At 38.7% G+C, this 288,358-nt stretch overlaps 8 protein-coding genes and 1 long non-coding RNA gene across 22 annotated transcripts; 4 read left to right on the top strand and 5 right to left on the bottom strand.

Moving 5' to 3' along the window:
- Positions 1-16,163: 16,163 nt before the first annotated feature.
- LOC106090068 (MAP kinase-activating death domain protein) lies at positions 16,164-227,866 on the bottom strand. Of its 13 annotated transcripts, none has more exons than XM_059366530.1 (24): positions 227,498-227,866; positions 181,663-181,684; positions 112,516-112,813; positions 106,254-106,618; positions 105,566-106,091; positions 103,665-104,026; positions 98,849-98,975; positions 98,192-98,224; positions 91,857-91,954; positions 91,611-91,788; positions 90,678-91,553; positions 90,416-90,616; positions 90,136-90,192; positions 82,160-82,526; positions 81,719-82,104; positions 81,170-81,652; positions 76,412-76,528; positions 75,977-76,234; positions 71,062-71,301; positions 70,697-70,969; positions 70,462-70,629; positions 31,461-31,533; positions 28,370-28,416; positions 16,164-23,912 (listed from the first exon to the last, which is right to left on the bottom strand). In XM_059366530.1, exons 3-24 carry the CDS (start codon positions 112,636-112,638, stop codon positions 22,839-22,841), a joined length of 6,432 nt encoding a protein of 2,143 aa, XP_059222513.1. In that variant the 5' UTR covers positions 112,639-112,813; positions 181,663-181,684; positions 227,498-227,866; the 3' UTR covers positions 16,164-22,838. The 13 variants fall into 13 exon arrangements, with proteins under 13 accessions (XP_059222513.1, XP_059222515.1, XP_059222514.1 ...); XM_059366532.1 differs by having other exon boundaries at positions 105,566-106,058; positions 227,494-227,866; XM_059366531.1 differs by having other exon boundaries at positions 105,566-106,067; positions 227,494-227,866.
- Positions 134,108-139,949, bottom strand: LOC131996982 (uncharacterized). The gene is made up of 3 exons (XM_059367194.1): positions 139,704-139,949; positions 137,067-139,649; positions 134,108-134,278 (listed from the first exon to the last, which is right to left on the bottom strand). The coding sequence occupies exons 1-3, from the start codon at positions 139,947-139,949 to the stop codon at positions 134,108-134,110; spliced, it is 3,000 nt and encodes a 999-aa protein (XP_059223177.1).
- Positions 227,867-235,266: 7,400 nt separating the features above from the next.
- On the bottom strand, positions 235,267-255,071 carry LOC106090070 (lipoamide acyltransferase component of branched-chain alpha-keto acid dehydrogenase complex, mitochondrial). Its single transcript, XM_013256141.2, has 5 exons — positions 254,797-255,071; positions 236,964-237,082; positions 236,330-236,906; positions 235,788-236,258; positions 235,267-235,721 (listed from the first exon to the last, which is right to left on the bottom strand). The coding sequence occupies exons 1-5, from the start codon at positions 254,884-254,886 to the stop codon at positions 235,560-235,562; spliced, it is 1,419 nt and encodes a 472-aa protein (XP_013111595.2). The 5' UTR covers positions 254,887-255,071; the 3' UTR covers positions 235,267-235,559.
- A 120-nt stretch (positions 255,072-255,191) lies between these two features.
- LOC131997152 (uncharacterized) lies at positions 255,192-255,587 on the top strand. Its single transcript, XR_009398093.1, has 2 exons — positions 255,192-255,307; positions 255,366-255,587. It is a non-coding gene; the product is annotated as an uncharacterized LOC131997152 (long non-coding RNA).
- Positions 255,588-258,831: 3,244 nt separating this feature from the next.
- On the top strand, positions 258,832-259,600 carry LOC106094846 (dynein axonemal light chain 1). The gene is made up of 2 exons (XM_013262083.2): positions 258,832-259,147; positions 259,210-259,600. Exons 1-2 carry the CDS (start codon positions 258,884-258,886, stop codon positions 259,498-259,500), a joined length of 555 nt encoding a protein of 184 aa, XP_013117537.2. The 5' UTR covers positions 258,832-258,883; the 3' UTR covers positions 259,501-259,600.
- Positions 259,506-260,583, bottom strand: LOC106090066 (translation machinery-associated protein 16 homolog). The gene is made up of 3 exons (XM_013256122.2): positions 260,485-260,583; positions 260,046-260,418; positions 259,506-259,810 (listed from the first exon to the last, which is right to left on the bottom strand). Exons 1-3 carry the CDS (start codon positions 260,485-260,487, stop codon positions 259,605-259,607), a joined length of 582 nt encoding a protein of 193 aa, XP_013111576.2. The 5' UTR covers positions 260,488-260,583; the 3' UTR covers positions 259,506-259,604.
- Positions 260,584-262,486: 1,903 nt separating this feature from the next.
- Positions 262,487-273,216, top strand: LOC106094849 (cytochrome c oxidase copper chaperone). Its single transcript, XM_013262088.2, has 3 exons — positions 262,487-262,574; positions 262,700-262,869; positions 272,946-273,216. The coding sequence occupies exons 2-3, from the start codon at positions 262,748-262,750 to the stop codon at positions 273,028-273,030; spliced, it is 207 nt and encodes a 68-aa protein (XP_013117542.2). The 5' UTR covers positions 262,487-262,574; positions 262,700-262,747; the 3' UTR covers positions 273,031-273,216.
- LOC106094847 (uncharacterized) lies at positions 265,610-269,447 on the top strand. Its single transcript, XM_013262084.2, has 2 exons — positions 265,610-265,800; positions 265,864-269,447. Exons 1-2 carry the CDS (start codon positions 265,723-265,725, stop codon positions 269,293-269,295), a joined length of 3,510 nt encoding a protein of 1,169 aa, XP_013117538.2. The 5' UTR covers positions 265,610-265,722; the 3' UTR covers positions 269,296-269,447.
- Positions 273,217-273,266: 50 nt separating the features above from the next.
- Positions 273,267-280,452, bottom strand: LOC106094848 (microsomal glutathione S-transferase 1). 2 transcript variants are annotated; one of them, XM_013262085.2, is made up of 4 exons: positions 279,913-280,452; positions 273,798-273,833; positions 273,610-273,689; positions 273,267-273,539 (listed from the first exon to the last, which is right to left on the bottom strand). In XM_013262085.2, the coding sequence occupies exons 1-4, from the start codon at positions 280,114-280,116 to the stop codon at positions 273,287-273,289; spliced, it is 573 nt and encodes a 190-aa protein (XP_013117539.1). In that variant the 5' UTR covers positions 280,117-280,452; the 3' UTR covers positions 273,267-273,286. The 2 variants fall into 2 exon arrangements, with proteins under 2 accessions (XP_013117539.1, XP_013117541.1); XM_013262087.2 differs by lacking the exon at positions 273,798-273,833 and having other exon boundaries at positions 279,913-280,450.
- Positions 280,453-288,358: the final 7,906 nt, after the last annotated feature.

A 288,358-nucleotide genomic window follows, 5' to 3' on the forward strand; every position in this document is an offset into this window, starting at 1 on the left:
ACAAAGAAAAAGTTTACATCACATGCTCACAAATAAGCGGAATGATATGTGTAAAACACACAGCGTGTGGGCTTTTGCTGTGAAGCAAAGATGCCCTAAATTTCTTTGACAATGGGTTACATTAAGCAACACATCGAAATATCCATTTCCGGTCCTTGATTATGATAGTGGTAAAAATCTAAGACCATCTTGCCATTTTCGTCCGTCTGTCCGCCGGCCAGTTTAAATCACGCTACAGTTTTCAAAAATTGAGATCATTAGCTGAAACTTTGCACAGATTCTTTTTTGTCCTTGAAGGTAAAGTTCAAAGATGGGCTACATCGGACTATATCTTGATATAGCCATAATATATACCGGTCTGCCGATTTAAGGTTTTAGGCCAATTAGATCCACATTTATTATCCGATTTCGGTGAAGTTTGACAAAATGTGTTGCGTTAGGCTCCTTGATATTCCTAACGAGTATGGTCACGCCCACTAGGGCACTGGAGACTATTCTAGATATCCGCACCATTGATATACAGATTAAGTGTGAGGCAGCCACTGCGGCTATGAGACTTAAAGCGATGGGAGAATGGATTGAGGATGAGAGCAGCTCTTACCATCGCGGTATAATCGAGGCGACGATAGGAAACCTGGAAGGATGGGAAGAGGTTTCCGATCGGATGTCTGAGATGAACCTTGAAGTCGAGTGCGAGGCACTGCTGCCATCGGCACAGTCTTGGATTGACGGAACCCTAGTATTGCCATCTGGAAGATCATGTTAGACGCATGGATCAAAGCTGGAGGACAGAGTGGGCGTGAGGGTTTACATTGAGAACCTAGGGCCTGAGATCTGTTTTAGACTGCCTGACCATAATACGGTCTTGCAGGCGGAGATTCGGGCGATCACGGAATGCGTGAAGTGCTAACGCACCACACCACTTCACTTTCACATTTCGAGTGTGAAAATGTTTATCGATAGTTAAATTGAATTGCCATAAGAGCAATAACAACCAGGACGGTAAGGTCGAGAACAGTCTTGCAGTGTTAGAAGCAGATTTACGCCTTATCTGAGGATGGGAAAATCCGCATCGCCGGGCCATAACGGAGTAAGGGGAAATGAAAGGGCAGACGATTTGGGGGTGAAGGCAAGAGGACTGCCGTCAATAAACTTGGTTAACCCGGGTTAACCTTTCGGGTCGACGCTGTCCGAGTTATGGGAGTGGGCCACGAATGCGCATGTAACATTGTGGAACAGCGAAACGTTCGGTAGGGCGAAGAAAATCCTATGGGGGGTTCCAGATCATGAAAAGCCGAGGCTAACTGAAAGGAAGTAAGAAGAAGGTCAGTATAGCTATTGCTATCATAACGGGACACATAGGACTACGAGCTCACTTATGTAAAATCGGTACTACAAATGACAGCATGTGAGGGCATGCGCGGAAGATGATGAGACCTTGGAGCATTTCCTTTGTCATTGTCCGGCTTTCGCGTCTAACAGGTACCGGCACTTAGGTGGAGACACAATTCCAGACATGAACCAACTAAGGGGAGTGGTATTGAAAATAATTAAGGATTTTGTAATTAGCACGGAATTCCTATCTTAAAATTTTCTTTTTAGAGGTTACTTTATAGTTTTTAGAGCGCACAACAAGCCGATTACTGGCTTAGGTGTATGTCCATAGTGGCATGGGGCGGAATAATATCTGCTCCCTCTTTTCAACTTAACCTATGGTCAAGAACGGACTTTCTAAATTATGACCCCAAAACCTTAAATCGAGAGATCGGTCTATATGGCAGCTATATCCAAATCTGGGCCGATCTGATCCAAAATTAATAAGAATGTCGAAGGGCCTTACACAATTCACTGTCACAAATTTCGGCGAAATCGAACAAAAAATGCGCCTTTTATGGGCCCAAAACCTTAAGTCGAGAGATCGGTCTATATGGCAGCTATCTTCAAATCCGGACCGATGTGCCCCAATTTGAAGGAGGATTTCGAAAAACCTAACACAACTCACTGTCCCAAATTTCGGCATTATCGGACAATAAATGGGGCTTTTAAGGGTCTAAGACCTTAAATCGAGAGATCGGTCTATATGGCAGCTATATCCAAATCTGGACCGATCTGTGCCATATTGCAGAAGAATGTCGAGGGGTTTAGCTTTACTCACTGTCCCAAATTTCGGCGACATCGAACAATAAATGCTAGTTTTATGGGCCCAAAACCTTCAATCTAGAGATCGGATATATCCAAATCTGGACCGATCTGGGCCAAGTTGAAAAAGGACGTCGAAAGGCCTAACATAACTCACTGTTGCAAATCATGGCAAAATCGGGCAATAAATGCGCCTTTTATGGCCGCAAGAAGAAAGATGGCCTAACACAACTCACTGTGCTAAATTTCAGCAGAATCGGATAATAAATGTTGCTTTTATGGGCCTAAGACCCTAAATCGGAGGATCGGTCTATATGGCAGCTATATCCAAATCTGGATTGATCTGGTCCAAATTGACGAAGGATGTCGACTGGCCTAACACAACTCACTGTCCCAAATTTCAACAAAATGGGATAATAAATGTGGCTTTTATGGGCCTAAGACCCTGAATCGGCGGATCGGTCTATATGGGGGCTATATCAAGATATAATCCGATTTGGCCCATCTTCGAACTTAACCTGCTTATGAACAAAAAAAGAATCTGTGCAAAGTTTCAGCTCAATATCTTCATTTTTTTTTAAGACTGTATCGTGATTTCAACAGACGGACATGGCGAGATCTCTTAGATTTCTACGCTGATCAAGAATATATGTACTTTATAAGGTCGGAAATGCATATTTCGATGTGTTGCAAACGAAATGACAAAATGAATATACTCCCATCCTTCGGTGGTGGGTATAAAAAGTAACCTCGTAACGTCCTCGTAAGTAAAAAGAAAACTTTAAGATAGGAATTCCGTGCTTTTTACAAAATCTTTTATTGTTTTCCATACCACTCCCCTAGGTTAGTTCATGTCTGGTATCGTGTTCCCACCTAAGTACCGGTGTGTGTTAGCCGCGAAAGCCGGGCAATGACATAGAAAATGTCCCACACATGCTATCACTTGCAGCACCGATTTTGTGTAAGTGAGCTCGTAGTCCTATGTGTCCCGTTATGACACCAAAAGCTATACTGATCTCCTTCTTACTTCCTTTCAGTAATAGCCTCGCTCTCCCCCATAGGATTTTTGCCGTCCTAACTGTTTCGCTGTCCCACAGTGTTACATAAGTGTTGTCGCCCACGCCCATATCGGACTGCGTCGCCCCGAAGGACTTCGGGTTAACCACTGCCAAATCGTCTGCCTTTTCATTTCCCCTTACTTCATTATGGCCCGGCATAATGTTAATCTCCATCTTACACTGCAAGACTGTTCGTGATCTGTCCTGGTTGTTATTTTTTACTGTCCGTAAGGATGTTCACACTCGACGTTCTCGCGTTAACACCACACTACCTTAAGAATTCCGCTATCGCCCTGATCTCCGCTGCAGAACCAGGGTTCTGAAATCTGATTAATATTGGGTTGTCCAAAAAGTAATTGAGGATTTTTAAAAAAAAAATTAAATGCATTTTTAATAAAACTTAGAGAACTTTAATCAAATATACTTTTTTACACTTTTTTTCTAAAGCAAGCTAAAAGTAACAGCTGATAACTGACAGAAGTAAGAATGCAATTACAGAGCCACAAGCTATGAAAAAATTTGTCAACGCCGACTATATGAAATATCCGCAATTACTTTTTGGGCAACCCATATATAAGCGACATGCTAACTTATGTGCCACGGTGGCCTCCTCTAACATAACTCAGTGTACCAAATTTCGGATAACAAATGTAGATTTTAGGTGGCAATGCCCTTAAATCGGGATATATATATATACCGAACTCCCGATCTAAAGGCATAAATGTAATGGTCCTTTATAAAAAATTATGCACTTAAGAAAACTGTTTTCATTTATGTCATTGTGAAATGAACACATTGTAATGATAAACCTTGCCAACTTTTATATATTTCGTATTCGCGCCTGTCCTTTTCTGTCCAAAAAATTCTAAAATTTTTTTTTACCATATTTTGATTTGTAACTCGCATAATTTTTGACTTAGTAATCGGACCTTAACAAATATTGCGTCAAATAATTAGTAAATTCTGCCAACTATCCAAATCAGTTGCAAACTCATAAGAAACTCATTTGAAAAACAAAGTAAGGGACCAACCTTTGCTAAGTTTTCAAAAAAAGTTGGCAGTCGTATATCTTGGAGACTATTAAAGATATCCTACACACGAAAAAATATTTTTTGTACGGGTTTTCGAGCACTTTTCAGCAAAAAATTTTGAAAAAGTATGACTTTGAGGACGAGTGGTTCCAACAGAACGGCGCCACAAGCTACACAGCGAATGTCACAATCAATTTATTGGAAATCAAGTTTGGAGAACGTGTTAACTCAAATGGTCCAGTCGATTAGACTGTTTTCTGTGGGTCTACGCAAAGTCTTTGTCAACAAGCCAGCGACGATAATGAACTTAGTACGAATATCAAACGCGAAATTGCATCAGTATCGGCCTTTTTACGCTTGAAATCTGTGGAAAATTGGAGATTGCAGAAGTCCAGACGATCCAAAACAATTTTCCCTAAAAGATGGGTTTTGTTAACGACATCTGGTAGCCAAAAGACGCACTGAATTTTTATTTTAGTACACAAGCCAGTGCAAGTCTATTTGTTAGACATCAGATGGCAGCGCTGTTCGCCATTTGCAAAAGATGTGCATTCTTTTCATTCGCATTGTTCCCTTTTATGCAACTCTCCCGAGTTAGGGCTATTGAGAACTCTACTTATTCCTTTACGAATAATGGCGTAGGTTGTTAGGTTATTATTTTACATTATTCTCTTACAAATATTAACGTATTTTTTATTGGGGTGTTCTTTTACAATCCTCTCTTTGGGAGACTGATTGACACTCGCATATTAATGCAATTCCATTGCATAGACGCCAATTGGCTATTCGGAGTTTTTCCGCTCTCCCGCTATTTCTCTCATGTGCCTGATCGGCAGAGAGTGTTAGGCTTTTCTTTTAGTTCACATTGGTGATTCGAAGCGTTCGGTTGTGTGTAGTGTTAGAGTCCGGTGGTGAGTAGCCGGTTTAAATAGTGTTCTTTAGGTGTTTCAATAGCTGGATATTGGGGTAAGTGGTTGCACACGTATATGTATTTTTTATATTCCTATTTTTTAGGTTTTATATTGTTGATTTTTACTGTTTGTACTCGACCAGACTAGACTTGACGAAGCCCGCTGATGAGTTTTATATTATGTTTTTTGATTTGAATTTTAGATGACTGATTTTTTTATTTTTGATTTTCTGGTATATTTTTGATTTGTTTGTTTTGTATATTTTGGCCTTTTCGTTTTTTGTTTGTTTTTTTATGATTTTGAATTTGGTTTATTGAGTTCTATTTAGAGAGTATAGGAGATGTTAGGAGCTATTTTGGGTTTTTTTTATGATTTGAATTAAGATTCGAATCAGTGACGGTCAGTTAGTAGGGTTTGAGAATCGCCACGCGGTCCTTATGACCAACTGGAGATAGTTTTTTGGAAGGTGACGATAGGATAAACTGTGGATAGGGGGGTTCTAGTTTCCTACTATAAGGTTGCTAGATCCTCTGGCCTTGACAACATAGTATATATGCATATGTGTATTGTGAAAAACATATCATGGCAATCCTGAAGACAGATGTTTTCCTTAAGCCTGCACTGATAATTTAACCAGAACATCGTTGGAGTGGATAGATGTCATTTTCATACCAATTTCGTTCCATTGCACTATATTGTACCTATAGTGCTACACTATTAAAGATATACAATTGCTGTATTTTATTTTAGTACTAGATAGACAAGCCAAAAGGTCAAAAATAACAAGCAAAAAGTTTCGTGCAAGTCTGTTTGTTTGCCATGAGGTGGTAACGCCATTTGGCAATCTATCAAAACAATGCGAGGAAAAAAGTGTAAATAATAAAAAAATTATAAAACATGTGTGGACACAGAAGTCAAATAAAATGTATCAAGATATGTGCGCGCCATTTTATTAATAATTATTTGTTTTTAATTTTATTTTGCCATTCACAATAGAGGATTTCTATGGGTGGCCACACATTTTGTGAAAAACATATCATGGCATAACGACAAATGTTCTCATGGATGGATGATCCACTATCACATATCCTGTAACTAGTACAGCGCATGTGCTGATAAATTTAATCGATAAATATATTTATTTTAGGGCTCACTGATGAAAAATATACTTTAAATATCCTATTTTAGGAAAATCACTTGATGAGTTTGGGTCATCGTTACCGTTGTGACCCTAAAGTGTCATTATGATCCTTTTTTGAAACCATCACCCTTTTTGACCCTCCACCTTAGTTGTCCGGGCGCCTTTTGGCAAGGCCCTAAAGTTGGTCACCTCGGTATTTCGAAAATTTGTTGGGGTTGCCAAACATTCGTTTGAGGTCGAAAATCCCTACAAAAAGTCTGCTTGAGGTATATAATATCTCCTCTGGTTTGGGAGACATTCAACTTTTATAAATTATTTTTTGTAATTTCGACCGAGACCTGCGTCGTATTTTGAAATGTACGATGGCATTTGTGGTTTGATTTTTTTATGCATAATTTGGGTTTTTGACGAAATTCGAAACGACTATGCCGCAAAAAGTGCCCTTATTTGTTAAATCAGTTAAAAGTTATACAGTTTGGAAGTCAAAAAATTTGAAAATTTTTTGGTCAAAACGGGTATTCCCATTGATAAGTTTTTGTTGAAAAAACTTGATTATATGCCTTAATTTTTTCTTATTTGTTGATGTGTTTAAAATGAAATTCGAATAAGATATGTCAACTTAAACTGGTTCTATAAGTACTACAAAAAAAGCAATTTTTTATTAAAAATATCGAGAACTGCTCGGGTTCTCAAATTCCAAATCCCAGATCCCCCATTTGGGTTAATTTTTTTCTACTTATGTCCCCCAAACCTAACAATTTTTGCTGCATCCACAGGGTATTTTGAAAAGGGTATTTTGTGAAATTTTGTAAACAGGATTGGACAGAATTTATTTTTAGTTTTTTAGGGACACTTTTTTTATCGGCAAAATTCAAAAAGAATTGCTAAAATATCTATCTTCAATTGCTAAAATTCATTTCTGTCTTTGTATCAGAAAATTTTCCACATTAGTGCCTCTGACAATTCATTCCAAAAATTGGGGAAAAATTGCATTTTTCTGTAGAGCCTAGTACTGACTTCATTCACAGCGAAAATGCCTATTAAATTATTGCGAAATCCGACGGAGTCTGTCGGAACACAAACAAAATAATTGTGCGAAATTTATCCTGATGCAGCAATATGTCGCTACTATTTTACTTATAGAACTCAGTGCCACCTGTACGGAATGTGTTCGCATTTTGGCGTTTTGGCAGTTATTCGTGTGAATAGGTGAAACTTTAACGAAAATTCAAATTGAAATAATTCTGATAAAACAACGACATCTGGCAACCAAAAGGCACAACCAAAGTACTGTATAACCGCATATTCGTTTGGAATTTGTGTATATCCTCTAAGCGCGCCATCTAGTAATGGCTAGTAAACAACTGGCCATGTGTTGCTGTTCCTTTGATTCATAAACACTCGGTGACATATAGATGTCGCACATAATCATTCTGCTTTTCAAGCGACAGGACAAGATGTGGACAAACGAAGTGGTTGAAGAACAGAATTACGAATATGATTTGTTCTCGCTTACCCGGTTCAATCGGGACCGAATTTATTGATTTCTTTTCACCCATTAACGATTGACCTTCAATTGATTCAATTTCGATTTTGATGATTTTTTTTTTTTAAATCAAAAAAATCAAATTAAAAATTTAAATTAAAAAAAAATAGTCTTAGTTCCTAAGCCACTATGTTTCTACGATAAAATCATTATCAAAATCAACCATTTAGCAAAGAAGTGGAAGTTAAGTGGATTTAAATGGCTTTGACATAATATCGCACCTGCTGTCAAAGTGGCAGGCTTATTGCCATAAACTTATTGTTTTAACTTGATGGAAAGAATCATTCATTTTTGGCATTATTTAATGTAATGGAAAACCGCTTAACTAAAAATACCGCTAAACTGAACAAGTTTTTGCATCTGGAATTCCGTTTAAATGAAACTGAAATTGTATAAGTGAAAACTTTATTTATATGGCAAACTATCTGGAATTTCAAAAATGTTGACGTCGCCAGACGGAACTTGCCATGTTGACAAAGCAATAATATGAGTGTAAAGACCATAGAGTGGAGTTTGTTTGAAGTGATATTGCTCAGTGAAAAGGCTTACAGCGAACAATATGGTTCACTTTCAGCCAAATCGGTCAAAAATTGCGGCTTTTAAGGCTCAATAAGTCAATCGTCGTAACAGATCCCCACATATAAAATTTCAGCCAAATCGAACAAAAAAATGCGGTTTCCAGGGTCTGAAGAAGTCAAATCGGATGATCGGTTTATATTTTTAGTTATATCTAAATCTGAGCCGATATCGTCCATTTGCAATCGCTATCCCATCGACGACCCCACGACCTACATCAATATTAAGTATCTGTACAAAATTTTAAGCGGCTAGCTTTAGGCGTTCGACCGCTATCGTGATTTCGACAGACGGACAGACACGGCTAGATCGACTCAGAACGTCGAGACGATCAAGAATATATATATTTTATGGGGTCTTAGACGAATATTTCGTGGTGTTACAAACGGAGAGACTAGATTAGTATACACCCATCCTATGGTGGTGGGTATAAAAGTTAAAAACAAGTAAAAGCGTGCTGAGTTCGGCCGGGCCGAATCTTATATACCTTCCACCACGGATCGCATATATACAGTTTGGATAAGAATTACTATGTTATTGGAAATATATCAGGCTATGCCCCATCCTTGGTTGGATGTTGGAGACCATTGTAGATGAAAATTTTGCCCATGAACATTCGACTAAGGAACAGGGGCAAACTTCTCACATATCAATGAGTGTAGTCCGATTCAAGTTTAAGCTCAATGATAAGGGGCCTCCCTTTTATAGCCGAGTCCGAACGGCGTGCCGCAGTGTGACACTTCTTTGGAGAGAAGTTTTACAAAGCATAGTACCTCACAAATGTTGCCAGAATTAGGAGGGAAAAACCACCGCTGATTTTTTTTCAGATGGTCTCGCCAGGATTCGAACCCAGGCGTTCAGCGTCATATGCGGTTATGCTAACCTCTGCGCTACGATGGCCTCCCTAGTAGATGCCGTTGAGCAAAAATTCAGCCAAATCGGATAAGTATTATGCCCTCTAGAAGCTCAAGTATAATTATCGACAGATCGGTTTATATTAGAGCTATATCAGATTTTGAACCGATTCGAACCACACTTGACACAGTTATGAACCGTTTTTGACCATACTTAGCACAGTTGTTGAAAGTCATAACAAAATATCTCATGAAAAATTTAAAACAAATGGGATAAGAATTACGCCCTCATTGCGGTCAAGATCCAAGACCGGTTTATATGGCAGCTATATCAAAACATAGAGCGATATGGTCCATTTACAATCCCAACTGACCTGTACTAATAAGAAGTATTTGTGAAAAATTGCAAGCGTCTAGATTTGCTTCTTTGAAAGTTAGCGCGTTTTCGAGAGACAGGCAGACGGACGGACGGACATGGATAAATCGACTGTCAAGACAATCAAGAATATATATACTTTGTTGGGTCTCAGATCATTATTACGATGTGTTGTAAACGGAATGACGAAATCCTATTGTGGAGGGTATAAATAGTAGGAAAATTAAAATTTTAATTAAAAAAATTATAAGTAAAATCAGGTATTGAAAATCTGATAGTAAAACGAAAAATAGTAACACAATTGGGCGGCAACATTCATTACGCTGAAGAAAAGTGCCTAAGAATGTTAGGTTAGGTAAGGTTGAAAAGAGGGTGCGGATATTAATCCGCCCAATGACACTATGGACATACACCGTGCTATGCGCTTTGAATATTAAAAAAGTAACCTCGAAAAAGAAAATCAAAATTAGGAATTCCAAGCTACTCACAAAATCCTTAAATGTTTTTCATGCCTCGCCCCTAAATTGGTTCGTGTCTGGTATTGTGTCCCCACCTAAGCGCAGGTATCTGTAAGACGCGAAAGCCGGGCAACGACATAGGAAATGCTCCAACGTCGCATCATCTTCCCCCCAAAGCCTACACATGCTATAAGTTGTCGCAACGATTTTACATAAGTGAGCTTATTTTCCAATATGTCCCGTTACCGATACCGTAGGCTAAACTGATCTCCTTCTTACTTCCTTTCAGTAAAAGCATCGTCTTCTCACGATCTGGACCTCCTCATAGGATTTTCGCCGTCCTATTGATTGTTTCGCTGTACCACAGGGTTACATGCGCATTCGTCGCCCATGCCCTTAACTCGGACTGCGTCGACCCGAAAGGCTTCGGGTTAACCAAATTTATTTACGGCAGTTATCTTGCCTTCATTGCCAAATCGTTTGCGTTTATTTCCTTCTTACATTCGACTGTTCGTGATCTTAACGTCCTGATTGTTATTGCCCTTATGGCCTGTTTACTGTCCGTAAAGATGTTAACACTCGACGTCCTCGCGTTATCACCATACCACTTTCCTGATCGCCCTGATATCCGCCTGCAGATGTCAAGAATTGTCTCCAGTGCCCTAGTGGCCGTGGCCAAGACAACATTTACTCTACACCTGTTGTATTATCCTTACGTTGCACTTTTTCTTCATTGCAGTCCACCAAACTACTGAGGCGTAAGTAAGTGTTGGTCTTATCACGCTCCTGTAGAGCCAGTGAACTATCCCCAAATTGTCCCACCTTCGTCTTCCTGGTGAACAGGCATATTTCAGTCTTTTCTAGGTTAACATTGAGACCCCTAGGTCTAACCCAGTCCTATGCCATATGCAAGACCATTTCCGCCCTTCTCCATAGCTGGTTCGGATCCTTACCTCTTAGAAGTATTATATCATCATCTGCGTAGTAGACGAGTTCAATTCCCTCCTCTGTCAGCATGAGTAATAGGTCATTTATGATGGTCACCCATAGGGGTGGCGAGCATTGTGCCACTTCTCCCTTATATTTATGTCCTAAGACACAGAATTTATCCATCGGTTCCTTAGTATATGGTTTATCCAGTCTCTAAGAACCGGGTCACCCCGACATTAGTCTAAGGATTGGATCAGTGTGTCGGTCCGCACATTGTTAAAAGCCCCCTCGATGTCAATGCATAGCGCGTGGGTGTACGTTTTGGCATCGAAGGATTCTTCTATTTTATGAACAACCACGTGCAGGGCAGTCTCCACCAGGGATTTGGAGCGGAGCCGATATATTTTTGCCGGAGCGGAAGCGAAATTTTTTAAGCCCGGATCAGGAGCTGATTGGTTTGTAACGTAGTTTTGTTTTCGGCTGAAGTAGACCAACAGTTGTCCAGGGTTTAACCTTAAGGATCCACAAACCTTAAATAATACCACACTTAATTATTCCTTTCGGGATACGCAATCTAGGTTTTATTGATAATATTCTTCAGTTACTACAATTCACGATGGTGTACTAAGCTCTTAGTTGCAGTGCGTTGATTGGTGTCAGTCAGTGCAGCGCTTCGGCCAGTAGGTGTCAATTTCGGGTGTTCAGTCACTGGGTCGAGTCGTCTTGGTATTCGGTAATTTTCTTCGGTATTCGGACGAATGGTTCTTGGGATTTTTTTTGCTGGTATTCGGTATATTTCTGCGGTATGCGGACGGATGGTTCTTGAGATGTTTCGGCTGGTATTTGGTTAACTTCCAGCCGTGGATTGATTCGGGGCTCGAATATGGCTTGGGCGTGAACCTCGGGCAGCTCAACTATTCTGGCTGGGCACTGTAAAGATAAAAGCAGAGTTAGGATGGAAGCGAACGAGTTGCGATGGGAAGCGAACTGATTGCGCAAACTGGTCGCGTAAGGATTGCATAACGATGCGAATGAGTCGCGTTGGGAAGCGAACGGATCGCGTAAGAAACGAACGGATCGCTTTAGAAAGCGAACGAGTCGCGTAAGCATGCGAACGAGTCGCATAAGGAAGCGAACGGATCGCGTTAGGAAGCGAACGAGTCACGTTGGGAAACGAACGCATCGCGTTTCGAAGCGAACAAGTCGCGAGGGCAGACGAACAGATCGCGTAAGAAGCGAAAAAGTCGCGTTTGGAAGCGAAAAAATCGCGTTTGCTGATGAGATCTCAAAGGCTTCGGAGTGAACGACAATGCCACACGTCTGATGGTTTTGTCTTCTCGAGCGACTCGTGACCATCCTTAGGAAGGTGTGACATTAAGTACAGACTGAGTGAGAGTGAGACCAAGTGAGAAATATATTCCACTTGCCTTGTTAAATAAAATACGTCGAATAACGACATTCAGTGTGATCACCTGTGCCACGATATAAATGCCCATTCCCACATTAGTTCGTATACCCTTCTTACCACTGTGTATAAATGTCCACCACCAGCGCGGATAACCACAACCAGCATATGTTCTTATCAATAAACATACATATGTAAGGATGGTTGTGCGGTCAGCCTGTGAATAACGGTGCGTGTAGCGAGGGGCTGGTAAGTCGAGCCTATGTTTGTATGAACAAATACAATACATGTTCGGATGACCGTGGCTGGCATATGAGTATTTACGTAAATAACTGCTGACTGACACTGAGGCACAGTGGATAGAGAGATGACAAGTGCACAGTGGCCACGGTTGTCGTAATGTATAGAATGTGAAGTCAATGAGCATTATATTCGGGGATGGCCAAAGCCCATAAAGATGTATTATGTACGAGTCGAATTAAAACAAAAATTTTAAATTATTGGGTTACCTAAAAAGTAATTGCGGATTTTTTAAAAGAAAGTAAATGTATTTTTAATAAAACTTAGAATGAACTTTAATCAAATATATAATTGCCATTTTGTTCGATAACCTTTTGCCATCTTCCTGGCAAATTTAGTATTCCACGCTCATAGAACTTCTGGCCTTTATCTGCAAAAAACTGAACCAAGTGCGATTTTATAGCCTCATCATTGCCGAAAGTTTTACCATTTAAGGAGTTCTGCAAAGATCGAAATAAATGGTAGTCTGATGGTGCAAGGTCAGGGCTATATGGTGGATGCATCAAAAGTTCCCAGCCAAGCTCACTCAGTTTTTGGCGAGTGACCAAAGATGTGTGCGGTCTAGCGTTGTTCTGGTGGAATATGACACCTTTACGATGGACCAATTCTGGTCGCTTCTCCTTGATGGCTGTGTTCAATTTGTCCAATTGTTGACAGTAAACATCCGAATAAATCGTGTGGTTCCTTGGAAGCAGCTCAAAATATACCACACCCTTCCAATCCCACCAAACAGACAGCATAACCTTCTTTTGGTGGATATCAGCCTTTGAAGTGGTTTTAGCTGGTTACCATGCCTGGACCATGATCGTTTTCGACTAACGTTGTTGTAAACAATCCATTTTTCATCTCCAGTTATGATTCGTTTTAAAAACGGATCGAATTCATTGCGTTTAAGGTGCATATCACAAGCGTTGATTCGGTTTGTTAAATTAATTTCTTTCAATACATGTGGTACCCATATTAAAATTGACGCCAAACAAGCAAATGTAAACAAAATTTCTCGCACTTTTTTTCTAAAGCAAGCTCAAAGTAACAGCTGATAACTGACAGAAGAAAGAATGCAATTACAGAGTAACAAGCCGTTGAAAAAATTTGTCAACGCTGACTATATTACTACTAAATTACCGACAATTACTTTTTGGGCAACCCAATATTACATTAACATGAGATAACTTTAGAGTTAATATTCGCTAAGTCATTGTCGAAAGCATATTTGAGAACAGATTTGTAAAAAGTCAAAATAATTGAAAACGAGCTAAGTTCGGTAGGGCCGTTTTTCATCCACCATTGATCGCGTTTGTCAAGTTTATTTTTTATTCAATTTTATAGGCAGAAACTAAAATGGATGAAGCAACAAACTTCATTGATTTTCATATCCACCACCATATGAAAGGTGGTATACTCATTTAGTCATTCTGTTAGCAACACATGGAAATACCCATTTCCGACTTTACAAAGTTTAAATACTCTGAGTCGTTGTAAAGTTCGAAGATGATTTAACGATGCCTGTGTGTCTGTCCGTCTGTTGTAATCACGCCACAGCAAAAAATTGAGATATTCAACATTTGAGATATTGAGCTAAAGTTTCGCACAGATTCTCATTTTGTGTATTCACAAAAGGAGCAAAATCGGATCATATTAAGATATAACTGCCATATAGACCGTTTTCCAGGTTAAAGGTCTGAAGCCCATAAAAACCGCATTTTGTTATCCGATGTCGAACCGAAAATGGTCCATATCGGGCCATAATTAGATATAGCTGCCATATAGACTGACCTACCGATTTAAGGAAGCGTTTATCACCCGATTTTGTTGAAATTTAGAACAGTGGCATCCTATCGACATCCGCAACCGGTTTGGTTTAGATCGAACTATATTAAGATATAGCTGACTATGGACCGATCGGTCAATTAAGGGTCTAAAAACCGATTTCGCTTAAATTTGGAACTGTGAGTAAAACTAGACCTCTCATTGTCCGATCTGAAAATAGTCCAGAAGGGACCCTATTTAAATATACCTGTATTATGGATCGATCTGCCGAATTAGGGTATTAGGCTGAAAGCCCATAAAAGCCCCATATGTTACCCGTTTTCGCTGAAATTTTAAACAATGAGAGCAATAATCCTCTCATTGTCCGAACTGAACATGGTCTAGATCGGACCAAATTTGGATATAGCTGCCATATAGACCGATAGTGGGCCTTAAGACCATAAATGACACCATTTTCCTATATCGCTGAAATTAAGAGCAGTGAATTGAACTAAATTTCCGAACCAAATTTGGTCCAGATAGGACCATACTTTGATATAAATTTGGAATATGGAGTTGCACTAGGTCACCTGACATCCGAATCACGCATGATCCATATCAGACCATATTTGAATATAGCTGCCATATGGACCGATCTATAATCTGGGATCTTAAGCTATAAAATCCGAATTTATTATTATTTTTAACCTGATTTCCTTGAAGTTTTTAACTGTGACTTACATACACTTCTCGGTACCTGAACCGACTATGATCTAAATCGGCTATAACTTGGTCGTTAATATAGATATACATGGTTTTTAATCAAAGAGGATAATAAATATATTCATGGTAGTGGGTATCTAAAGATCGGCACGGCTGAACATAATGCGTTTTTGAAATTTGAAACGGTGAGTTGTACTATGCCTACTGATGCCCGAACTGAACATGTATTATTCGATATAGCTGCTATATAGACCGATTTGCCGAGACCATTTCCAGTTGTTCACAGCGATTTATCAATATTTTCATAAAAAATTTGCACTTTCACAAAGCCAAGACTGATTGAAGAAACTTTCCAATGCTTTTGCGATGTACTAGAGAGTTCTTAACTATTGTTTTGCTACAATTTTTATCTTAGTATTGGATTGAACATCTCAATGGTTTGGCTGTCATAGGCCAAAATATACACAAAAAAAAAAAAAAATCGTGACAAAAGTCTGAGAAATCATAATCTGGAGGATTGATTTTCACCGTGGTCTAGTGGAGTTTTTTTCTCAGTACAATCCCAAGAATCAAAAACGCGAAAGGCCCATTAAGATTTTTTGCCTTCCATAACAATTGCCCCACCCTAGTATCGAATTCGAAAACTGACAAAAAACATGGAAGTCTCTCTAGCATTTTGGTCAAAACTTCAAAGGTTGCAAAAAGTTGCAGCTTAAGAGCTCTTAAGCTCTTAAGAGTTAATGTAAGCATATATGGTACCAAATATTAGACTTTCATTTTTTGAATTCTTACCAAATTTTTGAGCTGAAATAGTTTTTAAATTTTCTCGCTGGATTTCGAACTAGGGCTTTTAGCGTTATGGGCCGTCTTCTTAGTTTTAATAAAATTATGCCCTCCTATCATTAATCTTACCTATGACTGTTTATAAGTAAATATTGATCCTTCTTAATTAAAAACACAGTTCAATATCTTTTCCTGTATTTATCATAAATAATTTTATTACCTGAATCGATAAATTTTATTTATTCAAAAAATAAAAAACAAATCTTTTAAAACGTAATATAAAATATTGTAAAAATTAGTTAAAGCATATTTTGTACACTGTAGTTTTAAACAAAGATGATGCCTATCAAAGAGGCGCTGGTATATTCAGTATAAGGACTGGTGTGAATGTTATTCAAACTGAAAGTAGTTATAAGTAAAACATAAGAAACTAAATAAAACTGAATTTAGAGCGAAAAATTTCTCTGTTTTAAGACAAATAAAATATTATTGTTTTTATTTGTGTTTGATATTAAGTTATTGTACTAATTTTGTTTACTTGATACTTTATTTTAGATACATTTAAACACCAGATTATTAACTATCCGTATATTGTAGATGATTTTTTATCTCATTGTCGTTTTAGGTAATACTTTAAAAATGTACAACAATGAAATTTGGTATCATTTTCAATGTGAGTTCAGAAAATGCAAGTTGCAGTTATGAGAAGAAATTATTTTAAATAATAAATTTCATTATTCTTTTGAAAATTTTAAACATTTCCATATTTTACTGTTCTACCTTTTGTGCAAATTTTCGATTTTAAATTTTGTGTTCGTTCTTTCATTGAACAACTATGAATAGCCGCTTCATTGGGTTGTTAAAGAAATGTGGACACTATTTATAAGTCCTCAACAATATTTATATATTTTTTTTAAATCAATTCTTATTCTCTTACCAATATGATTTCTTCCAAATCTCATTGTTATTCACAGCATTTTGTATTACCGGAAAAATATTTTCTTTTTTTATTTCTGCCCAAGTTATTCATTATTTGTTCATGTAACTTTATCTATTTGAAATTAACATTTTTTATGCTTAATGTTGAACATAAAATTTGTATTGTAGTTTATGTTGTTTGAACCGCCGAAAAATAGTTTCCCTGATTTATAAAAAAATTCTTTACACTCCCAGAAAAACTACAATATAAATTTCATTTTTTCCATTTTCTTTCTTCGTTTTGCGTTTGCGCATGTAACTAAATAATTTATTTTATTGTTAATATGTGTTGTTTTGTTCTCATTAATTTTATTGTATTGAACAATGTATATGCAAATGTATTTTTTGTTTTTGTCTATGAATTTAGTTTTAGAGTTTTTTGTTTATTAATACAAACATTCCCTACCTAGATTGCCTTCAATTGCCATTTATTTAAAGTTCTGGAGTTTATCTGTTTCGTTAAGTGTACATAGTTGCTGATTACTTTTTGGTATTTCATTATTATGTGTACACAAATCTCTAATTATTTCATTAGTGTTTTTGTTTTTACATTTATATTTGCTTTTTGAAAATTGCAATTATTTATTGCACACATTACATCTTATCCATTCTGTTTCTATATTTTAATAGGAATTTATTACATCAAAAACATTTATACAACATTCATACATCGATTTACATACAATACGAATCAGTTAGTAGTTTATTTTATTTATTGTAGTTTATATATTAACTTAAATTTCTCAAAAGTTATTGAATATTATTATTTTTTGTTTGTGTGGTTAAAGCTTTTCAAGGACAAGTTTTATGTTGTAATATAGTTATAGTCAGTAAAGTACATACATAGTTGGTATTCTTCTTGTTATTAATCAGATAGGGCAAACTTTGTTTTCAATAGTTTAAAATGCAATTAGTCTTTAGAGCAAAACAAAATATTAGTATAGATTCAACGAGAAAGAGAGAGAATGAAATAATGGTTATTGAATGTAATAATAGATTAAGAGTTATAGGGATGTAATATGGTTATCTTCAAAACGCCCATTATGGATTTCTTCCAATAATTTATGAAATGTGTACCAAAAAAAGAGAGTTTTTACTAGTTGTTGGTAAATTGTTGTGAGACTGAGTGAGATATCATTGTTAACTGATGCTCGATGAACTTGTTTTGTATATCAATTTTTTTCTTCAGTTCTTTTAAAACTGTTACAGCATACCCTCTTTCATGATTGTTGTTCTTATGAGAAAACTATCAACATACTAATTTTCGTTCTCTATAAAGAGGGATCCAATTATTAAATGTAAAAGTATTAACCAATCAATTTTTCTTCTCAATTATGAAAGATTTCGTCTTCTGTATGTAAAACTTTTAACAAATAACTTTTTAATCTTAATTAAAAAAAAAACAATTCTGTTGCTATCCTGTTTATAGTGATAATACTTGTCATAATAATAAATATGTAGGTACAATAATTATAACAAAATGTGTTTTAGGTATGTATGTATAAGCATGAATTTGTTTCTTGAGACTTAAAGCATTTTATTTTCATGTAAGATATGAATTAATTTCTTTATGGGTTGTTATTCGCTCCACCAGTAGATCAAGTATTCCAGAAATCATTCAAATGTTTATAAAATTTTGTGCAGCTAATTAACAAGGAAGAAATTTTCCAATGAATGCAAAAAGTCGATTTAGGAAAATCGACTTATAACAAAGGCCTGCACAAAACCTTTCGTTGGTGACTGTTTTTGTTGAACTCATCAACGCTGAACCCGCAAGATGTTGTATTTCAAGACTACTGAAGATAGAGTAAAACGAACAACTTGCTGTTGAGTATATAAATCTGAAAAACAACCTCCATTCAGTGTATGGGAGTATTTTTATCTTGAATTCATCGCCGCTACAGTGTGATATGAGAAATTACTCACTGTACTCGCTGTACAGGAAAGCGTCTTGCTGTTATTTTTAATAGAATAACTGATCACACAAATCGTTTGCAAACTATTTCTCTTCTTACACGCTTTTATTAGATAAGAATTGCTCCCTCTAGAAGCTCAATAAGTCTAAGTGATACCAAAACACCATGTGCAAAATTTCAGCCATATCGGATAAGAATTGCGCCCTCTAGAGGCTTAAGAACTCAGGACCCAAGATCGATTTGGCCCATTTACAATCCTAACCGACCTATACTAATAAGAAGTATTTGTGCAAAATTTTACCCAAATCGCATAAGAATTGCGTTCTCTAGAAGCTCAAGAAGTCTATCGGGAGATCGGTTTATATAGTTGCTATATCAGGTTGTAAAAAGATTTAGACCATATTTAGCACAGTTGTTAGAAGTGATACCAAACCACAATGTGAAAACTTTCATCCAAATCGGATAAGATTTGCGCCCTCTATAGGCTCAAGAAGTTAAAACCGGTTCATATGGCAGCTATATTAAAACATGAACCGATTTGGCCTATTTACAATCCCAACTGACCTATACTAATAAGAAATATTTGTGCAAAATTTTAAGCGCCTAGCTTTACTCGTTCGAAAGTACGAAAGCTTTCGACAGACGGACAGACATGGCTAGATCGACTTAAATGTGATGGCGATCAAGAATATATATGATTTCTGGGGACTTTGACGCATATTTCGATATGTTACAAACGGAATGACGAAATTTGTATACCACCATCTTATGGTGGAGGGTAAAAAAAATAGCCGTGTGTTTGTGTGTGTTTACCCTTGCTTTTGCCAAATCAACCACGTTGCCTTCGTCGAATTTCGTACTACGAAAGCAAACGACAAGAGGAATGGTACTATATCTGAAGCATTGTTCAACATGCACTCACTGAATTCTGGATCAATCTTTCTTTTTGCTGAAGGGCTCTTTTCATATTCACTCATCTCATTGTCTCGTTGTCTTTGTGTCTTGTTATCGGTTTTACTCAGTTCTCTATTGTCTCATGCAATGTTGTAGTTTTGAACGAAGAGTTTAGTTCTTGAAATACTCTATGATTGTCAGTGTGTCTTGAAAGCAGAAATAAATGTTCTTGCGCAGGCCTTTGACTTATAAAGTTAAAAGTGGACTTTCGAAAATTGTAAATGGCCGCATTTAACCTATTTGAGAAAGTTGCAAAGTTTAAAAGTTTGACTTTTCATAATCGAAAAGGTAAACATTTCCTTAAATTCCAAAAACGCAATACACATGGTATTTAAGAATGTCTAGACTTATGTATGGAGGTCACAACAACAGATGCCCCTGTGAACTGTATTATAGCTTGTCGGCCTTTATGCTGTGTTTGAGTCAAGGCAAGAACATCAGCACAGTTTTTCAGTCATCCTCTCACTAAAAGCTAGCAGTATTTATAAACAACTTCTTCACAAAGAGATGAAGCTCCATGCCATTGAAATTCGGGAAAACTAAATCATTCTACTGACAACCTAAACCTATTATTTGAATTCAATAACTAACCAAGAGTAAAGGGTCTTGGAAATGGTATGGGACTGATCTAGATCAAGGGGTCTAAACATAAGCCCAGCGAAGACTGAGACCTGCCTGTATAAGTGAAGGACAAAAGTGCATCAATTAGAGTCGCCACAATTTTTCAGCCTAACAAATCCATTATCGGAGAATGTCAAACACTTAGGAGTGATCTTGGATAAGAAATATCCTATCTTGAAGCGTACTGAGAAGGCTCACGTATGATAAAAAATATGTAAATGGACAGTAGGCTCGTAATGAGGCTTGAATCCACAGACAGTCCACTGGTTCTAAAGGAGTATGTGTAGAATAATACCTACTCACGCCTCAATAGTTTGGTGGGCTGCAATGGGAAAAATTCAACAGAAGTATATAACAAGAGGTTCAGAGAAATTGTTGTCTTGACATATCACCACGCCTTCTGAAGACTATTCTTGATATCCGGCTCATAGCCATCAGATTAAGTATGAGGCCGCTACTGCTGCTGTGATACTTAAGGCAATGGGAGAGTGGTTGAGCGAGTTTATTTAATTAATTTTTCAACATTTCCTATGTCGTTACACATCATTCGTGACTTATAGACTCCGGCACATAGGTGTGAATGCGATACCAAAGCCATATCTGTCCATCTGACGAAAGGAAGCTAACATTCGAATGATGTTGGGATTGTAAATAAGCCAATCCGATACCAGGGTATGACTTCATTCGGCAACTGTTTCTTCAGATTTGGCAGGCAATTGTATGTGGTATTCTATTAGACGATTATTATTGTTTGAGCCTGTGAGTGGAGTACAAAGATGTTGAGGTGGGTACAACAAAGTTAAAATAAATCTGCAATTAAAGGAAAATTTATGGAATTTCACTTTGAAATAGCTGCTGCGCCTAATTTCGGTCCTTTGAAATTTTGTTTGGTCCAAATATGCATTTGCATTCCGATTTCTAAATTGCTTTTAATGTTTGATAATGCTTGTAAACCCCTACAAAAAATGACTTCTTGACCTAGAGTCGTTGTTTGAACCATTGAGAGGCTTATCTCGTAAAGGCACATAAACAACAGCATTTTACTCTAAGCGATTGATGGCCGCGGAAGATCTAAAACCCTAGAGTAGTCTTAGCATGGACTCCACAGAGCAAACAGCTGAGTTGGTGGAATCAGGTCGTAGTATGTTGTCTGATATTGAAACCTCGACTTATGGAGTGAACCTACTAGCCGATAGGCGACTTCTGAAGAAGATACCTGGTTCGCGTCTTGAGGACAATACCGATATAGACTGCGTGCCCGCCATTTGGAATTTGCAAAAACATAGGCGCCTCGAAGAGGCAAAAAAAAGAGGCCCTACTTTCAAGTTTATTGGTAGGCTTGGTGCGACGGAACCTAAGACTCTTTCTAATAAAGATAGAGGCTCCGGAAATTATAGCTGGTCAGGCTTGCTCGGACAGTAAATGTCCAAATTCGGCAACGTTAAAGCAGTCAGCCAAAAGGCTGTGGTAACCTAGTGAACAATTCAAACTAATATGATTGGAGATTAACGCTCAATCGGCATGTGCTGTTGAGTCCCAAAAAAGGTCACACGCATCCTTCAGATGCCAAATCCATTCTTGAGAGACTGTAATCCGAATCTTTCAACCACCAGATAAAAGATTTGTATAGTTTATTGGATGACGCTGATGGGAATCGGAGACAGGCAGCATTCGTACTAGATCCCAACAAGTCGAAATGAGTTGTGTCGGATTCAATAAGGTAAGGCTTAAAGTGAAAAAGCGAGGACTGGGACTGGGGATTCTGAAGACGCTTCAGCAGTTGTTGCTCAAGTCTTATCGCCCTAGATTTCAGGGAAAAAATCCCCTTACGCCATCAAAAGCTAGGAAACGGGACGGGATCCGACAAGCGCTTTATGAGTGGATCATTCCGTTGGATAAGCCTCAAGATGGGTGCTAGCTGTAAATGAAGAAATTCAAAAGAAACTTCGACAGCAGCAGCTGGGGAAGTATCTGACGGTGACTCGACCACACCGCAAGTGTCCAGCGCCCTGTGGAAGAGTGGTAGAAGCGCAAGGTCAATTATGAATGAAAATTTAGTTTTTTTTAGGATTCAAATATCTAATCTTGATCTCTGAGTTGCACAAATTACCCTTTGAACTTTGAAGTGAGTAGTTGGAAAGCTTGTTGACAAAATGGTTGTTGTGTTTGTTTTTTAGTTATTTGAACTGTTTCGCTTCTAAAGCCAAGGTAAACACATGGAGCGACAAGCTTCCCTGGTATGTGGTTCATCACCGGAACGACCTCCACCTCCACCACCAGCAGAACTGTTGCGACGATCATTTTTTTGACTTCCACTCTCTTTCCCACTGTCTTTCCAACTATCCTTCCCGCTCCCTATGCCGACAATTTTGAAAAAGGAACTCCTTCGTCAGTGTTTGCGTGGACCCTGAGGCGATGTCGAGCTGCTGCCGTTATTTGAGCTAGGCGATGTTGAGAGTGAGGAACCCAGACTTACGCTACCATAGGACGGCCGCTTTTGCAGATTTGCTGGCGAGGGCAATGATGATGGTGAGGGTGTGGTCGAAGGTGCTGCTGAGGTGGCTGCAGAAGCGGTGCCCGCTGTTATGCAGGTGGTGAAAAGGGCGGCAGTGTTGATAATCGTTGGATTCGGTGTGGCCATGGAAGAAGCTCTCTGCATGGTGGTATGACGCTTTGGTATGACAAATGCTGGCGGTGGTTGAGGTGTATATTGGGGTGGTGTTGAATTGGTGGAGATTTGGCGTACAAATGGTCTGGGTCCGGGCATTGTGGAATGCTGCTGCACTGAGCCACTGCGAGCTATGGCCCCAGTGCGTGGTGGTATGGCAGGCGGTGGCCCTGGTGGAGGGCCTCGTGAGCTGCGTCCCGTTGAACCTGTCGAGGGGGTGGGTGAAGTGGCTACACTCTCCGTTGAGGTCTGCGAAGCCAGGCGTGGCGGAAGTTGGGGCAGAGGACCCGGCTGTGAAGCACCGCTACTCTTGCGTGCCGCCAAAGGAGGATGTGACTTAGTTTGGCCAGGTGATTTCTCCGATGTAGTTGCTTTGTATTGTGGTGGCTGCTGCTGTTGCAAGGGGGCCTTATTGCTTGAAGCCGATATAGTGGTGGTAGGTGTGGTGTGGGTCTTGGCATTCGTATGCACCAAACGTGACTGAGGCTGTACCACAGATGTTGTTATGCTGGGCTTTTGCATGGGCTGGGTATGACGTATTGTTATGGTTTGTTGTCGATTGCTGTTCTGTTGCTGGGAAGGTAAATGTGAAGTCTTGGGAGTCAAACCTGGGGCTGCTCCCTGGACGACGGCCCCCGTTGCATGTTGTTGGTGCTGCTGTTGTTGTTGTTTCTGCTGGGCATGAATATCTTGAATCTGGGGAGTGATGACTACAGGATTCTTCTTTTGATTTTGATCTTGACCCGCTGCCACATAGGAGAAGACACATAGCACCGAGTAACAGATTTGATCGGCCTAGATGTTTGAAGGAAATTTATTCGAAAGACAATGGTTAAAATTTTTGTAGCAAAATTTTATTAGGAACAGAAAAACAACTACAAGATGAAGATGAATTGAAAAAAAGTTTACGAATTAGAAGAAATACATATAAAATTGAACTAAACTCTATTCTACGAGAATATGCCCAATAAAACTCATGCAAGGTTAGTAATTTTTGTATTTTCGTTTTTATTTTAAAAAGCCAAATGAAACCTTGCTTAGCTACGAGTATATGTAATAAGTGTTAGTTAGCTTAGAAAAAATGTTCTAGCGTTTGTTTTTTTGTTTTTTGTATTTTAAGATTAAAATATTTCTAAAAATGTATTCTTTGAATATCTTTAAAGGCCTCCAGTATCCGTATCACTGTCACTATCACTGGATGATACTGCATATAAAACATCCTCCTGGTCCCTGTGCTTGTGGTCGCTTGCAGTTAGATTATCATTTCTATCCCTGCGATAGTCCTGCATATCAGGATGTTGCATTAGACGCTTGGCAAATTTAATGCTAAACATTCGATGTAGGCAAAAGGCAGCTTCTGAAGCCTGATTACCGATCAATCAACCAAGTATCCAAGAGTAGTAGTTAAATTGTGTATTGCAGTTTTTTTGTTGTGAAGTGATGGGAATTTTGTTGGTTGTGTGTTGAACCAGGTGTTGTTTATTGTTGTGATTAATTATGATGATTGTGTTTGGTGTTAAATTGTTAATTGGATTGGTTGTTGGATTGTGTGGTTTTAATCAAATATTTCATAAGTTGTTATGGTGTCAGATAGTCACACACACACACATTTACATTGAGAGTTTATATTAACACACACACAGACATTTACATAAAAAGAAAAAAATAAAATAATAGAACATAATTTAAGGAAACCTAAGGGAATTTTTCATGATTATTTGTTATTGTTTCTTTGTAGTCGACTGCAGACAACAATTTTATTGTTTATTTATTAAGAAAAAATATATCTAGTTTTATGTAATTTGATTGAAACGAAGATATATCGATCTTTAAATGAAGATATATCGATCTTCATTTAAAAATTTTCTGTCTTTAAGAAAACGATGCAATGTTAAGAATCGATTAAACTTTTATTTGGCATAAAAACTTTAAGCCTTGCGACCCCCAGGGTTGCTAGTGGCAATTTCATTTTTTGTAAAAATAGTTTCTTTCTATTGTAGCGTAGTGCCAGGATTCTTTTATGTGTCTACTCAAAGTGTGTGCAAAAAAAAATTTGTTTTAAGATTCGGCGAGATTATTTTACATACCGAAGAAAATTGGTATTAAAACTTCAGAAGTGCTGGTAATTTCAAAAACGAAATTTTCAGCGATCAAATTTTGAAACGGATGGTCATGCCGTTAATAAATAGGAAATGTATTTTAAAGATAGCAACTTCATTTTAAAGTTTTGGTTCTTTGGGTTGTTTTCATTACTAAAGTCCAACGAATAAGCAGAATTCTTAAAAATTGGCACAACTTCAGTGTTGATAGTTAATTTTTAGAATTGCTAAGTTGCTTGTATACAACTTTGGGTCATGGTGGTGTTAATGTATTTGTACTTATATCAAGCTAGCCAACTGAATAATTAATTTTTTTCAAAAACTTTTGAAATACATGGAAACTGATAAACGAAAAAAAAAACAAGAAAAAAGCCATCAAAATTCGGTGAAAATAGCAGTTTTATCGAAATATGTTCCGATTTGGACTAATATACTAATAAGTACAAGTCATTGTTCAATTGTGTATAGCAAAATATTGGTCTTTTTAGTAGCTATATCTAAAAATAAACCGATCTGAACCATATACGACACGGATATAGAAAAGCCTAGCATAAGTCACTGTGTCAAATTTCAGTGAAATCGGATTATAAATGCGCCTTTTATGGGGCCAAGGCTTTAAATCGAGATATCGGTCTACATGGCAGCTATATCCAAACCTGGACCGATTTGGGCCAAATTGAAAAAAAAAGATGTTAAAGGGCCTAAGACAACTCACTGTCTCAAATTTCAGCGACATCGGACAATGAATGCACCTTTTATGGCCCCAAAACCTAAAACCGAGAGATCGGTCTGTTTGGCAGCTATATTCAAATCTGGACCGATCTGTGCCATATTGCAGAAGTATGTCAAGGGGCTTAACTTAACTCACTGTCCCAAATTTCGGCGACATCGGACAATAAATGCGCCGGACAATAAATGCGCCAAATTGACGAAGGATGCCGAAGGGCCTAACACAACTACTGTCCCAAATTTCAGCAAAATCGGATAATAAATGTGGCTTTTATGGGTCTAAGACCCTTAATCGGCAGATCGGTATATATGGCAGCTTTATCCAAATCTGGACCGATCTAGGCCAAATTGACGAAGGAAGTCGAAGGGCCTAACACAACTCACTGTCTCAAATTGCAGCAAAAGGGGATAACAGATGTGGCTTTTATGGGCCTAAGACCCTAAATCGGCGGATCGGTCTATATGGCAGCTATATGCAAATCTGAACCGATCAGAGCCAAATTGACGAATGATGTCGAAGGGCCTAACACAACTTACTGTCCCAAATTTCAGCAACATCGGATGATTAAAGTGGCTTTTATGGGCTTAAGACCCTAAATCGGAGGATCGGCCTATATGGCAGCTATATCCAAATCTGAACCGATCTGAGCGAAATTGATGAAGAATGTCGAAGGGTCTAACTCAACTCACTGTCCCAAATTTCAGCAAAATCTGATAATAAATGTGGCTTTTATGGGTTTATGACCGTAAATCGGGTAATCGGTCTATATGGGGGCTATATGAAGATATAGTCCGATATAGCCCATCCTCAAACTTAACCTGCTTATGGACAAAAAAGAATCTGTGCAAATTTTCAGCACAATGTCTCTATTTCTAAGGACTGTAGCGTGATTTCAATAGACAGACGGACATGGCTAGATCATCTAGATTTTTACGACGATCAAGAATATATATATACTTTATAGGGACGGAAATGGATATTTCGATGTGTTGCAAACAGAACGACGAAATTAGTATATCCCCATCCTATGGGGGAGGGTATAAAAATAACCGTTATATCCGAGAAGTCTAACATAGGTCACTGTGGCAAATTTCAGCAAAATCGGATAATAAATGAGCATTTATGGGCCCAAGACCTTAAATCAAGTGGGAGATCGATCAATACTGCAATATTCACATACAGCTTGATCTTGACCATACTCGGTACGAATATCAATTAGCCTAAAGCAACACATTGTGTCAAATGTCAGCGAAATCGCAAAATAAATGTATATAATGGGAGCTATATCCAAATAATCCGGTCTGAACCAATTTTTGGGTCGGAGGCTTTAAACAACAAATTTTTTCATAGTTTAGTGAAATCAGATAATAAATATGGGCTTCAGACCCTTAATTGGCAAATTGGTCTATATGGCAGCTATATCAATATATCGCCCGACCTGAATCATATTTGAGTCGGATATCGGGAGGCTTAAAACAACTCAGATTGGTACTAAAGGCAGCAATAGTGTTGTATTAGAAACAATGCTAGCTACTGAATTTCGCATGAACCATTTAGTTAGGCGATAATTTTCTCATAGTAATGAGTACAGTCTGATTAAAGTTTAAGCTCAACAATATGGACCTTCTTTTTATGCCGAACGGCATGCCAGGATACCTCACAAATGTAGCCCGCATTAGTAAGGAGATAACCACCGCTGAGAATTGTTTGATATTACCAGCGGGGTTTTAAGCCCATGGGATCGTCATCATAGGCGACAACCATACAATACGGTACTTACGTTTGGTATGGTTTTGATACCGTACGGGGTTGCCCTACCGTTGCAATACCGTATGGTATCGAAATAAGCACGTTTGATATCAATTTTTCTATCAGTGTAACCTTTTTGAATTCGCAAAAACAACTCCTTCTGACTTGTTGAGGACTTTCAGTCTGGCACTACTTATTCGTGAAATTCTTAGGATCCATGGAACCAAGTATCTCAATAAACATGAGATAAAGGCACAGTTTTGTTCTTCCATCTCTTCAAGCGGCTTATATTTTTTAGACGATAATATTTTGGCAGCTATCTCAAGCGGCTTCTGTGTGAGTGAATTAAAAAGCAAGCAAGTGAATTAAAAACATGTCCTCTCCAATCAACAGTTGAAAGGAGAAGCTTTTCAACTCAAAATAATTAAAAAAAATTTCGTCTTTTATATACCAAAATTTGAATTATAGGATATAATATCAATTTTAATTCAAATACTTAACAAGTTTGTTCAATCGAATTTTGTTTGCAGCCGACTAAAACTTTGAATATTGAACTAAAATGTGTCAAGAATAATGAACATGTCATAACGTGCATTAAATAAAAATTATAGACTTTATAACATTGATAAAAGTCTTCAGAGATAGGTTTGAAGCAATGAACACGTTGTACTTACCATATTAGATTTATATTTTCGTTGTATAAGCTGTCGAGTTTTTGGATCTGAAAAGAAAATGTTCAGTAAGATTTACATTAAGTACACGAAAAATTATTAATCGATCACAGTTTTATATGCCAGTCGGATATTGACAAGAGTTACATAGTAGAATGAGCAAATAAATTGATGTATAAAAGATTCTTCATGTAATCTTAGTCAAGTAGACGAAAATACAAAAAAAAAAAAAAAACATGAAAAGGCCGGGCCGAACTTTGGATACCCACCATCTCGGGTATTTTTGTAAACCAACTTTCATCATAATCCGGTGAAAAATTCATAATTTATGCCCCCATAGAAGCTTTATCGAATTATGGTCCGATTTCAATCAAATTCAACACGAATATTGAGAGGTCTAATAAGTACAAGTCATTATTCAATTACGTAGGACAAAACATTGGTCTTTTTGGTAGCCATATCCAAATATAGACCGATCTGAACCATATACGGCACGGGCCAAGACTTTAAATCGAGAGATCGGTTTATATGGCTGCTATATCCAAATCTGAACTTATTTGGGTCAAATTGAAGAGGGATGTCGAAGGGCCCAACACAACTCACCGTCCGAAATTTGGGGCTCAAGACCTTAAATCGGGGGATCGGTCTATATGGAAGCTATATCTAAATCGGGACCCATCTGGGCCAAATTGCAGAAAGTTGTCGAAGAGCCTAGCGCAACTCACTGTCCCAAATTTCGGCGAAATCGGACAATATATTGATTCCGATATAGCCCATCTTCGAACTTAACCTGCTTATGGACAAAAAAAGAATCTATGCAAAGTTTCAGCTCAATGTCTGTATTTTTATGGACTGTAGCGTGATTTCAACAGACAGACGGAGGGACATGGCTAGATCGTCTTAGATTTTTACGGTGATTTATGTACTTTATGTACTTTATAGGTTCGAAGATGGATATTTCGATGTGTTGCAAACGGAATAACAAAATGAATATACCCTCATCCTTCGGTGGCGGGTATAACAAAATCCGAAGGACCGAAAGGATCTTCCAGATGGCATACGACTGGTCCAAACCTAGTGGTCTCAACGTTAACCCAGAGAAGACTGAAATCTGCCTGTTCATGAGGAACACGAAGGTGGGCCAATTTGACGCACCACGTTTCCTCATTAGATCGATTTAGATATCGGACAAGATCAAATACTTAGAAATGATCATGGACAGAAAGCTGAATTGGAGGTATCACACACCGGATCGTACCGAGAAGGCTCACAGTTATTGGGCATTCAGGATCAGGAGCGTGAATAAACTACTACTTACTTATGCCTCAGTAGTTTGGTGAACTGTAATGGTGGATAATAAAACAGGTTCAGAGAACATGTGGTTTTGGCATAGGCGATGGGGACCACGCTCACTAGGGCATTGGAGACTATTCTAGATATTCGACCCATAGATAAAGATTAAGTGTGAGAGTGCAACTGCTGTTATGTGACTTAAGGTGAGAATGGAGCAGATCATATCATCGCAGTATAATCGACGCGACGATAGGAAACCTCGAAGGATAGGAAGAGGTTTCCGATGTGGAGGGATTTCTGGAAGATCATGTTACACGGATAGATCAAAGCTAGAGGACAGAGTGGGCCTGGGGGTCTACATTGCTATGAGACTTAAGGCCATGAGAGAATGTATAAAGGATAGGAGCAGGTCATACTATTGCGGTATAATCGACGCGACGATAGGAAACCTGGATGGAAGAGTTTCCCGATCGGATAATTGAGACGACATCTAAGGTAGAGTGTGAGGCACCGCTGCCAGCGACATAGTCTTCGATTGATGGAACTATGGTATTGCCACTGCGCCTCAAATGGTCCATGGTCCTTAGTCCAATTTTTGCATACTCTTTCTAACATTTCGGCCGGTATATTACAAATAATCGCTTCAATGTTGTCTTCCAATGCGTCAATTGAAGCGGGCTTGTCTGTATAGACATGTGCTTTAACATAGCCCAACAAAAAATAGTCTAAAGGCTTTAAATCGCACGATATAGGCGACCAATTGACTGGTCCCGAACGTGAAATAAAATGTTCATCGAACACGTCTCTCAATAAGTCCATTATTACGCATGCTGTATGGCATATGGCACCGTCTTGTTGATACCACATGTCATGCAAGTCAAGCTCTTGCATTTTGGGCAAAAAGAGTTCGATATCATCTCACGATAGCGCTCACCATTCACAGTTACGTTACGATTCACATCATATTTGAAGAAGTGCGGTCCAGTGATGCCACCAGCCCATAAACCGCACCAAACTGTGACTTTTTCTTGATGCATTGGTAGCTCTTTCAATGCTTCTGGCTGATCTTCACTCAAAAATCGTCAATTCTGCTTATTTACGTACACATTGAGCCAAAAATGTGTTTCGTCGCTGAATGGAAGAATCGCAACATAGCACGCAGTTTGATAATAAAAATTTATAAATTTCAAGCGTTGTTCGCTTGTAAGACGATTCATGATTAAATTATAGATCAAACTGAAGTTGTTTGACAGTGAAACAAACACGAAACGTACGTCAGCTGATTAAACCAATGTTGGCAAAAAGATAATAGCTAAAAAATCACCCTTTAAAAGAAAGACAATTCGTTAAATTTTATACCCTTCATCTAGGATGGGGGTAAACTAATTTCCCCGATTGTAACTTATTGATGTATTAATTTGAGACCCAACAAAGTATTTATATATATTCTTAATTGTCTTGATATTATAACTCGATTTAGCCATGTGTCTGTCGAAAGCAAGCTCACTTTTGAGGGAATAAAGCTATGTACTTGTAATTTTGCACAAATACTTCCTATTAGTGTAGGTCGGTTAGGATTGTATATGATCCAAATAGCTCCATTACCGGATATAGCTCCGATATAAACCAATTTCCCGATTGGAATCTCGAACCTCTAGATGCCGCAATATTTTTCCCATTTATCGAAAATTTTGCCCATAGAGTTTTGTTTCGACTTCCAAGATCCGTTCGTAACTTAATATACAATAGATTCGACCAGACCAAACTTCATGCGCTTCTACTTAACATTTGCAATACTTACTATATTCCTCCAATACGAATATGCCGCCTTTTTGGGTAAAACACTTTCGTATGTGATCCAAACGAACGAAAAACTGAAATTGTAACATCAAAGAGAAGCTCAAATAAAAATATTTCAAAACATTTTCAATAAGTTTTATTATAACTTAAGATATAAGTCAACATTATATTCTGTTTTTATATGGACTGGGGGATATTTTTTTTGGTTAGTCACGTATTTGAACAAATCATGTATGGAAATTGTAATATAGTGCTCATAATTTTGGGATTTGGGATAAACGACATGCATTAACTTCAAATTTCAACTAAAATTACAAGAACAACAATTAAAGCTTTAGACGACAGATTAAAGCAAAGCCAAGAATGTTTGGAAATTATAGGTAGATGTGTATAAAGGGAGATAAAGTCAGATTTAATATGGAGAAGGCTATACTATTTGGTAGTAAGAATATAATAGTTTAGGAATTTTGCCTTTATTAAAGTGTTGTCGATATATAAATATAAATATTTAAAAGTTTCTTTTAATCGAAATACTGAAGTGGTTCAATAATTTATAAACCTAGCAGAGAAGACACAAACTTAAAATATATTTGTCTGTTTTTAACATAATTCAGACTTAGATAACGACTTTAATATCGTGTTTAGAAATACCGACCTCTTCGATATCAATTAAATACAGTTAGGGAGTCAGAGATCCAATGCTCTTCGGAGTTTGGGCAGTTCTGATCCTGCCTGAGACTGCATATTACAGTGTCCCAAAAAAAGAATTTTTGTTTTTGGAGCGCATACCCCCCTTTTTTTTCTTTTGAACCCAACAAGGAAAATTCGAAATATTGTGGCAATCGGTTAACGATAACCCGCGCCTTAATGGTGTTTAATGTTGCGTCTACTTCATTCCCAGAGATCAAGTAACGGATTTTAGGTTCTAAAATGAAATTCGTCAACAAAGTGCACATTTACAAGTATATGGCATGGTTAAAACATGAACGGTACCCTGCGCCACTACTATGCGGTTTGACTCTGAAATTCTTTCTGATTCGGCTTAGCCCTTTCCGTCGTGAATGTCTTATAACTGTGTATTTTTTTACGAATTTCATGCTACGACCTAAAATCCTCAACTGGATCCATAAGAAAGAACTGCTTCCAACTTTGAACGTAGTGTCGGCACGGTTTAACCTTAATCGATCTCCATAATATTTCGTATTTTGCTTATTGGGATCTTAGGGAAAACAATTGAAAGGTATGCGTTTCCCCACTTGCTAAAAACATGTTCCCTTTATAGCTTGGGAAAGTATACTGCACGTGTCCGTCTTCAGACTAAGGGTGACACGACGGACTATTTATCTTCATAACCATTCTTTAATAACGACTTGGATGTTGGTTTTCCGAACTGAAAGATTGCGTAGACATATGTATATCTCGCCTTGGAATATACGCACTGGTCCAAGATGGATAAGGAGACGAACCGGGCCATAGCGGAGTAAGGTGGAATAAATAGCAGACGATTTGGCAGTGCAGACCTTCGACGAAGGGCGAAACTATCTATAGGACAACGAAAATTCTATGGGGGGTTCCAGATCCTAAGAAGACGAGACTATTGTTCAAACGAAGTGAAAAGGAGGTCAATACGGCTTTCGGTACCATAACGGAACACATAGTTCACCTACGCAAAATCGGTGCGGCGAGTAATAGCATGTGTACTAAGGTAGCGCGATTTGAACATCTTAAGGGGCCCTTCGCGTTTCTGTTTCTTAGGATTGGACTCAGCAACAAGTAAAAACGTGCAATGTTCGGACGGCCCGAATCTTGGGAACCATGTATTCTGCTAAAATATAGGAGCTACATCTGGTTAAATACCGATTCGAACTGTACTTAGTACAGTTGTTGAGAGTCATAAGAGAACACTATGTTCAAAATTTCAGCCAAATCGGATAAAAAATGGCGGCTTCCACTGGCTAAAGATATTAAATTGGGTGATCGGTATATATGGGAGCTATATTAGGTTCTTTATCGATTTGAACGGTATTCATCACAGTTGTCGGAAGTCATAGGGGAACACTGTATGCAAAATTTCAGCCAAATCGGATATATCCAAATCTGAACCGATGTGGCCCTTTTGCTATCCCCAGCGACCTACATCGATATTAAGTATCTGTGCAAAATTTCAAGTGGCTAGATTTACGCGTTTGACCGCTATCGTGATTTCGACGGATGGACGGAAAGACATGGCTAGATCGACTCAGCATATCGAGACGATCAGGAATATATATATAGATGAATATTTTGAGGTGTTACAAACGGAATGACTAGATTAGTATACCCCCATCCTATGGTGGTGGGTATAAAAAGTCCACTAGACCATACGTTTATGGTGAAAATTGACCCTTGAGGTTTTGACTTGTAGTTTTTTCTTAGACTTTTGTCACGTTTTTATGGATATTTTGGCCTATAACTAGTACTCTCTAGAACATCGCAAAAGCATTGAAGCGCTCCTTCAGGCAGCTTTGGCCTTGTGAAAGTGCAAATTTTTCGTGATAATATTGATAAATTGCTATGAACAACTGAAAATGGTAATTTATCAACATTTTCCCGAAAAATTTTCACTTTCACAATTTACCAGAGAGTTCTTAACTATTGATTTTGTCTAAAATTTTAATCTTAGTATTAGATCGAAAATCTCAATGGTTTGGCTGTTGTAGGCTAAAATATCAGAAAAAAACGTGACAAAAGTGTGAAAACGGACCTCCTGTGCCTTGGAATTGCACACGATCTCGCTAACACATCACCTCGAACCACTCAAAATATCAAAGATATCTCCCGTTCTAACACGGAATATTTTCAATAGTTTCTTTTCGATTTTCTCCCACTGTGCGTTGTAGCATTTCCTTTGTCATTGGGGAAACAATACCAAGCATGAACGAACTAAGCGATTTAAGGATTTTGTAAGTAGCATGGAATTCCTAAAAGAGATTTCCTTTTTCGATGTAACAGTTCAGTAATTAGGGCGCACAACAAGCCGATTGCGGGCTTAGGTGTGTGTCCATATTAGAATGGGGCGGAATAGTACCCGCACCCTCTTTTCAATCTTATCTTACTTAAAGGATTCGGAAATAGATATTATGTGTTGCAAACAGAATGAATATATATTCTCCTATCTATTGCTGGTGCGTAAGAAGTAAAAACTAAGCTATTTAGTATAATATTACACTAAAAAGCTTTCATTAGTATGAAAAGGAAGCCGCTAATTTCTTTTACACTAAATAGAACATATAAAAATAAATAAATATTGATAACATGCAATAAGAAATAATAAGAAACGATTAATCGGGATTTGCACTTTATAGTACAAAACTAAACCTAACCTAGAGTAATGTTAAGTTTACAGCGGCCACTAAATCCAGATTTATGGCTTTTTCCAGATTTAAGTAAGTACAGAAATAAATCCCATTTCTGCAGGATTTATTTTTAAATCCCAAATAAATCCGATTTCATTGCTGAATAATCGATAAAAGTACCAAAATATGCAACTGTTTTAAAGAATATGAAATTTCCAAAAACGCAGTGTAAACGTAGAGGATTTATTTTTAGATTTAGTTAAATCCATATCATAAAAATTTGAATGTAGACGCGCTATAAACCCTAGCATATGTAATAAATCGAAACGGTAGTAATTCATTAACCATAACATTTTGTTCTGACTTTGATATCCACTACAATGGGTACCAATGGGGCTGGATAGCTTCAAATGTGATTTTGTTTTTGCTCTTTATAAAGTAAAATGTGAATATTGGAGTTTTTCTGATCAGCACTGTTTGGACACCTGTATAGAGCAGTAGATTTACCTTATGCAGGGGTCTACATGGTTGTACTGTATAATGTTGCTCCTGATAGTTATTCAAAATATTCGATACCAACATTACTATAAGAAAACAGATTCACTGCGTTTGAAAACTATTAGTTGTTATTGTTTTTTTCTATAAAAATCGGTTATCGTTAATATTTTATCAATCAAGAGTATCGGTTATAAATTAATTTATTGATGATTTTGTAGCAACAGGTCCTGATATAATAAGAGTGTTGTCTAAAAGGTATTAAAATTTCCATTTTATTGTCTGACTTTAACTCTAATCTTGAATAATGCTGATACTCGTATTCGTGATAGTATTGTTGTCCAGTGTTTTAGGGTTTCGTATTATTAGACTATTAAAAGTGTTCAAGATGTTAAGGAATAATAATAGTAGACGGTAAAATATAAAAAGATAGAGCTTTCTACTTTAACTACATTTAAAATACAGCTAATACATATGTAAGGTCTATGTATACATCAGGGTGGTTTCAAAACAAAGCATTTAAACTGAAGGAGCGTCTAAAAACCCAAACCAAACTTAAAATCATATCATAATTTAAAATTTTTCTTTTTTAATGCAAAGCAAGCAAATAAATACTCAAGTTTCTTGAGTTTGTTTTTTTTTAAGGTTTCGCAAAAAATAAAATTGGATTCTAATTTGAAAATTGATTTGATTCGATCTGATTTTTGTTACTAAATAAAATAAAAAATTCTAATTAGCACTTGTGAGATGGTCATTAAAACATATTTTGGGGGTTTGGGGAGGAAACATAAAGAACGAACGAACGTCTAGTCTGTTTATATCAGCAGAAATAAACAATTATTAATATTCGTTATATACGTGTTATTTGAATTAAACGAATTGCTTATTATGAAATTGATACGATAAACTGAAATTTCTGGTTAAATTTTTCTTGATTCGAGTTAAGAGGTTATAGGTATGGTGAAGGTGGTAGTATGGAGCTGTTATTTTCAGACTCTTTTGGGATGTTATTATGAAGCCAACAATAACAACTAAATGAAAAAAGGAAACGCAGTCGCTGGGGAAGGAGGGGGGCATGATATTTATATGAATCGAAATAGCAGGGTGGTGGTCGTGTTTTCTTACATGATTGCGGGGAAATTAACGTGTAATCAATCTTATTCTATGCTATGTGTCTGAAGTCCAGCTTTAAAAATTCAAGCGGGGAATTTTGTTGGTGTAGGGTTTTGCCTTTGAAGAGCAGTGGTTGGAAAATGTTTATTTAAAGGTAAGGTTTTGATAAAAAATTTAAAAGTAAACATAATGCTCAGAAAAGCTATCAATATTTATAGTTAATAATTGATCTTAATAATTTTTTTTATAATACCTTGGAAAAATTTTACTACCCATTTGATAATTCCATAGTAATTTAAAATTGTAATTTTTTTTTTCTTAAGGACGATATAATTTCTTTATTTTTTGATAATAATTATTGAATGAAAATCTAAGTTTGAATAGTTGGAGTCTCTGTCGACTTTCTTTTAATAATCATAATCCATAAGTGGATTCGAGATTGGTTTAATAAGGAGGAGACTAAGAAAATATTTGTCTTGGCATTAGCTTTCTCTAACTCATGTTTTTTATTTCAGGCTCTGGTCCTTTTTTTGTTAGTTTTCTATCTTTTAGTTTCTCTAGAAAAATAAGTCCCATAGAAGGAATAACCAAATATTATAATTTGTCCTTTAACGACAGATTGTGAAAGAAATATTTAAGTTTAAATTAAATGAACGAATTGCGCTTCCATCATGGAAGCAACGCGCATTTTTGACTCATACAAGAAAAAATTAAATGAACTAGTTCCCACTAATTAGTTTTTGATGGAAACACCTTCTTATTTCAGCTCACTCTATCAAATATGCGGGTTATCACCTTAGCCTAGAGGTTAAAATGTCTGCCCAAGACGCTGAACGCAGAAAACTGCAACTTTTATGCCCTCAAGAAATTAAATCGGGATATAAGTTTATACACGGGTTATGTCAAAAATTGCACCAACGCATTCCTTTCATCTCTTCCGAGATCACTAGGATACGGTTGCGTTGGCTAGGTCATGTTGTCAAAATGAATGAAGAAGCTTCTGCAAAGAAGTCATTTGAAGCCAATCACTATGGTACACACAAACCTGGACGGCCAAAGGCCGATGGAAAGATCAAGTAGTGGGAGACACCTCGATACTTGGTGTCAGAGTTTATAGAAGGAGTGCAGAAGATAGAGAAGCTTGGGACTCTATTCTACGTTCGGCTAATGGGGCAAATGCTCTGTCATAGCAAATTAAAGTAAAGTAAGGATACGGAAGATCCTAGCTGTTGCAACTATTAGAGAAAGGGTACATTCAGAAACCAAATAATACATGGGCAATGTCTAGTGAGGAAATGGCAGAACAACTATTGAATACACATTTCCCGGAAAAATCTCCAACAAGCAACTTGGCGCGGGAAGAGGTTGTCTTCGGGAAGTGTTAGGTTAGGTTGAAAATATGTTGCGGTTATTAATCATCCTCATCACACTATGTATATACACGGCAGCCAGTAAGGGGCTTGTTGTGCGCTTTAAATACTAAAAAGTTACCTCGTTGCCGTGACGCAGAGGTTAACATGTCCGTCTAGGACGCCGAAGGTGAACATCCCGGCGTGAACATCAGAAAAAAATTTTTCAGCTGTGGTTATCCCCTGCCTTATGCTGGCTACATTTGTGAAGTAACCTGCCATGTTAAAACTTCTCCATCAAGTGGTGCTGCTATGCGGCACGTCATTCGGACTCAACATAAAAAGGAAGCCCTTTATCATTGAGTTTAAACATTAATCGGACTGCACTGATTAATATAAGAGAAGTATCCCCTGTTCCTTAGTGAAAAATTTAGTTTAGTTTAACCTCGAAAAAGAAAATTGAAGTTAGAAATTTCATGCCCAATTGTTTTCCATAACAAGCCCCTAAGATTGTTTATATCTGGTATTGGGTTTCTACCTAAGTACCGGTGTCCGCTAGCCGGGCAATGACATAGGAAATGCTCCAACATCTCATCATCTTCCCACCTGGCGTATACATGCTATCTTTTGCCGGACCAATTTAGCATAAGTGACTCGTAGTCCTAAGTGTCTAGTTATGATACGAAAAGTTATACTGACCTCTTTCTTAGACTCGTCTTCTCAGGTCTCCCCATAGGATTTTCGCCGTCCTACCGACCGTTTCGCTGTTCAACAGTGTTACATGCGTTAGTCGCCCACGCCGTTAACTCGGACTGCGTCGACCCGAAAGGCTTAACCAAGTTTATTGACGGCAGTTCTCTGACCTTCACTGCCAAATGGTCTACTTTCTAATTCCCAGTTACTCCGCTATGGCCCGACACCCAAACGATGAGGATCGTGCCATCCGCAGAGAAGGGTTAATCTCCTTCTAACACTGCAAGACTGTTAGTGATTTTACGGTCCTGGTTGTTATTGCCTTAATGGCCAGTTTATTGTCCCCAAAAATGTTCACACTTGACGTGTTCTAGTGAACACCACACCGCCTTACGCATTCCGTGATCGCCCGTATCTCCACCTGCAGAATCTAATTATGGTGAGGCAGTCTAAAACAGATCTCAGTCACTTGGTTCTCAACGTAGACCCTCGGACTCACTCTGTCCTCTAATTTCAATCCATCTGTATACCATGATATCCCAGATGGCAATACCAGAGTTCCGTCAATCCAAATCTGTGCCTCTGGCAGCAGTGCCTCGCGCTCGACCTCATATATCCGATCGGAAACCTCTTCTAATCCATCCGGGTTTCCTATCGTCGCCTAGGTTATAACGGGATGGTATGTCCTGCTCTTATCCTCAATCCATTCTCCCGCCGCCTTTAGTCTCATAGCCATAGTGGCCGCCTCACACTTAATCAGCATGTCTATGGGTGGGTTATCTAGAATCGTCCCCAGTACACTTGTATAAGTGGTCCTCATCGCTCCGCCTATGCCAATACAACATGTTCTCTGAACATAGGTCCATTATCTTTACGTTCCACTTTTTCTCCATCGCAGTCCACCAAACTACTGAGTCATAAGTAAGCATTGGTCTTATCACGCTCCTGTAGAGCCAGTAGACTATCCAAGGATTCAATCCCCATTTTGAGCCTATGGTCTATCTACATTGTGCCCAACATCTGTAAGCCTTCTCGGTACGCTCCTGAATGTGACACTTCTAATTAAGTTTCCTGTCCAAGTTCACTCCTTAGTATTTGACCTTGTCATATATCGAAATCGTTATATTGTGGAAACGTGGTGCTTCAAATTGGCCCACCTTCGTCTTTCTAGTGAAAATGCAGATTTCGTTCTTCTCTGGGTTAACATTAAGACCCCTGGGTGTAGCCCGGTCGTAGTTCATTAGCAAGACTCTTTCGGCTCTTCTGCACACCTGATTCGGACCTCCTAGAAGTATTTTAACAACGTCAGAGTGGCAGACGGATCCAAATCCCTCCTCAGTCAGCATCCGTAATAGGTCATTTATAGTGGTCACCCATAGGAGTGGCGGTAAGATGCCCCCTTGTGGCGTGCCTTGTGCCAATTTCTCTCTTATATTTAGGTCATGGGAACCACAATTTTTCCTCCTGTTCCTTAGTATATGGTTAATCCAGTCTCTAAGGACCAGGTCCACCAGGTACTGGTCTAAGGATTGGAGCAGTGGTTCGGTCCGGATATTGTTAAAAGCCCCCTCGATGTCAATGCCAATGTATACTACATGGCATCGAAGGATTCTTCGATTTTATGCAGAACCTCGTGTAGGGAAGTCTCCACAGACCTTCCCTTGATATAGGCATGCAGTTCGCTGGTTGTCATACACCTTATCAAGGCATTCATAGCTCGTTCCATGGTTTTGAGTAGAAAGGACATAAGGGTTATAGGTCTGTAGGCCTTTGGTATCGCGTAACTTGCCATGCCGGGCTTGGGTATAAATCCCCTCATTACCTCCTCCGTGTTGCCGCTCCGGTAATCATATTGATTTCCTTGAGCCGTGTTTACCACAAATCTCAGTAAACGTCTGCTTTTTATACGGCATGCTTTGTTGAAAAGTCAGCGGACCTTTTTCCCAATGTTGCGAACCTCCCCAGTCATCCAAAACCCTGGATGGGGCTGATTTCCTTTCTCAAGGAAGACAACTAGCTTCGTCAATTGTCGATAATGTCTTATATGATTCGACAATCTAAGTTATCTTGCCCAAGTCTTCTTCTGATTAGTCATCCGAATTATGTCCAGTTGGTTTTCAACCAATTACGGAAGTTTATCCAGTTCGGCGCTGGCCATGCTATTCTAAACCTGATGTAGTGATGGTCTGAGAATGACGGCTCATTGGAGACCTTCCAATCCTCAACCTCATCGATCAGATTTTCCTAACATATTGTCACATCTAAAACTCCTGTCTGCTATTTCGAAATTTATAAAAAGGAATCACATAGGGAAAGTGAAAAGTGATTTCTAAGCAAAATTGCTCATCAAGCGGTTTTATTTCAAAAATCAAGCTGTAAAATACAGATGGTGTTTTGCACACGCAAAAGACTATAAACACCAATTTCTAATATCCGTCGATAAATGTTTTTTCAAAGTCATTTTGTGTACATGCATATCTCAGGGAACAAATTCTTGAAAATCGTTTTTACGACAACAGCAGTCCTTCATGACTTAATCGGTCACATAGAAGACAGTCTCGCTGCTATTACATTTTTCTTTATATTGAGGGTACCTTCAATAATAAAAAACAGTGATGGTCACACTAACACATGGGTATACTATTTCCAAGCCCATTGGCTTATGTTTATGTGCACGTTCACAGACAAATCGGCCTATAGGAGCTTATTTGCGGTCTATAGTGGCTCAATTGCGGCCTAGAGGGCCTCATGAAGTAAAATCCGCAGATCGATTAATTTCGAATCTATCTTAGGTTATAGACTGATTCAGACCATTTTTGGCACGTATATTAAAGGTCGTGGAAGAAGTCGTTGTGCAAAATTGCAGGCAATTCAGACAATAACTGCGTCCTCTAGAATCTCAAAAAGTATAATCGGGAGATGGGTTTATATGACAGCTATATCAGGGTATGAATCAATTTTAATCCCGAAAACGTCAGAATAAAAAATTTCATCTGAATTGGACAAGAATTGCGCCCCTAGAATCTCAAGAAGCCTAATCGGGAGATCGATTTATATGGCAGCTATATCAGAGTATGAATCGATTTCAATCATACTAAGAACGATTGGTGGAAGTGATATCAAAACACTACGTGCGAAATTTCATCTAAATCGGATAAGAATTGCACCCTCTAAGAGTCAAGATTCAAGATCGGATTATATGGCAGCTATATCAAAACATGGCCCATTTACAATCCCAACCGACCTACACAAATAGGAAGTATTTGTGCAAAATTTCAAACGCCTACCTTTTCTGCTCTGAAAGTTTCGTGCTTTCGGCGGACGGACGGACGGACATGGCTAAAGCGACTTAAAATATCATGACGAACAAGAATATACATACTCTATGGGGTCTTAGACGCAGATTTCGAGGTGTTACAAACGGAATGGAAGATAGTGGTATAAAAATTTTCAGAGGTTATTATCCTTTAATTTTTTATTCCCAATGAGGTTTAAAACAGGGGCAAGTCATTCAGACTCGGCTATAAAGTATCATTGAGTTATACTCAATGATACTTTTATAGCCGATAATTTGAGAAGTTTTTCCCTGTTCCTTAATGGAATTTTAATCGCCATATTTGAATTTGTCTGCAGATGGTGATATTGCGGTTATGGGAAAGTTTCCCGACATCCTGCAGGGAACTTTACGTATGACAACGAAGTGGTCTAGTCGTTTATCTGTCCAAGACTTAAGTTGTTCTTTTCAGCAAAGAAAAGGTGCACCCATGGTGGCAAATGTTTCCTTCAGAGAAAATAATGTTCCACTTATTCAAAGCGCGAACTACCTTTTGTTGGTCGGAAAATTTAACGAAAAATTGATAAAAAAAAATGCTTGCTGTATAACCTGCAAGAGGGCAAAATTTGGTGTAAACTGAGTGGGATAAACTGCATAAATAATGCGGAATCCAGACTTATAAAGCTATATAAAGTTCTATTCAATATTTAGCCGGATCTAATGGATGCCTTGTATGTGCTTCATAGATATTCTAGGGAATTTTAGAGTATACAACTTAAAAACTTAACAATTTACAGGGAAATTTGCGAGACCAGTTAAAACCTAACAATTTACAGGAAAGCTGCAATCTGTGCACAAAAAAAAATTGGCTGGAAAGACTTTTCTTTGCTCGAAAAAATTTAGCAATGATTACGGGCCAGAGAACCAAAACATCAAAATAAAGATGCTATCTTAATATATAAGTTGCTATGAAGTAACGTAAACAACAATCACTTTCGAACTACGATCACTGATTGTTTATCATTTTACTTCATAGATGACTCTTCAATTATTATTTTTTGAAAAAGTAATCCAATTCTTTGAGATTAAAAACAAAGGGATATGGATGGTATAGAATGTCACAAATTGGGGGCGATAAATGCCCCAAGGATATGTGACCCAATCTACACTTGAAGAGGTGTACTGTTGTTTTTTGTCTTTGACTTAAACAGAGATCTCACTCATATTGTCTGTCATGACACCGTCTGATTGAAAAACATGTTGACAAACTAATGGTTGTAAGTAACGATTTTTACAGAAGCTGTGAGACATGAATGGAGATGAAACTATAGAACATCTACTTCGTGCATGTTCTGCACTAGCAAGAAGAAATTCCATTTTGATTATTTTTTCTTTAAGGGCTTGTCTGAATTGGTGGATGTGAACATTTGCAAGTTATTAGACGTTTTTAAGCACCTTCCTTTTCCTGTGGTATAACAAAGAACTTAAATATCTGAGGCTGATTGCAGACTACCAGTAAATCCGAATCTATCCTATCATTGAGCTAAATTTTAATAAAACGTTCTCAGACTACTTTTCTTTCTTATTAACTGGATGTTATCTATATATTTAACTCTGATTTCAGGATGTTCTGACTATAGATTATCGCTGATTAACAATAAAAGTTGTTGAGCACTGAAAGTTGACTAGATATAAAAGCCAAATATGATTTGTAATGATTCTAAGTCAATTTATGAAAATAAACCGTAAAAAAATGTTTGAGTTTTTTATTTTTCTTTTTATCCCAATATAATATGCCGCCTTTTCGGTTCTGTTCTAATAGTTAAAACAATCATGTAGTATACATTATCATTTTTGAGAATTTGTTAAAGAAAAACTAGTTAATTCTCTAACGATTTACTAATAAAATATACTATTATTATTATTGTGAATTATGGAAATGTTTCAAAAAATCATTTACATAATAAGATAAAAGCCATATTTGAGCTTAAGAACACCATCCAATTAAGTAGATTTGAAATAAGCTTTTATAACAATTTTGACAGCATAAAATAACTCAAAGAAGCAAAGCTCCTCCTAAGGTTTTGTTTTACAAAAAAAAAAAAATTTAATTTCCAAAAATATGTGTTTGTCTGCCTCTTAAGCCAATAACTATATCAAAGCAGATAATATATAAAATTATCTAATATGTTATTTACGATTTGTTAAAATAACAATTATTCAATTCATTTCATTTTCCAACCAATGCTTTTGATTATCAGCCAGCGGGATTTGTTTTCCATGCGTTCGATTATTTAGCAGTTAAAGTGCTGCATTATCTAATTGCATTTTATAATCACGGTGTTGGTGTTCAATTTAAAAGCTTAACTTTCAATATAATTTTGAGAGTATTTGTTAACTACATTTCTACAAATTTATTCATAAAAGTATTTTGTCTGTTTTTATATTATTTTATCTTTTCAGAATTTTGTATACTATAGACAATAAAACTCAACTACACAAGCAAACTAAAAGATAAGGTAAGAATTCTTTCTTTGAATTTAGTGTTGTTCTGGTATGTGTTTTTCTTCTAGCAATATGTGTTACATAGTTTTATTTGAAAGTGTTATTTAACAACCGAAATTGAGATCAAAAAAACTTAAGTGAAAATTTATTAAATATGCATATATTGTATGAAGCTTTGGCATTTTTAAACTGATTCCTTTATAAAATAGTTAAAAAATACTTGTTCCTACTAAACTATGTAATTAGGTGTCTCTATTATGAGTAAAACTTCTTAAAAAATCAATATTAATATAATAAAAAGCTAACCAACTCATGCAGCCTGCACATTGTCACTGATACAATGTGCATTGTCACTGATGTGTCCGAGATAGACGTTTACAACGTGTACATACCACCGGTTGATAACCCAGTTAATGGCCTAGCTTACAAGCCCGACATAAGTGGGCTACTGTCTAGCCATAATCGTCTGGTTCTAGGAGACTTTAATGCTCATCACGTTTCATGACATTCTCCTCTAGGTAACGACATGCGGGACATAGCTTTGGCTGAGCATTTTGAAAGCTTCACGTATTGCTCGGTTAATGAGGAATGAGGATGTAGGTCGGTTGGGATTGTGAATGTGCCATATCGGTACATGTTTTGATAGGAATAGTAAAAACGGACACCCCAACGTTGACTACCCACGAAAACGAAAAAAGGACCACGATTTGCGGATCTGCATCTGGAATGTCCGCACTCTCTATAGAGATGGTGCAGTATATTCGCCGGCGGATGTATTAGAGAAGTACATGGCAGATATTACCGCCTTACAGGAAGTACGATGGATTGGGAATGGCGTCACTACAACACCAAACTGCGACGAACTATGTGGATTTGTGGTTAGACGGAGACTGAAACATCTTTTCTCCGGCTTTATTCCGATGGATGACAGGTTAGCCACAATCCGCATAAAAGCCAAATTCTTCAACATCAGCCTTATTTGTACCCATACCCCGACGGAAGACAAGGACGAACAGACCAAGGATATTTTCCAAGAGCGCCTAGAGAGAGAGAATATGACCGCTCCCCCTTCCATAATATTAAAATCGTTCGGCGAAATTGTAATGCAAAAATAGGGAAAGCAGACATCTTTGGTACAACAGTCGGTAAGTTTAGTCTCCGCGAGATAACGTCTGTAAATGAGTTGAGGCTAATAGATTTCGCCACGACAAAAAACATGGTAGTTAGCAGCGCCAGATTTCAACATTAAAGTATTCACAAAACCACATGGCTGTCACCCAATCAAAAGACGAGGACCCAAATAGATCATGTTGTGATAGATGGATGGCGTTCATCCCGCGATGTACGATCGATCCTTGGAGCTCATTACCTGGTTGCAGCAAAGGTTCGCACCCTTTTGAACATGACGAGGAAAGTAAGATGTGACACTGCACGGAAGCTGGACTTTGAAAAGCTACAACCACAACAGATGGCAACGGCATACTCCACTCGACTGACCCAACTGCTTGATGAAAACATTCCTTCTTCCAATGAAATAATGGCGCAACGGCAAACCATTGCCGACTGCATGGTAAATGCCGCGAGTCCGTACTTGCTTCCCGGAAGCTTCCCCCAAGAAACCCATGGTACGACCAAGTATATCGTGATGCTACTGAAACCAAGAATGCGGCATATAGAGCAGTTCTGCAATCAGTAGCTACGCGCCAGATGAGTAGTATCGGGAGAAAAAGAGAGAGGAGAAACGTCTTTTCCGCAGAAAGGAAAAAAAAAAATGGAGTAAACAAGACGGAATGTGCCAACTACAGAGGAACAAGTCAACTCCCCGTCGCACACAACATACTCTCGAGCGAACTGTGCGAAAAATTAATACCTAAAGTCAATGATATAATTGGGCGCTATCAATGCGGATTTAGACCTGGTAAATCCACCCTGGACCAGATATTTGAAAAAGTGTGATCCAAATCCCAAGAAGGACCAATTAACACCTACCATCTCTTTGTTGACTACAAAGCCGCTTTCGATACTCCTATAAGTTTAAGGTATTTCAAGCCATGTCTGAGTTTAGTATCCCTGCAAAATTAATAAGACTCTGCAGGATGACACTTGCTGATACGCGTTCCTCAGTAAGAAGAGGGTAGAATCTCTCCGAATCATTTAATAACAAACGAGGTTTCAGACAAGGAGACAGCCTGTCGTGTGACCTCTTAAATATCCTGTTGGAGAGGATTGTACGAGATGCAAATGTGAATAGATATGGTACACTTATCACAAGATTAGTGTGCCTGCTACTCGCCTATGCCGACGACATCGACATCATAGGTCGGTCACCGGAAGCCTTTGAAAGAATCGAAAGAGAGTCAGAGAAAATGGGTCTGGCAGTAAATGGAGATAAGACGACATGGATGGTTTCAACTCCCAAAACACATTGGACAACTGAGCAAATAAAGAAAATGGAGAAAGTTGGGAACCACAACTTTGAAATAGTCAGCAACTTTATCTACCTCGGCACCGACGTAACCGCAACGAATGACACCAGTTTTGAGATCAAGCGAAGAATAATACTGGCAAAAAGTTGCTACTTTGGATTAAGTAAGCAGTTTAGAAACAAGGCCACCCCTCGACAGAAGAAGATTACACTATACAAGACACTGATTATATGGTTCTGAGGCATGGGTACTTGTGAAAGCAGATGAGGCAGTGGTTGGAGTATTTGAGAGAAAGATTCTTCGCAAAATATATGGACCAATTTGCGTTAATGGAGAATATAGGCGTCGTATGAACCACGAGCTATATGAGCTGTATGACGACTATTGCATAGGTACACGTATCAAAATACAACGGCTGCGTTGCCTAGGTCATGTTCTCAGAATGGGTGAAGAAGTTCCAGCTAAGAAGTATTTTGAAGGCAAACGCAAATCGGCACGATCAAAAGTCCGATGGAAAGATCAAGTGGTGGGAGACATCTCGAAACTTGGTAACAGAGATTTTAGAATAAGCGCAGAAGATCGAGGTGCTTGGAACGCTATTTTACGTTAGGCTAGTGTAATGTAATGTTTTGTTATAGTCAATTAAAGTAAAGTAAAGGTTTATGAAATTTTGTGGTTGATCTTTGAACGAAAGTGGTCACTTTGTCTAAGCCGTGCTTGATTTTTTCCAGATCGGGAGATCGGTCTATGTGGGGGCTACATCAATATATAGTCCGATATAGCCTATCCTTGAATTTGATGTGACTATGGAGAAGAAAAAGCAGAATCTTTGCCAGGTTTGAGCGCAATATCTTAATTTTTAGTGAGTGTAGCGTAAAGGGTCGGAATTGAGTACTTCGATGTGTTACAAAGGAAACGACAAAATGAATATAACCCTCATCCTTCGGTGGTGGGTACAAAAACAAATAGGCGAAATGATATGCTAAACATCAATATTGAAAAAATGTGTTACCCACACATGATAAATTAATGATCAATCAATGATAATCAAATTTCGATTTCTGCAGATATCAGTTAGTCGGTTGGAATTGTATTAATTGCCATTTTTTTAGAACAATTTGCTTAATAAATATTATTTCTACTTATCAATCGGTCAAAAAAAAACTTTTGGAAGTTTACTAGGTTAGGAATCATTATCAAAGCTTACATACATTTACATATATATATTGACGCACACATACAATATACAATAAAAATATAACTGTAGTCAAATCAAATGATAATAAGTAACATTTAAACAATACAAAACTCAAACAAAAGTTTTAAAGTGATGGCGTGATACATTTTTGTGGTGTATATGTGTGGCGGTGGTGAGTGGTGGTGGTGGTGGTTGTGGGTTTGGCGAGTGGTTCAATCAAATTTTTGGTTAAAAATTGGTGAAAATGAATATTTTTGAAATTCTGTTTCTGTTCAAGTTTTTCTTTGTTGTCATGTTTCATTTTGCATTGTTTTTTCTTGTTTACCCTAATCTCACAAATAATCAACACAACAACTTCAATAGAAAGATAAAAATCAAAAGGGATAAATTTTCACAAAATTTTTTTGGAATTTTCAAAAAAAAAAAAAAGAATTAATATAACTTAAAAACAGTTACAATATTTGAGTTTTTTTTTTTTGAATTTTTTGTTTCAAAGGCAAAGAACAATAACTAACAGAACAAATTCAATTTTTCTTATTAGGTCATTTCAAATGCATTGTTTCAATGTAAGAGAACGGAAGGAAGTAACGAAAGAAGAATTAGTGGAAGAAGAACGAAAACGGAAATCGAACTAAACTAAAAACGGAACAGGTTATACAGACTAAAATAAAAGCGCAATAACGTTATTTTTTTTTGTATAACTTTCTTTTATTTTATAAAATCAACTACGAAATTTTTATAACGAAACATAACTCAGGGAATATTTTTTTAAAGGAGGACATTATAGGCTTATTTCGTTTAGGGGTAAATTTTTAGATTTTTTTTTGATATATAATAAGGGATTATTGTAATAAAATACAACTGAAAAACAGATTTGATTCAACGTTTTTAAATATAACAAAACTTAAGGTTGTTGTTTTAGATTGTATGGTTTTTTTATATTTTTTTGAATTGTTGTTAAAATTAATACCTCAAAGTCCTTTTGTGGATTTGTGATGATACGATTCGATTTTTTTTGGTTTGTTTGTGGAAGTTCAGAGAAAAGAAGAAGAAGAAGATATAATATTTTTGATGGTTATCGATTTTGAGCTTTCAAACGTTCAAATGAACATCATATGATGGTAAGATTGGAAGGCGGAGGTTAGAGGAGATAGAGACCAACGAAGTAATTTGTGGACAATATGGTGGTAATTCTTAGTGAATAAATGGGGCGTTTTTATTTCAGTGTAATGATATTTAATTGATCCCCAAAAATATTATGCAACTTTTTGTTTACGATTTATGATAACAGTAACGTTCAAGTTTTGTACGAAAAAATGAAATGATAAATTAAAAAAAAAAATAATACTAAAAACACAAAAAAAATAAACCTAAAGTTCAAAAAAAAATTATGGCTGTCGATCAGAAAAATGGTAAAGTATAGTGCCAAGGTTCACAAAAAAAGACACAGACAAAAAGAAATCTTTAAAGACAAAAATAAGTCTTTATTAAACAATGACAAAACAGTTTAACTGAAATGTAATTACATTTTTGTTAATATCAACTAATTTTAAACTTTAATAAAGTTTTGTATGTAATAATATAAAACTTTACCATGATTATGATCAACACATTAATTATAAAACTTAACTTTCAACAAAAAGTAAACTAAATAAAAATTTTAAATATTATTAAAAATTACTAAAAACAAAACTTAATAACTTTAAAAAATTAAAGTAACGAATTCGTTTTTTTTGTTTGTTCTTTAATAGCGAATGTACAACAAGGACCATCTCAAAAGATACCAATTTAGAAGAAAAGAACTTAAACTTTTTGTTTCTTTCTTTTTTTTTTGGCTATTTTATCATTTAAATTTTGTATTTTTTTTTCATGTGGATTTTTGTTCTCATAAGAAATTTAGAAATGCTGGCTAACAGAGATTTAGTAAAACATTTTGGAGTCACTTATTAATAAAATCATAGGAGAGTTAATTTGTTTCTATGTAGAAATTTATGCTATATAGAGAAGTTAGAAAAAAACACAGGTATTTTTCTATGTTTGTAATTTGTTGTTTTAGTGGGTGTCCGTATTAGAATGTTGGGGAATATAATAGAAACCAAAAGTTTTGTATATATTTTCTGTATATATTTTTTTTGTTTGAACACTTAAAAATTTAAACTATTTATTAACAAAAAGTTCATTTTAGGGGGAAAATATGCAATTTAAGTGATTCGAAATTATGGAATTTCTTAAAAAAGACAAGGAGGGAGTAAATATATTGTAAAAGGAAATTTGAATATATTTACAAAAGATAACAAAGGAAAGTAGTAAGAAAATATTGTTTCAACAAAATGTATGTGTAATATATTTTCTGTTTATATTTTTAACAAAAAAGTTAAAAAGAATATCCGTTATGAAAATAAAATAAGCAAATTGAAAAAAAATGCTGAAAAATAAAAACTGACAAAAAAATTAAATATTGAAATTAGTTGTAAAGTAATTGTAAAAAAATAATAAAGAAAGAAAATTAGTAAAATGAAATAAAAAGAAAAAATCCATTCAGAAATATTCAAATATCTGATTTTTTATTGCAACATTTATCAACAATTTACAACATATTGCTGTATTGTGTACAAAGAAAAGGAATCACGGTCATCTTTTATTTTTGTTAAAACTAAATCTGATTTTAAAGTTTTGTCTAAATTTTGAAAGTACTCCTCTTTTATAAATTAAAATATACTTTTCTTTCCTTGGCGGCAAACTTCGCCCTTAACGAATATTTTTACGATCTGTTTTTGTCTCAAACATCACAAGATTGAATTTTCTAAGAGACATTGGAAAGCTTGTTGGTAGAGCTGAAGTGGACATTGTGAAAGAGTGGATTAATAAGGGCTTTGAAAGTTCAAGCCATTATTTTTCGAAATAAGCTTGCTATTATTTTTGAATAAAAATATATACACCTTTTTTAAACTACCGTGTGTACAGCAGTTTCGGTTTGATCTCCCAAATGTTTACGATAGCAACAAGGTTTTCGACCAAATCTGGACCGATTTTGGCCAAATTGAAGAAGGATGTCGAAAGGCCTAACACATCTTACTCTCGGCGAATGCGCCTTTTATGGCTTCAAAACCTTAAATCGAGAGATCGATCTATATGGCAGCTATATCCAAATATTGATCGATCTAGCCCAAATTGCAAAGAAATATGTCCAAGGGCTTAACTTAACTCACTGTCCAAAATTTCGACGACATCGAACAATAAATATGTCTTTTATGGGCCCAAAACCTTAAATCGAGAGATCGGTCCATATGGCAGCTATATCCAAATCTGGATCGATTTAAGCCAAATTGAAGAAATATGTCGAAGAACCAAACGCAACTGACTGTCCCAAATTTCAGCAAACATCGGATGATAAATGTGGCTTTTATGGGCCTAAGACCCTAAATCGGCGGATTGGTCTATATGGCAGCTATATTCAAATCTGGACCGATCTGGGCCAAATTGACGAAAGATGTCGAAGAGCCTAACTCAACTCACTGTCCCAAAATTTCAGCAATATCGAATGATAAATGTGGCTTTAATGGGCCTTAGCCCCTAAATCGGCGGATCGGTCTATATGGCAGCTATATCCAAATCTGGACCGATCTGGGCCAAATTGACGAAGGATGTCGAAGGGCCTAACACAACTCACTGTCCCTAAATTTCAGCAACATCGGATGATAAATGTGGCTTTTATGGGCATAAGACCCTAAATCGGCGGATCGGTCTATATGGGGGCTATACGAAGATATAGTCCGATATAGCCCATCTTCGAACTTATCCTGCTTATGGACAAAAAATTAATCTTTGCAAAGCTTCAGCTTAATATCTCTATTTTTATAGACTATAGCGTGATTTCAACAGACAGATGGACGGACATGGCTAAATCGTCTTATATTTTTATGCTGATCAAGAATATATATCGAAGTCCACCGTAAAGCTGAGGTTAGCATGTTCACCTATGACTCTGAACGCCTGGTTTCAAATCCTGGCAAGACCATCAGAATCCCTTTCAGCGGTGGTTTTCCCCTCTTAATGCTGGCAACATTTGTGAGGTACTATACCATGTAAAACTTCTCTCTAAAGAGGTGTCGCACTGCGGCTCGTCGTTCGGACTCGGCTATAAAAAAGAGGCCGCTCATCATTGAGCTTAAACTTGAATCGGAGTGCATTCATTAATATGTGAGAAGTTTGACCCAGTTCCTTAGTGGAATGTTCATGTGCAAAATTTGCATTCGCAAGAATATATATACTTTATAGGGTCGGAAATGGATATTTCGATGTGTTGCAAACGAAATGACAACATGAATATACCCCCATCCTTCGGTGGTGGGTATAACAAGGAACTATATCTAAATCTGACACGATTTCAATCAAAATTCGTGCAAATTGTAGAAGTCATTAAGGAAGATACTATGCATAATTTTGAGATGATCGGTTGATTAAAGCGCTGTCAAAGAAATGCAAGCAAGCAAAAATGCAGGAAGCTGGAACAGATTACAACATTTATCAACAATTTACAACATATTGCTGTATTGTGTACAAAGAAAAGGAATCACGGTCATCTTTTATTTTTGTTAAAACTAAATCTGATTTTAAAGTTTTGTCTAAATTTTGAAAGTACTCCTCTTTTATAAATTAAAATATACTTTTCTTTCCTTGGCGGCAAACTTCGCCCTTAACGAATATTTTTACGATCTGTTTTTGTCTCAAACATCACAAGATTGAATTTTCTAAGAGACATTGGAAAGCTTGTTGGTAGAGCTGAAGTGGACATTGTGAAAGAGTGGATTAATAAGGGCTTTGAAAGTTCAAGCCATTATTTTTCGAAATTAGCTTGCTATTATTTTTGAATAAAAATATATACACCTTTTTTAAACTACCATGTGTTCAGCAGTTTCGGTTTGATCTCAAATGTTTACGATAGCAACAAGGTTTATCACCAAGTCTGGACCGATTTTGGCCAAATTGAAGAAGGATGTCGAAAGGCCTAACACATCTAACTCTCGGCGAAATCGGACAATAAATGCGCCTTTTATGGCTTCAAAATCTTAAATCGAGAGATCGATCTATATGACAGCTATATCCAAATATTAATCGATCTAGCCCAAATTGCAAAGAAATATGTCCAAGGGCTTAACTTAACTCACTGCCTAAAATTTCGACGACATCGATCAATAAATATGCCTTTTATGGGCCCAAAACCTTAAATCGAGAGATCGGTCTATATGGCAGCTATATCCAAATCTGGATCGATTTAAACCAAATTGAAGAAATATGTCGAAGAACCAAACGCAACTGACTGTCCCAAATTTCAGCAAACATCGGATGATAAATGTGGCTTTTATGAGCCTAAGACCCTAAATCGGCGGATTGGTCTATATGGCAGCTATATTCAAATCTGGACCGATCTGGGCCAAATTGACGAAAGATGTCGGAGAGCCTAATAAAACTCATTGTCCCAAAATTTCAGCAATATCGAATGATAAATGTGGCTTTTATGGGCCTTAGACCCTAAATCGGCGGATCGGTCTATATGACAGCTATATCCAAAACTGGACCGATCTGGGTCAAATTGAAGAAGGATTTCGAATGGTCTAACACAACTCACTGCCTCAAACTTCAGCAAAATTGGATGATAAATGTGGCTTTTATGGGCCTAAGACCCTAAATCGGCGGATTGGTCTATATGACAGCTATATCCAAATCTGGACCGATCTGGGCCAAATTGACGAAGGATGTCGAAGGGCCTAACACAACTCACTGTCCCTAAATTTCAGCAACATCGGATGATAAATGTGGCTTTTATGGGCATAAGACCCTAAATCGGCGGATCGGTCGATATGGGGGCTATACGAAGATATAGTCCGATATAGCCCATCTTCGAACTTATCCTGCTTATGGACAAAAAATTAATCTTTGCAAAGCTTCAGCTTAATATCTCTATTTTTAAAGACTATAGCGTGATTTCAACAGACAGATGGACGGACATGGCTAAATCGTCTTATATTTTTATGCTGATCAAGAATATATATCGAAGTCCACCGTAAAGCTGAGGTTAGCATGTTCACCTATGACTCTGAACGCCTGGTTTCAAATCCTGGCGAGACCATCAGAAAAACTTTCAGCGGTTGTTTTCCCCTCTTAATGCTGGCAACATTTGTGAGGTACTATACCTTGTAAAACTTCTCTCTAAAGAGGTGTTGCACTGCGGCTCGTCGTTCGGACTCGGCTATAAAAAGGAGGCCGCTCATCATTCAGCTTAAACTTGAATCGGACTGCATTCATTAATATGTGAGAAGTTTGACTCAGTTCCTTAGTGGAATGTTCATGTGCAAAATTTGCATTCGCAAGAATATATATTCTTTATAGGGTCGGAAATGGATATTTCGATGAGTTGCAAACGAAATGACAACATGAATATACCCCCATCCTTCGGTGGTGGGTATAACAAGGAACTATATCTAAATCTGAAACGATTTCAATCAAAATTCGTGAAAATTGTAGATGTCATTAAGGAAGATACTATGCATAATTTTGAGATGATCGGTTGATTTAAGCGCTGACAAAGAAATGCAAGCAAGCGAAAATGCAGGAAGCTGGAAGAGATAGAACTGATATTCCAAGCAATTCCACGGAACGCGGAAAGAGAATCAGATCTCCCGAAGAGCATAACACTACTAAAATGTTGAAGAAGAAATAGAGCTCCCCTCTTTCAACTACTAGGGGAAGACCAAACCAGCCCCCCTCAATGGAGACTCCAGACAGTGTCCTGCGCAGGTAGACAAAGTCTGAACAGGAACGAAGGAAACGCGCACGGCCCCTAAGTCTTCATGGAGGACTGTGACTTCCAAACTGAGGCCACAGCCATCATGGAAGGGGAAGATGATCGCTGAAATGGTAAGGAGCCGCCTTCCAATGCCAAAGTGTCAAAGAAGCACGACAGAGATGAGCTGACGAATCAATATCGGCAGTGCATCCGCTAGAATTCCACCAGATCATCGCTCCCATGTGGAGAATCTCGTTAACGAGCGAATTATCGAACATGCACCAAAAATAAAAAAATTGCCCAAAATTTAAGTATATTATTCGTAGGATTTTATCAATGAAAATGAGCCAAAAAAACGAAACTTTAAAATAAAGATGCTATCTTTAAATTTAATTTCCTATTTACTAACGGATATGACCATCCTTTTAAAATTTTAATGGCTGATTGATTCTTATTTTTCTTCATAGATGACTGTACAATTATTCTTTTTTTAAATCCTGTTCTTATTTGCATGGCTGCTTTGCGTCTTTAACTATGGTTCACTGTGGCCTTGTTCCAAGATAAATTTACTAACTTTCAACGATATTTTGACCATCATCTTAAATTTTTGTCTTTAATAACAGGACGCAAACCATTCCAAATAAAAATTTCTTAACGTGAAGGAAAATATTTTTCACCATACAACAGGTTAAGAGAACATGTTGTCTTGGCATATGTGTAGCGATGAGGACCACGCCCACTAGGGCATTGGAAACTATTCTAGATATCCGACCTATTAACTTATCGATTAATTGTGACGCGGCCACTGCGGCTATGAGACTTAAGGCGATTGGAGAATGGATTAAGGATGGGAGCAGCTCATACCATCGCGGTATAATCGAGGCGACGATAGGAAACCTGGAAGGAAGGAAAGAGATTTCCGATCGGATACCTGAGATGAACCTTGAAGTTGAGTGCGAGGCATTGCTGCCATCGGCACAGTCTTGGATTGACGGAACCCTAGTATTGCCATCTGGACGATTATGTTACACGGATGGATCAAAGCTAGAGGACAGAGTGGGTCTGGGGGTCAACATTGAGAACCCAGGGACTGAGATTATGGTCAGGCAGTCTAAGCCTGACCATAATACGATCCTGCAGGCGGAGATCCGGGCGATCATGGAACGGAGAAAGGGGAAATGAAAGGGCAGACGATTTGGCGGTGAAGACCAGAGGACTGCCGTCAATAAACTTGGTTAACCCGGGTTAACCTTTCGGGTCGACGCAGTGCGAGTTAAGGGAGTGGGCGACGACTGCGCATGCAACATTGTGGAATAGCGAAACGGTAGGTAGAAGCGAAAATCCTATGAGGGGATCCAGATCGTGAGAGACGAGGCTATTACTGAAAGGAAGTAAGAAGGAGGTCAGTATAGCTATTGGTATCAAAACGGGACACATAGAACTACGAGCTCACTTTAGTAAAATTGGTGCGGCAATTGATATCATGTGTAGGGTATGCGGGGAAGATGATGAGACGTTGGAGCATTTCCTTTGTCATTGCCCGGCACTTGCGTCCAACAGATGCCGGCAATAAGGTGGACACACAATACCAGACAAGAACCAACTTAGGGGAGTGGTATTGAAAACAATAAAGGATTTTGTAAGTAGCGAGGAATTCTTAACTTAAAATTTTCTTTTTAGAGGTTACTTTATAGTTTTTGGAGCGCACAACAAGCCGAATACTGGCTTAGGTGTATGCGTATAGTGGCATGGGGCGGATTAATATCTGCACCCTCTTTTCAACCTAACCTAAGCCAAGGGGAATGTTTCCTTAAAAAGTTGGAAAATTAATCATCTTTAAATTAAGTTATCTTTTCTTTTTTCTTTAGAATATATTGATACTATCAAAAAGTTCGAAGGAAGTACCCACACTCCCTGGAAGAGCGCAAGGCTTGACCTGGTGCGAAAGATGGATATCCATCAGCTCACAAAAGCGACGATCTTTTCAAGGGATTTGAACTCATGGGCAAGCAAAACCAAGGTTTGGTCGCGGAAAAAAGGGAGGTCTTGCACAAGGAGGAGAAGGAGGAATGGAACTCTCCTTGGGGTGGGCATAGATCATGTCACCGTGACAAGTTTGGCTAAAACTAGAGGCATGTCATTCTACGGGAGCAAGGTTGTCATTTTCAATATTGCAAACACTAGAATCGGCAAGTATCCTAATATTCAGACCGTTTAGTGGCAGGTAGCTTAATACCGCCCGATTCTTTCAATATTGGGAAGGCTACACAGAAAAAAAGAAATCTAAGAACTCTGGATTTTCAACAAATAATTTAGTCGAGGTAGTTGTTCAAATAGGCGCACTACCATGTAACACACAAAAGTCCTATGCCATTCATGATTTCCAAGCCCAGGTACGAATCCTTCGGCCGGTCAAAAAGTTTTTTTTATTATTTCTTTAAACTTATTTTAGAAAATTCGGTAAAAAAGATATGTATTTCGTATTCAAAAAATATTTTTAAAAGTGGTTTTTACATTTAATTTAATTGAGAAACTTATTACTGTATAGAAATCCTTATTGAGTTATTTCATCATCAAAAAATGATGTCGGTACGCCAAAGGATACGTGCAAGACTACCAAACGTAAGATTATGAGTTCAAACTTTTGACGGCAACAAAATTAAAAACTGTTTTTAAGGGAGTAGTACATGTACTGATAGTGACTGAGAAAAGCCCCGTTGAAAGCATTCAACGAACGAGACAAGCAGCGCAAACCGGCGAACAAAGAAAAACACTACACTACCACACAGGAGCTGTGCAGCAAAGTACATGAGGTGGCTGGATAAATGATTTTTTGTCTTGTTAATGGATATATTGTTGTTATAAGTAGGCTTGCAAAGGATGCCGTTCAACAACAAGTGTGTACTTTCGGTCGCTAAGATTCAAAATAAATTGCTTCAGGGAAATTAACAAATTTCGTCGTCGTTTTTCGGCTATAATTGTTGTTTTTTTAAATTATTCTTATTTGTGTAGGATAACCAAAGATCCTAATATTAAAACATCAGGCAGTGCAGAGACGAGAGACTCAATACAACCTAACGGGCAGGGACCCGATGACAGAACCATCACCGACACTCTCAGGATTCGGAAGACAATGATAACCAAATATCCTTATATCGAAACATCAGGCAATGCTGTGAAAGGAAGCCCAATTTAATCATAAGAATATGGAGCCGACGATGAGACCTAAACCAACTTTTAAGAAGCCCATTTACACAGGATTTGGAAGACTAGGTAAGGCAAAGATCCCTACAATAAATCATTAGGCAATGCAGGGAGGATAAACTCATTGCAGCATAACGAAAAGGGACCTTCACCACTTCCTCATGATTCCGAAGGCTAGGACATGCAAATATCCTCATATTGGCACATCAGGCAGTGCAGTGACAGGAAACTCATGCAGCCTACAAAACAAGGAGCAGACAATGAGACCATCACACACTCCCAAGACGCTCCTTTTACTGGAGGGCCAGCGATATACCTCAACCGGAGCGAGACAGCTATACACGCTCTGATGGAGAAAATCAGCGAGGGATAAATTCATATTGCCGTAATTCAGGAACCATGGACGATCCGGAACAAAGATTCTAGACTGAACCATACCAACTACCAGTTATTCTATGGTACTGGTATGGTATTCAGTGGTTCTTGGCCGAGGACCTGCCGTATTTGTCATACAAATTTTAATGATATATTTTCCCCAGAGTTTTCGACGTCGTATGCAACAGTGCTGAGACAAGGACATGGTGGAGCATACCTGGCATCACTTTATCTGCCTTTTGACTCTCCGATACCCCCAACCATGTCGGAGCTGCAACGTTAGTATTCTTGAATACTAATGACCTTATAACATTTAATATTGGCAATACCGCTTCCTTTGTTAATAGGATTAGGGTTCATATCCTGGCGAGAGCATAAAAAAAAATTTTCAGCGGTGGTTATCCACTGCGATAATTTAGATTGTCTAAGCATAGAAGATTGACGACAGTATCAAAAGGATAACGACTGCACTAATGGGGACTTTCGAAGATAATTGTCCTCTTTAAGAAAAGTAATCAACCTAAGAAAATCCCTGCATGACCTGGAAGATTAGCAATATTGAGAAAGAAGTCCGCAGACTTTTTAACAGAGCACGTCGTAAAAAAGCGGAAGTTTATTAGGATATGTATAACACACGACTCAAGGAATACAATAAGATTATCGGAGCGGTAAAATGTGCGAACAGGTCGCCGCCAAGATGAAAAAGTATCACTCAAAAACCCATGTTCAAGTTGAAATGATAGGGTAAAGGATGAAGTAAAGCTGTATTTAAAAATGCTAACACTTAAACTCTGAATGGCTGGGCTCAAATCCTTTCTAGGTCATAAGAAACAAATGTCAGAACTTATTACTATGACTTCACTTCTTCCATCGACATTTTTGTGATATTTAGGTATTTATATGTTAACCCGAATCGCCCTGGTGTTGCTATATGGGAGTAGGGTTAGAATGGACTCCAAAGACTTAACAGCTGCAGTGGTGGTATCAGGCAGTAGTAGGTTAAGAGAAAGACCTCGGCTGGTGGAGCGGATGCGCCAGGCTCCACTACCCCAAGACAAGGGCTTTTGACAAACATACCTGGTTCGTGTCTTAAGGACAAGGCCGAACCTACTTTATCTTCGCATGCGCGAATTTTGCGTAGGTTATCGCTCTTGTCTGACAAACCTCTTCAAGAGGTTAGAATAATAAAAGGCGCATAGCACTCAAGTTTATTGAGAGGTTTGGTGCGAATGATCTTAAACTCTCACCGATGAGGAGAGGGACTCTCATAATTCGGCTAAGGGATTCGTTACACAGGCTATCAAAGGCTACATTTGGTGACGGCATAGCAGTCAGCCAAAAGGCTAATGTCGCCTGGATGGCATCACATCCCCCAAAAGATAAACAATAGTAATATAGGTCCAAGAATCAAGGTCCAAGGATTTAGTCAAGAAGACAGATATTCCTTCTCGACCAATGGAGCACGCTACCAAGAAAACCATGGATTCCCCCAAATCCTGAATCATTACTTGGGAGACTTGGGGACTGTAATCCCAATCTTTCATCCAAAGACTGGAAAATTGGATGAGGCTGATGGCGATCGGAACCATGCAGTATTCGTACTAAACTCCGGCAAGTCTAGAAGGGTATTCAACAAGTTGAATGTGTATATGCGTCCCTTGCTGTGGTTATCGATGAACCTTTCGAGACCCGTCCTTGCTCCCTCATCCAACTGGATGGCCCTACCTCACTGCGTTTGTGGGGTTCCGCCTCGACGCCTTTCTCTCCTGTTTTGATCACGGCAGGGGGATTTTAAGTCGCCTGAAATCCGTCAGAATTTAGAGATGTGGTCAACAATTCCTCAGACAAGTGAGGTTAGCTTGCCGTCTATGACGCTGAATGCCTGGGTTCAAATCCTGGCGAGAACATAAGAAAAAATTCATCGGTGGTTATATCCTCCCAATGCTGGCGTCATTTGCGAGGTATTGTTCCATATGGTTTGGCAGGATGTAAAGACTTCTGCCCTAAGAGGTGTCGCACTGCGGCACGTGGTTCGAACTTAGTCGGACTGTATTAATTGATGAGAAGTTTGCATTTATATTTAGTAGACTTTGTATTGTTTTCCCCGAAAAGCTGTGACAAAAGTTATGTTCTGGATATGTTATTCCATATTACTGATTGCTAAGATTCTATTGGTAAGGGTTATTCGCTTTGGAATAGAAATTTATTCGTCTTCTCTAGGCGGTCGTTTTCTGGTATTAAACATTTTGCAATCTATTGTTGTTTCTGATTATAATCGTGTGCAGGTAGTTTAGTTTTCCTTCCGACCATTTTTCAATAGTAAACTGGATCCGATGGTAAAAATTATTGAGATTGGTCAGAATGTAATCGACCACATATATTGTCATTGTCTTAGGGCTACTGTCACATTTCGCTATTGATATTTCCAACATCACTATATCGATTATAATTGGGGAGGCAGATGATCCCATGAGACTTCCCATTCTCTTTTGCTGGTGAAGCTGATATAAAAAATAGTTCACTGAATTGAAGGTATTTGGGGTGGTATTTTCTGCTATTCAAATTGAAGAGGTAATTCGATGATATTTACAGTAGGTGTAATCAGGATATGAAGAAAAATTTTGCACTTTTAGTAGCAGCGAAAATATCCTGAAACCAATCTGTAATGACAAATTCTTAATTCCACATAGAAATTTCTGACAAGCTCGCTAATACTCGTTAAATTAAAGACAGTTAACTTCATTTGTTCTTAGAAATGTGTTAGATGTCAAAATTATCGCTCTTCCTAACAAGTAGTTGTCTGGCGGGAATCATACCCGGAAACTAAATGTAACAAATAATGAGATCTATAGCAAACTTGATTCAAACATACTCGGTAGTGGCAACCAGTGGAGGATTTCGAACATGGGTTCTTATTCCTATTGTGGCTGGCGTGCAAATTCCAGCTTCATAAAGTGAATCCATACGTTTAACGACTGATCCGAAAAACATGTTCTTATGTTCTCTTAAAGAAATTGTTTGAATCCTAAATGCTTACTAGCATGTGACGTTAAAATAGTTTCTTCGTTATGGTACAACGTTACTAGTTACTGATTGTTTTTCCTAAGAATCATTAGCATCTTCAGCAATATTTGTGTCGTTTTTTAGATTAACCAATTTTAAGCATCTTTCAGATATTTGATATATTTAAGTGAGATGGAAATTTTTGTTTTCTTTTTTATTTTCAATATTAAAAATAACAAAAAGTAAAACTATAACTGTATAAATTTTCACCAAAACAAAATTGCAAAAATAATTTTGTAAATATATTTTATTTTATATGCCACTCATCACGTACACATTTGAAGATAAAAATTATTTTTCGTAGTTCTGAAGTATTTCATGTGAAAATAAAAGAAAACAAAAATAACTTAAAGACTTGACTTTGATATAAAATATTTTATATACTTTGCATTGTTATACAATTTAAGAGATAAAAAAATTAAAAAATATTTATTTTGTACTTATTGCGGTGAGAAGATAAAAATATTTTTTTTTTTTGATATATTCGACTTTTATTTCTTATATACGTAAATCTCATTTATTTTTTTCTTCATTGCTTTTTTTTGTTAATTACAATTAGTTGAAATTGAAAATAATGTTTGAAAAAAATTAAATAATCATAGGAAGAAAAAAATGCATTTTAGCATTCAGTACATTCACTAGCAGCATATTGTTGTTTTTTTTGGTTATTTTTTTTTTTTACTTTGTCATATATTTTGTGTGATTTATCTTTCGGTGGTGATATTTTTAGCTTAATTAAATAAAATTCTTCTATGGCATGTAATGATTAATAAGTGTATGTTTTCTAAATGTATAAATGTTTTAACGATATGTATGTAGTTTATGGTTAAATGCGTGATTTATGTGATAATAAGGGGGAATGATTTTTCTTTTAAGTGAATTAATTTAAAAGTATAAATATGATATAGAAATAATAATAAAAACAAAGTAAAAACTATTTAACAAAATGGTTACAAAAATGCATGACTACGTTTATGGGATTTTTCCGCCTATTGAGTTTTCAAAAAGATGGCGGGTATGTATGTCCGTTCTGCTGATTTAAGATCTTTAGCCCGTAGTTAAATTTTTTGGAAATTTTATTCTTGAGTGATATTTAGTATATGTGTATTATAATTTAGTGCCCAGATGAAATTGTGTGTGCTTGCATTAGTACAACGAAGACGTGTCCGTAGAAATCCACTCCACCTCGTTTAGAACTACAGTCGAAACCGTATAACTATAATACGCTTTAGTGAAAAATACCGCTCAAGTGAAACTTGATGGAAAGAACCATTGCTTTTTGGTGTTCTTCACTGAAAATACCGCCAAACTAAAAAAAGTTTACATCTCAATATCTGGAATTTTAAAAAATTCGCAACCTCAAAAATCTTGCGAAAAACCTATTTTGATATAGTGGTTATGATTGCCTTTTTAAGGATTTTTAATGAGCATTGCTCTTTTTCAACTCAAGTTACTTTTAACATAATTAGTACTTTGAAGTGAAAATTCGCTTGCATTTAACTGAAAACTAATTACACTTATCCGAACTACTTTCCACACTCGACAATCCTGTCTATTAGCTATACTTTCCCCAATGCATGTATTTTTGTGTAATGACAGACATTCTTTCTGTGACAAATTACACTTCTTCCGTACTACACATGATTTTGTGCATCTGTTGGAAGTTTATTGATAGCTTCTAATGCTAAGACAACGGCAATGGCTCTCGCTGTTGCTCCATGTACCCAGGTTCGAATTCTGGCCAGACTCTGCCGATTTTTTTTTTTCATCTCTCCAGTTTTTTGCGTGTTAGGGCAAAATCATTTAATTTTACAATTTTTGTTTGTTTCTCTTTCGAGACGAGCTCAATGACGAGGAGATGCAAACAACGCTACAGTGAAATTTACGGATAAGTGAAACCAAATCGATGTATTGTAAGCGTTTCAATTATCCGGTTTCGACTATATATGAAGCGGTTTTGGCATTGAAACTTTTGGAAGTTATCGTTAAGGAGATTGATTTTAAATTTCATCAGATATTTTCTTGGACGATTTCAACTATTGTTTGTATTTGTAGAACTCAGGAAAATGTAAGAAACCTCACACAGCCTGTAGAAAATCCGGACAATCTCGGAAACGAGGTGTATTGCCAGTTGGGTTAGCTGCTAGCACATTTTTAGGCTTAACCAGGCTGTTCAGTCAAGGAAAATCAATTTAGTCTATTCGAGATCTGGGTTCCCTTGACTGCTGCATATATTAAAATGCGTTGGTTGTAGTGCCATTTACTATTCCTTTGTCGAAGTGTACAGATATTATGAAGAGGTATTCGCTTCATACAGTTGTTCAAAATACATTTATTTTGAACATGAGAGATAACGCATTAGCATTTCATAGCCCACGCGTTGTTATCTTATAGAGTCTGTGTGCGGTTTAGGGTCTATTTGTACGATCGCCTATCTCATAAAACCAATACGCACAGCCGTATAAACCCTGCATGTGTACTTTTAAAAAGGGAATAGATAATGAGTCTAAGAAATGCATGTGTGTGTTTACTTAGGATCGTAATATATCAGATAAGGAGAAACGGAGATATCACTGCGTTGGTATCTCGTTCTAGTTTAGTTTTAAGATTTTCATTTATTGTAGTGATAGGAAATTTGAAAATAAATGGTCAGTATAAATCTAGCATCAGAGAAGTGCGTTTTAGATTCAGCTCAACATTTGGTCCTTCGAGCCGGATTCAAATGTTGAGCTGAATCTAAAACGCACTTCTCTGATGCTAGATTTATACTGACCATTTATTTTCAAATTTCCTATCACTACAATAAATGAAAATCTTAAAACTAAACTAGAACGAGATACCAACGCAGTGATATCTCCGTTTCTCCTTATCTGATATTTTACGATCCTAAGTAAACACACACATGCATTTCTTAAACTCATTATCTATTCCCTTTTTAAAAGTACACATGCAGGGTTTATACGGCTGTGCGTATTGGTTTTATGAGATAGGCGATCGTACAAATAGACCCTAAACCGCACACAGACTCTATAAGATAACAACGCGTGGGCTATGAAATGCTAATGCGTTATCTCTCATGTTCAAAATAAATGTATTTTGAACATACAGTCGAATATATGTTTTGATTCTTCCTGTGAATATCATTACCCTCAAAGGAGAATGTGTCATATGTGTCAGAATTTAACAAGGTTAACAAACTATGGTTGAACAACACAAAAAAATTTCACTACCTAAAAAAAAGTTCGTTGGTTTCGTTAATTCTCGTCGATCATGAGGTCATGGTCGTTTGGTGCCGTCACTCACTCTTTCGTATTCGATCATTTAAACGTTAACGTAAGTCGAAAATTCTAATGAATTTATTTGATTATTCTGACTCATAAAAGTTGGTTCGTAAGACTTTTATTTGGACATGTCCACGTTTCATATGTTCACGGCGGGAGTCAATTGATGCTACGTACTTATACGTTCAAAGGTATTTCATGCTATGTATGAGTTTTGTATCCCTGCAAAATTATTAAGACTCTGCAGGATGACACTTGCTGATACACGCTTCTCGATAAGAATAGGAAATAATCCTTCCGAACTATTCAACACCAAACGAGGTTTCAAACAAGGTGATTTCTTTAATATCCTGCTGGAGAATATAATATGAAAGTCAGAAGTGAACAAGACTGCAACTTTATCTACCTCGGCACCGCCGTAACCGAAACGAATGACAACGGTTTTAAAATAAAGCGTAGAATAGTACTGGCAAACAGGTGCTACTTTGGATTGAGTAAGTAGCTTAGAATAAAGGCCATCTCTCGACAGACGAAGATTGCATTATACAAGACACTGATGCTACCCGTGTTTTTATATAGTTCCGAGGCATGGGTACTTCTAATGCTTGGAGTGTTTGAGAGAAAGATATGCCTTAACGTTTTTTTAAAAGGTTTTTATTTTGCTTTCTATTCTAAAAAGAAGCTAAATCAAACCCTATTGGTTTCAGCCAGAAAAACAAATCCAACAAAAATGCGCAAAAAAAGAAGATAAATGAACGGGGAGCACGTCGAAAAATATGTGTATATACACACATTGAAATGTTACTCTTTGGCAAACGATGATTACCAAGTAACAGGTTTTGGGTGTTGTGTGTGTTGCAGATGTTGAATGTTCTTTTTGAGTTAAAGATATTGGCGGTTGGGGTTTACCTTTTTTACTGCGCTCAAAGAATGGTGCCCTTATAGAATCCAATGTTCATCTCAAAAAGGCAGGCTTCTAATATTGCACAGGTCACTAATTAGTGAGTAGTTGGAAGCATGTAATTTTTGGGGCTGATTGAACTGATGAGATACCTTGGCCAGCATTGAAACCGCAATCTCCGTAACCTGCCCAATACATTACAACACACCAAATATGCCTTAACTTTTTCAAAAGAGTTTTATTTTGCTTTCGATTCTAAAATCATGGAAAGTATCGACGTCATATGAACCAAGAACTGTTTGAAGTTTATGAAGACGTTAGCATAGTTAGACGTATAAAAATACAACGGCTGCATTGGCTATGTCACGTTGTCAGAATGAATGAAGAAGCTCTAGCGAAGAAGTTTTTTGAAGGCGATCACGGTGGTACACGCAAGCGGTATGACCAAGAGCCCGATGGAAAGATCAAGTGGCGCGAGAGACACCTCGAAACTTGGTGTCAGGGTTTATAAAAGGAGCGCAGAAGATCAAGTCGCTTGGAACACTAGTCTACGTTCGGCTAGTGGGACAAATGTTCTGTCATAGCCAATTAAATTAAAGTAAAAGTACTAGGAGTACAGAGTTTGATGGTCCTTTTCAGGTGAAATCGTTTGCTAGATACATTTGTGTGTTGTTTTGCTATATCCACCACCTTAGGATGGTGGGTATACGGGTCTAGCCATTCCGAAAGTCACACCTCAAAGCCTTCGTCTGATACCCTGTAAAGTATATATATATTCTTGATCATCTTGACATTCTGGACATGTCGATCTAGCAATGTTCGCCCGTTCGTCTGTCAGTCCATCTGTGGAAATTAAGATAGCGGTCGAAAATATAAAGTTATCCGCCTGAAACTTTGCACAGGGACTTCTTATGGATGTAGGTCGTTGTGGATAGCAAATGGGTCATATCGGTTTGGATTTCGATAAAGCCACCATAAAAACCGATCCCCGATTGTGACCTCTTGAGCCCTATAGGCCTATATTTTCATCCGGTTTGGCTGAAATTATGCAAAAGGACTTCCAACATCCACGCCCTATAGGCATATATTTTCATCCGATTTGGCTGAAATTATGCAAAAGGACTTCCAACATCCACGCCAAGTATGATATAAATATAAACATTTATAGAGTAGAGTTGGCAAGCTATCGATAATCACAATATTCGATATTTTCGATATTTCTAATAACAAAAATCGATAGTATCAATATTATCGTTAAAATCCCATCACCTATATTTGAAACGAAAATGAGAAGTAAAAATCAAGAAATCGGGAAGACTTGAGAGAAATCATTGCAAAAAATGTTTCCCCAATCGAATGATAATTGCGGCCTCTATGGGTGCAATGTATCTTTTAAGGTACATTCAGTGTCGGATCGCTTATTTTTGTTCAACTTTGCAAAAAATTCAACTTTGCTGGTAGTGTCTATAGGAAAAATATCAATCGATATTCAAACAAAGTATAAAATATTGATGGTATCAATAGTGCCATCGATATTTTGCCAGCACTAAAATAGCCTCCATACAAACCAATCCCCCGATTTGACTAGGGGCTCAACCCTAGAAGCCTCCATTTCATCCGACTTGGGTGAAATTTAACACAAACAATTCTTTTATGACTTCCAACATCCGTGTTGTGTATGATCTGAATCGGTCTTTAAGCTTATATAGCCCCCATATAAATTTGACACATTTATCTCTGTTCCGCCCTCCGTCATCCGTGCTAAGTATTATTTAAATCGTGGTATAAGCTGATGGGGTTCCCATATTAATCTATCCCCGTATTTGATTCCTTGAGCCCCTAGAAGCCAAAATTTTCATCCGATTTAGCTGAAAATTGTTACGTGAACTACACTTATGCCTTTCAATACTCACACCAAATCTCCAAAGCCATTTAAAAGGTGTTACCCCTGATTGATGCAAAATAATGCATATACAAATTGAGTTAACAAGGGTATCTTTTTAGCAGTATCCATGGTGGCGGGTACCCAATTCGGACCGGCCGAACTTAGCACATTTTTACTTATTTTTCGACTACTGTTATTCATTTGGCGCCAGTATTTCATGGTTTTATTGCCCTTTGTGGTTTTTCCCGCCACAAATTTTGTAGAGCTTCTCGTGAGATTGAATGAGACTTTGTTTATTGCATTCGTACAAAATTTCAGCCCCATCGGATGAAAATTGAGGCTTCCAGGGGCTTGAGATGTCGAATCAGGGGATCGGTTTATATAGGAACTATATTAGGCTGCACATCGATTTAAACCATACATGTCACGATTGTGGGAAGTCATAACAGAATCGTACGAGCAAAAAGCCAACTCAATCGGATAACAACTGCGATTTTCAGGGACTCATGATTGCAAATGGGGAGATGGGTTTATATGAGAGCTATATCAGGTTATTGACCGATTCAGATCATAATTGGCACGATCGTTGGAAGTCGAAACGGAACACTATGTGCAAAATTCCCGGCGAATCGGTTTATAATTGCAGCTTCTAGGAGTTCAAGAATTCAAGTCGAGAACCACTTTATATGGGAGCTATATTTAAATCTGAATCTCCAACGATCTACATCAATAAAAAGAATCCGTGTAAAATTTCGTGTAGCTAGCTCTACGCGATTGATCGCTATCGTGATTTCGACGGACGGACATGGCTAAATCAACTTAGTATGTCAAGACGATCAAGAATGTATATATATATAAGGGGTGATTTTTTAAGAGCTATAGAAAAGTTTTTCCAAAAAGAAAAGAAAAGTTTTTCCAAAAAGAAAACCACATAAAATTCAAAAAGTGCATGAAATCTTTATTTCAGTCGTACGGTCGAATGATGCCACCAGCCCATAAACCGCACCAAACTGTGACTTTTTCTCCTGCAATGCTTTTAGCTGATCTTCACTCCAAAATCGACAAATCTGTTTATTCACGTACACATTGAGCCAAAAATTATCTTCGTCGTAAAATTGAAGAAGAGCGCGATGAACTTTCTTAAAAGAGCACGCATTTTGATAATAAAATTAAATAATTTGCAAGCGTTGTTCGTTTGTAAGACGATTCATGGTTAAACTATAGACCAAACTGAAGCTGTTTGACAGTGACACAAAACGTGAGTAAGCCGTTTAAGGGATTGTTGCCAATAAGATAGTGGCTAAACAATCACCCTTTATTTAAGGGGTTAGCATGTCCGCTTATGATGCTGAACGCGTGGGTACGAATCCTATAGAGATTATCAGAAAAAAATGTCGGTGGTGGTTTCCCCTCCTAATACTGGCAACATTTATGAGATACTGTGCCATGTTAAAACTTATCTCCAAATAGGTGTCGCACTGCGACATGCCGTTCGGACACGGCTATAAAAAAAGAAGCCCCTTATCATTGAGCATGAATTTGAATCCGACTGCACTCATCGATATGTGAGATGTTTGCCACTGTTCCTTTGTGGAATGTTCATGAGCAAAATTGCAATGGGGTCGCTGATCAATATTTCGGGAGTTGCAAACTGAGTGACTAGATTCGTATAACCCCATTCTATGGTGGTGGGTATAAAAATATATTAAAATATCTCTATTCGTTTTTTTTTCTCACAAATTGTTCAATTTGAATTTTCGTTTTCAGAAAATTAAAATTTTAGAATTCGGATCACTAATGTATATTTGACAGCCCGAAGACATTTTCGAAATTGCCGAGGTGGTCAAATTCTGGGGCCTTTAGAGGGGCGACTGGACCACCTAGGGCCTTAAAATTTTGCACATGGTCCAGTACACACCGCAAAATTAACCATGCTCAGTTATCTGTACTCGTTCTCAAATGGCATTTTTCCATTTTTAACGATCTCATTAAATCGTCGTGTTGAGCCCATCGCAAAACATCGGAACTGCGGGCGTTGCTTAAGCAAATGGTAACACCTCAAAGATTACCATGGTGGCAAGGTCTGCCATTAATGTGAAGGTGATCAACACCATTGCAGAGTGATCAAAAGGATACTGGTTGCATGCAAAAAGCCTCATCCCGCTCTTGTCAAAGTTTAAAATCCCGCCCGTACACAGTTTCCGTGTCTCGTATGAGCTTTAGGACCGAATCTTATTCTTCCTTTAAATCGAGATCTATTTGCCATTCGGCTGGTAATTCTATTGCTCTCTGTTCCCTTCAATCGGTGGCGATATCGTCACCAAGTACAGTGATACAGTTTCATTGTGCAGACTCAATATTTCATGGACGTGCTGTATTGAACCCCATTCAAGGCAAACCACATTCAGTTTGGACGAGGTCAGATGAGATGTATGATCCGATGTAGACGATAATAGCTTCGACTAGAGTAAGCAATCGGAAAAACTTCATAGACAGCGATACTCAATAGACATTCAGCCTCATAAGTAGTCGAAATAAAATGATTTTGCTATGATGCGAATGAATGAAAATGGAAACAATGAAAGTGATTTACAAAACTGAAAATACTGTAAGAAGTTGAAGGAAAAAAGTTGAGAAGGTCCTTGCTTTGTCATTAACAATTGAAACACATTTTCCAACGGTGGAAATGTGATAATTTATTTATGGAACGAAATATTTATTACTTTAGTTGAAAGAAAAAAAAAAAAAAAAAAACAAATCAAAAACACATAACAATAATTCAATAAAAAATTAAACAGAAAATCATAAAACACGAAATTGGAAACTGAAAAACACAATTTATCATGTAATTTTCTCATTTGTACAAGGTTAGAAGAAGTAGAAGTAATTAAATTATAAACTCATAAAACCCGGGAACTAAAACTTCACCTTCCCAATGATTTAGGACGAGAACATTCATTGAATGTTCAATGGGTTTAAAAGAAACTTATAAATTTTGAATTTATTTTTATAAGTAAAAAAAAAAAAACAATAATAAATTCCTTAATACAATGTAAAGCAAATATCAAAGAATTTCGAAGAAAAAGTAGACAAAGGCATAGCAGTGGAACACACTTACCTTGCTGTTGGCAAATAACAAACCAACACCTTCAAGGCACACTTGTAACAGGCCACCCTCGCCTGTGTTCATATCCTGGACGGGGAATTCACCGCCCAATTCGGGGACATTGGTGGGAGTGCCACCACGTTCCATTGCTTCTTTAATGCAATTGTAAAGTTCCTTGCACTAAAATTTCACAATTAAATATTAAAATTAAGCTAACAGCATTGTTGTCAGTTATATAAACACTTACCTTTCTTGTATAGTATTTGTGCAATTGAGTTTGACCACCATTACGTCTCCATAGACATAGAAGTTTAGTCTTTGGCGAATAGGTCATATTAACTAGACGTTCATACCACCATCGTTCTACTATGGTGCCATCAACAGAACGCAATACCAGGCCATCATCACGTACCTCCATGAAACGCAAAGGACCCGAGGCATCCACACCCTGATGGACGGTAAAACTTTGCCTATGCAAAAGTCTAGAACCCAAGGGTTTCAGATCAATGTCATTGCCATTCTAGAAAAAATTATTTATGAAAATTGAAAATTATTGAAACATAAAGGCAACATAAACTATCATTAACTATAAAATGATTCTCTATAACTTACCAAATTATTTATCTGATCTACAACATTGTGAACTTCCTGAGCATAGACCAATCCAATGTGAGACTTGCCCAAAAGTCTTCGTATCTTTCTGCGTATTTCCTCCTTGTTCACATTCAACATCACCAATATGGCTGTTAAATTATACAGCATTGTTGACAATAGACGATCTTCGTCATGCTCCAAGCGTTTGCGTTCCGAATCGCTGAGTGCTTTGTAGCGTTCCATCATTTCAATGGGACCCTAAAGAGATTTGTTTTTGATTTAATTAAACTACATTATGATTTTCGTGATTTCTAGAAAATATAACAAATGCTGTTCACGTAAGTTTTGAAGAAAGTGACAACAGTTTTCAATATTGTGCACAACCTACAATAGTAGAAAAATGAAATACTCAAATGTTGTCAATTTCATAAACAGGTGTTGTTGAAAATATTGACAAAATGCGCATTAAATCATACGAATGTGCGTAGTCAATTTCATGCCCCGATCGTTATGCCCATTATCCCTACAAAATGTGTATGTTTACAGAACTTATGTTCAAATGACTCTTACAACCACTCTGTCCGATTTTTTTTTACAGAAATCTCCAAAGTACCCCTTTCAAGCAAAGATGGATCTAAAATCGGCATTTTTTTAGTAAGTTTGCTGTGGAGGCTACAAATATCGTGCGGTGCAAAAATTTTGTTGCATAGGTTTAGGGGGCATATGAAGTAAAAACAACATATGCCCAATCGGGGGATCTGAGCTGTGGAAATTTTGAACTCGAGGGGTTTTTCCAATTTTATAATAAAATATTGGCTATTTTGAAGTACATGTAGCACCCATATAAGTTGACATGTCTTGTTCAATTTTCTCTTAAAACGCATCATCAATATGTTCTCTTCATCAACAAAAGCGAAAAAATTAGGGTATTGAAGCAAGTTTTTTCAATAAAGACCAATCCATTATCTTTTTTTTACCAAAACCATGTAAATGAGGAAGCAAACTTCTCACATATCAATGAGTGCAGTCCGATTCAAGTTTAAGCTCAATGATAAGGGGCCTACACATGTCCTATTGAAGGATTGGACATGACTCACATACTTGGATCCTTATATTAATATCAGATTCTACTGCCATGGACCTTATTTTAAATCCCTTATTGTCCCGATCGACCTAATGTCCTATTTAGGGAATTTAGTGTGTGGTAAGGTCCCCAAAAAAGTTTATCTCAAATTGTTATAGGCCTAAGACCCAAAATCGGTAGATCGGTTTGTATGGCAGCTATATCCAGATATGTTCCGATCTGGACCATGCTAAGTTCAGATATCGGCGGGCATAATAAATCTCACTACGGCAAATTTCGGCGAAATGGGGTAGTAAATGTGTCTGTTATAGGCTTTAGACCCGAAATCGCCAGATCGGTCTATATGGCATCTATATCTAAATATAGTGCGATGTGGCCCATTCAAGAACTTAACCTGCGCATAAAATAAATTCGAGTCTGTGCAAGATTTAAATTTTAAAGGCTGTAGCGTGATTACAACAGACGGATACAGGAATGGACAGAGACACGGACATCATTAAATCGTCTTAAAATTTCACGACAATCCGAAATATATATACTTTGTAGGGTCAGAAATGGATATTTTGATGAGTTCATCACTAAAATATACAAACGCATCATTGAGCTTAAACTTTAATCGCACTGCGCTCATTGATATGAGAGAAGTATATCCGTTCCTAAATGAAATTTTTATAGGAAATTTATGAATTTTGGTAAGAATCGGTTCAGATTTAGAAAGAGCTCCCACGTATAAAGATCGCCCGATTTGCACTTATAACGGCGTACTTACTACAATCTTCAGCCGATTTGCTCTAAATTTCGGACGGAATGTTTTATTACTCATCTAAAAGTCTTTGTTAAATTTTATCAAAATCCATTCAAAATGTTCTCCTTTATAGCATGTGAGGTTCTAATCTACATAGGCTACAGAGATCGCGATTTCAAAGCCAACCAAGCTCCATCATCAGTCTGCTTTGCCTCAAAAATATTACATACTTCCACCACTCACTTAAAAGTGAGCTGTGCAATGGTAGACTTTTTGAAAAAGGTACAACTTTTTAAAAAAGGTTTTTTTGCTTCTATTTTAATAGAAACAAAACCAAACCCTATATTGGTTTCAGCAGGACAAACAAATCAAACAACAAAAACTGTACACTACGCGTTGACATAATGTGGCCGCCTGGAGACAGTTTTGAACGATTCGTTTATAAGTTTTTATACCCACCACCTAAGGATAAGGGGATATTAATTTTGTCATTCCGTTTGCAACACATCAAAATAACCATTTCCGACCCTATAAAGCATATATATTCTTGATCGTCGTAAAAATTCCAAACGATTCAGCCATATCCGCCCGTCTCTCTTTTGAAATCACGCTACAGTCTTTAAAAAAAAGATATTGAGCTGAAACTTTGCAAAGGCACATGTCCGCCTGTTTGTCCGTCTGTCTTTTGAAATCATGTTACAGTCTTTAAAAATTCAGATATTGAGCTGCAACTTTGCACAGCTAATTTTTTTGTCCATTGGCAGGTTAAGTTCGAATATGGGCTTTATCAAACTATATCTTGGAAAAGCCCCCATATAGACCGATCTCGTAATTTAAGGTCTTTCGCCCTTTAAAAGAGCATTTATTGCCCGATTCCGCTGAAATTTGGGACAGTGAGTTGTGTTGGACTCTCAACATTCTTGTTCAATACGTCCTGAATTTAGGTTGCCATTTAGGCTGCCATATAGACCGTTCTCGCGATTTCTTGTTCGATTTCGCTGAAATTTAGGACAGAGGGTTCTTTAGGATTTTTGATGTACTTGTTCAATTTGGCTTAGATGACTCGATTTTAGGTCTTTAGCCCATCAAAGGCGCATTTATGGTCTGATTTCGCTGAAATTTGGGATAGCAAGTTGTGTTGGGCCCTTCAACATTCCTGTTTAATACGGCCCAGATCGGTTCAGATTTGCATATAGCTGTCATATAGACAAATCTCCCGATTTAAGGTGGCCCAACCAAGGTGAATTTATTAACCGAGTTTTAAGCACAATGAGTTATGTTAGGCCCTTTGACATTCGTACCGAGTGTGGTCAATATCGATCTTTATTTGGATATACGAGGGTTGCCTTTTATATTTCGGGATTGGAAAACCCTTGTGTTGTAATCTGCCAACTGACAGCTCTATTGTAAAGCTTGACATTTTTGAGGTTATACGTACTCAGAACGTTTTGACATACGGTCGCCAATTGTGTTGTTTACTGTAACTTAAAATATTCCGATGTGGTTTAACTGAACAACAGTGCATCGATGAACTTAATTGAATTTTTGGTGATGAAGCTCCACCAAGGACCAGTGTTTATCAATGGTATGGTAAATTCAATCGGGGTCGTAGTTCACTCCAAGACGAATTTCGTGAAGGTCGTGCAAAATCAGTTGTTGTTCCAAAAACCATTAATGCTGTGCGCCAACTGATATTGCAAGATCGTCATGTGACCTATCGCGAGATTGAGACATTAATCGCATTGGATCCCACACAATTTGTCAATCGCTCAAAATAGGCACGTGTCGAAAGAAATGCTCCAAAAAAACAATAGCGGTGCTTCGAAACACGATTATGACATCGTGACAGGTAATGTATAGTGGATTTACGCGTATGAGCCCGAAAGTAAACAAAAATCGACTGTATGGGTGTTTCAAGATGAGCCAAATCCAACAAAAGTTGCTCGCTCTCGCAACACTTCCAACCAAATGATTGCCTTTTTTCGGAAAATCTGGACATATAGCAATCGTTCCACTAGAACAACGCAGAACGGTGGTACACCACTAATTGTTTGCCCGTTGTCTTCCAGGAAATCAGGAAAACCAACCGTCGAAGACGGATTACTCTTCACCACGAAAATGCGAGCTCTCACACATCGGCTCAAACAACTGCATTTTTGTGCACTCAAAACTTCGAATTGATGAGTCATCCGCCGTATAATCCTGACTTGGCACCGAATGAGTTCTTTTTATTACCGTACGTAAAAAATAAAATGAGAGGTCCACCTTTTTCGACACATGAAGAAGCGGATGATGCGTTCAGAATGCATGTTTTTTGGAGATACCTCAATCAGAGTGGTAAAGTGCTTCGACAATTGATTCAAAACCTTATTTTGAAAAACAATGAAAACATTTTCGATGATTAATATTTGTTTTTGTTCTCTAATCTCGAAATATAAAAAGCAACCCTCGTAATTGCCATATAGGCCTATCTCTCAATTTAAAGTTTTAGGCATCAAAAGAAGCATTTATTTTCCGATTTAGATGAAATTTGCAACGTTAAGTTGTGTCAGCTCCCTTCATATTCCACTTTAATATGACTAAGATCGGACTAGATTTGGATGTAGCTGTATTATAAATATAACGGTGAATTGTTTAACCAATTTCTCGGAAATTTCGCACAATGAGTTGTGTTGTGGACCCTCGACAATCGTACCAAGTATGGTCAAAATAGGGCAATTTTTAGATATAGCTGTCATATATACTCATCTCCCAATTTAAGTTCTTGGTTCTATAAAAGTTCGTTTATTACTCGATTTCGCTATTTCAAATTTTCAGCGGTGGTTTTCCCCTCCTAATGCTGGCAACATTTATGAGGTACAATGCCATGTAAAATCTTCTCCCTGTTCATGGGCAACATTTGCAATTTTTTGCTATAGGTTCACCAATGATGAATTTTTCACTGTACTATGACAAAATGTGGTTAATATATATATTCGAGATGGTGGGTATCCAATATGAATATTTGTGGTTTTGGTCTGGGATATGCACAATATCGACAACAACGATCACTTTTTTCCGTTTGTTTTTAGTATACTCAACAGTTAATGAATCCAATTACTTACCTGATCCATGCCAATCATATCCCTTTCCTGACTGACCGCATCAAGGAATGCATCTTCCCAAAATTGCATTTGATTCCAGAGATTTGAGCGATCCTTACCCAAAAGCCCCTCAAACAGATACACTCTTGGACTGTCGGGAGAAGGCGACGACGAGGTATTTATCAAATGGCCACCCGTATAGCGAAAACCAGCGCTGAGAGTGGATTTACCAGTCCAAATATTGCCTGAACTACGTTTCGAATCCTTCGAAGTGGTTGTCTAGAAAAATGTTGCAAATACAAGCAAAACATTCATCATATCATACGTATATGGAGTTCCAATAACTACACCAATCCTAATAGTATTACAAAAGCGTTCTCAAAAGGCGCTTTAATGGCGCTACAAGGACATTTGGACCGTTTGCTAGGATGTATGTTTTCGTAGTTTACTACTTACATTTTCATATTCAGTATCTGAAACAGTCGACCGACAACTGGATGGCATACGTACATTCAAACTACCCACGGGCAATAGGTCACTGACAACTGAAAGGGCACCCGTAGATCCAGCCGCCTATGAATTTTGAGGAAGGTTGTAGTCGCATAATATTTCATAAAGAGCTCACAATATCTAAATTATGTTCTACGAGTATATTATGTTTATGGTGGGGATTATGTTTTTGATTTTGGTATTTCTTTTTTGGCTAAATATTAACGTTTAACACGTTAGTTAATCAACTTTGATTGAGAAGCGTTAATCGGACTCAAGGCATTCTGAGATACTGTTGCTGAATTTTTTTACAATGCTATGTTATATGAGACATATACGAACAACAAAACCAAAAGAAAGCTCTTCACATTAACATTTGCTTTAGACAAAAACAAAATTAAAAAAATGATCTTGGTGTTATAATGGAAGATATACAAATGAATTGACTCAAACCGAATGTCTACTTTTAAGCTACGATACTCAATTGTAAATGACTGATGTCGTTTTCCATAATATAATTGTCAATGATACAAATCTAGCATCTTAATGAAGAGGCAACTGCATTAACATCAATAAGGCGTACCAACGATTTTGTGGAAAGATGAAGTTACGAGGATTCTTAATAATACAGATAACATCTTAGTAAAAATTGGAATAATTTTCGAAGTTTAACTACATAACAATTTCATTGTACCAACGCATAGGACGAAAAGGTTATACAAGACTTTTAGATCTAATTGAAGAAGTTGGATGAAAAACAGCCCACCACACGAATAAGTCAACTGTTATCCTAAAGAAATATTCCATGCATTCTAATTCTCTATGGATTCTAGTCCTCTGTGGATTCCAGTCATTTAGGATGTCCTGTATATCATGAGGACGATTTTTAAATATAACCGCAATTGTTTAGTAAACACTTCTTTACAACTGTAAGCATAGTTCATAATGCTAAATTTAAGGAGAAGCTAATCCACAAAACAATTTTCATTTTACAAGGAAATCAATTGTTTTGATACCGTTCAAATCCATTTTCATTGTTAAGCAAGTTCCATAATTAAGTCGTGAAATTCTTCATATTTTATTAGGCTGCGTTAAAAAAACTACAAGGGTGAAAAAGGCTCACAATAAATGCAGGTTTGTCTACTGAAGCCTTAAGTCTGCAGAAAATTCTAGCCTTCACACCCACCACTATACCTTACATTCAGAAGTTAGGACAGGTTATGCAAACGCTTCCAGCAAAGAAGTTTTGGAACTAATCCAGAGTACCCATTTTAGGGGAATATCTCAGGCAAATGGCAGATATGGATAAATAATGAGTGATCTATTTTATCTTCAAGATCCGAACCAGTTGTATTCTTTAGAAACCTTTAAAAAATTAGTCGAATGTGGGCTAATGTGGTCAAGCGCAGAAGCTTCACCAGTCGAGGTTTCAAAAAAAAAAACAAAATGTCAATGTCTGATTCACTATGTTGGATGTCCAGTCTATTTTCAACCTATTCTCGTGCTTTAGATATATGACGTAACTGGTCTGTGTATGTAAGACCTCCAACCGCTTGGAGGATAATATAACTCTGAGTGGTTGTTAAACTAAAGTATCCCGCCTTTTACAGGGTGCAATTAGATAAATCAATCTCGACTGCATCTGAAACTAGTGACCTATACATGGAGTAACAGTCAGGTCCATTATTGCCGAGTTAGCTTTATACAACGAGTACAAACCGCCGCTTGATAGTTGTGTTCCAGTTAATGGCCAAGCTTACAGGCCCGACATAAGTGGCCTACTGTCTGATCATAATCGCCTGGTTCTAGGAGACTTTAATGCTCATAACATTATTCCCTATGTAACGACCAGCGGGGCACAGCTTTGACAGAACATATTGAAGGCATCACGATCTGCACGAGAGGGTGCAGCAGCTCGCCACCTCCCCATAATACTCACCATCAACCGAAACCCAGACGTTTATCCATCATAAGAAGGCCGATTGGGTCGGTTTCAGAGAGAACACCAATCTCCGCTCCAGTGAGCTGAATTCCCCTTCAAATTCCTTAATTGCTGACAGGATATTTCGAGACATCATTAACGCAACAGCCTCTAGCTTTATACCAGCTGGTTGAATACCCCAAGTGCGACCCAATTTCCCGGCGCATGCTGTGTTACTCGTAGACAAGCGTGATGGGATTCCTTGCACCGACCCCACTAGCCCCAGAATCAGCGAGCTGAATTTAGTCAACGAACATAAGCGGAATACGTGACTGGAACACTTGAAGCAATGTAACTTAAGTATCGGCTTAAGATAGCTGTGGTCTACTGTTAAGTCATTTTCGAACCCTGGAAGAAGTGATGACAAGACCTCAGTCACTTTTGGCAATGTAACTTTGACTGACGCAAATATATTCGCCAGGTTGTTCAACCGTCAATTTATAAAGTATCCCGAGTGTGACGGGGCTAGGACGAGAGCCATTCGTCGTATCCATGATCTCTGAGCCCATGGATAGCCATCAAATTTACCGTTGACAAAGTTACGAATGACATCCGCGGCGCCAAGTCACCCAAGGCGTTGGGCTCCGACGGAATCTACACTGATGGTAGAGATTCTGAACTGCTCTCGACATGTCATTAAATACTCTTATAGTACCCAATGTCTAGGAGATAGGAGTCGTACAGACCGATCTCCCAACTCTCACCATTAGCCAAGGCGCTTGAGAGACTACTCCTCCCGAGCCTCGTTCTAGAATTTTCATTCGCCGAGCATCAGCATGGATTTCGAAGACTGTTTACCACAACAGCTGCTTAGCATGCCATCACCGCAATCATTTGCTGTGGCTTGAATCAGCCCAGGCCATATGGTAGGACGGTTCTCGTAGCACTGGACCTATCGAAAGCATTCGACATTCGTCATTGAGATCGTATCATACACATACGATTGTACGATCATGGTATCAGCCCCTACTCATTGCTAACACTTGCGTCTACCCCAAAGAACTTGCGGCTTATTTCGCTGCAAGAGATTTGAAGGTATCTGCCACATTGTTCACTACAAATACACAAATAGTCAATGGAGTAACGATTCCGACTATCAAGTGTCCCAAAATACTTAATGTCAAATTTGACAGCTCTTACACATTCTCCTCACATGACACTGCAATTTGCGATAAGGTCAGAAGTAGAAAGAAGGTTCTCAAGTCATGCAGCACTAGTGTAGTCTCGTCAGCGAAGTGGCTCGAAGAGGAATGATACTCAGATCTGGCAAAATACCGCTCTTCGAACAGTGTCGGGCTATTTTCTCAGTTCTCGCGTGGACCACCTCCATCAGGAGACAAAGATCCTACATGCTGTTCAAGCAAAACCTTATGGGCTGTTATCCCAGGGACTATCCAAGTCATCATATTGTTTATATGTATCCAGTGCCCCGATGCGTTAATGGAGATCTATATGATCTACAGTTCAGCGCTACAAGAGTGAACCTCTGGTCAAGCGGCATATCAAAAGGGACTGGACAACATTAATGCAGACACGGTACCAGTTGCTGTGAATTGCTACCGGGTGACTGCCGTCCTTTGGGAACGACAGCCACATGCAACCGTCTCAACTCCTACAGAGCAATGATTGATGGCGACGTGTAGGATGTGAGTCCTGGTTTTGAGCTGGGACCATACGACTCATGTCACCTGACCCATTCGACTAAGACCCCGATCCCTCTGGACGCACGTCACCTTATTCGCAGACCTCCTGGATCAGGGTATTCAACAGAACCAAGCAGACGAAAGATAGAACACAACATACTGCTACAATACCAACACCCGGCACGGGATATCTGTGAGAACCATACAGGCCGGAACATTGAGGTCCGATCTGTGTGGTGTTCATTGCAGTCATGAGAAGCTTAGCTGCGAGCTACCGGGCGCATCCGCAGATAGAGGAATGCTCCATACGGAGTAGCTACAACAAAGAGTTGAGGACAATCAACCGTTTTGAGCGGAGAGTCTCAGTGAGAGGTGGGGCGGTAGGGTGAGTAAGGCGAGTTAATGGCGCTTTTAAAAAACCAATGGCCAACCTGTTCCCACGTCGATCGATCCTTTGGGCCAGTGCAAGCTTGCTCTAGTTAATCTAGTATGAAATCGTGGATCTAGTGTGAAAATGACCTTCAACATTCTTGCCAACTATGGTCTGAATTGGTTTATAAGCTGATATAACTCCCCTATAAACCGATCTCCCGATGTTACTTCTTTAGCCCCTATAGGGCGCAATTCTTATCCAAATTGGCTGAACTGTTTCACAATGACTTCTACTATGGTCTCCGACATCTAATTCAATAATGGTCCGAATCGGACCATAACTTGGTACAGCTCCAATAACAATTCTTATTCATAACCCTTTGCTTTCCTATAAAGAAATATCAGGCAAAGAACATGACAAATGCGGTTCATGGTGGAGGGTATATAAGATTCGGCCCGACAGGTTTTTACTTGTTTTTATTTATTTTTTTTTTTGTTTTTTTTTATAAGAAAGGGACTTTTTGACTTTAAACAACCCATCGTCGATACATTAAAAATTAAAAAAAATATTAATCAATCAAATTAATTGATTAATCATTATCAAAATAATAAATTTTCTTAATCTTAAAAATGTCCAATCTACTTCGTAACATTCATCTTTTTTCAATCGTTGGCACGCATTTAATTTTCATGATCTCGATATCACAAGCATTCACTTCTTGTACTTACATCTGAATCAAAAGAGGTCAATTTGCTTAGTAAAGCCGATCGTTTTTGGGCCAGCATATCCTTAAACATTTCTGTAGTTGATTGACCATCTTGACTGTCAGCTGTAGATAATCTTCTTGAATGACCCACATTTCCGCTCATGTGTATGGGCCCCGAACGATCGGTATGCGTAGAGCTTTTGCGAGATTCTTGAGGTGAAGCCCATTCGCTGCCCAAACCAGAATGTGAACCATTTGGACTTGAAGGTGATCGCAAATTTTCTCGACTGCCCATGGGACTGGCGGCGTGACTAGATAGGAGACTAGAGGACATATCGCTGGCATCATTGAGTTCCTTAGTCCAGTAATGTGTGTGGGCAATTTCCATCATTTGAAAAACGGAAGCCATACCACCTAAGCCAAAGTTGGAAAATGTGACCTCCAGGCCAGAGGTAACCGCCTGCAGACACTTCAGCATGCCCTTCCAAACAGGTTTTGAAACACACTGAAAGAAATGTCATATATTTAATGATAAAACTAATTGTATATGATGAAAACAAAAAGAACCCACCATATCATCTATATGATCATCGGGAGCAATCTTCTTATCCAATGTCTTATTGAGTTTGCTTAGAACCAATGTTCGATACGATTCATCCTCCATTAGTTTTCTAAAACGATTCATCTTGAGCCAGCCTATGCCCTCACCAGCCAAAACCTGACTGGTCATATCCTTAAGGAATGCTTGATTTTCCGCATTACTATGTGAGCGTTCTTGATTCTGTTGCCGAGTTATATCTTCTTGGGTTTTGTGAGGACCGGAATGTTTTATTAAAGGGGTACGCTCCACCAAGCCCTTACGACCAGGGAAGGGATCAAAGCCAAGGCCACTCTTCGACTTGGGACCCATTGTTTGGCCTTGATGTTGTTGAGGTTGAGGTGTTTTTTGTTGATTTTCTACAATGAAGCTTTAAAAATAAACTCTTCTTAAATAAACACAAGTTTGACTTACTTTTACCACCAAACATTCCCGAAAACATGGTCGATGTTGATGAAGCCAATCCATTAAAATCGGTGCCTATATTCGAAAAGAAATTACTACCCCCGCCTGGGGCATTAGGGGGATTATTCATTTGTCTTGGTGTTGCCACCTGATTGCCAGCGGGTCCAGCCACTGCCATTCCTGTCTTTTCGTCGATCTTTATGAGGCCCTTCTTGCTGGCCGCCTCTTTAGCAGTTTTGGTAAGATCTCCCAAAGTTGATTTGCCAACATAGCTCAAGTCCTCAAAAGTATTTTTGCTTACCCCTGCCGCCTGCTTGGACACCTCCAAGGCCTGCTTAGAGGCCTCACCGGCCGCCTTTTTGGCATGTAAAGTTAGCTAAAGAAGTAATGTATAGTCATGTTAGTTAATTATTTCTCAAATGGCTACCAACATTCTTTGTATAATCGTATTTTTTGGTTACATTGATGCTATTCTACCGTCTACAAAGTGATTTGTCTTAACATCCTGTGTATATAATCGAAATAAAAAAAAATTAGGATATGTGATGTAAAGTGAGGTAGTATTTTTGTGAATGCAGATGACTTTTTTTTGTTATTTCTTTCAATTTGTGTTTTGTGACATTTAAATATGACATTACAGTGTTTAAGCAGCATGATTATAAAAAGCATATGAAAGAAATTAGGATAGGCAAATCAATTTTAGCAAATTTTCAGTGATGGATATGGAGGTTCCTAGGCTATTTATTAGAAATTCTTCGAGGGAAATCTGATCTTGGTCTCACATTGTGGGATGAAGAAAATATTAACACTCGCATATTGGCAAATATTCTACATTAAGTTTATACATTATTGATCACCATGACATTCTAAAGGTGGTATTAGATATTATGTATAATCGTATGTATTTCCAACTATAGCAACCTTGAAAGTTTTACCTGTTGAGTGATGCGTATGAGACATTTGGTCCGATTAAAACCATGGTTGAATTAAATGTTGGAGACTATAGTAGAAGTTGTTGTGTAAAATGTCAACCAATTTGGATAAGAAGAGGCAGATCGGTTCACATTGGTGCCATAAAAGGCTATACATCGATTCAGACCAAGTTTGACACCTATGTTGAGGGTCATGGGAGAAGCCGGTATACAAAATTTCAGTCAAATCGGGTAAGAATTATAATCGGGAAATCGATTTATATGGGAACTTTATGAGGCTATAGAACGATTCAGACCAAATTTGACACGTATGTTTAAGGTCATAGCAGAAGCCGTAGCACAAAATTTCAGCCAAATCGGATTAGAATTGCGCCCACTAAAGGCTTAAGAAGTATAATAGGGAAATCGGTTTAAATGAGAGCTATATCAGGTTATAAACCTATTTCTACCATACGTGCAAATTTTCGGTCAAAACGGGTAATAATTGCACCCTCTAGAAGCTCAAGAAGTCGGGATCCCAGATCGGGTTATAAAATTACTCAAATGGTATACGCATTAGGGTTCTGAGATTTGAACGTCTTAAGAGGCCCTTAGTATTTCTGATTCTTGGGATTGTACTGAGCAGACCATACGTCTACCGTAAAAATCAAGCCTCCAGAACTTGACTTTGTTTTGACAGTTTTTTTCAGACTTTTATCAGTTTTTTTTTTGGATATCTTGGCCTATAACAGCCAATCCATAGAGATTTTCGATCCATTAGTAGTATTATCCATTGTAGTATTATTAATTGAAGTCAAGAAAATAGTTAGGAACTTCCTAGTACATCGCAAAAGCATTGTAACGCTGTTTCAGGCATATATGGCAGATACATCCAAATCTGGACCGATCTGAGCTATCTTCAAGAAGCATATCGAGTGATCTAACACAACTCACTCTCCTAAATTTCAGCGAAATCGGACAAAAAATGCATCTTTTAGGGGCCCAAGACCTTAAAGATCGGACTAAATGGCAGCCATATCAAAATCTGGACTGATCTGGGCCGATTTGAAACAAGAAACAACATGTTAAGTCCGGCCGTTCCGAACTTTGGATAACCACCACAAAGGACATAATAATTATCCTATTTTATTATAACTCCTGCAACATTATGGAACAGCGAAACGGTCGGTAGGACGGCGAAAATCCCATGGGGAGGATCCAGATCGTGAGAATACGAGGTTATTACTGAAAGGAAGCAAAAAGGAGGCCAGAATAGCTATTGGTATGATAACGGGACACATAGGACTACGAGCTCACTTATGTAAAATCGGTGCAACAAGTGATAGCATGTGTAGGGCATGCGGGGAAGTTGGAGCATTTCCTTTGCCATTGCCTGGCTTTCGCGTTCAACAGATACCGGTACTTAGGTGGAGACACAATAACAGACATGAACCAACTTAGGGGAGTGGCATTGTAATCAATTAAGGATTTTGTAAGTAGCACGGAATTCCTAACTTAAATTTTTTTTTTAGAGGTTACTTTATAGTTTCTAGCACAACAAGCTTAGGTGTATGTCCATAGTGGCTGTTTCGATCATAAAGGGCGGTTTCGATCATATTTTATTCAGGCCCCAGAACTCATATACGAGTGATAGTTTCAGAGAAATCAGGCAATAAATCCGCTTTTTGTGGGATTCAGACCCTTAATTGGCAGATCGGTCTATATGAGAGATATATCTATAATATAGTCCGATCTGAACCATATTTGGGTCAGATGTCGGGAGGCCTAAAATAACTCACTGTGTTACATTTCAGTGAAATCGGGTAATAAATGTAGCTTTTATGGGCCTTAGACCCTTAATCGGCATATCGGTCTATATGGCAGCTATATTAAAATCGAATCCGATCTGAACCATATTTAGGTCGTATATTGGGAGGCTTATAAAAACTCACTATATCAAATTTCAGCGAAATCGGATAGTAGATAAAGCCTTTATGGACTTAAGACCCCCTTATCGGCAGATCAGTCTATATAGCAGCTATATCTAAATATGGTCCGATTTGGTGCTTTCAAGAACTTAACCTTCGTGCAGGAAAAATTGGTATCTGTGCCAAATTTCAGCTCAATATCTCAATTTTTAAATGCTGTAGAGTGATTACAACAGACGGACACACGGAAATCGTTAAATCGTCTTAGAATTATACGACAATCCGAAATCTATATACTTTTTAGGGTCAGAAATTGATATTTCGATGTGTAGCAAACGGAATTACTAAATGAATATACCCCCTATCCTATGGTGGTGGATATAAAAAGGAGTCGAAAGGCCTAACACAACTCACTGTCCCAAATTTCATCGGAATCGGACAATAAATGAGCCTTTAATAGGCACAAGACCTTAAATCGAGAGATCGGTCTATATGGCAGCTATATCCAAATCGGGACCGATCTGCAGATCGGTGAAGAAGGATGTCGAGTGATCTAACACAACTAACTGTCTCAAATTTCAGAAAAATCGGATAATAAATGCAGCTTTAATGGGGATAAGACCTTAAATGGGCAGATCTGTCTATATGGGGGATTTATCAAGATATAGTCCGATATAGACCATCTTCAAAAATAACCTGCGTATAGAGAAAAAAAGTACCTTTGCAAAGTTTCAGCTCAATATCTCTATTTTTAATGACTGTAGAAATGAATATACCCCCATTCTTCGGTGGTGGGTATAAAAAAGTGAAAAAAAAGTCTGAAAAAAAACAGTCAAAATTTGGAAGCTCGATTTTCACCGTAGACGTATGGCATAGTGGAGTTTTTTGCTCAGTACAATCTTGAGAATCAGAAACGCGAAGGCCCCATAAAGATTAATTGCCTTTCAATCTAATCTAACATAAATTTTACATAACTTGTTTTCCAAATCAAAGAACTATGAAAAGCTACCGATATACACCAATTTGTCAATTTTTGAATGCTTTTTTTAAGTCCAATTTTGTAACCATTTTATATGAGAACCACCAACCATACCTTAACAAACGACCACTTGTAAGAAAGACCCATTTCTTACCTTTCAGAAATATACAACTTTTGGCAATAACGTGAAGCAGCTGCAAATTAACAGTTAGAATGTCATGTTCTGTCGTTTTTATGTGCAAGTGATTTTTGCTAAATATTTTGATACCCAGCATTGATGACCAAGGTGGCGTATGAGAAATAATTATGGAAAGTAAACATACATAACAAACATAGTTATCCCGCATTTCTGGACACATAGTATGAGAAAGCCTTGGCTTTCCCTGATGATGTAATTATATTTTAAAGTACTCGTACCGCCAATATGTCAAAGCCCGTAATAGGTTTTTTATATTTAACAAATATATACTCACCATAAAAGTACCTAAAAAATCCATTTGGACTAAACACCAAATATCGTCATTCCGAATTCATATCGAAAAATAACTACACAATATTGCTTGGGTAAGGTTAGATTAGGTTGTACACATACCTAAATCAGTAATCGGCTTGTTGTGCGCTCTAAACACAAAAAAATAGCCTCGAAAAATGACATCTATATCAGAAATTCTGTGCTACTTACAAAATCGATAATTTTTCCATACCAAGGCCGTAAGTTGCATCATGTCTGGTATTGTGTCCTCACCTAAGTGCCAGTGTCTTATAGCCGTGAAAGCCGGGCAATGACATAGGCACATACACATACTATCACTTGTCGCACCGATTTTGAATAGTGAGCTTGTAGTCGTATGTGTACCGTTATGATACCGAAAGCTATACTGACCTCCCCTTTAACTTTTTCTGCCAAAACGTCTGTCGTTCATTTTCCCTTTCTACGCTATGGCCCGCCACCCAAACGATACGAATCGTGCCATCGCCACAGAATGATGATGGCCAGCTTACTGCCTGTAAAAATGTTCACACTCGACGTACTCTATTTAACACCACACCACCTCAGACCATCTCAGACAATATTATGTTCAGGCAGTCTAAAACAGATCTCAGTCGCTGGGTTCTCAATGTAGACCCCTCCGATGTAGACTCCGATCTCTAGCTTTAATCCATCTGTGTAGCATGATCTTCCAAATGGCAATACCAGAGTTCCGTCAATCCAAGACTGTACCGCTGGCAGAAGTTCCTCGCAATCTACCCCAAGCGTTGTATCAGGCTTCCGATCGGAAACCTCTTCCATTGCTTCTAGGTCTTCTATCGTTGCATCGATTATACAGCAGTGATATGGTCTCGATTACACCGCAGTGGTATGACCTTTTTCATTCCCTGTTACTCTGCTATGGCCCGGTACTCAAACAATGCGAATTGTGCCATCCTCAGAAAAGGCGTTAATCTCCTTACACAGTAATACTGTTCGCGATCGCATTTTGCAAATTACAAATTTTGCCCATGAACATTCCACTAAGGAACAGGGGCAAACTTCTCACATATCAATGAGTGCAGTCCGATTCAAGTTTTAAGCTCAACGATAAGGGGCCTTCTTTTTACAGCCGAGTCCGAACGGCGTGCCACAGTGCGACACCTCTTTGAAGAGAAGTATCACATGGCAAAGTACCTCACAAATGTTGCCAGCATTAGGAGGGGAAAACCACCGTTGAAGATTTCTCTGATGGTCTCGCCAGGATTCAAACCCAGGCAAATGCTAACCTCTGCGCTACGGTGGCCTCCAATAGCCATTTTACTGTCCATAAAAATGTTCACACTCGACGTCCTCGCGTAAGCACAACACCATCTCACGTGTTCCGTAATCGCCCGGATCTCTGCCTGCAAGATCGTATTATGGTACGACAGTCGAAAACAGATCTCAGTCCCTGGGTTCGCAATGTAGATCCCCAGGCGCACTCTGTTCTCTAGCGTTGATGCAATTGTGTAGCATTATCTTCCAGATGGCACTACAAGAGTTCCGTCAATCCAAGACTGTTCCGCTGGCAGCAGTCCGATGGGAATTCTCTTCCATTCCTAATTGGTTTCCTATCGTTGCCTCGATTATACCGCAATGGTATCTCCTCCTCCTATACTCCATCCATTCTCCCATCACCTCAAGTCTCATAGCCACACTCAATTTGTATGTCAATGGGTCGCATATCTAGAATCGTCTACGTTGCACTTTTTCTCCATCGTGGTTCTCCAAACTACTGAGGCGTATGTAAGTATTGGTCGAATCACGCTCCTGTAGAGCCAGTGCACTATCCTAAGATTCAAGCCCCATTTCGAGCCTTCGGCCCCTTTACATAATGCCCAACATGAGCCCTCTCGGTACGCTCCCGGATGTCGAAAAGCCTAACATAAGTCACTGCGTCAAATTACATTGAAATCGGATAATAGATGGGTCTTTTATAGGGCCAAGACTTCAAATCGAGAGATTGTTCTACATGGCACCTATAACCAAATCTGGATCGATCTTGACCAAATTAAACTCCACTGCTATATCCGTAGTTAAATCTTAATAGTGGCTGGGCTCTATCATATTTTATTCAGGTCCTGAGAACTTATATACAAGTAACATATTCAGACAATAAATCTACTTTTAAAACCCTAAATTGGAAGATCGGTCTATATGAGATCTATATCTATATAGTCTGATCTGACTCATATATATATACATATGTATAGTCAGATCTGACAGTCGGATGTCGGGAGGCTTAAACCAACTCACTATTTCAAATTTCGACGAAATCGGGTATACAAATAAAGCTTTTATGGGTCTCAGACCCTTTATCGGCAGATCTCTCTATATGACAGCTATATCTAAATATAGTGCGATCAAAACCATAATTGGGTCAGATGTCACTGTTTCAAATTTCAGCGAAATCGGTAAAAAATATAGTCCTATATCTAAATATAGTCCGATCAGAATCATATTTAGGTCAGATATTGGGAGGCCTAAAACTACTCACTGTTTCAAATTTCAGCAAAATCGGTTAAAAAATTAAGCTCTTATGGGCTTCACACCCAGTATCGACAGATCGGTCTATATAGCAGCTATATCCAAATATGGTCCGATTTGCCCCGTTCGAGAACTTAACCATCATGCATCAAAAAGATGTATCTGTACCAAATTTCAGTTCAATGTCTCTATTTTTGAAGGCTGTAGAGTCATTGCAACAGATGGGCGGACGGACGGACAGACACACGGACATCGTTAAATCGTCTTAGAATTTTACGACGATCCGATATATATATATATATACTTTATAGGGTCGGAAATTGATATTTCGATGTATTGCAAACGGAATTACAAAAAAAAAATACCCCCGATCCTACGGTGATGGGTAAAAAAAATTATTTTAATACCCTGAACTGTATCCCACTACACAAGATACCAGCTACCGGGTACTTTCGTAAGTGGACAAGGTAGAACTTAGAGTGTTCAAGAGAAAGATTCTTCGTATAATTTATGGATATCTGTTATGAGTTCGGCTAACAGCTTGCGACAACCAGTTTAGGAAGTAGACTATATAAGGAATGAAAATGCACCGAATACTGATTGTGATTGAACTAAGTTTTAGTTGTTTTTTTTATAAAAATATATGGAGATTTTAAAATAAATACATCAGGTTTTATTCTTTCCACACAAGTACTTTTACGAAAAAAACTTTCTACTGATATGTGTATATTTTTTTTATCGTAGTTTTCATTTCATACCATTTTCTTAAACAATGAAAATTATTTTTTATATATTTTCTGCTGAGTATAGCCAATCAACATTAAAACAATCGGTGTAACTAATTTTTACATAATTTATACCAACATTGTGACCATTTTTATGTAAAATGATTTCTACTTCATATATGTTGTCTAATTGCAATACAACGATGACGATTTTGGAAGGAATGTTTGTATTCCAAATGAAATTAAGGAGTTCAAAATAATATGAAGCTTAGCATAAATATTTAAATCAAATCAACTAATGGCTTGAGTCGCTAATGGGGATTAATGTGGTTGCGAATAAAACCAATCAGATCAGAAAGAAAACCGGTGTATGCTGACTGTGTTTTATTTTATTTTGGAATGAAGAGGGCATTTTGCTTTGCTGAAAAATATTCATTTACAAACCTTTTCGAATGTGTGACGCATTTTATCATCGATTTCAATGTCGTCATCCATAGAACGCTATAATTGTCACAATAATTGTTTTAGTGTTTGAATTTTTTTTTTTTTTTTGTGAGGGTGTTTCAAGAGTTTTGTGTGTTTGTTTATTTTTTTTTTTAACACAAACCAAAGAAAAAGTCCAAATAAAATTAAACATAAAAAACATCAACACAACATTTAGTACACATGTCCAGACCATTCATTCTATAACATCGAGGGTGTTATGTGGGTTCGAAGTACTTACCTTGTCCATGTGGGCCAAAATGCCCTCTTGACTGCTTTGGCGGGTAGTTTCTCGCACCAAATCTTTGGCATGAGAGGCTATATTCTCAAATAAGGAACCCTGGGAACTTTGGCGTCCTGGGCTACTAGAGCTGGAACCAGAGCTACCGGTGCGAGATAAGATATTTGTAACACTGGGCTGTTTGACCGGCGTTATAGGGGGCTAGGGGAAGTACAGAGTTTTTAGTACCAAATACAATGTTTTATTGGTATTTTTGTATTACCGGTATCCTCCTTTCACTTGTTGCTCTGGGAACTTGACTAGCCACAGGTGTCTTTATGCGTATATCAGAGCTTGCTTCGGCTTCCTGCTCCATACTGGCCGCCTTTATGGTAGCTTCCAAACGCTGCGCCACTGGAGCTGCCAACTCAAAAGGTTTTGAGGGAAAATCAAATTCCGAATCACGATTGAAACTGGGCGAACTCAAATCCGAACGACTTGACGACGAAGACATGGGACTTTCAGGTCTATCGTCTTCATCTTCTTTGGAAGACATCTGTTCAACCATGCCCTCAGGATATTGCAACTTGCTGGGGGGATGATACACCAGAGCAGGATCTAAATTTGTGGACAAGGTTTTGGGAACATTATGTTGACGATTGTGCGAGCCAAAGACATCATGTAAACTCGGCGAGAGATCCGATGAAACCATTTCCGAGACAAAATCGCTAAGCGATGAGTAGGAGGAACTAGAACTATCGGCACCCTCAGAATCAGAACCACTTTCATCGGTGGCGGCCGATTCCAATTGCTTTAGAGCTTTCATGGCACCATTCAAGGAACTGTTATCATCCCATACGGCAAAGCGTATGGGCGTCAAGCCATTGCTAAACCACTTGGGCTTGTCGCCCACCTGCTGTGGATCCATGACTCCCGTTTGGACTCTCAAAAATGCCACATTTGTGGGCGTCAAAGACCATTCGGCCAAAAATTCCACCGCCTGGGTTTTGGCAAACATATTCAGGAACTGTGAGGCCCTAGGTCGTGATCGCAAGAAACTGTTGATTTGGAAAGCTACCACGGGTCTAGGATAAAGACGTAGTGTACGCGTGTGCTCGGCAAAATTGGCCAAGGTATTTTGGGAGTTGAAGAAACGTACCTAGAAATCATGAAAAATATTTAACTTTTAATACATTTGCCATTGTATAATGCCTACCATGGCCACCCTGGTGGCTACATCCACCGAATCAACATCTGTGCCATAGACAAATGGATTCAAAGCTGGTGAGTTCATGGGACTAGGTTGACGTGATAAAGCACCTTGAGTTGAGACCGAATTCCTTTGGCTAGTATAGGCCGACTGCGAGGGAGATTGTAAACGACTTTGGGATATGCTGCAAAAAGAAATTTTCATTAAATAACTTTTTAGGTAGAGACAAATAAAAAAACGTTAACAACCTACCCCAGCATTGTGGGCTCCGTTAAACTATCCCTTGTTGTTGGCATCATTTGAGGAGTTGGTATGACTGGATTCGCACCACTGGTCATTGAATTTAAAGCCTATTCAGTTTAGTACAAAATCAATGTTAGTGTTGAATTGCCATAATTTCTTAACTGAAGCTAGGCTCAAAATAATAATAAAGTGTTTTATTTGGGATTTAACTAGGCCTTCACATGAGTTTGATATGTTCTGACTTTTGGTTATGTTTAGGGATATATTGACTTAAGTTAATACTGTTAGGGATCGAATGTTCATTCATCGCTGATTAAGAAATTGTTTTTTCAGTTATTGGTGCAGTTCCTACAAGCTGTTCAAACTTAAAAAAAGTTACATGCATAATAATTATAATGAAAAAATCGTTAAAGAACTAACAAAAAATTGCAACAAAATGTCAAACCATACACCCTCTGAGACACCAATTAAAGAGACAAAACTGTGAAGATATTAATCTAAAATGTGCCACAGGTCTGTCTCAGGTTCACAATGGGGGGATTTTTAAGAGATTTTGTTTTTTTGATAAAACATCAGATCTGCACTCTACTTCAAATAACCTATCATTTGGGTTACATTTTGTCCCAATTGGTTTTGGCCCTTAATTTATGTTCATCTACGTATGTATTTGTTAGGGGGTAGGGCGACTTGTTCCCAAATAACTTTACCACATTCGTTCTCTGATACGAAAGACCTTTCATTTAAGTATCATATTATCACGTCCGTTTGAAATTGTGGCGTTTCTGGACACTTTAGGCTTTATTTTTATATCACATTCGTGCTTTACACTCAAAAACTTATCATTTAAGTTCCAAACTGTCATGATCGCCCTACCGGATACCGGATTGGTGCCTTTCATTTGATACCCATAGCGTTCCGATCGGTCTACATGCCCTTAGGAGAATTTGTTTGGGGGTGGAGCGCCCTCCAGACACCTTTGGTCTCATTTTTCTATCAGATTCGCACTCTGCTCTTACTTTCATTTCATTTGACTCCCATATTGTCCTTATCGTGATACATTTTTATTTGAGTTTATGTTTTCCTATGCTTACGTTAAAAAATTTCTCTAATGGCAATCGACGATTGTTAAGAGTAGCAGTTGGTCAAGATTGTTTTGTTGTAATAGTTGGATGTCTTCATTTGGTAGATATATATGAAGTGGAGTTATTTTCTTCCATGCTGCGCTACAAAAGGAAATACTCTAAAAAGCATAGTTTCAGCCTTGAAGACATAACTTTTTGATAGATCCTACCGATGACTTTGGTGTGGTTCTAAACGAAATCGCGATCTAGGAAACCAGTGAAATGCTATTACAAAGCAAAACACATTTTCTGTCTAACTTTAAAAAATTGGGATTTTGTAATAGAAACAGAGAATCCTACTGTCCGTAAACGGACAATATATTGAAATTTTAAAAATGTTTTTTTTATATGAGAGCGATTCTTTTAAACCCATTTTTCGTTTGCGTGACATTTTCAACAAAAAAAAAAAAGGATTAAGGAAGGTAAAATTTAGGAGGAACCGACTATATAAGACCCAACTCCACCGATTCTTCGTACTACTTTTAATATATACAACCTAGCATATAACTTTAAGATTTTCTTAAAATAGGACCTAAATTATGGCCACTACAATCCTACAAGGTCATATCGCATGAAATATAGTATATATGGGAGCGATATATATAAATTTGGACCGACAAAAATTAAATTTTGTACACACACTGGGACGACACAATAATCACCTACGGGCCGAATCTTATATATCCTCCACCATGGATCGCATTTGTCTAGTTCTTTGTGCGGTACCTCTTTGTACCCAAACAAAGAATAATGAATAAGAACTGTTCTGCTATTGGAGCTATATCAAGTTATAGTCCGATTCGGACCATAAATGAATTGAATGCTGAACATTGTAGAAGTCATTGTGTAATATTTCAGTTCATTCGAATAAGAATTCCGCCTTGTAGGGGCTCAAGAAGCAAAATCGGGAGATTGGTACACATGGGAACTGTATCAAACTCTAGATCCATTCAGACCATATTGGACACATATGTTGAAGGACATGGAAGAAGCCGTTGTACAAAATTACTGCCAAATGGGAAAAGAATTGCGCCCTTTAGAGGCTCAAGAAGTCAAGACCCAAGATCAGTTTATATGGCAGCTATAGCAGGTTATGAACCGATTTGCGCCATACTTAGCACAGTTATTGGAAGTCATACCAAAACCCCACGTGCAAAATTTTAGTCAAATCAGACTACAATTTCGCCATCTAAAGGCTCAAGAAATCAAGACCCAAGATCGGCTTATATGGCAGCTATATCAAAACATGGAGCGATATGGCCCATTTACAATCCCAACTGACCTACACTAACAAAAAGTATTTGTGCTAGCTTTACTCCTTCGAAAGTTAGCGTGCTTTCGACAGACAGACGGACGGACGAACGGACAGACGGACGGACAGACGGACGGACATGGCTATGACGATCAAGAATATATATACTTTATGGGGTTTTAGACGTATATTTCGAGGTGTTACAAACAGAATGACTAAAACAGTATATATGTTGGAGGGTATAAAAATGTGGTAGTAGTCTAAACCTATTCTTATACCCACCACCGAAGGATGGGGGTATATTAATTTTGTCATTCCGTTTGACACACATCGAAATATCCATTTCCGACCCTATAAAGTATGTATATTCTTGACCAGCGTAAAAATTTAAGGCGATCGTGACCGTCCGTATGTCCGCCTGTTTGTTGAAATCACGCTACAGTCTTTAAAAATAGAGATATTGAGCATACACCGATCCGCAGATTTAGGGTCTTAGGCCCATAAAAGCCACATTTACTATCCAATTTTGATGTAATTTGGGACAGTGAGTTGCGTTAAACTCTTCGACATCCTTCATCAATTTGGCCTAGATCGGTCCAGATTTGGATATAGCTGCCATATAGACCGATCCTCCGATTTACAGTCTTAGGCCCATAAAAGCCTCATTTATTATCCGATTTTGCCAAAATTTGGGACAGTGAGTTGTGTGAGGGCCTTCGATATCCTTCTTAGATTTGGCCCATATAGACCGATCACTCGATATTAGGTTTTGGGGCCATAAAAGGCGCATTTATTGTCCGATGTCGCTGAAATTTGAGACAGTGAGGTGCCATATAAACCGACCTGCCGATAAAGGTCTGAAACCTATATTTATTACTCGATTTCGCTGAAATTGGAAACAGTTTGAAGCCTTTCAACATCTGACTTAAATGTGGATCAGATCGGACTATATTTGGATACAGCTTCCATATGGACCGATCTCCCGATAAAGGGTCTAAAGCCCATAAAAGCTTTATTTTTTATCGGATTTCGCTGAAATTTAGAACAGTGAGCAGTTTCAGGCCTCCCAACATCAGACCCAGGTTCAGATTGGACTATATTTTGATATAGCTGCCATATGGACCGATCTGCAGTTAAAGGGTCTGAAGCCCATAAATGCTATATTTTTTCCGATTTCGCTGAAATTTGAAATAGTGAGTAGCTTTAGGCCTCCCGCTATCCGACCTAAATACAGATCAGATCGGACTATATTTGGATATTGCTGCCATATAGACTGATCTCTCGAAAGGGTCTGAAGCCCATAAAAGCTTTATTTTCTATCCGATTCCACTGAAATTTAAAACAGTAAGTTGTTTCGATTTCGCTGAAATTTGAAACTGTGAGTTATTTTAAGTCTCCCGACATCCGACCCAAATATGGTTTAGATTGGACCATATTTATTGTAGATATAACTGCTACATAGACCTATCTGCCGATAAAGGGTCTAAAGCCAATAAAAGTTTTATTTATTACCCGAGTTCGCTGAAATTTGAAACAGTGAGTTGGTTTAAGCCTCCCGACATCCGATCTAAATATAGTTCCGATCGGACTATATTTCGAAATAGCTGTCATATAGACCGATACGCCGATTAAGGGTCTGAAGCCCCAAACATTTTTTTATTACCCGATTTCGTTGAAATTTGAAATAGTGAGTTATTTTAACACCCTCGACATCGGACCCAAAAATTAATCAGAACAGACTATACAGATAATGCTGTCATATATTCCGATCTTCCAGTTTTGGGTCTTCATCCCATTCAAAGTGGATTTTGTGCCTGATTTCGATGAAACTGTTACTTGTATATGCGACGAATACGAATGTAACACTGTGGAACAGCGATACAGTCGGTAGGACGGCGAAAATCCTATGGGAAATGAATGAAAGTAAAAAGTAGCACCGAATTCCTAACTTAGATTTTCTTTTTCGAGGTTATTTAGAGCGCCCAACAAGCCCATTACTGGCTTAGGTGTATGTCCATAGTGTCATGAGACGGATTAATATCCACACCCTCTTTTAAACCTAACCTACTTGTATATGAGATCTCGGGACTTGAATAAAATATGATCGAGACCGGCCCTTGTTTAGATATAACTGTGTACATAGTTTGTTATAATAAAATAGGATTTATATGACATACTTGGTGGTGTGTATCCAAAGTTCGGCCCAGCCGAATTTCATGCCTTTTTACTTGTTATTTTAATGTGAAAGATCGGCCTATGTTGGAGGATATAAAAATACTACTTTGTCAGTAGGGAGGAATATGAATAGGTCGGATTTTTAAAAGTAATATACGATATATAATGGCAACGGGTTCACAAAAACACAAGCTGCCACAAGGTCCAAATTTGGATGAAGAACTTTCTTGGAGTGCCAGTTGAAATTTTAGACCCTAGGATAAAAGTTGTTAAAAACATGTATGATTCTTGTTTGTTTCTCCTTCGAGACGAGGTCAATGATCAGAGATGCAAATGGAAAAGGAAACACAAAAATACATGCATTGGGAAAAAGTACAGCTAATAGACAGGGTTGTCGAGCGTGGTTAATGTGGTAATTGTATTTTAGATGCGTTTTCGCAGTTAATACGATTTAAATACAACATACCAACGCACGGTCCTTGAAGCCATAACACCTAATATGATTGAAAAGTCCTCTAACCAAAGACGAAACGCGTCCCATAGTGGTTGGTGTTTGTTCCTATCTTTGGCTTTCCTTTTCCATTTGCATATTCGATCATTGAGCTCGTCTCGAAAGAGAAACAAACAAGAATAGTAAAATTTAATGATCTCGCCCTAACAAGCAAAAAACTTGAATAATGAGCCATGATTCGAACCTGGGCACACGGAGCAGCGGCGAGAACCATTGCCGTTGTCTTAGCGTTCGAAGCCATCAATACAACTTCCAACAGATGCACAAAATCATGTGTAGTACGGAAGAAGTGTAATTTGTCACAGAATGAATGTCTGTCATTACACAAAAATACATGCATTGGGAAAAGTGCAGCTAATAGACAGGGTTGTTGAGCGTTGTTAATGTGGTAATTGTATCACAGATTAGTTTTCGCTATTAATACGATTCAAATACAACATACCAACGCACGGCCCTTGAAGCCATCGCACCTAATATGATTGAAAAGTCCTCTAACCAAAGACGAAACGCGTCCCATAGAGGTTGGTGGTTGTTGCTATCTTTAGCTTTCCTTTTCCATTTGTATCTTCGATCATTGAGCTCGTCTCGAAAGAGAAACAAACAAGAATTGTAAAATGTAATGATCTTCGCCCTAACAGGCAAAAACCTTGAAAAATGAAAAATTCGGCAGAGCCCCGCCGGGATTCGAACCTGGGCACACGGAGCAGCGGCGAGAACCATTGCCGTTGTCTTAGCGTTCGAAGCCATCTATACAACTTCCAACAGCTGAACAAAATCATGTGTAGTACGGAAGAAGTGTAATAAGAAGTGTAAGTGTAAAAACTTGAAAAATGGAAACATGTATGGTTAAACATCCAAATGTATCCAGCGTACGGTTCAATTCAGAAATTCGGTCCTGATTCAATTTAGTCATGTACGTCTCTTCACGCATCTTTTTTCTACCGTTTGTCAGTCTGTCGTTGATCGGTAATCAAGGTTGAGATCGCACTTGCAATTCAATCACCATGTATGCGTTTCCCTAATTGCAAAGAAAATGTTGCTCCGTTATAGCTTGGGACAGTCTAGTATACATGTATTCTGTATATGTAGGGTCGCAAATCAATATATTATCAATAGCCCCATCCTATGTTGGAGGGTAAAAAACAATGATTATAAAACAAATTACAGAACAAACTTAGGACCATGCTTATTAGTATAATGTATATACAAAAATGAACAGAATATTACATGAGAAGGATAGTTGGAAAAGCGAAATAAAAATTTCAGAATAAGTTAAGATATTTACACAAATTCCAGCCTCATCCATTAGTTGCATAGCCTGTGTTTTATTGATTAAAGACACGAGTAATGATTGATGTTGGTTGAATTGTTTTATACGAGTAGAAGATCACATTTATCGATATATGATTGATTGTTAGATGGTAGATGTTGTAAATATGTTTTCATTTTTAGTCATTATTGTTATAGTAGAGAGAAAGAAGAAGAAGATAAGTACGAGTATAATAATTTTGTTTAAAGAAACTAATAGAAAATGTAGATGTTTGATTAATAAAAAAAAGAAAACAATTAATTTCCATAACAGGTGCTGGAGGAAAAAACATTAGCCAATTCATTTATTTTGAAATTTTGAAAAATATTGAAAAATTTTAATTTGGTTTAACAATATAAAATGTTCGTGAAATATCAATGAGAAATTTATTTTTTTGAGTTTGTACTAAAACTAAACATAATCTCAACAAAATTAAAGACAAGGATGGCATCACATTGACAAAGCTGATAAGATTGTTCTCAATTTAATTTTACGAAACATTTATGTATGATTTATACATATTTGTGTTATGGATCTCCTTTTTTAAAATTGAATTTGTTGTTTTTTTTTTTGCATGGAATTTATTATGGAATGCCCTTATTCCAATTTTTCGATTTTGATGTCGGCACTCACCTGTTTCAAATGATTTTTTAAAATTGTGCCCTCTGGTTCAGGCAGTGGAGGTATTTCGTCATAGCCTCCAGTGGGAGGTGATAATTTTGTTGAATCCAAATCAACAACCCATATATCATCGGGCAGGCTAAAAGGGATATGTTCAATTAGGGGCTATTGTATATACTTGCAATAAAATATAATTTGTTGGTACAGATTTCGATATACTTCTGGAACCATCGAATATGACATCCCTAAATTATTCAAATGCAAATTGCAAATTTTGCCCATGAACATTCCACTAAGGAACAGGGGCAAACTTCTCACATATCAATGAGTGCAGTCCGATTCAAGTTTTAAGCTCAATGATAAGAGGCCTCCTTCTTATAGCCGAGTCCGAAAGGCGTGCCGCAGTGTGACACCTCTTTGGAGAGAAGTTTTACATGGCATTGTAACTTCTTACTCAATCCAAAGTAGCATCTCTTTGCCAGTATTCCCAACTTTCTCCATCTGCTCGGTTATAATGGGTGATTTTTTTGAGGTTAGGATTTTCATGCATTAGTATTTGACAGATCACGTGGGATTTCAGACATGGTGTCAAAGAGAAAGATGCTCAGTATGCTTTGACATTTCATCATGAATAGACTTACTAACGAGCAACGCTTGCAAATCATTGAATTTTATTACAAAAACCAGTGTTCGGTTCGAAATGTGTTCATTCACCGTAACGTTGCGTCCAACAGCATCTTTGAAAAAATACGGTCCAATGATTCCACCAGCGTACAAACCACACCAAACAGTGCATTTTTCGGGATGCATAGGCAGTTCTCAATTTTGCTTATTTACGTAGCCATTCAACCAGAAATGAGCCTCATCGCTGAACGGTGAATGAACACATTTCGAACCGAACACTGATTTTGGTAATAAAATTCAATGATTTGCAAGCGTTGCTCGTTAGTAAGTCTATTCATGATGAAATGTCAAAGCATACTGAGCATCTTTCTCTTTGACACCATGTCTGAAATCCCACGTGATCTGTCAAATACTAATGCATGAAAATCCTAACCTCAAAAAAATCACCCTTTACAAGGTGTCTTGGGAGTTGATACCATCCATTTCGACTTATCTCCATTTACTGCCAGACCCATCTGACTGATTCTCTTTCGATTCTTTCAAAGACTGCAGTTCTTACTTCGGGTGTCGCCATAGGCGAGTTGCATGTGTTCTCTTGTGAGTAGCGTGCCATATCTATTCACATCTGCATCTCGTATCATCTTCTCCAACAGGATATTAAAGAGATCACACGATAGGCTGTCTCCTTGTCTGAAACCTCGTTTGGTATTAAATGGTTCGGAGAGATTCTTTCCTAATCTTATTGAGGAACGCGTATCAACAAGTGTTATCCTGCAGAGTCTTATTAATTTTGCAGGGTTTGCAGGGGTTTTAATATGCTGAGGTTCCAATCATTGCGTATGCATTCTTCTAGCTAGATCGTGCAGATAAGCTGATTCATAAATAGTTATTTAGTTCAGAGGACAACCCATCGGCTCCTGCTGCCTTGTTGTTCTTCAGTCGGGTCATTGCTACTTTGATCTCATTCACTAGGAGGTAAACATTCTATATCCTCCTTGCCGTCATCGTCGGACAGTATCAGTTGGGTAAAATTTTCTTTCAAAACCCTCAGCCACTATATGTATCAGTTCCCAGATTTTCTTCTTTGTCTCTACAAGAGGTTATGCCTACATCAAAGCCATCGGTTTGATATTTGATTCTTTAGTAGAACTTTAGGACTTCATTCTGACTCCTGTACATCACAATGCACTCGCACTCACATCTTTCAATTTTCTTCTCATTTCTGCAGAATAAACGTTTCTCTTCTCCCCTTTTCCCCTGAGACCGCTCCTTCACCTGACGAGTTGCTACTGATTGCAGGGTTGCTTTTGTATGTCGCATTCTTGGGTTCGGTTTCAGTATCATCTCGACACTCTTGGTCGTATCGTAGGTTTTTTGGAGGAGGCCTGCGGTACCCAAGTACGGATTTTGTGACATTTTCCATAAAGTGGGCAATGGATTGCCACTGAGCCGTAATATCATCGGGATAAGGAGTGCATTTATGAAGTATTGGGTTGCCCAAAAAGTAATTGTCGGTAATATAGTAGTAATATAGTCGGCGTTGACAAATTTTTTCAACGGCTTGTGACTCTGTAATTGCATTCTTTCTTCTGTCAGTTATCAGCTGTTACTTTTAGCTTGCTTTAGAAAAAAAGTGCGCGAAATTTTGTTTACATTTGTTTGTTTGGCGTCAATTTTAATATGGGTACCACATGTATTGAAAGAAATACATTTAACAAACCGAATCAACGCTTGTGATATGCACCTTAAACGCAATGAATTCGATCCGTTTTTAAAACGAATCATAACTGGAGATGAAAAATGGATTGTTTACAACAACGTTAGTCGAAAACGATCATGGTCCAAGCATGGTGAACCAGCTCAAACCACTTCAAAGGCTGATATCCACCAAAAGAAGGTTATGCTGTCTGTTTGGTGGGATTGGAAGGGTGTGGTAAATTTTGAGCTGCTTCCAAGGAACCAAACGATTAATTCGGATGTTTACTGTCAACAATTGGACAAATTGAATACAGCCATCAAGTAGAAGCGACCAGAATTGGTCAATCGTAAAGGTGTCATATTCCACCAGGACAACGCTAGACCGCACACATCTTTGATCACTCGCCAAAAACTGAGTGAGCTTGGCTGGGAACTTTTGATGCATCCACCATATAGCCCTGACCTTGCACCATCAGACTACCATTTATTTCGATCTTTGCAGAACTCCTTAAATGGTAAAACTTTCGGCAATGATGAGGCTATAAAATCGCACTTGGTTCAGTTTTTTGCAGATAAAGGCCAGAAGTTCTATGAGCGTGGAACACTAAATTTGCCAGGAAGATGGCAAAAGGTTATCGAACAAAATGGCAATTATATATTTGATTAAAGTTCATTCTAAGTTTTATCAAAAATGCATTTGCTTTCTTTTAAAAAATCCGCAATTACTTTTTAGGCAACCCAATAGTTGGTTCAGACGACTGAAGTATGCCGCTGCCATCTGGTGTAATTGCAGCTTTTCAGTGTTCAGCTTCCGTGCAGTGTCAGATCGTACTTTTCTCGGCATACTCAAAGGGCTGCGAACCTTTGCTGCAACAAGCTTATGATCCGAATCTGTATTTGCTCCACGGATCGATCGTACATCTGTATGAATGCCATCCATCTATCAACATGTTATAAATTTGGTTCCTCGTGTTTTGATCGAGTGACAGCCATGTGGATTTGTGAATTTTTTTATGTTGAAATTTGGTGCTGCTAACTACCATGTCTTTGGCAACAGCGAAATCTATTAGCCTTAACCCATTATCGGATGTTATTTCGTGGAGTCTAAATTTTCCGACTGTTGGACCAAAGTTGTTTTTCTTCCCTATCTTCGCAATAAAGTGTCCCAAAACGGTTTGAATCTCATGGGCGAGGCAGTGGTCGTATTCTCTCTCCAGGAGGTCGTATTCTCTCTCTAGGCGGTCGTATACTCTCTAAACGCTCGTAGAAAATATCCTTAGTCTGCTCGTCCTTGTTTTCCGTCGTGGCATAGGAACGAGTAAGGCCGCTGTTGAAAAATTTGACTTTATGCGGATTGTGGCTAGCCTATCATCCACGGAGTAAAGCTGGAGACAACTTGTTTCAGTCTCCGGCTAATTACAAATTCCCAGCCAAATGCACACAGAACGTCCCCGTTTGGTGTTGTTATGATGCCATTCCCGGTCCATCGCACTTCCTGTATGGCGGTAATATCAGCCTTGTACTTCTCCAATACATCCAAAAATTGCATTTTTTTTTGTAAATTTTGCCCATGAACATTCCACTAAGGAACTGTACAAAACTTCTCACATATCAATGAGTGCAGTCCGATTCAAGTTTAAGCTCAATGATAAGGGGTCTCCCTTTTATAGCCGAGTACGCACGGCGTGCCGCAGTGTGACACCTCTTTGGACAAAAATTTTACATGGCATAGTACCTCACAAATGTTGCCAGCATTAGGAGGGGAAAACCACAGCTGAATTTTTTTTAGTGGTCTCGCGAGGATTCGAACCCTGGCGTTCAGCGTCATAGGCGGACATGCAAACCTCTGCGCTGCGGTGGCCTCCAATACATCCGCCAATGCGTATACTGCACCTTCTCTATAAAGAGTGCGGATTTTGCAGATGCAGATCCACAGATCATGGTCCTCGCTTTCAGCCGCTTCTAACCTGGGAATTGATGTTAATGTTGGCCATTGGGTATTTGAAGGCGCCTATAACTCGCCTTGCATCTCGAGTATCATTGGCATTCAGTATTTAAGTAAGAATTATTGCCACCTCACCCCTCACTCAGATTCTACTCTCGAAATCGCTCATTGCCCGCGGCCGCCTTTGCAGCTACACCGCATAAATACGAAGCTTATCACTATCCTCAAACGGTGGATGCGGACGGTAGCTTTCAGCCAAGCTTCCCATGATAACAGTGAACTCCACACGAGTCGAAGCTAAAAGTATCAGCCTGTGTTGTGCTCACAGCTATCCCGTATCGGCCGAGGATCTCCTTTCCGCAGAATTTATCTAAACTTCTTCCCGTTCGAAGTATTTCAACAACGTCTCCAAATTTGCTTTACCAAAAAACTTATATCTTTTAAATTCAAACTTCCTTAATATACACATTTTCTCCCAAAAATTTGTAACAAAAGGTCGAAATAGATCCCCAAACTATCAAAATTCTGCACCAAACTAAATATCATCAACATAGGACTCACCGAAAATTCTTTTTGTAGACCAAAAATGTTGCTGGCACACCAATAACAAATGGTGTTGGTGCCAGCAACAACTGTTCGGCACAGCTCAAACATGTCGGTAACAGTGGTATGACAGGAAACATATACTCCAAAGGATACAGCATCGTTACAAAGGCCATTACCGACATGGAGAGTGCATTATAGTCTCGAGATTGAAATAACACCTTATTCTCTAGCATAATCAATGTCCAGACCTTAAGACACGTTTCTACGCCTAATAATTCTAGCGGTAGATGTAGCGGGAAATCGACCAACGAGAAACGTGTATGATCGGGTAGGGCGAAAAGCAGAGGATCATGGACTGTGGGTGAGAGGATACCAACCTGAAATATGAAAAAATTGATAGAATTCAAAATTTATAAAATTTCACAAAGTTCTTCAAAAACCATAAAATTTCTTTTTTCAAAATAATTTTGAATTTAAAATGTTTTCTTTTTTTAATTTGGCTATTTGAAAAAAATTAACAAAATTTTCATAAAATATTAAAATATTAATATTATTAATTTAACAAAAAAAATCGATTTAATGGGATTTTTTTTTCAATTTAAAATATAACAAATAAATGTTGATACCTAAAACCATAGGATGGGAGTATATTAATCTAGTCATTCCGTTTGTAACTCCTCCAAATATTCATCTAGGGCCCCATAAAGTATATATATTCTCGATCGTCTCGACATCCTGAGTCGATCTAGCCATGTCCTTCAGTCGTCGACATTTTTAGCAAATTGGCCGAGATCGGTCCAGATTTGGGTATAGCTGCCATATAGACCGATCTCTCGATTTAAGGTTTTGGGCCAATAAAAGGCGGATTTATTGTCCGATTTCGCCGAAATTTGGGACAGTGAGTTGTGTTAGGCCTTTCGACGTCCTTCTTTTATTTGGCTCAGATCGGTCAAGATTTGAATAAAGCTCCATTTAGATCGATCTCTCGATTGAAGTTCGGGGGCCCATTATAAGCGCATTTATTGTCCGATTTATTCGAAATTTGGGACAGTGAGTTGTGTTAGACCCTTAGAAATTTCTCTTCAATTTGACCCAGATTGGTTCAGATTTGGATATAGCTACCATATAAACCGATCTCTCGATTTAAAGTTTTGGCCCCATAAAAGGCGCATTTATAATTCGATTTCGCTGAAATTTGACACAGTGACTTATGATAGGCTTTTCGACATCCGTGTCGTATATGGTTCAGATCGTACTATATTTGGATATAGCTACCAAATGACCAAGTTTTAGTTCTACGAAATTGAACAATGACTTGTACTTAATAGACCACTCAATAACCGTTTCAAATTTGATAAGGATATATTTAGATAAAAGTGCTATAGGGGCATAAATTATACATTTTTCACCGGATTATGACGAAAGGTGGCGCAATTCTTATACGATTTGGATGAAATCAAGATATAGTCCGATATATAGTCATATCAAAACTTTACGTGCAAAATTTCAGCCAAATCTCAAAAGAGTTGCGTCCTCTAAAGGCTCAAGGAGTCAAGATCCGAGATTGGTCTATATGGCAGCTTTATCAAAACATGGACAGATATGACCCATTTACAACCCTTACTGACCCACACTAAAACGAAATACTTTTCAAAATTTCAAGTGCCTAGATTTCCTCCTTCGAAAGTTAGCGCACTTCCGACAGACACACAGACGGGCAGACAGACATGGCTTAATCAATTTACAATGTCAAGACGATTGAGTCTCAGATCAATATTTCAATGGGTTATAAACCTCATGACGAAATTAGTATATTCCCATCATATGGTGGAGGGTATAACAAGTTGCCGAAAACTGAAAATCTCCTTTTGAAAATTTGAGACAAACTTCTTTTAGTTTATTTATTTGTTACTTACCTCAACTCTCGTTGAACCCGGCACAGGTACTGGTGTCGACAACAACCGCAAAATCCACGTTTCAATCTCTTTGACATCATGCAACATTATCGAAGAGGTCGACTCGCTGGCCAAACCTGTCAACACCGTCCACACATTATCTCTGTTCTGTTTTTGTGAAGCGCCCAAACGTTTGGGCGATGACGATTCATTGCATGCATCGATTATTTTCTTCAATATGAACAGACATTCACGGAAGGTGGTAAAGAACGGATGATGGGAAATGATGCAGAGTGACGTCAACGATTGATTGCGCAATTTGGTGCGTTTGCGTGAGGCACGTGGTGAGGGTGAATGGCTGCCGCCAGACTCAGAATCACCTGAGGGTGCCATCAAACCCAATTTGGGAACTTGTTGCTGCATATATTGGCCACCATGGTATTGTCCATGCTGGGTATCGGAATCTCTGCGGGAAGTCATTTCACGATCTGAATCACTGGGTGCGACGTTACTTCTGTAGTCGCTAGAAGAAGTTAGAAGGCCGTAACTATTAAGAGAATTATATATGGGAAATTGCAAATGTTAAGCGCTAGAAATGGCAAAGCGAGCAAATAAACTAGAAAAAAATGGATAGCAATTTTGCATGGGGATAGAAAAGCGCCAATTTGATTGCCGTGCGGCTTTTGGGCTTAGCCACTTTTATACTTGCCTACTAAACGCAGAGTCAGAACTTCGTTCCATGCTTTTGCGCCAGGACTCACGACGAAAAGCTGAGCTACGTCGTCCTCGACCACTTTGTGCTGTTGGCGTTGTACTGTGTCCTTGAGTTTTTTCATTATTTGGCTGTGGTTTTTCCACCGGACGATAGAAATTCACACAAATCCCATAACGTGTTTTACCCGAATCTTTATCGGTTAGAGCAAATACAAATGAGGTCATGTCACGTATGGCGGAACCGGTACGTCGTGGACCCACTGTGGTACAACCCTCCGGTTGGCAAAAGTACACCATGTCCAGGGGTAGAGGAAAGTCTGTATGATCTGAAGGTGGATAGCGCCGTAAAAGTTCGGGAATCTAGAAAAGAACAAAAAACAAAGTTTCAAATTAAAACCAGTAAGGAATGGCAAAAGTCGGGCGGTGCCGACTGTAGAATACCCTGCACCTACTTTATAAATACAAAAAGGTAGCTATATCTAATTCTGAACCAATTTTGATGGACTTCGGCGGATGTTTTCGGATGGGGACCGATTTCTATGAAATTTACCAGTAATATAGAGAATCAAAAGAAAATCCTTCCTGCCAAGTTATCTAATGACCACATTATTGCAATATTAGTCCAATTAGGACTAACATATATATGGAAGGAAACTAACCAAATCTGAAATCATTTTTCCAATTTCAATAGGCTTCGTCTCTAGGCCAAAAAACATGTCTGTACCAATTTAAAGACAATCGGAAGAAAATTGCGACCTATACTTTATATGGACGGACGGACAAACAGACAAAGGGAAGGTCGGTGGAGCCTACCCTGCACGAGGTTGTGCATATAATAGAAGAATCCTTCGATACCAAGACGTACACACTGGTAGTATGCATTGACATCGAGGGGCTTTTAACAATATGCGGACCGACACACAGATCCAATACTTAGACCAGTATCGGGTGGGCCCTGCCCTTAGAGACTGGATGAAGCATATGCTATGGAACAGGTGGATAAATTGTGTGTCCCATGTCATAAATATAAGGGAGAAAGTGGCACAAGGCACGCCAAAAGGGGCCAGTTTATCGCCACTACTATGGGTGGCCACAATAAATGACCTATTACGGATGCTGACTAAGGACAAATTTGAACCCGTCTGCTATGCAGACAATGTTTTATCATAATGCATCTAAGGGGGTTAGGATCCATACCAGTTATGCAGAAGACCCAAAGGGTCTTGCATATAGCATATGACTGGGCTAGACCCAAAGGTCTCAAAAGGACTGAACTCTGCCTGTTCACGAGGAAGACGAAGGTGTGTCAATTTAACGCACCACGTTTCCTCAATAAAACGATTTCGATATCTGTCAAGGTCAAATACTTAGGTGTGGTCTTGGACAGGAAACTGAATTGGAAATGTCACATTCAGGAGCGTACTGAAAAGGCTCACAGATGTTGGGCACTATGTAGACGGGCCTTAGGCTTGAAATGGGGCCTGAATCCGAGGATAGTCCAATGGATCTACAGGAGCGTGATAAGAACAATACTTACTTTCGCCTCAGTAGTTTGGTGGACTGCGATGGAGAAAACGTTCAACGTTAGGATAATACAATAGGTTCAGAGAACATGTTGTTTTGGCATAGGCGGAGCGATGAGGACCACGCCTACAAGGGCAATTGAGATTCTAGATATATGACCCATAGACATACATATTAAGTGCGAGGCAGCCACTGCGGCCATAGGTGGGCATCGTAACGCAGAGGTTAGCATGTCCGCCCATGACGCCGAACACCTGGGTTCGAATCCTTGCGAGAACATCAGAAAAAAAAATGTTAAGCGATGGTTATCTCCACCTAATGCTGGTGACATTTGTGAGGTTCTATGCCATGTAAAAACTTCTCCCCAAAGAGGCACGCCGTTCGGACTCGGGTATAAAAGGGAGGCCTCTTATCATTGAGCTTAAACTTGAATCGGACAGCACTCATTGATATGTGAGAAGTGTGTCCCTGTTTCTAAATGGAATATTTATGGGCAAATTTGTATATGCCATTGAGAATAGAAGCAGCTCATACCATCGCGGTATTATCAGGGCGACGATATGAAACCTGAAAAAAATTGAAGAGGTTTTCGATCGGATACCTGATCTGAACCTTAAAGTCGAGTGTGAGGCACTGCTGCCAGCGGCACAGTCTTGGATTGACGCAACCCTAGTATTGCCATCTAGATCATGTTACAGGTATGGATCGAAGCTAGAGGACAAAGTGGGCCTGGGGGTCTATATTTAGAACCGAAGGACCGAGAACTCTTTTTCATTGCCTGAGATAATACGGCGGAGATCCGGGCGATCGCGGAATACTTGAAGTGGTGTGGTGTTAACGCAAGGACGTCGAGTACGAACCTCTTTACGGACAGTAAATAGGCCATAAGGGCAATAACAACCAAGACGGTAATATCACAAACGGTATTGGAATGTAAGAAGGAAATTAACGCCTTCTCTGAGGATGGCATGATCCGCATCGTTTGAGTGCCGGGCCATAGCAGAGAAACTGGGAATGAGAAAGCAGACGATTTAGCGGTGACGGCCAGAGAGCTGCCATTAATAAACTTGGTTCACCCGAAGCCTTTCGGGCCGAAGCAGTCTGACTTAAGGGCGTGGGTGACAAATGCGCATGTAACACTGTGGAAAAACGAAACGGTCGGTAGGACGCCGAAAATCCTATGGGGAGGTCCAGATCGAGAGAAGACGAGGCTATTATTGAAAGGAAGCAACAAAGGAGGTCAGTAAAGCTATTGGTATCATAACAGGACACATAGGACTACGAGCTCACTAATGTAAAATCGGTGCGGCAAGTGATAGCATGTGTAGGGTATGCGTGGAAGATTATGGGACAATCAGGGATTTTGTAAGTAGTACGGAATTCATAACTTAGATTTTCTTTTTCGAGTTTACTTTTTTTTTAGTATTTGGAGGGCACAGTAAGCCGATTACTGGCTTAGGTGAATGTCATGGGGCGGATTAATATCCTCTTTTCAATCTTACCTTCGAATCAGTGTTTCTGAGTCGATCGGTATACTTATCAATGGGTCTATCCATCTTCCTTCTGGGTGTTACTAACAGATACACTAAGTTACGCTACCCTGTTCCACAGTGTTGGCGTAGGGTATAATTAAAGGTTACGAAACATGTAAGAGAAATGAACTACTTTTCAACGGCATTGTCTCTATATCTACAGTAACGTAATGTTGCTTTCTAACCTCCCGCCTGTCGGGCTTATTTCATTGCTTGATAATTTGCAGCGTCAAATTTAATTCCAAATGTTAATGGCATATTGGATGTTAGGTTTGACTACCACAAGCCAATTCCTGCAGCCGTTGGATCAATATCTCTTCATGTATCAATATCGCTTCTATTTCTCTCTGTGTGATTTCAACGTTTCAAATGTCTGGCTTATTTCCAGCTCTAATTGTCTTTGATTCACAAACATCACCAATGTGATGCGCTTTAACCAGTTATATTTTTGTTCATATATTTATAACCTCCACCATAGGATGGGGGCATACTAATTTCGTCATTCTGTTTGTAACACCTCGAAATATGCGTCTAAGACCCCATAAACTATATATATTCTTGATCGTCATAACATTTTAAGTCGATCTAGCAATGTCCGTCCGTCCGTCTGTCGGTCGAAAGCACGCTAACTTTCGAAGGAGTAAGCTGGAAGATTGAAATTTTGCACAGATACTCTCTATTAGTGTAGGTCGGTTGCGATTGTATATGGGCCATATCGGTCCATGTTTTGATATAGCTGCCATATAAACCGATTTTGGGTCTTGACTTCCTGAGCCTCTAGAGGGCGCAATTCTCCTCCAATTTGACTGAAATTTTGCACGTGGAGTTTTGGTATCACCTCCAACAACTGCTGTAAGTATTGTTTAAATCGGTTCATAATCTGATAAAGCTGCTTTATAAACCGTTTTGACTTCTTCAGATTTTAGAGGGAGAAATTCTTATCTGATTTGGCTGAAAGTTTGCATGAGGTGTTTTGTTATGATTTCCAACTATTGTGCTAAATATAGCTTAAATCGGGTCATAACCTGATATAGCCACCATATAAACCGATCTTGGGTCTTGACTTCTTGAGCTTCTATACGGCGCAGTTCTCGTCCGATTTGACTGAAATTTTGCACGTGGTGTTTTGGTATCACTTTCAACCACAGTGCTAAATTTTCATCCGATTTGGCTGGAATTTTGCATGAGGTGTTTTATTATGGTTGCCTATTATAGCTGGTCAATATTCACCATGGGAGTGAATATCACCAAATATAGAAGGATTTAAATCGATTACTGAAAATGAACTGCCAGATAACAGATGGATTTGATCACAGATCACACGCTTTCGGCATACGTAGCATGAGGAGTGCTAACTTCGGCATACATAGCGTGCGGAGTGCTATCTTCAGTGCAGTAGTGTTGCTCTCAAACCTACCGTCTGTCGGGCCTACAGATCATTGCTTGATAATTTGCAAAGTCAAACCTAATTGGAAATGGAAATGGCATATTGACATTCATATCATTGAACTTAAATCTATGAGACCCCTTGATATGGGGTTTTGGTACAAACCGTCTCTAAAACAAAATTTTTAAGAGTTCTTTTTTACTTTGGACAAACATCAAAGAAAGACAAAATTAATTGAATTGTTTTTTTTTTTTGTTTGAGTCAAAATTGCTTCGAAATTTCTGAAAGACAAAAATTTAATTAAATCTTAGCCTCACTCAGGGAAATTAGATTCATTGTTTCGCCACCAAAAAAATTCAAAAAGCGCTGAAGAACACAGACAAAATTCAAGGCAAAATTAGAATGAAGAAGATAACAAGCCAACATGCATGACAATAATGGGGGCAAGGCGGGCTGAAGAAGTTGCCTTCAATCTGCCATTTCAAGTCCTTATTATAGTCAAGAATGGCGAAAGGACTATGTGTCCTATAATAATTTAGACAGGAAAAAAGGTGTTCGTTTGGCCATAGTCCTGCACCTACTCCCGCAATTTCAGGCAGTGCCACAATAGGTGCTCAATAGTCTATAACGCGTAAGTCCGACATGAGTCCAGCGCGACGTCAAAGTCTTGACATTGCGATTGCTTGTCAGGAACCCTATCCGTAGTGAAAACGGTAGCTCCACCCATCTAGGAGGGGTCCCCTGAACACACCAAGTTACCTCATATTGGGGAATATCACCAACTTTATCTTTCGGGCATGAAGGTCAATCCCATTAGAAAATCTTGGCAGAACCGAACAGCTTGGCAAATCTGAACAGCCACATACCAAAATGAAAACGTCATCCTCGTAGCCAACAAACTTTAACCCCTTCCTTTTCAAATGTCGTGAAAATCCCACATATATGCAAGAGCATCAAAATGGGGTACAAAACGTCCTAGAGCTCTAGTCACAATATTTCTATTTCTGCTCTTTGTTAGTGGGACGCTAAATATCCTGCTCATCAGCATTGTATGAACTCAATCCAGGAGGAATCCTCATGTCCACCAGAGAGTCATGCATTTGACCCATCCCATATGATGTGTGGTCCCTGGTTATAATCGAGACACACGTCTATGAAGTTGGGCTTGCTTAATCTCAGCCCATTTGGAATTGAGCCAGAACTATGCTGTTCAACCGTGGGTAGTTAAAGGCTTTCACTTGGTAGCTATTTTACCGCCACAATTGTGGGAAAATCCTCTAAAGCTAATACAAGTCTGGAAAATTTTTAAATTTGTTTTTTCTTGCTTGACACTCAAAAATTAATAAAAATTGTAAATGTCAAGGCGAATTGAATTTTCTTCGCCCTGTTTACAAATGTTGACACATGAAGTTCCCAAAAAGATGCTTTTTTGTAGAAATTCGCCGATGCGGCCACCTTATAAATACGTCTTTCTACACATGCACTTATGACTTATAACTCCAGGCATGATTGCCAACTTAAGGGTGTAGGTTAGTTAAAGTGCTCAGAATACCTCAAAGGAAAAATTGTTAATCATAGTTAAAAGTTTTCGCATAACCTTAAACTTTAATGTTCATAAAATTGTTTCAGTCTTTTTTTTCTTACTGTTGCAATATTTGCTACTCTCTTCATCTCTCTTTAGCACCTTGAGCTGCTGAGAAAATTCCTTGGGAAAAGTAATTAAGTATGGCAGATTGTTTGTATGGCTTTTTGTTGTTTAGTTTGGTTTCGGTTTGGTTTGGTTTGGTTTGACTAACTCGGTTTTGTTTACTCACTTGCACCGGTGGCGTTTTGTTGCCCGGCAGTCCTTTGTGTATGGGTGGCGTTGTACGTGCACCCACAATCGCCAGGTAGTCCACCAGGCGTGGACACAAAGAAAGTTTTTGCTGTTCAGCCATAATTGCTTTTGTTTTCCAACACTGCAGCTGATATCGGCAGCTTCTTGCTCTTCCCACTGCTCCTCTTTCGACTTCTGCCTCTTCTCCTGCTGATTCAGCTAAGCTGTTTTGTGTTGCGAGACGCTGAACGCTTACACAAACCTGTAATTCAGTTCATTGTTGGTCTTGCAGATGTCTGAAAGTAGAAAATAATAGAAAAATAAATTGAAAGTACGAATGCCATGGAGGATAAGATTCCACTTTAAATGTGCTAAACTAAAAATCACTGAGAAATATTAAAGGATAATTTATGGGCCAAGTTCTATATTCAGCCATGCTGGTTGGTGTACAGTGTATGAGTTTCTTTCTTTTCCCCACCCGCCTAGAATGCTTTTAGAAAATTGTAAGGATTTCTGTATTTCATTGATAATGCCCTGCACGAATCCTGCCTGCTACGTTGGACATAAGGCGAATGAACTACTCCTTGGGGCATTAATTAAATGATTATTATTCACTTAAAGTTAAAACACATGTTGTGTTTTGCTCATGCTTCAGGCTATACTTCACTAGCTTACAGTGCCGAACAAAAATGTATGTTGAAATTTTCTAAAAATTGGGGCTTTAGAAAATTTAAATGAAAATTAGTGTTTGGAGTAAATTTCATTGGCATTTTGTCTTTTGAGAAAATTTACAGAAATTTTGGATTTAGAGAAAATTTTAGTGGTATTTTATCATTAGGAAAAATTTTTTCTATAGAGAATATTTCACTGAAATTTTGCCCCTGTTCTTGGGAAACATTCATTGAAATTTTATTTTCATAGAAAATTTATTTCAGATTTAGTCTCAAGCAAAAACGTCCTTAAAATTTAATCTTTAAAGTAGAGTTTATTGAAATTTTGTCATATTTCTTTAAATGTTTTTATAACACCCCTCATTAAATCACTTACACTTTCTTGTTCACCACTGTACAAGCATACATTTCAACTTTCTTCAAAGATGCCTGATGTCGGATCCTTGGACTTCAATTAAATTAATTTAATAAAATATTTGTTCTTGTATGGAATGAAAATCTACCCCCACGCTTGCTTCACAAACCAAGAGTACGAATTGAAAAAACCCCAATGCCTTGGCAACTGGGAATTCTTCTGACATAGAAAAGCTAGGAAAGCCCTTAGTGGAAACAGGATACCTAAAGGTATGGTATCAATGTTAAACATTTTGCAATAAGGTCACATACTAATACTATTGTATACATGTTTGATATTCCATCAAGACACTAATATATTTGGTACACTGTATAGTATAGTACACTGTATAGAATTATAAACGTTTACAATTTCAGTATAATTGGGGATTTAAAACTCTCACACGAGACTTGCCAATAAATTGAAAGAGTTCTTTGAAATTTGGATACTTAAGAAACATTTTAATTTGGGAGTATAAGTGCTGGGATATCAAAAATCCTATTAAAGTGGAAAATTTAAATACCCTTCAAAAAGGTCAAATGTTAAGACTCATTAAACTAAAAATACTGTAGTGTTATGGATATGATCGAAACCTTTATAGATAGATATCTTCATGAAATTTACATAGTTATAGCAGAGGTATAATTCTGTTTATATGCACAATTTCAGGGCCCTAGAAGTCCCGGGGGCCCATTGGTGGTCCTTTAAAGTTGGTCAACTTGGCCCTGAAAAAGCGCACTTATGATCCGATTTTCAAAATTTACAAATAACGATACAAAAATAGGCCTAAATGTGCGGGATATCTTTTATACTGTCCTAGAAATTTGTCTTACAAATTTTATTATTTTTATAATTTCAAAACAACTTTTCTGTCATGAATGAATGCCAAAACGACCGAGGTGTGCATATTGTGCATCGATTATGTCCCACATAATAACATATTTATGTATACAAATTATACAAAACGAGTGCTACAATAAAATGCAAAAGCATTAAACAAAAGGTTAAATTTTAATCCTATTATTTGAGTAAAACCCAAAATGAGTCCAAAAATACACTTTTGTGAAAAATAAAATTCACATTAGAAATATCATAAAACCAAAACTACTAAAGATATAGTTCTAATTTTTCACAAATTTGTAGATGAATATCTTCTTAAAAAAATTAGTATAAATTTTGGCCACTTTTCCTGATGAAAACAACCAAAATTCCCACACTGGGAAAAGATGTTTGCAAAATTTTAACTTTTTAGTAAAATGTCCGTAGAGACCTCCATCCTTGGATGGCTCAAAAAATTTTTTGCATGTAATTAGTTATTACTTGGGACAATGAAAATGTGTTATAAAGTTGTGGGTCTCAGCTTTACACTTAAAACGCATCTACATTTAGTCATATTTAGAGTACAGTAAGCAAAATTGATAGTTCTATGCCAAGTTTTCTGTATAATGACGAAACAATTTTTTTAGGAAAAAATGCCAAAACTTGACTTTTTTTTACAATTTTTGATTTGTGTCTCGCATAGCTTTTGACTGAAGAATCGGACCTTAGCTATTTTATTGTATATAGCGACAAAAAATAGAAAATTTTATAAGCTTTCCAAATGTGAAATCGGTTCAGAATTCCTTTTACAAGCAACAAAATAAGGGACCAGCCTCTGCAAAAATTAAAAAAAATATTGGACACTATAAAAGATTTCCAGCAAAAAAAAATTAAAATCGGACCAAAAATGAGCTTTTGACAGCCCGAACAAAATTAATTTGGGCCGAGGAGACCAAATATGAAGCCCCACCAATGGGCCACTGGGACCTCTAGGGCCCTAAAACTAGATAATACCTCGGTTATAACCATGTAAAATCTCATGAAGATATCGTAATCCGTTCCAAAATGGCAGACTTATTTCCACTTATTTTGTTTTCCATCCCACTGTGCGTTGGCTAAAAATAGGCGGAAAATAGTACTCTGCTTAAAGTGAGGAAAATTGCAAGAAAAAAACATTATAGAGGCAGCACTTGAAAATATTGCCGGCATCATTTTAGTTAGTTTAATTGGTTTAAATGGTTCGTTATTATACCCTCCACCATAGGATGGGGGTATACTAATTTCGTCATTCTGTTTGTAACACCTCTAAATATGCGTCTAAGCTCCCATAAACTATATATATTCTTGATCGTCATGTCATCTTAAGTCGATCTAGCCATGTCCGTCCGTCTGTCTGTCTGTCGAAAGCACGCTAACTTTCAAAGGAGCTTTACTCCTTTGAAAGTTAGCTAGCCGCTTGATATTTTGCACAAATACTTTTTATTAGTGTAGGTCGGTTGGTATTGTAAATGGGCCAATCGGTCCATGTTTTGATATAGCTGACATATAAACCCATCTTGGGTCTTGACTTCTTGAGCCTCTAGAGGGCGCAATTCTCGTCCGATTTAACTGAAATTTTGCACGTAGAGTTTTGGTAGCACTTTCAATAACTGTGCTAAGTATAGCGTAAATCGGTATAGAACCTGATATAGCTGCCATATAAACCGATCTGGGATCTTGATTTTTGAGCCTCTAGAGGGCGCAATTCTCGTCCGATTTGGCTGAAATTTTGTACAACGGCTTCTCTCATGACCTTCAACATACGTGTCTAATATGGTCTGAATCGATCAATAGCTTGATACAGCTCCCATATAAACCTATCTCCCGATTTTGCTTCTTGAGCCCCTACAATGCGCAATACTTATCCGAATGAACTGAAATATTATACAATGACTTCTACAATGTTCAGCATTCATTTATGGTCCGAATCGGACTATAACTTGATATAGCTCCAATACCATAACAGTTTTTATTCAATATTCAATGTTTGTCTAAAAGGAGATACCGCGCATAGAACTCGACAAATGCGAACAATGGTGGAGGGTATATAAGATTCGGCCCGGCCGAACTTAGCACGCTCTTACTTGTTCTTTTTTTATTTGTGAAAAATTATATTAAATAGAGATAACAAAAATTACAGATAAAGAAACGTATTTTGATGTGGTAACACAAACATTTGATTGTAGTCAGATTTCGCTAGCGAAACAATTAAAAAATTAATCGGCGATTCCGAAAGCAGAATAGAAAACGAACCATCGTTTGAGTTTTATTGCCCCTCATACACTATCTGGTTCCCCACCTGCCCAATATTTTCGCAGCATGCCTGGGACTTGCATATACTCCGAAAGCCTGGCAGGAGGCAAGGTTTTTATACCCAAGTCCAAGACAATGTCAACAGGATTATGACTGCAATAGTGGGGACTTTCGAGAACAGTTATCCTCTACGAGAAAGGACATCAGCCCAAGAAAATCACTGGATGACCGGGGAGATTCACAACATTGGGAAAGAAGTCTGCAGACTATACAACAGAACATTTCATTAAAAAGCTGAAGTTTACTGGGATGTGTACTACACAAGGCTCAAAGAATGCAATAAGATTATCAAAGTGACAAAACGTGACTCCTCGAAACTTTTCTGCGAGCAGGCCGATAGCGGTAATGACGCCGCCAAGTTCAAAAAGTTTCTCTCAAAAACTCATGTCCATACTGAAAAGTTAGTAGAGGACAACTCGGAAATTAGAGCAGAGACAACGGAGTAGATGTCGAAGCTTTTGATAAAAACGCATTTTCCACATGATAAGGCAGGATTATGGGAATAATGAGATTGATTGAAGGCTTATCATTACAGAATATATTGTCAAGGAATGCTTGAGGAGCTCCAAACCATTTAATTCATCCTGCACTGATAGAATATTTCCGGCGTTACTACAGAAGGAGGCGGACTGTCTGGTACCCCATCTGGCCACTTGTTTTCCGAAAGCCTGGCAGGAGGCAAGAGTGATGTTTATACTCAAAACCATAAAACGTATGCAAACATCATGCCTATGCTAAGGGAAGGTCGGTGGAGACTGCCCTGCACGAGGTTGGGGATAAACTAGAAGAATCCTTCGATGCCAAAACGTACACACTGGCGACATGCATCGAGGGGGCGTTTAACAATGTGCGGACCGACACACTGATTCATTCCTTAGACCTTAGACCAGTAACGGGTGGAGCCGGTCCTTAGAGACTGGATGAAGCACATGCTAAGGAACAGGAGGATAAATTGTGTGTCCCATGGCATAAATTAAAGGGAGAAAGTGGTGTTAGGTACGCCACAAGGGGCATTTTATCGCCATTCCTATGGGTGACCACCATCAATGACCCATTACGGATGCTGACTGAGGAGGAATTTGAACCGGTCTGCTATGCAGTCGATGTTATACTACTTCTAAGGGGTAAGGATCTGAACCGAAAGGTTCTTGCATATGGCATATGACTGGACAAGACCCAGAGGTCTCAATGTTATCCCAGACTGAAGACTGAAATACGCCTGTTCACGAGAAAGACGAAGGAGGCCCAACTTAACGCACCATGTTTCCTCAATTAGATTTCGATATCTGACAAGATCAAATACAAGGTCATGGACAGGAATGTGAATTTGAAGTGTTACATTCAGGAGCGTACTGAGAAGGCTCACAGATGTTGGACACTACGTAGATGGGCCGTAGTCTCGAAATGGGGCCTGAATCCGAGGATAGTCCAATGCATCTACAGGAGCGTGATTAGACCAATACTTACTTAAGCCTCAATAGTTTGATGAACTGCGATGTGCAGTGCAACGTAAGGACCATACAACAAGTTCAGAGAACATATTGTCTTGGCATAGGCGGAGCGATGAGGACTATGCCCACTAGGGCAATGAGACTATTCTAGATATCCGACACATTGACATACAGATTAATTATGAGGCAGCCATTGCGGTTATGAGACTTAAGGCGATGGGAGAATGGATTGAGGATACTCGTACCATCGCGGTATAATCGAGGCGACGATAGGAAACCTGGAAGGAAGGGAAAGGGCTTTCGAACGGATACCTGAAAAGACAGTTAAGGTCGAGTGCGTCGAGAATGGATTGAGGATGGAAGCAGCTCACACTCGTACCATGGCGGTATAATCGCGGCGACGATAGGTAACCTGGAAGGAAGGGAAGAGACTATCGACCGGATATCTGAGACGACACTTGAGGTCTAGTGCGGTGCACTGCTGCCAGCGGCACAGTGTTGTATTGAAGGGACCCTGGTATTGCCATCTGGAAGATCATGTTACACGAATGGATCAAAGCTAGAGAACAGAGTGGGGTTGGACGTATGCATTGGGAACCCAGGGACAGAGATCTATTTTAGACTGCCTGACCATAATAAAGTAAACAGGCCATAAGAGCAATAACAACAAGGACGGTTAGATCACGAACGGGGTTGTAATGTAAGAAGGATGTTAACGCCTTCTCTGAGGATGGCACGATCCGCATTATTTGGTTGCGGGCCATAGCGGAGTAACTGGGAATGAGAAAGCAGACGATTTGGCTGTGAAGGCCAGAAAGCTGCCGTCAACAAACTTGGTTAACCCGAAGCCATTCGGGACGACGCAGTCCGAGTTAAGGGCGTGGGCAACGAATGCGCATGCAACCCTGTGGAACAGCGAAACAGTCGGTAGGACGACGAAAATCCTATGTGGAGATCGAGATCGTGAGAAGACGAGGCTTTTGACTGAAAGGAAATAAATAGTAGGTCAGTATAGCTCACGGTATCATAACGGGACACATAGGACTACGAGCTCACTAGTGTAAAATCGGTTCAGCAAGTGATAGCATGTGTAGGACATGCGGGAAAGATGATGAGGCGTTGGAGCATTTCCTTTGCCATTGACCAGCTTTCCCGGCCAACAGACACCGACACTTAGGTGGTGACACAATACCAGACTTGAACCAATTTAGTGGCGTGGCATAGAAAACAATCAAAGATTTCATAAGTAGCACAGAATTCGGAATTTACTTTTTTAATATTTATAGCGCACTACAAGCCGATTACTGCCTTAGGTCCTCAGTGGTATTAGACGGATTAATATCCACACCCACTTTTCAACCTAACCTAACCTACTGCCACTCATACAAAGACAAAAATTATGTATTTTAGTGTGCACATCATTGCTATTGCTAACTAATAGAAAATTTTTAATTTTTTGATACTTTTTTAAACCATTGAATGAAGTGAATGTTTTTTTAATCTGATCAGAAGGAATATCTCTGCACCTCGTATTAGGTATCTATTTACACTAGAAATTTTTGCATTTACTCGAGGAAAGTTTCAATAGTAGTATTCTCTAATCGGTTAAAAATCTGCGTCTGTATCCAGTAGTGAAAAACAAGTAAAAGCGTGCTAAGTTCGGCCGGGCCGAATCTTATATACCTTCCACCATGGATCGCATTTGTCGAGCTCTTTCCAGGGTATCTCTTTTTTGGCAAACAAAGGATAAAAGAATATTGAATATTGGAGACCATAGTAGAACTCACTGTGTAAAATTTCAGCCAAATCTAGTAAGATTTGCGGAGTTAAGGGGCTGAAGAAGTAAAATAGGGAGATCGGCTTTTAGGGGAGTTGTATTAGGCTATAAACCGATTCATACCATATTCGACACGTATGTTAAAGGTCATGGGAGAAGCCGTTGTACAAAATTTCAGCCAAATCGAATAATTCTTGCGCTTTTTAGAGGCTCAAGAAGTCAAGATCCCATATCGCTTTTTATGGCAGCTATATCAGGTTATGGACCGATTTGAACTATTCTTAACACAGTTGTTGGAAGTCATAACAAAACACGTCGTGCAAAATTTCAGCCAAATCGGAAAATAATTGCGTCCTCTAGTGGCTCAAGAAGTCAAGACCCCAGATCGCGTTACATGGCAGCTATATCAGGTTATGGATCGATTTGAACTATTCTTAACACAGTTGTTGGAAGTCATATCAAAACACGTCGTGCAAAATTTCAGCCAAATCGGATAGGAATTGCGTACTCTAGACGCTCAGGAAATCAAGAACCCAGATAGGTTCATATGACAGCTATATCAGGTTATGGACCGATTTCAAGCATAATTAGCACAGTTGTTGAAAGTCATAATAAAATACCTCATGCAAAATTTCAGCCAAATCGGATAAGAATTGTGCCCTCTAGCGGCCCAAGAAGTCAAGATCCCAGACTGCTACTCTAACATAATGTACGTGCAGTATAGGGGTTGCATACATTGATTCTAGTTAGTGGTTGTCGTGTGTGACGCTACTTTTGTCAATAGCCTAATTGCGGGTGTATAGGGTAAGAGTTCCATTGTCGTGTTTTCCCAAAATTTGGATTTAATATTTAATTTTCTGGCGAAAAGAACACCAATGGGTTCTGCGCTTTCAGTAAATAGAACAGTTTCTTCTCCCAGCCGCTCACTTCACAGTCGTAAGTATAGCCTTCTGAAGTATATTTTAGTCGTCACCTTGTCTTCATAGGCGACCAATTTTGCAAATCCAATTTGCCCATCAACATTCCATGTAGGAAACTTCTCACATATTAATGAGTGTTGTCTGATTCAAGTTTAAGCTCAATGATAAAGGACCTCCTTTTTATAGCCGAGTCCGAACGGTGTGCCGCAGTGCGACACCTCTTTGGGGAGAAGTTTTTACATGGCATAGTACATCACAAATGTCGGTAGCATTAGCAGAGGAAAACTAACACTGAAAATGTTTTTAGAATGTTCTCGCCCGGATTCGAACCCAGGCGTTCAGCGTCATAAGCGGACATTCCAACCTCTGCGTTAAAATAGCCTCCAATTTTGCAATTTTTTGCAACCGAGTGACCCTTCTATGAAGCCGAGTAGGTCATGAACGGCAGTTTCTGAGATCTTGCGATTGCTATAGGCGTGATGTCATCGTGACAAGCGATCTCTAGAAATCTTCGCCATAAGATCTATCTAGCAACCTTTCTAGAGTCTTTAGCATAAGGGATGACTGAATAATGGGACGAAAATTGTTTACTTTCTTTTGTGAGGGGTTTCCTGCATTTGGAAAACACGTGGGCGATATGTCAATCCTATATAAAAGGTATAGACGACATGCCGATAAAAGCAGAGTAGATCTTTCCTTACCAAGGAGCCAGTCTATCGGACATAGCTTGTAGTTCGACCGGTGATACATTATCCACTCATGGTGATTTCAAGTAGTCGAAACTATTATTCGATAGAAGAATTCTTAACTTAGACACAATTTCCTCTAAAACATCTCCGATGAACACATGTCAATTTTAACCTCCTCCAGTGTGACGTTGCTCATTGGAGATTTACCCGGGACATTAGTATTCAAAGGTATAACTTATGTTCCCCGCTTGTTCACACATTGTATGACGTTTAAAGGGAGATTTTTCGGGACCATTTGTATTCAAGGGTATATCTTATGTTCCTCACTTGATATTGTCCACACGTTGTATGATGTATTTTCCACGAAGCTTTCGAACACCATATTTCTGAGCCTATTAAGCCACCATTTTATATTCTTTACACAGCCTTTTGCTTAATATACCTTGTGACTTACGGCTTATTGCAGAGTCTTCAGCAACCCAGTTCTGTGCACCTTGTGGTACTCATTGAGTTCCACTTCGTTTGTCTCTAGGATATATAGACGTTCGGGACGTTCGCGGTCTGCTTGACGAACATATTAATATCCTTCACAGTTTCCACTTTCAGGTCTACTAGGCATAAAGCTGTAGAATATGTAGGCGACACTTATCGAAATCAAAATAGCTGACAATGGGCAGGGTTTAAATTTTCCACCATATTTGCCTTCTGTATCTGACCAGAGTTCATCATCGCAAGACTCATTTTTCTTGTCATGATGAGTATTCTTACCCATGAAGCAATACACTTGGGTTGTGGGCGAGTCCCCCTCAAATGCTCTTGAACTGCTGCTGTCGAAGTCCCTTCTGAGTTCCTCCGTTCCCGCTAGCATACACGTTAAGCCTTATCCAAACAAATCACCACACAAACACGGCTTCCAGTCCCATAGTCTCCCAAATATGTATTCGGTACCTGCACTTTACTTCGAAAAATGTAATCCACGTGCAAATAAATTTTTTTTTTAATAAAAAAAATTTAAACTTTGGTGAACAATTTGAGACTTTTGTTCTTTTTTTAAAGGCTTCATTTAATTGGTTTCCCATTCATATCCTCGTCAGCGTCAATGTCACTTGGTTTACATTCGTAATTAATTATTGTGTCATAACTTACTTTTGTTCTCGTCTTTGTCTGGGCCCATATAATTGAATGGACTGCAAAAGAAACAACGATGATGACGATGATAGTCCTCGCATTATCGCTGTCATTTTTATTGAAAATTAAATTAAAATCCAAAAGAACCAGAGAAGGCACCATAATGAAATGCAATGAAGGAAATCAAATAAATAACAAAAAAACGAGCTTTTTTCAATACACCCACAGTACACAAAACTGCTTCCTGGGCTCCCGCCTCTTCTCCTCTTATGAAGAGTAGAGAAAATTCTTTGAACCGAATCAAAGGAACAACAAAATCAAAACAACTCAGCAACTCTGGTTAGGAAACGGAAGGAAATCTGGTTTGATTGCAAACTGCTGTTGTTGTACAATGAGTTCCATGTATGTATGTGTGTGTGTGTGTGTGTGTGTGTGTGTGTATGTGAGAGAGAGAGTATGTCTATGGGTTTGTCAGGTAGGTGCGGTATATACTATATGATGTTCATACCGGTTGGCATAAATAAAAAATCTGGGTCTTTGAAGGCAAACTTGGGTTTTATAGTCTTGCCTTTGCCTCTGCCAGTTGCTCTGCTTCAATTTTCATTGAATGCGGTTTGTGGAGCAGTAGGCAAAATCAACGCCGCAGCAGAGATACATTTGTTCATATCAAAACAAACTAATTGCAAACATTTTAATGAGGTCCTAAGGCGATTGTTGAATATCCATCCAGACGTGGACGACAGTGGGGTTGGCATGTGGCAAAACATTTCAGAATAAAGGATTTGAAATTCATGAAATAACAAAAGAAATAATTAAGGCAAATTCGAAACAACATGACAACCATACAATGACCACAACAAAAATTCTATTGAAAAATAATTTCAAATGCATAGATTCGTAGAAATGTGAATGGCATTTTATATAAATGAAAAATTGGTAGAAAATGGATATGCAGAAAAAATGTTGTAAATCAAATATTTAAATTGGCAAGATACTATAGAAGCATTGGCATTAAATATTTTGAAAACAAAAAGATTTTATTGTGTAAATGGATAGAAGATGCTAATGAAATATTTTATTCGCACTAAAAGTTTTATTTGAAGGATTAAAAATAGATTAAGTTCGGTCGGGCCTTGAGAGACAATTGATACCTACCACCAGGGATTTTGCTAAAAATGCATAGAAATTTAATCAATTTTTATTATACCCATCACCATACTAATCTAGTCATTCCGTTTGTAACATCTCGAAATATTGATCTGCAACCCCATAAGGTATATATATTCAGGATCGTATCGACATTCTGATTCGATCTAGCAGTGTCCGTCCGTCCGTCTGTCGAAATCACTATAGCGGTCGAACGCATAAAGCTAGCCGCTTGAAATTTTGCCCTTACAAGCCGCAATTTTTTTCCGATTTGGCTGAAATTATGCATGCGGTGTTCTGTTATGACTTCCAATGACTGTGCGAAGTACCGTTCGAATCGGTCTATAACCTGATATAGCTTCCATATAAACCGATCTCCCGATTTGCCTTTTTGAGCTCTTTCAAGCCGCAATTTTTGTCCGATTTGGCTGAAACTTTACATATATTGTTCCCTTATGACTTCCAACAACTATGCCAAATACGGTCCGCATCAGTCTATAACCTGATATAGCTCCTATGAAAACCGGTCTCTCGATCATCCTTGTTCGGTTCCTAGAAGCTAAATTAAATCAACTATCGGTCGATGTTTTGATATAGCTGCAATATAAACCAATCTTGAATCTTGACTTCTTGAGCCACTAGGGGTCGCAATTCTTATGCGATTTGGCTGAAATTTTGTATGACGTGTTTTTTTATGATATCAACAATTGAGCTAAGTAAAGTTGAAATCGGTCACAACCTGATATAGCTGTCATATAAACCGATCTGGGGTCTTGACTTCTTGAGCCTCAAGAGGGCGCTGAAATTTTGTACAACGGCTTCTCCCATAACCTTCAACATATGGTCAAAATCGGTCTATAGCCTGGCTTGGTCATTAGATGTGTATTTACAACAACCTACTACCTCGGGTATGAATGCACCCATAGCAGCTATATCGAAATATGGTCCGATTTGGGCCAAATTCGGCACGGATATTGTGTTGTCTAATAAATACAAGTCACTGTTCAATTTTGGTTCAATATAAGTCTTATTGACACCTATATCCAAATCTCGACCGATCTGGGCCAAATTAAAAAAGGATATCGGGGGCCCTAACAAAACTCACTGTTCCAAATTTCAGCTAAATCGGACAAAATATGCGCCGTTGGTGGACACAACGGACTAAATGACAGATATATCCATATCTGGACCGATCTGGGCCAAATTGAATAAGGACGTCGAATGGCCTTATGCAACTCACTGTCCCAAATTTCAGCATAATCGGATTATAACTTTGGCTTTTATGTGCCCAAGATCTTAAATTGGCAGATCGGTCTAAATGGGGTCTATATCAAGATATAATCCAATATAGCCCATCTTCGAACTTCACCTTCCTATGGACAAAAAAAGAATCTGTTCAAAGTATCAGCTCAATATCCTTATTTTTAAAGAATGCAACTTGACAACGCCTAATTTTTTGGGGATTTCTGTCATTTTTGTTATTGGGCGTTATGTCCGCCTGTATGGAGGTCACAACAACCGAATAAAAATTCGGTATTATGAACTTCTGTAAAGCGGAAATAAGGCCCGAAAAATGTTAGGCCTTATGGCCGTTGAGCGTTATGATTGGTCACTCCCCGCAAATGTTTTAAGGATCATAGTTTGCGTATCTGTATCATCTATTGGGTTGCCCAAAAAGTAATTGCGGTTTTTTTAAAAGAAAGTAAATGCATTTTTAATAAAACTTAGAATGAACTTTAATCAAATATACTTTTTTTACAATTTTTTTCTAAAGCAAGCTAAAAGTAACAACTGATAACTGACAGAAGAAAGAATGCAATTACAGAGTCACAAGCTGTGAAAAAATTTGTCAACGCGGACTATATGAAAAATCCGCAATTACTTTTTGGGCAACCCAATATATACACTGGCGGATGTATTGGTGAAATATAGAGCATACATTACTGCCATACAAGAAGTGCGATTGCTGGGGAAGAGCTCCACAATAACACCGAGGCATGAATTTTGCTGTGGATTTATGGTTACTCTAAGACTGAAACACCTTGTCTCCAGGTTTTCTCCTGTGGATGAGAGGCTAGACACAATCCGCATAAAGGCCAAATTCTTCAACATCAGTTTTATTTGCACCCATGTCTCGAAAGAAAACAACGATGACCAGACCAGGGATATTTTCTAAGAGCGCCTAGAAAGAAAATATGACCGCTATCCCGGCCTTGATATTAGAATCGTTCTGGGGGATTTTAATGCGAAAATAGGGAAGAAAAATATCTTTAGCCCAACATTCGGAAAATTTAGCCTACACGAAGAAACTTCCGACACAAAATTGAGGTTAATAGACTTCGACGCAGCAAAAAACATGGCAGTTAGCAGCACTAGATTCCAATATCGAAGGATTCACACTGCCACATGGCAGTCACCTGATAAAAACACAAGAAACCAAATATATCCAATTGTCATAGATGCAAGGCATTCAGCGTTTTACATGTACGATCGACCCGCAGGGCGAACATCGATTCGGATCATTACCTTCTGGCAGCAAGGCAAGACCATAATATGGTCCTGCAGGCGGAGATCCGGGCGATCACGGAATGCGTGAGGTGGTGTGGTATTAACGCGAGGGCGTCGAGTGTGAACCTCTTTACTGTTAGTAAAAAGGCCATAACGGCAATAACAACCAGGAAGGTCACGAACAGTTTTGAAGTGTAAGAAGGAGAGGATGACACGATCCGCATCGTTTGGTTGTCGGGCCATAACGGAGTAAGGGGGAATGAAAGGGCAGACGATTTGGCGGTGAAGGCCAGAGAACTGCCGTCAATAAACTTGGTTAATCCGAAGCCTTTCGGTTCAACGCAGTTCGTTTTAAGGCCGTGAGCGACGAACGCCCGCAATTCGGTAGGATGGCGAAAATCCTATGGGATGACTCGGATTGTGAGAGGACGAGGCTATGGCTGAAAAGATGTAAGGAGGAGGTCAGCATAGCTTTTGGTGCCATAACGGGACACATAGGACTACGAGCTCACTTATGCAAAATCGGTGCGGCAAGTGATAGCATGTGTAGGGCATGTGTAGAGAAGATAATGAGACGTTGGAGCATTTCCTATGTCATTGGCCGACTTTCGCAGCTAAAAGACACCGTTGCGTAGGTGGGGACACTATGCCAGGCATGAACCAACTTAGGGCACGGAATTAAGTAACACGGAACTCCTAACTTAATTTTTTTTTTTCGAAGATGCTTTTTACGTTTTAGAGCGCACAACAAGCCGATTACTGGGTTGAGTGTATGTCCATAAAGTCATGGGGCGGTTTAATATCCGTACCCTCTTTTTCAACCTAACCTAACCTTATTGCAGTTAAGGTTCGCACACGTCTTAGTTTGGCGAGAAACATACGATCTCACACTGCACGGAAGCTGGACATAGGAAAGCTGCAAACACAGCAAGTGGCAACGGCATACTCTACTAGGCTGACTCAATTGCTGGAACAAAGCTCTTCATGTCTTTTTTTCGCTTAACCAACACGCAGGGGATGTCCCCTTTATATGCAGTGCATTGCGTTGGCAATTGGGAAAGTTAAGGGTTGAAGGGGGGAAAGAGAGAGTAGTGTTTTTTGATATTCGTCTTAAATTTCTGAACGTCAATGTCGGTGGGAAAGACGTTAGTCGTAAGTCGATGCCACATACGAATGGTTCGTGCGAAAAATTATTTTTTTCGGTAATGCATGGTTCGGTCGACTGGCGACTCAATTACAAATGGGTGTGAGTTCCTGCCAAGTCTTATATTCCTACTGAACATCCTAACGGCAGGGATAAGAAGACGAATATACCTGGAACACACGCCATGAAAATAACGATAGAGCCATGAAAATAATGACAGAAGACATTCTGTTGTATACTCTACTGTCCCCAATCAACACCATCGCTCTCCATTGAACCTGGTCAAGTAGATCCAAGGATGATTTTGGAACTCCTGAAAATGAATGACAAAGACTACCGTCATCGGCAAATGAGTAGGTTGGATTCGAAGTCTGACCCAATAGATCTTCAATGAAAATAAGAAAAAGGGAAGTGGAAAGGACAGAGCCTTGTGGCACACCTGCGGCCAATGCATACTCATCTGATGAGAACCCATCTACAACAACTCGTATAGTGCGATCTCTGAGAAAGCTCGATATAAATCGAACGAAGTTATTACCGACTCCAAAAGCTACAAGCTTTGTCCCGATAGTAAAGCAACGCAATGACAAACCATTGCCCTCTTCATGGCAAGAGCCGCAACATCTGTACTTGGGTATCAAAAGCATCCCCCAAGAAAGCCCTTGGGTTACCGGCTGAACTGTTTTATACCGGAGTCGACACACGTATGTATCAGCTCGTCTCCGCAATTTGTCTATAAAAACACATACCCGACGATTGGAAACTCAGCATACTATGTCACGTACACAAGAAAGGGAACAAGACAGTATGTGCTAACTACAGAGGAAAAAGTCTACTCCCCATCGCATACAAGATACTATGGAGCGTGCTGTGTGAAAGATTAAAATTTAAAGTCAACGAAAAAATTGGGAGCTATCAGCGTGGCCTTGGACCAGGAAAATTCACCATAGACCATCGCCGAATCCTGGAAAAGACACGGAAGGACAAATCAACACCTATCACCTTTTCGTTGACTAAAAAGTCGCCTTCGACAGCCCTTTACGTTCAAAGCTATTTCAAGCCATGTCTGAGTTTTGTATCATTGCAAAACTAATACGACTTTTCAGGATGACGTTTGCTGATAGACCTTCCTCAGTTAGGAAAGAACCTCTCCGAATCTGTCAATACCAAACGAGGTTTCAGACAAGGAGACAGTTAAGCATGCGATCTCTTAAACATCTTGCTGAAAGGAGATTAAACCATATCCAGATGTGAATAGGCATGGCACACTACTCACAAGAGAAAATATGCTTCTCGCCTATGCCAGCGACATCGACTTAAAAGAATCGAAAGAGAATTAACGAAAGTGTGTTTGACAGTAAATGGAAACAAAATGGATGAGATCAACTCCCACAAAACTCTGTAAGCCCGAGCAGATATATAAAATGGAGATTGTTGGGAACTGCAGGTTTCAGATAGTCAACAATTTTATCTACTTGGCGCCGCCGTAACAAAAACAAATGACACCAGTTTTGAAATAAAACGAAGGATAATATTGGCTAACAGATGGTATTTTGGATTGAGCAAACTGCTGAGGAGGAAATCCACCACTCGACAGACACGATTTACACCACACAAGACACTGATACTACCCGCTCTCTTATATGGTTCTGAGGCATGGGTACTTGTGAAAGCAGATGAGGCAGTATGTGGAGTGTTTGAGAGAAAAATCCTTCGTAAAATATATGGACCAGTTTGCGTTAATGGATAACATAGCAGTCGTATGAACCACTAACTGTAGGACGACGATAGCATAGTTAAGCACATCAAAATACAACGGTTGCGTTGGCTAGGTCATGTTGACAGCAAAGAAGTCATTTGCAGTGGTACACCGTAGCAAATCGGAACGGCCAAGAGCACGATGAAAAGATCAAGTGGTGGGAGACACCTTTAAACTTAGTGTCAAAGATTTAAGATGGAACGCAGAAAATCGAGGCGCTTGGAACGCTACTCTACGTTCGGCTAATGGGACAAATTAATATAATTTAAAAAAAAAAATTGTATTTTTTGAAATGATACTTTTTTTGCATGCCCACTGTTACATATTTGATTTTTCCCCTATGTGCTGCAATCCCTTGAGTGAAATGCAATTTTGTGCGGCAGAAAAAACAAACCACGGATGAAGATGATTGCATATTAATTAAAAATCAATTTGCTGGAAAACGTGCAATAAAGTTTTCCACACAAACAACTTCCCAATACACAGCGTATTAGGGGAGAGGGTGTTGTAGAGAACGGGTACTCAATAAGGCATTTAAAACTTTTACTGTTGTTTGGGGGTGCGGTTTATAGCACTCTTCTCTCCATTTGTTTGTAAACAAAACATAAATTTATGAAATTAACAACTTTTATATTAAACGATGAGGTCCTTAAAGTTGGCAGTTGTCTCAACGCGCTTGAGTAGATACTACAAACCGCAAGGCACTTAAACCCGCATACGTATGTATACCCAGGATGCATGCATATTCACAGTACGATGCTTTATAGGAGTATATATCCGCCGCCCCATTAGCATGTGGCATGAATGTTCTTTGTTATTGCCACCTGGTGGTTGGCTGTTATTGCTGTCGTGGTTCAAATTATACTTTGAGAGACACGCGCGTGCCATATTCTGAGGCAGTGGTTAACCATACGAACAGGAACCCCTTTCAACTCAATCCGATGCCGATGCTTGATCTTAGAACAGGCAAGCAGAGACAGCAATTTGCAATGAATCCTGGAAAATATTCAACGTAAGAACTTTTGTAAACATGTCCACAGCAATGAAGTGAATTCATTTTCATTTCATTATTGCTTTTTTATTATTCTTGGGGTTATTATGGAGAACAAATGTAAGTATGGGTCTTTCAGTGGCTAAGCATAGGAATTTGATGTTTCCATAGTTGAATAATGCTGATAACTATCAAAAGAAATAGGACTAGAAATTTGTTAAAAATATTTTAAATAATTCACATTGTCAGAAAAAGCACCTAAATATGCGTTAAATCAAGTTTTGAATACCCATTACATAACTTTATACCTGTACATCAGGTATACTCAAGAGTTATATTTGAGAGATTGGTAAACCCGTCTTCGATTAAAAGTATATTGGAAGCGTCTTATAAATGTTAAGTTGATAAAACACTACGTACGAAATTTCAGACAAATAGGACAACAAATGCGCCTTCAAGGGGCTCAATATGCAGTTGTTCTATAGTCTCCTTTTTCTCAACTCTCTTGTCTCAACTCTCTTCATGTCTAGATTAGGCCACATAATTGATGATTGCTCACAACCGCCTTTTGTGGCCATCTGTCATTCGTTGCCCTTCAGGCCTGATCCTGTAGACCTAGTTTTCATGTCGCTAGAGGTGTTCGCACAGATTCCAGATCCCCTGGAATGTGTAAGGTAGTTTCTAGTACCGCAAGCTCGTCTGCTCTACAATTCCCCGGGATATCTCTGTGTCCCGGAACCCAGAGCAGGTGAATATTGAACTGTTCAGCCATCTCGTTGAGAGATCTACGACAGTCGATGGCGGTTTTCGAATTCGTAAATACATTCTCCTCGAATTTGATAGCAACCTGGCTGTCTGAGTAGATATTTATGTCAATCGTCGGTATGACTTTATATCTTAACCATTTCAACAGTGCTTTCTATCAAAAAAAAAGGCTCAGACAATGTGTAATCCACCCCGCCTGCAACATCTGGCAGCATAACACAGTGCCCGCAGCGGCCACATGAACAAAAAGAAAGTTCCCTTAACCTCACAGCAGTTTTCGCTGGTCAAAGTGGCTGTGATGCAATAACAAGCCATCCGCCTGAATATTGAACGTAGGTGGACTTTTGAAGCTTCGTCCACTAGCCCACAACACCATATAGCACATCGATTGGTATACTCTCTGAAGCCGACCCAATCGACCCCCAGACCAGAGGTTATGAAGTCGGATGGTCGGTCGATGGTGAGATATATGCAATGGAAATGTCTGGCGAGCTGCTACACATCCTCGTCATCCGTGCAAAACACGTCGAGCCTTCAATCTTCTCCGCCAAAGCTATGCCCCGCTGGTCCTTACCTAGGGTAGAATGCCATGAAACGTGATGCGCTTTGAAGTCTCCTGGAACCAGACGATTATGGCCAGAAAGTAGCCCACTTATGTCGGACTTGTAAGCTTGAGTATTAACTGGGACCTGGCCTGTTTTATAAGGACCATACAACAGGCTCAGAGAACATGTTGTCTTGGCATAGGCGGAGCAATGAAGACCACGCCCACTAGGGCACTGGAGACTATTCTAGATATCCGACCCACTGACATACAGATTAAGTGTGAAGCAGCCACTGCGGCTATGAGACTTAAGGCGATGGGAGAATGGATTGAGGATAGGAGTAGCTCATACCAACGCGGTATAATCGAGGCGACAATAGGAAAGCTGGAAGGAAGGGACGAGGTTTCCGATCGGATACATGAGAGGAACCTTGAAGTCGAGTGTGAGGCATTGCTGCCAGCGGCACAGTCTTGGATTGACGGAATCCTGGTATTGCCATTTGGAAGATCATGTTGTACGGATGGATCAAAGCCGGGCAATGACAAAGGAAATGCTCCAACATCTCATCATCTTCCCCGCATACCCTGCACATGCTATCACTTGCCGCACCGATTTTACATAAGTGAGCTGGTAGTCCTATGTATTCCGTTAGGATACCTGAGATGAACCTTGAAGTCGAGTTCGAGGCACTGCTGCCAGCGGCACAGTCTTGGATTGACGGAACCCTAGTATTGCCATTTGGAAGATCATGTTGTACGGATGGATCAAAGCTAGGATCAAAGCCGGGCAATGACAAAGGAAATGCTCCAACATCTCATCATCTTCCCCGCATACCCTGCACATGCTATCACTTGCCGCACCGATTTTACATAAGTGAGCTGGTAGTCCTATGTGTTCAGTTATGATACCAATAGCTATACTTACCGCCTTCTTACATCCTTTCAGTAATAGCCTCGTCTTCTCACGATCTGGATCTCCCCATAGGATTTTCGCCGTCCTCACGACCGTTTCGCTGTTCCACAATGTTGCATGCGCATTCGTTGCCCACGTCCTTAACTCGGACTGCGTGAACCCGAAAGGCTTCGGGCTAACCAAGTTTATTGAAGGCACCCTGGCCAGTGTCATAGGCGGACATGCTAACTTCTGCGCAGCGGGGGTCTCACGCTTTTACTTTTTAAAAATAAATTCATGTTAATGTAACTGGGTCCGGTTCAATTTTGTCCAATTTTGCACCTCGGCGGTTGATGATCGGAGATCACCGTAGTGAAGAGGTAAGTATTTCCGCCTATGACGCTGAACGCCTGGTTTCGAATCCTTACGAGAAAATCGGAAACAATTTTAGAACAGGATATCCCTTCCTAATGCTGGCGACATTTGAAAGATCCTCTACCATTTGGTATGACAGCCATGTAAAAGCTTCTCCCCAAGAAGGTGTCGCACTATGGCACGCTATTCGGACTCGTTAGTAATAATGAATTCCCTTGTCAATAAGCTGAATCTTGAATCGATCTGCACTTGTTGAAACGTGAAAACTTTGTTCCTGTTCCTTACTGGAATGTTCATGGGCATTTGTCATTTAAGATAACGTTTCCTCCACGATCGTCTTTGGAGAATAATGGCCGTTGGTGCCATCGGCTCATAAACCACTCCAAACTATTGTTTTTTCAGGATGCATCTGTTTGGTTGTTAAATATTAGTTCCATCCCATGAAATGTGGTTTGAGTTGGCATCGCTGCCTACAAAAACTTTTTTATCTGATTGTTTGACTATTCTCACCAGTAAATGTATCTCCGCCGAGGGACAAGTATACAGACGCCCTTTTTACTTTTTCGTATTTTTTTCTATCTCTTAATCTGTTAGCTGGGCGAGTCCTTTAGTCTTTAAGTGTTTCCATGCTCCTACCATTCCTGTTTTCAAATCCTTATTTGCTTCAAACACACATTTATATTTATTTTCCTGAAATGTAATCAATTTTCGACGAAAACAAACATTGTTGATACGCCCAACAAAGTCAAGTTTATTTTATAATGGTCCTTAAACCAATTTAAAGACTCTCCAATAACTTCAACATTCGAGCAGTCTAAAAGGGATAATCTGCAAAAATGTGCCTGCCATGCGGTGTATGATGACGTCGACGACAGAGCGAAAAGAAATAAGCGTTTTGTTCATTTTGCACTGGCCATTTAGCATTCATTGAGAAAAAGTTTAAAAACTCATGAAAACGAATCTCTCAAGGGGAAACTCCTTAGAACAATAGATGCTATCCGACATCGAAACAAAAAACACCGACAGAGCGAACGAAAATTAAAATCACTGAATTCGCACTAATGAACGACAAAACTGCAGCACATTTGGCTTAGAATTCTGCACCACCAGCACTGGTGTTAAACTATAGGGCAGAGCTGAGTGCGAAACACAAGCAGCATTTTCATTGAAAAATCTCGACTCATGGAGAAAAACAAAGTGAGCATCCTCGTCATTCCAATGACCTTGTAACAAAAAACTACTATCGTCTAAATGTAGAATAGTCATCACATGATTTCAGTGGCATAAGCGCACCAAAAAGGATTATGGCGATTTGCATTGCTAGATGATGGTAGTGGTGTTGGTGTTGTTAGTGTCAGTGTTAGTGGTAATGTATGTAAGTCAAAGGCTTTAGTTGATGTGGGTGCTATTGTGTTTTTTCTTTCTTTTTGAATTCTCTAAAAAAAGGCACTTCTGAGGTCATGGCAAATGTTAATGATGAGTTTGCGGAAAGTTGAGACAATTGGCGACGCTTAATTGGAGACAGACATGACATGAAAGCGAATAAGCTCTTTGTTCTCCAGAGACAATTGCTACACATAGAACGAATTGTGGAGGACGAATGGATAAAACGCTTTTAAAGTCTTTGATTTCTTTTAAAAGCTTTAAAACAGATTTATTTAAAAATATTTCCTGCAATTTTTAAGGTCATCAAAAGGCATAGAGATTATGGCACACATTTATTTTTATTATTTAAAGTAATTTTCAGTCCACTTAACTGTTCACTTGACTTGCAGAGATTTTAATCAAAAAAACAAAATTACTTATATAGGTTATTTTGGATGATGCTATGCTATTATTAGGGTTCCAAGGAGTTGAACTAAAACAAGTAAAAACTTGTTAAGTTCGAACTTTGGATATCCACCACCATGAATAAATTAACCATACTATTTCATAACAACTCTACTACCACATCCAGAGTAATGCAAATGGTGGCTGGTCTTTATCATATTTGATTCAGGTCCCGAATACCCTTATACAAGTCACTGTTTCAGCGAAATCGGGCAACAAATTCGCTTTTTAGGGATAAAGACCCTAAATCGGAAGATCGGTCTTTACATCTATATTTATTTATTGATATAGACCAATAAATAGATATAGATGCATACACCGATGTCTACATCTAAATATAGTCTGATCTGGACCATATGCTGGTCGGGTGACGGGAGGCTTAATACAAGTCATTGTGTGAAATTCCAGCGAAATCGGGTAATAAATGCATCTTTTATGGGCTTAAGACCCTTAATCGGCAAGTCGGTCTATATGGCAGCAATATCTAAAAATAGTCCAATCTGAATATTTAGGTCGGATGTCGAGAGGCTTTAAACAACTCACTGTTTCAAGTTTCAGCGAAATCGGGTTATAAATGCAGCTTTTATTGGCTCAAGACCCTTAAACGGTAGATCGCGGCTTTTAAGGGCTCGAGACCCTACAACATTTCAGCTCAATATCTCAATTTTTAAAGACTGTAGCGTGATTATAACTGATGGACACACAGACGGACGGACCGTTACACGGACATCGTTGAATCGTCTTAGAATTTTACGGAATGTGCGGACCGATAAACTGATACAATCCTTAGACCAGTACCGGCTGGACCCTGTCCTTAGAGACTGGATAACCCAGAACATGTCGATAAATTGTGTGTGCCTCGGCATAAATATTAAGGAGAAAGTGGCACAAGGCACTCCACAGGGAGGAATTTTATCGCCAATCCTATGGGTGTCTACCATAAATGACCTATTACGGATGCTGACTGAGGAGGGACTTGAACCCGTCTGCTACGCAGACGATATTATGATACTTAAGGATATAAGGATAAGGATCCGAACCAGCTATTCAGAAGAGCCGAAAGGGTTTTGAGTATGGCATATGACTGGGCTAGACCCAAGGGTGTCAACGTTAACCCCGAGAAGACTGAATATATGCCTGTTAACTAGGGAGACGAAGGTGCGCCAATTTAAGGCACCACGTTTCCTCACTAAAACGATTTCGATATCTGACAAGGTCAAATATTTAGGAGTGATATTGGATAGAAAACTTAATTTGTTGTGTCACATTAAGGAGCTTACTGAGAAGCCTCACAGATGTTGGGCACTACGTAGACGAGCCGTAGGCTTGAAATGGGGCCTGAATCCGAGGATAGTCCACTGGCTCTATATGAGCATGATAACACTAATACTTACTTATGCCTCAGTAGTTTGGTGGACTGCTACGGAGAAAAGTGCAAGATAAGGACCATACAACAGGTTCAGAGGACATGTTGTTTTGGTATAGGCGGAGTAATGAGGATCACTCACTGGAGACTATTCTAGATATCCGACCCATTGACATACCGATTAAGTGTGAGGCAGCCACTGCGGCTATGAAACTTAAGGCAATGGAGAATGGATTGAGGATGGGAGCAGCTCATACCATCGCGGTATAATAGAGGCGATGATAGGAAACCTGAAATGAAGGGAAGAAGTTTCCGATCGGATACCTGAGACGACAGTTGAAGTCGAGTGCGAGTTACTGCTGTCAGTGGCATAGTTTTGTACTGACGGAACCCTAGTATTGTTTGTTTGTTTGTTTGTTTGTTTATTGATACCAGACATCACAAGATAAAAATCTTATAAGTGACGATGCCGGTTTAAGGAATGGATTACATCGAATATGTGTTAAGAAAAATATAAATAAAAAAGTAATTATATTATAAAATTTATCATAAGAGAATTTTTTAGGAATTATACTTTAAATATAGTGTTTGAAAATTGTTTTCTTGAAAAGAGTAGCATTACTTATGGTTTGGATGTTGGATGGCAAATTGTTCCAAAGACGAATACTGTTGATTAAAAATTGTTTTTCAGAGTTTGAGGTTCGGAAGCGTGGTAGAATGATTTTTAGTCCTCTGCCAGATCGAGCAAAATGGAGATGATCATAAAGATATTTTGGCTGCTTAAGATAGATTATTTTTTGCAGTAAAATAACGCATTTCGCTTTGAGGAGGTTTTCGAAACTAATGTCGAATATTTTGTGGGCGAATTGAGAAATTCGGTCTCTCCTTTTCTTATTAAATATGTAGCGAGCAATGTTATTGTAGCTTACTTTTAGTTTGTTGAAGTCTCTCGAATCACAATTTGCGAAAATTTCACATCCATAAAGTAGAGTAGGTATAAGGTAAGATTTCGCTAAAAGCATACGTACTTGAAAAGGTGTAGAAGTCCGCACAGACCACAAACTTCGCAGCATTCCTTGAACTTTACCAACAGCTTTGTTTATATGATTAGTCCAAGTCAGTTTGGAATTGAATATTACACCAAGGTTGCAGGATGTATCAACAGTTTCTATTACCGAGTTGTTCAAAGTAGCTCTTACAGGAGGAATCTGGGTGGTTGATCGTTTTAAAATTTTCATCAGTTTAGTTTTTGACGGATTTAGACAGAGACTATTTTTACTCGCCCAGTTCTGGATTTCATTCAGATCGCAATTAATATTATTTATACATGATTGTACGCAATTTGGTTTAGCGCTGGAGAAAAGCTGAACATCGTCAGCGTACATTTGCACATTACAATGCATTGGAATATCAGGTAGATCATTTATGTATACAGAAAAAAGTAAGGGACCAAGGATAGAGCCCTGCGGAACACCTCTAGGTACATCAAGTGCCGCAGATGTTGTATCACCGACATTGACGGATTGACGGCGTCCGGTAATGTATGATGAAATCAGTTTACAGGCCGGTTTGGAGAAAAAGAAAAGTCTGTCAAGCTTCGAGATAAGAATATCATGGTTCACTGTGTCAAAGGCTTTACTGTGGTCCAGTAAAACCAGAAATGATACCATATTTTTATCCATATTTTGTCTCAATTCTTCCACAACGTCAATTAATACAGTAGAGCAGTTTCTTTTTGTTCGAAAACCAGATTGTCTATCATTCAAAAGACCTCTGAAACTCAGGAAGGCATCTATTTGAGTATTTATAATACGTTCCAAAGCTTTAGAGAAAAACGGCAGGATAGCAATCGGACGGAACTCTGAATTCCGTTTGGGTATCGGTATAATTTTTGCCAATTTCCAGTCTGTTGGGAACGTTGACTTTGTAAGAATGTTGTTATAAATGTGTGTAACAAATGGAAGTATTTTCGGCAGTACCAATTTGGCAAATCTAGGATGTATGCCATCAAATCCCATTGCGTCAGACTTTATGGTTGCAAAACTTTGTAAGACTTCTTCGGGACTAACACATCTAAACGAGAATGTGTCTTCAATCTGTGCTGTAGAAATATTAGAATAAGTGTTTGTGCCAGGGTCCACAGTATTTATTTTCAAAAAGTTTTCATTTATCTCATCTAGGTCAGAGATAGAAAGACAATCAGTGTTGGTATTGGATTTCGATCCAATTCCGATGTTCCTTATTTCTTTCCATTTTCGCTTACTATCAATTGCATTTTCGAATTTCCTTTTATAGTACTGCTTTTTGGACTCGTTAGTCTTTTTGAGCACATCTCTTCTAGCGGATTTAAACGTGTCATACAGTGTAGGCAGTCTATAACGTTTCCATCTTTTATATGCCAAATTTCGAACGCTGATCAAGTGCTTGATTTCAGGAGTAAACCATGGCTGTTGTTTTCTGTTAGTATAAATGACTTTGACAGGAACGCATGTGTCGTAAATTGAGCAAAGGTTATGATTTAGGAAGGAAACTTGTTCGTCAACACCTTCCATATAGAAAATCTCTTCCCAAGGTACTTCATCTAAACTTTGATGCAGAAGTGGCCAGTCAATGTTTTTGAAGTCGCGATATGTCGATGTACAAACAGTGGGATTAATTTCGAAGTGGTATGTGACGAAAAGCAAATCATGCTTGGAGAATGCGGGGGCATCTAGCTGATTGTAGAGAGATATTTTGGACAAATGGCTGACAAAGAACACATCTAGCAGACTCGCGTTACTTCTTGTGAAGTGAGTTGGTGCGGAATCATTCACAGGAAGTAGCCCTAGGGTTTGCATTGAGTCGGCAAGACAGCGCTCAACAAGCAAGTTGCTATTAAAATCACCAGCTACGATTATATTGTCGTACTCGATGGAAATTATATCAATAGTTTCTATTAATTCTTCAAAATCTATTGATGAATTTGGTCTGTAGACGCAACCCAGCAGTAATCTTTTCTTGTCATCAGATAAAAGTTCCAGAAATAAGTATTCAATGCGGGAAGAGCGGTTTGACATAAATTTGAGAGAGCAGCTTATACCATGTTTGATATATATAGCTACCCCGCCGCCATGAGTATGACGATCCGCTCTAAACAGTTTGTATCCCGTAACATGAAAAATGCTGCTATCGATTTCAGGATGAAACCACGTTTCAGATATACAAATGGCGTCGATGTCGGAGTTAATAAATGTATCGCGAAACTCATCCATTTTGTTATTAAGACTTTGGGCATTTATGTGCACCAGTTTTAGGCCTGTTTTTTGTTTTGATAGTATTCGTATCATGCATTTTAAGTTGTCTTTGGAACATTGTTTTGCTCTATCTAAAAAAAGATTGATTAATTTGCTGGTACTATCAACCATGATAGGTGGCTCATCTTTTGTTCTTTTGACATATACGAGGCCACGGAGACTAAATGTTGACTCGATGCATTTTTGCCGTTTTAGTTTAAGTGCATTTTGAAGTATTTTGTAGTTATAACTGGTAAGATTTTCGTTTACATAGATATGTTTATCGGAATCATATCCCACATGTTGTAGTTGCAATGCAGTTTTATGACTTTTTTTGAACTGCGATATATTTTTTAAAATAAAGTTTTTATCAGAGGGTGATGTTAGATTCACCATGATTGTTTCTGGAGTGTCTCTATTTTTATTAACATTGCAGACTCGATAAATTGCTCTGATGGTTGGAGTAGCAATGTTTAGATTGTTGCAAAGAGTGTCAAAAATTTGAAATAGATTTTCGTTATTTGTATAAGGGATACCGTTTATCCGAAGGTCACTCGCAACGTGTAAATTTTCGTGTTTTTGTTGTTGAACTTTTAGTTTTTCGATTTCATGTTTTAATACACCTATATCCTGGTTCATGTTTTCAATTTTGTCTGCCACTGTTTCAATTTTCTCAACATCTGGAAAATCATGTTACACGGATGGATCAAATCTAGAGGACAGAGTGGGCCTGGGGGTCAACATTGAGAACCCAAGGACTAAGATCTGTTTTACACTGCAAGACCATAATACGATCCTGCAGGCGGAGATCCGGACGATCACGGACTGCGTGAGGTGATGTGGTGTTAACGCAAGAACGTCGATTGTGAACATCTTTACGGACAGTAAAAAGGCCATAAGGGCACAGTCTTGCAGTGTAAGAAGGAGATTAACGCCTTCTCTGAGGATGGCAATCCGCATCGTTTGGTTGCCGAACCATAATGAAGTAAAGGGGAATGAAAGGGCCGACGGTTTGGCGGAGAAGGCCAGAGGTCTGCCGTCAATAAACTTGGTTGATCCGAAGCCTTTCCGGTCAACGCAGTTCGAGTTAAGGGCGTGGCCGACGAACGCGTGTAATACGATGGAACAGCGAAACAGTCAGTAGAACGACGAAAATCCTATGGGGTGATCCGGATCGTAAAAAGACGAGGCTATTACTGAAAGGAAGCAAGAAGGAGGTCAGTATAGCTTTTGGTATCATAACAGGACACATAGGACTACAAGCTCACTTATGCAAAACCAGTGCGGCAAGTGATAGCATGTGCAGGGCATGTGGGGAAGATGATGAGACGTTGTGGCATTTTTTATGACATTTCCCGGCTTTCGCGGCTAAAAGACACCGGTACTTAGGTGGGGACACAATACCACACATGAACCTACTTAGGGAAGTGGTATGGAAAAATATTAAAATAAAAATATTAACATGCATATATTTAGTCTTCTCTGGGTTAATGTTAATACCCTTGGGTCTAGCTCAGTCATATGCCATATGCAAGACCCTTTCAGCACTTCTGCATAGCTCCTTTGGATCCTTACCCCTTAGAAGTTCAAATCCCTCCTCAGTCGGCATCCGTAATAGGTCATTTATGGTGGTCACCCATAGGAATGGCGATAAAATGCCCACCTGTGGCGTGCCTTGTGCCACTTTCTCCTTTATATTTATGCCAAGGGACACACAACTTATCCACCTGTTCCTTAGCATATGGTTTATCCAGTCTCTAAGGACAGGGTCCAGCCGGTACTGGTCTAAGGATTGGAGCAGTTTGTCGGTCCACACATTCCGTAAAATTCTAAGACGATTTAACTATGTCCGTGCAACGGTCCGTCCGTATGTGTGTCCATCAGTTATAATCACGCTACAGTCTATAAAAAATATTAAGGATTTTTTAAGTTGCATAGAATTCTTAACTTTTAGTTTTTAGAGCTCACAACAAACCAACAAAAATACAACAGGCAAAGCTGTATGTCCGTAGTGACATGGGGCGGATTAATATCCGCACCCTCTTTTTAACCTAACCTAACCCATTTTAGACCACTACTCCTTCTTGTGGTGCAATCGCTTTGAAACTTTACATGTAAGCAGCTTTCGGTTCCCTGATAAATAAAAGGTACACTTGGTGTTTCTATGAAGTATCGTTCCCGAGGATTCAAGGTTGGAAAAAGATAGGTCAGGTGTTACATTTAATATCAAAAACAAGTAAAAGCTTGTTAAGTTCGGCCGGGCCGAATGGTTTATAAATAAAGTATCAAAAATAAATCACTTTCTCAAATTGTTCTAAAAGTGCAAAACTGAGTGCATGCGACAATTTTGTTTACTATTTTTTGAGGGGACTTTTGTTTTATTTCCTACATTTTCAGTTATTGTTATGTTATCATCATAATTGAAAGAATGTTCGGACAAAAAAAGTTTTTGATTTGTCCTATTTGTATACCCTCCACCATAGGATGGGGGGTATACTAATTTCGTCATTCTGTTTGTAACTACTCGAAATATTCGTCAGAGACCCCATAAAGTATATATATTCTTGATCGTCGCGACATTTTATGTCGATCTAGCCAGTTCCGTCCGTCTGTCTGTCGAAAGCGCGCTAACTTCCGAAGGAGTAAAGCTAGCCGCTTGAAATTTTCCACAAATACTTTTTATTAGTGTAGGTCGGTTGGTATTGTAAATGGGCCATATCGGTCTATGTTTTGATATAGCTGCCATATAAACCGATCTTGGGTCTTGACTTCTTGAGCCTTTAGAGGGCGCAATTCTCATCCGATTTGACTGAAATTTTGCATATAGTGTTCTAGTATCACTTCCAACAACTGTGCCAAGTATGGTTCAAATCGGTCCATAACCTGATATAGCTGCCATATAAACCGATCTTGGGTCTTGACTTCTTGAGCCCCTAGAATACGCAATTCTTATCCGAATAGAATGAAATTGTGCACCACGTGTTTTGTTATGATATCCAACAACGGTGCCAAGCATGGTTCAAATCGGTCCATAAACTGATATAGCTGCCATATAAGCCGATCTTGGGTCTTAACTTCTTGAGCCTCTAGAGAGCGCAATTCTTGTCCGAATGGAATGAAATTTTGCATGACGTGTTTTGTTATGATATCCAACAACGGTGCCAAGTATGGTTCAAATCGGTCCATAACCTGATATAGCTGCCATATAAACCGATCTGGGGATTTGACTTCTTGAGCTTCTAGAGGGCGCAATTCCTATCCGATTTGGCTAAAATTTTGCATGACGTATTTTATTTTTACTTTCAACAACTGTGTCAAATAAGGTTAAAATCAGTTCATAACCTGATACAGCTGCCATATAAACCGATCTGGGATCTTGACTTCTTGACCCCTAGAGGTCGCAATTATTATCCGATATGCCTGAAATTTTGTACGATGGATCCTCTCATGACCATCAACAAACGTGTTTATTATGGTCTGAATCGATCTATAGCCCGATACAGATCCCATATAAATCGTTCTCTCTATTTTACTTTGTGAGCCCCAATGGTCCGAACCGGACCATATCTTGATATCGTTTTAATAGCAGAGCAACTCTTTTCTTATATCCTTTTTTGCCTAAGAAGAAATGCCGGGAAAATAACTCGACATATGCGATCCATGGTGGAGGGTATATAAGATTCGGCCCGGCCGAACTTAGCACGCTTTTACTTGTTTTGCCTAAGAAGATATGCCGGGAAAAGAACTCGACAAATGCGCTCCATGGTGGAGGGTATATAAGATTCGGCCCGGCCGAACTTAGCCCGCTTTTACTTGTTAATTTTTAAAATTCGAAAGAAATACATAAAGTGAAACATCCACTCGCTTTTACTTCTCAATGTATATGCACCGAAAACACTTTTTTAATGCACACAATTCCGAAGCCTAGTTATTATCATTGCGACCACATCAATGCTGTATTAAAATGAATTAATACCTTGGGTTGTCATCGATACTGGAGATGATAATCGATATGAGAGGGCCACTTATTTCTTTCTACGAACGTGTCGGCTATTGTGTAATTAGAATGAAGGGTCATTGTTGCGAAAAATTAGATAATTATTGCAATCTTATGTGCCATTTTTTCATTATGAATCTTTTAAGCTAATTGCTTTCAGATATATGTATACTATTTCTTATTACCTATCAGCACATTCATTATTGTAATGGTGTAAATTATGTTTCTCAGAAATTTTTCTAATCAAAGTTTCCACCTAAAAGCTCAGTTTCTTATTTCGCTTCACTTTTGCTAGACGTTCATCATCATCATCCCACTTCGCATTCTCATCAACATAGCTAATGCATTATTCATCTTCATCTCTTGTAACGTTTAATATACCTATGATAATTTTCATTCCCTTTTTTTTGTGAAAATAAATTCGAAGTTTGCGCAAAGCCAATTAGTAAAGTTACATCGACCATAGTTTCATAGCAGAATATTTACTTTTAACGAGATTAGTAGAAGTTAAAGCTAACATTTGTACAATGGCAACTATTCATCTAGGATAAGATATTGTGCATTGTCGCCATAGAAGCGTAGAACAATAGAACCACAGCAGAGCACGGGGGATTATGAAACAGAACTGTATGCAAGTAAACCTTGATAAATTATACATAGAGACATGAGGACAATTAGTCCTTAGGAATTTTTGCAATATCATGGTGTCATTAGAGATAATGATACAACGATTTTTCCCTTGTTTTCTTGGTAAAGAGAAAGTGACATGACTGTATTAAAAAAATAAAAAGATCTACACGTAAATCTTACTTAAGTTGATTGTATTTTGAACAGCTGTGGTATGAATGAACATTTATTATATAGCACTAAATCATTTAACCCAAATCTCCAAAGAAAAAAACCCACATCTAATTTAATTAGATGAGCTTTAAAGAATACTTCTTTCGTAAGGTCAAACTCAAAGTTTCGACAAGTAATATGCTTCATGTCTTTGCAGACTATCGAATTCATATGACTTTCAGGCAGGAACATGAGCCTCCACACAGATCTTCTTTTTATATACAATACATTCTGCGAGTTGTTCAGAACAAAGAGTTTGTTTTTAGTTCCCTCTGTAATCCTGTGAGGTTCTTCAAATGGACTGTATTACTTTCGGTTGGCTCATAGATTGTAAGGGAAAAAACCCAAAATGATAAGTGTGCTAAGTTCGGTCGGGCCGAATCTTATATACCCTCCACCATGCATCACATTTTCCAAGTTCTTTCATTTACTTTTTCAAATATATATGAGCTATATGAAGTTATTGACCGATATGAACTATACTTGTGATGATGTACCAGACACACTTGGCATAGTTGTTAAAAGTCATACCAAAACGACATATGCAGCCAAATCAGATAAGAATTGCGCCCTCTAGAAGCTAAAGAACTCTTATCGGTAGATCGGCTTATATGGCTAGTATATAAGGTTATGGATAGAGATGGGCAATGGGCAAATACCCAAAAGGTATATACCCGGGTATTTATCCATGTATAACCAAAAGTTTGGCATTTATAATTTTGCAGATATCTTGGGTATAAAAATATTTTGCAAAAAATTGTTGATGATTTCGCATTCTTTGTACATAAACCCGATCTTCTGATCTTATGAAATCGGATTTTAGTTATAGACCGATTCTCCAGACTTAAAGTCTTGAGGCAATATATTGGTCATTTTTCAAAATTTGGCACAGTTAGTGAAGTGTGCTTCAGATAGGACTATATTTGGATATAGCTGCCCTATAGACCGACCAAATTTCTAGAAGGCATTTGTTTTAAATTTCGTCAAAATCGGATGAAAAATGCTCCTTTTTTGGGCTCAATACTCTGTATCGGGAGATCGGTCTATATGGCAGCTATATCCAAATAAGATCCGATCTGGACGATGTTCGGCACAAAGGTGAAATCGGATGAAAAAAGCTCATTTTATAGGCCCAATACTCTATATCTGGAGATCGGTCTATATGGCAGCTATATCCAAATATGGTCTGATCTGGACGATATTCAACAAAAGGGTTAAGAGGGATACATATAAGAGCGTGCTAAGTTCGGCCGGGCCGAATCTTATATACCCTCCACCATGGATCGCATTTGTCGAGTTCTATGCGCGGTATCTCTTTTTAGGCCAACAATGAATATTGAATAAGAACTGTTATGCTATTGGAGCTTTATCAAGTTATAGTCCGATTCGGACCATAAATGAATGCTGGACATTGTAGAAGTCATTGTGTAATATTTCAGTTTATTCGGATAAGAATTGCGCCTTGTAGGTGCTTAAGAAGCAAAATCGGGAGATCGGATTATATGGGTGCTGTATCAAGCTATTGATCGATTCAGACCATATTAGACACGTATGTTGAAAGTCATGAGAGAAAAAGTTGTAAAAAATTTCTGCCAAATCAGACGAGAATTACGCCCTCTAGAGGCTCAAGATGTCAAGACCCAAGATCGGTTTATGTGGCACTAATATCAAAACATGGACCGATTTGGCTCATTTACAATCCCAACCGACCTATACTAATAAAAAGTATTTGTGCAAAATTTCAAGAGCCTAGCTCTACTCCTTTGAAAGTTAGCGTGCTTTCGACAGACAAACGGACAGACAGACGGACAGATGGACGGATAAGGCTAGATCGACTTAAAATGATATGGAAATTGCAAAATTTTTCCCCATGGACATTCCATTAAGGAACAGGGGCAAACTTCTCACATATCAATGAGTGCAGTTCGATTCAAGTTTAAGCTCAATGATAAGGTGCCACCTTTTTATACCCGAGTCCGAACGGCGTGCCGCAGTGCGACACCTCTTTGGAGAGAAGTTTTACATGGCGTAGTACCTCACAAATGTTGCCAGCATTATGAGGGTAAAACCACCACTGAAAATTTTTTCTGATGGTCTCGCCAGGATTCGAACTCAGGCGTTCAGCGTCATAGGCGGACATGCTAACCTCTGCGCTACGGTGGCCTCCTCCTTAAAATGATATGACGATAAAAAATATATATACTTTATGGGGTCTCAGACGCATATTTCGAGGTGTTACAAACAGAATGACGAAATTAGTATACCCCCATCTTATGGTGGAGGGTATAAGGCGCATTACACTAAATCGGGAGATGGTCTACATGTCACCTATATCCAAATATGGTCCGATCTGGACCACATTTGACAGGAATGAATAGGGGTCTACCAGAACACACTGTGCCAAATTTCATCGAATTCGGATAATAAATGGATCTTTTATGGCCTCAATACCCTATATCGGGAAATCGTGCGGTCGGTCTATAGGGCAGCTATATCCAAATAAAGTTCGATCCGAACCACACTTCACAGAAATGCGTGATTCTACCAGATCTCACTGTGCCAAATTTCATCGAAATCGGATGGAAAATAACCAATTTATTGATTCAAGACTATAAGTCTGGAGATCGGTCTATATAGCGACTATATATATTGTAACTAAAATCCGATTTTATGTGATCAGAAGATCAGGTTTATATACACAGAATACGAAATCATCAAAAATTGTTTGCAAAATATTTTAGACCCAAGATATGTGCAAAATTATAAATACCCAAAAAAAATATTTATTGGGTATTTACCCAATAAATACCCAAGCATTGGGTATTTACCCGATAGAAACCCATCTCAAGTAATGGACTGATTTAGACCATACTTAGCACAGTCATTGGAAGTCATAACAAATCGCTTCATCCAAAATTTCAGCCAAGAACACTTCTTGAGCTTCTAGAGGGCGCAATTCTTATCCGATTTAGCTGAAATTTTGCACGTAGTGTTTTGTAATGACTTATAACAACTGTGCCAAGTACGGTCCGAATAGGTCTTTAACCTGATATAGCCTTCATATAAACCGGTCTCCCGATTTGACTTCTTGAGACCTTACAAACCGCAATTTTTGTCCGATTTGGCTAAAATTTTGCACATAGTGCTCTGTTATGACTTTCAATAACTGTGCAAAGTACGGTCCGAATCGGTCTTTAACCTGATATAGCTCCCATATAAACCGATCTTCCGATTTGACTTCTTGAGCCCTTACAAGCCGCAATTTTTATCCGATTTGGCTGAAATTTTGCACGCAGTGTTTTGTTATGACTTCCAATAACTGTGCCAAGTACATTCCGAAGCGGTTTATAAACAGATATAGCTCACATGTAAACCAGTCTCTCGATCATCCTTCTTCGATTCCTTGAAGCATTAATTTTTGCTGGTTTAAGTATGGTATGGTATGGTTTGATGTGTATAATAAAAGTATGCAAATGGGTGGTGAGTTATCAAGATTCGGCCCAGCCGAACATAGCACGCTTTTACTTGCTTTTATATCCTCCACCATAGGGTGGGGGTATACTAACTTCGCCATTCTGTTTGTAACACCTCGAAATATGCGTCCAAGACCCAGTAAAGTATATATATTCTTAATCGTCGAGACATTTTAAGTCGAACTAGCAATATCCGTCCGTCTGTCCTTCCATCCGTCCGTCTGTCTGTCGAAATCACGCAAACTTTTGAAGGAGTAGAGCTAGCCGCTTGAAATTTTGCACAAATACTTCTTATTAGTGTAGGTCGGTTGGGATTGTAAATGGGCCAAATCGGTCCATGTTTTGATATAGCGGCCATACAATCCGATCTTGGGTCTTGACTTCTTGAGCCTCTAGAGAGCGCAATTCTCATCCGATTTTGCGCAAATTTTGTACAACGACTCCTCCCATGGCCTTGAACATACGTGTGCAATATGGTCAGAATCGATCTACAGCTTGATCCAGCTCCCATATAAACCGATCTCCCGATTTCGCTTCTTGAGCCCCGAATCGGACTATAACTTGATATAGCTGCTCCTTCGTCCTTAAGCATTATTATACTTTGTTTGCCTAAAAACAGGTGGAGGGTATATAAGATTCGGCCCGGCCGAACTTAGCACGCTCTTACTTGTTCAATTTAATATCAGTTGAAAAGGAAACCATTTTTAACTGGCCTTGGGTTATGATTATTTTCTAGAAGACTTTTGAAATTGTCTTGAATAGACTGAGTTTTGGATTTTTGAAAGATATTTGCATTGTAGAAATTCCTTTTCAAAATAGACGACCTTCTCCTCAAGCTAGTAAGTAAATGTTTCGGACCACTAACTTCATGAGTTGGTCCATTAAGCTATACAAATCATGTCCTTGGTAATACCAAAACATGATTATGTTACTTCTTTAGATGTAAACGCAAAAACCATCACCTTTTATTACTAAATTCACATCACTCATGTAGGCATCTCATCATTCCATAGGAATATTAAAAATCTTTTGTGGCATACAGTTGATAAATGTGTGTAAATTTGCAACATTACACCTTTCGTGAGTGTGTCTCACTCTGTGAATTCCACTTTAGTTAATTTGATATGTTTTGCTTTAGTTCCTTTCCTTTTTTTAGTTCTGTTCTAATTAACTTTTATTTCAATGCGGTTTTTGTGGGTGGTCTGTAGTGGTGACTTTAGACTTGGTCGATGGTTTATTCGCACCTTCCTTAACAAATTAATGAATGAATGAATGAATAAGTGAATGTCTGAATGCATTCAGAAACCAACACAAAGGTAAAGTTTATACAACTGTAAACAGGACCGTCGTTAGAATTCATTTGAAGTGTTGCGAAGTAGCAGCTTAGATACACCAACTATTCTCGCTCACGCCAATCTAACTATTCGCTCAATCTCTTCTCCTCTTCTCTGTCGACTAATCGAGGTTCATTGCACTTCAGTCTGTACGTATAGTGGATATAAATCTGTTTTGTATTTACCCTGCTTGGCTAGCAAGTACACGAATAGCAGGCTATTTATCTGTGCAAATGTTGCACATTTAATATTCCTGTGTTGAGATTTTGGAAATCTCTGTTTGGAATACGGATACACTGTGAAAAAAGTGAGGAATTAATATTTTGCTACCTTTTATACCTTTTATGTGTTAGACATATAACTTTATGTTTTTCGTAATGCAATGATATTGTTCTAATAATTTTTTTTTTCTGTATAACTTCGTTCACAAAAGCTTTTCTCAGTGTAGTTGTTTCAATTTAATTGTTTAATACGATGTTAAAATTGAAAATGTTTAACCAAAAAAAATGCACTCCAGATTCTAAGTTTTTGGTTTAAATAGTAAATTTACACCCCGCCCGACACGAGATAACCCTAAGCACAGAACAGGCTAGAACTAGAACTAGCTAGAATGCTACCGGGCGCGTCCACAGATTGCCGTTAGTATAAAGCTTCGTATTTATATGGAGAAGCTGCAAATCCGGCCGCGGGCAGTTAGCGATAGCGAAAGGAGAGTCTCATTTAGGGGTTACTGGCACTAACTCTTTCTTAAATACTAAGTGCCAATAAAACTCCCATGACAAGGCGAGTTATTGGCGCCTTCAAACAACCAACGGTCAACATTAGCGTTTGTTCCTAAGTTAAAGGCGGCTGAGGGTGAGCGTCGCACATTGGGAGAAAATCGAACAAAAAAAAAATATACGTTTGAGAACGGACAAAGATAACACTTTGAAATTTCAAATGGTTAGAGCTGAGGAGTTAGTGGGATGGTGTACAAGGAGAGGTGGTGTAGAAAAATTGTTCGGGCTGCCAAATTTTTATTTGTGGTCCAATTTAAATTTATATTTGCTGGATAGTGCTCAAAATTCTCTATAAAAAGTCCGCTTGAGGTCCATAATATATCCACTGTTTTCCGGGATTGGAAATCGAGCCACTAGTTTTTACTAGTTTTGTTTTTCATTTTCTCCCACTGTGTGTCGGATCTTGAAGCTAGCGGCTCATGAAATCAAAGGAAACATGCGATCCCACATAACCCATGCGGTTGGGGTGCTGGGCCAATAACCCGCACCCGGAAAACTATGAGGATAGCCTAAGAAACAAAAGAATAGTAAAAACGGACTCCCCTAACATTGACGACCCACGCACACATGAACTGGAATGTCGGGACTCTTTATAGAGAAGGTGGAGTATACGCACTGGCGGATGTATTTAGAAAGTACAAGGCAGATATTACTGCCTTACAGGAAGTTTGATGGATCGGGAAAGACGACGCAACAACACCAAACGGTGACTATACTATAGCTGCCATGACTCGAGAAAAGAATTTGGACGTGGTTGGCTTGTGGTTAATCAAAAACTTAAACACCTTGTCTCCACGTTTACTAAAGTGGATGAGAGGCTAGCCACAATCCGCATAAAGGCCATATTCTTCCATATCAGCCTTGTTTGTGTCCATGCCCCAACGCAAGACAACGACAAGCAGGCCAAGGATATTTTCTATGAACTCCTAGACAGAGAATACGACCGCTGCCCGCCCATGATTTTAAAATTATTCTAGGAAGGAAAATATCTTTGGTCCAACAGTCCGAAAATTTAGGCTCTACTAGATAACGTCTGATAATGGGTTGCGGCTTATAGACTTCACCGCGGTTGAAAATATGGTAGCTTTTATGGGAGATTTTAATGCGAAGATTGGGTAGGAAAATATCTCCTGGTCCATCGTTCGCAATGCGAAAAAATTTGCCTCCACGAGATAACGTCCGATAAAAGTTTTAGGCTAATAGACTGGTGAGGAACCAAATTGATCTCGTTGCTATAGATCAGTGATGGGCACACTAAAATAGTTAAAAATAATATGTGGGCATAGGAATTTATGTGTGGTTGTGTGTTATTGCCCATCTATGTTATAGGTGGAGACATTCATCTAGCGTGTTAGATGTACAATCGATCCGCACCCGTTTGAGCGTGGCGAGAAGAGTATGATCCGACTCTGCACGAAAACTGGACATTGAAAAGCTACAAACATAAGAGATGGCCTGGGCATATTCCACTCGGCTGATCTAACTGCCTGATGAAAGCACTCCTTGTCTTGCTGATGTAACAGGGTTGTGGCAAATCATTACTCACTCTATGGAAATTGCAATGAAATCCGTCCTTGGGTACCAGAAACCACACCCAAGAAATCCACTACCAAAAGTTTCGTCACTACCAAAAGTTTCGAAATGCTATTGAAGCCAAGGTGGAGGAGAAACGTCGATTCCCCAGAAAGAGAAAGGAAATTGAAAGACGTGATTGTGAGCGAATTGAGATGTTCAAGGGGCAAAATGACGTTCGGGAATTTTACCAAAGAGTCAAATACCAAACCGAAGACTTTGGTGTAGGCACATCCTCCTGCAGCGACAAAGATAGAAATCTGGTATCTGATGAAGATAGTGTGCTTGGGATATGGAATGTAGAATGTCCTTCTAGTCAGAATGAGGTCCAAGTAGCATTTGCCCGACTAAAGAACAACAAGGCAGCAGGAGCCGATGGGTTGCCCGCTGAACTATTTAAGGCCGGAGGCGACACGCTGATACGGAGTATACATCAGATTGTCTTCGCAATCTGGTCAGAAGAACGCATACCCGATGTTTGGAAACTAAGCATACTATGTCCCATACACAATAAAGGGGACAAGACCGAATATGCCAACTACAAAGGTCTCCTTCACATCGCATACAAGATACTCTCAAGCGTATTGTGTGACAGATTAAAACATAAAGTTAATGAAATAAGTGGGCGCTATCAATGCGGCTTTAGACCAGATATTCATACTACCCTAAATCGTGGAAAACACCAGAGAGGATACGTAAACTCTACCATCAAAGGTATTTTAAGCAATATCTGAGTTTTTTATCCCTGCTAAATCAATACAACTTTGCAGGATGACGTTTGCTGCAGCACATTCCCTGGAGAATAGAAAAAAATCTCTCTAAACCATTCAATAGCAATTCTCTTTAATATCGTCGTGTGAATCGTTGTGACACACTATTTACAAGAGAACACATGCTACTCGCCTAACTGGAGAGGGTTGGGAAACACAACTTTGAGATAGACAGTTATCTACCTCGGCACAGCCGAAACCTAAACGAATGGCACCAGTTTTGAAAAAAAGGATGAATAATGCTGGCAATCAGATGCAACTTTCGATTGAGCAATCAATTTAGACAGGCCAAATTTTTAATATAGAAGACAATGACATTGCCCGTGTTGTTGTATAGTTCCGAGGCATGGGTACTTGTAAAAGCAGGTACGTATGAACCACGAACTGTATAAGCTGTATAACGACGTTGGCATAGGTAAACGTATTAAAACACAACGGTTGCTTTGACTAAATCATGATGACACAATGAGTGAAGAATCTCCAGCGAAAAAGTCTTTTAAAGGCGACCACGGTGGTACACTCAAAACGGGACGACCAAAACTCAGATTGAAAGATCAAGTGGTGAAAGAAACTTTGTGTTAGAGATTGGAGAAGGAGCGCAGAAGATCAGGGGTCTGAGAAGCTATTCTAATTTCGAAGCTTTTCTAAGTAACACTGAACGTCTGGGTTCGAATCCCGGCGAGAAATTTGCCATGTAAAAACTTCTTCCCAAAGAGGTATCGCACTACTGCACGCCGTTCATACTTGGCTATAGAAAGGTGGCCCCTTATCATTGAGTTTTAAACTTGAATCCGAGAGCATTCATGGATATGTGAGAAGTTTGCCCCTGTTCCTTAATGGAATGTTCATGGGCAAATTTGCATTTGCCAACATACACTCAAAGAATATTGATAAAAAACAAGGGAAATCTAAATTATAGGAATTACTTATGCACGAACATTCCATTCCATCCGAACATTTTTCCAAATCAATGAGTGCTGTTCGATTCAAGTTAAACTCAATCGCTAACGGCGTGCCGAAGTGGGTGAAGTTACTAAATGGCTGATATACCATTTTTATACCCAACATAGAAGGAAGGGGATATATTCATTTTGTCATTCCATTTGCAACAAAACGAAATATCCATTTCCGACCCTATAAAGCATATATTTTCTTGATAGTCGTAAAATTTTTGCCTGTCTGTTGAAATCACGCTACATTCTTTTAAAATAGAGATATTGACAGACCCTTTTTTTTGTCCAAAGGCACATACAGTTCGAAGATGGGCTTCATCGGACTATATCTTCATATAGCCACCATATAGACCGATCTGCCGATCGGCTCATAAAAACCACATTTATTATCTGATATTGCTGAAATTTGAGACAGTGAGTTGTGTTGGGCCACTCGGTATCCTTCTTCAGTTTGGCCTAGATCGGTCCAGATTTGGATATAGCTGCCATATAGACCGATGTCTCGATTTAAGTTCTTGGCCCCATAAAAAACGCATTTATTGTTCGATTTCGCTAAAATTTGGGACAGTGAGTTGTTTTGGGCACTTAGACATCTTTTTTACAATTTCGCCTAATCAGTCCAGACTTGGATATAGTTGCCGTATAGTTCGATTTAAGATCTTGGGCCCATAAAATGCGCATTTTTTGTCCTATTTCGCTGAAATTTAGGACAGTGAGTTGTATTAGGCCCCTCGATATCCTTGAAGATGGCCCAGAAAAGCCAAGATTTTAATATTGCTGTCATATAGACCGACCTCTCGATTTTAGGACTTGGCCCCATAAAAGGCGAATTTATTATCCGATTTCGCTGAAATTTGACACAGTCACTTATGTTAGGTTTTTCTACATCCGTGTCTTATGTAGTTCAAATCGGTCTATATAAGGATATAGCTGTCAAAAAGACCAATATTGAATCAAAGTTGAACAGCGACTTGTATTTTTATACCCTGCACCATATGATGGGGGTATACTAATTTCGTCATTCTGTTTGTAACACCTCGAAATATGCGTCTGAGACCCCATAACGTATATATTCTTGATCGTCATTTTAAGTCGATCTAGCCATGTCCGTCTGTCGAAAGCACGCTAACTTTCGAAAGAGTAAAGCTAGCCGTTTGAAATTTTGTACAAATACTTCTTATTAGTGTAGGTCGGTTGGGATTGTAATAGCTTGATATAGCTGCCATATAAACCGATCTTGGGTCTTGATTTCTTGAGCCTCTAGAGGGCGTATTTCTCGCCCGATTTGACTGAAATTTTGCAGGTAGTGTTTTAGTATCACTTCCAACAACTGTGCTAAGTATAGTTCAAACCGGTTCATAATCTGGTATAGCTGCCATATAAACCAATCTGGGATCTTGACTTCTTGAGCCAATAGAGGGCACAATTCTCATTCGATTTGGCTGAAATTTTGCATGAGGTGTTTTGTTATGACTTCCAATGACTGTGCTAAGTATGACGCAAATCGGTACGTAACCTAATATATTGGGTTGCCCAAAAAGTAATTGCGGATTTTTCATAGAGTCGGCGTTGACAAATTTTTTCACAGCTTGTGACTCTGTAAATGCAATTTTTTCTTCTATCAGTTATCAGCTGTTACTTTTAGCTTGCTTTAAAAAAAAAGTGTTAAAAAAAGTATATTTGATTAACGTTCATTCTAAGTCTTATTAAAAATGCATTTACTTTCTTTTAAAAAATCCGCAATTACTTTTTGGGCAACCCAATAGCTGCCATATTAACCTATCTGGTATCTTGACTTCTTGAGCCTCTGGAGGGCGCAATTCTCATCCGATATGGCAGAAATTTGAATCAACGGCTTCTCTCATGACTTTCAACATACGTGTCTAATATGGTGTGAATCAATCAACAGCTTGATACAGCTCCCATATAAACCGATCTCTCGATTTTGCTTCTTGAGCCCCTACAAGACGCAATTCTTATCCGAATGAACTGAATTATTACACAGTGACTTCTACAATGTTCGGCATTCATTTATGGTCCGAATCGGACTATAACTTGTTTGTACCTCTCAATGACGGACCATATTTGGATATAGCTGTTGTGGCTGCATAAATAGTACATTTTTCACCGAATTTGACGAAAGGGGTTTACTTATATATCTGAGGTGATGGGAACCCAAAGAAAGTTCGACCCGGCCGAACTTAATGCCTTTGTACTAGTTTCAAATGGTAGAGTATTTCACAAATTTCGCCTGCATTAAGATTAAAATGTTCTTGGATTCGAACCCAGGCGAATGGCTTGTTAGACGAACATGTTAGCTCTGTGCCAAGGTGGCCACCATAAAAGGATTATTTATACGACTTAATAAAAGATAGCCTCTGTGAGCTCTAATTTCTGAGTGATTTCTTCAGCATTTCAGCTGGTATATCTCTTATGACAGCTGTATTATTGTCAACTATGCAGTTGAACTCTCCCTTAACATTAGAAAAGTCCACAATTTCCTATCTATTCATGCAAAATACATTTCGTTGTAACGTATATAAATGTGTCCTGTAGGTTAAGGATGTGTAAATAAATGTGACCTTTATGTACATTATTCGGTGTAAAAACAAAGGTTAGCACTGGAATTTCATGAGCCAGTAAAAAAAAATAATTTAATAATATGAGCACGTATATAAAAATGTAAATAAAGAGTAGGTAGACAATATTTCGACATTGAAATCTCTTTAAATATTTTCCAAATATTCTTCGAACATGAAACTGTAGAGGGCCAAGGATGTGCCTCAATTCTACCTATTCAGAATATCTTTTACACGCTTTTTATTAGTTTTTTTATTTCGATTGTGCGAGGCAACCTCGAAACTTTTCATGCTCAACCTCGTATTTGCAGATTTGTTGAAAATCCACCACCTTTGGGGGTGAATGAATGGATAGCCATTGTTGGTGTTGAGGATGTGGATGTGATTCATGCAACGATTGTTTGCTCCACTGAGGTGGTTGGTATTCATTTTATATTTTGATGGGAGGAATGGTATTCGCATTGTGCATGTTGATAAAAGGTCATACAGACACACGTGCAGTGTGTGTGAAGGTATATACATTTATGCAATTTGTTGGATGAAATGCAAAAGATGATAACTGACAATTTAATAATATAGAAAATTAAGAAATCTATTTAAATGCATAAACCTGCAAGTATTGTCAAACTAGAAATGAGTGCTCCCCATATGATGGATATGGAGACGGTGTGAACAGTCTACTCCACCTTATCTTAGGCAAACCTTAGAGGTAAAAGATTGACCGATTGACCAAACTGGGTAAAAAATGTGACCTCAATAGTCAGCGTGGAAAAGTAAAAGTTATGGTGCGGGGGCGGATAACCCAGTACCGGCGGCGAGTGATCAGACCAATAGCAATCATGGAAAACCACCCCACCCTCTCCTTCTTAACATATTAGTTTATGCTACAAGCGCACCCCCAGTCATCGGACTAAGGAAAAGGTGGCCAAACCAAAGGAGAAGCCCAGATCAAACCATGACAACCATTTAATACAAATAGTGCTTCAGATTTAGACTCCGTCCTCGATAACGTCTATAAAACCATAATTGCACCTACATCGAAAAACAATGTATGCAAATTTGTTGCAGACAAACAAAAACCAGCCCGGGCCACAACAAAGAGAAAACTGAGCATGATGTGCCTAAAATTTCCTCAAATGTGCAGACGAGAAAGTCCAGAGCATAAAGAGGAACTTCCTATTACTCCAGAGGTTATGTACTTGGGAGTTATTCTTGACCAGAAGCTAAGCGAAGAAACATCCAGGAAAAGGTCCAAAAGGACTGAAAGCGCTCTTCTCCCGTCGCAACTCAATAGGAAAGACTTGAGGACTTAAGGCACACTGCAAGTATATGACGGTTGTATTGCCGATTCTTACCTATAAGTGGTGTGGCATCTTACTTTACTTTAATTGGCTATAACAGAATATTTGTTTTACTAGCTGAACGTTGAATAGCGTTCCAAGCGCCTCGATCTTCTGCGCTCATTCTAAAATCTCTGACACCAAGTTTCGAGGTGTCTCCCACAACTTGAACTTTCCATCGGGCTTTTGGTCTTCCGGTTTGCGTGTACCACCGTGTTTTCCTTCAAAAGACTTCTTTGCTGGAGCTTCTTCATCCATTCTGACAACATGACCTAGCAACGCAGTCGTTGTATTTTGATGCGTGTAACTATGCTATCGTCGTCATACAGCTCATAGTGTAGTCTTCGTCTGTCGAGAGGTGGCCTTGTTTCTAAACTGCTTACTTAGTCCAAAGTAGCATCTGTTTGCCAGTATTTTTCTTCGCTTTATCTCAAAACTGGTGTCATTCGTTTCGATTACGGCGGTTCCGAGGTAGATAAAGTTACTGACTGTCTCAAAGTTGCGGTTCCCAACTTTCTCCATTTTCTTTATCTGCTCGGTTGTGCAAGGATTTTTGGGAGTTGAAATCATCCATTTCGTCTTATCTCCATTTACTGCCAGACCCATTTTCACTTCAGTGGTGTGGCATCGGGCTTTGGATAACATTGCTCTTTGCAGTATGGTCGAGAATGTACAGGATATGGACGGGTACAACGTCTTTCAGACGGAGGTGTTCGCTGTCCTAGAGGCACTGGGGACGTATCAGTCAGCCTTTCCCAAGCTTCTTGATATGGTGGACGCCTTCAACGATATCCGCGCGAATGCAGAGTTATCTGCTGTTGTGGGTTGCATATTGTATTCGAGTATTTCGCTACACACCACGCCATTTAGCCGGGACGGAGAGATATCACAGGGAATTGTTAAGCGGATGAGCTTGCGAGACTAGGAACTACCTTACGCAATCCAAGGGAATTGGTTGTCCCGAAGGACAACGAATGATAGATGGTCACAAAGGGGGGTCTGTGAGTATTCCAAAATTATATGGCCTAATCTAGACTTGAAGAGGTCTACCGCTTTGCTCACACTGGCTAGAACAGACGTCTCAATCATTTTGTCCGTCATGGCAGGTCACTGGCTGATCGGAAAACATGCTGACAGACTTAAGATTGCCAGTAACGATTTTTGCCGAAACTGTGAGGACATCGTTCTAGAAGAGAATATAGAACACATGCTTTGTGTGTGTCCCGCACTGAAAGTCAGATGGAGCTTCACGCAGGTTCTCAATTCTTTGAGAACTTGTCTAATTTAGCGGATGTGAACATTCGCAAGTTGTTGGACTTTTTAAAGCGATAAGTATCTGCCTTCTCCTGTTCCTCTGGTATCACAATGGATGAAAACATCAAAGTGAGTCTAATGGCAGACTGCCACTTAAACCTAATCTATCCTGGGGCTGAGGAAGCATGACATGGGACTGCTGATATCAATCCTAATTGGTCATTGCAACATCAGATCTTTGACGTTGACGGATAACAAGAAGGCGTAAAGGCTGTCGAGCTCCTTATTTTCGAGGTGAAAGCACAGTGTAATAGATGAAGACTTCTTTCCGACCCTAGATTCCTTCCCGGCACTTTGCTCGTTTGTCATTCTGAAGTTCTGTATAGGCCAGTATTGACTGAATGGACCGTACTCTCAGTGAGAGCGATAGTTTTATCCCGGTTCTCTTGAAAAGCGAAAGATAGAACACAACAAACTGCTACAACAACAACAAGTTTCAGCTCTATATCTCACTTTTTGGTGGCGGCAATGTGTTTACAACAGAGGAAGGTCAGACGCAAGGACATTGTTAAATCAACTTAGAATATAACGATGATCAAGAATATATATACTTTATAGGGTCGTCGGAAATGGATATTTCGAAGTGTTGCAAATGGAATGACTATATGAATATACCCCTTATCCCATGGTGATGGCCATAATGAGCGATAAACAAACTGAAAGATTTACTCACTTTTCTTTCTAACTCGTACTTGAGTAAATTTTTGGTTAAATTAAAATTGTTATGAAATTGAGGCTGTGCAGTTGTAATATTTTGTATAGCTGTTTCGTTTTGTATTCTACACAAATTTTATGAAAACCTATCTTGTTTGACGGTATACGTACGATTCATGTCTGTGACTACATTTTACCACCTTGATTGTTATGTTAGCCAACCAAACTGATTAGAACAATACAGAAACTGAGCACGTTCACGACCACGCCGTCATCATCGCCATCGCCCACAAGTTTTGCCAAGAGACAAAATATTCAAATTTTCTAACTTCCAACAGCGCTTACAACAAAATGGCATGGCCGTTGTTATTGTTAACTAAGAGATTTATTGTTGTTGTTTGGTGTTTTCACAATTTTTACATCCTAGCTATTTGGATGATGTTACATAGCACCACTCCTTTTGGGATATAAACTCGTGTTTGTTCTATTTTCATGTTTCACACAGAAAATGCTAAAAATATATTCCATTCCATTTTGTGTGATTTTTTTCTTTCATTCATGCAAAAAGACGGGAAAAATTTTCACTTGCACAAAATTGAAATTTAAAAAAAAGGGAAATGTTGCGCATCCTAGAAAAGGGAGACAATGTAGCTAAAATCCTCTTCACCCAAGTAAAAGCACTTCTTCTACGTTACGTGGGAAGAGCAACGAACAGCAAGTTATGATCTTCCACAAAATATTCACAGCAAATTGGTACACCAGACAGGGACAAACTTAAAATGTAGGATAAAGGATGTTGAATGTGCGTCAATCATTGACGCCACTACATTAGACAGCAAATGTTAAAGTGCAGGCGATTTCCATGAGAAATAAAACCTAAATGATGGTAATAAGAAATTAAATCTACTTTGAATTGTTATGATGGTCATTTTCCTTTGCAAAAGTTGGTAAAATGAAAAAAATTCAAAAATGTCATTTGTCGCCTTTAAGGTCGGAAACAAAGGAACTGAAATCGCATTTCAATTATGCCCCTTTAGGGTTCAAAATATTATTATCACATATCAATAGTAAGATCTATATGGTCCAAAGTTTGTTTAAAAGGAACGACAACTGCACTATCTAGCAACTCAAAGGCAAATCGCGAGGTACAAGATGTACCATATATTGCTTCTAGTGGTGCAAGATGTATAATCGTGAGGTTGGTGTATATGGAGCCACTTTCTGTGTAAATACGGGCCGAACTTTGGATACCCACCACCTCGGTTATATATGTAAACCACCTTTCATCAAAATCCGGTGAAAATTGCATACCTAAAGTCCCGAGCAGTTATATCGAAACATTTTCCGATTTGGACCAAATACTAATAAGTTCAATTGTGAATAACAAAATATTGATCTTTTTAGTAGCTACATATAAAAATAAACCGATCTGAACCATGTACAACATGGACGTCGAAAAGCCCTACATAAGTCACTATGTCAAATTTCAGTTAAATCGGATAATAAATGCGCCTTTTTTTGGGGCCAAGACTTTAAATCGAGATATTGGTCGATATGGCAACTATTTGCAAATCTTGATCGATCTAGACCAAATTGCAGAAATATGGCGAGGGTCTTAACTTAACTCTCTGTCTCAATTTTCGGCAACATCGAACAATAAATGCGCCTTTTATGGGCCTAAAACATTAAATTGAAAGATCGGTCTATATGGCAGTTATATCCAAATCTGGACCGACCGGAGTGAAATTGAAGAAGGATGTCGAAAGGCCTAATACAACTCACTGTCCCAAATTTCGGCGACATCGGACAATAAATGCGTTTTTAATGCCCCAAAACCTAAAACCGAGAGATCGGTCTATATGGCAGCTATATTCAAATCAAGACCGATATATGCCAAATTGCAGAAGTATATCGAGGAGCTTAATCTAACTCACTGTCCCAAATTTCGGCAACATCGGACAATAAATGGGCTTTTTATGGCCCCAAAACCTAAAACCGAGAGATCGGTCTATATGGCAGCTATATTCAAATCTAGACCGATCTGTGCCATATTGCAGAAGTATGTCGAGGGACTTAACTTAACTTACTGTCCCAAATTTTGGCGACATCGGACTATAAGTGCCCCTTTTATGGACCAAAAACACTAAATTGAAAGATCGGTTTATATGGCAGCTATATCCAAATCTGATCCGATCTGGGCCAAATTGACGAAGGATATTGGAAGGCCTTAGACAACTCACTGTCCAAAATTTCAGCAAAATCGGATAATAAATGTGGATTTTATGGGCCTAAGACCCTAAATCGGAGGATCGGTCTATATAACAGCTATATCCAAATCTGATCCGATCAGGGCCAAATTGACGAAGGGTGTTGAAGGGCCTAACACAACTCACTGTCTTAAATTTCAGCAAAATCGGATAATAAATGTGGCTTTTATTGGCCTAAGACCCTAAATCGGCGGATGGGTCTATATGGGGGCTATATCAAGATATAGTCCGATATAGGCCATCTTCGAACTTAACCTGCTTATGGACAAGGTTTCAGCTCAATATCTCTATTTTTAAAGACAGTAGTGTGATTTCAACAGACAGACGGACGGACATGTCTAGATCGTCTTAGATTTTTACGCTGATCAGGAATATATATACTTTATAGGGTCGGAAATGGATATTTCGATGTGTTGTAAACGGAATGACTAAATGAATATACCTCCATCCTTCGATAATGGGTATAAAAATGTAATCCCACCACAGGCTGTAAATTTCGTTTCTAATGGTGTTGCATATGGAGAGTGCATTTCCTACCCAGTGCCAAGTCTACGGTGTACAATGCAGCACTTTATAACAGTTGCTATTTTTTCATATATACCTACACCAAAATAATGACTTACACTGAATATTAAGCATATTCGTGAACGCCAACATTTAGGTAAACTGTGCGTAACTTCACTCGTAAAACAGCTGATTCCGTATCTAAAGCAAATTTTGTTTGAATGTTTGAAAATGTTTTTGTCCGAGTCCTCCGTTTAAAATGCAAAAAAGAAAAACAACAAAATAATCTGGAGAGCTGTTTATATGGGAGCTATTTCTGGTTATGAACTGATTCAAGTATGTTGAAGATCATAAAATAAGTTGTTGTACATAATCGGACTAATTGGATATGAATTGCGCCCTCTAGAGGCTCAAAAAATTTAATCAGGAGATCGTTTTATATGGGAGCTATACCAGATTATGAACCAGTTGTTGGAAGTCAAGACAAAACCGCTTCATGCAAAATTTCAGCCAAATCGCATAATAATTGCGCACTATAGCGACTCACGAAGTCAAGCTATGAGCTATATCAGGTTATAAACTGATTTATACCATACTCAACACTGTTAATGGAAGTCAGAAAAAATCACTTCATGAAAAATTTCAGCCACATCGACTAATAATTGAGCCCTCTCGCGGCTTAAGAAGTCAAGATCCGAGATCGGTTAATATGGGAGCTATATGAGATTATTAGCCGACTTGGACCATACATTACACTGTTGTTGGAAATCATAATACAGCACTCTATGCAAACTTACAAAAATTGCGCCCTTAGAGGCTCAAGAAGTCAAGATCCGCGATCGATTTATATGCAGCTATATCAAAACATGAACCGATTTAACCTATTTACAACACTACACTAAAAAAAAGTATTCATGCAAAATTTCAAGAGCCTAGCTTTTTTTTCGAAAGTAAGGGTGCTTTTGACAGACGGACGGACAGGGCTAAATCGACTTAGAATATCAAGACAATCAAGAATGTATACCTTGTGGGGTCTCAGATCAATATTTCGATGTGTTACAAATGGAATGACGAAATTGGTATACCCCCCATCTTATGGTGGAGAGTGTAATAATTGGAGTTTAAAACATATTCAATTAAATTTTTATACCCACCACAATAGAATGGGGGTATACCAACCTAGTCATTTCATTTGTAACACCTAGAAATATTGATCTGCGACCCCATAAAGTATCTATATTCTTCATCGTCTGGATATTTTTAGTCGGTCTAGCGATGTCCATCCGTCCGCCTGTCGAAATCACGATAGCGGTCGAGCGCATAAAGCTAGTCGCTTGAAATTTTGCACAGACATATTTTATTAATGAAGGTCGTTGGATATTGCAAATGGGTCATATCGCCTCAGATTTGGATATAGCCCCCATATAAACCGATTTCCCGATTTGACATATTCAGCCCCTAGAAGCAGCAATTGTAACCCGATCGGGCTGAAATTTTGCATGTAGTGTTCTAATACGACGTCCATAAACCGTATTAAATGCGGTTGAAATCGGTCTATAACCTGATATAGCTCCCATATAAACCGATCTCTCGATTTCACGTCTGTATCCAGTAGAAATCAAAATTTTTGTCCGATTTGGCTAAAATTTTCTACATGGTGCTCTCTTACGACTTCCAACAACTGTGCCATGTACGGTCCACATCGGTCTTTAACCTTCTGTAGTTTGCGTATAAGCCGATCTCTCGAATATCCTATTGTAGTTCGGTTCTTACAAGCTTTTATTTTTGCATGGTTTGACAAAAATTTGGTACGAAGAGTAATGTTATGCTTTTCAACAAATTTTATTTTGTGTCAATTTTACCCAGAATCCATGGTGGTGGGTTTCAATGTTTCGACCTGGCCGAACTTAGCACGTTTTTACTTTTTTTGCTCTTTAACTTTCGTATATGAATATGTTTGGTTGCAAATTGAAAAGTGCAACACTTTGAAGGGATTGCGGCGACATTTGCAAAATGTGGCTCCGTATACGTGCAAATTTTTTTATGAAACCGGTAACACCATAAGTGTCGAAGCACCAGAGGTTAGCGTCCATGACGACAAGTACCTGGGTTCACACCTTGGCAAGAACATCAGCGATTATTATCCTCTCCTAACAGCGCACTGTGGGCGAAATGATCTATCTAGAGCCTCAAAACTTGTGGAGCCAAATTGGTTCATGTTATGGTACAGCTGCTATACAAACCGATCTCGGGCTCTTGATTTTTTGATCCCCTAGAGGGCTCAATTCTTATCCGATTTGGCTAAATTTTGGCAGGAAATGTTCTTTTATGACTTCGATTCTATAGAATTTAGATTTCTAAGACCAGAGGAATGTTTGTGATCGATAGAGGTAAAATATTGCCGATTTTAAATAAGTTGAAAATTGAGCTTTGCGGCACTAGATCTGTCAATACTATGACATGTGGCGGCACGCCGTTTGGACTATCCCACAAAAAGGATATCCCTTATCATTGAGCTTAAACTTGAAGCGCACATCACTCATTGATATGTCATGGGCAAATTTCCAATTTGTTGCCTTTTATATCTTCCCATGATATCATTCTATCTATCCGTCTGCGGAAATTACGATAGCGATCGAACGAATAAAAATATCCTTTTGCATAAAGACTTCTTATTGAGGTCATTGGGAATTGCAATTGGCCCATGTCGTTTCAGATGAGTATATGATGAATATAACCAGCATATAAACCGATCCTTTGTTTTTTTTTTTGGTGAAAAGACTTGCGGTACGACTTCCAACATCCGTGCCAAGTATGATGTAAATCAGCCTGTCTGTTTACATCGGCCATATAAATCGATCCCCCGATTTGATTTTTTTTTTCGTTCGTTTCCACGTCACTCACACCAGCCTCTGCCGACCGAGGGGGCGTACACCCCATAGTCCGAATTATGGAGGGTAAGTAGAGGGCTACAGAAATTTCACAGCCAGTTAAACACTATAGTTAAATATACATCTAAAGCAACATAGATATTACGCAATAGTGAAAGGACAATAAGATGAACAGTCTTCTCTGGTAACTTCTACAACAAACTACAGATGAAGGATAGAATTTTTTATTACATGAATAGGATCGGTGAAGGATATACTAGGGTTGCCCTAAAGTAATTGCGGATTTTTCATATAGTCGGCGTTGACAAATTTTTTCACAGCTTGTGACTCTGTAATTGCATTCTTTCTTCTGTCAGTTATCAGCTGTTACTTTTAGCTTGCTTTAGAAAAAAAGTGTAAAAAAAGTATATTTTATTAAAGTTCATTCTAAGTTTTATTAAAAATGCATTTACTTTAGAAGCCAAAATATTCATCCGATTTGGCTGAAATTAGCAATACTCAAACCAAATACCCTTTAAAACCTATAACCCCATATGAATTCTTGAGTCCATAGAAGGCTCAATCAATACCCGATTTTATTGTTACCAAATAATTCAAATACAAGCTCAGTTAACAAGGATAAATTTTTGCGGTATCCATGGTGGTGAGAAGTCAAGATTCGCCCTTGCCTAACTCAGAACGTTTCTTCTTGTTTAGTTTAACTCGCTTAACTCAATTTTAGTTAAATTAATTACATCAGTTAAATTTTCCATTATTTGTAAAGAAAAAAACTTTAAACTCAAACTAAAGCCCCATGACACGGCAACTTTTGCCAACTAACAAAAGCCAAAGTTAAAATTCTTAACTCACAGCATTCACATCAACTTTAATAGAGTTATGGAAATATTTCGGTATGACATACTGATTTAATATTTAAAGAAACGAACAATAAATATGTCAAACCACGGCAAGCGTAAATGTTTCTTTAACTTTTAGCTGGAGACGTGTTGCAAGAAAAAAAAAGTTGCGAAACCAAAAAGTTGGTATAAAAGTTCCAAAATGGTGCTGTACAACATAGAACAAGTATTTGCAATCGTAGGTATGATGTTATGTCTCAAGCAAAACTTTGGTTGAAGGAAATTTTTGTTTTTGGTTGCCATCCTCACAACAAATGTCAATCAATGCCATAGATCAGTAAGGTCCTGACATCGAGAGCAAACATACATTAATGTCAACGTCATTCAAAACAAAAGTAGGCATTGTTAAATTACCGATTGATTGATGGAGGTTTATCATATCATTGCATAGGGGAAATATTGATATTAAAGAGAATAATTATACTAAATTGTTAGAAATATTCTTAATAGACAAAATGTCCATGAAATTTTCACTAGAGACAAAAATTTTTTCTAAAAAATCATTAAAGAAATAATTTGAAAAAAAAACTTTTTTAAATATACAAAATTAAAATAAAAATTTCTTTAAAGGCATTTTTTTTTTTCAAAACTTCTATCTGTTCCGTTCCTGATTTCAAATTCTCAAAACACAGAAAATTGTTTTGCCTATATTTTCGAAGACCTTCTCTTTTAAGATTTGAAATCACTTGAGGTTCCTATTTTATATAGAGGTTTGATAAGAGAATGCATTCAAACATCAACGTTGTAAAAGGGCCTGAATCCGAGGATAATCCACTGGCTCTACAGGAGCGTGATTAGATCAATACTATCTTACGCATCAGTAGTTTGGTGGACTGCGATGGAAAAAAATTGCAACATAAGGACCATGCAACAGGTTCAGAGAACATATTTTCTTGACATAGGAGGAGCGATGAAGACTACGCCCACTAGGGCACTGAAGACTATTCTAGATTAAGTGTGAGGCAGCCACTGCGGCTATAAGAATTAAGTTGATGGGGGAATGGATTGACGATGATAGCAGCTCATACTCGTACCATCGCGGTATAATCGAGGCGACGATAGGAAACCTGGAAGGAAGGGAATAGGTTTCGGATCGGATACCTGAGATGAACCTTGAAGTCGAGTGCGCGGCACTGCTGCCATCGGCACAATTCAATTCAGTTTCCTCCCCCAAGATCACTTCTAGGTATTTGGCTTTGTCAGTTATCGAAATCGTTATATTGGGAAACTTGATGCCTCGTGAACAAGCAAAAATCGATCTTTTTAGGTATAACATTGAGACCCCTAGGTCTAGCCTAGTCATATGCCATCTATAAGACTCTTTCGACTCTTCTGCATAGCTGTTTCGGGTCCTTACCCCTTAGAAGTATCATAACATGGTCTGCGTAGCAGACAGGTTCAAATCCTTTCTCAGTCAGCATTCGTAATAGATTATTTTTGGTGGTCACCCTTAGGTGTGAAGATAAAATGCCCCCCTTTGACATAGTCATGCTGTTTGTATTTGAGCAGTTCGCTGGATATCCTACTCTTTATCATGGTATTCACAATACGTTCCATGGTTTTGAGTAGAAAGGACGTAAAGCTTATAGGTCACTAGGCCTTTGGTACAGCATAACTTGTCTTGCCCGGCTTGGATATAAACACCACCCTTGCCTCCTGCCAGGCTTTCGGAGTATAAGCAAATCTTGGCACGCTGTGAAAATTGTGCCCAGATGGGGCACCAGACAGACCTCCCCCTTCTGTAGTAAATCCGGGAATATTCCGTCGGGTCCGGGTGACTTAAATGGTTTGAAGCTTCTCGAGGATTCCTTGACAATATATTCTGTAATGATAAGCTTTCAATCAATCTCATTATTCCCATAATCCTGCCTTATCATGTGGAAAATGCGTTTTTATCAAAAGCTTCAACATCTACTCCATTGTCTCTGCCCTCACTCTCATGTCGTCTACTAACTTTTCAGTATGGATATGAGTTTCTGAGTGAAACTTTGTCATCTTGGCGAGCAGGTCAATAGCGGTAATGACACACCGCTATTGACCTGCTCGCAGAAAAATTTTCATGAGCCACGTTTTATCGCTCTGATAATCTTATTGTATTCTTTAAGCCGTGTGTAGTACATATCCCATTAAACTTCCTCGTTTTTACGACGTGCACTGTTATAAAGTCTGCGGAACTCTTTCCCAATGTGGCGAATCTCTTCGGTCATCCAGGGATTTTCTTGGGCTGATGTCCTTTCACGAAGAGGACTACTATTTTCGAAAGACCCCACTATTTCAGTCGTTATCCTGTTGGCATTGTCGTCAATAGATTCTATGCTTCGACAATCTGAATTACCTTGCCCATGACTTCTTCTAAGTAGTCTTCCGAATTTTTGCCAGTTGTTTTTCAACTTATTACGGAAGTTTATTGGATTCGGTGTTTCTATTCTAACCTAATGTAGCAATGGCCAGAGAAGCTGTGCTCCATGCTCCAATATTGAACCTCATCGATCAGATTTTCCGAACATATTGTCACATCTTAATCCTCCTCGCTAATCCTATTAACATAGGTAATGGTATTACCAATATTATGTGTTATTAGGTCGCTAGTATTGAAGAATTCTGCCAGGGCTTGACCACTCTTATTTATGTTAGTACTACCCCACGAAATGTGGTGAGAGTTTGCATCACACCCTTTTAATAACTTATTTTTTCTTCAACATCTACTCCATTGTCTCTGCCCTCACTCTCATGTCGTCTACTAACTTTTCAGTATGGATATGAGTTTCTGAGTGAAACTTTGTCATCTTGGCGAGCAGGTCAATAGCGGTAATGACACACCGCTATTGACCTGCTCGCAGAAAAATTTTCATGAGCCACGTTTTATCGCTCTGATAATCTTATTGTATTCTTTAAGCCGTGTGTAGTACATATCCCATTAAACTTCCTCGTTTTTACGACGTGCACTGTTATAAAGTCTGCGGAACTCTTTCCCAATGTGGCGAATCTCTTCGGTCATCCAGGGATTTTCTTGGGCTGATGTCCTTTCACGAAGAGGACTACTATTTTCGAAAGACCCCACTATTTCAGTCGTTATCCTGTTGGCATTGTCGTCAATAGATTCTATGCTTCGACAATCTGAATTACCTTGCCCATGACTTCTTCTAAGTAGTCTTCCGAATTTTTGCCAGTTGTTTTTCAACTTATTACGGAAGTTTATTGGATTCGGTGTTTCTATTCTAACCTAATGTAGCAATGGCCAGAGAAGCTGTGCTCCATGCTCCAATATTGAACCTCATCGATCAGATTTTCCGAACATATTGTCACATCTTAATCCTCCTCGCTAATCCTATTAACATAGGTAATGGTATTACCAATATTATGTGTTATTAGGTCGCTAGTATTGAAGAATTCTGCCAGGGCTTGACCACTCTTATTTATGTTAGTACTACCCCACGAAATGTGGTGAGAGTTTGCATCACACCCTTTTAATAACTTATTTTTTGTCTGTTTTGCTTTCCTCACCAGCCGTTGCAGCTCCGACGTGTGTGACTGAGTCGGAAAGTCGGAAGGCAGATCAAGTGATGGTATGCTCCACTGTCTCTCTGTCTCATCACTGTTGCATCCGACGTTGACAACTCTGGGGAAAATATATAATTTAAATTTTTAAGACAAATAACGCACGTCCTCGGTCGAGTACCGGTACTAGCATAGAATAATTGGTAGTTGATATGGTTTAGTCCAGAAACTTGGTTCCGGGTCGTCCATGGCTCCTGAATTAAGGCAATACGAATCTTGCCCTTGCTGTTTTTATCCATCAGAGCATGTGCAGCAATCTCACTCTGGTGGTGGGTTATCTGGATGACCTCAATTATTTCTCCTCCATTAAACGGGCTTCTTGGGAATGGGTGATAGTCTCATCGTTCGCTCCCTATGCTTTTGCGCTGCATTGACTTTCCTGCCTGATGTTACAGCATGAGGTTCTTTGCCTATCCTAGTCTTCCGAATCCTGATAAAGTCGGTAATCGTTCCATCGTCGGGTCCCTGCTCGTAAGGCTGTATTGAGTTTCCCGTCTCTGTACTGCCTGGTGTTTCAATATCAGGATCTTTGCCTATCCTAGTCTTTCAAATCTTATGTTAAGGGGCTTGTTGGGAGTAGGTGGTGATCTCACCGTCGGCTCCCTGTTTGTTAGCCTGCATTGAAATTCCTGTCGCAGCGCTGCCTGTTGTTTCAATATTAGGAATTTACCTATTCTGGTCTTCCGAATCTTGTGAAAGTCTCGGTGATGGGTCCGTGGTCGGGTCGGACGTATACTTACTATTGTCCAAATCGATCCATAACCTGAAATAGCTCCCATATAAACCGATATGCCGATTTGACACGATGAGTTCTTTAAAGCCTCAATTTTGGTTCGATTTGGATTAAATTGTGCACGGTGTTTTTGTACAACTTCCAACATTCTCTAGAAACTTTAATTTTGCGCCTGATTTGGCAGAATTTTTGGTACATAAGGAACACTTTAACTAAATTATTTTTTGTTAATTTTCAGCAGAATCTACGGAAACCCAAGATTCCGCCCGGCTGGCATGTTTTCACTTGTTCATTCTACCTCTACAGCTACTAAAAACGAAAAAATTTTTTAGGAGTTCTTGTGAAATTATGGATATATCAACACAATTTCTAAAATTAATATTTAAATTACTTATGTACATACATAAACAATTTTTTTATGGGCCTCTGTTGGAATTGTCTTAAATTTTTTTTTTTACAATTTTCTGAAAATTTGGTTTTTGCATTTAATTCTTCATACAATTACAAGTACATCTGAATAAGAGAAGCCAACCATTTTATTGCTACCACTTGCATAAACAAACCTTCTCACTGGCAATCTGGTTTTTGTTATATGATTGAGGGCTCATTTTTTCAAACATAATTCAAAAACGTAGGAAACCTAAGATGCAGTCATAAGAAACCAGCCATCCCATTCGTTATAAAATTTTTAAGCAACTTATTCCGATTATGAAATACGAAATGGAAACACAAGATGACTGTACAATTTCATCCGTTGGTCTATATCCTGTTACTACTTTTACGCTTGTATCAATTCCTGGAATTTTCTTGCTCATAAATAAAGTAATGAAATTTTCACAACCTTTTGTATATTCAATTACAGACTACATGGATCAAAAATCTTGGGAAAAAAATTCGCAGAAATTTGTAATGCGGTCTGTCCATAAATGTCAGCGGTAAAGTAAATTCCCTTGAGAAGGACATGCGAGAAAATACATTTTTAATTCATTTGATATGTGTATAAGTGTGCGTATTTATAACCGATTGACTAAGACTCACTTTCGGTTTCGTATTAGTTATGTCCATGTATTGCATAAGTTGTTCAATTGTCACCTGTTTTCTTTTTTTTTTTTGCGAGTCGATAGAGGGATTGAATGACTCAGCATCCCATAACCCTTGGTAGCATTCAAAAATGTAACGCAAATTGGATATAGTCTTGCTCTGAGACGCTCGGGCTACTAGCTGCTACTTGCCTTGGTGCAGGCGGGTCCATATACCCGGATGACATTGATGTTACCACCGATACAACATAGTACCCCCCAATCACTGTCCGTGGCTGACGACATAATAATCAAGGAAAAGATAGATTGGCGGTGAATTCGTTTTAACACTACAAGTAATGACGTGCTGTCTGCTATTTTCAAAAGTTGGGAGCTTATGGAGTACATACTGAGTGAGTGGCGGAAGGTCAGGGTGATTTTCATCCCGATGCACTGTGGACGAAATGGTTTATATAGCGGCACCAAACTTGTGGCCCTAAGGGTAATTTTTATACCCACCACAGAAGGATAAGGGTATATTCGTTTTGTCATTCCGTTTGCAACACATCGAAATATCCATTTCCGACCCTATAAAGTATATATACTTGATCGTCGTAAAAATCTAAGACGCTCTGGTCATGTCCGTCCGTCTGTCCGTCCGTACGTCTCTCTGTTAAAATCACGCTACAGTCTCTAAAAATGGAGATATGAAGCTCAAATTTTCCACAGATTCTTATTTGGCCATAAGCAGGTTAAGTTCGAAGATGGGCTATATCGGACTATATCTTGATATAAATAGCACCCATATAAACCGATCTACCAATTTAAGTCCTTAGGCCCATAAAAGCCACATTTATTATCCAATTTTATCCAAAATTTGACAGATTTTGACAGTGAGTTGTGTTAGGCCATTCGATATCCTTCTTCAATTTGACCCAGAACGGTCCATATTTGGATATAGCTGCAATATAAACCTATCTCTCGATTTAAAGTCTTGGCCCATGAAAAGCGCATTTATTGTCCGATTTTGCCAAAATTTGGGACAGTGAGTTGTATTAGGCCTTTCGGCATCCTTCTCCAATTTGGCCCTGATCAGTCCAGATTTGGATATAGATGCCATATAGACCGATCTCTCGATTTATGGTCTTGGCACCATAAAAGGGCATTTATCATATGTTTTCGTAGAAATTTGACGCAATGAGTTATGTAAAGCTTTTCGACATCCGTGTCATATATGGTACATATCGGTCTAAATTTGGATAAAGCTGCCAAAAAGACCATTATTGAACCAAAATTGTACATCGACTTGTATTTTTTAGACCACTCAATGTCTGTGCCGCATTTGGTCCGAATCGGACTTAACATACAGGGTGGCTGATGAAAGCCGCTACCAAAAAAAAATGTAATAACTTTTTTTCTATTTAATAATAATAATTTAATAATTAATTTAATTAATTAATTAATTAATTTAATTAATAATAATTTAATAATTAATTTAATAATTTAATTTAACATGAATAAAAGAAAAATGTATTCCATACACCGAAAAAAAAATGTAGCAATATTCATCATTGTAGCAATATTCATCAGCCACCCTGTATATCAGAGGTGGTGGGTTATGGTACAATAAAAACCCAAAAAAAAAAAATATTTATTTTTTCATTTTTGTTTTTTAGTGAAAATTGCAAAATTTGTCATATTTTAAAAGTTGTTTTACACCACCATAGGATGGGGGTACGATAATCTAATCATTCCATTTGCAACACCTCGAAATATTGATCTGCGACTCTATAAAATGGATATATTCCTGATCGTTAGTATTCTCTCTGTCAGACAATATCAGGATGGATTTCCAGCGAATAAAGCTAGCCTACGGATTATATAGAGGCTATATCCAAATCCGTGCCGATGTGGTCCATTTTCAATCTCCAATGCAAATGCAAATTTTTCCCATGAACATTCCACTAAGGAACAGGGGTAAACTTCTCACATATCAATAATTGCTGTCCGATTCAAGTTTAAGCTCAATGATAAGGTGCCTCCTATTTATAGCCGAGTCCGATCGGCGAGCAACAGTACGACATCTCTTTTGGAGAAGTTTTTATATGGCTTCTATGCATGCCATAGTACCTCACAAATGTCGCAAACTTGAGGAAGGGATAACCACCGGTGTTTTTTTTTTTTTCTTATGTTAATCTCTGCGCCAAGGTAGCCTTCTGAAGAAGACGCAACCTACCAAAATTGAGTTCAGTCTCCCAACCAAGAGAAAACAAGTAAAGCGTTTCATTTTCGGCCTGTCCGAATCTTGGGAACCCATCACCATGGGTTCTGCTAAAAATTTATACAAAATAAATTTAGTTGAGGGGCACAATTATATTCTATATACGAAACTTCTGTCAGGCTAGCAAAAATTAAAGCTTCTAGGAACCGAAAAACGATGATCGAGACACCGGTTCACATGGGAGCTATATCTTAATCTAAACCGATATGGCCCATTTGCAATCCCCAACGACCTACGCGTTCGATCGCTATGATGATTTCGACAGACGGACGAACGGAAAGACATGGCTAGATCGAATCAGAATGGCGAGACGATCCAGAATATATATACTTTATGAGGTCGGAGGTCAATATTTCGAGGTGTTACGAACGGAATGACTAGATTAGTATGCCCCCATCCTATGGTGGTGGGTATAAAATCATATCAATGACAATGACTATTGAATATTTCAATAAAATATTTATTGAAATTTGTCTTTAGAATATATTTTAGGAATATGTTGTCCTTTGAAAAGACGTTATTTAAATTTTTTGAAATCTGTTTCTTGGAAAAATAATTTCGAGGAGGCCCAGAACTGAACAATACTTCATTGAAACTTTGCCTTATAAAAAAACTTAAACTATATTAAGCAAAATATAGTGTCGCAAAATGATTGCACCTTCTAGAGGCTCAAGAAGTCAAATCTGAAGATCGGTTTATATGGCAGCTATATAAAAATATAAACCGATTTAGAGCATACTTTGTACAGTTGTTGGATGTAACAAAATACTTTGAGAAAAATTTCAGCTAAGTCAGAAAAGAAGTGCGCCCTCTAGAGACTTAAAAGTCAAGTTCCGGTATTGGTATATATAGTAGCTATATCGAGTTATAAATCGATTTAGACTATTCTTGGCACAGGTATTGGAAGTCAGAACAAAATACCTCATGCGAAATTTCACCCAAATCATATGAGAATTGTGCCCTCTTGAGGCTCAAGAAGTCAACTCAGGAGATCAGTTTAAATGACAGCTCTACGAGGCTATACAACGATTTGAATCAGTCTTAGAACTCTTATTGGAAGTCAGAACAGAACACCTCATGCGAAGTTTTAGCCAAATCAGAAATCAAAAAGTAAGATCCGAGATCGATTTATATGATAGCTATATCAAAAAATTTATCGATATGTCGCATTTACAATTCCAATACACTATTGGCCAGAATTTGTGCACAATTTAAAGCGCCTAGCTTTACTACTTCGGAAATTAGAGTTCTTTCGACAGAAGGACTTGGCTAAATCAACTCAAAATGTCAAGGCTATCAAGAATATATATAAGAATATTGTGGCTTTGAGGAAAGATTTAGCCAAGTTGGATGAAAATTTCTTGAGCCTTCTTGTCACAGATGTTGGAAGTCGCAACAGAAGACGCTGTGCCAAATGTAATGAAAACTAATGCAATTGGATGAAATTGATGCTTATTTCTAAATCGGAACCGATATGGCCCACTTGCAATACCCAACGACCTACATCAATAAAAAGTATTCGACAGACTAACTAGCCATCTAGATCGACCCAGAAGTTCGAGACAATCATGAATATATATACTTTATGGTGTTGCAGATCAATATTTCAAGGTATTACAAACGGAATGACTAGATTTGTAAGCCCCATCCTTTGGTTGTAGGTACACTAATAGTCTTTTAACCAAAAATTGCAATTAAAATACTTTTGACTTCCAATCTGTGTAACTTTTAACAGTGGAATCGGATATATACAGTTTTTTTAGCAGCCAAATCGTTGTAAAATTTTTGTTACCAAGACAAATCATGTGTCAAAACTAAAATCGAACCACAAATATTTTCGTAAACCTTGAGCCGACCATTTTGTTGGGATTTTTTAGCACTATCCATCAAAAAATTGAAAATCGGGACACGAATGTAGATTTGATAGCCCAAACTAATTTTTGAAATGCTGAGGTGACCAAATTTAGGACCCTGCTAAGAAATGCTTGGGCCACGTAGGGCCTAGAACTTTTGCACATAACCGTTAACATTTCAGCTCTAACTATTCAAATGTTTTCTACCCATTCTCAAAGGGCAGATTTTTTCTTTTTTTAGATTCACTCATCATGAAGCATGAGTAGGACTGCTGATAAGAGTGCTGACTGATCATAGCAATATCAAGTACTTGAAGTCGCGCTAGACGAAGTGAAAATTAGACTTCTGCATCATATGCAAAGACGAAAAAGAGTTGGAGACGGTCGAGCACCTTTTGTTTCACTGTCCCGAAATTTCAAAAAGACGACACAAGGTTATGTTGAATGTCTCTTTCCTTGTCCTCTTGTCATTTTGGAGTTCTGTTGAGGCATAAATTGGCTGAGTGGCTGAGAGTTTCCTGAGAGTTTCGATCCGCCTAGTTCCCTACTTGTTTTTCTTGTGCATTGGTTTCGTGTTATGGCGTACTTCTATTTGTTTTTCTCTCATCTCGTCTTCTTTTTCTCTTCTATCTTCTTCTACGACGAAAGCCATGTACTTAAGGTCTCCGAATGAAGCACCTTGTAACCTAGTCTGAAGCCCTCCAAATCACGTATGGTTGATCTGATATACTCACGTTGTGTTTAATATCGCCTCAAAGTTGTTTTTATTCAAAATCTAATTAATTTTATTTATTTTTTATAAGCAGGCAATTCTTATTTTTTAATGAAACCCCTGATTTTTTTCTCCGTAGGACACTTAAAGTTCAAGAAGGAAATACTTTTATTTAACTCTGTCAGAAAGTGTCATTTCAAGGGAACTTTCTTTTAACACAATTTGACAATTAGTCCTTTGTCTTCATCATAAATTTCCAACAACCTCTACGTAACAACAATCACCTACACAACAAAGTTTTTTTTTTGTCAAACGCAACTTGTTTTTGTTACCTGATGCTATTATTGAAATTTTCTTTTTAACCATAATCTAAACCCGCTGGAAACCTTAAATGCTACCTCATTAAAACGTGAGACCATTTGTTATAAAATGTTTCTTACGAAACATGAAATCGATAAGGCGATAAGGTTGAGAGCACCTAGTAAGCGCTTTTATTTTAAGTTCTCAGAACATTTTTGAAGTTCTCTGAATTTTTACCAAAGGAAATTCCTTCTACAGATTCAATTACGGTAACCACGAATCGTCAGTTCCATAGCTCTGGAATATAAATTCTAAGAATTTTATCATGTGTCAGTAAATCACTGTCAGTCCTATGAAAAACATGCGCCAAGGACAAGCAAGAAAATTCAATCTTTTATAATTCAATAGAAATTTGTTGAATTTACTCCAAAACACACACACCTATACATGTACACACCTTCATTCTATTCACTGTCATTCTCATATTTTGCCACACTTCTCTGCTGTGGTCTGGGTAATACAAACGTAAGCCATACAAATGCGATTGCCGAGCACCAATATCAAACATCATTAGATAACGCATTATGACGTATGATTAATGTTTGGTTAACCATTACTCATACGATACGTGCTCCCGCAAACAGCACAAGTAAACAGAAGTGTCCGTCTGTAGGCAAATATGTGAGTATGTGTTTGAGATTTTTTTTTCCATTTTGATTGTGTGCCTATCTTTATTGGGGGGGATTGGCTTTTATGAGAAACTGTAATGAGTATAATTACATTTATTGATTTGTAATGCTCTCACACATACACACACTTGCATGTATATGTGAATGGCATTGGCATTCGTGCTCTGTTTAAAGGCTTACATAAATACGTGAATGTGTGGATAAATACACTTACTTGGAAATTCATGGAATACATGGCCTTATTATTCTTTCGTATTGAACACATTTAATTGTTATATAGAATAAGTAAGTGGAATACAGCAAATTGCATAGAAAAGTATATTAGTCTTTCATATATATGTTATTTTTTATGAGATATGTAGGCAGGACATATAAGGTTAAGTTAAGTTGAAGGGCACGCGACTAGCAACCACGTTTGCTAGCCGTTCATTCGGAGATGTGAGGCCTTTTTTGTTCGTTCTGGAGGAAATAAAACGAGAAAAAAGAAGACGAGGAATAAATATAGAGATCCATCATAGTGCAGTTTACATCAGTAGAACGAAAGAAAAGCTGTAAAGGGGAAATCAACGCAGAATACTAAAAAGAATGGAACCTGGGGTCCAAATCAGCTCTCATAGGAGAGAGTTAGGCAATTCAGACTTCTGCAAAAATCCAGAACGATGACAGTATTAAGCGCCTGGAGAAAATCCAGGCATAGAAAGAGGTGTTCACCCGTAATCCTGTATTTTCTTTCCGCAATTGCGGACAATGGTACAAAAGGTGCTCGATCGTTTTCAACTGCTTCTTGTCGCAAATCTGCAGAAGTCCGCCTCGATCTGTCTACGTCGCGAAATAAAAAATGCAATGACCAGTCAGGGCTCCTGTAAGCAGTGCATCCTCAGCACCAGGGTATGTGCCACCCTGTTCCATGTTATACTCGGTCATAGTGCCTTGACCACCAAGCAATAAACCGAGTCAGCAAACAGCGCCCACCCTGCCAAAAAACTTGCACAGGAGAGGGTTCACTGGATCAGTAGCACGATGGGCGTTCTTCAGCTTTTCTTTCCTGACACGCTATTAGGACGCCATGTTCCTAATCAGTCCCTAATGGCCGGGACTTAGCAGACCATGACAGACATCCCCAAGATGGTTCGAAACAACTCTTTGCTAGTCTCGAACCCAGATACCCAGATGCACTTCACCAGAGCCTTCAGTGCCAGCGATATCATTTCAGCGCCTTCCAGATCGAGAAGACCTTAAAAACACTACACCCGTTTACAAGCTTATATAACTCCCTTTCTCCAAGCAAATCAATGCAGACTGTTTTCCCGGTGCCTTCATCCAATTTAGAGCCAATTTAGACCCATTCATGCAAACAGAAAGTTCTGACAAAAGTGGGGTATCCCCACGAAAATGACTTCCAAGGAACGACCCCTCTTCGTAGCACCGCACATAACCTAACCTCATTACGCGCCGCCAGTTCCCATCATAACAGAAAAATGCCTATAGTTTGAGAAATGCAAGGTCCCCACTCAAAACTCAAAATGTTTTCAAACAATGGACGCTACTGATTTCCTACCAATACTCACTGAAAAACCAGAAACTTGTCTTGTATATGTTTGCCTTCCTCCGTTCATGCGCTCACACTCTGCGGCAAATGGAAAAGATGCAAGAGAGAAATAAAATAATGAATCAATTTTTCCTATAACCACGGATCTTTTGCTTTACACAAAACATTTTTGGCTTAACATTTTTGAGTTTGCGCATAAAAAAGCCATCCTTTATCACAGAAGGAGTCACAAAGTCCCTAAAGGGTTTACCACCAAAAAGTGATAAATTCACGACTAACGTTCAACCATGGTGGGAAATGTTGCACAGTTTCAGCAATTCCCTAATAAAACAGTTTTGTTTGTCCTAAAGATACATAAATCGTTTTATCTTTTTCTTAATTTTTTTTTTGCCTGCGGGCATAAGATGGAGCATGGCGCTCAGCGTCTTTTATTGCGTACACTTTTTTGCTCCACATATGCCCAGAGCCTGATGCCATACCAGACCTAAATCGGTCGAATCCAAAGTCGTAAAGGCGTTGCGATAGAAGTAAATCGAATTAAGCTCTTCCTTACCCTTTCCTCGACGTTCTATCAAATTCCATATTCGGATCAAGAATCACGCAAAAGAACTTTGTCTCCGAAGTAAGCTTCAATTCCAACCTATCCAGGACGGATGCACCAAAAACGACCATTTTTCGCTCAGTATTTATGGGAAATACCAGGCTCATTGGATTTCGCCCATCCAGACTCCTTCTTTATCGGCAAAATTCAAACAGAATCATTAAGAAAGGCTAGGTTAGGTTGTAGCAGTCTGCCATCAGACTCATCTAGACTCTGTCGTCCATTGTGATACCACAGGAACAGAAGAAGGAAGATGCCTTCTAGTTCCTACCGTTGAACCATCAAGATCGCTTTAAAAAGCTAAATCAGACTGGTTCTCAAAGAAATGAGAACCTAAAGTGGAATTCCTTCTGACTGCTAGTGTGGGACACACACACAGAAGGTTATATATAGTCTCTTCTTCTTCGATGTCCTCACAGCTTATGCAAAAGTCATGGCTTCAGTTTTTTAGCATGTTTTCCGATTAGACAGTGAACTGTCATGACGGACACAATGACTGAGACGTCTGTTTTAGCCAATGACAGCGGAGCGGTAAGCCTCTTCTCTTCTAAATTAGGCCACATAGTTTTGGAATGCTCACCGTCCACTCTTTGTGACCATCTACCGTTCGTTGTCCTTCGGGCCAGGTCCAAAAAACTCAGCTTACATGTCGCTAGAGGCATACCCACAGATTCCAGTTTCCCTGGAATGTGTAAGGTAGTTCCTAGTCTCGCAGGCTCGTCCGCTTTACAATTCCCTGGGATATCATTGTGACCTGGCACTCAGAACAGGTGCATTTTGAACTGCCATCTCGTTGAGAGATCTGCGAGAGTCGAGGGCGGTTTTTATGTTCAGAAATAAATTCTCCAGTGATTTAATGGCTGCCTGGTTATCTGAGAAGATATTTATGCCAATCGTCGTTATGACATTATATCTTAGCCATTCCACCACTTCCATAATTGCAAGGATCTCCATTTGGTACACACTGCAGTGGTTGGGTAATCTTTTCGATTGGAACAGTTCTAGATCTTTAGAGTACACCCCAAAGCCCCCCTGGTCGTTTAGTTTGGAACCATTCGTAAAGAAGTCTGTGTAACTTCTATTACCAGAGATATCGTAGTTCCAATCGGTTCTATCTGGAATAGTGGTACAGTAATATTTATCAGAAAGCGGCTCAGGTAGGGTGTAATCTACACTGCCTGGAACATCGTACATTGTATCAAGGATAACACAGTGTCTGTAGCCGTCACATGACCAAGGAGAAAGCTCCCTTAGCCTGACGGTAGTGGTCGCAGCAATTTGTCTAGCCACAAGGTCATGGCATCAGATGGTGTCGTCCTCAGTGCGGCTGTGATGTACAAACAAGCCATCCTTTGTATCCGGTTGACTATTGACAAGCAGGTGGTCTTTTGAAGCGGCGTCCACCAGACCACAACACAATATAGCATTATAGGTCTGACAACTGCAGAATTTACCTAATGCATGACGCATAGTCTAAACCCCCAACTTTTGCCAATGGTTCTCTTGCAGGTGTATAAGGCAAGAGTTGCCTTTCTTGTCCTTTTTAAAATGTTGGATTTAAAGTTCAATTTTCTATCCAGCAAAATACTCTGGTACTTTTCACTTTCTGTAATTAGAACATTCTCTCCTCCCAAGGAGGCAGATCCCACTGCAGGCAACTTGTATCTCCTGTGGAAAAGAACTACTTCTGTTTTTCACGGATTTACACCTAGACCACTTGCGGTAGCCCACTTCTCTGTTGCACATAGATCTTCCTTATGTATATCTCTTAGAGTGCCACGTCATCAGCATATGCGACCCCTTTTACTCATTTTTCTTCCAGAGACAAAAATATATTGTTAATGACTATATTCCAAAGTAGAGGAGACAGTACACCTTTTTGTGGTGTTCCTCTGCTGACCCATCTTTTTAGATCCATAGATCCCAAGCCTGCCGTAATGCATCTTTTAGTATGTATGTTATTAATAAACTTTCTAACTGTAGAGTTGATGCCTAGAAACTCCTTCATGATTGACGTCAGTTTCACATTATTGAAAGCACCTTCAATGTCAAGAAATGCAAGCATTGTATATGCCCTGACAGCGAGAGCACACTCTATGTAGCCGACTAGGTCGTGAAAGGCTATTTGCCTTTACTATATACATGCTGCTGCCGAGGCAGGCGATCTACAGGGATCTTGCCCTAAGATATGTTTCTATCAACATCTCAAGAGTCCTCAGCATAAAGGATGACAGACTAATAGGACGAAAATCTTTCGCCTTAGTGTGGTAAAGTTTTCCTGCTTTCGAAATGAAAATGACTTTGTGTCCCTCCATTCCACAGCCATATAAGATATGATGATACAAGCAGGGTACATCTCCCTGAGCCAAGGAACCAGTCTATCAGACACAGTTTGTGATTCAACCGGTGATATATCATCAGGGCCAGGCGACTGAAAGGAATCGAAACTTCTTATCGCCCACAGGATTTTTGGCTTAGACACAATTTCCCTAATAATCTCCTACGAATGCATACCAGTGACGACCTCTTCTGGCGCAACGTTGTACGTTGGAGAATCTCCAGGAAATGTGTATCAACGAGTAGCTCTAGTATTTCCTCACTAGACATTGTCCATACATTCTCCGACTTCTGAATATATCCCATGTTAATAGTTCTCGAGGACAGAATCTTCCTTAGCCTAGAAGCCTCAGATTCCTTAGCCTAGAAGCCTCAGATTCCTTAGCCCAGAGGCCTCCGATGTATCCTCCACCGAGCTACAGAATTCCACCCGGGATGTCCCACCATGGCGGTCGGCATTATTAAGATATCTTTAATCGTTTCGTTCTTACAATGTTTTCAATATGAATTTTCGTTTTCTGAAAAATATGCAGTTTTAATATTTAAACTTCACTTACCTTATTCATGTGTTTTAAGCGACTGAAAATAAAAAAAATGGAAAATCATTATTAAATCAAACACTTTTGATAATAAATATAATTTATACATATAAAAACCTCATTGATAAGATCCCTCTTAAATTTATAATGCTTGTAAACATGATGCAATTTTTGCTTGTCATATACAAATCTTTTCTTAAGCTATTGTTCTTTTGATTTGAATATACTTGGGTGGCTTTGAAAACCTCCCCAAAACCGAACCCATTAGTTCATTCTATAACTTCCACATTCAGTTTTATCCTTACTGTGAGTTCATTGCTGAAAATGAGTTCAAGGAAATTTTCCACTTTGAAATTATGTGTCTGTATATGTTGTTTTTCTTTTGTATTTTTTCTCTGTTGTTGTTGTTGCTTCTTATTCAATGTTAATGTACTTTCCTTGTGTCCATTGTATTGGATATGATTTTCTTTTTTCCTATTTATCAAAATTCAATATTCATGATGCAATATTCAATGTTTAATGAAAAATCCCACCCCAAAGGACACATACAAACTGTCATGCAAACATTGTAATCATACATGGATTAGTGAGGTAATGACAAACAATGCACAACATTATTTCGTTTACATGTCCCAAGTTTCAATTATCTTTTCCTCAACAATCAGAAATGAAACTACGTGTTGTCATTATACAAAATAATAACCATAGGCAACTAATGTTAAGGAGAAAATTAAAAAAAAAATTCTTCAATAATGTGGAAAAATAGAAAGCCACGTAATCGTATTCCACAGTAAACCAAGACAGAGGAGTTTTATTCTGTAACAACTTAGTTAATATGGATTCCTACCATTTGCAGCCAAACAATTTAGGTCAAAATAATACCAAAAGCATATAAAAAGGTCCTTTTTTTAATATATGGCATGCTTGGTAAGGAAAATTTTCGCTAACACATCGCAAGATTTTCTTCGGAGAGCTTGCCATAAAACCCGGCCTACACGGAATAACTGTGACCACCACACAGGCTGGAACTTTGAGCTCCGACTTGTGTGCACTGAGAAAATGTTTCCTTATGCATAGGATTTTAGTAATGAAAATGAGCCAAAGAACAAAAAACTTTAAAATACAAATCCTACCTTTAAATACAATTTTCGATTTACTTACGGAAATTACCATCCGTTTCACATTTTCATTGTTGATTGATTCTTATTTTACTTCATAGATGAATATCCAATTATTATTTTTTAAAAAATTAGTTTTTTAACTTAGCTCTTATTATTTTGTGTCATTAACTAAGGTTCACTGTTATCTTGTGCCAAAGTCCCTAACATTCAACTATATATTTACCTTCATTTTTGTCTTTAATAACAAGACGCAAAGTTAGAGTTTTATTAAACTACCATTAAAAATAAAAAATCTTTAATATCAAGGCAAATATCTTTCACCCAAGGAAATGCTTCCTTAAAAAGATGAAAAATTTATCATCTTTACTTTAAGCTAATCTTTAGCTCGAATCTTTAAAATAAGGACCAAATTTTTTTCACAGTGGTGTTCATCGCAATCACGGGAAGCGTCCACAAGTTACGGGTAGTGGAAAGCATCATATTTAAGCGGAGTAGCTGCAAATACAGCCATGGCAGTCAGCGATATTTAGAGGATAGTCTCAGTGAGGGGTAAGGTGGCAATGGCTCTTACTTATATAATGAGTGCCAATGATACTCGAAATGACTTGTCCAGTTATAGGCAGCTTCAAATAATCGATGGCCAACATCAGCGTCCGTTCCCAGGTTTAGGGCGGCTGGAGGCAGGCGTTGGATCTTGAAGAAAGCGGCTCGCGTCATCGAGGGATACATGTACGATTTCACATATCCCATGCAGTTGGGGTGCTGGGCCTGTAACCCGTAACCAGAGAACTATAAGGAGTATTCTAATGAACAAAAGAATAGTAAAAACGGACTCTTCCAACGTGTACGGGTCAAAGGAAAAAATGACCATGATCTACGAATCTGCAACTGAAATGTGCGGAATCCTTATAGAGAATGTGTAGAATACGCACTGGCGGAAAAGTAGAAGGCAGTTATAACCGCCTAACAGGAAGTGCGATGGATCGGGAATAGCAGCAAAACAACACCAAACGAAACTTTACTATAGGAATGCACTTTACTGCGGTCGGAGACGGAAACCCCTTGTTTCCATGTTTATTCCGGCGGATGAGAGGCTACCCACAGTCCGAATGAAGGCCAAATCCTTCAACATCAGCCTTATTTGTGCTCATGCTCTGACGGAAGACAAGGACAAGCAGACCAAAGATATTTTCTACAAGCGACTAGAGAGGAAATACTGACACTACACGGAAGCTGGACATTGAAAAGCTGCAAAAACAACTCCACTAGTCGAGTGCTTGATGAAAGCTCTCCTTCTCGCGATGATATAACGGCGCGGTCGAAACCATTTCTCACTCCATCGAAAATGCCGTGAAGGGTAACAGAAGCCTCCCCCAAGAAACCCTTGGTAAGTCCAAGAGCATCGAAATGCTACTGAATTTTAGAATGCTACGTGTAAAGATGCCGTTACAGAATGAGCAACGCACCTGACAAAGAAGAGGTATCGGGAGAAAAGGTAAGGAGAAGAGCCTATTTCGCAATTAAATAAAGGAAACAGGAAGACGTGGATGTGAGCGAATTAAAATGCACAGAAGTCAGAATAAAGTCCGGAAATTCTACCAAAGAATCAAACATTAAACCAATGACTTTGATGTAGGCTCATTCTACTGCAGAGACAAAGAAGGACGTCTGGTAATTGACACAGGTATTGTGCTTGGGATATGGAAAGAACATTTTTCCCTGCTGCTAGTGTCCAACGATGGCAGCTAAGAAGGTATCGCAGAATCAATACCTGATGATAGCGTACTGTGTGAAAGATTAAAACCTAAAATCAATGAAATAATTGGTCTCTATCATTTGGGCTACTAAATCCATCATAGACCAAATATTCACACTGCGTCAAATCCTGGAGAAGACCCGAGAAGGATAAAACAACACCGACCATCTCTTTGTTGACTACAAAGCCGCTTTCGGCTATGGTGTATGGTATAATAAAGCAAAGAATAGTATTAGAAACTAGGATACCTCTCGACAGACGAAAATTAAACTATATAAGACACTGATACTACCCGTGTTGTTATATGGTTCCGAGGTATGGGTACTTGTAAAAGCAGACGAGGCACTACTTGGAGTGTTTGAGGAAAAGATTCTTCGTATCATTTATGGAACAGTTTACATTGGTGGTGAATACTGATGTCGTATGAACCACGAAGTCTATGTGCTGTATGACGACGTTAGCATGGTTAACATATCAAAATACAACAGTTGCGTGGGCCATGATTGATCTCATGTTGTCAGAATGAGTGAAGACGCTTCAGCGAAGAGGTCTGTTGAAGGCGAGCACTGTGGAACACGCAAACCGGGACGACCAAAACTCCGGTTGAATATCAAGTGATGAATACATCCAGAAACTTGGTGTCACAGATTGGAGAAGGAGCTCTAAAGATCGAGATATTTGGAAAGCTATTCTAAGTTCGGTGGTATATATGGTTCAATCGGTGTATAACGTGATATAGCTTCTGATTATTCTTCTACGGCCTAAACAATTTAAATTTTTTGGCTGATTGGCAGAAACTTGGTAAGCAACAAAGTTCAACAAATTGCCTTTAACAAAGTTCATTTTTATACATTTTTAGTATAATCCATGGTGATGAGTTCTGAAGATTCGACCAGGCCGAACTTTTATTTTTATTAGTTACTTGTTTGGATTCAAGGTGCAGTTCCCATTTCACATTGGTGAAGATGGTTCAGATTAAGATATATCTCCCGTATATATAGCCTAATTTACACTTACACTGACGTAAGTGACTATCAGAAACCTTTCAATCGCAATTTTGCATAGAATGTTTTTCGAGCCATCTGAAAGTTTTTGCTAGATTTCAACAAAATCCAGTTTGCGCAGTTGAGCTGATTTTTAGGCCACATAAGCATGTCGCTTCAGTTCTTACTTCATATTATTTGTTCTTCAGCCAGGATACTGCAACGCTTACTTCATTCTGCCTAGGCCGCAAACATTCTATACCGCCATTAGGGATTGACAAACTAGTCACAACGACCAGATACCAACAGGTTGTAAAATGTTCTTTACATATCCTAAGCGCAGTATTTATGTTCAGAAGGGTGTGCCTGTACCAAAGCTAACTGTTCGATGTTTTGTACTTGTTGGAATTTCCGAACTCTATTCTGCCTTCTGAACATCTCAATTCCCTTACACTGACGTTTTTTCATTTTTGTTTTTCTGCCAGCGGAATAGATGTTTCTCTGCATTCTCCTTCACCTGGCGCTTTCTTCGGTTCAGTGGTTTTTCGGCGCTCCTGGTCGTACCATGGGCCCCTTGGAGTAGGAGTACGAATTTTGCTTCGTTTTCTAAGGCAATGATTAGCCATTACACTGCTTTATCATCTGGTCAAAGAGTGTTATCTTTATCAAATCGATCGAGAGGAGTATACCGTTGCCATCTATTTGGAGCTTTTCGATGTCATGCTTCTGTGCATCAGATCGAATTTTTCTTAATGTGTGTAGACGGGTGGGAACTTCTACAGCAACAAAGTAAGAATGTGGTGTTGTTAGCTACGATGTTTATGACACAAAATTTATTAGCCTCAATTTCTCAGTGTCCTCCCTAGACCCTCTTCAAAGTATTATTAGCACTCCAGTGTTTTGTTTAACGCCACCTTTCGATGTTCTTTTGAAAAATTCTAGTACATATATTTTAAATTGCTTTTAATATAAAATTTAAATAAATGATAAACCTAATTTATTCCCCCACCCCTTTTTATACATTTTTTTATTTAGCATCTAACAAATCAAAATAAACATTAATAATACATCCATTACAATAATGAGAATCATAAACATAAAAAAATGAATAAAATATCCCCTTGTTGATGAATTGAGGTATCCATTGGCCGGAAGTTGAAATGTAAGATTAGTTGAACAGGAAATACGACGTAATGGAGGTTTCATTAAAATTCCATTATGTTTTATGATATTCTTCGGCACATTAAAGACCTCAGTGTGTATGAGAAGATTTGCCTCAAACTCCCTTCTCTTTACCTTGTAGCACTTAGTTATACCAGCTTTTTTTTCAAAACCTAAAAGTATTCTTGTTTAAGTTTGCTATAGGATGTTGTCTGTGGAAAAAAGGATGCTAAAAGTTTCAAACCAAACCCAAGCGACCATATTACATTGAGGCAATAAGTGCAACTTTGTTGTTTGTAGCATATAAAATAAAATGTTTCAAAGAAAAATATTTTTACAAAGCTACAATTTAAAGCTGAGGGCAATTCTGTATGCGTTGACGAAAAATTAAGGTAAATAAATATTGGAGAGGAACTTTATAGGAAATTCTTTAATGTTGCATGTTGAAGGAGTAGTAAGAATACATATATTTCCTCATCCATCGCGGTATAATCGAGGCGGCGAAAGGGAACCTGGATGAAATAGATGTGGTTTCCGATAAAAGACCTGAGATGACACTTGAGGTCGCGTGCGAGACGCTGCTGCCAGAGGCAACGTCTTGGATTGACGGAACTATGGTATTGCCATCTGAGAGATCATGCTACACAGATGGATTAAACTAGAGAACAGAGTGATCCTATATTGAAAACCCAGGGAATGAGATTTTCAACTACCTGACCACAATACGGTCCTACAGGTGGAGATCCGGGCTGCCACGGAATGCATGAGGTGGTGTGGTGTTAACGCGAGACTGTCGAGTATAAAAATCTTTACGGACAGTAAACCTGCATCCGAAGATAGTCCACTGGCTATACAGTAGCGTGTTTAGACCAATACTGCCTTACGCCTCAATTATTTGGTGGACTGCTTTGGAGAAAAAGTGCAACATAAGGACCATACAATAGGTTTAGAGAACATATTGTCTTGGTATAGGCGGAGCAATGAGGACCACGCCCACTAGGGTACTGGAGACTATTCTATATATCCAACCCATTGATATACAGATTAAGTGTGAGACTAAGCGCGATGGTAGAATGGATTGAGGATGGGAGCAGCTCTTACCATCGCGGTGTAATCGAGGCGTCGATAGGAAACCTGGGAGGAAGGGAAGAGGTTTCCGATAGGACACTAGATATGAACCCTGAAGTCGGGTGCGAGGCACTGTTGCCATCGGCACAGTCTTAGATTGACGGAACCTTAGTATTGACATCTGGAAGATCATGTTACACGGATGGATCAAAGTTAGGATGGGAGCCTCTCATACCATTGCGGTATAATCGAGGCGACAATAGGAAACCTGGAAGGAAGGGAAGAGGTTTCCGATAGGACACCAGATATGAACCCTGAAGTCGGGTGCGAGGCACTGCTGCCAGCGGCACAGTCTTGGATTGACGGAACCCTAGTATTGCCATCTGGAAGATCATGTTACACGGATGGATCAAAGCTAGGGGACAGAGTGGGCCTGCGGGCTTACATTGAGAACCCAGGGACTGAGATCTGTTCTAAACTACCTGACCATAATACGGTCCTGCAGGAGGAGATCCGGGCGATCACGGAATGCGTGAAGTGGTGTGGTACTAACGCGAGAATGTTGAGTACGAAGATCTTTACGGACAGTAAACAGGCCATCATGGCAATAACAACCAAAACGGTAAGATCTCGAAGAGGCTTGGAGTGTAAGAAGGAGATTAACGCCTTCTTTAAAGATGGCAAAATCCGCATCGTTTGGGTGCCGGGCCATAACGGAGTAAGGGGAAATGAAAGGGCAGACGATTTGGCAGTGAAGGCCAGAGGACTGCCGTCAATAAACTTGGTTAACCCGAAGCCTTTCGGGTCGACGCAGTCCACGTTAAGGGAGTGGGCGACGAATGCGCATGCAACACTGTGGAACTGTGGTTGGTAGGACGACGAAAATCCTATGGGAAATGAAAGAAAGTTAAAAAGAGATCGGTATAGCTTTCGTTATCATAACAGGACACATTACGAGCTAACTTATGCAAAATCGGTGCGATAAGTGATAGCGTGTGTAGGGCATGCGGGAAAGATGATGAGACGTTGGAGAATTTCATTGTGCACTTAGGTGGGGACAGATATGGAGCAACTTAGGGGCGTGGTATGGAAAACAATTAAGGATTTTGTAAGTAGCACGGAATGGCTAACATAGATTTTCTTTTTCGAGGTTACATTTTAGTAATGTAACTCGGCAAGGCGTGTTGTGCGCTACTTCTCCCATCGGACGCCTCCCCAGGTGGTGGATTGGGGAAAGCTCATCAGACATGACGGGTACCACAGAGATAAAATATGCGGGGCGAACCAACAAGTTAGCGCAAGCAGGGGTTGTCCTGTTTATGAACTACGAGTTCATATCTATCTATACCCAAATATAGTCCGACCTCCACTATTATTAAGAAGGCTATGTAAGGATCTAATGCAACTCATAGTACCATTGCTTAAAAATGCAGCTTTTAAGGTCCTAAGAACTTAAATCAGGATATCGGTATATGTATATGACAGCTATGTAGTAAATATAGACTAAATTGAACGAGAATTGAGAGATTGGTCTTTATGGCAGTTATATCTTTATACAAACCGATTTTACCCATACACGGTACGAATGTCGTGGGCCCTAACGCAACTCATTGTGCCTAATTTCAGAAAAAATTGTTAATAAATTCTCCTTTTATGGGCTTCAAACTTTAAATCGGGAGATCGGTATATAAGGCAGCTATATCCAAATCTGGGCCGATCTGAACAGTATTGAACAAGAATTCCGAATAGCCTACTCACTGTCACAAATTTCAGCGAAATCGGATAACCAATGTGGTTTTAATGGGCCTAAGACCTGAAATCAGCAGATAGATATATATGGGGGCTATATCAAGCTATAATCCGATATAGTCCATCTTCCAACTTAACCTGCTTATGGACAAAAAAAAAATATGTGCAAAGTTCCAGCTCAATGTCTCTATTTTTATACCCTGCACCATCACTGTGGTACAGGGTATTATAGATTTGTGCATTCGTTTGCAATGTTAAGAAGGAGAAGAGCTAGACCCATCGATAAGTATAGGGATCGGAATCACTTCCTGAATCGATTTAGCTATGTCCGTCTGTCTGTCCATGTATTATTGTAATCAAGGTACAAGTCCCATTTGTTGTCCAATTTTCACAAAATTTTGCATGAGTGTGTTTTTTTTGGTCCAAGGGCGAACGCTATTGATTTTGAAAAAAATCGGTTCAGATTCGAATACATATCTTTCATCCGATGTGCTCTTTTAAAGCTGTACAAGCCACAATTTTGGTTCGATCCTTACAAAATTTGGTACGAAGTGTTTTTTTTAACGACCCAAAATGCTTGCAATTTTATTGAAATTGGTCCAGATTTAGATATAGCTCTCATATATATCTTTCATCCGATATGCCCTTTTAAAGCTGTAGGAGCCGCAATTATGGTGCAATCCCTACCGAATTTGGCAAGAAATGTTTTGCGTGACGTCCTAATATGTGTGCAAAATTTCATCTGAATCGGTCCAGATTTAGATATAGCTCTCATATATATCTTTCATCCGATATGCCCTTTTAAAGCTGTAGAAGGCACAATTTTGGTCCGATCTTTACAAAATTTGGCACGAAGTGCTTTTTGTGACGTCCCAATATGTGTGCGAAATTTCATCATAATCGGATCAAATTTATATATAGCTCCCATGTATATCTTTCATCCGATATGCTCTTTAAAAGCTGTAATAGCCACAATTTTGGTCCCATCCTTACAAAATTTGGCATGGAGCGTTTTATTCAACGTTCTCATATGTGTGCAAAGTTCCATAAAAACTGGTCCAGATTTAGATATAGCTCCCATATATATTTTTCATCCGATATGTCCTTTTAAAGCTATAGAAGCCACAATTTTGGTTCGATGTCTACAAAATTTTTCATGAGATAGTTTAATTGGCATCCAAATACGTATGCAAAATTTCATCAAAATCGATAAAACTCCCATATATATATTTTATGCGTTTCGACTTTTAAGGTTGTATATTATTTTTAAAAAAAGTTTTTATAAACTTTCTTCGATGAAAAAATTTCAATAAAATTTTCTTTGACAAAGACAAAGTACTAATAAACTTTTTTCTAAACTTTATAAAATTGTTTCCTATGTTTGTTTGCTTCTCTTTCGAGACGAGCTCAATGATCGGAGATGCAAATGGAAAAGGAAAGCCAAAGATAGTAACACACACAAACCACTATGGGACGCGTTTCGTCTGTGGTTAGAAGACTTTTCAACCATATTAGGTGTGATGGCTTCAAGGGCCGTGTGTTGGTATGTTGTATTTGAATCGTATTAATAGCATAGATGCGTTTTCGCTATTAATACGATTCAAATACAACATACCAACGCACGGCCCTTGAAGCCAGCACACCTAATATGGTTGAAAAGTCTTCTAACCACAGACGAAATGCGTCCCATAGTGGTTGGTGTGTGTTGCTATCTTTGGCTGTCCTTTTCCATTTCCATCTCCGATCATTGAGCTCGTCTCGAAAGAGAAACAAACAAACATAGGAAACAATTTTATAAAGATAAGATAAAAGTTTTTTATTACTTTGTCTTCAAAGAAAATTTCATTAAAATTTTTTCATCGAAGAAAGTTTATAAAAACTTTCTTTAAAAAAATGTACTAAAATGTTGTCTTTAGAGATCATTTGTTTCAATGAAATTTTCTCCTTTAGAGCATTGTTCCATCGTTGCTGTTTTTTAACCTCTAACCAAAGGCACCAGGCAAATATGAATTGAAATGTTTTTGTAGTCATACATTACCTGTTAAAATAACTCATGTGGAAAGTTTTTCTTTCAGAATAAATTTAAATTTGAGAGCAAAAACTATCATCGTTAGTAGTTTGACACACCAAATCCTTTTGGCTTCTTTTGAGCTTCACAAAATTGCATTGCTTACCTTCTCCCATAAATGTTTATTATTTCCCCTTTAGTAATAGTTTTTGAAATCAGGTTAACACAATTTCCTAAACTACAACATTCAATCATACAATTCTGTCAACAAAAATTCGCCAAACTTAAAATGGGTTAAAGACCAAGAAAAAGAACATAAAAATCAATTATAATAAAATTGTATATGCCAAGATTGGTATACGTACAAAAACATACAACATGCATTACAAATTGTGTGGCATCAAGTATACGAAAAAGTATACATAAAGAAAATAACAACACACATACACTCGCCAACACAAAGTAAAGAATTGGTGTAAATGAAAAGGTATCAAGATTGTACTCAAGAATACATACAACATTGCTTTTACGTTACATAAAGATTTTTCTTATCTTGTATACGAAAGTGTGAATGATTGTTAAGATTAAATTTTATGTTAGAAATAAAATTTTATGTTTAAAGTTAAGAATTAATCAATTGATTTTTGAAGGATATTAAAGCCAAGGAAGAAAACAAGTTAAAGCGTAGAATTAAAATTTAAGAAATAACTAGTAAGGAAATTCAAAAATTAGGCGGAGCCGACTATACAATACCCTACACCACCGAGCCTACGTAATATTGTACTTTCAATACATGGAACCTATGTTGAAATCTAGTCAGAGTTTAATTTTGCATCCCCATTCGAAGTATTGAATAGATTTTCTTACGATAGAGCCTAAATTGTGGCTACTACAGCCTTATATCGGATGAAAGATATATATGAGAGCGATATCTGAATCTGGATCAAGTTTGATGAAATTTAGCACACGTCTTGGATTTCAAATAAGAAACCTCACGCTATATTGTTTATATATCGAACCAAAATTGTACCTTCTAAAGCCCTAAAAGGCCATATTGGATGAAAGATACATATGGGAGCTATATCTAAATCTGAACCGACTTCAAATAAAACATATGAAAGATATAAATGGGAGTTATTGTAAAACATTTCATTGGAAGTTTTGTAAAGTTCGGACAAAAATTGTGGCGACTACTGCCTTCAAAGGCCATTATATTGTTAAGATCGGATAAAAATTGTTTCGACTACTGCCTTCTAAGGCCATATCGGATGAAAGATATATACGGGAGCTACATCAAAATCTGATACGATTACTTCACAAAAACAATAGCGCTTGTCCTTGGACCAAATAGAGACCTGTGCAAAATTTCATGATAATCGGACAGACGGACAAAGCTAAATCGTATCTGTAAGTGATTCTAAGCTGATCGGTATATATATCAATGGGTCTAGCTCTTCTCCTTCTTAGCGTTGCATACAAATGCACAAAGTTATAATACCCTCTTCCAAATGGCGGTGTAGGTTATAAAAACGGGCTTAGTTCGGCCGGGCCGAATCTTGGGAACATGCCACCAAGAAATCGGCTAAAAATTTACACAAAATAAATTTAGTTGAAGGCAATAATTTTAATCTACGTACCAAATTTCTGCCAAATCAAAATTTCTGTCAAAAGGAAAATAAATTAAGTTGTAGGGCATAATTTTAATCAATATACCACATTTCTGTCAAATCAGGCAAAAGTCTCTAGATACCGAACGAGGATAATCGAGAGATCAGTTTAAATGGGAGCTTCACCAGGATAAAGGCCTATTAGGACCGTACTTAGCACAATTATTGGAAGTCGTAACAAGGCACTAGGCGCAAAATTTTAGACAAATCGGGCTAAAATTACGGCATCTAGGGGCCAAAGACGTAAAATCGATAGAACGGTTTATATGGGAGCAATATCAGGTTATAGACCGTAACAGAACACTCCGTGCAAAATCTCACCAAATCGGACAAAAATTGCTGCTTCCATGGCCTCAAGATGTCGATTCGGGAGGTCGGTGTATACGGAAGCTTTATAAGGTTATGGACCGATTTGGACTGTACTCGACACAGTTGTTAGAAGTAGCAGAACACTACATGCAAATTGGACAAAAATTGCGGCTTCTAGGGGCTCCAGCGTGATATCGAGAGGTTTATTTGGGAGCTATTTCTGGTTATGGACCGATGTCAACCATACTTGACACGGTTGTTAAAAACCATAAAAGAATAGAATAGACGCAAAGTTTCAGCTCAAGCAGACTAAAACTGAAAGTTTACGAGTTCCAAGGGTTCAAGATGTCAAATTGGGATATCAGTTTATATAGGAGCTATATCAGGTTATATACCGATTTGGACTATACTTTGCACAAGTTACAACAGAACACCACGTGCAAAAATTCAGCTCAATCGTATAAAATTTGCGAATTGAAGAGGCTCAAGAAGTCAAGTCGAAGGATCTCTTTATAGGCGAGCTATATCCAAATCTGAACCGATGTTGGCCATTTGCAACAACCTGCATCAATAAGAAGTATATGCGCAAAATTTTAAGCTGCTAGCTTTACGTGTTCGATCGTTATCGTGATATCGACAGACGAAGAGACGGGGGGAAAGACGGATATAGCTGAATCAACTCAGAATATTGAGACGATCAAGAATATATATATCGGGTTTTTCAATAAGAATGCTACAAATTTTTTTTTAAACAAGAACGGTTATGGATATCGATAAATTTTTTTATTTCTGTGAAATTAAGTTCGATGCCATTATGTATGGAACTCGAATTCTATTGCATGGCCATCACGGGCATGCTTGCAGAAGTCCAGACGCTGAATTCAATTTCCGATGGTTTTCAACCATAAATCGGCAGATACTGCTGCAATTTCATGTTGGATATTGGTACAAAGTTCATCAATCGTCACTGGCTTGTTGGAATAGACTTGACATAGCCTCATAGGATATAGTCTAACGACGTCAAATCGCACGACCGAGGTGGTCAATCGACAGGGGCATTTTGTGAGAACATAACACGTTCTCCAAACTTGGTTTCCAATGTGTGGCTGGTAGCTTGTGGCTTGTGGCGCCGCAGTTTCTGTATAGAGACGAAACAATGAAATTACCCTTTTTTACGAGAAAATTAAAAAATTTATTTTTTTAACATTTTTTGATTTGTAACTCGCATAACTTTTGACTGAAGCATAAACCGTGACAAAAAAATAATAAATTTTATAAGCTTTCCAAATCATTTAAAAATTTGGAATCGGTTCAGAAATGCTTTCACAACCAACAAAATAAGAGACCAGCCTCTGCAAAAATTCCAAAAAAAAATTTGTTAGCGGGATATCTATAAAAGATATCCCGCATATTTAGGCCTGTTTTTTTGAAGGTGCTTTTTGGGCACTATGCAGCAAAATTGAAAAAAAATTTGAAATCGGACTATAAATGTGCTTTTGACAGCCCGAACAAAATTTTGTAAGGCAGAGGTGACCAAGTTTGAAGGCTCCCCATTGGGTCCCTGGGACTTCTAGGGCCCTGAAATTTTTCATATATAATGTGGAAAACACCTATAACCATGTAAAATTTCATGAAGATATCTCTATTCCAAAATGGCAGACTTATTTCCACTATTTTTTCCCCATCCCATTGTGCTCATGTCCTCCAAGTCCATATCATTCAATTGGGGCCAAAAATATTGTGTTATCATTGAACGGTAGCGATTCCCATTCATACTAACATGGCGGTGTTGATCATCACGGAAAAAGTATGGCCCAATGACGCCGCGGGCCCATAAACAGAGAAATGCCCCTATCTGTCTACATACTACAGGGACGTTGCCTGTTTAGACACCTTGTGCTTTATGGGAAATGTCAAAAGAGCGGCAAAAGATATGGCGTCATTTGCTGTCCCTATCTGTCTACTTACTACAGGGATGCTACCTGTCGAGACAGCCTGTGCCTTATGGGTTCACAGATCAATATTTCGAAGTGTTAGAAATACCCACCACCATACAAATACACAATAAGGTATAGTTACTTAAGTGGCTACTACAGACCTTTTGCTCCTCTAACTGAACATTGAAAGGATTTTTTAACTCCCGATCTGTTGCACTTATTGGTATTTCGAAATTGCTGTCCATCTCAAAACTTTCATTGGATGACCAGGTTAATTGGGTGATCCAAGCATTAACTTAAATTTCTCTATATTTACAGACTTTTTTGATCTCTTCAAAGATGGCTGATATCTAGCGTATAGTATACCAAGCATATTCAGACACGCATCTCCTATAAACTTCTCCGGCAGGACATAAAAGAGATCAAAATATAAGCTTTATTCACGTTTGAAACCTCATTTTGTATTGAGAGGTTCTTTTCCATTTTAACGGCAGAACAGATATCAGCTAGTGTGTGAAGCTGCAAAGTCGTATTAGTTTTGATGGAATACCAAACTCAGACAAGCGGTAAGCACTTTTTAACATTGAGGGCCGTTAAACGCTGCCTTATGGTCGAGGAAAATATGGTAAGTACAAATGTTTCTCGCTTTGACCTTTCCAGAACTTGAGATTTTAAACTACTATGCAGTACGCTTAAAGTATGCGATGGGATGCTAAGCCTCCTAAATGTGTCGCCTACTGTCTTAAATAGTTCAGCTGGAACTCAATCGGCTACTGGTGCCTTGTTGTTCTTCAACCGAGCTACCACTTTGCTGACCTTATTCTAACTAAGGCTGATTACATTCTATACCAGTATCAGTAAATCTAGGTTATCCTTGGCGCCGCGACTATCGGATACCAGCGCTTAGATAAAAATGTTTCTTTCCATATCCTGTAGCACACTATCTCTATCACCTATACGAAATAACCCCAATCATTAGGACTTATTTCCTTTGTGGTTATTACACCTAGCCTCTTTATCTTTTACCAGGTTTCCCTTATTGTTTCTGCAGGAGGATATACCAAAACCATCTCTTTGATGTTTAATGTTATTCTTTGTTTATTCTTTTATAATATCGATGTTATCGGCATAGGAGAGCATTACGTGTTCTGTTTTTTAATAGTGTGTTCACATCTGTACCTCGTATAAGCTTCTCTAGCAGAATATTAAAGAAATCGCACGATAAACAGTCGCCCTGTCTGAAACCTCGTTTGGTCTTGCACGATTCGAAAAATGTTGTTTCCATATCCTTCCATATCCATATATCTTTCCATTTCTCTCGTTTTTCTTTCCTCTTTTTCCAACTATATCCCCATCCCTATTGTGCACTGCTATCCAGAGTTTAACTATATGCAGCTTTCTTGGCTTCAGAAACATTTTGACACTCCATGTTTTGGTTTTGGTACCAAAGTTCCGATTTTGCGGTATTTTCTTTGGCGCGGACAATGATCTTCGATTGTTGCATCATTGAGTGCTGTCTTCAAACAAATGGATCAGCATATATCCCGTAATAATCTGCTGTGTTTGTAATTTCCGCGCAGTACCAGATCAAACGTTTTTCGTTACGCTTTGAGAAGTCCAAATCTGTTTACCACATGGTAATGATCCAAAACGATGTTCGCTATCACACAGATCGTTCGTATATCTACACACTAAATAAATGTGTGTGTGTGTTCGCTTGTATGTCAAAATCAAATAATAGCAGAAAGTGCAGGCAGTAAAATGCCGAGAATTTTGATAAGGAACATAAGTGGTCTAGGTAACGTATGGCGTATGTGAGCATATTTATGAAATAGTAAACATACGCACCCAGGTCTAATAAATTTAACAAAGCTAAGTGGACGATTGTGTGCTAGAGGTTCTTACCAATTCATGGATGTAACGATCAGGGATCCGTGGCGGGTATCTTTTTTCAGTTCCGTTCCCGCCCCAACAAAAAATTTTCCGCTCCGCTTAAGCTGCGCTCCCACTCCTTTACTTTTAAATTGACTATTTATTTTCAAATTTTCTTCTTATACACACCGTGCCCTATGAGGTGATATATTAATTTTGTCATTTAGTTTAAAACATCAAGCAATATTCAACTCCCATTATATGTATCCTTGATCGCTTTCTATATCGGGCTATATCCTTACAAAGCCCCCATATAAACCGATCTCCAGAATAGATGATTGAGCCTCTAGAGGGCGCAATTCTTATCCGTTTTGGAAATCTGTTTTGAAATTTTGCAAACAAGTTTATTTTATGACCTCCAAAATTTTTGTAAAGCATAGTCTCAATCCGTCCATAACTGTTTATAGCCCGCAAATAAACCGATCTCCCTATCGAAATTCTTGAGCCCCTAGAGGGCGCAATTCTTATCCGAACCCAACAAATCGAGTCCAACTCACTGCTCTAAATTTCAGCGAAATACGAAAATACTGCTTTTTATGGGCTTAAGACCTTAAATCGGTAGATCGGTTTATATGGCAGCTATATCTAAATATTGGTTCACCACCGTAGCGCAGAGGTTAGCATATCCACCTATGACGCTGAACGCCAGGGTTCGAATCCTGGCGAGACCGTCAGAAAAAATTTTCAGCGGTTGTTTTCCCCTCCTAATGCTGGCAACATTTGTGAGGTACTATGCCATGTAAAACATTTCTCCAAAGAGGTATCGCACTGCGGCACGCCGTTCGGACTCGGCTATAAAAAGGAGGCCCCTCATCATATCATTGAGCTTAAACTTGAATCGGACTGCACTCATTGATATGTGAGAAGTTTGCCCCTGTTCCTTAGCGGAACATTCATGGGCAAAATTTGCAATATCTAAATATAGTTCGGTCTCGATGAAACTCGTTGCGGATGTCGACAGGATGTCACTGTTCTAAATTTCGACAAAATCGGGTGATAAAAGCGCCCTTTAAACGATAGGTGGGTATATATGGCAGCTATATCTAATTATGGCCCTATATGGTCTAAAGACCCTAAACCGAGAGATCGGTCTAACAGCTATATCTAAGTATAATCCGATTTTGCTCGTTCATCGGACTTAACCTGCATACTTGGCACAGTTGTTTGAAATCATAACAAAACACTATGTGCGAAATTTCAGCAGAATGGGACAAATATTTCGGTTTCCAGGGGCTCAAGAAGTCTAATCGGAAGATCGGTTTTTATGGGAGCTATATCAGACTATAGACCAATTTGGACCGTACTCTGCACAATTTTTGTAAGTCATAACATAACACCATGTGCAAAATGTCAGCCATATCGGATGAAAATTGAGGATTTCAATGGCTCAAAAAGTCAAATCGGAAGATCTGTTTTATATGGGAGCAATATCTAGATCTTGACTGATTTGAACCATACCTAGCACACTTTTTGAAAGCCATAACAGAACACTATATGCAAAATTTCAGCCAAATCTGATGAAAATTGCGACTTCCAAAGGATCAAGAAGTTAAATTGGGAAGATCAGTTATATGGGAGCTATATCTAAATCTGAACCGATATGGCCCATTTGCAATCCCCAATGACCTACATTAATACTTAGTATCTGTGCAAATTTTCAGGTGGCTAGCTTTACGTGTTCAATCGCTATCGTTATTTCGACAGGCAGACGGACGGACATGGCTAGATTGACTCAGGATGTCGAGACGATCCAAAATATATACACTTTATGGGGTCCTAGAGCAATATTTCGAGGTGTTACAAACGGAATGACTAGATTAGTATACCTCCATCCTATGGTAGTAAATATAACAAGTAAAATTGAGCTAAGTTCGGACGAGCCGAACCTTGGGAACCCTTCATCTTGGGTTCTACTAAATATTGGGTTGCCCAAAAAGTAATTGCGGATTTTTTAAAAGAAAGTAAATGCATTTTTAATAAAACTTAGAACGAACTTTAATCAAATATCCTTTTTACACTTTTTTTCTAAAGCAAGCTAAAAGTAACAGCTGATAACTAACAGAAGAAAGAATGCAATTACTGAGTCACAAGCTGTGAAAAAATTTGTCAACGCCGACTATATGAAAAATCCGCATTTGGGCAACCCAATATTTACACAAAATTAACTTAGTGGAAGGACATAGTTGTACTTCATGTACCAAATTTCTGCCAAACCTGGCAAAACAAAAGCACGTGAAGACTAAATGGGAAATCGATTTTTTGGTTAAAGACCGATTTGGACAAGTTGAAAGTCACACTACGGAAAAATTTCAACCAAATGGATTAACAATTGCAGTTTTCAGAGGCTCAACGCGTCAAATCGGAGCTATATCAGATTATAGGCCTATTTGAACAATGCATGAAAATCGTAAGAAAACAATTCGTCCAACATTTCAGCCAAATCGGATAACAATTCCGGTTTCCAGAGGCTCAATACATGAGATCGGGAGACAGGTTTTCACGGGAGCTATATCAGGTCATACAATAGATATATTTTGAGAATACATGGCACGATAACTGGAACTCGTAACAAAACACTCCGCGCAAAATTTCATTTACAAATAACTGTTCAATTTTGTAAAACAAAATATTGGTCTTTTTGGCATCTATGTACAAATATAGACCGATCTAAACTATTGATATGGAAAAGCCTAAAGCCATGGATATCGAAAAGCCCAACACTACCCACTACAATAAATACGCCTTTTATAGGTCCAAGACCTTAAATCGAGAGATCGGTCTATATGGCAGCTATATCTAAATCTAGACCCATCTGGGCCGTATTGAAAAAGAATATCGAAAGGTCTAACATAACTCACTCTGCCAAATTTCAGAGAAATCGGAAAATAAATTTGGCTTCAATGGGCCCAAGATATTAAATCAGCAGATCGGTCTATATGGGGGCTATATCAAGATAAAGCCATCTTCGAACTTAAACTGCCTATGGACAAAAAAGAATATGTGCAAAGTTTCGGCTCAATATCTCTATTTTTTTAGACTGTAGCGTGATTTCAACAGGCAGACGGACGGACATGGCTAAATCGTCTTAGATTTTAACGACAATCAAGAATTTATATAATTTATAGGGCCAAATAGATATTTTGATATATTGCAAACGTGGGTATAAAACAAGTAAAAGCGTGCTAAGTTCGGCCGGGCCGAATCTTATATACCCTCCACCACGGATCGCATTTGTCGAGTTCTTTTCCCGGCATCTCTTCTTAGGCAAAAAAGGAAATAAGAAAAGATTAGCTCTGCTATTAGAGCGATAGCAAGATATGATCCGGTTTGGACCACAATTAAATTATATGTTGGAGACCTGTATAAAATGTCAGCCAATTCGAATAAGAACTGCGCCTATTGGGGCTCAAGAACTAAAATAGAGAGATCGATTTATATGGGAGCTGTATATTGCTATAGACCGATTCAGACCATAATAAACACGTATGTTGATGGTCAAGAGAGGATCAGTCGTACAAAATTTCAGGCAAATCGGATAAAAATTTCGAACTCTAGAGGCTCAAGAAGTCAAGATCCCAGATCGGTTTATATGGCAGCTATATCAAGTTAAGGACTGATTTGAAGCATACTTGGCACAGTTGTTGGATATCATAACGAAACACATCATGCAAAATTTCAGCCAAATCCGATAGGAAATGCGCCCTCTAGAAGCTCAAGAAGTCAAGTCCCCAGATCTGTTTATATGACAGCTATATATATATATATATCAGGTTATGGACCGATTTGAACCATACTTGGCACAGTTGTTGGATATCATAACAAAACACGTCGTGCCAAATTTCATTCCAATCGGATAATAATTGCGCACTCTAAAGGCTCAAGAAGTCAAGACCCAAGATCGGTTTCTATGGCAGCCATATCAAAACATGGACCGATATGGCCCATTTACAATACCAACTGACCTACACTAATTAGAAGCATTTGTGCAATTTCAAGCTGCTAGCTTTACTCCTTCGGAAGTTAGCGTGCTTTCGACAGACAGACGGATGGACGGACAGACGGACGGACATGGCTAGATCGACATAGAATGTCGCGACGATCAAGAATATATATACTTTATGGGGTCTCAGACGAATATTTCGAGTAGTTACAAACAGAATGACGAAAATAGTATACCCCCCATCCTATGGTGGAGGGTATAAAAATACTGTCACATTATAATATCCCAAACTAACCAATTGACTTACTTTCATACCGCCCGTTGCTCAAAATATTAAAATTATGAGAACAGATGCTGTTTTTAATGTTCGTCAGTAAACAAGGAAAAAATGCATAACCAAAAATTATTGGAGCCCCTATATACACAAAACGACTTTACATATTGAAATCGAATTTTACATTTACAGTAATTGGAATGTTCTCTAGCGAATTGAATCCAAAAATTTGTTTCCGAATTTGTTGAATTTTGCCATTTTTCGTCACGGCTGTAACAAAGTGCACCGTTCTTTTCCAAAAAAAAAATTATTTGTAAATAAAAGCGTATACTTAAATAGTCTATTTTTGGTTTTTTCCAAAACATAGCTCGTACATCATTGCTTTCAGGACATTTTATTAAGTCTCTGCAAAACTTTAATCCCAAACCAACACATACCCTAAAAAATAACCCCTTGGGGGAGTTTAAAAAGTCTCAAAAAGATTCTCTTAAAAGTCTACAACACCTGTTTGTCTGTGATCCATTAAATCTAGATAAGCTCTTAAGTATTATTTTGAACCCCTTTTTTGTTGAGAGGTTCTTTTTTTTTATCTTTTTGCAACCGAGATTTAGTATGCCAAAATGCTAGCACTTTTAATGGCCATGTACATCGAAATGAAAATCTCGGCATTTGAGTGAGGCATTAGATAAATCACTATCATTCTTCACTGCTTGCAGCAAACAATTCTCGCCATGGCTTTGCTGTGCCACAAGGAAATGCATTATGCCCCAGCACATGCATAAGGATATCCTATCCAACCATCCATTCCCCCATCTCAGCAAAAAAAAAATCAGAAATAGACTGTGAAGAAGAAAAATCCTTAAGTATTTTAAAAAATTTTCCCGTACCAACACAAAAAATCTCCCAACAAGGAAATCCAACAAAACAGCTAAAAGCTAAAACATGCCAATAACAGTATGCCATGTTCTTGGAATCCAAGAGCAGGGAGATCCAGCGACGACAATGGCGTACATCTGACGCTTGGATGAATGCTATCATGAATGGTAAAGTGCTTATTTCATTCGCTATGTGCAACTGCTTGCATTTTTTTTTTTTCAAGCTGCAATTGCGACAAAAATTGGAGCAGAAGGATATTCATAGACCGACAAAAAGACAGGCATGCAGACATTCCTGTGCCAGCATGAATGAATGAAATACACTTCATTTCTTGTTGGGAGTAAATTAGAAATTCCTTCTCGTTAACATGCTGGGATGAATGCATTAATTCCTTTGCTATACAACACCATCAAGGAGCCAACACCAAATACACAGAAACTGAAGAAGAAAGCCCATTCCTTTTGGCACCCATTGAATGAATGAAAGGACATGGAAATGTTGAGTGGGTGACTACTTGAAAGTGTGCTCATCGGGACCATCCTCAGCAGCATTCATGGCATGCCCATACTTTCACTCATTGTGTAGTAATTTTTTTTTTGTTTTATTTATTTTCTTTTCTTTCATTGCATTTGTTTTTGCTTGAGTGACAGCCACCATTAGGGGTTTCAGGGAGAAAGTAACACAATGGCGGAAAAGTTTAAAAAAACAAGAAAATGTATATATGGGTGAAAACTGGCAGACCAGCGCCACCAGCTAAATTGGACAAAATTTAGTCCCTCCAGGAGCTTAATAAAACAGGGCCGAGTAATGGTTATTAAAATGCAAATTTTGCCCATGAACATTCCACTAAGGAACAGCGGCAAACTTCTCACCTACAAATGAGTGCAGTCCGATTCAAGTTTAAGCTCAATGATAAGGGGCCTCGTTTTTATAGCCGAGTCTGAACGGAGAGAAATTTTACATGGCAAAGTACCTCACAAATGTTGCCAGCATTAGGAGGGGAAAGCCATCGCTAAACATTTTTTCTGATAGTCTCGCCAGGATTCGAACCCAGGCGTTTAGCTTCAAAGAGGGACATGCTAACCTCTGCGCTACGGTGGCCTCCCACCGGTTATTATGCAAGCTATATAGGATTTTGGACGATACAAGCATCCTTGTTCGAAGTCATAACAGAGATTAGATTAGGGTTAAGTGGTCTGCAACCTAACAGGAGAAGGAAGATGCCTTCTAGTACAAACCATTTAATCAGCAACTTAGCTTTAAAAAATTTTATAACTTCTCAACGTTCACATCTACCTATTCATACACTTCTTGAAGGAAGTAGAAACCTTAATTTGAACTTCTTCTGCTTGTCAATTAGCGATACGCCCCCAGCCCATTTCCCATAGGTCCTCTCCCTCGACGTCCCCACAGCTTAAACAAAAAATGATGGCTTCTTTAATCCATCGATGTTTAGCCTTTTACGGTAGCTTTGATGTCAAGTCAAACAAATTCTTACAAGGGCTGCTATATAAGTTTCTTGCCTGGGTGCAATCTACCATTCCCTTGAAAAGTTTGACATAACATTTTTTAAAGCATAATCGTACTCGGAACGTTTTGACGTACGACCATCATTTGTGTTGTTTACAGTGACTTGAAAAAAAATATAAAAAAGAAAATAATTGAGTTATTACTGGAGCTATATCAAGATGTAGTCCGATTCGGACCATAATTGAATTGAATGTTAAAGACCATAGTAGAAGTCAGAGTAAGAGTAAGAAGAAAGAAGAAAGTAAAATAGAGAGATCGGTTTATATTGGAGCTGTATCAGGCTATAGACTGATTCGGACCATATTTGACAAGTATATTGAAGTTCATGGGAGAAGCCGTTGTACAAAATTTCAGCCAAATCAGATCATAATTACGCCCTCTGAAGGCTCAAGAAGTCAAGATCCCAGATTGGTTTATTTGGCAGCTATATCAAAACATGGATCGATTTGAACCATATTTGACACAGTTGTTAAAAGTCATAACAAAACACTTCATACAAAATTTCAGCGAAATCGGATAAGAATTTCGTCCTCTAGTGTCTCAAGAAGTCAAGATTCCCGATCGGTTTATTAGGCAGGTATATCAGGTTATGAACCGATTTGAACCATATTTAGCGCATTTATTGGAAGTCAAAACGAAATACGTTGTGCAAATTTTCAGCCAAATCTGATAAGAATTGTATCCTCTAGTGGCTCAAAAAGTCAAGACACCAGATAGGTTTATATGACTGCTATATCTGGTTATGAACCGACTTCAACCATACTCAGCACAATTATTGGAAGTCATAACAAAACACCTCATGCAAAATTTCAGCCAAATCTGATGAGCATTGTGCCCTCTAGTGGCTCAGGAAGTCAAGATCCAAGATCGGTTTATATGCAGCTATATCAAACCATGGACCCATATAGCCCATTTACAATCCCAACCGACCTACACTTATAAGAAGTATTTGTGCAAAATTTCAAGCGGCTAACTTTACACCTTCGAAAGTTAGCGTGCTTTCGACAGACAGAGGGACGGAAGAACATACGGACGGACAGACGGACGGACAGACGGACGGACAGACGGACGGACAGACGGACTGACAGACGGACGGACAGACGGACGGACGGACGGACGGACAGACGGACGGACGGACAGACGGACGGACATAGCCAGATCGACTTAAAATGTCATGTCGATCAAGAATATATATACTTTATGGGGTCTTAGACGAATATTTCGAGGAGTTACAAACAGAATGACAGAGGAACGGACGGACGGACAGACGGACGGACGGACAGACGGACGGACAGACGGACGGACAGACGGACGGACAGACGGACGGACAGACGGACAGACGGACAGACGGAAGGATGGATGGATGGACGGACAGACGGACGGACGGACAGACGGACGGACATGGCTAAATCGACTTAAAATAAATAAAAAAAAGAATATATATCTTTTATGGGGTCTTAGACGAATATTTCGAGGAGTTACAAACAGAATGACGAAATTAGTATACCCCCATCCTATGGTGGAGGGTATAAAAATGGAATTAGCTCGTGACCAATTTTCGACGTGGATTATCACAACAATAGTTCATTGATGAACTTAAATCTAATGATGACAATGAAGCACAATCCTTTAGCCCTGTGAAAAACTGGTTTAAAGAATTCAGTCGTGGTCGATGCTTGCTCACTCCGTGAAGGTCGTCCAAAAACGGCCATTGTATCGCAGAAAATTGATGCCCTGCATGAACTTATTGTGCAAGATCGTCATGTATCATACCGTAAGATAGAAGCATCCTTGGGCATTTCTTCCACCAGTTACATTCGATATTGCATGAACACCATGCTGTAAAAAAGGTTTATTCTCGATGGATTCCGCAAAATTTGACAATCGCATAAAAGAGGCTCGTTATGACAGGGCGATGAAATATTGAAAAAGTAAAACGTTTATAAGAACGGCACTGGCGGCGAGTCGTGGAGCTTTGAGTGTGAGTCGGAAATTAAACAACAATCGACCGTGTGGATCTTTGAAGTCAAGCCAAATCCAACGGATTTTGTTCGTGAAAGCAGCACTTTGAAGCAAATGATCACCTGTTTCTTCCACAGAACTGTTCATGTGGCGACTTTTCCGTTTGGGCAACATAGTACGATCAAATCTATGCGGTAAACTAGAAAGAAGATGCCTTCTAGTTCCTTCCGTTGAACCAACCAGATCGCTTTAAAAAGCCCAATAACTTAAAACAGATCTCAGTCCCTGGGTTCTCAATGTAGATCCCCAGGCACACTATTTCCCCCAGCTTTGATCCATCCGTGTAACATGATCATTCAGATGGCAATACTAGGGTTCCGTCAATCCAAAACTGTGCCGCTGGCAGCATTGCCTCGCACTCGACCTCAAGTGTCGTCTCAGGTATCCGATCGGAAATCTCTTTCCTTCCTTCCATGTTTCCTATCGTCGCCTCGATTATACCACGATGGTATGAGCTGCCCCCTTCCTCAATCCATTCTCCCATCGCCTTAAGTCTCATAGCTGCAGTAGCTGCCTCACACTTAATCTGTATGTCAATGGGTCGAATCTCTAGAATAGCCTCCAGTGCCCTAGTAAGCTTGGTCCTCATCGCTTCGCCTATGCCAAGGCAACATGTTCTCTGAACCTGTTGTATTATCCTTACGTTGCACTTTCTCTCCATCGCAGTCCAACAAAACTACTGACGCGTATGAAAGTATTGGACTAATCAGGCTCCTGTAGAGCCAGTGGCGTCATTATCGCTATCGATCTGTTCGCAGAAAAGCTTCCAGGAGGCACGTTTTGAAGTTCTAATCATTTCATTGTATTCCGTGAGCCGTGTGTAATACACATCAAAGTAAACTTCTGCTGTTTTATGACGTATTCTGTTATAAAGTCTGTAGACCTTTTTCCCAATATTGCGAATCTCCCCCGTCACCCAAGGTTTTTCTTGGGATGATTTCCCTTCTCAAAGAGGACAGCTATCTTCAAAAGACTCCAGTAGTGCAGTCGTAATCCTGTTGACATTGTCGTCAATGTCTTCTATCCTTAGACAATCTAGATTATCTTGCCCATGTCTTGTTCTGAGTAGTCTTCCGAATTATGGGCAGTTGGTTTTCAACTTATTACGGAAGTTTATCGGATTCAGCGCTGGTCGTGCGAATCTAAACCTGATGAAGCGATATTTAAGAAAGAGTTTTCCATGAAAGAGTTTTCCATGCAATCCTGAACCTCATCGATTAGATATTCCGAACACATTCACATCTAAAACCTACTCCCTAAACGTATAAACAAAATATTCAATAATTCTGCCAGAACTTATTGATGTTAGCACTATCCCACAAAATATGGTAAGAGTTTGCATCGCACCCTATTAGTACCTCATTTCCTATATGTTTTGCCTTCCTCACCAGCCATTGCAGCTCCGACGTGGGTGGCGGTGTCAGAGAGTCGAAAGGCAGATCTGGGGAAAATATATAATTTAATTTTTTATGACAAATAACCCAGGTCTTCGGCCCAGTACCAGTGTTATCATAAAATAATTGGTAGTTGATGTGCACTCATCATTGTTATTCAAAACAGCAAAAATGTTTGCTAAAACAGTAGTTTTTGTCTGCTGAAAATGGGAAAGCAGACATTGCTGCTGTTTCAGCAAACATAGGGCTGCTGTAGTAGCAAACATTTCTTACTGCTATTTCAACTAACAAAATCTGCTGTGTTGAGTACACAAGTCTGCTGAAAAAAATTAGTATGCTTATTTTACTTTAGGCATTTTTTAGAATTTTTGTTTTAAAATTTTGTTGGAAGTGATAGACGTTTTAAATTTGTGGAATATATTACAGTAAAACAGCTACCTGATCCATCCATTGGTATACATTTCGAAATGTGGCTGAGTTGGCTCCCATTTTTTGTTATTGCTCTACTAATGTGCATATGACTGGCACGGCCTTTTGCATCTAAATTTAAAGAAAAATGTTATGGAAAGTATACATTTAGTGGTGACTATAAACATCCACTCAGACACACATTTGCATATGTGTCTAACATCCCCTTCATACTTAATCAGCAGTCATATTCATCAAACAACATGCCTGTTATTCTGAAATTGCAATACTACTGATGTAATGGCGGAACTACTGCTACAATATCAGCAGACAGTGTTTGCTACTTCCTGCAAATTTGTTTCTTTGAGTGTGGTTCAGTCCAGAAACTTTGTTCCGGGTCTTCCATGTCCCCTTAAGGCAATATGAATCTTGCACCTGCTGATTTTCTCGATTTATTTGGATAACCTCAATTATTGGCCCTCCATTAAATGGGCTTCTTGGGAGTGGGTGATGGTCTGATCGTCCACTCCCTGTTCTTTAGACTACATTGACTTTTCTTTCACTGTACTGCCTGATGTTTCGGTATTAGGTTCTTTGCCTATCCAAGTCTTCCGAATCTTGAGAAAGTCGTTAATGGTTCCATTGTCGGGTCCCTGTTTGCTAGGCTGTGTTGAGTCTCTCGCCCCTATGCTAATGACGATCTTTGCTTATCCAATTCTTCCCATTCCAAAAGACAGCCTAAGACTTCAGTCTTAGGTCTTTCACAGTCTCCTCCCTGTGAAAGACCTCCCATTTCTCTGCAATCAAACCTCGTCGCGAATTTGCTGCCATATATGGTATGCTATTTTTCCAGGATTTCTTTGGAGTAGTTTAAACCTATAGGAATTTCTACGAAAGATCTCGATCGTAGCAGAATATACGACAGGCCCTTTCGTCGTACCATCATTACTTCAAGGCGACTTCTTTCACGATATCCTTATACTTTATTATTTGCAATGGTATACAGACCTTTTCGCCCACTTCACACTCCCCACGGCACCATCTTCTAAACAATGTTCTTTTGGCTCATTTGAGAGCTCTCTGCGTCTGTTCGCAACAAACAACAGATCTATTGATAAAGACTCATTTTATTGAAGAAAGTGATGTTGAATCTCTTAATTGTGTAATTGAAATCGATTTTTAGCGTTTACTACTAATATTTGTTTGGCAGTAGAATAATGCATTTAAATTATATAACTCATTCTGGCCTCTCTCCAAGTAATAAATAATTTAAATATTTTTAGCCCAATATATTATTTTCCAAAACCAAATGGTATAATTTTGGTCCCTATATGCACTTTTATTCCCCATCCCCCTTACTTTTTCAAAAATTGGAACCAAAGCAAGAAAAAAAGCACATTTACATTCTAAAGGGTATTGTACGTCATGCCGGCACGTTTCTCCACTTTTGAACACGTAAAGCGAAGAAGGCCATACAAAATGCAATTTTTATGGCAGACGCCGACAAAATTTCCTTAACAAATGAATTGTACTTTTTTTCCAAGCATTTACACACCAAGTCATTCACATGCATGTCACCCCGAGAAAAACCAATGCAGAAGAAAATGTGGCACACAGTCAACGAGGCTAGTAGTCACAAACACACGCATTCTCGCAATGACTGCAAGGAGCCTAGGAAGTGTGAGGATTCACACAGTTACGAAGGAATATTTGTTGTAGTAGTAGTAACAGAAACTAAAAAAAATGCCGAAGAGCATTCTTAGATTGTGGCATCACTGCCATAAGAAATGGTGTGGGGATTTAAAGTGAATGGACGACCCTGACTGATTGGAACTCACATCATCAGTCATCGTCACCATTTCAAATACTGGCACATTCAGCACATTTGCCTATGAATGAGGATTTGTGTTGCTGCCATTGGGTTTTTTCATACACCAGAAGAATTTTCAACAAATTTCAAACTTTAAATCACAATTTAAGAATTTATTTATAAAATTTAAATTTTAACAAACATTCCTCCTTTTTCAAAATTAAAATTGAAAAAAAAGCTTCATATATAAGATTTTTTTTTTGTTAACATTAAATTTTGTCAAATTTTTTGATGAAAATCAAATTTCTAAGAAATTTTGTAATGAAAATCTATTTTTGTAACCTTTACCACTGGTGGTAAAGGTTTATTTGTAGCATCCAGAAGGAAGTGAGTTAGACCTATTAATAAGCATAGACCCATTAACAAGCATACGGATCGAATTACATATGTATTTCATACGTGCATACGCCCGGTCGCTTCGCTACCCCCGATGGTGTAACTGTATAGCCATTTTAAGTGATTTGGCCTGACCCGTAAAAAAAGTAATATTTGGTAAGTTTTAGTGCCTAAATATACTAATTTCAAAAAACTGTATCCCAAATTTTCTGGCTCTAGCTCAATCCGTAAGTACGTAATAGTACCTAGTAGTAGTACTAAAAGTAACTTTTCCCGTACGTCTTTTTCTATCCTTTTGTTTAAGACTAAGATAAAGCATAATTTCCTATTTATTACCTATTTATTAGGTAAACGAATTACCGAAAACTCTTCTAGTGCCCAATATATACTGACATGGAGCAACTGTATCCTAATTATGAGAGCTTTAACTCGATCCGCAAAGAAAGTACCAAATTGTACGATTTCGTAAATAAATGTACAAATTTCAAAAAATCTCCAAGTCACCCAATAAATACTGGCTAGGTGTACCTGTATCCAATACATACTGGCATGGAGCAACTGTATCCTAATTATGAGAGATTCAACTCAATCCGTAAAGAAAGTACCAATTTGTACGATTTCGTACCTAAAAGTACTAATTTCAAAAAATCTCCTAGTCATCCAATAAATACTGGCTGGGTGTAGCTGTATCCCATATATACTGACATGGAGCAACTGTATCCTAATTATGAAAGCTTCAGCTCAATCTGCAAAAAACTAACAATTTGTAAGATTTCGTACCTAAATGTACTTATTTCTAAAAATCTCCTAGTCACCCAATAAATACTGGCTAGGTGTGACTGTATCCAATATATACTGACATGAAGCAATTGTATCATAATTATGAGAGCTTCAGCTCAATCCGTAAAGAATGTACCAATTTATACGATTTCGTACCTAAATGTACTAATTTCTAAAAATTTCTCCTAGTCACCCAATTAATACTGGCTAAGTGTAACTGTATCCAATATATACTGACGTGGAGCAACTGTATCATAATTATGAGAGCTTCAGCTCAATCCGTAAATAATGTACCAATTTGTACGATTTCGTACCTAAATGTACTCATTTCAAAAAATCTCTTAGCCACCCAATAAAAACTGGCTAGGTGTAACTGTATCCAATATATACTGACATGGAGCAACTGCATCATAATTATGAGAGCTTCAGCTCAATCCGTAAAGAAAGTACCAATTTGTACGATTTCGTACCTTAATGTACTAATTTCAAAAAATCTCCTAGTCACCCAATAAATACTGGATAAGTGTAACTGTATCCAAATTTTGAAAGCTTTAGCCCAATCCGTAAAGAAAGTACTTTTGTACGTTTTAATACCTACATGTACGAATTTTAAAACAATTGTCTAGTCTCCCAGTTTATACTCTCAATATGTACTTGTATTGAAATATTCAGACCTCTATCTCAATCAGTAAAGATTCGTTCTAAAAAAAATTCTTCTAGTCGCCTGATAAATTCCATTAAAGAAATTCCGTTGATAAATTCCGTGTATCAAAATTTTAAAAGCTATAGCTCAATCCGTAAAGAAAGTACCATTTTGTACGTTTTGGTACGTATATGTACTAAAATCAAGAAAATCTCTTAGTTGCCCGTTATATACTGCCAAGGTGTCCCTGCAATCCAAATTTCAGGGCTCTAGCTCAACCCGTAAAGAAAGAACCGTTTTGTAAGTTTAAGTACCTAAATGTACGCATTTCGAAAAATCTCCTTGTCCCCCGATATATACTGCCAAAGGGATACTGCATTCCGATTTTTAGAGCTGTATGTCAATCTGTTAAGAAAGTGCCATTTTGTACTTTTTAGTACGTTAATATACGAATTTCAAGAAGTTCTTCTATTCGGCTGGCATATGCTCTCAAGCTCTCCCAAATTTCAAAGCTCTAACTCATTTTGCAAAGAAAGTTCCATTTTGTACATTCTAGTACGTAAATGTACTAAGTTCAAAAAAAAACTCCTAGCAGCTCAATATATAATGTCAAATGTAACTGTATCCCAAGTTTCTGAGCTCTAGCTCTGTTCGTTATAAAAGTACCACTTTGTACGTTTTAGTAACTAAATGTATTAATATCAAAAAAATCTGCTTGTCACCCGATATATACTGCCAAGGTGTGCTTGTATCCCAATTTTCCGAGCTCCATCTCAATCCGTAAAGGAAATACGAAATGTTCGAATTTCGCTTTATTCCCGATATATACTGTCAAGGAGTAACTGAATCCCGATTTTGAGAACTGTACCTCAATCTGCTACGAATTTGAAAAAAATCTTCTATTCGATCGAATATACTCTCAAGGTGTACCTGTATCCCAAATTTCAGAGCTCTAGCTCTGTTCGTGTAGAAAGTACAACTTTGTACGTAAAATAATGTATCAAATAATACCAATTATAGCTCTATAGTACCTTTCTTCCACCTTTGGCACGATTTGTTACCGAATATTCAATGTTTTCAGGATCACGATAACTTTTACCAAATTGTTTAATTCTACAATAGCTATAGCTAGCCATTTGCTGTGGATAAGAAGATAAGCTATTCCGTTCAATTTTGTCGCTTTTAGTACAAAAATGTTCGAAAAATCATCAAGTCACACATCATATATTTACTAGTTGGGTTACTAAATACTTTATTCAACATGTACGAATTTTGAACAGATCATTTCAAAATATTCGAATTGTGAAAAAGCCCTTTAGTCGCCCATCATATATTTTTAAGTTCTACCTACATGGCAAATTTCAAACCTCTAGCCAATCTGCACAAAAAGTACCAAATGGTAATAAAATGTACGAATTGTACATATTTTTCCATCATATTTTTTCTAGTTGCACTTGAATGCCAAACGTCAAACCTCCAGCTCCATATGAACAGAAAGTACCAAATGGTACCAATTTTGGTACCAAAATGTACAAATTTTAAAAAGATCATTTAGTCACTCTTCATATATTTCCTAGTTGTACCTACATACCAAATTTCAGATCTCTAGCTCCATCTGTAAAGAAAGTACCAAATGGTACCAATTGCGATGCTAAACGTATGTTTTCTCCCGTTACCAGTACCATTTTTTCTTTTCACCCTATCCTTTTGGACCAGATGTCTTCCGTCCTGTGCAAAGTTCACCCATTTCATACCTGCTTTATACTGTTTTAGTACCTAAATGTACAAATTTCCAAAAACTCTTATAGTCACCCAATTAAGGTTGCCCATTCCATTTTTTCACCCTCATCCTTTTGCACCAGATGTCTTTAAAGTCAAATATCAAAATTATACATCTATCCATTTGTCCTGTCACCCAATTAAGGTTGCCAGCGTAAAAATCTAAGATCAGCGTAAAAATCTAAAACCATCTAGCCATGTCCGTCCGTCTGTCCGTCTGCCTGTTGAAATCACGCCTTCACTCTTTACAAGAGTGAAGCTGAAACTTTGCACAGATTAATTTTTTGTCCATAAGCTGGTTAAATTCGAATATGGACTATATCAGACCGATCCGCCGATTTAGGGTCTTAGGCCCATACCACATTTTTTATCCGATTCTGCAGAAATTTGCGACAGTGAGTTGTGATAGGCCACTCGACATCTTTCCTCAATTTGACCTTTGATCAGTCAAGATTTGGATATATCTGCCATATAAACCGATCTCTCGATTTAAGGCTATGGGCCCATAAAAGGCGCATTTATTGCCCGATTTTTCCAAATTTTGGGACAGTCAGTTGTATTAAGGCATTCGACATCCTCTTCAATTTGGCACAGCTCGGTCCAGATTTGGATATAACTGCCATACAGACCGATCTCTCGATTTAAGTCTTTGGTCCCATAAAAGGCACATGTATTGTCTGATGTTTGATGAGTTACGTTAAGCTCCTCGACATACTTCTGCAATATGACACAGATCGGTCTAGATTTGGATATAGCTGCCATATAGACCGATCTCTCGATTTAAGGTTTTGAGTTCATAAAAGGCGCATTTATTGTCTGATGTCACCAAAATTTAGGACAGTGAGTTGTGTTAGGACCTTCGACATCCTTCTTCAATTTGGCACAGATCGGCTCAGATTTTAATATGGCTGTCATATAGACCGATCTCTCGATTTAAGGTTATGGGTCCATAAAAGGCGTATTTATTTTCCGATTTCGCCGAAATTTGGGACAGTGAGTTAAGTTAAGCTCCTCGACATACTTCTGCAATATGGCACAGATCGGTCTAGATTTGGATAAAGCTGCCATATAGACCGATCTCTCGATTTAAGGCTTTGGGCCCATAAAGGCACATTTATTGTCCGATGTCGCCGAAATTTGGAACAATGAGTAAGGTTAAGCTCCTCGACATACTTCTGCAATATGACACAGATCGGTCTAGATTTGCATATAGCTGCCATATAGACCGATCTCTCGATTAAAGGTTTTGGGCCCATAAAAGGCGCATTCATTGTCCGATTTTTCCAAAATGTGCGACAGTGAGTTGTGTTAGGACCTTCGACATCCTTCTTCAATTTGGCACAGATCGGTTCAGATTTGGATATAGCTGCCATATAGACCGATCTCTCGATTTAAGGCTTTGGGCCCATAAAAGGCACATGCATTGTCTGATGTCTGATGAGTTACGTAAAGCTCCTCGACAAACTTCTGCAATATGACTCAGATCGGTCTAGATTTGGATATAGCTGTCATATAGACCGGTACCTCGATTTAAGGTTTTGGGTTCATAAAGGCTCATTTATTGTCCGATGTCACCGAAATTTGGGACATTGAGTTGTGTTAGGAACTTCGACATCCTTCTTCAATTTGGCCTAGGTTGGCCCAGATTTGATTATAGCTGCCTTATAGACGGATCTCTCGATTTAAGCAAATTTTCGACAGTGAATAAAGTTAAGCTCCTCCCAATACTTCTGCAATATGGCACAGATCGGTCTAGATTTGGATATAGATGCCATATAGACCGATACCTCGATTTAAGGTTTTGAGTTCATAAAGGCGCATTTATTGTCCGATGTCACCGAAATTTGAGCCAGTGGGTTAAGTTAGGCCCCTCGACATCCTTCTTCAATTTGGCCTAGATCGGTCCAGATTTGGATATAGCTGCCATAGACCGATTTACCTCGATTTAAGGTTTTGAGTTCATAAAAGGCGCATTTATTTCTTCAATTTGGCCCAAATCGGTTTACATTCTGATATAGCTGCCATATAGACCGATATCTCGATTTAAAGTCTTGACCCTATAAAACGAGCATTTATAATCCGATTTCACTGAAATTTGACTCAGTGACTTATGTTAGGCTTTTCGACATTTGTGTCGTTTATGATTCAGATCGGTTTATTTTTAGATTTAGCTACAAAAAGATCAATATTTTGTTATATACAATTGAACAATGACCTGTACTTATTAGTATTTGGTCCAAATCGGAACATATTTCAATATAGCTTCTATGGGGTATATAGTATGCATTTTTTACCGGATTTTGACGAAAGGTGGTTTACACATATACCCGAGGTGGCGGGTATCTAAAGTTCGGCCCGGCCGAACTTAACGTCTTTTTACTTGTTTGGTACGGTTTGTACCAAAACATAGGAATATCACTAAATCCAGCTTTATCCCTTGCCTAAGGCCTAAGACCAAGACTCGTGCAAGATTTCATGATTTTAGCTTGAGCCGTTTGGACTGGACAATGATCAGTCAGCAATCAGTCAGTCACGCAACTCTATTATACTCGTGTAAATAGATAGCTTCGTCCGTCTATAAGATTGCAATTTTCATCGTAAATCTAATTTAATATGGACATCACCGGAGTCCACCGTAGGGCGGACTTTAGCATGTCCGCCTTGCCCCGAATCCTGGCGAGAACATCCGAAAAAATTTCCATTGGTGGTTTTCCCCTCCTAATGCTGGCAACATTTGTGAGGTATTAAACCATGTTAAAACTGTTTCCCAAAGAGTTGTCGCTTTGCGGCATGTCGTTCATACCAGGCTATGAAATAGAGACCCCTTATCATTGAGCTTAAGTTTGACTCGGACAGCACTCATTCATATGTGAAAGTTTCAATTTCCGTTTGCTCCTGTTCCTTAATGGAATGTCCATAAGCAAACTTGCATTTGCATCAAAATTTGCAAAATTTTCCTTGAAATTCGAAAAATATTTTCTATAGAAATTACGATTTTCTCAAGCATAGTTTCCTACAAGTATAATACAAAATAAAATAACTTTGACAATGGCAACTCTGATAAGGATATGAAGCTCCCTGCACCATATATGTCACGTTTCAATTTAAAATGAGAACAATACCAGCAAACATATCCGAAGTTGGATAAAGAAAAAACCAACACTACACTGAACTGAACTCAAGTGAACATCGAAGAGGACTTACCTTTAAACATGCCTTATAAATAAATTCCATGGCATTCGATTTGGAAAACATTGGCATGTAAAAGTTCAAAGTGGAATGAACACCAAGCTAAAAGGCTAGGAGGAGTAGGAAACAAAGGAAGAGGCAATGCCACCAACACCAACACATATTTTTCAACCATTCACACCGCATATCCAAATAAAAAAAAAAAAAAAAACAAAAAATTCTACGCTAGGAACAAGGATGTTTATACCGTTATCCATAGCAATAGGATGGTGTTCCCCCCAGTTGTTTCCTTGGATTGAATTCAATTTCAAATATTTGTTCAGTAAAAAAGCTAAATGCAGTTGTTGTTTTGGTTCATTGTGAGTTTTGCCAAAACACCAATAGAAGATGTTCATGAACTGAACTGCGAAAAGTTCTTTGCACGCCATTAACCTTGAGTGACTTGGACGAGAGTGCGCCAAGGTGCCAAGTGTAATTGTTTCCAATGAAAATTGTCAACTGCTGCTACTACCATGACGATGTGATAAATGCTTTCAACCACTTGGGAATGGGAGATATTGTCGCCCAATTTGTTTTCCTTTTTTTGCATTCTAGATTTTCTTTTCACAACAAATGGATATTTGAAAATGTAAAATACCATAAATCTTATCGCCTATTACCCAAAATTGTAGGCGTTGACAGAATAGATGGAAAAAGTTGGAACCGAGGGGATAATATAATAATTATTCAACCATGACATATATTCGCGTAAAACGTCATTAAAAGTGACTAGACATTTAGGAGTTGGCATAAATAACTTGCATGTTGACAGCGTTATGTTGATGAGTTAACATTTTCGGATATCTATTTGAGTTACTTTAAAGTCAACAGTTTAAATAAAGTCGAGGACCTGACCATTTCAGTTAGGGAATAGATTCCCAGCAGACTATAAGACACAGACACAAGAATTTACAAGTGTTGTATCCACCACCATAAATTAGGTTTAGCTCCTAGTATCGCAAGCTCTTCTGCTCGAAATTCACAAATCATGTGAATTTTGATAGATCTACGACAGTTGAGGGTGGTTTTTGAATTCAGAAATACGTTCACTAAGGATTTGATATCTGTCTGGCTGTCAGAGAAGATATTTATGCCAATCATCATTATGACATTACATCTCAGCCATTCCAACATTTCTTTAATTGTAAGGATCTCCGCCTGGTACACACTGCAGTGGTTGGGTAACCTTCTCGATATGACCAATCATCATTATGACATAACATCTCAGCCATTCCAACATTTCTTTAATTGTAAGGATCTCCGCCTGGTACACACTGCAGTGGTCGGGTAACCTTCTCGATGTGACCAGTTCAAGCTCTTCAGTGCACACCTCAAAGCCCACCTGGTCGTCCAGTTTGGCACCATCCATATAGAAGTCTTCTTCTACTAGGGATATCGCAGTTCCATTCCGTTCTATCAGTAATAGTGGTACAGTAATTTTTATCAAAAACCCACTCGGACAATGTGTAATCCACACTGATTGAAACATCGATTACTGTATCAAGAATAGCACAGTGTCCGTGCCACCGCATGATCCAAATGAAAGCTCCCTTAGCCTTACAGCAGTGGGCGCAGCAATTTGTCTAGCCAGAATATCCAGAGGCATTAGGTGTAGCATTAAATTCAGTGCATCAGATGGTGTCATCCTCAATGCGGCTGTGATGCACAAAGACCACAACACCATATATCATTATAGATGTAACAACTGCAGTGCAAGACTCGCGGTTTAAACCCCATCTTTTGTCAATGGCTCTCTTGCAGGTGTATACGACAAGAGTTGCCTCTCCTGCCAAATAGGTTTGATTTAAAGTTCAATTTTTTGTCCAGCAAAACACCCCACATTCTCCCCCCCAAGAAGGCAGGTGATAGTGTAGGTAAGTTGTATCTCCTGCTGAAAAGAACTACTTCTATCTTGCACTACGCTGTCGCACGTAGAGCTTTCTGAAGCATATATTTAAGGACAAGCTGGGAAAAAACCATTTCCATCTGATTTCGGCGAAATTTGGATGAAATATATTTATTTTGGACGGTGTTGGAGTGTAATAAGCCATGATCTGCAACGTTTGGTTACCGGGTCATATCAAAAGACTTGATGCATTCAGTCCGACGAGTGTGGATGCCAAGCGCATGTATAGTGTGGGATGACTCCTTGAAATTTTGAATGGTAAGAGTTGAGGTGTTATCGAGATGATGATCAAATTTTCATGGTCTTAGGTGCGCCTCTTGGCAAGACCCTAAATTTGGTCAGCTCGACATATCGAAAAGTAGTTCGAGTTGCTAAATCTTCATTTTTGCTCCAATTTCCAAAATTATTCTTTTGGTGGATAGTGCTCCAGAATCCCTACAAAAAGTCTAATTAAGGTCTACACTATCTTTCCTCGTCTCGTGGAAATTCAGCTCTTAATTTTTATACCCTACACCAACACTGTGGTACAGGGTATTATAACTTTGTGCATTTATTTGCAACGCTTAGAAGGACAAGAGGTACGCCGATTTATAAGTAATCGCTTCCTGATACGATTAAGCTATGTCCTTCTGTCTGTCCATGTATTCTTGTGATCCAGTTACAGGTCGCAATTATTGTCTGATTGTCATGAAATTTTGCACAAGTCTATTTTGGCGCAAGGACGAACGCTATTGATTTTGAACAAAATCGGTTCCGATTTAGATATAGCTCCCATATATATATTTCATCCGATATGGACTTTTAAGACTATAGAAGTCAGTCTTTACAAATTATGGCATGGGATGTTTTATTTGACGTCCGCACATGTGTTCAAAATTTCATAAAAATCAGTTTAGATTAAGATATAGCTCCCATAAATATCTTTTATCCGATATGGGGGGTTTTAAGGCTGTAACAGCCACAATTTTAGTCCGATCTTTCCAAATTTTGCATGAGCTGTTTAATATGACATCCTAATTTGAGTACAATATTTTCTAAAAATCGGTCTAAATTTAGATATAGCTCCCATATATATCTTTCATCCGATATGGCTTTTTAAGGCTGTGGTTCTATTCAATATTTCAAAAGGTATGCAAAATAAAAATCTGACTAGATTTTATCATAGGTTCCATGTATTGGGAGTACTACGTATGGTACGGTGGCGTAGGGTATAATATAGAAAAATTGATCATCTTTAAATTAATGTTGCTTATTTAGTGCCAACTACAGAGGAACAACTCTCCTCCCCATCACATACAAGATACTCTCGAGCGGACTGTGTAAATGATTAAAACCTAAAGTCAATGAGATAATTGGGCCGTATCAATGCGGCTTTAGACCTGGTAAATCCAACCTGTACCAGATATTCACACTGCGCCAAATCCTGGAAAAGACCCAAGAAGGACAAATCAACACCTACCAACTCTTTGTTGACTACAAAGCCGTTTTCGATACCCCTTTACCTTCAAAAGTATTTCAAGCCATGTCTGAGTTTGGTATAGGAAAGAATCTCTCTGAACCATTTAATACCAAACGATGTTTCAGACAAGTAGACAGCCTATCGTGTGATCTCTTTAATATCCTGCTGGAGAAGATTATACGAGATGCAGATGTGAATTGATATGGCACACTAATCACAAGAGAACTCATGCTACTCGCCTATGCTGAAGACATCGACATTATAGGTCGGTCACCGGAAGTAGTGAAAAAAGGGTCTGGCAATAAATGGAGATAAGACGAAATGGATGTATTCAACTCCCAAAACGCCTTGTACAAACGATCAGATAAAGAAAATTGAGAAAGTTGGGAACCACAACTTTGGTATAGTCAGTTACTTTATTTACCTCGGCACCGTCATAACCCAAACGAATGACACCAGTTTTGAGATAAAGCGAAGAATAGTACTTTGGAAACAAGACCACCTCTCGACAGACGAAGATTACACTATACAAGTCACTGATATTACCCGTGTTGTTATATGGTTCTGAAGCATGGGTACTTGTGAAAGCAGATGAGGCAGTGCTGGAAGTGTTTGAGAGAAAGATTCTTGGTAAAATATATGGACCAGTTTGCGTAGAAAATAGAGGCCCTTGGAACGCTATTCTACGTTCGGCTAGTGGAACAAATGTTCTTTCATAGCCAATTAAAGTAAAATGAAGTTAGTAAGTATTTATTTTTGCATCTTACGGCCGGTCATGTATTTCGATTCCTTTTTAATGAGGGAGTCAAGTTAATAACGATGACACATTATGTTAGAAAGATGATTTTAGTTTAATGTGGAATTTACTGAATGGTAATTGATCAACAGATCCTTGTACACATAGACATAGTGGCCATTTTTATAGATTGGAGCAAACTCTCTCGTCAATTTATTTGCACTGCCAATGCCCATACTGTCATAGCTACTGGCTTTGTTGCTCATTTCTATTTATATCTATATTTTATGAAAAATCATATGGGATGTAAACAGCTGCTGAGACACATATATCCATTTGCCTACTAGACAATATCTCATTCAAGAACTTCATTAAATCTGGCTGTGCCAACATTTCTTTTGGTCTACCTGAGAGAAACTCACATTTCCATTTTCCAACTGGTCAATATCTCATTTAAGAAACTTTCTTAAATCTCCATGTGCCAACATTTTTGTGTCTACCTGTATATGTCCCTTTTTATCTCCGTTTTTGCGAGGAAACCCCTTTGTTTGGCTTTTCTTATATTTTGCTTTTAACACAACAACAGCAATCCATCTCTCGTGTAGAACAACAACAGTGCAAAGATATTTTAAACAAGGAAATGCCGCATAACTGCTCCATGACTACTTGAAGCTTATGACGCAGAAATGCTGTGTATTGCTTACAATAACGATAACATTTTTTACTATGCTCAAAAATCTTTTACAAATAGCGTGTGCAATAAACAACAACAACAACAAAAGGATAACATCAGTGTGGGTGTGTGACCAAACGATCTAAGCGGCCAATTGACCGGTCCCGAACGTTAAATAAATTGTTCACCGAACTCTCCTCTCAATAAGTCCATTTTTACACACATGCCATTTTTGCTGTGTGGCATGTGGCACCGTCTTGTTGAAACCACATGTCATGCAAATCAAGCTCTTGTCCTTTGGGGGAAAAAAATGGATATCATCTCACGGTAGCGCTCACCATTCACAGTTACGTTACGATTCGCGTCATCTTTGAAGAAGTATGGTCCAATGTTGCCACCAGCACATAAACATCAACCTGTGACTTATAACCTGTGTCGTACAAAATTTCAGGCAAATCGGATAATAATTGCGACCTCTAGAGGCTCAAGAAGTCAAGATCCCAGATCGGTTTGAACCTTATTTGGCACATGTGTTAAAAGTCATAAGAAAATACGTCATGCAAAATTTCAGCCAAATCGGATAGGAATTGTGCCCTCTAGAAGCTCAAGAAGTTAAGTCCCCAGATCGGTTTATATGACAGCTATTGTATATTAGGGTTTGGACCGTTTTGAACCATGCTTGGTACAATTGTTGAATATCATAACAAAATATTTGGGCAAAATTTCATTTAAATTGGATAAGAATTGCGCCTTGTAGGGGTTCAAGAAGCAAAATCGGGTGATAGGTTTATATGGGAGCTGTATCAAGCTATTGATCAATTCAGAACCATATGTTGAAGGTCATGAGAGAAGCCGTTGTACAAAATTTCTGCCAAATTGGAAAGTCAAGAAGTCAAGACCCCAGATCGGTTGCCAAAAAGATAATAGCCAAAAAATCTTTCTTTATTGTTGTACCAATCTGCATAAATAAATGTCCAACTTAACACAAAAATGCAGTTACTTATGTTCGCTTGTTGGCCAACTTCCATAGTTTTAATGGTACACTAACCGCTTCATGCTTAGAAAACTTCAGTGGAATCTAAAAATAAATTCTTACAATTATTTGCATAAACTTGTTATACGCGCTTGTGTTTGAATAAGCGAATTTTCACCCTGCTGCCAGCTATTTAATTCTCTTCCAAAAGGGAGAACAATAAAAACATTATCCTTGGTAAGAAATTTAATAAAAATCATAAAATAACTTTCTAGCCCCTCAATCCCCCTTGTTTGAAAAGTGGCAGTAATGTAAGAGACAAGCTTACTAATATTAGCAGAAGCAACAACAACAACCATATCCATGAACAACCCCAAACATCACATAATTAGCATTTGTTTGGTTGTATGTTTGTTGCTTTAGCCTCAAGTAAATGCAAATACATCGTTCACTACATGGTAACAACACAAATGGACAGACACTTACTTGAACAGACAGACAGTGAAAAGGAAAACTGTTGCTCGCAATGAAAATGGCCTCCAACGTAACCTCCGACGCAGAAAATAGTGATAACTTGTGCACAAGCCATACCTACATACACACAAAAAGTAAACCGAACAATGACAAGAACAACGATATAACCCCCAAACATTTACTTGTTCTCTTGAAAAGAAAAAAAAAAAAATAAAGGGTCTAAATTCCCATGTTTTGGTTTTCTCCTCCCAAAAAAAAACAAAAACTCTCCCACTTACATACTCACGTATTGAGAGAGAAGAAGAGCAAAATCATACAGAGAATTGGCAAAGAACATGCCTCCCTCATTAAAAATATCCAAGTTCTGCATTAACATTCACAACATGAGCTTGTCAGTTCAGACAAAGGGGGTTTCCTTCGAATGGTAGTTCGAGTTTATGTTGGTCGACCTACAGTCGGTTTCAAGGGAATTTAATTGAGTCTCACACATTGGTTGAGGAATCAAGTTGGTCAGCTATTGTCAATAAACTGCCATTGTGGGAATTATGTTAGACCAATTTTATTCCATTGGTATACCACATTAGCAACAAACCAGTCCTCTGGTGGAAATCGAACCCACGACCGGCGCAATGCTAGTCCGAGAGCGTTACCAGCTCAGCTTCCTGGGTGAGCAAATTGTGCCAGTTACTCCAAAATACAGGCTCCAATCATAACAATTGTTATATAAATCAATGTTTGCACAAAAGTTGATTGAAACAAGAAAGAGCGTGCTAAGTTCGGTCAGGCCGAATCTAATATACCCTCCACCATGGATCGTATTTGTCAAGTTCTATGCGCGGTAACTCTTTTTCGTCAAACAAAGAATATTGAATAAGAACTGTTATGCTATTGGAGCTATATCAAGTTATATTCCAATTCGGGCCATAAATGAATGCTGAATATTGTAGAAGTCATTGTGTAATATTTCAGTTCATTCGGATAAGAATTGCGCCTTGTAGGGGCTCAAGAAGCAAAATCGGGAGATCGGATTATATGGGAGCTGTATCAAGCTATTGATCGATTCAGACCATATTAGACACGTATGTCGAAGGTAACGAGAGAAACCGTTGTACAAAATTTCAGCCAAATTTGATAAGAATTGCGCCCTCTAGAGGCTCAAGAAGTCAAGATCCCAGATCGGTTTTTATGGCAGCTATATCAGGTTCTATACCGATTTACGCCGTACTTGGCACAATTATTGGAAGTTATAACAAAACACCTCATGCAAAATTTCAGCCAAATCGGAGGAGAATTGCGCGCTCTATCGGCTCAAGAAGTCAAGATCCAAGATAGGTTTATATGACAGGTATACCAGATTATGAACCGATTTGAATCATACTTAGCACAGTTTTTGAAAGTCATAACAAAACACAACGTGCAAGATTTCAGTTAAAACGGACGAGAATTGCGCCCTCTAGAGGCCCAAGAAATCAAGACCCAAGATCGGTTTATATAGCAGCTATATCAAGACATGAACCGATTTGGCCCATTTACAATCCCAACCGACCTACACTAATAAAAAGTATTTGTGCAAAATTTCAAGCGGCTAGCTTTACTCCTTCGAAAGTTTGCGTGCTTTCGACAGACAGACGGACGGACTTAAAATGACATGACGATCAAAAATATATATACTTTATGGGGTCTCAGACGCATATTTCGAGGTGTTACAAACAGAATGACGAAATTAGTATAGCCCCCATCATATGGTGGAGGGTAAAAAAATTAAAATGATAACTCATAGTTATAACTTGAAATTTGAAAATTGAAATGGATAGAGCTGAGCACGATCCAGCAAAAATAGAATTTTGGAAATCGGAGGATGGATTCTTGGACCCATCTTACTGTTGTTCGCCCTAGTTCTTTTAGGCATGGAATGCCCTCACGGTGAGCACAGCTTATTGGCTGACTGTGGTGCAATTTCCGAATCTAAACGTATAGTCCTTGGGGTAGCCTGTGCAGCGAATTCTGAGCCCAATTTAGGGAGTTTCTCTCCCTATTTGTGAGAATCTTAGAATCATTCGCACCAAGCCTCTCAATTAACCTGAGGGCGATGCGTCTTTTATCATTCCAACCTCTTGAAGAGCGTGTTGGTTTACAGGGGAAGGCCGATGGCCTAAGTAAATAATAGGCATGCAAAGAAGAATAGGTTTGGCCTTATCCTTAAGACTCGAACCAGGTGTCTTCGTCAAAAGCCTCTGATGACCAGTCGTCTGTCGGCTAGTGGAGCCTGGAGCAGCCGCTCCACCAGTCAAATTTCAGTAGCAGGAAACAAGCTACGGCCTGATACCACCAACGCAGCTTTTGGGTCTTTGGAGTCCATTCTAAGCCTACTCCCTAGAACCGCCGCTCCACTGGAAACAGACTCAGATGGGTACCTCTATCGCAGCTATCCTTGAGTGACTTAAATTCTTCTTCCAAAAATAGTGACCTATTACGAGTAACAGGAAAATTCTTGCGGAGTGAAATAACAAAACGTCCGCTCCACTGAACGGTTCAAACAAGAATCTCAACACTACCCTACAAAATACTAGACATTTTGATTAAAATTTTTTCACAAATCTTTTTGTTATTTTAGTGGCCACCGTAGCGCAAAGGTTAGCATGTCCGCCTATGACGCTGAACGCCTTGGTTCGAATCCTGACGAGACCATCAGAAAAAAATTTTCAGCCGTAGTTTTCTCCTCCTAATGGTGGCAACATTTGTGAGTTACTATGTCATGTAAAACTTCTCTCCAAAGAGGTGTCGCACTGCGGCACGCCGTTCGGACTCTGCTATAAAAAGGAGGCCGCTTATCATTGAGCTTAAACTTGAATCGGACTGCACTCATTGATGTGTAAGAAGTTGCCCCAGTTCCTCAGTGGAAGGTTCGTGGGCAAAATTTGCAATTTGCAATTTTAGAGTATTTTAAGTGTAGGTCATGTTAGCCCCAGTTTATAAAAAATCAATTATATAAACAAAGTTACATACTAATGACAACAATAAAATGTATGTTATGTAGTGCTACGCATTATTTAAGAGCATGGAGTCGATGTTTAATCTCTACCAAATAGTTTAGTAATCATATGTATTAGCATTATATCTAAATCTGATTCGATTTTCTTGGAATTTATCACATATTTTTCTCATTTACCAACATCTGTGGGATATTTCGGTCCAATCGGTTGTTAAATGTGGGACAACAGCATTTACAGAGAAAATTTTTAAAACTATATACATATATAGTGTTTAAAACTCCCCAAACATATTCTCTTATGCATCGAAAACGTTTTCAGTAAATGTCAGCCCAACCAGTTGTTAAATATTGATGTTGTATCACTTAACATGAATATACCAAAAACTATATTCAAATCGGAAACGACTCTCTTGAAATTCACCGTATATCCTCTTCCAGGTTTCGGCAACATCTAAGATAAATTTCATCCCAATCGGTTGTTTTTTGTAGGTGTTATTGCATTAAAAATAAATATCTCAAAACATATCCGATATATATCGAATCTGAACAGATTTTTTTTATATTCACCAAAAAACTTCCCTTCAACTTCCTTCCTTTTTGTGCTGAATTTCAATTAAATCGAAACGTAAATCACATATATCAGATGTATATATAAATCTGAACCGATTTGCTCCAAACTAAAATTTTTTATTTTTCTTCACCTATAAGTCATATTTGCCAAATTTCATGAAATCGGCCTGTCCGTTGATTTAAATGACACTTTTGAGGTAAAATTCCCCACTGTGCGCCGTTCGGACTCGGCTATAAGAAGGAGACTCCTTATCATTGAACTTCAAATTTGAATCGGACGGCACTCAGTGAGAAGTTTGCCCCAGTTCCTTAGTGGAATGTTCATGGACAAATTTGCATTACTTTCTTCTCCATTATTTTATGCTTAAAGCTATGGGATATTTTACTAGAACGGATTGAGATTTTCAATGACATTTCGTTGCACATGAAACACCATTTGTTGCATTAATATGTGTGCCGATTATTCTAAATGAGCGAAATTTGAGAGTTGTTTAATCGTTTCTGAATGCTTTTGGCTGCTGTGCTTACACATGTGTTTGTTTGCCATTGTTTGATTACACTTTATTTGTTATTATTTTTTAGTCAAACCAAACCTAGCACCGCAAAGCCGAATACACAAAAATGACTACAACCATGAGAAACAACAAAAATACAATGCCTTGGGTGGGGGAGGGTGAATACTATATGGTGGGTTTGTTGAAAATTATCAGTGTCGAGTGGGGAGACAATTGCTGGTGCCCACCGCAATATGAGCAACACAATTTTAATGCTATGAGTATACTCCGTAAGCCGCTACAAGAGAGTGTGTGAGTGTGAGTGTGAGAGCAGTGTAGTGTAGTGACATGGGGGGGTTTTGGGTCATGTATTGTTCGATTTGTTTGCATTTGGCCCATTAGTTGTTGTTGTCATCAACGTATTGTAGTAGATGTGAGTAGTAGAAGCAGCATTTATCGCAGAAAAGGGAAAATCGCACGTATAAACGAGCAAACGAATAAAAACAACAACAGCGGTTAAAGCAACGACGACAACGACCAACGAAGAAGAACCTACAATACAACAAGGTCACTGGAAAAATCGTTAAAGCAGAGACGAAGAAAATTCCTAAAGTATACACACAACAAGGGTAGAAAAATTCAAGTCGAGTATTTTCAGCTTAAATTTGGTATTTCTTTCAGTTGAGTGCGTGTGCTTCCTTTTTTAAGGTATAATCAGAAAAGATGTGAATAATTTTTAAAATGTATGACAAATACCGTTAAGAAAATATAGGCGATTGTGTATTTAATGAACCCACTTACCTACATATTTAGCCCAAATCCAGAAAGCCAGGCCTCCATTCGTGTTTGTTAAAGTTTTCAGTGGCAAAGGACCTTGTTCTTGTTCCTTTTTCCTAATTTTTCACTTTTTTTTACTTCTTCTCACAAAAAGTTTTCCTTTATTTTCTTAAATTTTACTTTAAATTCACACAAAACTTTTCAATTTTCTTCAACTTTTTCTAATTTTTCAAGTGATATGACAGCAATTTCATTTTTTTTTCTTCCCAGCTTAGCTAATCACCAACAATGTTTGTTACATTTGTATAAAAAAAAAATCTGTTTTCAGTTGGTATGTATCCACCGTTTGGGGCTTTTCTTTGCTGGTTTTCCGTTTGAACGTCCTATCACCTCAAAGTCTAACTAATAACTGTTAAAGTTGTAACTTTTGTCATACTGAGCATAGTTCCGTTCAATTCCATAGCTTGCAAGCTGCATGCAAAGCTTTCTTCCACAAAGCTTATACTGCAAATTCCTGGATTTCAAAGAAAATACAACACTTGTTGGATTTGTTAGCATAGCAGAGCGCATGTTTTGTTTTGATTAGTATCCTCTTCCAGCCGGTTTGTTTACAAACACTAAATCCTTGGGGTGAGGCAAACATGTGCTTTTGGCGCCCTGGCGCATGCTTTGGAAAGAAAAAAAACTTTGTTTACATGGAGTACGAGGCAGAAGTTCACAATGGAAAATGTTTACCAACCACTTTTCTTGCTAGATTTCCAGATTACCTTTTCTTCTTTGTCACATGCCTTTATAACGAACCACCTGTTCGCGTGTATTTACAACGGGCCTCCAAGCTTTCTGTATCATTTGTATGTTTTTGACAAAGGCTTGTTGCGTGATTTCATGTCCCAGAAGGCAATTCTGGGTAAACGAAATAAATGTAATTAATTAATTTTTATTATGGGCCATGTATTTTATTTTATTTGACTACATCAATGCCAACAACAGCATTACAGGTGGACCAAACTTCTATTAAATTTTCTTAAATCTCTGTAAGATGAAGACGGCAAGACTTTCGTTTTACAGAGAAAATGATGAAAGTCATGTGATAAACTCATTTATAATCACAGTAGGTTGATTCTATTTGTATAGAACACAAAAAACAAACAAGCATTTTTTGAATTCTAAGAATTTTTGCCTAAGGTTTTTAAATGGCAGTACGGTTAACCTATTGACCAAATCTTTGAAATATTTTGATTTAAAACCAAATGGTGATTTTATTAATCACCGGATTGTACCATCCTTAGAAAAGCCGTAAATCTCCTTCTTACCCTTCAAGACTGTTCGTGACCTTACCGTCCTGGTTGTTATTCCCTAATGGCCAGTTTACTGTCCGTTTAGGTATTCACACTCGACGTCCTCGCGTTAACACCACACCACGTCACGCATTCAGTAATCGCGCGGAATCTGACTGCATCGTCGTACTATGGTTAGGCAGTCGAAAATAGATCTCAGTCCTTGAGTCCTTCCTGAAATTTTGCAGAAATACTTAATATTGATGTAGATCGTTGAGGTATGCAAATGGCTCATATCGGTTCAGATGTCGAGAAGCAAAAGAAAATCCTTCCTGCCACATTTCGAGAGAATCGATTAACAAATGACCATTTGATTGCAATATTACTGCAAATCGGACGAGAATGTATATGTGAGAGCTATGTTTAAATCTGAACCAATTTTGAGCAAACTTTATAGACATTGTGGAAGTCGTCGAGGGAAGCTTTGTACAAAATTTTGGGAATATTGGTCAATAAATGCGCATGCAATGGCTCTAGGAGTGAAAATCGAAAATTTCAAGAGACTCGAGTAAAAAATTACCATTTTATTGCATTATTACTACAAATCGGACGAACATATATATGGGGGCTATATCCAAATCTGATCCGATTTCTATGAAATTCACCTGTAATGACGGGAGTCATAAGAAAATCCTTCCAAATTTCTAGAAAATCGGTTAACAAATGACCAGTTTACAGTAGTATTACTGCAAATCGAATGAACAAATATATGGGAGCTATATCCTAATCTGAACCGTTTGTATACCTTTCACCGAAGAATGGAGGTATATTCATTTTGTCATTCCGTTTGCAACACATCGAAATACCCATTTCTGACCCTATACAGTATATATATTCTTGATCAGCGTAAAAACCTAAGCCGATCTAGCCCAGATTTGGATATAGCTGCCATTAAGACCGATCTTTCGATTTATGGTTTTGGACGCCTAAAGGGCGCATTTATTGGCCGATGTCGTCGAAATTCGGGACAGTGAGTTAGGTTAAGCTCTTCAACTTCTTTTTGCAATATGGCCCAGATCGGTCCAGATTTGAATATAGCTGCCATATAGACCGATCTCTCGATTTAAAGCCTTGACCCCATAAAAGTCGCATTGATTTCACTGAAATTTGACACAGTGACTTATGTTAGGCTTTTCGAAATCCGTGTCGTATATGGCTCAAATCGGTTTATTTTTAAGTATAGCTACATAAAAGGTCAATATTTTGTTATACACAATTGAACAATGACTTATACTTGTAAGTATTTGGTCCAAATCGAAACATATTTCGATATAGGTACTATGGGGCATAAGGTATACATTTTTCACCGGATTTTGACGAAAGGTGGTTTACATATATACCCGAATTGGTGGGTATCCAAAGTTCGGCCCTGCCGAACTTAACGCCTTTTTACTTGTTTTCAATCTCAATAGGCTTCGTCTCTAGGCCGAAAAACATGCCCATTTGTACAAAAATAAACATAGACAGACGGACAGACAGACAGACAGACAGACGGACATAGCTAAATCGAACCAGAAAGTGATTCTGAATCGATCGTTATACTTATCAATGGGTAAATCTCTCTTTCTTTTGGGTGTTACAAACTAATTCACTAAGTTATAATACCCTGCACCACAGTTGTGGTGTAGGGTATACAAATTATTCCAAGAACGGTCCGAATCGGTCTATAACCTGCTATAGCTCCCATAAACCAACCTCCCGGTTTGATTTCTTGAGCCCTTACAAGTCGAAATTTTTGTCCGATTTAGTTTGAATTGAGGATGTAGTGTTTTGTTACGTCTTCCAACAACTCTGCCAATTACGGTCCAAATCAGTCTATAACCCAAAATAGCTCCCTTATAAAGCGGTCTCTCGATCATCCTTATTCGGTTCGTAGAATCTTTAATCTTTGCTGGTTTGACAGAAGTTTGGTATGTAGAATAAAATTATGCCCTTGAACTAACATTATTTTGTATACATTTTTTGCAGAATCCATGGTAGTAGGTTCACAAGATTCGATCCGGCCGAACTTAGCACGCTTTTACCTGATTTTTTCTTCATGTGCGGGAATAAAGAGAGTCATAGGATGCCAAATCATGGATGTATCAATTCGACGTATTGACCGATAAAAAAGGCGCTAGTTTGCTACGATTTGCAAGAGCTCACATTGTCATGGTGAAAAACGATTCGTGTTTTCTCGTTCATTGTTCGAATTTCTCCCAAGAATGCAGGCACGCAAATTGTGGGTTAGAACTCAGAATTGACCTCCTACGTTGCTCAAGTACAACTGTCGCCACATAACCAGTTTTGTCTAAAAAACAGGCGACAATTTGCTTCGAAGTGCTCTTCTGCGACCAACTTTCGTTGGATTTGGTTCGTCTTCGAAGACGGTCTTTACAATCGATTATTGTTTTGTTTCGGGCTCATATGCATCGATGCATGATTCATCATATATGACGATCGATTTTGAAGCTGAGCGCATTTTTTTCAACATTTATTTGCCTTATCGACACGAGCCTTTTTTTGAGCAGTTGACAAATTGTGCGACTAGTTGTTCATTCGTGACAATCTACGTCGAGAGTTGAGAAAAATGAGCGCACGAAAATATTTAAAATTTATTTATTTTTTCGCAAAATTAATTTTTTCAAGTCCTGTAACCAACATAAATGACGGTCATACATAAAAAGGGGTTGAGTACGATTATACTTGAAAATGTCAACACCGGCAACACTGGTTTCTGGAGAAAGAAATGCTCTCACGGCGATGGGTCCTTTGGACCGGAACATACTTGCTCACGCATAGGAGCTGGATGAAGATCGCTCCACATGCAAATGTGGCTACAACAACGAATTTATAAAGATTTCAAAAAAACTGCGAACTGCTTTAACATAAATATAAGGGGAGAAAGTAGCACAAGGCACGCCACAGAGGGGTATTTTATCTCCACTCCTATGGGTGACCACCATAAATGACCTATTACGGATGCTGACTGAGGAGGGATTTGAACCCTTCTGCTATGCAGACGATGTTATGATGCTTGTTAGAGGTAAGGATGCGAACCAGCTATGCAGAAGGGCCGAAAGGGTCTAGCATATAGCATATGACTGGGCTAGATCCAGGAATATCAATGTGAACCCAGAGAAGACTGAAATATGCCAGCTCACGAGGAAGACGAAGGTGGGCCAATTTTACACCCCACGTTTCCTCAATAAAACGATTTCCATATCTGACGAGATCAAATACTTTCGGTACCTTGTTTGTTAATAGAGCTAGAGCTTTGAATTTCGGAATTAAGGTACTCTATATTGGGATGCCAAAAGAGTTTTTGGCCTTTTGGATATTTAGGAACAAAAAAGTACCAAAAATGGTACGAAATAGTTGAACTTGAACGCTTAGAACTAGAACTTCGAAGTTTTTCTCAAATGTTGCGAAATAAAAGGGGATAGATAGAAAAAGTATGCAAAATAGTAATGGAAACGGAAGAAACGTACGTTTAATACCGTATTTGGTACCATTTCATACTTTCTTTAAAGATTGAACTAGAGCTCTGAAATTTAACATGTAGATTCTACTAAGAAATATTGGCTAACTAAGTTGGCTGTGATCTTGGACAGGAGACTGATTTGGAAGTGTTACATTCAGAAGGCTCACAGTTTTTGGGCGCTATGTAGACGGACCGTAGGCTCGAAATGGGACCTGAATCCGGGGATAGTCCACTGGATCTACAGGAGCGTGATTAAACCAATACTTAATTAGGCCTCAGTAGTTTGATGGACTGCAATGGAGAAAAAGTGTTGTCTTGAACGATGAGGAGCACACCCATTAGGACACTGGAGACTATTCAGGATATCCGATCCATTGACATACAAGTTAAGTGTGAGGCAGCAATTGCGACTATGATACTTAAGGCGATGGGAGAATGGATAGGGGATGGGAGCAGTTTAGACCATCGCGGTATAATCGAGGAGACGATAGGAAACCTGGAAGGGCGGGAAAAGGTTTCCGATCGGATACCTGAGACGACACTTTAGGTCGAGTGCGAGGCACTGCTGCCAGCGGCACAGTATTGGATTGACGGAACCCTAGTATTGCCATCTGGAAGATCATGTAACATGGACGAATCAAAGCTAGAGGACACAGTGGGCCTGAGAATCCACATTAAGAACCCAAGGTCTGAGATCTGTTTTAGACTGCCTGACTAAAATAGGGTCCTGCAGGCGAAGATCCCGGCGATCATGGAATGCGTGAGATGGTGTCGTGTTAACGCGAAAACATCGAGTATGAACAGCTTTACGGACAGTAAACAGGCCATAAGAACAATTACAACCAAGATGGTAAGATCACGAACAGTATTGGAATGTAAGAGGGTATAAACGTCTTCTCTGAGCATGGCACTTTTCGCATTGTTTGGGTGCTGGGCCATAACGGAATAACTGGGAATGAGAAAGCAGACGATTTGGCAGTGAAGACCAGAGAACTGCTGTTAATAAACTTGGTTAACCCGATGCCTTTCGGGTTGACCCAATCCGAGTTAAGGGCGTGGACAACGATTGCACATGCAACCCTGTGGAACAGCGAAACGGTCGGTAGGTCGGCGTAAACCCTATGAAGGGATCGTGAGAAGACGAGGCTTTTACTGAAAGAAAGTAAGAATGAGGTCAGTACAGCTCTCGGTATTTTAACGGGTGCGTTGTTGTGGTGTTAACGCGAAGACGTCGAGTATGAACAGCTTTACGGACCGTAAGCAGATTATAAGGACAATAACAAACAATCTTGGATTGTAAACAAATTAATGCCTTCTCTGAGGATGGCACGATCCGCATCGTTTGGGTACCGGGCCATAGCGAAGTAACTGGGAATGAGAAAGCAGACGATTTGGCAGTAAAGGCCAGAGAACAGCCGTCAATAAACTTGGTTAACCCGGTGGCTTTCGGGTTGACGCAATCCGAGTTAAGGGAGTAGGCGACGATTGCACATGCAACCCTGTGGAACAGCGAAACGGTCGGTAGGACGGCGTAAATTCTATGAGGGGATCCAGATCATGAGAAGACGGGGCTATTACTGAAAGAAAGTCAGAAGGAGGAGTACAGCTCTCGGTATCATAACAGGACACATAGGATTACGAGCTTAGTTATGTAAATTCGGTGGGGCAAGGATGGTAAACCCGGCACGGGATTACCATGAGCATCACACAGGCTGGAACTTTGAATTCTAATAAGTGTGGTGTTTTTCATTATCACGAGAATCTTAGCTGCGAGCTACCGTGCGCGTCCATAGGCTGCGGATAGTGAAATGCTCTATATGGAGTAGCTGCAACTGCATTCGCAAACAATCAGCGGTTTGGAGTAGAGAGTCTCAGTATCTTATATACCCTACACCATAGAGGCCCAAGAACTCAAGATCCCAGATCGATTTATTTGGCAGCTATATTAGGGTATGGACCGATTTGGACCATACTTCGCATAAATGTTGAAAGTGATACCAAAACACTGCGTACAAAATTACAGCTAAATCGGATAGGAATTGCGCCTTCTAAAAGCTCAAGAAATCAAGACCCAATATCGGTTTATATGGCAGCTATATCACGTTATGGACCGATTTGAACCATACTTCGTACAGATGTTGGAAGTGATATCAAAACACTATGTGCAAAATTTCAGTCAAATTGGATGAGAATTGCGCCCTCGAGAGGCTCAAGAAGTCAAGACCCAAGATCGCTTTATATGGCATCTATATCAGGTTATAGACCGATTTGAACCATACTTCGCACAGTTGTTGGAAGTGGTATCAAAACACTATGTGCAAAATTTCAGTTAAATCGGATAAGAATTCCGCCTTCTAAATGCTCAAGAGGTCAAGACTCAAGATCGGTTTATATGGCAGCTATAACGGATTGTGGGCCGATTTGAACCATACTTAGCACAGTAGTTAGAAGTGATATCACAACACTATGTGCAAAATTTCAGTCAAATCGAATGAGAATTGCGCCCTCTAGAGGCTCAAGAATTCAAGACCTAATATCGGTTTATATGGCAGCTATATCAAAACATGGGCCGATTTGGCCCATTTACAATCCCAACAGACCTACACCAATAGGAAGTATTTGTGAAAAATTTCAAGCGGCTAGCTCTACTCCTTCAAAAGTTAGCGTGCTTTCGACAGACAGAGGGACGGACGGACAGACGGATAGACGGACAGACATGGCTAGTTCGACTTAAAATGTCACGACGATCAAGAATATATATACTTTATGGGGTCTTAGATGCATATTTCGAGGTGTTACAAACAGAATGACGAAACTAGTATACCCCCATCCTATGGTGGAGGGTATAAAAAGGTTTTTTCGACAGATATCCTTTATAGGAATGGCAAATAAACCTTTCTCAGGGCTTCATTTAGTTTTGCGAATACGATCCAATAATTATACATGCTATCAATCAAACGGAAAGCACTCTATTTTTTCGATCTATTAAAAAGGAGCTTGCGGAAATAATTGTTTTTATTTCTTACTTAAAATCTGTATATACTTATTCCAATATATAGTAGAGTAAATTTCATGGCAAAGGAAAATTTTGTAATAAAAATCAACTGTAACCGTTTTTTAACATATTTTGTTTGGTTACATGTCTATAAATGCACATTAAACTGTCCTGCAGCAGGACAACTAACTAAAAATATATATGTTTTTTACTTTTTTAACTTTGTTATTTTTTCAAAAAATAAATGCAACAATACAGCCTTTCTAAGAGTACATTCACCATCAATTCATTCCGTTTAGTTCAATAAAAATAAAGCAGGATTTTCCAAATATTTCTTCCATAGATTGGAGAAACTAGCCATGGTAACACCATCGATGACACGATGATCAGCTGACCAACTGACACTCATGATATAGGCTTTGACAATTTCATCCTTTTCGTTGAAACGAGGAACCACCTAAAGACCACAAAAAGAAACACATTAACCAAAAGTTAAACTTTTGAGAATTCGCCAAAAACTCACCTTAGTGCGACCCATGGCTCCTATGGACACCTGTGGTGCCATTATACAAGGATGAGTGTACGTACCGCCAATAACACCAATGTTTGACAAAGAGAATGTGCCATCAACAAAATCTTGTGGTGTCAAGGTTCCCTTGCGTCCTTTTTCAATTAACGAATTCAAATCTTTGGCTATTTCAATGATATTCTTCTGCTGAACATTCTTGACATTGGGCACCACCAAGCCCTGTGGAGTGTCAATGGCCACACTAATGTTGTGGGCTCCCTTGTAGATAATCGACTCATTTTCCAAATCCAAGGAACTATTCAAAATGGGATATTTGGTCAAAGCAATGGAGGCGGCTTTAATGCAGAAAGGCATAAAAGTCAATTTACCAATGCCATTTTCAAGGGCCACATCCTTCAATTGATCGCGGAATTGTACCAAACGGGTCATATCGATTTCATCGCTATAGGCGAAATGGGGAATTTTCTAGAGAGAGGAAAAAAAAACATAGCCTACTTTAACTACATTACGAATAATTAGTTGTTGGTGCTACATACCAAAGATTCTGACATTGATTTCAACATAGCTCTGCGTACTCCCTTCAATGGCTCCACGCGATCTGCTGGAACGGGAGCAACCATTTTTCCCACAGCAGCACCACTCTTGGCAGCTATTGTAGGATGAGGCACATTGGTGCCAGGTGGAACCATGCCCAGATATTCCATGACATCTCCCTTCAAAACACGACCATTCTTACCAGTTGGTTTTACCTTAGACAAATCAACTTTGTTTTCCTTGGCAATACGCCGCACGGCCGGTGTGGCCAGAGCTATGTGACGTCCCACATCTTCATCACTAGCGGCAGTTGGTTTTGCTGCTGCTGCAGAGTCCTTTTTATCGGCAACAGCATCTTTGGGTTTTGCTACTTCTTCCTCCGAGTCTGAACTATCCGAACCATCCTCATCTACTTCAAAGTCAAGCAAAGCATGGCCCACCAAAGCTACCTCATCAACTTTGCGATGGAGTTTGACAATTTTACCATCATATCGGCTGGTAATTGTTACGGATGCCTTATCGGATTGTACCTCACAAAGGTTATCGAATTGCTCCACAGTATCTCCGACTTTGACGAACCTTTAAAAAGACACCCTGTTTTAGCATTAAGATTATGAAAGTTGTGTTTAGCTTTACCATTCCTTAACGGTAACTTCACGTATTCCTTCACCAATATCACTGAGATTAAAAGAAATAACTTTATCCAGGCATGGGGTTAGGTGTAAGTTGCGAAATTGTTCGTGAAACGCATTGAACTAAAGAGGAAGGAGAAAAAATATGTTTCATGAGTCTTACAAATTTTGATCATACAAAAATAGCAACGGTTTAAAATTGTACATAAAATAATAAAAGCTTCGTAATATATACCTAAAGTTGTATGAATACTATTAACCACCCATTAACTCCTGATCTTCGATTTCCATTACATATTCTGAGCAGCAAAATGGTCGCTGTTCCACAATAGTAAATGTGTGTTCATAGCCCACGCCCTTAACTCGGACTGCATCGACCCGAAAGGCATAGGGTTAACCAAGTTTTTTGACGGCAGTCCTCTGGCCTTCACTATCAAATCGTCTGCCTTTTCATTCCACCTTACACCGCTATGGCCCGGCACCCAAACGATGCGGATCCTGCCATTCTCAGAGAAGGCGTTAATCTCCTTCTTACTTCTTCTGATGGCCAATTTACTGTCCGTAAAGATGTTCACACTCGACGCCCTCGCGTTAACACCATACCACCTCACGCATTCCGTGATCGACCGGATCTCAGTCTACAGGACCGTATTATGGTCAGGCAGTCTAAAACGGATTTTAGTCACTGGGTTCTCAATGTAGAACCCCATGATCACTCTGTCCTCTAGCTTTGATCCATCTGTGTAGCATGACTTTCCAGATGGAAATACCAGGGTTCCGTCAATTCAAGACTGTGCCACTGGCTATACCAGGGTTCCGTCAATCCAAGACTGTGCCGCTGGCAGCAGTGCCTCGCACTCGACCTCAAGTGTAGTCTCAGGTATCCGATGGGAAACCTCTTCTATTCCTTCTAGGTTTCCTATCGTCGCATCGATTATACCGCAATCTTATGACCTGCTGCTATGCTCTATCCATTTTCCCATCAGCTTAAATCTCATTCTCCCATCAGCTTAAATCTCACACTTAATCTGTATATCAATGGGTCGGATATCTAGAATAGTCTCCAGTGCCCTAGTGGTCATGGTCCTCATCGCTCAGCCTATGCCAAGACAACATGTTCTCTGAACTTGTTGTTCTCTGAATCCTAACGTTGCACTTTTTCTCCATCGCAATGCACCAAACTACTGAGGAGTAAGTAAGTATTGGTCTAATCTCGCTCCTGTACAGCCAATGGACTATCTTCGAATTCAGGCCCCATTTTTAGCTTACGGCCCGTTTACATAGTGTCGAACATCTGTAAGCTTTCTCAGTACGCTCCGGAATGTGACACTTCCAATTCAGTATCCTGTCCGTCTGCATAGTATCCAACATCTGTGAGCCCTCTCGGTATACTCCTGAACGTCACACTTCCAATTCAGTTTCCTGTCGAAGATCACTCCTAGACATTCGATCCTGTTAGATATCGAAATCGTTTTATTGGGGAAACGTGGTGCGTCAAATTGGCCCACCTTCGTCTTCCTCGTGAACAGGCAGATGGCAGTCTTCTCTGGGTTAACGTTGAGGCCCCTAGTTCTATCCCAGTCAGCACCCGTAATAGGTTATTTAAGGTGGTCCGCCATTGGAGTGGCGATAAAATGCCCCCCTGTGGCGAGCCTTGTGCCACTTTCTCCCCTATATTTGCATCATGGGACCCACAATTCATCCATCTATTCCTTAGCATATGGTTTATCCAGTCTCTAAGGACCCGATCCACCCGGTACTTGTCTAAAGATTGCATCAGTGTGTCGGTTCGGACATTGTTAAAAGCATCCTCGATGTCAATGCATACCACCAATGTGTACATCTTGACATCGAAAGATTCTTCTATTTTATACACAACCTCGTGCCGGGCAGTTTCACCGACCTTCCCCTGGCATGCTGTTTGTACTTGAGCATTTCGCTGGATGTCCTACACTTTATCATAGTATCCACGATATGTTCCAGGGTTTTGAGTAGAAAGGACGTAAGGCTTATAGGTCTATATGTCTTTGGTGTGGCATAATTTGCCTTGCTGGGCTTGAGTAGCAGAACACTAGGTGAAAAATTACAGCCCAGTCAAATAAAAATTGCGGTTTCTAGGGGCTCAAGATGTCAAATCGGGAAATCTATTTATATGGCAGCTATATCACGTTGTACACCGATTCATACTTGATGCAATCGTTGGAACGGTGCAAAATTTCGGCAAGAAGTCAAGTCGAAGTGCCAATATATATGGGCGCTGTATTCAAATCTGAACCCATTTGCAGTCCCCAACGACCTACATAAATACGAAGTATCTGTGCAAAATTTCGAGGGGCTAGGTTTAAGCGTTCGACAGCTATCGTGATTTCCCCAAACGGACGGAAGGACAGACGGACGAAATGGCTAGATGGACTTAGAATGTCAAGACGTAAAGCTAGCCGCTTGAAATTTTGTACTGATACTTAGTTTTGATGTAGGTCGTTGGGGATTGCAAATTGGCCATATCGGTTCAGGTTTGGATATAGCTCCCATATAAACCAATCTTCCGGTTTGACTTCTTGAGCCCCTGGAAAACCCAATTTTTGTCCAATTTGGCTAAATGGTTTTTATGACTTCCAAAAACTGTGCCAAGTACAGTCAAAATCGGTATACAACCTGATATAGCTCCCATATATCTCTCTATCCAGCAAAAACAGAATTTTAAAAATAGGACCACAAATAAAGATTTGGTAGCCCCAACAATTTTTCAAAATGCTGAGCTGACCAACTTTAGGGGCCTACCAAGAGGCGCCTGGACAACCTAGGGCTTTTGCACATGATCTCGATAAAACCTCAGCTCTAATAATTTTAAATTTCAAAGTGTTATAATTATCAGTTCTCAAATTGAAAATTTTTATTGGGTTTCTTGATTCCATGCCACTGTGCGGCGGCCGCTCTCCAATCGTTTCCAACAAGCCTGGCTTCAAAATAAAAGCTACTTATTGCAACGAAAACATTTTGGAAGCTGCTTTGGAACCGTGGGCATCCATACATTTCGGTCGTACACCATGGACGCAGAAAAAAGTCTCGGCACTGTCACATAAAGCACGTGTAAACCATAATCATAGCCAAAAAATCATGGCCTACACATAATTTCGACCACACAGTGGCTGTTCAATTCCCCAGATGCAATTCCTTTAGACCATGCTATTTGGGCGAATTTAGAGAGCATTTTAAGGACATAAAAACATGTCATATTACATTCGTGCAGATTAAAACTCGATTATTGAACGACTCAGAGCAATAGTTAAGGCAAATGGTGTTCATAACGATCAAAAGTGAATTGATTCCGCAATTTAAATTATTATCACACATTTTTGTCCTTTGAATCAATAAAAAATATTTAACATAAAACAAGTAAAAGCGCGCTAAGTTCGCCCGGGCCGAATCTTATATACCCTCCACCATGGATCGCATTTGTCAAGTTCTTCAAATGAGTTTTTCAAATAGAAAACACCAGTCATAGAAAATCATCACCTACAAAAATTTCAGGCAATTCAAGTAATAATTGTGCCCCCCAAGAGGCTCAAAAATTCAAACTGGGAGATCGGGTTATATGGCAGCTATATCAGGTTATATACCGATTTAGACCATACTTGGAACAGTTGTTGGAAGTCAAAATAAAACACTTCATGCTAAATTTCGGCCAAATCGGATAAGAATTGCGCCCACTAGAAGCTCAAGAAGTCAAGACCCAAGATCGGCTTATATGGCAGCTATATCAGGTTATGGACCGATTTAAACCATTCTCAGCATAGTTGTTGGAAGCCATAACGAAACACTTCATGCTAAATTTCAGCAAAATCGAATAGAAATTGCGCCCTCTAGAGGCTCAAGAAGTCTAATCTGGAGATCGGTTTATATGGCCGCTATATCAGGTTATGGACTGATTTAAACCATACTTGACACAGTTGTTGAAAGTCAAAATCAAACACTTCATGCAAAATTTCAGCTAAATCGGATGAGAATTGCACCCTCTAGAAGCTCTAGAAGTCAAGACCCAAAGTCGGTTTATATGGCAGCTATATCAGGTTATCAACCGATTTAGACCATACTTGTCACAATTGTTGGAAGAGTGACAGCCAACTTGCGCTCTCTAGAAGCTCAAGAAGTCTAGACTCAAGACAATAAGAATTATTTGTGCAATATTTCATGCGCCTAGCTTTACTCCTTCAATAGTTGGCGTGCTTTCGACAGACGGATGGACGGACATTGCTAGATCAACTTAAAATGTCATGACGATCAAGAACATGTATACTGAGGTGTATGAGGTCTTAGACGCATGAGGTCTTAGACACATATTTCGAGATGTTACAAACGGAATGATGAAATTTGGTGGTGGAGGGTATAAAAATGTGGTCGTTTGTATTGGTAACACTTCGTGTAATATATCCAATCTGTTTGAAAGTTAGTACTTTATAAATTCAAAAATCGCTTATATTTCACAGATTTCACGAATTGCGCATGGACCTTGGTGGAGAAAACCAAAAATTTTGCACAGTTTTTTCAGTTGTATATCAAATGGGGAATTTTTTGACGTATACGTTATGCATTTTTACATCAACCATACGCCACGAATGCTCATGGCTTAAATGCACATAACGAGCAGTGCTGCCGTTTTTGGTAGGTTCCTACCACAATTTGTAGGTTTTACTTCTCTTGGTAGGTTGGTTTTGATAGTTTTTCCAACATTTAAATATCAAATTACTGGAAAAATCGCAGGGTATAACGCAAAATAAATTCATAACGTTAAGAGTGCAGGAAACAAATACTGTTAAACTACGCAAATTCCTAGTAAAAGCACATTTCTGGGTTCAAACATTTAAGTGTGGAAATTGCTTTATCCAAACTCGGCACGGTTGTTCATAGAAATCGGGGCAAAAATACGGATATAAAGGGAGCTGCACTTTAGGCTATAGAGAGATTTAAACAAACCCATGCTTTGAATGACACGTTTTTGTGAAAAACGAGTCGTTTTGCCCTTATGAATTGTAACGGAAAAACGAGTCGTTTTCAGAGCATTATAAAGGGAAACGAGTTGTTTGCTCAAAACAGCTTTGGCCTGAACGTAGTATAAGACATGTCCTCCATTTGTTTCCTTTCAATTCCAATCAGCAAAATACAAAAATTCGATGGGCTTAACACGAGGTATGGCAACTTCCCGAACTTTGTAATAGACATTTCTGATGGACGATTGGGAATATAAATCGGCGAAACTAGTTTATGCATCTTCCTCTATTATTTTAGATCCAATTGGATCTCCTGTATCTTTGGAAGCCATAATTCTGAACTGATTTCTCTAAAATTTTTCAGTTTTATCTATATTAAATTCTCATACTATTTCAATACCCATCTTTAGATTTTAACACTTAAGCAACTGGTCTACAAGCTATATATAAGTTGTCTACAACATGATGTATGATCCAGATCATCCAATTTTACTTTTTTGGCAATGGAGAACTCTATTCTCATACTATGTTCAGACCAAAGTTGTTTTGAGCAAACGACTCGTTTTCTCTTTTAAAATGCTCTGAAAATTACTCGTTTTTCCTTTACAATTTATAAGGGCAAAACAACTCGTTTGCCACAAAAACGAGTCATTCAAAGCATGTGAGTCCATATAAATGCGTATATTGGGCTAAATAAACACAACCCTGAATAATGGCAAAAATAAAAATCGATTTTTTCAAAAAAAAAAAACAAGTAAAAGGGCGTTAAGTTCGGCCGGGCCAAACTTTGGATACCCACCACCTCTGGTATATATATACCTTTCATACCTTATGTCCCATTTCATACCTTATGTAGCATAACCATATACGACACGGATGTCGAAGAGCCTAACATAAGTCACTGTGTCAAATTTCAGTGGCATCGGATTATAAATGCGCCTTTTATGGGGCAAAGACTTTAAATCGAGATATCGGTCTACCTTGCAGCTATATTCAAATGGGGACCGATTTGGGCCATAATGCAGAGGTATGTTAAGGGGTTTAACTTAACTCACTGTCCCAAATCTCAGCAAAATCGGATAATAAATGTGGATTTTATGGCCCTAAGACCCTAAATCGGAGGATCGGTCTATATGGCAGCTATATCCAAATTTGAACCGATCTGAGCGAAATTAGCGAAGGATGTCGAAGGGTCTAACACAATTCTCTGCCCTAAATTTCAGCAAAATCGGATAGTAAATGTGGCTTTTATGGGCCTAAGACCCTAAATCGGAGGATCGGTCTCTATGGTAGCTATATCCAATCTGAACCGATCTGAGCCAAATTGACGAAGGATGTCGATGGGCCTAACACAACTCACTGTCCCAAATTTCAGCAAAATCGGATAATAAATGTGGCTTTTATGGGCCTTAGACCCTAAATCGGTCAATCGGTCTATATGGGGGCTATATCAAGATATGGTCCGATTTAGCCCATCTTCCTGCTTATGGATAAAAAAAAGAATCTGTGCAAAGTTTCAGCTCAATATCTCTATTTTTGAAGACTGTAGCGTGATTTCAACAGACGACGGACACACGGACAGACATGTCTAGATCGTCTTAGATTTTTACGCTGATCAAGAATATATATACTTTATAGGGTCGGAAATGGATATTTCGATGTGTTGCAAACGGAAAGACAAAATGAATATACCCCCATCCTTCGGTGGTGGGTATAAAAATTATAAAATCAATAAAATTGTACAGATAAAGCAAAAAAAAAATAAATCTTAACAATAGTGCATCGTAACATTAATGCTGAAGTGTGAAAAAGTGCAATTTCCAAAACATCTCAACTTGTGTGAACGGTTGAGATGTTTTTCAAAACGACATAAGCAAAACGAGTAAATGTTGACCAGGGATCCGGAGCGGGTACCTTTTTTCGCTCCGCTCCAACCACCGCTTCGACAATTTTTTTTTCGCTCCGCTTCTTTGGATTTAAATTGACTTTTTCAATTTTCTTCATATACACATCGTCATAGGGCAAGTCATATACTAATTTTGTCAATGCATTCACAACACCAAGCAATTTTCAACTCCGATATTTTTGATCGTCTACATCGGACTGTTTCTTTATAAAACGCCCATATAAACTTATCTACCGCATTGATTTCTTGAGCATCTACAGGGCGTAATTGTCATCCGGTGTGGCTGAAATTTCCCAAACCGGTTTCTTTTATAACCTGTAACATTCTTTTAAAGCATATTTTAAATTGGTCTATCATCGTATATAGTTCCCATAAAACCAATCTCCCGATTGCAATCTTTGAAGCCCTAGAGGTCCTATAGACCAAGTATGGTCTAAACCAGTCTATAAACTGATAAAACTCCCATATAATCCGATCTCCCGATTTTACTTCCCAAGCCTCTAGAGAGCGCAATTATTATTCTATTCGACTAAAATATTTCTCCTAATGATTTCTTCCATAAGCTCCAACATCCATGCCAAGTACGGTCGGAATCCGTCCCTATTGCTCCCACATAAACGTTACTTCTTTAGCATATACCTGAAGCAATTCCTAACCAAATTTATAATAAACAACAAGCAAAAAAAAGCATTAAGTTCGGCCGTGCTGAACTATGGATACCCCCCACCATGGATTTATTTATTATCCTATTTTATTTGAAACCCACTATATCTATATAAATGTCCACGTATAGGGTGATTTTAATCATGTTCAGATTTTAAATGAGAACTTTATGGCTTAGGATTACAGATCGGCCCATTTACCAGCTATATGCAAATATAGGCTGATACGGGCCATGCGCTATTTGGATACCGAGTGGCCTAGTGCAACTCCATGTTCCAAATTTATAGCAAAATATGGTCTGATCTGGAACAAATTTGGTTCGGCCAAATGGGAAGTTTAGTCCAACTTACTGTTCTAAATTTCAGCGAAATAGGGAAATACGGTTTTTTATGAGATTAAGACCCTAAATCGGCAAACCGGGCTATATGGCAGCTATATATAAATTTAGTCCGATCTGGACAAATTTCAGTTCAAACAAAAAAGCGCCTAAACCAAAACACTATCTCAAATTTCAGCGAAATCACGTAATAAATGGGGCATTTATCGGCTTAAACCCCCAATTCAGCAAATCGTATATGACACCTATACCCTAACATGTACCAACCTGGACCATATTCGGAGGTCGACCGTCATAATTAAACTCACCGTTCCAAATTTTATCGAGACCTGATAATAAAAGCGCAAAAATCCTTAATAGGCAAATTGGTCTATAAGTCAACTATATCTGGTCCGATCTGGACTATACTCGTTCCGTTTGTCAATAGGCCAAATAAAACTCACTGTTCCTAATTTCAATACAACCGAGTGGTAAGTGCGCCTGTAATGGGCTTAAGATCCAAAATCGGTAGCACGGTCTATATGGCAGCTATATCTAATTATCGCCCGATATGGGGCATATTCCGTTCAGTTATCGGGGGACCTAGTGAAATCGGACAATAAAAGATAAGCTTAAGACTCTAAACCGGGAGATCAGTCTATAAGGCAGCTATATCTAAATATAGTTCGATTTTACTCATTCAAAAACATAACCTACGTATAGACAAAATACGGCTCTGTGCCAGACTTTAGCTCAGTATCTCAATTTTTGAATGACATAGCGTGACTACAACAGACGGACGGACAGACACATGGACATCGTTAAATCGTCTTGGAATTTTAAGATGATCCAGAATATACATATATACTTTGTGGGGTCAAAAATGAATATTTCTATGTGTTGCAAACGAAATGATTCAATTAATATACCCCTTATAGTACGGTGGAGGATGTAAAAATCCACGGAGTTTGTTGCTTGATCCTTTTTAGTTTCTGTCTATAAAGAGAAACCGTGCAAAGAACCTGACAAATGCGATCAATAGTGGATGATATACAAGATTCGGTACGACCGAACTTAGCTCGTTTTTACTTGTTTTGACTTTAAGACGAAACCTTTTATAATTGGTAATAAATCGGGTCTCAAATTTATTTCCGTGTTAATTTAATAATTTAAAATTTTTGATCCAATTCGTCAAAATAACAAGTTCGTTAACCAAAAAATGTGTATTTGAAAGGTTTTTAATTTGGCGGAGCGGAGCGGATTTTGTGATTGGAAATCGCTCCAGGTTCTAAAAATGGAGAAAAAGTGCAACATACAGCAGGTTCAAAGAACATGTTGTCTTGGCATAGGCGGAGCGATAAGGACCACGCCCACTAGGGTACTAGAGACTATTCTAGTCCGACCCATTGACATACAGATTAAGTGTGAGGCAGCTACTGCGGCTATGAGACTTAAGGCGATGGGAAAATCTATTGAGGATGGGAGCAGCTCATACCATCGCAGTTAATCGAGGCGACGATAGGAAACCTGGATGGAAGGGAAGAGGTTTCCGAACGGATACCTGAAATGAGCCTTGAAATCCAGTGCGAGACACTGCTGCCATCGGCACAGTCTTGGATTGATGGAACCCTAGTTTTGCCATCTGGAAGATCATGTTACACGGATGGATCAAAGCTAGAGGACAGAGTGGACTGGGGATCTACATTGAGAATCCAGGGACTGAGATCTGTTTTATCTTGCAGGCGAAAATCCGGGCGATCACGGAATGCGTGAAGTGGTGTGCTGCTAACGCGATGACGTCGAGTCTGAACATCTTTAGCGACAGTAAAATTGCCATAAGGGCAATAACAACCAGGACGGTAAGGTCACGAACAGTCTTTCAGTGTAAGATGGAGATTAGCGTCTTCTCTGAGGATGGCAAAATCTGCCTCTTTTGGGTGCCGGGCCATAACGGCGTAAGGGGGAATGAAAGGGCAGATGATTTGGCGGTGAATGCCAGAGGACTGCCGTCAGTAAACTTCGTTAACCCGAAGCCTTTCGGGTCGACGCAGGCCGAGTTAAGGGAGTGGGCGACGAATGCGCATGCAAAACACGCATGAAACAGCGAAACGGTCGGTAGGACGAGGAAAATACTATGGGGGGATCCAGATCTTGGGAAGACGAGGCTATTACTGAAAGGAAGTAAGACGGAGGTCAGTATAGCTATTGGTATCATAACGGGACACAATAGGACTAAGAGCTAACTTATGTAAAATAGGTGCGGCAAGTGATTTTATGTGTAAGGCATGCGGGTAAGATGATGGACGTTAGAGCATTTCCTTTGTTATTGCTGTTATTGCCCGGCTTTCGCGTATAACAGATACCGGCACTTAGGTGGGAACACTATACCAGATATGAACCATCTTAGGTGAGTGGCATGGAAAACAATTAAGGATTTTGTAAGTAGCACGGAATTTCTAACTTAGATTTTCTTTTTGGAGGTTACTTTTTTAGTGTATTTAGAACGCACAACAAGCCGATTACTTGCTTAGGTGTATGTCCCTAGTGGCATGGGGCGGATTAATACCTCTTTTCAGCCTAACCTAAGTTCAAATATTGAAAATTTGTGCCACCTACAGTCCTGGTTTCTAAAATCCATACAAACTAATTTCAAATTTTATACCGGGTTGCCTGAAGAGCACAATTTTTATCAGATTTTAATAAAATGTTGCATTTTCATTTGTGAATTCCATCTAGATTTCAAATTCTTCGTCCCTTAATGTAGTGGCCTACATTAGCGCATAGGTTAGTATATCCTCATTTGAAATCTGAGAAAATATCACTTTTGTTTGTGACATTTGTAAGAGTTCGCCAATGTAGAACTTATCAACGATGAAGTATCGCTCAGCGTAATGTCATTTGGAAAAACCAGTTTTCTTATCATTAAGCTTAAAATTGTCACCCTAGAGTTGCTTATTGGGATAGCCTCCATAAAAAGTAGAAAAATAAAGTAATCTTTCTAGTTCCATTTTCAACTAAACCTGATCTATTATATAAAAGTCAAGGTGTGTTTGCATGTTTGTTTATTTAGACTCGAAACCGGCTGAACCAATTTTTTGAACATTTTCACAGTGTCTGGGAGGAATAATAAGTCAATAACTCCACTCCAACTGAAAAACGGCACGATCGAGATAATATGGGACTCAGATGAAAGGTTCGTCCGAATGGGGTTGCTCCCCTTTAAAAATCGTCCTCCCCGAAAAACCCCAAGCCGATGGGAAAAAAATGAGACGCAAATCAAATATATTTGGGAGTAGAATAAAAAAATTAAATCCAAATTTGGGGCCAAGTCTCAGGTTCTAGCTCACCCCAAAAATCCCCAAAATGGACATGTACACCATAGGGGACAATATAGGACTTAAATGAAAAGTATTTGGGAGTAGAATACGTAACTTATGTCACAATTAGGATCAATTCCAAAATGCTCTCATACCCAAATGCATATGCAAACTGATCGGGGCAATATGGGACTCAAATGAAAAGTATTTGAGAGTAAAATTCTCATATTGTTAACAAATTTGGGGCCAAGTCTTAAGGGGGCCTCCCAAACTCAAAAAACCCCAAATCTTGTTGTTTGGTTTTTCTATTCAAAATAGAAGCAAAGGATAAAAATCCATTGGCCTAAGCTGGACGTCAATCCAAAAGCAAATGAAACAATTTTATGCCCAAAATAAAAAGTGGCGCAAAAACGGATGAATGCACGAACAGCACATCGTGAAATATGTAGCTGTAATATGCTCATATTGAAAGGTTATTCTATGGCAATCGACGATTGTCTGGAGAACAAGTCTGGCTCTTTATGTGTTGCTGATGGTAGATGACTTTATGAGATTTTGGCTGTTGATTTTAAATTTAAAATCTTAATCTAACCATATCTGTCTGTCCGTCTGTTAAAATCACAATGGCAGTCGAACGAACGAAGCTAGCCACTTGATATCTTGCAAAGATAGTTGTTTTCGATGTACAGCGGTCAAAAAAAGTATTCATCATTCAATGTTTTTTTTTTAATAAGTCTACAAAAGACAATTGGAATAAAAACATATTAAACTAATGATGCAGTAGTGCTTGTGTGATATATATGTACACAATTTCATTGTTTTTAAAGAAAAAAATAGTATTTATTGGAACAAAAAGGGCCATTTTACAGCTGAACACAAAAAATTAAACAAAAAAAGTATTCATCATTGCAAAAAAACAAAAAAATAAATAACATAATTTAAAAAAATTAATACTTTGTTTTTCGACCACCGCGTCTTATAACTTATTTTAAACGGTTTGACATCGATTGGACTAATTTAGCGGTTATATTTTGGTCTATATAAGTCCATTCCTCCATTATCACCTGTTGCATTTGACTCTTGCTCGAAAAATTGCGCGTTCTCAATTTGCGTTCGAGATGTTCCCAAAGATGTTCAATTGGGTTCAAGTCGGGACTTTGAGGAGGAGTTTTAATGACTTTGGGGCAGTTATACAGCATCCACATCTTGGTATTTAAAGCAGAATGTTTGGGGTCAATATCTTGATAATATTGAAAGTTATTACCAAGCCCAAGTTTTACAGCACTATCTTTTAAATTCCTCTTTAAAATGTCAATGTAATACTTATGATCCATTACTCCATTAATAATTTCAAGATCAAGATCCCTCTCCTGAAGCCGCCATACACCCCCAAACCATTAAACCACCTCCACCATGTTTTACAGTAGCAACTGTGTTTCGTTCTTCAAGCTCTGTATTTGGTACACTATGACCTTTCCATCGCACCCAAAAAGATTAAACTTGCTCTCGTCTGCAAAAATGACTGTTTTCCAAAATGATTCGGGCTGTTTTACATACATTTTTGCGAAGTTTAGCCTTTTCACTCGGTTTATTTTATTTATAAAGGGTTTCTTACGTGCAGTTCTTCCTCTGTAACTATGCCTTTTGAGTGTATTTCGAATTGTTTGTGTAGTAACTTCCTTCCCTAAATATTCCATAGTGTTTTTACGAAGAATGGTCGCATTTGTCTTCGGAGTTTTCTGAACTTGCCGCACTAGCCAACGCACATCTCCAACTGAAAGTGCTTTTGGTCGACCAGATCTTGGTTTATTGTCAACAGTTTTCGTTTCTGTCCACTTTCTGATGATGGATTGTATAGTAGATCGTGGTCTATTTAATATTTCACTGATAGTTTTTTGAGTTAAACCATTCCTGTGGTGTTTTATTATCAAAACTTTTACCTCATCAGAAACCTCGTTTTGCTTACGACCCATTTTGACAAAAACTATATTTTCAATGAAATTAAATATTTGCTGTCAAGGGCAAAGCCTCCTTTACTAAATAAAACAGAAAAGGGGGATTCCCAAATAATATTTGAATTTGACTTTGATGATAGCACATCAATGATGAATACTTTTTTTGTTCTGTTTTTGGTGTTATTATATAAAATTGCATTTTTTGCGCTAATTAAATTTATTTTTTGAATTTATTTTAAAACATATTACGAAAAATAAACTATTGCATAAAACTGCATTATTTGTTTACTTTAAATTTTCTTCAATTACCCAAAATAAGTGAATTTATTATCAATTTTGCTAATGATAAATACTTTTTTTGACCGCTGTAGGTCGTTGGGATTGCATATGTCATGCATGCAAGCAATTGCCTTATCGGTTTAGATATGGATATAGGTCACATATAAACCGATCCAACAATATGACTTTTTGACCGGCGCATGAAATCTGAGGGCGCAATTTTTATCCAATTTGGCTGCAGTTTAGCACAAGGACTTCTCCTGAGACCTGCAATATACGCGACAAGTAAACAGAGAGAAAAGATGACTGCAAATTTAAGATTTTTTCTTGCTGGAGGGATTTTAGCAATGATTACGAGCAAAATAACCAAATTTTCGAAATAAAGATGTTATTCGCTTTGAATTTCGTTCGCTGATTGATTATTATTTTACTTCACAGATTACTGCTCATTTATTATTTTTTGAAAAAAAAACTTTTTTAAACTTAGTATCTTTATTTAAAAAAATCAACATTCATTTAAAGACGCTCCTATTTGGAAGGGTTTTCTGTGCCTTTAACTAAGGTACAGCATTGACATTCCCCAAAGTAAATTTCCTAACCTTCAACGACATTTTTACCTTCATTAAAAGATTTGGGTTTTTAATAAGTTTAGGGTCTTAAACTATCATTTGAGATAAAAAAAAATCCTTAATATGAAGTAAAATCCTTTCACCAAAGGAAATGTTTCCTTAAAAGGTTCGAAAATTGGTCATCGTTGTATTTATTAAGTTTGTGATCTTTTCGTACAATGATTTCTGCCTCGGTTTCCAATATAGATAAAGCTCTTCTATAGATATAGATTCCCTGTAAGCCGATCTCGGAATTGTACTTCTTGACCCTTGGAGGGATTAATCCGATTCGACTAAAACACAATAATTTCTGCTAGGACCCCAAAAATGAATGCCAAATATGGTATAAATTGGTCCATTACCTGATATAGCTCCCGTATAAACCTATCTTTTGATTTGATTTCCTGAGCTACTATAGGAAGTAATTCTTATCAATTTATTGCTTGACTTCCCATTATCCTTTTTTAGTTTCTGCCTATAAAGGAAAACCGTGACCACTGCGATCCATGGTGGAGGGTTTCGTTTTTAACGAACCTTTTAAGAACGTTTTTACTTTTTTGCTACTAGGGCGCACACAATGGACCTAAAGTCCTCGAATGAAGCCACTAGCAACCAACCTTTTTATAACCACCACCATAGGATGGGGGTATACTAATCTAATCATTCCGTTAGTAACACCTCTAAATATTCCTCTAAGGCCCCATAAAGTATATATATTCTTGATCGTCTCATCGTTCTGAATCGATGTAGCCATATTCGTCCGTCCGTTCGTCTGTCGAAATCACGATAGCGGTCAAACGCGTAGAGCTAGCCGCTTGAAATTTTGCACAGGCTTAATATCAATGTAGATCGTTGGGGATTGCAAATGGGCCATATCGGTTCAGATGTAGATATAGTTCCCATTTAAACCGATCTTCAGATTTGACTTCTTAAGCCCTTATAAGCAATTTTTGTCCGATTTGACTGAATTTTTTCATGTAGTGTTCCGTTATGACTTCCAACAACTGTGTCAACTACGGTTCAAATCGGTCCATAACCTGATATAGCTCCCATATAAACCGATCTCCCGACTTCTTGGGTCCCTGAAAGCAGCAATTTTTGTCTGATTTGGCTGAAATATGGCACGTAGTGCTTTGTTATGACTTCCAACAACTGTGCTAGGTACGGTCCAAATCAGTCTATAACTTGATATTGCTCCCATATAAACCAATCGCCCGATTTGACTTCTTGTCAACTGTGCCAAGTACGGCTTGTTAGAGCTCAAGAAGTTAAATCGGAAGTTTGGGTTTATGTGGGAGTCATTGATCGATTCGGACCGTACTAGGCACAACTGATGTAAGTCATAACAAAACACCACATGTTAAATATCAGCCAAATCGGGTGAAAATTGCGGCTCCCAGGGGCTCAAGAAGTCAAATTGGGAGATCAGTTTATATCGGAGATATGTGTAAATCCGAACCGATATGGCCCAATTGCAATCCCCAACGATCTACATCAATATTGAGTATCTGTGCAAAATTTCAAGTGGCTAGCTCTACTCGTTCGACCCCTATCGTGATTTCGACAGACGGACGGACATCGCTAGATCGACTCAGAACGTCAAGACGTTCTTAGACGATATTTCGAGGTGTTACAAACGGAATGACTAGATTAGTATGCCCTCATCCTATGGTGGTGGGTATAAAAATGGCACCTCAATGTGTTACAACCGGAATGCCAACATGAAAATACCCCCCGCCGAAGCACCGTAGAGTGAAACAGGGAGTTCCCCCCAAGGTGGGGTGATATCTCCAGAACTGTTTAACCTCTTCCTATCCTCCATTCCACCCCTCCAGATGGAATAGCGATCGTATCATATGCGGACGATTATACGATCATGGCATCAGGCCCCCCACCCATTGTTGACATCTGCGATAGGTTGAACGTCTACCTCAACGAACTTGCCTCATGCAAGAAATTTGAAGATATTTGCCACCAAATCTTCAGCCACATTGTGCACTACAAATACGCTTGAGGTGAATACTTAGCTGACTGTGATCACTGATCGATGGAGAAATTATTCCGACCATCAAGTGTCCCAAAATACTTGGCGTCACATTTGACAGCTCTAACACATTCTCCCCACATGCCACAGCAATTTGCGATAAAGTCAAAAGTAAAAACAAGGTCCTCAAGTCACTTGCTGGCAGCACTTGGCGTGCGGACAAAAAAACTTTGTTGACCACGTACAAAGCAATTGGCCGGTCTGTGGTAATTTATGCAGCGCCAGTGTGGTCTCGTCAACTTTGTGACACGCAGTGGAATAATATTTAGATCTGCCACAATGCCGCCCTCCGCACTGCGACGGACTGTCTCCTTAGTTCTCATGTGGACCACCTCCATCAGGAGACAAAGATCCTAGCAGTGCGAAGACATTACTACATACTGTCTAAGCAATTGGGCTGTTAAAGCAGAGCCCATCCAAATCATCATCTCGTGGATAGATACCCATCGCCCAGAAGCCTTAAGGTGGATCTACATGATCTAGAGCGTGAGGATCAGCGTTACAAGAGAGAACCTCTAGATCAAGCGGCATATCAAGCAGGTCTTGACAACATTCATGCAGACACAGTAGCAGATGCGGTAAATGGCTACCGGGTGAATGTAGTCCTTGGAGAACGACCGCCTTCCATTGCACCTGAAGAAATTGACCTCCCCCGGCAAACTAGTGTAGTTCTGGCTCAATTACGTTCCGGCAGATGCAGCCGCCTCAACTCCTACAAGGTAAGGATTGATGCTACGTACAAGATGGATGTGCCGATGGTAACCAGGGACCGCATGATACACGTCACCTGTTTAACTGCTCAGCCAGACCCACCGACTCGGACCCAGACGTACCCCATCTTAGTCGCAGAGTTCCTGGGCCTTGACACTCAAGCAGACAGAATCAAGCAGACGAAAGATAGAACACAACAAACTGCTACAACAACAACAACAACCCCCGTCCTATGGGGGTATAATTGAAGTTTGTATTTTAGGCTACCAGTCTAAATTTGATACAATTCGTTTTAAATCGTTTCATTTTTAGGTAATTGTTGAATGTATATACCCTCCCACAAAATCTTAGTGGAAAGGTGTATAAGGTTCGGCAAGGCTGAACTTCACGCCTTTATATCTGTTACTTGTTTAATACCTAGTAAACACATACATAGTTTTCTCTTTGCGAGTTTTTCATAATAAAAACTAACAAAAAAAAAACTATTTTCATTACATTCTCTCCTTTACACAAGCTTTTATATCTGCATTAAAATGCTTGCATATTACATACCACATTAGAATGGGGAAATTTCAGAGAGACAAAGAGAAAGAGGGAGAGAGCGCACTTGCGATCCCAACACTCACGAGAGTTTGTTTTGGCAAGGCAAAATGTCTTTGATAGCCGCAAAACATGTGGAGCCGTTTTCAATTATCGTTCGATTTGTTTTGGTTTTTTGGCATGAATGGGACGGCAGACGACAGCAAGACACACACACACACACTCTTACTGAATGACAGTTCTCATACTCAGCAGCAGCAGCAGTAGGCAAGATTGTATGTTGTGCGAAATGTCAGATTTATTTCTTTTTTTTATATTGTACGCTTTTTCTCCGTGCTGTCGTTCTCAGTGGGGCTATTGCGAACATATGAAAAAACTTATTGCACAATTATGTAATAAAAATTAGTATAGGCAATAATTGATGTTTTTCCAGTAAAAAACTCTTATTTTGCTATTTTTCTATTAAGTAGATATTGAACAATGGATATTGAAGAACACTTATTGATTTACTTTGGCAAAGTTGTTGTTATTCAGTTGACGTGGTAAGTATTTTTTTAGAATTGCTGCGGCACTACCGTTTCTCAAGATATAGGCGGACATTTTAGTGAGATTACTTTTTTATATTTTTTAACAACTTTATTAACTTTACGCGGCTGCGTTTTAAAGGCTTCTCTTATTTATTTAACCGTTTTTCTTTCCTAATTATCCAACCGAATAATATCTTGAGAGGAAAACGTGTCCGTCAAAGTTAAGAAAGCGTACGCAACTAAACTTGAAATACACCAGCAACGCAATGTTCTGCTTCGTGTTCTCTCATTCTATTTATTTTACATAAACTTTTACCTACCCACTAAAGTTTGTCTCTCAGATACTTTTGACGTTTTTTTTTCTTTTAGGGGAATGGGGAATGTAACAAATGAACGCAGATCAGATGATTGAAGAACAACTGGCGTTTTTGTTTACCTGTATCAAGAGACCAAAGTGTTTTTATTTAATAAATGAAATATTCGGCAAAGCAAAGGTTGTTAGTTTAGAAAAGTATTGCCTTAAAATTGTAATGGCTTTTATCTTCAACATAGCCCACCCAAACATGTCACTTTGGCATAGAGTGCCAGCCGGCAACGAAGCACTTTGTATGTATGCTACCAAGGTTATAGTGATAACTATTAAATTTATAGAAAACTAGCTGAACCGGGTCCGCTCCACTGCCCCTTCTTTTACTTTATTTGGAACAAAATTATCCTTAAAATATTTATTTTTGACAATTAAAGAGCTTTTAGTGAAATACCATGCTTCGAAAATAGTATTTGTATGAATATCGCTTAGCTAACAGTTAAACAATTTAAATGCCTTGATCTGAATCCCATATGATCTTTACTGATTTATGAATTCGCTCAACGGGTTTAGGGTCATTTGAGTTTGAATGTTAGATGAGAAATTTTATTGAGCCCGATATTCTCATGGGGATTATGGGAGTAAGAAGGCTCCCAGGGTGGCGGTTGGTGGGTTTAGGGGGTGTTGTGGACCCCCAGAAACGTGGTCCCGAAAGTGGGTATAAATTTCGTGATCTTCTCCGAAATACCTTTCATTTGAGTTCCATATTGCCTTGACGCGTAAATATATATATCCAATTTATGGGTGTTTTCAAGGTGAGTTGGTCCCCAGATACTTGGGCCCGAAAAAAATATCCGCATCGTGCTCTTCTCTCAAATACCATTTATTTTAACCCCATATTACCATTGGCCCCGAAATTATTTATCATATTCGTTCTGTAATCTCAAATACCTATCATTTTGTCGCTAAATTTGTACTCTTGGGGATGGGGCGGTGCCCCAAATACATGGTCCCTCATTTGGATATCAGATTCGTATTCTATTCCCAAAAACCTTTACTTGAGCCCCATATTACGATGGTCAATAAATAATTGCTGTTTGTGGGGTGTTTTTGGGAAGGGGTAGACCCCCAGAAAATTTGTCCCGAAAATGGGTATCAATTTCGTGCTCTACTCCCCAATACTTTTCATTTGAGTCCGTCATGGACCTGGTCGGTATATATGTCCGATTTAGGCGGTTTTGGGGAGTGGGTGGTCTCCCAAACACTGAGCCCTGAAAATAAATCAGCATCGAGCTCTTCTCTCAATATCATTTATTTCGTTTTCTTATCTCAAATACCTTTCATTTAAATCCCTTATTGCAAAAGTCAGCAAATATGTCCACTTTGTGGAGAGCACCAATCTTTGTATTCTACTCTAAAGTACCTCTTACTTGAGCCCCATGTTGCAATCGTCAGCAAATACTTTCTATTTGGGTGGTGTTATGGCGTGATATCAGATTCTTGGGGTACTTCCAAAGACCTTTCGATTGAGCCCCATATTGCTATGCTCGTAATTTGTGCTCCTTGGGGGGTGTTTTTGGGGAGTGGCGGCCCCCAAAATACTTGGTTCCACATTTGGATATTATATTCGTATCCTACACTCAAATACCTTCTATTTGAGCCCCATATTGCGGTGGTCAGAAAATAAGTCCGTTTGGGGGTGTTTTTAGGGAGGATGTTTATCGTTAACGCAGATCAGTCTAGCAATTTTACAAGGATTATTTCTCTCAAACACTCAAAGTATTACCTCGATTTTGCAAAGACAAACACAGAGACGGTTTGAAATACTTTTAAACCTATAGGGATGTCGAAAACGACTTTGTAAGTCAACAAAAATATGATATGTATCGCTCTGTAACCATTGGGTCTTTTCCAGGTTTTGGTGCAGTGTCTATATCTGGTCTATGATGAAGTATCTTGTATGCGATGGGAAGAAGTCTGATTCCTTTGTAGTTGGCTTTTGTATGGGATATAGTATGATAGGATTCCAATCATCGGGTATGCTTTTTTTAGCCAGATACCGTTTCCTCATTGCCGTGTCATCCCCAGCCTTAAATTGTTCAGCTGCTACGTAGATCCATTGCATCTAAATCTATCAAGATTTGCTTCTTCTAGTGTACATAGGTCCTAACTGAAAATCCAACCATACTTGGCATGTTCATATATTAGAAGTCACTGGTCAAAATTGTGGATAAATCAATCAAAAACCACTGCTGATAATTTTTTCCGATGTTCTCGCCAGGCTTTTAACGTCATATGCGGACATGCTAAACTCTGCGCTACGGTGGCCTGCAGCCAATTAGTCTTTTAATCTTCGTCGTAAAGTCCCATCGGAGGCTAATTGTGACGTATGTACATACATATGTCAGAAAACTTATTGACCTTTTTCTTGTATGCACCTATCCGTATGTCCGACACGGGATAGCAGTGAGCAGCACACAGGCGGCTACTGGGCGCGTCCACAGGTTGCGAATAGTGGGATGCTCCATACGGAGTAGCTGCAACGTCAGTCGCGGACAATCAGCGGTATCGAGCGGAGAGTCAGTGAGAGGCATGGTGGCACCGGATCTTGCTCAAATACTTAGCAATCCCATTGCAGCCGGTTCTACGTACCGGATTGACCCGATGATATTCTTTATCGGCAAGGGCTGCAGCCTCAGAGTATGACACACTGCTACAACAACAACAAATACTGAGTGCCTATGATGCTCGATGTCACAAGGCAAGTTGTTGGCGCCTACAAATAACCAATGGTCACTCTGCTCCCTCGGCGATCGGTCCTTTCAACCGGAACTGCTTGCTCACCTACAGGAGCTTGTCGAGGATCGCCACCTCGTTTCCCCTACCAAGAAGCTCGCACAGCGAGGGTTCACTGATTTCTTACCGCGATCAGCCCTTAATAGCCATTCCTGGATCACCGTGTATCCTCTCCAGTGCCTTTAGAACAGCGAAGACCTGCGCTCGAAATACATTTGGAAGCCTAAATGATTCCCTGATTCTAAGAAACTCAATGAAGACTCCTGCTCCAATGCCCCATCAAGATCCATTCGTACACACAGAAGCAACCAGGAAAGGCGAGGTACCTGCAAGCAAGACATCTTTTTCGGGAAAAAGAAGTACAACATAGGCTTTGCATGTATAGTGTATGTCAGGCACTAAAATTTCAGTGTGTCCAAGCCAGAGCTGCGGCGTCGACAAGAGTCGAGTTTTTGAGGCCGGAGTCGAAGTCGGAATCTATTGAGTCGGAGTTTGGTTCGGAGTTGATCACGCTAGCCGCGACTCCGAACCACTCTCCGACTCCGGCTTAGTACTCGTGGGCTAGACTCCGCAGCCCAGATTCAAACGAAACGATAAATTAAGTACAACCCCATCCTATGGTGGAGGATATGAAAATGTCATATATTGGGTTGCCCAAAAAGTAATTGCGGATTTTTTAAAAGAAAGTAAATGCATTTTTAATAAGGCTTAGAATGAACTTTAATCAAATATACTTTTTTTACACTTTTTTTCTAAAGCAAGCTAAAAGTAACAGCTGATAACTGACAGAAGAAAGAACGCAATTACAGAGTCACAAGCTGTGAAAAAATTTGTCAACGCCGACTATTTGAAAAATCCGCAATTACTTTTTGGGCAACCCAATACATATGCCTATTGATTTTAAATAACTGAATTGTCACTTATCAGAAAATTTTGAAACTAACATCCATAAACCAATAGCTTGGACATGGCCAAACCAACCACCATCAAAGAAGCTCTAACAAAATGGGAGGAGCGCACTAAAGAAGATTCTACCAAGGCTACTGATATTGGATTACAATTCCAATATCTACCCATAGAGAAAATGGACGGTACACTAGGGACACTGATCGAATGTCGCAAATTAAGTTTGTCATCGAATATGATTGAAAAAATCAACGGCATCGGCAATATGAAAAATTTGAAAATTCTTTCCCTAGCAAGAAATCGTTTAAAAACTTTAAATGGAATTGTAAGACGACGTCAAGTTAGTGTAACGGAAGCATCTTTATTGTACATTATCTTCAATTAAAGGAACCCTTAGCAAATACTCTGGAGGAATTGTGGGTTAGCTATAATCTGATTGAGAAATTAAAACCCATTGAATCTATGAAAGCTTTGAAAGTTCTATATATATCTCAAAATTCCATAAAAGATTGGTCCGAATTCAATCGTATGGGGGCTGCTCCTAAGTTAGAGAATATATCGTTCATTGGCAATCCTTTATATGAATCTATGGATGAAGCAACATTTCGCTCTGAGGCTATAAGACGTTTGCCAAATCTTAAGCAATTGGACAGTGAACCAGTTATAAGAGGGGATTAAATATATAACTCTTGTATATATCTTTTATTTTATTTTCCTATGCCTGTGCGCATATGTAACGAAATTTATATGATAAAGAACTTTGGTAATATTAATATCATTTATCACGTCTCCATTACTTCTTCTGCCGCTGTTGACGATGTTGTGGTACTTATAGGTGAAGCGCCTTTTGATTCCTCGGTATTTTTCTTGAACCTTTGCAACATGTTATGTGAAACCAAATCCAATTTTAGGTGTTGAACATTTATGGCACTGCCATCCCAATCCATTAGGGATTTAAATTTGACGGGATCACAAAGATTCAGCAACTCTAAAATGTTCAGAAAAGTAGATATGGTTAAGTAAAACTTTTGGTACAAAATTACGACGGGCGTGGCGCTGGGCTCCACCTCCTTGTAGAGCTTTACTTGACTGAATAACTAACTAATGTTGCCAGCGATCAGCTGAGGTTTTGCCAAGATTCAAACATTGACACTTAGCGTCATAGGAAACATGCTGATCTGCGTGGGTTGGCTCCTTCTAAATCTCTAACAAATTGTACTCACCCATTCCACCTGCTTTATATTCGTTTGTTTCCTTTTCCAAAGTAATGCGTATAACATCTTGACGTGCTGCATGTTGATTTGCTCTATTCTTGCTTATCGACTGTTTTAAGGCAATCTGTTCAAGTTCTTCATCGAAACGTTTTAAATATAATTGTATGAGTTGCTCGAATTCCTCAGGTGACAATGGCTGTTTTCGGCCCTCTTCAATGTGTTCCAAAAACCAAGTTAACTTCTCACCCATTATGTTTGATTTGATGGCATGTCCCATTCGTTGTTTGTGTTTGTTGTTTTGACGTCGGGCCTTTTTACTCAAAGCTTTAGTTTTACGACTGTTGGGATGTTTACATTTTTCCAATTCTTTTCGTAGATTAGTCTAAAATATATGAATAATAATTAAAATATTAAGATATACTCGAAAATTAGATTAGTTTGTGTTTACCATTTTGTCGATTTGTCGAGCCTTTTGCCTTTATTTTTCACGTGCACGTTTGTTTTTGTTTTGGACTAAAGTGACATTTGAGACGGTATGAAATACCAAAGCCACCACAGAACTTAATTGAACGGTTTTAGCATATATGTGTACTGTATATACGAAGAAGTTAAAAACAACTGGGTGCCTTAAAGCTGAGTACTCTGCTTTTCGTAAGGAAAATGAAAAAAAAAAAAAAACAGCAAAGTGGCAACACTTGAAACCAAAAACAAGAGCTTGTCATTAAACCCTAGAACTCACTTCGACGTTTCACCCAGGATTCCGGATCCAGTCTATGGTCCGGTTTATGCAGATAAATCTCTAGCATTGTAAGACCGCTTCGGCGGCACTAAAGGCCCTTCTGATGGCAGGAGGATTTGACGTGGTTATTATCCAGGAACCAGGGGTGTGTGGAGGAATGGCTCGTGGACCATGAATTCCTGGATTTTAACTACACAAGGGTACGGGGAATGGCAGGTAGAGAGCATGTATTCTTGCAAAGAGTAGTCTTAATGTTTTCCTTTTTCTGTCGCTAAGCACTGAAGGCTCAGTATTAGTAGGCAGTCTTGAAATTAATAAGTTTCATTACTGCCTGGCTTGTCTATACATGGCACACGACTCAGAGATGCCGCCTTCAAGTCTTAAGTTGCTTGTTGACGCCTCTTCTGCATTGAAAAAGAACCCCATTGTAGAAAGGAATGCAAATGCACATCACCAGATATGGGGAAGTTCGGTTATCAATGAAATAAGCTGCAATATGGCGATTTGCAATAAAAGGAATAAACCGTCCCTTATTACCAGGAACAGGCAGGAAGTACTAGATATTAGCATTGTATCGAAAGATATAAGCTGAAGTATACGACTATGAAATGTGGTAGGACCACATCTCTGATTATCGTTATTTTAGTTTCAGCCTTGAAGAAAATATTATAGAAGTGGCCCCTCGGCTTAACAGAAGAAAGTCGGATTGGGATAAATTTGGGCACGTATTCTGCACATCTATCCCTTCTAGAACAGAAAAGGGAGAAGAAACTGCGTACGATATAGACATAATGATCAAGCGGATCACGAAGGCCCTGAATGACTAGCTTGGGTCAGCATGTCCCAATGCCAACCCAAGGGGCAACAGCGACCGCCATGGTGGACCCCAGAGCTGGTTGGTCTAAGGAAGGACTGCAGAAAACTGGTTACTAGGCTCAGTGAGATATACTTAGCTTGTATCAGCATATCGTATATACTTGTGGGATGGAGGGACACAAAGGTTATTTTCATTCCAAAAACAAGAAAACCATACCACACGAAGGCGAAAATCTTTCGCCTTTGTGTGGTTAAGATCCCTGGAGATCGCCTATCCCGGCAACAGCATACGCATAGTAAGGGCAAGTCCACTGAAACAGCCATTCACGACCTAGTCGGCAACTTTCAGTCTGCTAGCATGTTTTCCGATCAGACAGTGACCTGTCATGAAGGACACAATGACTGAGAAGTCCGTTCTAGCCAGTGAAAGTAAAGCGGTAGACCTCATTAAGTCCAGAATTAACATATAATTTTGTTACCAGCCATTTCGCTTCTGAATTGTTGCGAAAATCCGTCGGATTTCGTAATAATTGAATAGTCATTTACTAGGCCTTAGCGAAAAAAGCATTTAAGGTGGAGTTACATACTACGCGCTAAGTTAAACAATTTTTACCTTTAACGCCTAACAACACTACTTCGCGCATGGAACACAGAATGATGAACGAGTTCAATCGTCAAAGTTGAAAATTCTAAAACTTTTGCGCGTTGCCACTTTAACCTAACCTATGTCTTACAATAGAATGCAGCATATTTTGCAATCAAAAGGCGAAATCCGTGCGAATGAATTCAGTACTAGACTTTAATTAATGCCCTTTTCACAGTTTGTTCGCAAAAATATTCATATTTGTATCACCCTGTCATATTAAGTTAAATATTATTAATACAGTATGCTGTAGAACAGCTGACCTTTCAATGTTTTTATTCCCTCACTCGCACATGACATTGTTTTTCGGAAGCATTCATTGTCAATATTTAGCGGAGAGGTAGTGTGTTATTAAAGAAATATTAAGCAATTAATTATATAAATTTATATTCACAACAAAATATCAAGTTTTGCTACAAAACCATAGTAATAACACTAATTAGTGTATTCTTTGAACATTTCCAGAAAATTCTTGTCGCTTACACAACAACAACGCCAGTAGCCATATAAAAAATGGGTAATGCTCCAGTAAAAGAAGTTGCCAATAGCAGCACGGTGGATGCGGCTCCTGCTGCCAAGCCAAAGTGCAAAGCTTGCTGTGCCTGTCCCGAAACCAAGAAAGTCAGAGATCAGTGGTAAGTGGCAAATTTATAATTTCAATGAACTTGTACGCAGTGTGTGTCGATATACATACATGTACGTAAACCTCAAACTCTACATGGGCTGAGTAATGAACATAAAGTTCCCGCGGTGTGATCGTACGAAAGAGGAACAAGCTTGCTCACTAATAATCCTTGATGAAGTATTTCACTTTTTATACCCATCACCAGAGGAGGGGGTGTATAATAATCTTTGTCATTGCTTTTGCAACATCAAGAAATTTTGTTCTGCGACCCTATAAAATATATACATATGTATATTCATAATCGTCCTGACATTTAGGGGCGGTCTGGCCAAGTCCGTCCATATGTCTTTCTGTGGAGATTTCGATTGCAGTCGAGCGTATAATAATATCCACTTAAAATTTTGCACAAATACTTCTTATTGATGTAGGATTGCAAATAGACTAATGGGTTTGGTCCTACGATTTGACTTCTCCAGATGAAGCACATACACTTAAACATTCAAATCTTTTTCGCACAGATAGGTCCAAAAATATATATAGCCCCATTCGAACTGATCCCCCGTTTTGACTTCCTGAGCCCCTACAAGCGTAAATTTTTTCCAATTTGTCTGAAATTTTGCGATTATCTAATAAGTTAATAAAATTGGCTCACATATTCATACATTGGGATCTAATTTCACCATATTGGTGCACGATTTCATTCATGGAGGTGTAATTTCACCATTTTAGTGAGGCTCAAATGTCTTTATTTTGGCTACAATTACAACAATTTGTGGGACATTTTTCGCCTATGACCCCGAACGCCATAGGCGGACATGCCTATGACGCCGGGTTCAAATCCCGATCTGAACATCAGAAAAACTTAGCGGTGGTTATCCCCTTACTAATGCTGGCTACATTTGTTAGGTATCTTGCCATGTTACAACTTCTCTACCAAGTGTTGTCGTTATGCGGTGCGCCGTTCGGATTCGGCATAAAAAAAAGGCCTTATAATTGAACTTAAACTTTAATCAGACTGCACTCATTAATATGAGAAAAGTATCCATATATGGCAGATTTTCACCCCAAGAGCCACTGCAAGCGCATTGTTTGACCAATCTTTCCAAAATTTTGCACAACTCTTTCCCGACGACTGAGAAGTTTGTTCAAAATCGGTTCAAAATTGGATATACAAATATAATTATTGCCCATGAACATTCCACCGAGGAACAGGGGCAAACTTCTCACATATCAATGAGTGCTGTCCGATTCAATTTTTAGCTCAATGACAAGAGGCCTCCTTTTTATAGCCGAGTCCAAACGGCGTGCCGCAGTGCGATACCTCTTTGGAGAGAAGTTTTACATGGCATAGTACCTCACAAATGTTGCCAGCATTAGGAGGGGAAAACTACCGCTGAAATTTTTTCTGATGGTCTCGCCAGGATTCGAACCCAGGCGTTCAGCGTCATAGGCGGAGATGCTAACCTCTGCGCTACGGTGGCCCATGTAAATGTTCGTCAGATTTTGGGAAATTTGCAATAATGTTATTTGCCAACCGTAGTTATTACAGTTTGAACATAATTGCTCGTTTTTATACCCTCCACCATAGAATGGGGGTCTACTAATTTCGTCATTCTGTTTGTAACACCTCGAAATATGCGTCTAAGACCCCATATAGTATATATATTCTTGATCGTAGTGACATTTTAAATCGAACTAGACATGCCCGTCCGTCCTTCCGTCTGTCGAAAGCACACTTACTTTTGAAGGAGTAGAGCTAGCCGCTTGAAATTTTGCACACATACTTCTTATTAGTGTAGGTCGGTTGGGATTGTAAATTGGCCAAATCGGTCCATGTTTTGATATAGCTGCCATATAAACCGATCTTGGGTCTTGACTTCTTGAGCCTCTCTAGAGGACGCAATTCTCGTCCGATTTGACTGAAATTTTGGACATAGTGTTTTGATATCACTTCCAACAATTGTGCTAAGTATGGTTTAGATCGGTACATAACCTGATATAGCTGCCATATAAACCGATCTTGGGTCTTGACTTCTTGGGCCTCCAGAGAGCGCAACTCTCCTCAGATTTGGCACAAATTTTGTACAACGGTTTCTCTCATGACCTTCAACATACGTGTCTAATATGGTCAGAATCGATCTATAGCTTGATACAGCTTGAGCCCCGAATCGGACTATAACTTTTTAAAGCTCCTCCTCCGTCGTTATCCCGGCCGAACTGAGCACGCTTTTACTTGTTAACGATAATTAGAAAGATATAAAAGTATCTGATAGGGGATGGTTGTGTGCATCACACGGGTTGGAATTCTAAACACAGATTTGTGAGGTGTTCATCATCATCATGAAAAGAAGCCTTAAGACCGGTATCTACGATACTGAAAATCAATTTATAAAATAGTTTATCATTATAATTTGTATGTATAGTGTTTACTTTGGTTTTCACTGCGGAGCTCGAACACTTTATCAATCTATAAACTTTACTTTTGTTTCTGTTGTTGTTGTATCAGTGTGTTGTGCACTGAGGCGGCAGCCCTTGGCAATGAAGGTCTCCATCGGGTTAATCCGATACGTACCACCAGCTGCCATGAGATTGACTTTTGTTTCTGATTGGGTGTAGTTTCAACGGTATTTCAATCCACCCTAATTCACTTTCAACTTAACAGCTGTTGTATACCGAGTACTTAGTAGTCATTTTGACAAATTCGGTTCTTTTGCCCCAATGTTGGGGTCAGCTGTTCGATGTCTGCTCTATAGCTCATTGTTTATACAATAGAATAACATGTGAAGGAACAAAGTTAAACAAAATTTTGCTTAAAAAATTTGTGCAGAAATTTGAAAGAAAACATCTCTCCAAAACTTTAATTATGGACACAATTGAATTTAAAAGATTACCACTCAATGTCGACGAAATTAAACCTGGCGACAGTATACGATATATACAGGTGAGAAATAGCTACAATTGTCTGATATGGATTTAAAAAAAAGTTTTCTATTACCAATTGCAGCAACTCCAAAATATGGAACTTGAAATAAAACATGTTGAGCATATAATTCAACATATAAAAGTCATAATAGACAAAGAATTGCATTTGGAAGGACAATGTAATGATGACCGCCATGGGGTCTATCCCACACACTTTAATCAAATCACAGTGAATATGTGTTTTCGTCTCTACTATCAATTGCTGCACAAATATAATATTCCGGATAAGTATTTTAGCCCATACATACTACCTAAGGACTGTTGTGAAGGGAAACGACAGAACTTTATTGTATTGTACTATGTTCTGTTGACAGCCCAGGAGGAGGTGCTTGTGGTGGAACCAGAGGATACGAAAACCAAATGCTTGGAGGCATTTGCTGAGGCTGTGAATAGCAATGACATGGCCCTTTTGGATATTTTAAAGACCCTCAACTTGGTATATAAGAAATGGCCCCATTTGGATGTGGGCAGCAACTTTTCCTTGGATCATGTGTACTTTTGTCTACAATCCAATCAATTGGGTATGCGAGATGAGATGCTGACATTTCTGCAACATGTTTGCTCGAACCGAGAAACAGCTTTAGACTATTTTGTACGAATTGTTAATTTTTGGCCTTGGACATATCGCAACAAGCTATACATGCTTATGTCTATACTTAACAAAAACTCTTTGGAATATCTTCTAATGAAGAGTGGCCACTCTGAAAAGGAATTCTTTAAAGGGTTGCGTTCTACGCTGTGTTATAAAAATTTATTACCCTCCAGCCAACATGTAGTAAAGGTCTTGAGTGCACAAAGATCCAAGGCTTTAATACAAATGTGTGCAGAAGTTCTAGTAAATGGTACTCTGCAAGAGATAAAGAACCTTAATGCCCAATGGTTTTCTCGCCTGCAACAAAAGGATGATCTTTTTCAATTGATATGGAAGAGTATGGATATGGAACAGAAATTTGTTACAGGCAAATTTTACCATGATGATGAGGGAGCCAATTTTCGTTTCATCCTAATCTGTAGCATGTTTTCCAAGGAAATTTATCAATTATCACAAAAACATTTTATGTCTCTTAGCAATGAACTCTTGAAAATTTGCTGGACGTTCGATTTGGATACACAACTCGTGATTTATAAATTTATTCTGGACAACTTGGCAAATTTAAACATTGAGGATTGTATGGATTTTTTCACAAAGTTCTCTCAACTCCATATGACTGTTGAAAACGCACAATTTCGAAACACCATTCTGGGAAAAATGCCTATAATAATAAATCACATAGCCAAATTGTTTTGTAAATTAAGCAAAGAAGATATGTTAGAGTCGACTTTGGCAAAGAAAATTGTGGCTTACTTTTCAAATATGCAAAACGAAGTGGAGGAGGGTATTGCCAGCAGCATTTATCAACCAAAGATATTCTCCCTCAAACTCTTGGAGATTCTCATCAACTCACTGTACGGCGAAGTAGTAACAAAGAACTCCAAAAATTGCTGTCTAAAGCAGAACCAAGTACTGGCGGAGTTCTTGAAACAACACCAACTGTTTGATGGACCAAATGTCAGCTTAACTCTGATGAGGCTTCTTAACGATCCCACAGGCTTTGATGATGCTTTGGATTTAACTGTAAAACTCTTGGGCATGATAAAACCAGCTGAAGAGACAATTGTTAGCCAAGCCTTAGAAATGAGTGAGAAATGTTGCACTTTAAGCGATGTGGATGTAGCTAATCTGTGTTGCCTATACGCCAGAGTTGCGGTGCAAAATGAGAATGAGAATGAGCCTATTATTGGCTTATTTGAAAACACTTTGGGAGGCCTGAAATCCAAGTTGTTACCTTTCCAAGAGGATCCTTTCTTTGCATGCAAAACAAAAGGTGATCATTTATTTAGTTCCCTTAATGTAATCAATGAACTTGTGCAGCATAAAGCCAAACTTTTCCTAGCAGCATTTCCTACTCTGCTACAGATAACGGAAAACATTGAGGAGATTATTCTGCAAATGCTTAATTTTTGTAATAAACATGACGAAGGCAAAGCTCAGTGTGCAGCTTCATTTGAGGATATAGATAAGAGCTTGGAAATGTTGGTGGATACGAGTAAATGTGCCAGCAATGATCATGAACATGCTCGCAAATATCTTCTCATGTCGTTTTGGCTGACACTTAAAGCTTGCTGTGAGCTGGCAGCCTCAATGGGTCAATTTATAGTTAGCTCTAACACTAACATTGAGTCGAGGTTGTTGTTTCTGCAACGTTGTATACAGGTTAGTGAAAATGTCCTAACTAAATGTCGCCACAAAGGAGCCATTGAAGCGGCAGGAGTCACCATTGGCCAGCTTACCAAATGCATCACCACACATGTCTCGCAGCGCAATGAAGAATATGAGCTGTTGCATAAATGCCTGCAGAGCCTTTATGATGATAGTGGAAAAAAGGATGTCAGTACTACAAGAAGGGGAGCTGGCTTTTCCATAATGTTCTTGCACATAGTAAAAAATGAGGCAAATCGCAGTAGGCCACTGTTGAGGAAAGCCATGAAAAGTCTTTTAGCAGCTGCCCCAAATAATGCCCACAATTCTAGCTCTAACACCAACTGTGATCGCAGTGAGGCTTTACATTTGCACTTTCTTTGCGTTCTAGTGAGAGATACCGAGTTGAGAGAGGCTATGTCCAAATACCACAATGAAATTATGATGGCTGCCGTAAAGCATATTGATCACACCGAATGGACTATACGCAACGGGGCTTTACAATTGCTAGGGGCTTTAGTGCCCAAAATTGTAGGCCAGCGGCAGGCTACAGAATTCGAAGAGTCCTTATTATGGGAACCTTCGGAAGTAACATTTTGTGAAGTTACGCGCAAACTAGATAAGTCTTATGCATACATACTCAAATATTGTCTAGCTGAAAAGGCTGCCACTGGCTCCATTATATTGTTTTTGGAGTTCTTGCACAAGGTGGAATACATTCATAAGAATGAAGTTATTGCCCCCGACAGTGTTCAAGAATTTCGAAAACTTATATGGGTTCTGCTACGACATCCTTGTGAGAAAGTTCGCAAACTAGCCTCAAAGTGTTTTGTAAGGTCGCACGAATTTAGCTATGAGCTGCCAAATGCTTTGGTACAAATTGCCCAAATATTGTTTCAAATAAAAAATGAAAACTTCTTTGAGGGATTGGTACAGACACTACATCATGGTGTTTTGAAATTACAACATGATTTGAAATACGTTGTCACCGATGAGGATTTGGATCTAATCTTACAACAGATTGAGAAAACACTGGAAGAAAGATTTTCTCTTCAACATCGCTATAAATTTTACACTTTGTGTAAACTGTGGGATCTTTTGCAATTGCTGAACTTTGACACAAACTCATCTGTATTAAATGAGTTAAGAAGTTTAACTTTAAACGATAATGAATATCCCTTTGCCTATGATTTGTGGCTGAATAGAATACAATAAGGTAGGCTGTGATTCTGCTGTATCTACTGTGGACACATGAATATTTATTTTTAGTTTAAAAGCGTATCAATTTGTAATTAGTAAATGTACTTTTTAATGATAAATAAATATTTTATAAAAAAACTCAAAATTATATATTTTTATTTTTTTTTTGTTTTGTTTAACAATACGGGAATGAAGTTTCTTTTTTAGAAGTTGTTGTTGTAGCCACATGTCTATATGCCGATGCCGAACGGCACCTCGTTGAAACTCTCCGCTCGATGTCGCTGATTGTCCGCGACTGCAATTGCAGCTACTTCGTATGGAGCATTCCGCACCCTGTGGAAGGTCACAGCTAAGCTTCTCGTGATAACAATGAACACCACACAGATGGGATCTCAAAGTCTCGTAGCTGCAGTGGATGCAAAGCGATGGGAGAATGGAGAGAGCATAGGAGCAGGTCATACCATCGCGGTATAATCGAGGCGGCGATAGGAAACCCGGATGGAATAGAAGAGGTTCCGATCGGATACCTGAAATGACACTTGATGTCGAGTGCGAGACACTGCTGCCAGCGGCACAGTCTTGGATTGACGGAACTCTGGTAATGCCATTTGGGAGATCATGATATAAAGATGGATTAAAGCTATAAGACAGAATAGACCTGGGAGTTTACATTGAGAACCCAGGGATTGAGATCTTTTTTGACTGCCTGACCAAAATATGATCCTTCAGGCAGAGATCCGGACGATCGCGGAATGCGTGAGGTTGTGTGGTGTTCACGCGAGGACGTCGACTGTAAATCAGAGAACTGCATGAGACCCGAAATTTGGCACTCAATAGCCACTTTGGCCAAAGCATTTGTCTGCATCGCATGACACATAAAAACAAAGTAAGCTAAAAACACACGCACAAATACAATGGAATGAGAGATGAGCGAATCTTTAAGTAATCGTTCAGTGGAAGTGATTGCCAATTTGGTCGACGGATATCGTATGTTGTTTGCAAATTAACACCACTCAGATGAAAGCGTATGCGTGTTGCATACGCTTTCGTCGACCAATCGGTCGGTAAGACAGACGAAAATCCTTTGGGGAGATCCGGATTGTAAGAAGGCGAGGCTTTTACTGAATGGAAGTAAAAAGGAGGTTAGTATAGGTTTTGGTATCATAACGGCATACATAGGAACAGCAGCTCACTTATGCAAAATCGATGCGGCAAATGATAGCATGTGTAGGGCATGGGGAAGATGATGAGACGTTGGAGCATTTCCTAAGTCATTGCCCGGCTTTCGCGGCTTAAAGACAGCGGTACTTAGGTGGGGACACGATACCAGACATGATTCAACTTAAGGGCGTGTTATGGAAAACAATTAAGGATTTTGTAAGTAGCACGGAATCCTAACTTAGATTTTCTTTTTCGAGGTTAATTTTAGTATTTAAAGCGCACAACAAGCCGAATTACGGTTCAGGTGTATGTCCATAGGGGTATGGGGCGGATTAATATCACCACCCTCATTTCAACCTATCCTAATGTGACCTATTTCCACTTTAGTAGAATAGAAAACAAGTAAAAGCGTGCAAAGTTCGGCCTGGCCGAATGGGAACTGCTAAAAATATATACAAAATAAATTTAGTTGAAGGGGATAATTTTATTTTACGTACGAAACGTCTATCAAACCAGAAACAATTAAAGCTTCTAGAGATCGAACAAGAATGGTCGAGAGACCGGTTTATATGGGAGTTATATCAGTTATAGACTGATTTGGACCGTTATTGGCACAGATGTTGTAATTCGTAACAGAATACCGCTTGCAAATTTTAAGCTAAATTGGACAAAAATTGTGGCTTTTCAGGACTCAAGAAATAAAATTGGGAGATCGGTTTATATGGGAACTATATAATGTTATAGAACGCATTGTGCCGTACTTCACACAATTTTTAGAAAATAACAAATCACTACATGCAAAATTTCAGCCAAATCCGACAAAAACTACGGTTTGTAATGGCTCAAAAAGTCAAACCAGGAGTTCAGTTTACATAGGAGCTATATCAGGTTAAAAACTGATTTTGAACGTACTTGGCACAGTTGTTGGAAGTCATAATAGAACACTACGTGCAAAATTTCAGCTAAACCGGACAAAAATTGCGGCTTCCAGGGCCTCAAGAAGTCAAATCAGGAGATTGGTTTATATGGGAAATATATCAGGATATGAACCGTACTTGGCACAGTTGTTGGAAGTCATAATAGAACACTACGTGCAAAATTTCAGCTAAATCGGTCAAGAAGTCAAAACGTAATATCGGTTTATATGGGATCTATATCTAAATCTGAACCAATATGACCCATTTGCAATCTCCAATGAGTAACATCAACAGTAAGTAACTGTGCAAAATATCAAGCTTTACGCGTTCGACAGGTGCAACATTTCAAGCTTTACGCGTTCGACCGCTACCGACGACCGACGGTCGCACGGACGGACATGGCTAAAATGACTTAAAACGTCGAGACGATCAAGATTACTCTTTGGGGTCTTAGGAATATTTCGATGTGTTACAAACGGAATGACGAGATTAGTATACCCCCATCCCATGGTGGTTGGTATAAAAACGACTCGATATGTCGTACCAGGTATTTAGTGGATTTTGAAAGCTTGGTCCGGTCAAATTAAAGCGTTATTACAAGTTTTCTTTGAAATTTTGTAATATATTTAACAAATTAGTCGATAGATTGGCTTGTTAAGAAGAGAAATAACAAAACTATTGAATGGAGCGAATCGATAGTTTGCCAGCTCTACCTATAGGGTATGTAAATTGCAAATTTTTGCCCATGAACATTCCACTAAGGAACAGTGGCAAACTTCTCACATATCAATGAGTGCAGTCCGATTCAAATTTTAAGCTCAATGATAAGGGGCCTCCTTTTTATAGCCGAGTCCGAACGGCGTGCCGCAGTGCGACACCTCTTTCCAGAGAAATTTTATATGGCATAGTACCTCACAAATGTTGCCAGCATTAGGAGGGATAGGGTATGTGTAGGTTATTATAAAGTCGGCATCGCCCAAGTTTGGCCCTTCCTTACTTGTTTAAACTAATGCAAATTTTCCCATGAACATTCAATTAAGGAACAGGGCCACACTGTTTGAACTACATCGTTAGAATATCTGCAAGCTCATATCATTTAAGAGTTCTAAGTACATTGTAGCCATGGTCGCCTTATCTACAAAATTGGCTATTGGGCGCTTTATAAGAAACGTGTTTATTGTAACAACATACACTCGTATTGGGTTGCCCAAAAAGTAATTGCGGATTTTTTTAAAGAAAGTAAATGCATTTTTAATAAAACTTCGAATGAACTTTAATCAAATATAATTTTTTACACTTTTTTTCTAAAGCAAGCTAAAAGTAACAGCTGATAACTGACAGAAGAAAGAACGCAATTACAGAGTCATAAGCTGTGAAAAAAATTTCTCAACGCCGACTATATGAAAAATCCGCAATTACTTTTTGGGCAACCCAATATATAAAAACACATTTATTAGCAAATTTTTCAGTTTTACCGTAAAATATTTGAATCTACCATGCAAATTGTGTGGATTTCCCAAGTGCAGTATATAAACATATCATCATTTTTTCTTTATTAATATGCTTATATATTATTTTTCATTCCAGTATTGTGGAGCGTGGCGAATCTGAATGTGGAGATCTTATTGAAGCTCATAAAAAATGCATGAGGGAACAAGGATTCAACATATAAGGAGCTTAACCTTAATTAGAAATTACTTTAAATATAAAATAATTATTAACATAACCAAAAATGTCCCTTACTTTAGTGAGTATGGCCCAATCGCTCATACAAATCAGTTTCTCGAAAGCCAAATTACAATCTTTCGAAATATAGTCATTATGTTATAATTTTTGCGAAAGAACAATTAAAGCTTAATTTATTTGTTATTGTTTAAAAAAAATAAAAAAAACTTGCACCACTAAAAATTGTTTAACAACATTTAAGCTTAAATATATTTTAAGGTTTGCAAACCAACAACAAAAGCCATGTACATGGTTATTCCAAACATGGTGAAGAAAGCTATTATCCTGGAAGGTTGTGGTACCGGATAGAACGCATAGACTAAAGTGTGTATTATACGGGCCACAGCAGCCACACGGAAAAGATTACATGCTACGGAGGGATTTGGATTGGTACAGATGTAGAGTAAGGCCATGGTGAAATAGGGCAGAATGTTTTCCATATCATTACGATGGGCTCTGGAAAAGAGTATACGAGATATTTATTTTTATTGCTTTTTTTTCCATACACCCTAGGTTACTTTCTTACCTTCGTACTCTCTCCACATTGGGATCATCAAATTGCACCTCAATATTTTTAAAGAACAAATCCTCTTTGTTGGGAAAAACCTAAAATCAAAAGCAGGTAATGTTTATAAGCAATTGCTGGCTAGTATAGCAGAGTTAATAAGGATATATAAATTTGTTGTTTTCAATAGAATAAAAAATGGCATCTACCTTTTTAAGAAGACATTGTGGCATAAGACCCAAGATCTGTAAAAATGGCAATAATGAAAACGCTGTTTAAAAAACAAGTAGTATTGGAAATTCTAAATTTCTCTAACGATTTGTCGGTATGTTATTCCTTTTCTATTCCAACAATTTTTAAATACAGGGTGCGCCAGAGAAACTTACTTTTTTATTAGTGAACACAATATCCCATGTTTTTATATGCAGTGTTGAAAATGACATCGAGTAAATGGCGATTACCACTACGCAAACACTGATTAAGTCATTTTTTTAAATTCGTGTCCAATCTTTGCAACATATCGATGTTGGCAATGGCATTGAGAAGGTTGTTTTTGAGGTGTGCCATGGTCCGTGGTCGATCGATATAAACCAGGGATTTCAAATAACCCCACAAAAAAAAAGAATCGCACAGACTCAAACTTGGAGAGAGTGCCGGCAATTAGAGATCGCCTCTGAGAGAGATAAAGTGGCCGGGAAAATGTTGCAACAAAAATGTTGTGTTGTTTGAGCTGTGGGTCCATCTTGCTGAAATCAAACCACACGTTTCTAACATTCACTCTTTAGAGGCGTTCGTTTTCTTAAAAACTTGGGAACATCCACCTCCAGATGCGCCTCCTCGCCGCCCAACTCATCGCTCGGGAGTTTTTCCAAGTAAGTACGTTTCTCTGGCGCACCCTGCATGACTTAAATAGGTTCACCTGAAGTATTCTGATCATTTAGAAGCCTGTCAGTTTGCGCTGGGTCCACCGTTATTATGGTATGGCCGGCCGGAAATTATGGTATACACATTCTACTATGACTATGCGTATGGCAATCCCACCGGATAGACTCGATGGAATCATCATCGGCAAGGGCTGCCGCCTCAGTGTAGGTGTTCGTCCTTTTTCGTCATGGGAGAGGCATATCCCAGATTTTATAAGTCGGAAGAACATATTAGTAGCAGCGATCCAGGAGATAAAGCTGACCGGCGTGGGATAGCTGCGGTCACCACACAGGCTGGAATATTGTGGTCTGATCTCTGTGGTGTTCATTGCTGTCACGAGAAGCTTAGCTGTCAGCTACCGTGCGCGTCCACAGGTTGGAGATAGTGGAATGCTCCATACGGAGTAGCTGCAACGGCAGTCGCGGACAATCAACGGTATCGAGCGGAGAGTCTCAGTGAGAGGCCGAGTGACACCGGCTCTTGCACAGATGCTGAGTGCCTATGATGCTCGAGTTATTGGCGCCTTTAAATAATAAATGGCGCCCCGTTCTCGCGGCGGATCTTTGGGCCGGAATGATCTTGCTCCCCTACAGGAGCTTGGCGAAGATCGCCACCTTCACATGAAAATGTGGCTATAACAACAACAAATATGCGTATGGAGTCCAAGAATGGCCATGAACTGCAGAACATCAGGATAGTGATAGGGGTCTTCAACTTTAAATTCAATGTCAGTTGGCGCTGAACGCAGAAGGATGCGAACATCCGGAGGGTTTTTGGGGTGAATAATTACAGGCAACGCACAGTGGGATACAAAAACTAGTAAAAAATCTGCTGTTTAAGAATGGGTAGAGATTTCTTAAAATTCTTTGATACTTTAAGTGGTCAGAGCTGAGATGTTAACGAGATCGTATGCAAAATGAAAGCACTAGGTGGTCCGGGCGCCTCTTTCCCGGCCCTTAAAGTTGGTCACTTTGGCATTTCTTAAACTTGTTCGGGCTGCCAAATCTTCATTTGTGGACCGATTTCCAAAATTCTTTTGCCGGATAGTGCTTATTCCAAAGAAATATACAAAAAAGACTAAATGTGTTCTACAATACCTATTCTGGTCTCGGGGTTTTTCAACTTAAAATTTGTATACCCCTCACCATAGGATGAGGGTATACTAACTTCGTCATTCGGTTTGTAACATAGCGAAAAATTGGTCGAAGATCTCAGACTCAGAAAAATGGTTGTCGTAAATACGAGTCGATTACATAATACACCTTAGTTCATGATCTTTACTCATTTTAATTAAAAATTCGTAAGGGGTTAGAAAATTAACTTTATACAAATAAAATAAATATTTGGTCAACAACATGCAAATTAAAAAATTATTTTGCTGGTTCGAGATTCGAACTCGGGACCTTAGTATTGAAAAGCAGAACCACATGCTCTGTGCCACAAAGCTCCTGCCCATTTTCTATCAAAATGTTATTTTAAGTTATCAACTTTCACTGGTGAGACATTGTGTCTATAAATAGAATATGCCAACCCTTGGTTTCTTCAAATCAGCTGAGCAATTGAAAGCGTGGGGGTTGGAGGCGAAATTAAATGGCTTGTGTGATAAAGATGTGTCCGCCAATCTCCAATTGGGTACTCAACAGAGTTGGGAAATATTGAGATTTTTTCAATAATTTTACGTTTCAGTTGTAATGCTCGTTAGTTAATTTTTTATGTGTGAACTATTGTATTACTGAGTAAAAAACAATTTCGTAGTTGTTATGAAATTATTGAACTCTTAACGAGCATATAATTCTTCAACGCCATAGGAAGTTCAATTTTTCCCAAAGTTTGCTTCATTACCCACCACTCTTTATCTAATCATTTTGTTTGTAACACCTTGAAATATTGATCTGCGACCCCATGAAGTATATATATTCTGGAGCGTCTAGACATTCTGAGTCGATTTAGCCATGCTCGCCCGTCCGTCTGTTGCAATCACGATAGCGGTCGAACGCGTAAAACTAGCCGCTTGAAATTTTGTTCGAATACTTCTTATTGATGTAGTTCGTTGGGGATTGCAAATGGGTCATATCAGTTCAGATTTGGATATAGCCCTCATATAAACCTATCCCCGGATTTTGACTTCTTAAGCCTCTAGAAGGCTTAATTTTCATCAGATTTGGCTGAAATTTGGAACAAAGATTTGGGTTATGACTTCCAACATCTATGCCACTAATAATGCCCCCATATAAACCGATCCCCGGATTTGATTCTTAAGCCTCTAGAAGCCTAAATTTTCATCCGATTTGCCTGAAATTTGGAGCAAAGACTTGTGTTATGATTTTCAACATCCATGCTATGTACGATCCTAGTCGTTCTGTAAACTGTTATAGCCCCAATATCTTGAACTCCTAGCAGCCTGAATTTTCATCCGATTTGGTTGAAATTTGGAACAAAGACTTGTATTATGACTTCCAACATCTATGTCAAGTACGATCAGAATAGGTTTATAAACAGATATAGCCCTCATATAAAGCGGTCTCCGGTTTGACTCCTTGGTCCCCAAGAAGTCTACATTTTCACCTGATTTAGTTGAAATTTGACCCAAAAACTTATCTTCCGATATTTAATCGAGACCGGGACATTGTGTGGCGGTTCCTGAAGCAAATTATGAACGATTTTCGGCTCTATACGGGTTACTTCTTGTGCCTATGCCCAGTCTTCGCAAGGAAAAGGTTCCACCGTTTGGTATCAGATGTTATTCCGAACTTTTTTGCGTGGACGTATAATACTCGTGCAGGCCATTGTTTCAAATTTTACGTATGGTTCAAATTAACCCGGTAAAGTTTTTTCTTATTTTTTTTAATGATAATGGAGTAAAAGTTAACATCATTGGGTAGTCTTTCCAGTTATTCAGGGATATCAAGTGCAGATATTACATTGAAAGTTGTGTTGAAATTAGTTGTAAATAGTTAGTAGGTGGCTGTCTGTTTGTCTTTGGTCTGGTATAGTGTTAATATCCGATCGATGATATGAAGCTTTACCAGAATTAAATCCAAATTATTTCACTGAACAGTAGGTCTTAACCATAATGACTGCTTAACAAATAAAATCGCCGGGTGTTCACTAGAAATTATATGTACACTGAAAAAAAGTTGGCCAAAAATTTAAGATTTTTCTTTATTCGTACGATTTTAGCAATGGAAACGAGCCGAAGAACCAAAACTTAAAAAATATATATGCTATCTTTAAATTTTATTTCGAATTTACTAACGGATATGACCCTCCGTTTGAAATTTTGATCGCTGATCGATTCCTATTTTATTTCATAGATGACTGTTCAATTATTATTTTTTGAAATTTTTTTTTAAATTAGGCCCGGCCGAACTTTGGATCCCCACGACCTCGGGTTTATATATAAACTACCTTTCATCATAATTCGGTGAAATGCACCCATTATGTATCAGAATGTCATATATACGTGTGGGATGGAGGGACACTAAGGTCATTTTCATTCCGAAGGCAGGAAAACCCTACCACACGAAGGCGACAGATTTTCGTCCTATATATCTTAGGGCAAAGATCCCTGGAGATCGCCTACCGCTCCAGCAGCATGTATATAGTAAACGCAAATGCACTGAAACAGCCCTTCACGACCTTGTCGGCTACATAAAGGGTTCTCTCGCTGTCAAGGAATATCCAATGGTACTATTTCTTGACATTAAAGTTGCTTTCAATAATGTAAAACCGACGTCAATCATGAAGGAGTTGGAGTTTCAAGGCATCAACTCTACCGTAAGAAAGTTTATTAATAACTTACTTACTAAAAGATGCATTACGGATATATGGATATAAAAAGATGGGTCAGCAGAGGAACGCCTCAAAGAGGTGTACTGTCTCCTCTGCTTTGGAATTAACCATTAACAATATATTATTGTCTCTGAAAGAAAAATGCGTAAAAGTGGTCGCGTATACTGATGACGTGACAATTGCGGTTAGGAGAAAATTCCTCAGCACCGAAAGTCATCTAGGTATAGATCCGTGCAAGAAAGAAGTAACACTCTAAGAAATATACTTCAGGAAGCTCTACGTGTAACAGCAAAGTGGTCTACCAAAGGTGGTTCAGGTATAAATCCGTGCAAGACACAAGTGGCTCTTATCAGCAGGATAAAGAAGTTGTCTACAGTGGAACCCGTCACCTTGGGAGGAGAGAATGTTCCATTTACAGAAAGCGCAAAATCTGTGTGTTTTGCTGGAGAGGAAATTGAACTTCAAATCCAACATTTTAGAAAGGTCAAGAAAGGCAACTCTTGCCCTATACATCTGGAAGAGAGCCCTTGGCAAAAGTTGTACCACTATTCCTGATAGAACCGATTTGATCTTCCATATCCCTGGAAACAGAAGTTACATAGACTTCTTTTCGGATGGTTCCAAACTAAACGACCAGGTGGGCTTTGGAGTGTACTCTAAAGATCTAGAACTAGCAGTCAGAAGGTGTTCCACTTTAGTTTCTCATTTCTTTGAGAACCTGTCTGATTTAGCGGATGTGAACATTCGCAAATTATTGGGCTTTTTAAAGCGATCTGGATGGTTCAACGGTAGGAACTAGAAGGCATCTTCCTTCTTCAGTTCCTGTGGTATCACAATGGACGAAAACGTCTAAGTGAGTCTTGGGCTATATCAATATACCATCTTCGAACTTAACCTGGCTATGGACAAAAAAGAATCTGTGCGAAGTTTCAGCTTAATATCTCTGTTTTTAAAACTGTGCGTGATTTCAACGATAGGCGGACGGACGGACATGGCTAGATCATCTTAGATTTTTACGACGAACAAGATTTATATACTTTATTGGGTCGGAAATGGATATTTCGATGTGTTGCAAACGCCCATATTTCGGTGGTGGGTATAAACCCCCATATTTCGGTAATGAGTATAAAAACTAAACTTTTAAAGACGCTTTTATGTGTTGTTGTTGTTGTTGTAGTAGCAGTGTGTGTTACACTGAGGCGGCAGCCCTTGCCGATGAAGGAATTCATCGGGTTTATCCGGTACATACAACCAGCTGCCATGGAATTGCTCTTATTTGTAATGCTATTTTGCGTCTTTAACTACGTTTCACTGTTGTCTTGTCCTAAGGTAAATTTCCTAACTTTCAACTATATTTTGACCTTCATTTTAGATTTTTGTCATTAATAATAAGACACAAAGCTAAGGATTTATTAACCTACCATTAAAAATAAAAAGTCGTTAATGTGAAGGAAAATATTTTTCACCAAAGGGAATGTCTCCTTAAAAAGTTGGAAAATCTTTAAATTAAGTTTGCTAATCTTTGGCTCGAATCTTTAAAAATTGGACAAACATTCTTTCAGTGTATATATGTGCATGTCTTTGATTATATGTTATGCTGTTCTTTACCTTGTTGCGGAAACGCTGCAATGCTGTCAGCAAAGACATCAACAACATTTTGACTACCAAGACACTGGACCATAGTAGAAAGCAGCAGAAGACTGGATTCTCAAGGTTAAGCATAGATAAACCACCATTATAAGTTTTGCTGCTGCTGCTGCCATGCATCGAAGATGGTTCTGTGTGGTCGGAAGTAATTTTTGAAGCGTCCATTCTTAACAAGAAGAAGAAAAATCCGTTCTGCTTCTACTTTAAAATAAATGCGACGAAGTTTTAGTGTTTTTTCGCTTTTGTCTCGTTATAGAGCAAAAGATAAGTAAACTTTGACCTTTATATTGTAGATGATGTTTCGTATGTGCGATCGACTCGAGAATGATCGCTGGTTTGCAAATTTAACGGCGATTAACTCAAATGATGTTTGAAATTTAACTTCGAACCAGAAAGCAGGAAAATGTTTTCGTTTATTCTTCTTAAATTTTGAAACCTTACAACTATATACTAATGCATATATGTATTGTTATAGAACTCAAGCTACAAGTTGATATTGAGATTTGCGAGAGCAAGGCGTATTTATAAGGTGGCCGCAACGGCGAATTGCTACAATAAAGCTTTGTTTTTGGGATTTGAAATGTCAAAATTAATAAACAAGACCAAGAAAATTCGATTCGCCGTGATATTTCAAGTCTCCGGCAAATTTGCTTCAACTAATCAGAGTAAGATATTTATTTAATTTAGAGTGTATAGGCAGAAAAACACAAATTTAACAAATAAAGACAGGCTAATCTGGGGCAAAATCGACCTTTGGATTCTACTACACATTGGTTATGCAGGCTATGCCGTCGAATTTAAAATTTACCTTAATTTGTAATGTAGAATGACTTCCAAAATCCAGGCAAAGTCCCTAGCAGTGAAAATTCGATGGTACATATATTGGGTCTTTATCTAAATCTGAACCGATTTGTTTTAATTTCAACAGTGATCTTCAGAGTCATAAGAGAAACTTTTGCCCCAAATGTTGTGAGGACCGGTTAACAAATGGCCAAATATTGCAGTGTTTGTTAAAATCGGATAAAAAAAAAATATATATAGTAGCTATATTCAAATCGAAACCGATTTTGACTAGAATCCTTATATATCGTAATACTCATAAAAAGTCCTTGTGCAAAATTTTGAAAAAATCGGTTACGAAATACTCTGACAAAGTATTTCTTGAGACAAGTGAAATCGGGTGATACATATGGGAGATGTATCTAAATCTGAACCGATATCTATGAAATAGAACAGAAATACATATTGAAATATTAAACCAAATTGGTGTATATATAGGAGCTGTATCCAAATCTGAACTGATTTTTTTTTAAATATCCATTCATTAGGCCAAAAAGATGCCAGTCTTAAAATTAAACTTTCGACCTTGTACTACTTTGTACACAAATTAACATGGACAGACAGACAGACGGACGGACGGAGAGACAGACGAAAATCGAATCAGAAATAGAGCTGGGAAACTATCGATGGTTTGACAGTTTAATTTTTGAATCAATATCGATAGTTTTTAGCACGATCGATACTATCGGTGAAATTTAATTTTTTTGTTGAAATGTACCTTTTTATAACCTCCACCACAGGATGGTGGTGTACTAATTTCGTCATTCCTAGAGATGGATTTCTACCGGGTAAATATCCAACGCTTCGGTAGTTATTGGGTAAACACTCAATAAATACCTTTATGGGTATTTATTTGGATATTTATAATTTTGCAGATATCTTGGGTATAAAAAAATGTTCCCAACAATTTTTGATGATTTCGTATTCTTGGTTTATAAACCTGACTTTCTGATCTCATAAAGTCGGATTTTAGTTATATATAGCCGGTTCAGACCGCACTTCACTTCACCGGATCGGATAATAAAGTTGCTTTTATGGGTCTAAGACCCTAAATCGGCGCATCGGTCTATATGGTGGCCCATCTTCGAACTTAACTTATGGACAAAAAAAGAATCTGTGCAAAGTTTCAGCTCAGTATCACTATTTTTAAAGACAGTAGCGTGATTTCCACAGACAGACGGTCATGGTTAGATCGTCTAAGATTTTTACGCTGATCAAGAATTTATATACTTTATTGGGTCGGAATTGAATATTTCGATATGATGCAAACGGAATGACAAAATGAATATACCCCCATCCTTCGGAGGTGGATATAAAAACGATCTTAAAACTTGAATCGGACTGGACTCATTGATATGTGAGAAATTTGGCCCTGTTCCTTAGTGGAATGTTCATGGGCGAAATTTGTTGTATTTGCTGGGTAGGGGTCTACCAGAACACACTGTGCCAAATTTCATCGAATTCGGGTAATAAATGAATCTTTTACGGTCTCAATACCCTATATTAGGAGATCGGATGGTCGGTCTATAGGGCAGCTATATCCAAATATAGTCCGATTTGAACCGCACTTCAAAGAAATAAATAGGGGTCTACCAAAACCTACTGTGCCAAATTTCATCGAAATCGGATGAAAAATTACCAATTTATTGCCTCAAGACTTTAAGTCTGGAAATCGGTGTATATATCGGCTATATATAAATAAAACCCGATTTTATAAAATCAGAAGGTCAGGTTTATATACAAAGAATACGCAATCACCAAACATTTTTTTATACCCAAGATATCTGCAAAATTATAAATTCCCAGCTTTTGGGTATAAATGGGTAAATACCCGGGTATTTACCTAATTAACCGGGTAAATACTTTTTGGGTATTTACCCGTCGCCTATCTCTAGTCATTCCGTTTGTAACTCCTCGAAATATTCGTCTAAATATATATATTCTTAATCGTCATGGCATTTTAAGTCGATCTAGCCACGTCCGTCCGTATATCTGTCGAAAGCACGCTAACTTTCGAAGGAGTAAAGCTAGGCGCTTGAAATTTTGCAGAAATACTTCTTATTAGTGTAAGTCGGTTTGTGGGCTTGTAAATCAGCCATATCGATCTGTGTTTTTATATAGCTGCCGTTGAACCGATCTTGGATCTTGATTCTTATCCGTTTTGGCTAAAATTTCATATGAGGTGTTTTCTTATGATTTCCAACAACTGTTCTAAGTGTGGTTGAAATCGGTTTATAACCTGATATAGCTGTTGAATTCTTGAGCCTCTAGAGGGCGCAATTCCTAGCCGAAATTTTGCTGAAATTTTGCATGACGTCTTTTCTTATGACCTCGAATAACTGGGCCAAGTATGGTTCGAATCGCTCCATATAAAATGATCTGGGGCCTTGACTTTTTTTAGCCACTAGAGTGCGCAATTTTTATCCCATTTGGTTGAAATTTTTCGGGACGTGTTTTATTACGGCTTCAATAATTGTGTCAAATATGGTCTGAATCGGTTCATAATCTGATATATCTGCCATATAAACCTATCTGGGATCTTGACTTCATGAGCCTCTAGAGGGCACAATTCCCATCTGATTTGGCTGAAATTTTTTGCTGTGGTTTCTCCCATGACCTTCAACGTACGTGTCAATTATGGTCTGAATCGGTCTACAGCCTGATACAGCTCCCATTTAAACCGATCTCTCTATTTTACTTCTTGAGCCCCTAAAGGGCGCAACTCTTATTCAAATTGGCTGAAATTTTACACAATGACTTCTCTATGGTCAACCAAAAAGTTTCATGTACTATTTTGAAAAGTGATTGTCATGTGTTAGTTTCAATAGTATCACACGACATGTAGAACTCTACATGTGCTAAATTTGACATGTTATAAGACACCTATATACCCTGTTAATTACAAATTTTGCCCATGAACATTCCACTGAGGAACAGGGGCAAACTTCTCACATATCAATGAGTCCGATTCAAGTTTAAGCTTAAGTCCAAACGGCGTGCCGCAGTGCGACACCTCTTTCGAGAGAAGTTTTACATGGCATAGTACCTCACAAATGTTGCCAGCATTAGGAGGGGAAAATCACCGTTGCAAATTTTTTCTGATGGTCTCGCCAGGATTCGAACCCAGGCGTTCAGCGTCATAGGCGAACATGCTAACCTCTGCGCTACGGTGGCCTCCGTAATAGAGCCTTAATTAAAGCATTTTTACATGTTTTTGTAGAAAATATGCATATTTTATTATATATTTATGAACATTGTCTATACTATCGATAGTGTCGATATTTAAGAAGAAAAATACCGAAACTATCCAATAGAGCGAACATCGATAGTTTGCCAGCTCTAATCAGAACGTGACTCTGAGTCGATCCGTATACTCATTAATGTGCTATCTTTCTTACTTCTGGGTGTTACAAACAAATGCACTAAGTTATAACATCCGGTACGCCAGTAGTGGTGTAGGGTATAAAAATCTACACAGTGCCCATTAGCTCCAAAGGCTTAACCCGCAAAAATACTAAAATGGCAGGTTCACTAGAATATGGTAGCGGAAAATTGCTACCAAGTGAATGTCGTTAACCTTCCACGGTAGACTATTTGTGTGTCTCGATTGCAACCAGGGACCATATATCACATTTGTCAAATACCTGTCTCTTTGGTGGATATGAGCATCCCTTCTGTCCAGTTGAATACGACGTTGAAAGGCAGGATAATAAGCGCATCACTAGCAAAGGGCTCAAATAGGAAGATTGTGACAAGAGCACAAGTAGGGTTTTGTAACCTCTTTTAAGGCCTAAAAATCCCACAGATATCCAAGATCTGTGGGATTTTTAGGTCATTTGAAAGGGAAGGAAGTAAAGGTTGTTGTCTATGAGAATGACGTTGTTATCATGGTTGGAGCCCGTTTAGAGTGCATATAGTGTGCTGCCAAGATGGGCGATGGTCAATGGGCTTGACGTTAGTCCCAGAAAGACTAAGTTGGTGCTATTTACCAATATGAGGTAACTTGGCTTGTTCGGGGCACCTCATCTAGTGGAGTGGAATTGCCAATCTCACAACTGATGGAAGTCCTGAGAAACCACTGCAATGTCAAGAGTATGACGTCACATTCAGAGGCGGACTTAAGCAGAACTTGTGAGATAGAGTTATAGACGGTTGGACACCTATTGTAGCACTCCCCTAAAATGGCGAGTCTAGATTATCACATAGTTCTCTCGCCAGCGAGCTGATTCTGGAAATAAACAGGGTAGCCAACGAACATAAGCGGAATTTGTGGCTGGAACACTTGGAGCAATGTAACTTAGGCACCGGTGTAGGAAAATTGTGGGCCACTGGTAAGTCACTCTCAAACCCCGGTAGACGGGACGACCGGACTTCAGTCACTTTTGGCGAGATACCGTGATTGATCCGAAGAGATGCGCCAGGTTGTTCAACCGTCAATTTATTGTGCATTCCGAGAGAGACAGGGCAAGGAGGAGAGCCATTCGCCGTATTCGTGGTCTCCGAGTCGATGAACAGCCATCACAATTTACCGTGGCGAAGTTACCAATGTCATCCTTGGCGCCAAATCTTCTAAGGCGTTGGGCCCCGACGGAATCTCTACATTGATGCTGAAGAATCTGGATTCACCTGGAGTTGAGTACCTTACCACTGTCCTCAATCTGTCATTGAACACTCTTATAGTTCCCGATGTCTGGAAAATGGGCAGAGTGATCCCGCTACTGAAGCCTGGAAAAGACCCGAGTTTGGGGGAGTCGTACAGACTGATCTCCCTTCTATCACCAGTGGCAAAGACGCTTGAGGCATTACTCCTCCCGAGCCTCGTAGGAGAATTTCCATTCGCCGAGCATCAACATGGATTTCGGAGACTGCACAGCACAACAACAGCTTTGCATGTCATCACCACACACATTTGCCGTGGCTTCAATCAACCCAGGCCATGTGCTAGGATGGTCCTCGTGGCACTGGACCTATCGAAGGCATTCGACACGGTCATTCATGCCAAATTATTTGAGGACATGGCCAACACGTCCCTCCAGCCAGGTCTGAAACGATGGGTCGCGAATTATCTGTGTGGTCGCCAGTCATTTGTGGAATTTAGGGATAATAAGTCGGTCTTGACACTCAACAGAATCAAGCAGACGAAAGATAGAACACAATAAACTGCTACAACAACAACTACAACAACTAAAGGGGCTTGAAATGGCATACAATTATTGGTATGCGTGTTGGCCCCATATCTTGTTATGCTGATGCCTGGTATTGTTGTGCCGTAAATTTGATTTTTGTTCTGTTTACGGGAAGTGTGGCAAAAAATCAATTTTTTTGCACACCTAAAATGATCGCAGCAATATTAGTTTTTTTTTTGAGTTCCAGCCTGGAATGCCCCAGACGGGCGTTTGGTGGGTAGATTTCGAATTTGGTGGAAAAAGGTCGAAAGAGTTAATCCATGGCTTCACGGGCTAGCAAATTTTGACCCCTTTCTGAACAATTAAAAAAATGGTTTTAAAGTGAAAAGACACTTTGTGGGGAGTGGATATGCAAAAGAAAATAATATTGCTATCGTTGGCGTTGTCCAGGGATTACTGCGTGGGGGCAAACGCCAAATTGTAGTCCCCTTCAGGAGTTTTATTTTCTTTAATACCTTTTCATCTCACAGAACTAACCATTTTTCTGTTGAGTCACCACTTTCCGTTGGTTTAAAAGAAAAAATTTTGGAAAATTTTTCTTTTTGTTAGATCTTCATTTTCGATTTTGGAGAAAGCAAAAGAAAAACCCAGCCCCATAGGATGGGGGTATTCTAACCTAGTCATTCCGTTTGTAACAACTTGAAATATTCGTCTAAGACCCCATAAAGAATATATATTCTTGATGGTCTCGACGTTCTGAGTCGATCTAGCCATGTCCGTCCGTCCGACTGTCGAAATCACGATAGCGGTCAAACGCGTAAAGCTAGCCGCTTGATAGTATTGACGTAGGTCGTTGGGGATTGCAAATGGGCCATATCGGTTCAGATTTAGATATAGCTCCCATATAAACCGATCTCCCGATTTGGCTTCTTGAGCCCCTGGAAGCCGCAATTTTTGTGCAATTTGGCTAAAATTCTGCATGTGTTGTTCTGTTATGACTTCCAACAACTGTGCCATGTACGGTTGAAATCGGTCTATAACCTGGTATAGCTCCCATATAAACCGATCTCACGATTTGACGTCTTGAGGCCTTACAAGCCGCAATTTTTGTGCAATTTGGCTGAAATTTTGCATGTAGTGTTCTGTTATGACTTCCAATAACTGTGTCATGTACGGTCTGAGTCGGTTTATAACCTCATATAGCTCCCATATAATCCGATCTCTCCATTTAAGTTCTTGAGCCCTTGTTATGACTTTCAACAGCGGTCTAAATCGGTCTATAACTTGATATAGCTCCCATTTAAACCGATCTCCCGTTTCGACTTCTTGGGCCGTTTCAAGGCGCAATTTTTATCCGTTTGACAGAAGTTTCGTATGTAGAATAAAATTATGATCTTCAACTAAATTTATTTTGCATAAATTTTTAGCTGAATTCATGGTGGTGTGTTCCCATTAGTCCCGGCCGTACTTAGCACGCTTTTAACTGTTTTTAATCTGTATTATTTTTTTGTGTGTTTGTAGAAAATGCTCCAGATGGAATACTCCAGATGAAATGCTCCAGAATGTAAAAAGAGTTTTTGAAAAATGTTTTTATTAGTTATAAAAATTCTTCCTAAAAAAGGACTCCAATTATTAAAAGACCCCCTCTCAAATACATTGGTTGGACTTTACTTAACTTTTATTGTGTTATACGCTAAACTTTCTTTAACTTGGGTGTCATATTCCCCATATTCGGTTTCATTTCACATGGTTGGGACAAGGGCCCGTTTGGAGCACTTGTCGTGTTTTTTGGGCTATTTAAGGACAGTATACAAAAAATTAGATTTTTAGCGATTTCCACTTGAACTGCATTTAACCTATTGCGCTTTTTGGACATTTTTTCGAGAGCGACACAATGACCTGAGGTTCCAGCGTAAAACTGAAAGTGATTAAGGTTTAAGAACCATAACAGCAGCAAACAAAAAAACAATTCTGTACCTTATTTATTTTGAAGTTAATATTTCCGTTACGTTTTTTTAAGGCGAATTCAAAGATGTTTTGACATATCAAGTTCCGTCAGCTGGGTTGATGCGGCCAGCGCTTTGAGCTGGGTTACTGCGACCACCTGAAAAATATGTGAGAGAAACGAAAGAGACAAAGCTTGCTGGATTGAATACAGAGATTTTTTTCTGTAAAAAAATTAAAAAAAACTAACACAACATAACATCAAAAAACGAGTTTACAATAACCCTAAATAGTTAACATCAATGAATGTGCGAAGCTCAATTACACCACAGACAGTTTGGTTTAAAACAACACTATAGATTTTTTTCTCCAAAAAAATTTCCGAAGACAATATATAAAATCAACAAGTAAAGTAAGGCGTTAAGTTCGGCCGGGCCGAACTTTGGATACCCACCACCTCGGGTATATATGTAAACTACCTTTCGTCAAAATCCGGT

This window comes from Stomoxys calcitrans, chromosome 4, assembly GCF_963082655.1.
Source record: "Stomoxys calcitrans chromosome 4, idStoCalc2.1, whole genome shotgun sequence".
NCBI lineage: Eukaryota > Metazoa > Arthropoda > Insecta > Diptera > Muscidae > Stomoxys > Stomoxys calcitrans.

What these genes read in the sequence shown, in the direction of transcription:
- LOC106090068 (XM_059366530.1), bottom strand. Translation starts at nt 112,638, where the DNA reads ATGGCTGAACAGCAAAAACTTTCTTTGTGTCCACGCCTGGTGGACTAC. An exon ending in ACAAAACGCCACCGGTGCAA is followed by an intron (nt 106,619 to 112,515) that starts GTGAGTAAACAA and finishes GTTCTTTTCTAG; the next exon opens with ATTCCCGAACTTTTACGGCG. An exon ending in TCTGACTCTGCGTTTAGTAG is followed by an intron (nt 106,092 to 106,253) that starts GCAAGTATAAAA and finishes TTCTCTTAATAG; the next exon opens with TTACGGCCTTCTAACTTCTT.
- LOC131996982 (XM_059367194.1), bottom strand. Translation starts at nt 139,949, where the DNA reads ATGAACCAGGATATAGGTGTATTAAAACATGAAATCGAAAAACTAAAA. An exon ending in ACACTCCAGAAACAATCATG is followed by an intron (nt 139,650 to 139,703) that starts GTGAATCTAACA and finishes AATATATCGCAG; the next exon opens with TTCAAAAAAAGTCATAAAAC. An exon ending in GGACTTCTACACCTTTTCAA is followed by an intron (nt 134,279 to 137,066) that starts GTACGTATGCTT and finishes GCCTTTTTTTAG; the next exon opens with AGAATTCAAAAAGAAAGAAA.
- LOC106090070 (XM_013256141.2), bottom strand. Translation starts at nt 254,886, where the DNA reads ATGTCCGCCTATATCTTGAGAAACGGTAGTGCCGCAGCAATTCTAAAA. An exon ending in GAAGTTACCGTTAAGGAATG is followed by an intron (nt 236,907 to 236,963) that starts GTAAAGCTAAAC and finishes GTCTTTTTAAAG; the next exon opens with GTTCGTCAAAGTCGGAGATA. An exon ending in AATCAATGTCAGAATCTTTG is followed by an intron (nt 236,259 to 236,329) that starts GTATGTAGCACC and finishes TCCTCTCTCTAG; the next exon opens with AAAATTCCCCATTTCGCCTA.
- LOC106094846 (XM_013262083.2), top strand. Translation starts at nt 258,884, where the DNA reads ATGGCCAAACCAACCACCATCAAAGAAGCTCTAACAAAATGGGAGGAG. An exon ending in TAAAAACTTTAAATGGAATT is followed by an intron (nt 259,148 to 259,209) that starts GTAAGACGACGT and finishes CTTCAATTAAAG; the next exon opens with GAACCCTTAGCAAATACTCT.
- LOC106090066 (XM_013256122.2), bottom strand. An exon ending in ATATAAAGCAGGTGGAATGG is followed by an intron (nt 259,811 to 260,045) that starts GTGAGTACAATT and finishes TGAACATTTTAG; the next exon opens with AGTTGCTGAATCTTTGTGAT.
- LOC106094849 (XM_013262088.2), top strand. Translation starts at nt 262,748, where the DNA reads ATGGGTAATGCTCCAGTAAAAGAAGTTGCCAATAGCAGCACGGTGGAT. An exon ending in AAGAAAGTCAGAGATCAGTG is followed by an intron (nt 262,870 to 272,945) that starts GTAAGTGGCAAA and finishes TTTTCATTCCAG; the next exon opens with TATTGTGGAGCGTGGCGAAT.
- LOC106094847 (XM_013262084.2), top strand. Translation starts at nt 265,723, where the DNA reads ATGGACACAATTGAATTTAAAAGATTACCACTCAATGTCGACGAAATT. An exon ending in ACAGTATACGATATATACAG is followed by an intron (nt 265,801 to 265,863) that starts GTGAGAAATAGC and finishes TACCAATTGCAG; the next exon opens with CAACTCCAAAATATGGAACT.
- LOC106094848 (XM_013262085.2), bottom strand. Translation starts at nt 280,116, where the DNA reads ATGGACGCTTCAAAAATTACTTCCGACCACACAGAACCATCTTCGATG. An exon ending in TGCAGCGTTTCCGCAACAAG is followed by an intron (nt 273,834 to 279,912) that starts GTAAAGAACAGC and finishes CCATTTTTACAG; the next exon opens with ATCTTGGGTCTTATGCCACA. An exon ending in AATGTGGAGAGAGTACGAAG is followed by an intron (nt 273,540 to 273,609) that starts GTAAGAAAGTAA and finishes ACTCTTTTCCAG; the next exon opens with AGCCCATCGTAATGATATGG.